Genomic DNA, 266701 nt, shown 5'->3' with positions numbered 1-266701 from the left:
GGTGCATCAACACAATGCCACAATCTTACCAGGAGTTAGTGACACAGCAAATTCACCCCTAGGTCAGACTGTTTAATGCTCAGAGAAAGGACAGAAAATACAAGGACTACATCTCAGACTCCACAGGTTTCAATTAGCATGTTAAATATTTAAGTTCATAACAGTACAATTAGAAAAAGACTTCACAAGTATGACTTGTTGTATCTGAGACAACCACAAGACTCATCCAAGAAGAGGAATGTCCTTATGATAGGTGAGAGCAAAGTGGAGATATTTGGTTTTAATGCACAACACGATGTTTGGTGGAAAAGCAAAGAGAACATGTCAGTACAATCATCTCATATGACCTACCAAGGATGGTGGTGGAGAGGTGCTGATTTGGGCTCGTTTTATAGTCAAAGGACCTCGGGGCCTTGCAGTCATTGAATTGACCACGAACTCTATGTATCAAAGTAGAGTCAAATGTTTGGTCATTTATCTGACAGCTAAAGCTTGGCTGAAATAAAGTCATGACAAAGCGCAGCAGCAAATCTACAGCAGAATGACTGATAAAGAAATTAATTTATGCTGTTCAATTCCACCATCAGGCCGGGGTCTTTCTGTGTGGAGTTTGCATGTTCTCCCCGTGTTTGCGTGGGTTCTCTCCGGGTACTCCGGCTTCCTCCCACCGTCCAAAGACATGCAGCTTGTGGGGATAGGTTAATTGGATAATCCAAATTGCCACTAGGTGTGAATGTGTGAGTGAATGTGAGTGCGAATGGTTGTCTGTCCCTATGTGTTAGCCCTGCGACAGACTAGCGACCTGTCCAGGGTGTACCCCGCCTTTCGCCCTATGACAGCTGGGATAGGCTCCAGCGCCCCCCGCGACCCTGAAAAGGATAAGCAGAAGCGAATGGATGGATGGATGGATGGATGGATGGATGGATGGATAAATGAATGCCTGCAAACCTCAATGACCTGAAGCAATGTTGTAAAGAAGCCAAATTATAAATTTTAAATGTAAAGGCCAAAATATCTCCATAACTATGTGAGAGACCAATATACCGAAAAGTGGCCTGAGCTAATTAGAGTCCATTGAAAACTCTCTTTTTCAATGGCTGTAGGAATACCTCCTTGTAAGGAATTGTACAGCAGATGATATTCCAATTATATTTGTCCAAAAAGCACAAAAAACTATAAAACTAAACTTGAAAACTAGGAAAAGAACACTGAGAAACTAGAAAGATGGAACTAACACTGAAATCAGGACCACAGGGAGACTTATGAGGAGGTACAACATGACAAAGGGCAATGGAAAAACACAGAGCTTAAATATATAAAGGAGTAACAAGGGAATAGGAAACAAGAGAGAAACACAGCTGGGACTAATTAGACATAATGAGACAAGGGAAAGCAAAACTCACAGCAAAAATCACAAAGACACAGACAAGACACTGAGACATAAGACACGACTGGCAGGGGAGATAGAGGGAACACGGAGACGAGAACACGGGGAAGGCAAAGTAACAGAAACCTAAATTCTAGAAACTAAGAATATAAGATAAGCAGAAAACAATGAAAATCCAAAACCATGAATAACAATAATCAAGGACTATAAATTCACCAATAAACACCCAAAACGCATGTTCTACATGTAGACTTTTTGGGGATGGTTATATTCAGGTGGAACCCCTTTGTGATTGCCAACAAATTCTAAACTGAAATTTCAGATTTCTTTTGTAATTTAATTACACAAATCTTACATTTAACAAGTTGTTTCCTAGTAATTTGAATGCATATGTTACACTTTTAAGTGCAATAGTTTAGTGACTAACAGGCCATTTGTGCCACAAAATGAAAAACTTATAAAAACCTATTAGGCCTTAGTGACACATTAAAGTCTCTACTGAAACATTCAGAAGTAATATCTTTTTGTGATTGCTTTGCATGGCTGCTGGGCAGACCCCATTTGAGAGGTCATTGAGTTGCACTACAGACAATCTGTAGTGCCTCCTAGAGAATACTGATTAGTGAAAGAACAACTCCATTAATCTGTACTCTGCTCTTAACGGGTCAGCAGTAATTCTCAGAAGGAAACTATTTTGACAGAAGGAAATAAGCAGAGGAGAAGCAGCCAGTGCTGGAAAACAAAAAGATGCTTACAGCCATCCAGTAGAATTTAAAGGATTTCACTTTAGGCACCAGGCTTTTTCATTTCCTGCTGCAAAGTACATCCTTTGTTTTTTCAAACAAAGTTACAGTCAGTCCAACTCACTGCAGAAATAATACAGTTGTCCATCCATCGAGCTAGCTTCCACTTATCCTTTTCAGGGTTGCGGGGGCGCTGGAGCCTATCCCAGCTGTCATAGGGCGAGGGGCAGGGTACACCCTGGAACGGTTACCAATCTGTCGCAGGGCTAACATATAGAGACAGACAACCATTCACGCTCACATTCACACCTATGGGAAATTTGGATTAATCAATTAACCTATCCCCACAAACTACATGTCTTTGGAGGGTGGGAGGAAAGACCCCGGCCTGATGGTGGAATTGAACTCAGGACCTTCTTACTGTGCGGCAGCTGTGCTAACCACTGTTCCACCTTGCTGCCACGTGATATAATACAGTTGTATTAGTTGTGAATTTACGGACTTTTACCATGTTATAAAATGAAACAAATTCACAAAGAAACTCTCTAAGATCCTGCTCCTCTGTTTAACTTATGTAACACAAAGCTGTTGTGGCTGCTGAGGGATGATTTGAAAATTCCCTCGTGGGGCTGGCATCAGAACACTGTGACAAAAAAGCTTCTTTTTTTAATGGAAGCTGACTATTAGATTCCTCGTTTTGATGAGGGAGAGTTGTGCTCCCAAACATCATTAGTGACCAATGCTGAGAGAGAAAACACCTACCTGTAGCTCTTTTTGTCTGTGTGAGTCTCGATAAATCAGAATGTTTTTGACTTGGACCCCGGAGTGCTGGTGCATCAAAAGCATCTTATTTTCTGTGAAACCTCGGAACAGCCATTGTTCTTCCTTCACACAAACACCAGCTCGACCTAACATTTCATTTGCAAATACGACATTGGCTTGCATACACAGGACGGATGATGTTATTTGATGTCTCTATGGTATAGGAGCCTGTCTATATATGGCTTAGGTTCTTTCTCTGTGGCTGACACTATCCATATGAATAAGTGAACATTTGTTTTAAAGTTTTACAGTAACACGTCAGCACTGTGCTCACAGGCACCACCGGATGACTGATGTGAAAGTAGGCGAAGGTTTACTCCACAAATGCTCCACTCAATGCGCATCAAAGCATCCAAATATCCCCTTCTCTGCTCGGCAGCTCATAGTATTGTGACGCCCGCTCCAGCGTGTTCGGCCATTTTGTTAGTAACCTTTGACCTCCCGCGTAAAAATGATAATTATAGTTTTTCCCCGAGCGGTCGATTGAAAAAAAAAATAAAACATTTGTATTAAAATGAATGTGTGTGCGTTCATAATGTAAATACCGTAAAGTCTAATTTAATTAAACAATACAAATATTCACGTCACGTGAGGGGCGGAGACTGCGTGTCTGCGAAGAAGGACAGTCTAGCCTTCAGATTTGCGTCACCGCTGTGTAGGTGGAGTTTAATAAACTCGGCCGTCTGCTCCTTGCTATCTAAAATATAACAGGACACTGGCGAAAATTCTCACCGTCTCACACTTTTGTTTAATCAGTTTTCTGTTTAACGTTTATTCAGCTGTGTGAAAATCCCGGAGGAACCCACCCACAGTTTATGGGTTTGTTTTGGAAGTTCAGTTAATGCTAGAAATGTGTTTTGGAGTTTGTACGTGTTTTGTCTTTAGGGGCCACCGCATATATTTGTATAAATGTGTGTGTGAATGGGTGGATGACTGGATATGTAAAGCGCTATATAAATACACACACACACACACACACACACACACATATATATATATGTATATATATATATATGTGTGTGTATATATATATATATATATATATATATATATATATATATATATATATATATATATATATATATATATTAGGGGTGCAACGATATTCGTATCGATATTGAACCGTTCGATACAGTGCTTTCGGTTCGGTACGCATATGTACCGAACAATACAACATTTGTAATTTATTTTATCAATTCTCCTTCTGACGATGCTGTCTGTGTTGAGCGCTCAGTGAATCTGTGTTCGACTACTCCGCCTAGGCTGCACTGTCCAGTGCAGATCCACTGAGCGCTCAACACAGACAGCATAGTCAGAAGGAAGAGCGCAGGGCAAGCTAGCGAGACAGAAGTTAAGCTCTCCTTGCAACAGGCAAATTGAACCTCATTCAGATCTGGCGTTTGGAATTATTTTGGTTTTCATGTGACGTATGACCCTGAAGGTAAGCCAGTCATGGACTAAAGTAAAACAGTATGTTGGATGTGCCATGCAATGCTCAATTACATGGGTGGGAACTAGTGTGTTAGCGCAGTTAGCTCGTTAACGTGTTGGCCGTCTAGCCCCATGCACGGAGCGATCGGCGGTAGCTCGTTAACGGAGATTTGCCGTGTTGTGGCGTTAAGGTCATTTCAACGACATTAACCTGAAAGCACTAGTGGGAACACAACGAATATGACTGCACATTTACGCCGACATCATCCTAGTGCAAAGACAAGTGGAAGCAGACAAAAAAAAGCAAGCATGCTACTAACTTTAGCTGAGTCATTTAGACAGCTGTTAGCACATGATTCTCCTCATGCTGCTGAGAATATAGCCCAGAAGAAGCGGATAGTATAGCTTTTATTTTGGAAAGAGACATTTCTCTGTAATAAACTCTCTTTTCCAAAGATGAGTGATTCCTCAATCAGATACAGGGCTTGCAATATCGCTAGCCCGACGTCCCGGAGCTAGCGATCTTTCCAGTCGGGCTACCAAAATCTATCTCTTCCCTGCCCGTCGGGCTATTGTAGGAAGGAAAAATATATGTCAATGCTTTTGCATTCTTTCAGAAATGTAGCTGGGTAATTATGTCATTGGCATCGGTGAGCCACTGTCAATATGTGACATATTGAAGTCGCGTTTGAATTTGCGCTTGTTTTTTTGCTTTCACTTTGCAATCTGTGAACTGTGTATAGAGAGTGACAGCACTGATCTGTGAGTGATGATAATTTGTGCACCAATTCCTCTGACATCGTCTTATTAATCGGTAGCTTACTATGCAAACATGACAAGTGAAATCTCCCGCAGCTTAAACATGTGAGAGGTTGATCGCGCAGAGAATCGCTGAGCTTATGTGAGTCCGTGTGTAAAAGCATTTCAGTTCTGCTGAGCCAAATAAGACAGGTTGGGGTGAAGAAGTGACAGCCAAAGAAAAGCTTACCACAAAACGGAAAAGTTATGACAAATCAGACTATAAGGCAAAAAGAAAGTGCAGCTTTATGGTTTCATGGACAAAAGAATTTCTGTGGCTGCAATATGACGAGCTATATAACCAGGGCTGCACATAAGTGGTCCGCAGGTGCGCATTCGCTGTCAAAATAAAAAACACGCACAAGGGTTAGGGTTAAATTTAAAAACTGTACTTTTGAGTTAAAATATATATTTATAATCTTAATAAATGACAAATTAAAAAGGCATGAACATTTTTTTTGTATCGAAAAAATATCGAACCGTGACACCAAAGTATCGAACTGAACCGAACCGTGAATTTTGTGTATCGTTGCACCCCTAATAGCAAACACTTCACCTTGTACAAAAGTCAAGACAGCTTAACATAAATTGTATTGCACCATCAGTATTATGAAAATACATCTTCTGTAGAAATTTACAAACCTTGTTGGGAGGAATAAAATCAAAATGTTCCCACACAGGGGAGGACATCCTCCTCTTCTTAGCTGGCTCCATTCTCTCCTGACTTTCTCTCCTCACTCTCATAAACCTCCAAACACTCACTAACTGCAGCTCTCCATCAAACACCCACATTTTGAATGAAGTCTGAGGGCTTTATATCGCTGTCATAGCTCGCGGCAAAGTTTGAACCACTTAATGAACCAGTCACGTGGTACAGCCGGGCAGCGAGGCTTCGGACGTCACCATTTTCAGCTCCTCCCATAAATGAAGCAAGCCTCGATACGCGCATCGCGGAAACGCCCCCTCAATTACTCGACACAAGCTTCGAAGCCTCGATACAGAACGTCACATCACTAATTAAAACATTGCTGTTGGCCACATGCCGGCAAAGTTATGTGACATTAGTGATGTTTGTACTTTCAGCATTTACTTTGTTTTAAACCCTTTACTTTATATGCCGTTAGATAGTCGACCTTAATCTTACAGAGAATGTGATGATTTTGTGGATAATTAAAGTCAGTCATATATCCACAAACACAACAGGCTGAAAGTCAGTGATGCTGCTCGGTTTGCAGTCCTGAACATCACGGCACAAGCAGGATTCACTGCACTGTTAATGTTAGCTATGTTATATTGCTGCCTCTGTTCGGTGGTGTCGAGCCAAACGGACTTTAACGTGTGTTTGAACGAGCTGACGGTTCACTCGTTAAGCTGAAGGAAAGATGCTTTAATCAAGGGGGTCACACATGTGTCCACTGTACCATCTGGAACTCTTCTTGTTTACACCCGTAATAACACAAACACTAAATCCTCCTGTTTGTAGCAGTGTGTACACCTGAGACTGTCACCTGTCTGTCCTGCTCTCTCTCTCTGTTTCTTTCTCTCTGATTGTGGAATAAAAGTATGAACATGTGTTTATAAGTTACACTTGTGTTTGAATCCTGCAGCTTATCACACATTTGATTTCCATGTGTGACGACTGCAAGTGTCCAGAGTGAGGACAGACTGAGGGACCCACTGCTGCACATCATCTGTGAGGCTTTGCACCCCTGATGATCCACCAGGACAAACTCAGCGGTGTGTGAGGAAGAGGAGGAGGAAGAGCCAGCAGCAGCTGACAGATGGAGAGAATAGACAGACTGTTCCCTGTTTGTGAAGGACTGCTAGGAAAGTTTAACATAACTGTCTGTGCTGAATCAGTCTTATTAGGTAATGTTCAAATAATGTTATCATCCCAGTGTTTTCAGTGTGGGAGAAAGTACTCAGGGCCTTCAAGTTACACACTATGAAAGGCAGCAACAAGTTTAATGTTCAGAAACCTAAAGTCTGTATCAGCAGCAGAATGGAGCTAAAAATAAATGTTGGTTTCAGTTCTATGAAGCTTTGAGTATTTTGGATCAGTAGCTGCTGTGTTTGTTGCATCATATTGCTGTAACTGTTTATATGCTTTATATATTCTGAGCTAAGTTGATCTATAGTGTTACATCATATTCTAGGATGTTATGTGTTTGTAGACTTTCTGCCCAGTTTGACCCATTTAGCAGAAGTCAGCCTGTTTAAGGCTCTGATATCTATTCTGTGTGACTTACAGCAGTTATGACATGGTCTGATTTTCTCACCCAATAAAGGAATATTTCATATATCATTCTACTCTTCATTCTATCAGACACAGTTTTCACAGCTCGTACGTTTTCCTTTTTACACATGTATGTAAACATTGAGCCAAATGTAATAATGCCAACGTATTAAACAAACAATATTTGTCTCTTATATATAATACATCTGTATATACACTGTCAAAGATACTCGACTTTGAGTGAAGATGTAAGGTGACAGGAAATAGCTGCAACTTTTGCAACTCTTTACTAAAGCTCAGAGTTCAAGTTCACTGCTGTAATAACTAATAACGATTAATATGGTAAATAACTTTGGTATTGGCCATATTATATTTACATTACCACAGAGAGATGATTTTAGTCTCATGAACAACATTAGCTAATTGTTATTTACTAACTAATCTTAAATGACTGTTCAGCACAGAAATGAGGCCCAACAATCATGTTTACAGTCCCGTGGTCTCAGCCTCAGATACTCAGCTAATCAAAGTGATGTCATGACAAAAATGAATGACCAACAAAACATTTTTCTCCTTCATTTCTGTCACACAAAGCTGTATGTAACGTGTCTCGCGGTTAGTATCATGGTTGCTAGGCAACCTGAACAGCGCGACAAAGGCCCATTTCACGAGCCTCTCACTTCCGCACTTCTCGTACTTGCAGTACTCACCGTACTATAAGTACCGTGCTCGTACTCCGAAGCATGCGGTCGCTGGATTGGGACACAGCCTGAGAGCTCCGCGATCCCGGATTATTGCGTGAGACTGCCCTTCAGTTCTCCAGCTTGCTACAGTGAAGTTAATTGTACCAACGGCTGCCTCTGTTATTTCCCGGCAGGAGTACGGAAGAAGACACGGCACGGGAGTCAGGGGCGCGCACGGAGATTTATTGCATAATATTTACATCACTGTAAATAAACGCAACTGCATTCATCGCACACAGTCCTGGGTTTTGGGCCCTATTTTCCCCACATCGCCACGGTCTGCCAGCGCAACCGTGACAGATAACTTCAAAGTCCTGCAAATGTAAAACTTGAAAAAGATCACAGCAGCTGAGGACACGTCGCTGTTGTATCGGGATTGTTTAACATTATTTAAAAGTAGGAATTTAAAAAATATCAACAAAGGGAAATTTTCAAACGTACACAGATGTGGACTGCCAGTCAAGCAGTTTATCTTCCTAACCAGAGACCTTCTTAAGCTCTTAACCGCTGCTCCGGATCAAAGCATTACGCTCTGTTGCGTCACTCGGTGACATCACAGTGAGCGAACGCTGCCATTGATCCAAAAGGTATAAATAGCCTGCTACACCCGCCTACTGACAGAACCTGCCAGCTTCATACTGCGGTCACATTGTTTTGCCCAGGTGTAAAACTTTAGATATATTTGTGAAAAAATGGTTTCGGATTCGTCTTCGTCGTTTTATGACAGTGATGAGGGTTTACAAACGAACGCCCTCATTCAAAGTAAAACATGTAAATACATGGTATATAAGCTCCTCGGACAAGGAAGCTTTGGGAGAGTGGTGGAATGTGTAAAATTAGACACTTTTGAAAGGGTAGCAGTCAAGGCAGCTAAAAGGGAATACAACGAGTTTGCTTGGAAAGAGGCCGCTGCTGTAAAAGAACTGAGTGTTCTGGATAGGGATCGGTGCAATTTGGTAAAGTACTACGAAGTTTTCGAGTACAAACATCGCACCTTCATTTCAATGGAAATGCTAGACATTAGTCTGCATGATTTCGTGACTAAAAGGTCTCCCGGTCCACTGGCTCTCTGTGATATTCGGGTCATTTTAAAGCAGATGTTTGTGGCTCTTACCGCTCTGAAGAGCAGAGGTATGATGCATGCAGACATCAAACCTGATAATATCATGCTTGTAAATCAGTCTCAACAGCCATATAAAGTTAAACTTATTGATTTTGGTTTTGCCACAAGTCCTGCAAAAATTCCACCTGGCACTATTATTCAGGCCCTTAGTTACAGGGCCCCTGAGGTCATGTTGGGCATACCGGTGACTGAAGCGGCAGACATGTGGACTCTCGGTTGTGTCGCAGCTTTTCTATACTTGGGCCACCACCTGTTTTTCAGCAGGTGTGAATATCAAATGATGCAAACTTTTGTTCACATGCTTGGTCAGCCTAATAAACGCATGTTACAGGAAGGGAGGTACAGTACGAAATATTTCTGGATGAGGAAAGGGATAATAGAACGCACATGGGTACTGAAGACACCAGCTCAGTATTCAGCATCTACAGGCACTGTGATCAAACAAAGTAATACAATCACAGAAAAATATGCATGCATAGATGATTTAGCCAAACACCACCCACAGCCAAACACAGAATCCGAAGTGGAAGACACAGCGGCATTTTTAAGCCTGCTCAAATGGATGCTGTGTGTGGATCCTCTAAAAAGAATCACACCTGTTGAGGGTCTGGGACATCGTTTCATTACAATGAAACATCTTCCTGAGGACCCTGCAGTAGATTGCTACACGAAGTCATCCTGCACGAGCATGGAAGTGTGCCCACTCCTCAGTCTAGAAAATGAAATCGACAGCTTTGTTACCACCAGTGAAATCAAAAGGAACAGCGAACAGAGCGGTGGGAGATCTAGACGGGCTTCCACTTTTAACAACTGTGTGAAAACAGCTAAAATCCAAAGAAACCGACAGAGAAGAGCAGCTGCACGCAAAAAGAATCAGCCTGCATTTCGCAGGTGGGCATGGCAAGAAGAAGATGACATGTCTTGTAGGCTGGGTGTCAAACAAAAGCTTGTTATCCAAATACCGCTGGTAGGATCTTACTCTGAATCCAGTGATTTAGATTCTAGCACAGAAAGTAGAGACAGCAGAGAAGGAATAATCACACCAAAGCCTCCGAAAGCTCAGCTTTCATTAGGGAAAAGGATCAAAAACTTTTTCGTAAAGTCCAGTGAAATCAAAAGGAACAGCGAACAGAGCGGTGGGAGATCTAGACTGTGTTCCACTTTTAACAACTGTGTGAATGCAGCTAAAATCCAAAGAAACCAACAGAGACCAGCAGCTGCACGCAAAAAGAATCAGCCTGCATTTCGCAGGTTGGCATGGCAAGAAGAAGATGACATGTCTTGTAGGCTGGGTGTCAAACAAAAGCCTGGTACCCAAATACCGCTGGTAGGATCTTCTGAATCCAGTGATTTAGATTCTAGCACAGAAAGTACAGACAGCAGTGAAGGAATAATCACACCAAAGCCTCCGAAAGGTCGGCTTTCATTAGGGAAAAGGATCAAAAACTTTTTCTTAAGGCTGTTTTGCTTTTCTTCATATGATGAAGAATCTTAAGATCAACCCTCCCCAACCGGTCGTGGCAGATGGCCGCCCCTCCCTGAGCCTGGTTCTGTCACAGGTTTCTTCCTGTTAAAAGGGAGTTTTTCCTGTCCACCGTTGCCAAAGTGCTTGCTCACAGGGGGTCATATGATTGTTGGGGTTTCTTTCTTATATTGTAGGGTCTTTACTCTACAGTATAAAATGCCTTGAGGCAACTTTTTTTTGTTAATGTTTTTAATGTACAAAATAAAATGTAATCAACTTGAATCAACTCTTACTCTCAAGTGTTTTTGTTTTGTCGCTGGTGTCACTGCCTCTCGGTCCGCCACTTTTTGATAAGTGTTAACCTGATCTGCTTCAGATTGAATTGATCGGGGCCCTGGTTGCTCCACAGTTCAACTTGAGGTGACTGGATGAGGGCTGGTCTCAGCACTGCGGTTCTTTGTTGTGTGGTGTGAAAATAAATGGCCAGCTCTTGTTCCCACTGATGCAAATTACAATTTCATGCAGTGAAGTCATAACAACAACCGGTTTAAACTGGTTTGTTGTCTGGATTTTGAATGTCTACCTTTTTCTGTTTATTTAGGTTAACAGTCTGATCATATTCTGATTCTTGACAATAATCTGCTTTTCTTGTCACATAATAAAAAGGCATATAACTCTGTATTTACACAACGTTAGACAGTTCAAATGAAGGTGTAATACACTGATTACAAATCATTTTGCTCATTAGTGACTGTAGCTTTTGTATGTTCCTCATCTTCTCCTAGACAAGTGGATATAGTATATATGTTATATGTAGTTTATATGGTTTTGGTTTTATATATGTATTTTTAGAAAATGAATTAGTTCACTTACAGGCTGCCACTGTCATGGTCCCTGTGCCCCGCTGCTCAATCCTCTATTGGGCAATATGTTTGTGGTTTGTTTGCTCTCTCGCCCTCTCTCTCTCACTCTCTCTCTCTCTCTCGCCACGGCGATGCTCACTGCGGGCTCCCGCTGCTGGCCCACACACCTGCTCATCACCACACCGGCCGCTGATCCCAGCTGATTACTGCACTACTTAGATGGCGAGTCTGCACTAGTCTTCGCTGGATCGTTGAGCTATCAGTGTCAGTTAGACTTGTGTTTCGGCTAACCTTCACCTTGAGAATTTCTTATTATTATCCTGCTAACCCGACGTTTTTTGTGTAGATCGTTTTTGGAACCCGATGCGGAGAGGAGTGATTGAAGGGGGAACTTTTTGTACAGAAAGTGTGGAACACCCTTCTCCCAATCCTGTTTCCCACGGACCCTGGCGACCCGGACCCGTTTCCCCTGCACGTTGTATATAGCCACTTGGTGTATGTGTTCACTGTAAATAAACGCACTGTCCTTCGCTTAAAGGAAAACCCTGGCCTGCGCCTGAGTCTCTTTCGGAACCCCTAACAGAACGATCCAGCCATTATGGACTCAGCAGGACAGGACCCCGTGGGCCGGGCTCTGGCCTCCCAGGAAGCCGCGCTGGCCCGCCATGAACAAATGCTCGGGCAGCTACGGCAGGATGTCGCCACATTGACCCTGGCGGTGGCGCAGTTAATACCGCTGGAGGGAAATGCGCAACCAGGGAATCCCCAGCCGCCCAGCCCGGCTCCCCAGGCGGCACCGCCCGCCGTAGCGTCAGGTAGCTCACCGCGGGTCGGTACGCCGTCTGACGGACCTTTACCCACACCGGAACCATTCTCGGGTGAGTCTGACAAATGTGCCGGATTTTTGGCTCAGGTGTCTCTGACGTTTCGCGAGCTGCAGCGTTTTCATAGCAACGATGGGGCGAAGATCACTTATTTAGTTCAACTTCTGAGGGGCCGTGCACTAAAGTGGGCCCAGGTTGTGTTAAACTCTGATCCTGTCATCACCTACGCTGACTTTCTCTCCAAATTTAAGAATGTGTTTAACCCAGGCACCGGGGCAGAGGCCGCTGCTCTCCGTCTCCTCAACTTCAAACAAGGTAGGAGAAGCATGTCTGAATACGCTATCGACTTCTGGATTCTGGCAGAAGAGGCAGGGTGGAATCAGGAGGCGCTACGGAGCACGTTGCTGAACAATATCAGAGAAGAATTAAGGGACGAGCTAATCATGCGTGATCTCCCTGCCTCCTTTAATGAGCTAATGTCCCTGTGCATTAAGGTGGATGAGCGGTTACGGGCTCGCCGGTCGCAGCGGAACTACAACCTCCATGAGGCTGCGGGAGTCTCTGGCACCGGCGCCATGGCGGATGCCGGCCCCTCCCGGACTCACGAGAGCGGGGACGGAGAGGAACCCATGCAGCTGGGCGGCTCCCATCTCACCGCGGCGGAGCGTCAGCGCCGGATTACCGCCGGTGAGTGCCTCTATTGTGGTCACAGGGGACATGTTGTGGCTACCTGCCCTTCGCGGGCAAAAGGGCGCGCCCGCCAGTGATGGTAGAAGTACTGGTGGGCGAGCTGAGCCAGGAAGAAGCTCCTCCCCGTTTAACACTACCGGCCACGCTTTCCATTCACTCTAAGAGCCGCTCCCTATCGGTGTTAATCGACTCTGGGGCGGAACAAAACTTTATTGACTGTCAGTTAGCCCGGCAACTTGGGTTACTATTGGAGCCCCTGCCTCATGCATTACGTGTTACGGCATTGTCAGGTCAACGCCTTCCAGACATCACTCTGGTGACTGAGCCTGTCGAGCTCACCCTCTCTGGCAATCATTCTGAAGAAATCTGTTTTTTGGTGTTTAAAGCAACTCGCACTCCACTAGTTCTCGGCCATCCTTGGCTACAACAGCACAACCCTCACATAGATTGGCTAAAGGGGCGTGTCACTGGGTGGGGGGAGGACTGCCACATGACCTGCCTTAAAGCAGCCTCGCCTCCAAGCACTGAAACGCCCTCTCCTGGGGTATTGAAATCAGCTGATTTAACTAATGTGCCCTCTGTTTATCACGACCTAGCTGAGGTGTTTCAAAAGGCCCGCGCCCAGTCACTTCCTCCGCATAGACCCTATGACTGTGCTATCGAACTGCTCCCGGGAGCTCCTTTACCCACCAGTCGGCTATATAGCATCTCACTTCCAGAACGAGACGCTATGGACAAGTACATCACGGAATCCCTGGCTGCCGGCCTCATTCGGGCCTCCACCTCTCCAGTCGCGGCAGGCTTCTTCTTTGTCGAAAAGAAGGATAAAACCCTCCGGCCATGCATTGACTATCGCGGATTAAACAACATCACAGTAAAAAATAAATACCCTCTGCCGCTCCTCAGTTCGGCCTTCGAGCTCCTCCAGGGGGCTACTGTTTTCACCAAACTGGATTTGCGAAACGCATACCATCTGGTTCGCATCCGTGAGGGCGATGAGTGGAAGACCGCCTTCAACACCCACCTCGGCCACTTCGAGTACCTTGTCATGCCCTTTGGTCTCACTAACGCCCCTGCGGTGTTCCAAGCCCTGGTGAACGACGTGCTCAGAGACTTCATTAACCGTTTTGTTTTTGTCTATCTAGATGACATCCTGATCTTTTCCAGAAACCAATCCGAGCACGAGACCCATGTCAGACAGGTCCTGCAACGACTCCTCGAAAACCGATTGTTCGTCAAAGGAGAAAAGTGTGAGTTCCACGTCTCCACCGTTGCATTCATGCATGCAGTTATGACATGGTCTGATTTTCTCACCCAATAAAGGAATATTTCATATATCATTCTACTCTTCATTCTATCAGACACAGTTTTCACAGCTCGTACGTTTTCCTTTTTACACATGTATGTAAACATTGAGCCAAATGTAATAATGCCAACGTATTAAACAAACAATATTTGTCTCTTATATATAATACATCTGTATATACACTGTCAAAGATACTCGACTTTGAGTGAAGATGTAAGGTGACAGGAAATAGCTGCAACTTTTGCAACTCTTTACTAAAGCTCAGAGTTCAAGTTCACTGCTGTAATAACTAATAACGATTAATATGGTAAATAACTTTGGTATTGGCCATATTATATTTACATTACCACAGAGAGATGATTTTAGTCTCATGAACAACATTAGCTAATTGTTATTTACTAACTAATCTTAAATGACTGTTCAGCACAGAAATGAGGCCCAACAATCATGTTTACAGTCCCGTGGTCTCAGCCTCAGATACTCAGCTAATCAAAGTGATGTCATGACAAAAATGAATGACCAACAAAACATTTTTCTCCTTCATTTCTGTCACACAAAGCTGTATGTAACGTGTCTCGCGGTTAGTATCATGGTTGCTAGGCAACCTGAACAGCGCGACAAAGGCCCATTTCACGAGCCTCTCACTTCCGCACTTCTCGTACTTGCAGTACTCACCGTACTATAAGTACCGTGCTCGTACTCCGAAGCATGCGGTCGCTGGATTGGGACACAGCCTGAGAGCTCCTCGATCCCGGATCGTGAGACTGCCCTTCAGTTCTCCAGCTTGCTACAGTGAAGTTAATTGTACCAACGGCTGCCTCTGTTATTTCCCGGCAGGAGTACGGAAGAAGACACGGCACGGGAGTCAGGGTCGCGCACGGAGATTTATTGCATAATATTTACATCACTGTAAATAAACGCAACTGCATTCATCGCACACAGTCCTGCGTTTTGGGCCCTATTTTCCCCACATCGCCACGGTCTGCCAGCGCAACCGTGACAGATAACTTCAAAGTCCTGCAAATGTAAAACTTGAAAAAGATCACAGCAGCTGAGGACACGTCGCTGTTGTATCGGGATTGTTTAACATTATTTAAAAGTAGGAATTTAAAAAATATCAACAAAGGGAAATTTTCAAACGTACACAGATGTGGACTGCCAGTCAAGCAGTTTATCTTCCTAACCAGAGACCTTCTTAAGCTCTTAACCGCTGCTCCGGATCAAAGCATTACGCTCTGTTGCGTCACTCGGTGACATCACAGTGAGCGAACGCTGCCATTGATCCAAAAGGTATAAATAGCCTGCTACACCCGCCTACTGACAGAACCTGCCAGCTTCATACTGCGGTCACATTGTTTTGCCCAGGTGTAAAACTTTAGATATATTTGTGAAAAAATGGTTTCGGATTCGTCTTCGTTGTCTTATGACAGTGATGAGGGTTTACAAACGAACGCCCTCATTCAAAGTAAAACATGTAAATACATGGTATATAAGCTCCTCGGACAAGGAAGCTTTGGGAGAGTGGTGGAATGTGTAAAATTAGACACTTTTGAAAGGGTAGCAGTCAAGGCAGCTAAAAGGGAATACAACGAGTTTGCTTGGAAAGAGGCCGCTGCTGTAAAAGAACTGAGTGTTCTGGATAGGGATCGGTGCAATTTGGTAAAGTACTACGAAGTTTTCGAGTACAAACATCGCACCTTCATTTCAATGGAAATGCTAGACATTAGTCTGCATGATTTCGTGACTAAAAGGTCTCCCGGTCCACTGGCTCTCTGTGATATTCGGGTCATTTTAAAGCAGATGTTTGTGGCTCTTACCGCTCTGAAGAGCAGAGGTATGATGCATGCAGACATCAAACCTGATAATATCATGCTTGTAAATCAGTCTCAACAGCCATATAAAGTTAAACTTATTGATTTTGGTTTTGCCACAAGTCCTGCAAAAATTCCACCTGGCACTATTATTCAGGCCCTTAGTTACAGGGCCCCTGAGGTCATGTTGGGCATACCGGTGACTGAAGCGGCAGACATGTGGACTCTCGGTTGTGTCGCAGCTTTTCTATACTTGGGCCACCACCTGTTTTTCAGCAGGTGTGAATATCAAATGATGCAAACTTTTGTTCACATGCTTGGTCAGCCTAATAAACGCATGTTACAGGAAGGGAGGTACAGTACGAAATATTTCTGGATGAGGAAAGGGATAATAGAACGCACATGGGTACTGAAGACACCAGCTCAGTATTCAGCATCTACAGGCACTGTGATCAAACAAAGTAATACAATCACAGAAAAATATGCATGCATAGATGATTTAGCCAAACACCACCCACAGCCAAACACAGAATCCGAAGTGGAAGACACAGCGGCATTTTTAAGCCTGCTCAAATGGATGCTGTGTGTGGATCCTCTAAAAAGAATCACACCTGTTGAGGGTCTGGGACATCGTTTCATTACAATGAAACATCTTCCTGAGGACCCTGCAGTAGATTGCTACACGAAGTCATCCTGCACGAGCATGGAAGTGTGCCCACTCCTCAGTCTAGAAAATGAAATCGACAGCTTTGTTACCACCAGTGAAATCAAAAGGAACAGCGAACAGAGCGGTGGGAGATCTAGACGGGCTTCCACTTTTAACAACTGTGTGAAAACAGCTAAAATCCAAAGAAACCGACAGAGAAGAGCAGCTGCACGCAAAAAGAATCAGCCTGCATTTCGCAGGTGGGCATGGCAAGAAGAAGATGACATGTCTTGTAGGCTGGGTGTCAAACAAAAGCTTGTTATCCAAATACCGCTGGTAGGATCTTACTCTGAATCCAGTGATTTAGATTCTAGCACAGAAAGTAGAGACAGCAGAGAAGGAATAATCACACCAAAGCCTCCGAAAGCTCAGCTTTCATTAGGGAAAAGGATCAAAAACTTTTTCGTAAAGTCCAGTGAAATCAAAAGGAACAGCGAACAGAGCGGTGGGAGATCTAGACTGTGTTCCACTTTTAACAACTGTGTGAATGCAGCTAAAATCCAAAGAAACCGACAGAGACCAGCAGCTGCACGCAAAAAGAATCAGCCTGCATTTCGCAGGTTGGCATGGCAAGAAGAAGATGACATGTCTTGTAGGCTGGGTGTCAAACAAAAGCCTGGTACCCAAATACCGCTGGTAGGATCTTCTGAATCCAGTGATTTAGATTCTAGCACAGAAAGTACAGACAGCAGTGAAGGAATAATCACACCAAAGCCTCCGAAAGGTCGGCTTTCATTAGGGAAAAGGATCAAAAACTTTTTCTTAAGGCTGTTTTGCTTTTCTTCATATGATGAAGAATCTTAAGATCAACCCTCCCCAACCGGTCGTGGCAGATGGCCGCCCCTCCCTGAGCCTGGTTCTGTCACAGGTTTCTTCCTGTTAAAAGGGAGTTTTTCCTGTCCACCGTTGCCAAAGTGCTTGCTCACAGGGGGTCATATGATTGTTGGGGTTTCTTTCTTATATTGTAGGGTCTTTACTCTACAGTATAAAATGCCTTGAGGCAACTTTTTTTTGTTAATGTTTTTAATGTACAAAATAAAATGTAATCAACTTGAATCAACTCTTACTCTCAAGTGTTTTTGTTTTGTCGCTGGTGTCACTGCCTCTCGGTCCGCCACTTTTTGATAAGTGTTAACCTGATCTGCTTCAGATTGAATTGATCGGGGCCCTGGTTGCTCCACAGTTCAACTTGAGGTGACTGGATGAGGGCTGGTCTCAGCACTGCGGTTCTTTGTTGTGTGGTGTGAAAATAAATGGCCAGCTCTTGTTCCCACTGATGCAAATTACGATTTCATGCAGTGAAGTCATAACAACAACCGGTTTAAACTGGTTTGTTGTCTGGATTTTGAATGTCTACCTTTTTCTGTTTATTTAGGTTAACAGTCTGATCATATTCTGATTCTTGACAATAATCTGCTTTTCTTGTCACATAATAAAAAGGCATATAACTCTGTATTTACACAACGTTAGACAGTTCAAATGAAGGTGTAATACACTGATTACAAATCATTTAGCTCATTAGTGACTGTAGCTTTTGTATGTTCCTCATCTTCTCCTAGACAAGTGGATATAGTATATATGTTATATGTAGTTTATATGGTTTTGGTTTTATATATGTATTTTTAGAAAATGAATTAGTTCACTTACAGGCTGCCACGGCTTACGCTGAAGGCTCTTTGAAATTACCTCTCATATGTTGTTGACTTATTCATTGTGACTTGTATTATACTGTGCCCATTTTTCATAATGGTTTTCAGTGTCAGTGCTGCCATAAAATACATCTACAGGAAGCGGTGTCTGAAAAGGGCTGGGAAAATCATCAAAGACCCCAGTCACCCATCACATGGACTCTTCACCCTCCTGCCCTCTGGGAGGCGCCACAGGAGCCTCCGGACTAAGACCACCAGGTACCGGAACAGCTTCTTCCCCACAGCTGTCAGACTCCTGAACTCTGCCTCCTGACATCTGACCCACATTAAACTCATGGACTGAACATACACACCCCCACAATGGACAACTGTACCCTCAAACACACAATAATAACATGGAGTGAACTACCACTCACAACCACTAGTACTTTATATAGCCTCTGTAGAAACTATCTACACCCTCACTTATCTTAACTGCACTACTGTATAGTTCTGTGTAAATAATCATTCTGTACATTCAATAATCTTTAATCCTACAACTGTTTACAACTTGCATAGTTCCCATTTCTGTATAGCTGTATATCTCAGATTCTGTAAAGTTATTTATTTCATATTCTGCATAGTTTTTTATATTTATATCCTGTTCATATCCTGTACATAGCTTGTACTCACTACAGCCTGTACATACTTATAGTTATAGAATATTCACAACATACTTCATACCGTGTACATTACAACATACCATAATAGACCCATTTCTGTAATATACTTACATATCTATACTATTGCTAATATATATTGTAATATACCTATATCACTAAAGCACTTCTGGATGGATGCAAACTGCATTTCGTTGCCCTGTACCTGTGCATGTGCAATGACAATAAAGTTGAATTCTATTCTATTCTAACTGTCATTCATCAGTCCAAGAAAGAAAGAAATGAATTAATTGACAAATTGGTTAATGAGTCAGTCATAAGCTACACTTCATGTTATTTAGAAAGAATTATATCGAGGGGTGGGCAAGCGTTGGTGCTCCAACACTCCACCCTCCACCACCAACACCATTGGATGAGAGTGTGGTTAGTGCAGTGGAACTGATATTTACTGAAGCACATTGATGAAGACAGTTTTCATTTACTTTAGTTATCTCTATGTTATGCCCCTTTCTATCTATACTCTGGTGTTCCTTAGTGTTCTTTTGGCTATGTCTTATTTTGCATATATACTATTTCTAAAATCTTCTTTTTCTTTTAGCTGCTCCCTTTAAGGGTCACTACAGCGGACTGTCTGCTTCCATCTCACCCTATCCATAGCTTTTTTTTTCAGTCACACCAACCCTCTGCATATCATCCTTCACTAAATCCATGACTCTTCTCTGAGGTCTTTCTCTTTTCCTAGTGTTTGCCCATCTCAACCTTGCCTTTCTGCATCTCCAAACCAATCAACCTGAGCTTTCACTCTCATGTACTCAAAGCTAATACTGTCCAAATCCCAACAAAAATCTTGCCATCTTCAGCGCTGCCACTCTGCCACTCCCCCTCCTGTCTTTTTTCAGTGCCTCTTTATGCTTTATGCCATATTATAGTTACCTGGCAGTATATAGTACCCACAGTGTTTTTTACTCCAAATTTATTTGCTGTGTTGCTTCTGATCAAGTAGTCTGATTTCCTGTGTCCTGCTGCCTTGTTCTTGGTTTTTTATGTTTCACTCCATTTGATGAAATTGTGGAAACAAGCCCTATAACAGCACAGCAATAGCAAAGACTCAAAGCAACAGAAGCCTTAAGACACACTGGCTGCAAACCATACTGCATTTGGCCAAAAGACAAGACCAATGAGCCACATACAGCAAGCGTTGTCTGTACAGTGCTGCCCTCAAGTGATGGCAGTGATGTATAAATCATTGCCATCACATAGCTGTTCAAGTACAGAGCCATCCATGTCTGCTCAGAGCTATGTAAGCTTCTATTACAACAATAAACAAGTAAAACTAAAGATCTTTGATGGTTTAAGATAAATGCAAACATATGTTATGTCTTATTTTGTCACCTGACTCAATGGAGCCTGTAAAAAATTTTTATATCAACCTCGGTGAGGTCTATTTGTGTGATATCACAGACCTGTTTCAAAAAGTTTGAGTCAATAAAAAGCTAATCAGAACTGGCTCTGAGTATGTTCACCCTGAGTGTGTGTTTGGATAGTTTCAGTAAACAGAAGAATATGAGCAGAAGACGCTATATAAATGCAATCCATTAAGACAACAGAGTCATTTTAATCACTTCCATCAACCCACTCTTGACATTTCAGAATAGATAAAGCTGAGACCAAATTCAGGTTACAAAGATCAAAGAAAAAGACCGGATTCTTGTAGTATTGCCTCTTTACAATACCACAGTGACTTTAATTAGATGATTGGCTGACAAACAATTTCAAAGGGCAGCTAAAGGTTGATGAGTAACAAAAAAAATGAGCAAAGAAGATACAGTGGATGATCACAGAATTCTTTCCTTGTTTAAGGAAAATAAAATGGATGGATGTGAGTTCCATCCACTCAAATGAAAAAATGGTGTCCTGAACTTTTCCATGAAATGAAATATTGATGAAGCTGTTTTGTTAAACATCAGGGTATCCCGTAGGTGCAGATTTTTAGGTAATAATAGTAATGATAATGGATTGCATTTATATAGCGCTTTTCGGGGCCCTCAAAGCGCTTTACAATTCCACTTTTCATTCACTCTCACATTCACACACTGGTGGAGGCAAACTACAGTTGTAGCCACAGCTGCCCTGGGGCAGACTGACAGAAGCCAGGCTGCCATATCGCACCATCGGCCCCTCTGGCCAACACCAGTAGGTGATAGGGTAAAGTGTCTTGCCGGCCAGCAGAGAGAGAACAGGGGGATCAAACCAGCAACCTTCCGGTTACAGATGAGCTTCCCAGTCCCCTGAGCCACGGTCGCCCCCCAGGTGGATGGATATTTCCTCCCAGACAACAGAACAGCTCTATTGTCTTCACCAGTGGGTGTCATTTACTCCTAAAATATGAATATAATTCATCCATGAGTTCACAGAATCACTAGATACTTTGTGATGAATATACAGTGTTGGGGAGTAACGGAATACATGTACCGCTGTTACGTATTTAAAATACAAAATATGAGTAACTGTATTTAGTTACAGTTACCATTTAAAAAGGTGGTATTTAGAATACAGTTACTTTGTTGAAATAAATGGATTACATGGCGGTATTTTCCTGTTTCATATTGTCGCGGGTCAGGACTGTTTGGGTTTTGTTTGACAGCTACGTTCTGTTGTTCCAGGCGGCAGCATTACGGTTACCATGGTTACAGGGTGACTGTGTGTTTCCTGGGTGAGAGAGCGCCTTTTTGTTGTTGTTGTTGTGCTAAGCTAATAGGCAGAATGCTACAGGCATAGCCCTAAAGAATGTAGCCTAACAGCATGATAATATATTAGGTAATCCAAAGTATTCAGAATACGTTACTCTCATTGAGTAACGTAACGGAATACATTACAAAATACATTTTGGGGCATGTATTCTGTAATCTGTAGTGGAATACATTTTAAAAGTAACCTTCCCAACACTGTGAATATAATACAGGGTGGGCCATTTATATGGATACACCGTAATAACATGGGAATGGTTGGTGATATTAAAGTCCTGTTTGTGGCACATTGTTTTTCTTGTGACATTACCAATAAGTTTGATGTGTCACATGGCCCTCTTCCTATTGAAAAAAACAAAAGTTGTATTCAAGATGGCCGACTTCTAAATGGCCACCATGGTCACCACCCATCTTGAGGAGTTTGCCCCCTCACATATACTAATGCGCCACAAACAGGACTTTAATATCACCAACCATTCCCATTTTATTACAGTGTATCCATATAAATGGCCCACCCTGTACATGCAGGTGTTCTTTATGCTCATCCAACCTACCTCCCCTTCTCACTCAAGCAGGTTTGCTAGTTTCTAGCTAATCTCAGGATGACATTTTTAATAGGCCCTTTTACAGTTTATAAACAGTGATGACGTAGTCGGTAAAAGGGACTATTACACATGCACATTTGCTTCACCTCAATAAAAACAGAAAAGCTCTCGGATAACAGACAGAATCAAGAACTCATTGCACTCTGACTGTCAGTCTGAACCCAAGCAAACACAGAAGAGGACGAATAAGTCTTACATCACTCATACATCAGGGTACTTTTTGTTGATTACAGCTCCGCATTCAATACTGTCATCCCACACAAACTCACTCACAAGCTGGTAACACTCGGCCTGCACCTAACCCTATGTGACTGGCTACAGGACTTTTTGACTGGCAGGCCCCAGTCCGTCAGGATCGGCAACAGGACTTCAGCCAGCATTATTACAAACACTGGCGTTCCACAAGGTTGCGTCCTCAGTCCCATCCTCTACACCTTGTACACCCACGACTGTGTCACCTCCAACAAAGATAACATCATTTTGAAGTTGTGGACGACACTGCAGTGATCGGTCACATCACTGGAGGGGACGAAGCGGCTTACAGGAGGGAGTTGGCAGGTCTGGTGTCATGGTGTGAGGACAACAACCTCACCCTCAACACTGACAAGACAAAGGAGATGATAGTGGACACGAGGAAGAAGAGGACGCCTCACCAGCCGCTGTTTATCTGGGGCCTAGAAGTGGAGAGGGTGAGCAGCTTTAGGTACTTGGGCGTCTACATCTCTGAGGACCTCACCTGGACACTGAACACCACACAGCTGGTGTATTTCCTGAGGAGGCTGAGGAAGGTTCTACAGCTGCACACTGAGCAGCTGCATTACTTCATGGTACAGCAGCACTACTGGCATGGACCACAAACGCCTGCAGAGAGTGATAACAACTGCAGAGAAGATCATCCAGACTCTGCTGCCCTCTCTGCAGAGCATCTACCATCGCAGAGTCCAGAGGAGAGCTGCCTCCATCCTCAAATACCCCACACACCCCCAACACGGACTGTTCACGCTTCTGCCCTCAGGACGGAGGTTCAGAAGTGTGAAATCCAGAAAATCCAGACTCAACAACTCCTTCTTCCACACTGCAAACAGACTCTTGAACAGCTGACCTGTTTTTGAACAGTAATAATAATTTTTTTTTGCACATCAGGTCATTCTGCATATTAAGCCAGCATATTAAGCTATAGCTCTTTTGCATACATCTCTGTTTCACATCTCCATATTTTGTCTCCTTTTCTGTCTTTGTTTATTTATTTATTTGTACTATTGTATTTATATGTTCTATTTCTATTGTATATATTAATCGGCGTCTGTGGGTGGACAGCAAAGAAAGAATTTCATTGCACAGAGAAATGCCTTTTTCTCTTATGACATATGACAATACACACTTTGAATCTTGAATCAAAATCAATTAGATAGAAAAGTTAATAAAAAAATTAAAATAAGAATGTATTTAAAAGTTATGCAGGATGTCCAACAACCTTATTGCCAAACATTGTGCTTGAGTGAAACTTGCACCCATAGAGCCACCAAACTACAGGTGGTGAGAGCAATTACAAAGACGTGTTCTCATATCTTACCTACATGGAATAGTTTTTCTTTTCTTTTATTTACTGTAATTTGTAATGGAGCATGAAAAACTTTAAGCAGGATTTCTCTGACTCACAGTCACCTTTGGCAAACCCATTATTCCTGGCCGGTGTAAAACGTGTTACTAGCAGCCACAACAGCAGATTTAAAACTTTGGTGGACTGCAAAATTCCAGGAGATTTGTCTTCTTCTGATGAGCTTAATCAGCATTATGTGAACTTGCTGTTTTATAACTTGATTGTAACACATGTTCATATGTAGTCCAGCTTTAACAGAAGTGTGTTGCTTAGTCATAACCTTACCATTACCTTAAATGTTTTTTTTAAAAAGGTAAGTGATAGGATTTCTGGCTTTATTTTTACAGCCTTGAGACCATCAGTTTTTATGTGTTTGCACTGCCATAAATCAAATGACTCTATTCACTACTGGATATTCAATATGTTCTCCCATATTAGCTTGTCTTCATTGACACACTGTTAAACTCAGAATTAAGTTTAAAATCCAAGAACTACAAAGTTATGAATGATCAGACCTCATAGTATAATTATCCTATTGGAGCATTTCACTCTCAAAGTAAAGGCTTCCTTGTGATTCCTTAAGTTTCTAAAAGTAAAATGCCAGCCAGATTCCTCTGTTATCAAGCTCCTCTTCTGTTGAAACAGCTCTAAGTTTGGGTTTAGGAGAGAGACACTCTCTCCACTTTTAAGACTATGCTTAAACCTTCATTTTGTCTGGATCCAGCACATAGTTGGAACTGAATCAGATAAACCTGCAACGTCCCTCAATTAACATCCCTTCGTGCATTTAAATGCCACTACAGAATGTCATTAGCCTTTGTGTGCTGTTTCCTGTAGACTGTGTTTCGTCCTTCTTGTTGTGCTACACTCTCCGCTTTTCTTATCTAAAACTGATTTAATAAATACTCGGCCTTGGTACTGAGGCAGATACCAGAAATAGGTGCGTCTTGGACGCGTAAAACTTAATCGTGGTTCCATTCGCTGCCTTCTACGCCACGACGTCATCATGAAGGGGCGGGAGCACGGCGTCGAGTGGGTAACCAAACAGCAGCAGGGGAGAAAGCCACCGGCGGATGCGCATCGTTCAGGTGAGATTCAGTGGAATATAATGATAATTACAATGAGGTGAAGGCATTGACGCGCTCTTTGATTCCTCCTGGTTTGCAGGTAAACGGAAGGATTGTTTTATAAATATGAGAAAACTTAGACGCTTACGCTGATATGGTAGCTACGTAGCTAGTATTAGCTAGCAGTGGGCTGACGGTAATGTGTCGCTCGCTGTTAAACCCGCTTTCCATGTTTCACCACCTTATTGATTTGAATTAGAACAGGCAGTAGAGTAGTCTTCAATAGATTTTAATAATGTTACATTATTAGCCCGGTATTATTGCTCTTACGTGGCTGAAGGTAAAGCTGCTACACACATGGCAACGAAATCGTAACTCCTTCGCCCATGAAAACAGGATAATCAGGGAACCATCGAGCCACATTTTTAAGGCGACTGCTCGATATGTACTTTGACAGCTATACTACTGTCTTTCACTCAGGTCATATACATCATCCCGTTATCCAGCTGTAACTTACACGAGGATTGGGTCTTGAATAGAGAAGTGTTGCATTAGGTCACGATAACAGTTTACTACCTTTCAGTGACCTCTCACTGACCAGACATTTCGTGTGTTTGGTGGAGCTCCAGGTTGTGTAAAGCTGAGTGCAGAGACAAAGCTCGGTCATGCAGCTGGCCAGCTTTCACTTCTGAGGAGACGGCTGAAGAATCCTGTGGTGTCCGTAGAAGAACATCCACCATGTAGAGGATTCCTGAGTGCCGTCTGAATGTTTGATTAAAAACTCTTATGCCTCTTTTCCTCTAGTAATGTTGCAAACACGCTCAAAAGAACTGCGTTGATAGTTTTTGTGACAATTTATTTGCCCACATACCCAGTCACAGCAAACAAGAAAGTTCGGTTCAACCGACATTTCTTGTAACACAAGGGTTTGTCAAAAATCTGCAGTGTCATTCCAGGTGTAACACTGCACATGTGCAAAGCTCACATTTCATTGTTCAGTGATTAGTTGATAACACCAAATTGCGCATACACTAGGTTTTAATGGTTAGAAATGTAAAGGAAAATATCAAGGCTCCGGTAGTGATCTGATTTTTGGAGAAATAGAATTTTTAGTATATGTGTAATATTTTCTAATTGTTAGAGCTCAAAGAAGTTAATAACAAGCTGATATTGGCTATTTGCTGAGTTATCACTATTGGCATTTATGTAAGCTGATACATCAAATTTCATAAAGTAAAGAAGAGGAGATAGATACTAGGGTTCTCACAATATTAGAATTTGAAACTTGATACTGATATCCAGGAAAATACTCAATATCAGTTTTGTAATGCATCCTGCAGCAGTAGAAGTCATGGTGAAGAAGTCATAGTTTGAAAAAGTTAACTTGTAATTTTCCCAAATACAAGTTAATTTAACAAAATACGTATTTAAGATGATGTTTAGAGGTTCTGTTCATTCCACAAATTGTTTAGATCATGTCATGATGGATTGTGGGGGGGAAAAAAGTATTTCAGAGCTAAACAAAAGGGTAGAACCACCACAGTGCCTAGACATCTGAGATCATTTAATCATTGTAGCATTTTGGAAAACTTACAAATTAACTTTAAATAAGATGTGGTGTTAGTTTTATATAATAGCGAAATAAAAAAAACGAAGAAGATAAAAAAAACAAAAACAGTCACTGTGAAAGACTGAACCAGTCACTGCCTGCACTATAAAACTGACCTGACAGCTGGCGGCTAAATTTTTTGAGTTTTTGTTCTTTTTGTGTTTGTTTGTTTTTTTTTTTAAACCTTCAGCTCGTGTACCTAATCTTTGAACCATCCTCACTTCTTAGCATGCGGTGACTAAGGCGGAGGCCTGAAGGCGCTGTGGGTCCATTGGTGGCAGTAGGAGCAGGAATCCAGCTTAGATGAAGGATGAAGAGCCCGGTGCACAGATGTAGGGATGTGGAGCATAACCGTGGACAGTCTGGGGCTGGGGGAGGAACCAGCTGCCTACAGGAGGAACAGCGCATCCCCATCTCCAAAGACGTCATCACTTCCTCCTCTGCCTCGGCCATGTGGTTCATCAGGGATGCCTGCGGCATTGTGTGTGCCATCATCACCTGGCTGCTGGTCTTGTACGCTGAGTTTGTGGTGTTGTTTGTGATGCTGTTGCCCTCCAAGAACCTGATGTACAGTATTGTGAACGGGACTCTGTTCAACACTCTGGCCTTCCTTGCCCTCGCCTCTCACCTCAGGGCCATGTGCACTGACCCTGTAAGTCAGGTTGCATTGGATTATTCATGCATACGAATTGTTTTAATTCTCAATGTCATGCTGACACTTAATGCTCTTTAGCTTTATGAAGTTCTGATTAATGTAGCAGACATTTAATAAAATGACCATTATGGTGATTAATGAGCTGCACATATAACTGAGGTCATCTACTTTATGTACATGTTTCCTGCTAGGGGGCCGTGCCAAAAGGAAACGCCACCAAGGAATACATAGAAAGCCTTCAACTGAAACCAGGACAGGTGGTCTACAAATGTCCCAAGTGCTGCAGCATCAAGCCTGACCGAGCACACCACTGCAGGTAGGGCAAAAAGGATGCGAAATTCCCACTGCCGCATTTGACATTCACAAACTTAGTCCTATGCATCGCTTTAGTGCAGTAACGTCCCCAATTGTAACCTTTCATAAATCCTGAAACTGGTGCAATTCCCATTCTCGGAGGGAGTGACCGAGGTTACTTATTTCTAGCTGCAGCTTACAGATAGAGCCCAACCGATACAGGATTTTTGAGACAAATACCATTATTTGTTCATTTAAACATCTGATATCGGGTGATATTTTTTTCTTTCTTACCTATTAAGTATAAACAGATTTCCAGAACATTTGTTGTGTGTAGCTACTTATGATTCCTTACTAAGATAATATGACAGCGGATTCTAAAAATAGGTTTTATTGTCACATCAAGTTGGGGATTACTTGTTTACACTGTGCCACACTCTCCTCGGATCAGAGTCCCTCTGGTGGTCAAAGTATGCAACATCAGCCCTCTAACACAGATGAAGGGTGTTTTCCCTTCTATTGCTTACTTCTCATTTACTGGCTGCTATAAACACATACAAATGCAGACACTAAAATATTTGCCTATAATAAAAGTAGTGATATATTGGTCAGGCTCTATTTACATTTACCCTACATTTGGCCTGCAGGCCACATGCAGGCAAGTTTGAAAAGAGAACTAGTTGTAGAATACACTGTTGAATGTGTTTGGGTGTGATTGCTTTTAAAATGCAGATGTTGTGGTTTGTTTGTTTTTTAGAACCAATCCATAAAGCAACATGAGTGACTAAATAAAGTAACAGACAGTTACAATAAAAGCATATAAAAAACAGGGTGCTACCTTTGTGAGATTCTGTTGTAGTTTCAGAATGATGACATTTTCAGCCTGTTTGAAGGTTAAGAGTTTGTTTTTGGATTAAATTTAGAATTAGGTTTAGGTTCAGACGAAGGTTTGGCTTAACCTGATGGTTACAGTTAGGGAGCAGAGGTTACATTGTGAATGAATACGCTCACAAAGATAGCCAAATAAACATTTGTGTGTGTGTGTCCCTACCAGTCAAAAGTTTGCACACACCTTCTCATTTAATGGTTTTTCCTTATTTTTACTACTTTCTACATTGTAGATACAAACTGAAGATATCGACTTTAAGAAGCAAGATATCGCAGTTATGTAGCAAATAAAAATAATGTCTTATATTTTAGATTACTCAAAAGTAGCCACCTTTAGCTTTGTTGAGAGCGCTGCAAACCCCTGGCCTTCTCTCAGTGAGCTTCATGATGTAGTCACCTGAAATGGTTTTCACGTCACAGGTGTGCCTTAGCAGGCGTCATCTGTGGCGTTTCTTTCCTTCTTAATGGGGTTGGGACCATCAGTTTTGTTGTGCAGAAGTCAGGTTTGTACACAGCTGACAGCCCCATTTGACAGCTGTTAGAATTCATATTATGGCAAGAACCAATCGGCTAAGTAAAGAGAAGTAAGAATCTAACATTACTTTAAGAACTGAAGGTCAGTCAGTCCAGAAAACTGCTAAATCTTTGAATGTGTACCCAAAAACCATCAAGCGCCCCAGGAAGAGTGAGCTCTGCTGCTAAGTATAAATTCATCCGAGTCACCAGCCTCAGAAACCGCAAGTTAACAGCACCTCAGATTAGAGCCCAGATACATGCCACTCCGTTCCGGTTTGTGTTTAGTTGGACCATCATTTCTTTTTCAACAGTACAATGACCCCAAACACACATGGCCTGGCCTCCACAGTCACCTGACCTAAACCCAATCAAGATGGTTTGGGATGAGATGGACTGTAGAGTGAAGGCAAAAAAGACAAGTGCTCAATAACTCTGGGAACTCCTTCAAGACTGTTGGAAAACCATTTCAGGTGACTGCCTCATGAAACTCATCAAGAGAATGGCAAGAGTGTGCAAAGCAGTAATCAAAGCATAGGGTAGCTATTTTGAAAAATATAAAACATATTTTGAGTTATTTCACACTTTTTGTTTATTACATACTTCCATATGTGTTCATTTATAGTTTTGATGCCTTCAGTGAGAATCTACAATGTAAATAGTCATGAAAACAAAGAAAAACAATTAAAACAATTATTTAAAAAATAAAAAACACTTTATCACATACCTAAAACAAAATCGTATTGAATGAAATACGACTTTGTATAAAGTACTTTTGCTATTGTGTTTGTAGTTGAATTCCCCTGCAATTTCAATTCTTCTTGTTCAATGAGAGAAATATAGGCTGTTTTGTGCTTGAACAAGTCTGTTGAAGTCAGGTTCAGTGTTTGGAAATGTGAAGGATAGTGGACAGGTGATGATCACTGAGAGAAGCTCTGTATTTGCATTTGTTAAACCTCTTCACTGAGTTTGTTCACATATCAAAGTAGATCCAAAGAGAACCAACATCTTCTCTGTTTGCATATGAGCAAGAATGTTGCTCTCCAGTTGGCTTGAAAGAAACTGCAACTTTCAAATGAAGGCCTTTACCAGGCTTTATATTTTATGTGCATGTAGGCCCTTGCTTTTCGATTTGGTGTTTAGATCATGCATTAGCGTAGTGTAGTTCAGGATTTCTCTTCTATCTGCATCTCAGACCTCTAAAATATCTTTACCTTTCTTTCTCCAAAACTCTTAAATTTCTGCTCCCATGCTCTTTGTGGCGGAGGTGTGGTCCCTGGCTCAGCTGCAGGGGAGGGGTGGTGCAGTGAGATCACGGGGCAATGCCGTGGTGGTTTGTGACATAGGTGTGTGACGTTTTTAGTTAACGATCTCTCTCTCTCTCTCGGTGTGTGAATTTTAGTGAAACCGGGGCAGAGAGTGGAGAGGTCAGAATGCGGCTGAAAGCTGCACCTGTGGGTGCCGAGCCGAGGAAACAGACAGAGAGACTGTCAGTAGTGCGTGTCAGCAATAAAAGAGGAAATAAACCCAAACAGTGTGTCTACGTGTGGTCATTCTTCACACTCTTCATCACTTTGCCCTGTATGAGTCACTTGACAGCTCTGTGGTAGCCTATGTCACCATTTTCAATCAAACAGTGTGCAACTAATTGTGATTCAGTGTTCTCTCCCTGATTACATCATTAACAGGGTTAATTTTTAGCCCTGACTTTCACAGTATCTTCTGGTATATAATACACTGCAAAAATAACAATTTCAGTCACTTTGTCTTACATCTGCTTAAAAGCGCCCACATTTTTTTCTCTGTCAGATTTGGATAGTAATCACTTGTAACACCTGTTAGTTGGTAACATTTTAGTCCAGGCTTGATCAGGCTTGGCATGTCTTGAGCCACCCTCACATCTCTCCATCTTCTGATTTCCTCATACGGTTCCACAGTTCCTCTCTTGGCACCCTATCTTCTGCTTTCTCTAGTTTCACAAAGACACAGTGGAGGTCCTTCTGACTCTTTCTATACTTCTCCATCAGCACTCTCAAAGCAAACGTCACATCTGTAGTGCTCTTTTTCTTCATGAAGCCACACTGCCCCTCACTGATCCTCACCTCTCTTCTTATCCTAGTTTCAACAACTGCTTTCACATAAGTTAATGGTTTGGTTCATCGTTGTACATGCATTTAAAATAAAAACAGCATTTCCCTTCAAAATAAATCCAATAAATTTATATTGTGTTTTCCCACAAAACTGCTAAAACCTAAGTCATTCTCAAATGGGAATCTTACCCGACAGCATTTGGTTGCTAGAATGCATCAAACTGCATGATATATACTTATTTAGGTTTGCATCCTAATTTCCCATTTACCTCATGTGAGCTGCATGTAGCCTTGGGGGTGTATATAGAAGGAATATACTAGTAAGAGAGAACAACCTTAGCTCAACTAAACAACTTCAAATTCAGTACTGCTCTTACTCCGTTTCCTGTCAGTACCAACTACTGAAGTGGATTCAGTGAATTCTTGTTGCGATAGGTGATGAACAAACACACATAGAATAGTATAGCTTATCGGGCCTTTATATTGTAATTGTGTTCATAGGCATGATTGTAGTCACAAAGCAGTAAAGCAACATATTAAATCTTCTCAGGAAATCCAGTAATGATTTCCAAACACTCGCTGTTTGCACAGAACACCCAGCTTTAGCACTAGCCTTACCACCAGCTTCCTGTTTGCTCAAATGCAGAGAATGTAAATCCTTAAACTTTAGTATTTGCATTAAAAACCTTCATTTTTTTTTTCAGTTTATCCCATATTTCATGTTGTCTTTTAGTTTCTTTGTATATTGACAAAACGTTTTGATCCTGGTTTTCAGTTGAATTTCTTCTCTTACAGTGTTTGCAAACGCTGCATACGGAAGATGGACCACCACTGTCCCTGGGTCAACAACTGTGTTGGAGAGAACAACCAAAAGTACTTTGTGCTTTTCACAGTAAGTCCACTGTTAGTCTGTAAATTGACGAAAAAACACCCTGAAGGTTACACCTGTCACATGATTTTCAATCATAAAGTCACCAGTTGTTGCTATAGCCGTTTCTTGGTAAATGCCACTCTGTTTGTGGTTAGCCTGTGTTGTCAGTTCCTGCTCATTGTATCCACTTTCTCATTTTTCTTTTTTAACCCAGATGTACATTGCACTCACTTCTCTCCACGCTTTGGTCATGGTGGTCTTCCATTTCCTCTACTGCTTTGAAGATGATTGGACGAGTAAGTGCTTTTTCCTTTTTTTACAGTTCTCTTTAGCCTGCAAACACATAAAGAACAGAGCTCTAGATGTAAATAGACATCTTCCCTCAAACATGACAGTAAAGTAATTTGCTTGATTTTATATTTTGTATTTACATACATAACCATCTTACAATATTCTTCACATTAGTTTCCATTTCTTAAAGGACCATATATCTGTTCTTGTGTTTATCCCATCCTGTTTACATAAATGGGGGACAAACAAACAGAAACGCCTTCTACAGCCACGAAAATCATTGCAATTCAACTAAGGGGGGCACAGGCTGGCTCGTGTGGTCAGTAGATGAGCTACGCCAAATTCCCCTGATCTCAAACCAATCGAGCATCTGTGGGATGTGCTTGAGAAACAAGTCTGATTCATGGAGGCCCCACCTCACATCTTGCAGAACAGATACCACAGCACATCTGTCGAGGGAACCTACACAATATTAGGCAGATGCTCATAATGTTGTGCCTGATCGGTATACATATATGATCTTCATCCACTTTCTATCGGTTATTCTATTCAGCGGTGCTGGGAGTCTGTAGCCTATCCTAGCCCACTGCATCTACATACAACACAAAATCAAAGTTGCACATTCTCCCTCTGGTCTATAGTGGTGTTTGTCCAGCTACATTTTTTTCCATGTGAATTGCCCAGTTTTGAAAATGTTGGCTTTTTTTAGTTTCCAAAGTTATGACCCAGGCACTGCAAAAAAAAAAAAATCCACAACTTCTTATCCATAATCAAGGATTCTTATCTATAAACAAGGTTTATGGAATAACCGCGTCATGAGGAAAGAGGTCTTGTTGCTGAGCTTTCAAATGATTTTTTTGGTGGGCTTTTAGTTTGTCAATGCAATTGCTATTTAGGTCCATAATATTAAAGAGAATGCAGGCATTTCTATTGGTGATAAAACCAAGCAACTGAAACCTAAACAATCTGGACATACATCAGACCACAGGCTAGAGGAAAGGATCATTTTGGGCCATCAGACAGATATTTATGTCCTGCCACTATAAGTGTCATTATATGGCAATGCTTGCAACTCCTTAGGACAAATGAAAATATGAAATATTGTTGACATGAGTACATCTTGTCTCTACTTCTTTGTTGTGACATTTATTTTCCTTCCAGTTACTGATGCCGTAACTTCCTGATCCCGTACAATAGTCTTTAAGAAGTTGACCTAAGCTCATACTCACTGGCTTCAAAGCTTTGCATCGTCACTGTAGAGCTGCAGTTGGATGCAGCAGTTCCTCTATGAATCTCTTCTTTGCCCTTTCACTTCCCTGTGTCCACCTCCCTCCCATTCCCCCAGAGTGCAGTACCTTCTCTCCTCCAGCAACAGTCATCCTCCTCATACTCCTGTGCTTTGAGGGCCTCCTCTTCCTCATCTTCACCTCTGTGATGTTCGGCACCCAAGTCCACTCCATCTGTACCGACGAGACCGTAAGTGACCCAGTTTACCATCCTGTTAACCACCTCCTTTTAACTCCTCTGTGCTTCAGGACTTCTCCCTGCTGCTGCAACTCTCAACTTCTTTTAACATGAATATCTTTAACGTCTCAAAACATCAGCTGACGTCTCTTACTCTGCAGCAGAACTTCAACCTTAAGTGCCTTAAAAGCAAATAATTTGAGTTACACCTACCATCATATCAGAAATTGCAGAGGTGGATCATAGACTTCTGTAGAGCCTGATTTGTTTTTGCAACCAAAGGAAGTCACCTCCTACTGGCTGTTTTTCCATCTTTTTTATGGCAGAGTGACAATAACAATGCCTCAACTCCAACCTGCCAATGTTTAATTCATACTGTCTTTTAAAGTATGAGGCAACTGTGGCTGTGACTGTTGCAGTATCAATCTGTAAATAGGACCTTTCCTCACACGAGACATTTAGACTCAGCAGGAAAAGTGCAGGTGTAACTCATAACAGCAATAATAGTAACATCTCAGTCCTTTCCAGACTTGTGGATTAATGTGATACAAAATCAAGCAATTCTGTACTCCTGTGCTTCTTTCTGTTGTGGAGATGTCTCATGTAACAAAAGGTTCATTAGCCTGATTTATCTATACATCCATCCTCATCCTTCTCCCAGTGTTACTACCCCAACTATATATAAGCTCTCTCTCTCTCACTCACTTTGTCTTTGGTGAGCTAGTTAAACTGAATAAAGTCACAACTTTTCACAGGCAAATAGTGCACGTAGCTTTGTGTGCATTGGCTAGCTCACTTTAATAAAGGAGACTAAAACACAAAGTTTACCAGTTAAACTGCTGAGCAGAGTCCAGATTTTACACCTGCTCATTACCAGTAGTCTGCCCCCTGGTGGTGAGTCTAATGTGCTGTTCATGAAGGGCAGGCCTGTATGCAATTTTATAATAAAGGTCCGTTTGTCAGTGTATCAGCGAAAGAAGGAATCTCTGTCTTCTCAAGTTTGGAGCTGAAATAATCAAGCACACGGCGCCTGTGTGCATGGGAAGCATAGCTCACCAAACCAAACTCTCCCTGTTTTCAACTTCTTTTTGTCTGCAACTCCAGACCTTATTTATTATGAAGAGAGGGCTTTAACATACACAGGGCTGTGCAACACACAAGGGAAGGGCACAACATCGGCTCTCCACTGTCCTAATTCAGCAGCGCCTGACGTGCAGCCCCCGATGATCTTATTTTTATCTTTCTAATACAGAAATGGGTATTTGGAGTTTGTGATTACTGTGATCGCTGGGCCGCAAAAGCACACCAACTGAAGTTTGGTTGTCTCTCGTTTTCAGGGCATAGAGCAATTGAAAAAGGAAGAGAGAAGATGGGCTAAAAAAACTAAGTGGATGAACATGAGGGCGGTATTCGGACACCCTTTCTCCATATTGTGGTTTAGCCCTTTCTCCACCCCCGACCACGGGAAGGCTGAGACCTACCAATATGTGGTGTGAAGGCTCAGCACAGGGAGTGATCAAAACCAAAGTGGGAAGGCCTGCACCCCCCCCCCCCCCCCCCCCCCCCCCACACACACACACACAGCTCAACGCGATTTACACTGTATATCCCACATTAGCAATGGACAGCTTTTCATGTGCTTTTTTTGTGTTGCCAACTAAGTGCTCTATACGTTTTATTTTTGTGTTGCCTTGAGTGAGTCGAGTTGCAGAGAAAAAGAAACACTTTACAGTCGTGTTTGCAAACACTGTGATGGATCTGTTTGTTTCTGACCTGCTTTCTTTCTCCTCTATCAGAAGCCCCTCTCTCTTCTTACTGTTTCCTTTTTGCTTCTCCCTAAAGGGTTAGTTCAGCTAAATTATAAAGAAAAAGCAGGTATTATGTATTTCCTGTAATTGCCAGCTAATTTCATTACAGTGAAAATAGGAAATGATGTATAAGGTAAACAAAAATGCTTCATAAACTGGCGAAGCACCGAGTTTTAGAACATTTTAAGGACTATTTTAGGGTAAAACTGGCTGGAAACTGCAGGTCTCCAGATTATATTAAAATCACACATCAGGGTTAGAGTTACTGTAATTCCACATTAGCTATTCTGATGCCAGTAGAGAGCTTGGTGGATTTTTTTAGATGAACTGACCCTTTAAATATTACTCAATGTCAGTGTGTTCCAGACATGGACTGGATAAAGCTTTTAAATGGGTCTACTCAGGAATGGATTGTCTGAACCATTCAGTAATCAGACCCACGCTCAGGCCGACCCTCTGTTATAGTGCTGTACATAGCACATCAACATCTTGCCTTTGTTACAGTGGGATTTTTCATAGTTACTGAAAAAAATCTCTCAAGAATCAAATGCAAAGAAAGTGAAAGCAAAACACAACAATTCTAAAAAAGAATTTACATTAGAATTGCATAGAGTGCTCCATTTGGTTATGATAATCTTCACCTTTGTTTCTGGGTTCAGACTTTTCCTCTTTGGTCTTTTTTTCAGCCCCAGTTCTGACACAAAGCTCTCGTGTGGGCTAGTTACACTTAGATGAACATGTCAGTGGACTGAAAGTAAAACTCCATTAATTAGAGAATGGGCTATCCCTCAGTCTGTCCTAACTGAGATGTTATTATGACTGCTGTTGACATTAGAAGGTATTACCGCTTGTTGAATCTGTGCATCACTGACTGTTGTCTAAAAGTAGCTGACCAATGGGGACGCAGCACTGTAAGGCCAGCCATGAGAACTTCACAACGGTGGCGCTCTTGTAGTTTCTATGTATGTTCTACCTTTGAGTGTTTTTGCTCTTCTTTGATTCACTTTTTTCATTCTTGGGAGATTTTTTTAAAATTTCATTAATAGGACAAAAGTTAATCCAAAGACTTTTGGTCTGTTATGTTTGTGATGAGAGTTCTAATTTTCCAAATGGATCCCTTTTCTTCCCTATTAGCAGTGACTTTCAGATTGTCTCATTCTTACATTCAGGGTGGAGTTGAAAGCAGTTTTGAAAACAGAGCTCTGTTATCTCATCATGTAAAAACCTGCACATTACACTGCATTTAACCGTTTGGGTTCTCATTAATGTAAGACTACACGAGGCAAGGGATCGCAGTGGTACCAAAAAGCAGAGCTGATAGCCTGCTGTGACTAAAGGATAGCAGATGTACTGAATATTTAAAGTGGGCTTGTTATGCTCATTCCCAGCTCCACAGTTCCATTCTTGGTCTCTGTTTTCTTTAAACTGTGAATCATGCAAAGCTAAGCTAGTAATCTTTATTTATCCTGTGAGGGACCTTTGTGCTCATCTGAAACGAGGTGGTGTAGTTCCCTACCTTTGAGGCAGCTCTTTCTCAAAACCAACTATATTCTGATTGGCTGCCTCTTGTAAAAAGAATGTTTGAGTTGGATGGAGCTTCTGTGTCCACAGTCAGAGCCAGAGAGCCATGTTAGAGAGATCCTCTGTCTTTGACATCAAACAGAGGAAAGAGTAGAACAAACAGTTTGAAACTGAGTTTAGAGCGGTCTGAAGTCTCACCTCATTATTTGAAACTTATTTAATATAAGCACCCAGCATAATAACACAAAGTATGGCTCAAAATAAGGAAAAGCAAAACAAATTAGGTCTGATTTAGTAGCTGACCCTTGATCAGCTATTGAAAGTCCATTTTGGAGGATCTCTGTGATTAAACAAAAAAGACCAAAAAGTCACGCTGCAGCCTAATCATGTTTTCAGTGATTTTTAGCACCTACAACATTGTCCCTGTTTCCTCTCTGATACATGCTCAAGAAAAACAAAGCCTCTTGGAAGACAGAAATGCATCTTATTTTTGGCTAAAACAAACCAGGAGGTTTCTGTTTGTTCCAGCAAACAGATCCAGATTCTCAGTGTTTAAGCTGGCAGTCTGAGTTCTGCTAAAGGAAGGAAAGGGAAAGCCTTTCAAAGGTGACTGATGTCGACCTCAGCCTGTCTTTAAGCAGGAAAAACATGTGGGTTAGAATGATGCTGACAGTCTGTCAACATATGTTCATTCTGGATTTTGTTTTTTATGTTGTTGGGGGTTTTTTTGTGTTATTTTTTTTTATAAGAAAGGTTTAGCCTCCTACAGTAGCCTCCCACTAACACTCTGTTTGCATGAATACGTGCCAGTGAATCACAGCTCTAAGCCCATGTGGTGTTTTGATGTTGTGAGCGTGTGCCAAATTCAATAAAACCCACAATTCTGCGATTATTTGGGAACCCTTTGATATGAATTTGCTCTGAAGGGACACTGGCTTCAGTTTAAAATCCTCTTCGCTGCCGGAAATGTATAAAATCGTGTTCGGAGTTAAAGAGAAGACGTGGATTTAGAATATTCATTTCTGCACCATGCCAGCCTACAAAGCATTTAACCGAGGTATTAACATTCACTATCCAATTTAAAGTCGTTAAAAAAGAAGATTTAATTTCACTTTGTATTTCTTTGTATTTATCATTTGAGATTTTCTCCTGGGTGAACTGCTTTGTTCCAAAGTGTGCGGTTTTATTCTTCTATTCTTTGTTTACATGATATTGTGTGTATCCTTTGTTTTTGAATGCATGGTACAGCTGAAGGCTAGTTTAATTGTGTATGTGAAACACTGCTGGTATGATGAAGCAGCTGAGTGACGGCAGAGATTATTATTATTGTTTTGTTATTTTTACAGAAATTTTAATTCTTTCTAAATATTCTGAAGAGATTTCAGCACGTGCACAGAGAATAAAATCTTCTCAGATGCAATGCAACAACTGTGTTTGCTTCCTTTGTGGAGGTGCATTTATTTACTTTTGCCTGTCCCTTTATTTTATATTCAAATAGTAATACCGGAGCAGATGTGGGTTTTTTGTTGGGTTTTTTTCCTCCTTCTCCCCGTGCACACAGTTCTTATATGGCCCTCACATCCTGCATTTTCCCTCCGTCCTTGTCTTCCATTCTGCTCCCACGTCTGGGATCCTCCTCCCCCCGATACTGTGTCCTCTCCTCACTCATGCATTTTTGCTTTGGTTGATAACTCACTCTGCCGAAAGCTTTCCGAAGCAGACAGCCCTTTGTAATCTTGACTGAGGTAAGCTTGCGAACAGCAGTCACATTGGCCGTCCCATCAAGCTTGACATGTCACATGTATGCACGCTTCAATCAGAAGGCCGACGTGTGCTTTCAGTTCCTCCTTTGCTGTTTTACTTCAACCAAACGGTTTGAATGAATGAGTGAGTTCTGTCTGTGATGCATGTGCCATCTGTTTATTTTTGAAGTGCATGCCAGTCTTTTTGGACAGCAGCATGAAATGTTGGGCATGTTTCTTTAAAAACAAATTGAATATCATGGAACCTAAAGCATTTAGAGGACACTGTTAAAACTCATCAGAAGTCAAGTCATCTAACTTCTCAGTTAGTGTTAACTGTAACTTGTGGCCATGAAGCAACCTTTGCACCAGTACACTAGAAGATGGCTGTAAAATCCACTGTTTGCACTGCATAAATATAAGTCCCAAAGTTGAAACTAATATTAGATTCAGCCGTCTGAGTTACCCAAATGGATCTTTGACTGTCACTAAAAATACTCTGTCAAGACTCAGGTTGTTTTTTTTTTTATATTTACATTTAAAACACAAAATTCCCGAAAACTACCTTCAGTGACATGTACTTGAGTTTCTAATAGGAACATTTTTTCATACAGCCTTATCATCTCATCTAATCGACTGCGAGAAAGGAAAAAAACATATTTATCAACGTGTCAGAGCACTCCTTACGTTGTGGTACATCTTATCTCCTGTTGTGTGTTAACTAAGCATAAAGACTATAAAGACTATAAACAGGGCACCTGCTAGCCTAACCCCGTAAGCACTCTAAAGCTCACAGAACTACATGTTGCCCCAAAAAGTTGATTCTGTTCATTTGGACGGAGCGTTTTCAGTGGGAGAAACGCTTTGTCACTCATCCAAGTGACTTCTTTAATGTCAGCTGATTGCAGGTTTACTTCACCTTATAAAACAGTACCTTTGCACAATGACTGAAACCTCCACCGGCAGGAGTCAAGGAGGCAATTTACGACCATCTATGAATGGAGGAGGGGGCTTAACGGTACCTCCTGCCATGTTACAATGCTGTGATTGCAGCCATTCCCCAACTCTCTGTGAATGGTACTCATGACCATTGATCAATGGTTTTTGATCAGTGCTGATAACAAATTTGCATATTAATGATCAAAAAACTCAACTGCCCATTGTTCGCCATTCAGTCATTATGCACATGTACTAGGATGAAGCGTTTTCAGTGGGAGAAACGTTTCGTCCAGATGAACAGAAGCAACTTTTAAGGATTTCCTAACCTGGATGATTGAGCATGCATCCAGATGAGTACATGTTGCTTTAGGTTAATATCTTGGAACACAGTCCTTCTAAAATAACTTCTTACATTAGTTCTAGAAGTATCTGTCAGCGTTACTTTTTGCCATTATACATTAGAAATCAGAACTGTTGGCCATCTTGAAATGAACCCCAAAACTAACAAACTGGAGGGAAAAACAATCCTATCCCACCTTCTCAAAGTTCAGGGTGACCTCTTCAAGTGCCTTCTGTTTGGACAGCAGTCGTGAACCCCAAATATTGAGTCTACTTTAATGAATGGCAAACATTTTTGAAGCTGGAGCGTGCCTACTATCAGTCAACACCCACACATTGGACATCAAAGCCAGAATCGCATCCAAAAACTCAGACATTGCGTATTTATCAAGCAGGGCTTTAAAGACTCCTTAAAAATGACTGATTTAGCACTTCTAGAGAGGCTGACATGTTTTGAGTGGGAGCCAGGTGAAAGCATCATTACTGTTACTGGTGTTGTATTATAAGCTGCTTCCTGCATTAGCCTAAGCCTCAAGTTTGTGGTAGCTGGCACTTGGTTTGGATTAGGAAGTAACATTCAAAGGTCTGAGGATAAAAATAAACGGACAAATTATTACCAAGAGGGCATCCACTGAAGCCTCATTTACTTCAGCTGGACTTAAATGTGCTTTGAGACAGTCAGCCAGTCCAAATATGTCTCTGGTGCTTTGTAGGAACAAAGACCTGTAAAAGTAATCACATTCCCATCAGCCTCAGCTGCAGTTCAGTTTAGGTGTTAATTAGCAACCATTAGAGCAGCTGGCTCCACTGCCAGTCCCGTTCTCTTTGCTTCCTGGCCAGTACACACAGGATAAATGGCAGCAATGACAAGTAAATGATTAAACCCTCAACCTGAAGACTTTTTATTTTATTTTTTTAAATAAGCTGGACATGTTTAAGTGTCTGAGGGACTAGCACAAAAAAGCAAAACCATCACATAGTAACATACTATCACCAGTTTTGTGTTGTGGATGTCATTGATGGTGCATGCAGGTGATCCCATGCAGTGCTTTTTTTTTTTTTTTTTTTTGCGCTTTGTTTGTCTCTCTGCCCCTTCACCTCAGAACCTCACTGTTTTTTGTCTCCAGGGGATCGAGCGGCTGAAGGGGGAGACGGGGAAGTGGGGGAAAGTTCCGTGTTGGGAGGCCACGCAGATTGCATTCGGAGGCCCCTTCTCACTGTCCTGGTGCAGCCCTTTTTCAGGCTTGAGCTGCAAGAAGAGCCCTGAGCACCACGTCGCCATCCCCCAGGGAGAGATCATCGAGGAGGATGTCATCGAGATACCACTCAACTAGCGCCACCTGCTGGGGAAAGCATAAATTGCAGACAGGCAGGATTTCTTGACAAGCACAAAGATATTTTTGAAACTGGACTTTCTAAATGTTGAAAAACTGCCCAGAATTTATTTTAATTATGTATGCATTTCTTTATGTACAGGACTTTTTTCTGGATATATTTTACAGTTTCTGTTCCTACCTTCAGTGTAGCCATTTGATAGGTGTGCAGAGCACCCATTATCAAACTTTTGTATCTTAGCTTAATACTTGCACACATAACTGAAGGTCTAATGTGCATTTTAAGGATCTCATATTTCTCTACTAAATCTGCCAAACCTGCAGCATTTTCCTGAATTTGTCTCTAGGAAAACGCTGTGAGGACTCAAAGCTCAGTCAGCTCAGTGTTTGGAGAAGAGAATACTGTAAAGTGCCTCCCTGAGCTGCCTCAGAACACCACTAACAGCAGCTCTGCTCCAGCACTGTAGCACAAATGGTTCCTTTCAACCTTCTTGCCTTCCCCCCCAGATTTGAACAGCCAGTTTCACAGATAACGGTTAAGCCTAGAAATACAAACTCTCCATTTGGAAAAGGTTTTTAGTCTAAGATTAGGCTTGACCCATGTCTGAGAAACTAGTTCGAGCTCACCTCGTGCCTTATCTATCTTTACTGAGCAAATGTTTGAAACACTACATTGTTTTATTACTCATCTTGATTCCAGACTGTCTCAAGTTGCCATTTTCATATTTCTCGCTCCATTGCACATGTGGGAAAAGGGCAGTAGATGACTTCATATAGAGGATTTTTATTGTGTGTGTATGTAAGCTGGAGGATAAGGGCTTCTAACTGCTAAATGGCTGCTGGACATTATGGGATCACTTATGTTTAATCATGTTTACATTGCTTTAATAATCTACTCATTGTGTGGGTTCCTTCCTTATATGAATGGTCATTCTTTTTTGTTTGTTTGTTTTAAATCTAGTGACAGATTATTTGTTTGTTTTTAGCAAATACATCTGCAGTGTTTGAATTGTACACCAAAAGCTACTGACAGTCCAGTTCAAAACTTAATAGGAACATTTTTTCATACAGCCTTATCATCTCATCTAATCGACTGCGAGAAAGGAAAAAAACATATTTATCAACGTGTCAGAGCACTCCTTACGTTGTGGTACATCTTATCTCCTGTTGTGTTTTTCTGCACTGATTCCATTCTGTTCCACTGTGACCACTTTCAGCTCTTCTGCTTCGATGCCTTTGATGATAGCCAACCACAGAAGACAAATACAGCTGTTGTGGTAGAAGTGTGTATCATAATTGGAGAAAACATTACACCTCATTTGCAGCTGAGGCACAGCTAAGTGGTCTGGAATAAATGGGTGTTCAGACAGAACAGCAGGCATGTTGTTTGTATCGTCCTGGGGGAAACACGGTGCCCTCCAAATTTTCATTCAATTTAATTTGAACAAAACACATCTGCACACCGGAGCTTGGCTTTATCGTTCAGTAGTTGTCACTGACCCATGTGGAGAGGGTTTATTTTAAATGTTTACCTCCAGCCTTTAATCATTACGCTTCTGCCGACTACTGCAGCTGGTCATTTGCATATCTTTGTGTGAGCTTTCTAGCTTTTGTGGGCATTGTAAGGTAACATATTCAGCTGCAACTAGTTTGAACTAGTCGACAAAAAACGCTTCCTCAATTTTCTGGGCGTGCAGTCTTCTCCGGTGCTATCCCTAAAAGTACCACAAGGTGGTGCCAAACTCAAATCAATTGACTTTCTAATCATTCTCAATTCTTTAGAGTAAATTTAGCATGGTTGTGAGATGGCTGTTCTTCTGCACAAAATATGTGGTATTTAAGTGCCCTCATTTGTTCGACTTCCATTTTATTTATAAAAATATCCATTTCCACTCAGTATTCCAATGCAGAGCAAGTCAGTGTGGTTTGTAATACATGTATCACACATTAAAAAAATCAACTTCCACACAGGTACAAAAAAAATAATAATATGAGGGTTTTTTGATTTTGTGCAAGTCCCAGGGAACCCCTCATAAAGAATCAGAATTCAGGTGAAAGTCCATAAAAAGGCAGTTGTTGTTCGTCTTATAGGAAGAACTCTTAAAAAGTATACATCAGTCAATTCTGCAGGCGGAGAACCTGACAGAACTGCTCTTTGCAGTCAACAGTTTTGAGGCTGCGCACTTGGAACAACTCCAACATGCATTACTTGTCCTTCTTGTCTGCTTCCTGTGGGTGTGTCTGAGGTGCTGAACCATGAAGCATCAGCAGTCCACACAGAGTGAGAGCGATGCCTGCCCACCACAGAGTTGCATGGCTCTCTCCAAAGAAGAGCCTCCCTAGCAGTCCCTGGACAGAAGAACACATTCACTATAAATATAAAACAGTAATCTGAATGTTGAATGCAAAGTCAAAATGTTTCCCTTTTGTTGTTATAGTGTTGTGAAAAATCAAATTAGTTCAGCATATGTAGAGAGCTTACAGAGGAAATGAAGTTGGATGCAGTGGTCGTGACAGTGGCCCTGGCTGTAGAGGTGGAATGGCGGAGTGCCTTGGAGAAGGTGGTCCACATGACTGCATTACAGGCGAATAGCAGGCCGCCGCACAGCAGCCGCAGGGGGATGTGGAGCTGTAGGCCAAGGTATAGCAAGACACACACGAAAACATAACTTTACCCTCTGCAACAAAAATGTCACGGCTTGGCTAAATACCAGAACTGAGTGCAGATCCTTAGTTCAGATTCCTAAACAGTGTTTCTCCATTTCCAATTAAGCATGCCCAGGAAGAACATATACTTTTTACCTCACAGCCTAAACTTTGACAAACGTGCCTGGTTAATGACCAAAAACCTTAAACCACCACCACAGTTAGATACAGAAAAACAATCATACAGCTGTTACTAATCACATTAATTTTGACTATGTACCGGCACACGCCCTAATTAATGACAATACTAACACCTGTTTGGCTTATGTTTTACAGCTAGATGCTGTACATGTTACTGAGAACAAAACTATCAGCTTGCATCATTAATGAATTAATTTATTATTCATATTAATCGGCAACAGTTTGTGCTCGTCTCGTATTAACATTCATTTAAGTACACAGTAATTAAATGTTTTAAGGTATTTTATGGAGGCTTTAAGAGGCTTCTGATCACTTGCATGAATATTACTCCAAGTTGTTACTGTTTTCTACCGGTGTCACACCGGCTGGCTGCCATCTTTGTTGTAGCAGTAGTCGGAAACGAGAAAACTCTTTAATAAATTCAGTGGAAGAGGCATTATGATCAAGTGTGTGTGTGTGTGTGTGTGTGTGTGTGTGTGTGTGTGTGTGTGTAACCATGCCAAGGAAATTAGGTATTTGTAGAAATACAAAAACAAAGATGTCAGAGAGTCAGTGTCACCCAGTCACAGGCTGCGCTTCCACCAGGTGTTTGATTCCAGTCGCTCAGCCGCGTCTCACACATCTCTCTCAGGTAGCTCGCACCGAGCGACAGCTTAGCTGACAGAGAGGCAGTAGCTGCCAAAAAGCCCGCTAATAACGCATAAAAGGACGCTGAAAACATTCCCGAACTCGGCTGGTTGTTAGAGGGCTCCACGTTAATCCTTTCAGACCGCAGTCAAGCCTGAGTTAAAGGATGCGAACAGGCAGACGAAAATTTTCACAATAAAAGCTTGTATGGCAGCTTCCTCCATTCGTCACTACACAACAGGACACACAATACAAAGGCCTGGTTTTTCACTAATTTATTTATACAGTAAAGTACACTCTGTCGCTGTCATCCGAAAATCTTACATTTCTTGCAGGTATAGATTACGCATTAACATCATGGCTCCTCATATAAATGCTTGTCAGTTGTTACTTTGCTCAGTGGTGACCAAACAGCTTCAGTGGTGATGTCATCGGACTCCGCTAGGATTTATTTTAAATAGGTAAAGAAACTACTCTTCATGGATAATGTCATTATTATTCATGGAGACACAATTTTTGATTAAAACTACTTTGGTTTTATTGTGAAGCTTAAGTGCTTTTTCCATATCATGCCTTCGCCCTCTTGACTGTAGCTGCTTTGTTGTAATTGGTTGTTTCCTTTCCGGGAATCTGATGACGTAGTTAGCGTTCGAAAAAAATCGCGCGGCTCCGGGAGGGTTCTGATGATTTCGAGGCCAGCCACTTTGTGGGTTCCACCCTCAGTCTGTGCAGCTGGAAACTCGGACCCGCTTTGCTTCCAGATGAAGCATACCATCCTCACTGCCAAACGCAGGTGTGAGCCCCTTCACCAGCCTGCCTAACGTCTCAGAAAGTTCCTGAAGTGTGTCTTGGCTTTCAGTGGTACATATTCTGTCCATGAGTTGTTTGGTGAGGTTGACACATTTCTTCCTCAGATATGACTTGCTCACTCGCTTGCGTGGTGGACTGTCACAGTCAGAGGTCACTTGTGTGTCTGCAAAGAAAGTTACACTAAGACAAATTTGCACTCCCTAAAATTTGAGGTAACAGGTTAATGATTGTGCGGGTAAGACAGTAACTTTTATGAAGTTCTTCTCTCATGTTGCAGATAAACCTTACCCTTGCAGGTTACTGGCTCACTGACTACCTCCGTGCCCCACTCGTCCACTGAGTCTGGGGTCATGGAGCAACACGTGGCATCCAGGTTAAGAAGCGGGTGTTCCCTGTATTTCAGGGATAACTGCTGCCACGTCCAGCCAGGGACCTTCTGGAAGACTGCACAGAAATGTTTGCATGGCAACTTGTACCGCCTCCAGTCATCGCACTGACAGGAGGGCAAGCTGTCGTCTGACCCAAATGCCAGTTCATAAGACTGGTCCTCCTGTGTCTCGCTCTTCACTCTGAACACACCGTCGCCCAGCTTGACCACGTGTCCCTCAGAGAGAGAGCTGTCCATGCAGCTCGTGATGTGTTGAATGACGTCTGCGGGTCTGTCCCACAGGAAAGGAGGGACACTGGAGTCACACTGTCCGTATGACCTCACATTAGCTTCAATGTACCTGAAAGAGAAACATTATTTTTGCTGACATGACGTGCACACTGAAGACAAGCTTGTGCAAATGGAAAACTTACGTCCTCCGCAGTTCAGGGATGTACACATGTGTCACGATGTCCAGCATTTCAGATAAAGTCCGGTCCCTGTAGTCCTCCAGGTATTTGTGCTTGAACAATTTATTCTGGTGTTCAGTCTCATGGTTTGTGATGATAGCTATATTCAGTGTCTCTTCCTTGAAGGCAGACACCCATCTCTTAAACAAAGCAAGATATAGCGAGGGTTTGTTGTGGCGATAGAATTTCAGCTTTCAAATGTCTCTGTGCAGGAGCTGCTTTTTTCTCAGATGCTTACCTTTGCTTTGGACAACCACGTGTCTGAAAACCAGCTCTGAAACGCAGGATTTTGTTCCCAGGTGTGGCTGGCCATCAGGGCCTTCACTGCCTCCTCGTACTGCTCTGTAGTGAGTGAGCTGGCTATCGCTTTCAGCTTTGTAAGAGCATCTCCTTTGTCAGCCACTCGATGCTCCTTCTGTATCCATTCGTCCCATGCCTTCTCCCTGTGAAAGTCACTGAGCAGCGCTTTGGTGCCTGCACAGAGGTAGAAAGAGACTGAATAGAGAGCACACTGATATATAATCATAACACCAACATGTATAAAAAGAGTAAAGATCCACAGTGATCACTTTGTTTTCATTTTAGCTCACCGTACCTTCAAACACAGACTCAACAGCTTGGATTTCGGCAGCGTTGCAATCGACCATAAAGCTTGCTGGCCTCCAGTCTGCGTTCCAACACTTGAACACTTCCAGACCCTCTTTGATGGCTTCTGTTGTTTCTTCTTGGAGTACCATCACTCCCACAACGGAGTAGCACATGTTAGTGCGGACGCACAAGAAGCACAGGGGCAGAGGGTAGCGGATTGTTCTGTAGGCGGCATCGAACACGCAGACATCTGCCCCATACAGGCGCAGCAGCCTCATCTGCCACAACGTTTGATGGCAGAAGAGGAAGGAGGCGTCCTCTGTACGGAGGCGCAGATGGAACTTGTCCTCAGGTGTAGCAGCACACCATTCTTCAAACAAGCCCTGCAACAAATACAATCTTTTTTTCTTTTTTATACGGACTAGTCACATGCTGGTGTTTTACCCAAACAGGAATGATAAAGGCGCCGCTCACCTCCAGGTTCACCTGATCGATTCTGTGCCGAGCCTGGTCCTTCACCTTAGCCATTATATTTCGGAGGTCCTTCTCTGAGGGGTAGTACCGGCGCCTGGACGCAGGGGGTGGGCTAGCTCCCTTAAAAAGCTCGGCTGTTACAAACTGAGCAAGATGACGCTTCAGCTCGCTGACCTTCCTCACGCCCTGCTTTCTGAGCTCCACCACCTGCTGCTCCACTCTTGCGTCCACGGGCTCCTTTAAATATAGCACACTTGTAGTTTCACATGGAAACACAGATTTTTGTCCTTTGTGAGGAGACTGTTGTTCGTTACCATTTCTCCCATTGCGTGCCCAGCATGCGCACTTGGCTGTGTAACAACATAGCATGTTCCCCACACAACTGGATCTCTCTCCAAAGCCTCTTTCAGCATCTTGGAGGCTGCCTTCTTACTCCTCTCCCTGTCTTCTTCCAACTAACATGCATGCAGATAGAAATCAGAGTGGTGATCATGGAGAGAAACATGTGCCGAAACAAAATGATTTAGTCTGAGTCCTAAACTCGTACTCCATGCCTTTCTCCTTTAAATTCAGCTGTCTTTGCTTAAAGGTCACATTCCTGTAGGAGAGCCAACATTTCCACTTACCTTGAATTTAGGGAATGTTGCGATCTTGCTGATTGATATGGCTGCTGGGCATCCCACCTTTTTACTAGACTGCGAGTTTGATTTGTTCCTAACTAAAGTGTGGTCAATCATCTGTGGATTATGGGAAAGAAATCAGTTAAATAATGCATTCAATAATTCATGTCAAGATTAGCTAACTTGAGCAGAACATCTAAGCATACTCAAATCAAACACTGAGAAACAGGTGGAGCCGTGCGCCTTTCTTAGTAGCTGTGGTTCACTGCTGTCCATTAGAAGTGAGCAGATTGATCCTAATATTGATAATATCCATGCCATCCAAGCCTATAGCACCTTAAAATGACAGTAGTTGATCCAAAGTGCTTTAGAGACAGGCACATCCAAGGTCTCCAGAAAGCCCCAATTTCAAAATAAATGAAAAACTAAAAGGTGTGTTTTGTTGTGGAAAAGTAAAAACCACACTGACTTATAGGCCATTAAATCGTGTTCAGAAATTGGACATTAATGATGATTCGTCTGATAAATCATGACGCAATGCTCTCCACTACATAAGCTGCCTTTTCTAGGTTTAAAGTGTTGTCACTATTGGTCCTGTATTTACTTAGTATTGCATTGATACACAAATTTCAGTATCCCACAGCACTACTCCCAACTCGTCTACTCTGCGCGCTTTTTTCTCCAAGGCTGCAGCGTCATCGGTTGCCTAGCAGCGAAACAACCAATCCCTCGGCTCCTCGCATCACCAGCCAGCCTCTGTGTGTGTGTTGAACGCGCAGTGAAATCACCGTCTTTTTTGCCCTTTCCTCGGCATATCTCTGCTTCTGAGCTACGGCGAGGTCCTTGCCCTGATGGCAGACGAGCCTTTTAGAGCCCACAAACATAAATGGGACTCCGGTGAATTCAATGGCTGGCATCCCAGAGCCCCCAGCCCACTGCCAGTAGACGCGGTTTCCGGGCAAAGGATGCCAATCTGTGTGACAAATACAAGCACACGACCTGATAAGACCCCGGCGTTAACCGACACACTCACTACTGGACCATAGCAGGGAGCAGTGTTTACGGCTCTGCTGTCCAGCTAGCAGTCACTCTCCATTTCGTTACCTTTGTCATTATAATGGCGGCCCACGGAAAAGGTGATAAACTTAGTCTGAGACTCTTCCTCCAGTTCTTTAATAAAAGAGTCCAGATCGGCAGAGTTCTCAAACTGTCTCATGCTAATGCTTAACTTTTCATGTTCATACGGCTAACGGCGCTACGAGCAGTCACAGCGGAGAGTTTCCTTCTTCAAGTTAAATAGGGCGAGTTGCTGCTTTATGTGGAGGACATTCATCGGCTTAGTTTTTCTGCGATGTTTCGCTTTGAATCATCATTTAGCTTATCGTCCCTTGTGCAGATCCAATGTAGCACCAAGCAGCGCTATGGCATCAACGTTCCCAAATCCATCAATGACAGTAGCTCCTGAAGTCACGTGACGCGGCGCGTTTTAGTGACGGTTTCTCTGTTTTGACGAGTCCGTGCTAGCCGGAAGTTGCTCGGATCTGCAGTCTGCATTCGTTGGCTGCTTGTCTTGTTTTGCTTCTTTGCCATGAATAAAAATAAGGGCCGCGGAGTAGCATGGGTGAAGCCGGCGGAGCCGTCGTTTCTCAAGAAGTTTAAGAACGATGTGGGGTACAAAGAGGGACCGAATGTCGACACTAAGGTAACTACGCGGTTGGGTTAGCCGTGCCAGTTAGCTGCACCGGGCCTACCAAACCAATCTCTTTCAGTTGTGTGACAGCTACACTTTGCGACGTTTGTTTCTGAGCGCAGGCGCATGGTGTTCATATAAGGAAGAATAAATGCTCTGAATCATAATTCAACGGAGGGTCCCATTCACTGAATTGAGCAGTGAGGCCGCACGAGCTACAGCTGTTCCTCCGGACCATCAGAGCAGTCTCGAACTGCGCTGCAGCGTTCAGCTGTGACTGCGCAGGCGTTCTACAACTGAATTTATGTACTCTACAACAGAAAGCCATGGCTTTTCATGAATGGGTTTGTTTTTTGTTTTATGAAGTTGTATTTAAAAAAAAAAAACCCACCACGACTTGAATCATGACTCTGAAGTACAGGTTCCTGATTTTAGTTTGAGTGTCGGGCTGCTGATGAAATGATTATCACTGAAATAAGAAACCTCGGCATCGTCATTCACAGTGAATGCAGGATTTCAAAACACTTCTCACACAGGCTAACGGTCTGTTTGCTATCCTAGCGTCAGGTGATGCCAACACTGGATGACGACAGCGGCAGCGATCGAGAGGACGAGTTGCCCCAGGTCGTGGTCCTTAAAAGTGGAGACCTGACTGCAGAGGAGGTGAAGAAGATGAAGGATGAAATACAGGCTGGAGGCAGCTCAGAGAAAGGTGAGAGTCCAGTTCAATGATTTAATTACACCAGGAGTAAGAAAATATTTACATATGCATGCACTGTATGCAGCATGTTAACATAAAACCCTGTGTTTGCAACCCTGCACATACATACCTCCGTCTGCTCCGCAGATGGTCAGCCTCCTGACGGTAAAATCCTTTTCAAGAAACCAGCCAAGCGCTCTTCCTCAGATAAATTCCAGGGCATCGGTGCTAGCTCCAGCAAAAAGAAGAAGAGCAGTGGAGGGGACAAGGAAAAGGAGGAAGAGGAGGAGGAGAAAAAGGAGGCATCTGGAAAGAAAGTTAAAAATAACAGCCTCCTGTCATTTGGAGGGGATGAGGAGGAGGAGGACTGAATGGAAGTGGTGAGAGTAGGCTGTCAGGAAACAGGAACATTGTACTGAGTATAAGACATGGTTCAACCTGTCCATTCTTTTTAAAGGACAGTGCTACTGTTTTTGCATGTCATTCATGACATATAGATTCATACATTTTTAGTAAAGCATAAAAATCAGCTGGCACAAACTGAATTTATTCCGAGTCGTCTCCGTCTGACTACAGGGATGATTCCGATTCATTTAACAGTCTGAGCAGAAACAGTGAAGCTGAGGGGGAAAATGAACATGCATCAAAGACGATGAGGTTATACTTCTGTTAGTGTAACTTTATCCTGCATCCATGTCAGGGTCACAAACTACACAAGGACATTTATACAGTACTGTGTTACTGATAAGAGGGGAGTTGGTTCAGCTGCTGTGTGAAAGCCCACTCTGACATGTTAGCAGGACGTTTCCCTGGTTACAGCTACCAGACTGTGTTGACTCGTGTCACTTTGTAGAACTTGGGGTTTGCTCTTTTCCAGCCCCGTGACTTTGTTTTAACATTTTAGTTTGCATGTTCTCGTGTGTGTTCTGTGAGGACAAATATGAACTGTTAAGGTGGTTTAGTTCTCAGGGGACTAAAGTCATGGCTGTGGGACAAGAATTCATATTTTCACACCTCAAAGTTTATAAATGTCTCAAACACAAACAGAGAGATGTAAACCAGCTTCTGCTTGATTCTGGAGTTGATGAGTGAAGACACACATCACCGTATGGCTTTACCTCAGTGTAGCTCTTTCACACACCACAGGCAGGTAGTTGAAGCAGTGTCTCTGAACTGCACGGATTCTGAAACCAGCTCATCTACATGTTTTCAGGTGTAAATTTCTCCCGCGTTTGCGTCCATAAATAACCTGAACTGTGTGCTGTGCTATAGATCCAATCACTATTGTATAGCTGTGGTCATAGGACCAGGACTAATTAGTGGAAAATCAGTTGTACAGTGTGCCCCGCACCCCACCCTTCAAGCCCAGTGTAAATGATTGAAGCAGCAGCACGCAGAGAGCTTTTCTGTATCAAAGAATCAGTGCTAATGAATTCCAGCAGATTCGGTTTTCCTGAAATTTATTTGATGCAGCTTTCCTTAATTATTTTTTGTTATACTTCTAATCAAAGTCACAGCGGGAGCTGCTTGTGAATTTTAATTTAGAAAAACCAATTAATTCAGCTGCAGGAGCCGCTCGGCAGTGCTCTCCACAAAGCAAATCCCAAAGAAAAATTTAAGATCATCGGAAGCGGGTCTGCTCTCGCATTTAAAACACTGAGAGCTGCAGGGAGCTAAATTTGTCCAGCTTCAGTTTAGTGTACTGGAAGCAGTGGGGGTCTTTTTGTTTTTAAAGTATTACATGTAATGCGTCCCTTCATCAGACACAAACGAACATCAGCAGCTGATAAATGGATGTCATTAAATTCCAGGAGCAGCTAGTTTAATGGAAATTAACTTTGTGTGATTACAAATTAAATTGTCCCCATGTGACAGCATATTGAGTTCCTTCTTCAGGTTCCAAAGTGCTGCGGATCACTGTGTCACACTCTGAATCAGCCTGGATCTTTGTTGCTGTGTTTGAATCTTGTGTTGTGTGTGCTGAGGTGTGTGCGTGTCTGGCAGCCGTACGCAGGGGCTCATTGTAGAATCTTAAATACAGTCAGTCATGCACTGAATGTATGAATATTTTCTAGCTTCGACTGCGGAGCTGAACAGTTCATGTAGAAACGATGCATTTGTGTCAATGCAGTTGTGATGTATCCTTTTTTTTTTGGTGTGTGCATCAGTTTTCATTGTGTATTTTTTGACAGTGCTACAACTCCTGTGAACTTTTGATATAAAAATATTAAGAAATCTTTGTTGGTTGTTTTTACTGTCATGCGTTGCCTCATCAGTGCCACCTGTGTTCATGTCATGAATGAACAGATCTACACCTTCACTATTCTTCAGATGCCGATTGCCTAATTCTTCTTCCTCTCACGCCACCTGTCAAGCTCTGCACATGCATAGTTTCACTCCAGGACTGTCTAAGAGCAGCTTTGCACGATTACAGTTCAAAATATTTTTTAAAGTTTCCATTGTGTCTTAAAGCAGATTTGGTTCTTCCCCCCCCGATTGGCTGCTTCTTGCAAAGAGGTTTTAACTGGTGGGTTAAAGTTTCGAGTTTCTGGAGAGAGCTCCATAAGACATGTCCCTTCATTGGTCTCCAGCAGAGCCAAGAGAATCTAAAAAACAAACAGTCAAGTCTAAACTGGACATAAATGCAGCTAATAAAATCGATGCTTACAACCTGTGAATTTTATACCTGCAAAAAAAATTCTAAAGATTAACATTTTTGTTCATTTAAAGAAAAAAAAGTAAAGATGAGTTATTTCAACCTCTTTATTCAAAAAGGCATGTTTCATTCTCACACCTGCATCCAGATCATTACAATTGATGGAAGAACCTTTGACTTGGAAAAAAAATCAAATAAAATCATTGCATCACATGATAGGACGCTGCGCTCGTGTGAGGCAGCAGCCTCCATCGTCCATGTAATAAATACACCCGCTGACATGCAGCTTTGGAAACACCTTTTTTTTTATTAAACTTTAAGGCCTGTGCTGTCCCTCTCCACACGGACTCTTGGAGCAGTGTTCTAACAAAACCTCGTAAAAAAAAAGTCAACTTGTTATATTTGTAAGAAAATGAACATGGCAGATTTGAATCTAGGGAAAGTTTGGTTTACAGAAAGAAGTGCGCCAATTTAAAAGGAACATTCAGAGTGTAGAGCGGCTGTAACCCGCAGAGCCTCCTGCTGCTCCTGCCAGCTCAGATGATGGTTTTCTAAATTCAGGAGAGGACGAGCAGCGAACGCGTTTGATCCCGGTACCTGCGGAGGGAGACTCAGCCTGATATCTACAGAGTGCGGTGGGATACGTGACGGGGGATCAAAGGGAACGAGGCCTCGGGGACACCTTTTGACATGCAGACAGCAGGTACTGCAGACGAACAGCTGGGTGCATTACTGCTGCTGCTGATTTCTCTTCATTGTTTTCACTGAGAGCAGAGGAGACTTTCAAATGGCTACTTAACAACAACACTGGCACCAGCAGCAAAGCAAGCACATTTCTACTGACCTGAAGGTGGGACGGACCGCTCTGCGTTCTGCAGCGCTGATCCCTCCCACATTCGTTCATTTACTAATTACAGTCAGCTGATTAAAAACTGAAGGGTACAGATATGTTCGTGTCCACCTGCTGGGCTGCAGCTCAGCATTACCATTTCAGATAATGTAAACAGCCAGCTGATCACACAGATTGTAAACAAATCACTTTAAAGCAGAGCAGGTGCATCGTGGGAAATGTAGGTTCCAGTACCTCTGGAGACTGAACAGGACTAGAGATTCGGGGTCAGATTTATCACAGGGCAAATTAGTCATCACAAAAAATGTGCCAGCGGGAGAACAATTGTGCATGTGATCCAACACTGAGCTAACTCGTGAGCACAGATGCCAGCATCTTACTGAGCAGAGCACACGAGATAATATCCACTAACCTGAATAACATAATCACAGGGTAACATGTTGATTTCACATCAGTGAGAAGCAGCTGAAGGAGAAACATTAAACTCTGATAATGAGGACGACCTCCTCTGGTAGAAACTGATGACGACTGTGGAGCAAGATCCAGAGAACCTCATAAACCTGACATCTGTGTGTGATGGCGGGCCTTTAGGATACACACAACAGCACAACGCAATTATTTACCATGCTGCATGTTAGTGAAGAGTTACTGTGCCACCCTGTTTCCGTGTATGGACAGCCAGAACGATGACGACTGTCAGCCGCCTGCAAAACTCCATATTTACATTCAGTGACACGAGGAACAGGAACACGCTTCAGAGCTGACCGAATCACATTAATAAGTTTTGATGTGATACTACAGAGAAGTAAAAAGAAACAACAGAAGAGTCAGTAAAGTTAACCTTTGGCACCACACTCGCAGCTTTAAGCCATCCACCTGTGCCTTTAACTAAATTCTGCTTATGTGATTCGTTGAATTGCTCACGGCGCTAATTTTGTACTCTGAAGTAGAAAATCTTACACAAATGTGGGGAAAGGGGGGAAAACATGTCTTTGTGCCTCATGAAACACACGGAGCGACCTGCAGACATGGCAGAAAAAGTTGGTAGGTGAGGGGGAAACTTTCCTCGAATTTTGAAACAAGTGATTGACGCGAACAGCGGTGAGAGCAGAGGACGCCGATGTTTGACATGTGACAGTATATTAGAGAGTTGCCTTGAAAGCCTGAAATGTGGCCGTAAGCCTGTGGTGCTCAAATTGTGACTTTGCTTGCTTTTAAAAGTAATTTAACCCTCTGCACCATCTTTGTTTACAACTGTGTTGATCTGGCATGCTGATAAAAATTTTAATGCACTGTAGCAAGTGAGAATTAACCTAAAAATGAAGGCGTACTGTCGGCGCAGCAGGATGATGTTAGATGAAAGCGTACTGTACGGTCAGTCTGGGTTTCAGTGCTGACAGAGTTTCTGTATGTGTGTAAATGATGCGATGCATAGAGCAGCCCCAAGCAGAGTCCCCTGATGAGGGACGGCTAATCTCTCTTGCTCGGTCCGTCCTCACTCCCCAGCACGTTCAAGTACAAAAAGAAAAGTGAGTCAAAGGTCACAGTTCGTCAGGTTAAATCCAGCGTGGAGGAGGCTCTCAAACTCAAACCCACTCTCTCTCTCTCTTCCTCCTCGACCCCAGCATCAAGTCAAAGGTCGGCTCGGGTTCAGCGGGATCCTGGGCGATGCTTTCCCAGCCTGGGCTTCCAGGTGAGGATGCTCAAGATGATGGCGGGGGCGGGGCAGAGAACCTCTGCTGTTCCTTATTCAATCTCGATTGGTGGATTTTTTTCTCCTTTTCTTTCTTTTTTTTTTTTCTTCTTTTTTTTACTGCTTGATATTGTTGAGCTGTGTGTCAGATTCGTTTTCCTCCCTCCTTCCACAGTCTGCCTCTGTAGGAGGTGGACCTTCTATAAAGATCTCTTGGTGAGTTTCTTGCCCTTCTTCAGGGACAGCTTGTTCTTGACATATCCCCGCTTCCTCTTGGCCGTCTGTAAACAGAAGAAAATGACAGGTTCAAGTAGAAATGTATGATTTTGTGTGCAAGTTTGGCTAAAATGTCCAAAACAGCGGTGAGCTGGAATGGATGTGGGGACCTTTTTAGAGGTGTACTTCTGCCTGTTGGTGTCAGTGCTGCGCAGCTTGTGCTCCACCCGGTCTCTGTTCTCCAGCTTCTTGACCTTATAAATCCTGACCAGCCAGTGCTCTGAAGTGAACGCCTCCTCCAGGTGCTTCAGCTTGATGTCCTTGTTGCCGATCTCGGCGTTGCGTGTCCGGTCGAAGCCCGGGGGCGTCCTGAAGTCCAACTGAACAAGAAACAAAAGCATAACTTAAATGAAACACTGACTAGTTTCTGCTTCGTAGAAAAAGCTCCTTGACGATGACATACCTGCATCTCTCCAAAGCGGTAGTAAGACATTTTGTACATAAGGCAGTTGAGCAGGGTGGGGGAGCCTGCCTTGTCCACTCTGAACTCTCCTTGGGGGGTAAAATAATCACTTTCCTGGGGTGAGCCGTAACAAAAGGTGGAGAAAGAAAATAAATTAAAGAAAAGAACGAACACGTGTTCATATGTAACCAGAGAGTGCGAGATGGTTCCCTCACCCTGATGTCCCTGGGGTGCTCCCCCTCTGCGATGCGCACCATCCACAGGAACTTGTTGATGTCATCACCTGAGTAGCCAATCACCCCTCCGAAGATGATCAGGACATAGTCGACATCCAGCGACCTCATGATTTCATAGGATGCAGTCTCATTGGACGACATGGCTTTGCCCACCTGTTAAGGCACAAACACACCGCAGGTTAGAAATATCACACTTAAGCTGCCTCACAGACCATTTACACTCATTCATCTAACACGTCTTTGGACTGTGGGAGCAAGCTGGACTCCATATGCAACACAGAGAGCAGCCATGCTTAAGTTTAGGTAAGGAAGATAGATAGAAGCTGCACAGATACAACCCCTGAGAGCAAACTATTCATTTTTCTCAGAATGTCACAGCTTTGAGATTAATGTCAGAATTCTCTGAGAAAAGTCGGAAAAACTCCAAAAGACGCCCGACCTATAGAAACCATTTGTTGGCAAGCACAGCAGTAAAATGGTTCTTGTAGTTGGTCAGTGGGTTTGCACATATCTCAGGAGGGATTTTCTTCCACTCCTTCATTTTAGGTTTCTTGGTTGCTGCTTGGAAACTCGAAGCTTCAGCCTCCTCCACAAATTTCTATAAGACTAAGGTTTAAAGACCGGCTAGGCCACTAAATGTGCTGCTTCTTTAACCACTCCTTTGCTGCCTTGACGCCATATTTTGGGTCATTGTCATGCTTGAAGACTCGACTATGTTCTGGCTGAGGAAAGGAGGAACTGGAAAGGAACTGGGTTTTTTTTGAGGTTCTCAAAAAACAAAAAAACAAAACAGTTCCAAAGCATAATGTTTCCACCTCCACCTCCTGTGGAGATGGTGCTTTTTGGGACATACTCAGCATTTCCATTCCTCCAAACACGATGGGTCGAGTTGATGTTTCATGTTCCCACAGCACGCCCTGCGAGCGCTGCAGGGTTTCATTCCATTATGTTGTAGTGCGTTACCAGTGGTGTTCTTACTGACTATGGTCCCATCTGCCTTCGTGTCATTAACAAGCTCCTCCTGTGTAGTTTTGATCTGATTCACCGCATTTCTCATGATCATCCTCACCCCACGAGGCAAGATCTTGAACAAAGCTCCAGACTGAGGACGATTGATGCTCATGTAATATTTCTGAACAACTGCACCAACAGTCACCTGCTCATAAAGCTTCTTGTTGGTGGTATTGTAGCTCATTCTAGACTCCTGCAGGTCTACAATCTTATTCCTGACCTCCTTTGATAGCTCTTTGCTCTTACGACGGTGGAGGAGAGGTTGGAATGGAAGAAACAGACTCCTGATTTCAGCATGATACACATATCACGTGTTGTAGAGAATCAAAACCCAGATTTCACTCGATGAGATGCAAATCAATTTATAACATTTATTTCATGTTTTTCTTTTCAAGATTTCTGGCTAATATTCTGTCTCTCTCCATAAAAATCTAAACTACCATCATTTATTTGTGAGCAAACCTGCAAATTCACCAGGGGGTCAAATCATCAGTTCCCCCACTGTAACTTAATGTTTGCAGCTTGTGTAAAATACAAAAGGGAAACAAACCAAACATTTTAAACCTAAAATAATTGGTCTTTTCTTCTGGTGGTTGGTTTAGGCGCTTGAATTATTCAGCAACAACCCAGCAGCTGTGTGGAAATGATAGCAGAGTTCACAACCCAGAGTGACCTCGAGTGGAAATACTCTGGATTTTGGTCAGTAGACAGCAGGGCTGTGAAATCTCAACTGCTCTTACTGAATAATGAATAAGCAAGTGATAAAAGCTTCATGCACTACAGGTCCCTCATGGGCTGTTGTTGAGGAAAAGATGTTGTTGTTCCTTGTTTTTCACAGCAGAGCTCGCTCTGGGCATCAAACGCCCATGCTGTATAGCTTCATACTTGTACTTGTTCATCTTGTAATACAGATCATTTAAGGTCTGCTTTTATTATTAAAAAAATAATAGTTGTGTGTCTGTGCTCTGGAACACATGGATGCAATCCACACAGTCAGCTATTTAAATGGTTTGAACTTATTGATAAGAAACAACTTATAACTAACCCATTTCCAGTTAGAGAAACTGTTAGGTGACTTAGGTTTTAGGTAACTGACTCGAGGAGTAAGTCGGGTTTTGCTGCTTTGATTTAAATCTCCGTTCTCAGCGCGTCTTTGTAGCGGTGCAGCACTGAATCTATGGAGTGCCTCTTTCACATGTACAGTATTAAGCTCTCTTAGGGTTTTGCAGTGCAGTGAAATGATGCAGTTGTGTCCACTTGGTGGTGTCATACACCAAGACAACACATCAATACTCAGGGCGCTACACGAGGGCTGACAAACATCGACCAGAAGTTGTGTAACTAAGCAACCATCAGCAAAAGAAGGGTAAGAGAAAAGCAGTCGGAAATACACGAGTAAAACAAGACAAGGCAGTGAACGCATTTCTGACAACACTCCTCTACAAACACACGACCAAGCAGAAGTGTAAACTCTGGGAATGACCCTTCAACCCGGATTAGAATTTCCTGGCAATCATTTCATGGCTCAGACTTAAAAGGGTAAACTCAAACCAGCTTTTCCAAACCTGGGACAGGAGATAAAGGGGAACGGGCAGATCAGCTCTCACCAGTGCTATATGACTGTTGTTCCATGTGTTGTTGTCAACCAGCGTGGTCCTGTTGGCCATGCCTGCTATCTGGTAGCCGTAGTCCCACCACGACATCACTCTGGCGTGCTCGTCCGTGTTCTGCCTCAGCCAATAGTAGGCCTCCCTGAAATCGTCCAGGATGTTGCGAGAGCTGTTGGGGACAGTTGCAGATGTGTTAATACTCCTGTGACGTTGGGCCTAAGCATACGCGTTTCCAGCTGATTACATTTATTTTATAACTTAATTAAATGAGCTTTGCCTGATCCGTAATTGAGAATAATGCTTATTGATCGTATGCAGGGCTTGTTGTGGCCCATTAATCCTGTCTGATACTAGTGCTTTTAGCTTTTCCCTTTAAGAACTCTTCTGATTGGCTGCCCCTTGAAAACAGCAGGTACATGCTCACACTCAGAGCCATGGACTCAAGATAAACATGTGGTCCTGCATCATGTCCCTAACATGTAGAAAACAAACTCAGTGGTTATTAGCCTGAGCTTTCAGCTCACAGGGGTTACTGGTATATACACCAGCTATAATTATTTGAAACCTTGGCCATGTTTAATATGAATTCAATTACATTTTATTGACAACAGTTGCCTCAAGGCACTTTATATTTTAAGGTAAGAACTCTAAAATAATAATGAGCGTCCATCACTGTAACAGCATCTACTCTGACAGGAAATAAGTACACGCTGGATGGGTCCCTCTTTAAAATCTTTGCCTCAGGAACCAGAATGTGCCTGACAGTTTGTTTGACGGCAGTCTGTTGTGCAGCACTCTGCCACAGCGTTTTCTGATATCTGCAGAGAGGAGTGGCAGCATGGAGCCGCTGAGCAAGGAGCTTTGGTGCGGATTAAGACCGCCTCTATTCATTTAAAGCATGAAGTGAACAGTTTCAGCAAACAGAACTTTAAAAAAAAACACAGCACATCTGGTAGGTAGCATCATGTGGAGCCAAATGTTGTAATCCACTTAAGCCCACAAAATAGAGAGTAACCTCACTGAAACTAAGGCTACGTTCACACTGCAGGTCTTAATGCTCAATTCCGATTTTTTGATCAAATCCGATTTTTTTGTCTCCTCGTTCACACTACAAATAAAATGCGACAGCAAACGCGCTCTAGTGTGAACGCTCAAAGCGGCCCGCATGCGCAAAAGAAGATGTCACACACAACGCGCTCTGTTTAGACCAAGAACAAACAGTATTGTTTGACTGATGGCCGTTAATATAAAGACTTCGGACTTTACGTTTCCCAATTTTTGCTTTAAGTTATTTTGTTATTTACATAATAATGTAAATAACCTAATAATGATCCTTATTGCCGTTTAAGAGAGGAGCGGTGCTTCAAAGGATAGCTGCAGATTTCTGTCAGAATCTGCAGATTATACAGTACAAATAAAATGTTTACGTTGTCTTCCCAACAGTTTCACTGACATCTACACTGGATGGCTAGGAAGCGTTCGCGATGTCTTCTCGGGCGCTGATAATTGGCTTCAGTCTTGTGTCGGTGACGTAAAAGGCGGATTTAATGCGACTTGACCGTTCAAACAGCAGTCGCTTTCTAAAACATCGGATATGTATCGGATTCAGTACCACATACGAAAGTGACCCAGATCGGATTTGAAAATATCGGATTTGCGCCGTTCACACTGTCATAGCATGATCGGATATGGGTCGCATAGGGTCAAAAAAATCGGATTTGATGCGCTTTCGCCTGCAGTGTGAACGTAGCCTATGATGACAGCGTGGTCTGTGTAGAGAAGCTGCTGTTGGATTTTTAAATGTCACTGCTGTAAGAGGTGCAAACCGTGCTCGTACATTAGAGTGAGGGTAGAAATGTCAGGGGCAGATCTCTAAATGCACAGTTACAGCATGGAGGGGAAAAATATGTAATTTCAGTGGACTGACCCTTTATAGAGGGGCCAACTGTACAAGGATACTCTCAGCTCTGTTGTAAACAGCTCAAACACAGAATAGTTCCTCCAATCACAGAGGTCCTGCTAAACCAGAGTCCTTACCCATCGTGGTTGTACGATGCCAGCACCACACTGGGGCTGGAGTAGGCGTTGCTGGTGACCCAGGTGCAGTGGACGGCAAACATCATGAGCAGCATCAGCATCAGCATGGTGACTATGGACTTGATGTTGGGGCCGAGGCCCTCCTCCGCCTTCTCTTGCTCCGACACGTGTTTGCGTACCTTCCCAGCCTGCCAGGGAGAAGCCGAGGTAAAGGTTACTGAAACTCCATCAGGACATGTCCGCTGTCCAAACAAGCTGCTAATGTACTAGAGGGTTATTTAATAGTCCTCGCAGAGAATTCTCAGGCAGACAATTAACTGTTGTTGCGCTTTTATAGTGTGACATTTAACAGCACCCTTCAGCAGACCTGTGATGCATTATTCCCCACGTATCGATTTGGAGGAAAAGCAGCAGAAGGATGAGGAAAACATTGGACGTGAGTTCTCTTTGTTTCTCCTGAAAGGTTAAAGGAGGAGGAGGAGCGTAACAGCTACAAACTGCAGTGTTGTCACTTCAAACTTTTTATGATAAATGTTTCCCGTAAACTTTTACCCTCTGATCCATCCAGCAAGTGGTGCACACACAGGGACTAGGACAGAACTTGTTTTGGGGTTTTTTAAACGGTGATTTATTCTGCTCCTATTTTCATGCCTCGTATCCGACTCAAGCTTTGAACTCTAAAACGAGCAAGGTCACACGACAATTAAAAGAGACTCATGATCATTTCCAGCTCTTTAGTTTGATTCTCTGCATGATACACAATCCAAAATAATCCTTATTTCTACTACACCACTGTTCATCCCACTCTGAAGCATTTAGTTCACGTTTAAAAAAATATATTTAATCTTAGCACAATGACTCCAACAGAGGTTAAAAATCAAGCTGTGCATTTGATTAGAAACTTGAACCACTACTTTTAGCCACTTCAGAGTGTAGCGCAGCTCATGGCAGCCTTGGATTTTAGCGGCTCATTTCCACACCCAGCTAGAATGAATACGCGTTAGCATTCATTTTCCTTTTCACTAGTTTGATTTGAACAAATTCCTGAAAAAAAAAATGTATTTCTTTAAAAGCTTTCACTATGTGCAACATCTAGTTAGTAGCCAGATGTGTTGTCTACTATTAAATATAGAGTTTACAGAACCGCTTCCACCCGACAAAACTTACAGCTTCACAGCTTCATCGCCTGTAAGTGTTAAAGTTTCTCTGCATAATTTTTAAGACTTGTTATAAATGACTCCAGATGTTGCAGTGAACTGCAGTCATGATCACATTGACACAGATGCTGCATGGTGGATTATAATATATTTGACTCTGTGGTGCTGGCTGACATGTGACACTACAGTCATGTCCACCCATTGATGGAATGCCATTTCATTCCTGCGTAGTACATTTAAACAAAACAATGACTGCAAAGTCTGTAAAAAATATTTTGTGCAGGGAACACACGATGACCCCTGACCTTGTCATAGAGGTTGCCGGCATTCTTCCTGTCGTCCTCGTCGCTGCTGTCCTCTGCAGGTGGGCTCTGCCTTTTCATGTCATCGCCCAGGTAGTGTTCAAAGACGCTGGAGAAGGCAATGGCTGACAGCATGCACACCACTGGAGTCAGAGTCAGCATCAAGCGCACCATCACGCCGGCAAAATATACGGCACTGATAGCATACAAGGCCACTGTGACGAGAAGCAGAGAGACACAAGGAGGTCAGAGGTGACCGCAACGCAACAATCCAAACTTGATGAGTTTCATTAAGTTTTGCATTCAACTATGTTTAGTCACTTTAATGGGACCAAGTCACTTTACATCTGCAATGCATTTGCTGTTTGATAGCCACTTAAATGGCTGCACTTCTTTTCTGTGTTTATTACAGGGTAAACCTCACTAATAGGTGGAAAGGAGGTCAAAAGAGGGGGGTGGGAGGATGAACAGCAAGATGAGAAGAAACAGAACAGCAGAAAGACCAGTACAGCACAAAATCAAACACAAAGCCAAATGTGCATGTGTGGCTTTATTCATGGAGTGAAAGATCAAAGCCTATCTGTGGAGTGATTAGGAGGGAACAGGTAGAGAGCAACAAAAAAAACTGCCAAGGGAGAGAGGAGCAGCGAAACAAGTAAACAACAAAGTGGTGCAAGGAAGAAAGTGCAATAACCAGCCGGAGGAGAAAGACGGACTTCAAACTGGTAGGTAGGTCTCTAACCCGATGTTTTATGTTTCCATATCAGCAACAGAGATTTCATTCTTCTCAACCAGGAACAAAAACTATGATATAAGCAAGCAAGAGGCTGGTGTTGTGAGTTTCAGTGCTAAAACAGTTAAATTAGCACCTCTGAGAGAGTCCGTCACAAATAATGCACTTTGTACGGTCAATGAAAAAATTATTTGAACCTCAGCTGATTTTGTCTATAATTTCAATGGTCGGTTTATTTGAGCAGTGAGAGACAGAACAAAAATTTAAAAAAAAAAAAAAAACCCAGAAAAATGCATTTCAAAAAATGTATAAATTTGCATTTTCAGGAATGAAATAAGTATTTGATCCCCATCAATCAGCAAGATTTCTGGCTCCCAGGTATATATTTTATCCAGGTAACGAGCTGACATTGGGAGCCTTCTCAAGAAGCAATCAATCCATCAGATTCCAAACTCTGCACCATAGCCAGGACCAAAGAGCTTTCAAAGGATGTCAGGGACAAGACTGTGGACCTACACAAGGCTGGAATGGGCTACAAGACCATCGCCAAGCAGCTGGGGGACAAGGTGACGACTGTTGGTGCGATTATTCGCAAATGGAAGAACCATAAAATAACTGCCAATCTCCCCTGGTCCAGAGCTCCACGCAAGATCTCACCTTATCGATAATGAGAACTGTGTGGAACCAACCCAGAACTACTCGGGAGGAACTTGTCAATGGTCTCAAGGCAGCTAAGACCACAGTCACCATGAAAACAGTTGTAACACAGTAAACCACGAAGGACTGAAATCCTGCAGTCCCTCTGCTCAAGAAAGCACATGTACGTTTGAAGCTTGCCACTGAAAACCTCAATGGTTCAGAGGAGGACTGGGTGAAGTGTTGTGGTCAGATGAGACCAAATCGAGCTATTTGGCATCAACTCAACTCGCCGTGTTTGGAGGAAGAAAAATACTGCCCATGACTCCAAGGACAGCATCCCCACCAACAATAGATCCACCAACCATTCGATTGGTAGATGACCTGCACTACCACCTGAGTCACAGCTGCCCCCTCAGTCAGGCAGATTTTTGCTTTAGTGGATTGAATTGTCTGTGCTTCTCATGCAATGTTCCTTCTCTTCCTAATGAACTTCACTGTCATTCCCTTACCTGCCAAACAAACCAATCAGCATTGGACTCATAGATATCCTCCTGGGAAGCAGACTATTCATTTATGTCCTCTGTAATAGTCTGTGATGTACTAAATAGAGGACAACTTCATTGATATCTGGTGTGTTTGGGTGGCCTCTGTTATCTCCAGAGAGGCAGGAAATCACAAAAAGAGTTCAATGGGAAGATTCTTTTTTCATCTGTTCTCAGGAGGATACGATTGCTGTTAAGGCAAGTGCTGAATTCCCAGCGTCTTTGTGCAGTCACAGAGCTGTGTGAGCAGATGCCAACACAAGACCACAGTCTGCATGAACTCAAGACCTTTTGTACAAACGAGTTACCGCTGGTCAATGGCACTGATTCTCTCCTAGTGTGACAGCTAACCTTGAAATACTGCAGAATCATATCTCTATCTATACACACACACACACACACACACACACACACACGGTGGGCCATTTATATGGATACACCGTAATAACATGGGAATGGTTGGTGATATTAAAGTCCTGTTTGTGCCACATTAGTATATGTGACCCGGTTACTGCGTTCACCAGATATCAACACAATTTCGATCCGCTCCTCACGTGTTAACCTCTTCGACATGTCGGTGGCTGTGAACAAAGAGAAACTTGTAAATAACTCATGAAAGAATAAAGGTATGTTGAAACCAAGCACACCATTGTTTTTCTTGTGACATTACCAATAAGTCTGATGTGTCACATGGTCCTCTTCCTATTGAAAAAACAAAAGTTGTATCCAAGATGGCCGACTTCTAAATGGCCACCATGGTCACCACCCATCTTGAGGAGTTTGCCCCCTCACATATACTAATGTGCCACAAACAGGACTTTAATATCACCAACCATTCCCATGTTATTACGGTGTATCCATATAAATGGCCCACCCTGTATATCTATCTCTCTATACATCTATAGATACATATATATATCTATATGTATCTATCTCTGCATAAATACTTCAGGTTCCTGGATGGATTGTCAGACTTTGGGACCCTGCTGGATTCTGAAAGGTGTTTGTTGACACGATGAACAAACAAGAAGAATAAATGAATCCAAAGAGATAAATTAGTTCTCTGCCAAGTCGAGAGCTCAGGCAGAGGGCTAATTAATGTGTTCAGTGTCTTTTGTTTTTCTGTCTGCAAGATTACACAAAAACTAACAAGGCTGGATCTCCTTGATGGAGGGGTGGAACGTGGGCAAAACAAGAAGCCATTAAATCCTTGGTGCAAATGCAGTTTACACATTAAAACTGCAAGAAAGGAGAATGGCCTTGGCAGAGGGTTGTGCTTTCACAGTGTCCCTTCTAGCTTCATTAAAAGGATTTCCTACATCTGCACCATTTTACACACTACTTTTGTGCAAATGTTCTTACCTCGACCACAAACTATGCTCTGTATTCATGCTGATACAGGAGACACGATCAGTTTCCAGTGTTAAAACATGAAACTCCTAAATACAGACTGACAGCGGCTGGAGTGCAGAGAACATGGTTACTGTGTTTTCATCACCTGACAGAGGAAGATCAGGCTGTTCTGTTACTCTGAAAGCTAAGAATGTCTGATATACACAGGCAAAAAAAAAAAAACAGGATTACTTACGATTCCCTTGTTGCTGTAACTGCAAACTGATTTTGTTTCTCCAATGTTTGAGTAAATCCAAAAACAGTTTACAATCCAATCAATCTCACCTCAGGGTCTGCTTACTCAAAGCCCAACTCTGAGCAAATGCTGGCACTAAAAGCAGTTTTCTAGTCATAGGGACTACTCAAAGCGCCACACACTACAAGCTATATTCACCCTTTAACCCACATTCATACAACCCATTATTTTACACCCTTAGGCGCTTCATCCATGTTGCATCCACACCTGGACAGTGGGAGAAAGACTGAGTTCTTGGAGAAAATGTAGACATGCACGAGACCTAGAACAACATGAGAGCAAATAAAAGGCTCTGTGCCAGAATTGTGGTAGAATTAGATCTGATAATAGATTATGTCTCACTGATGTTTTGTACTATACAACTCCACATGTGCAGACAGAGACTTCACTTACATTCTAGCTTAGCAACATGGCACAAAAAGAAGCTTTGTAGCAAAGTTTTTTTTACATTTATTTACTTATTGTTTGCGCCAGGCTTTTCCACCCTGGCTCTCTGGAATGGGTCACTATATGAGCCACAGCAGTCATCATTCTGAGTTGTTACGACTCAATAAGCTCTGACTGATCCATCGGATGTCATCAGACTTGGGAACAAAGCAGACGTCTCCCATCCCCTCCACAGCAGGGCAGGCTGATAACCGAAGGGTCTCAAAACTAAGTAAGCTGTGAGCTAGTACTACTGAAAGAAAAAGATTAATAAGAAGGCAGAATGTGTATTTTTATAGATCCAGCAAGGATCTGCATAATAAATGATTTAATTAACATAATACCTGTGCATGGTGGTGCCTTTCTTTCTAATAACGAAGGCATTTCATTAGAAACTGATGGGGAACAACATACAAAATGCAGAAGGCAGAACAACTGGGGGAAGAATGATCTCAACTCCAGCTGAGAGCAGAGGGTGTGACTGAAAGCTCCATCAAGCCCGGTGCAGTTTAATCTGTGCTTTTATTGCTCAGCTAGCAGCTTGATGCTCACCAGTGTAATGCACTCTATATTACCAAAGTGAGAGTTCCTGCATTAGAGTGACAGGTTTTATTGAGCTTTTAATTGTAAAATAACAATGAGTAAACCTGGGACAGGTTATCCAGAGCCCAAATTCCACCTGACTGACAGTTACATGAAAGCCTTCAGAGTGCAACGGTGAAAGCTTTCTTCTTTGTCAACAACATCTCAGGAAGGGGCACTCGAGCATTTGACTGGATCTCAACAGAGGTGGGAAGCAATGAAGTACAAAGACTTCATGACTGTACTTAAGTACATTTTTCAGGTATCTGTACTTTACGTTAGTATTTACTTTTCTTTTTACTTTCTACTCCTTACATTTTATGTGAGTTGCTAACTAAAGTTCCAGCTGCTGTATTTCACAGCACAGCTAACTTCTGTATAACAATTTCTTTTATTTATGTATTAATCACATTATTGTATTGTGTGATGCCTTGGTGCCACTGAATTTTAGCACTTCTCACACTCATGCAGGTAGACAGATGGTGGGGGTCTGGTAAGGAAGTTGGGGGAAGCAGACAACTCCACCGGAAGAATCTTTTGTCTCTTCCACATCTTTGGGAGGTAGCAAGGGAGTGTGAACCTTAAGGTGTGAACAGCTGTGTACTGCCTTTTGTTCCTGGAGAAGGTATTTAACTGAGAGCCATGCTGGGCTCAGGGGAGACTCTGCTGACCGTCTGCCCCACGATCATGCAGGCTCTTCACCAAGCTTGGTTTTCTGTTCTTTGTTTGTGATTAAAGATTGTTAGCTACCGCTCACCGCTTCTCTGCAGGATTTATTATAATGGAAAACTTCCACAACACTTCAGACCAACTGTGTTATTTAATAGTTGCATAACAATCCTCTGCAGGTTAGTGAAGGATAACCAGGTTAGTTTGCGGTACTGTGATGGATTTAAAATAAAGAACAGTGTGTGGCTGGTGCACAGTGACTGTGGTTATGGTCAGAGTTAGGTTACATTAAGTGTAGCAGAGATTCATATGGATTTTTAGCTGATGATGCTTAGATGAATTCACTGAATTCCACCTTTATACCATCTAGAAAACAGAGAGCATAAACAGCGTACTGTCAGTGTAGAGCAGGGGTAGGCAACTCCAGGACTTAGGTGCCGGTGTCCTGCAGGTTTTAGACGTGTCCTTGATCCAACACAAAGAGGATGTGTAGATACGTAGAGGATGGACTTCAGCCAGGAAAAGTCATGAAACATCTGCTGACATCTGGTTGAATTGAGTTGTGTACTTCCACAAAGAGCAGCAGGTCAGCTGATCACAGCCTGTACACTAAGAAAATCTACTGAAGCTCTCAATAGTAATTATTGAGAGTGTGATTCTTTTCCCCACACTGAGCCAATACAACTGATTTTAGGATTCCACCTCTGCTGAATCAACTTTAACTCCTGACTGTACTCAAGTTCCCGTTTAGAGGCCTGTACTTTTTTACTTTTACTTGAGTACAAAAGTTGAATAAGTACTTCAACTTTTACTGGAGTATTTTTAACAGTAGTATTCGTACTTTTATTCAAGTACAGAATGTCTGCACTTTTGCCAGCTCTGGATCTCAGTGTGTGAATAGTAAAGAACAGTGTTTGCTCCTCACTGAGAACTTTGCTGCTGAAGCCACAGAAGTAAAAAAAACACATTCACTGGACTTTGTGAGCCTGCAGATATCGACTGAGTAAATAGCAGGAGGCAAACTGTGGTGCACTCGGGTCAGGAATATTGTGCAACTGTGTTGTTAGGGTGAGCGCTCATCCTCAAGTCAAAAGACGGCTCCTATTTAAAGGTGATGGACATTAAATGAGCCTATTAAAAGGGACAACGTTTACTTGAGCTACATAAATGATATTAATATATTAAGTACTTTGTCATGAGTCATCTTCTCTAAATGACTTTGATGAAATGCCTCCACATTTGAAATACTTAAATCAGCCTTGTTAAGAGTTGCATCACTCTGCTAGCATGTATTTGTCAGATTAGCATTTCTTATTGTTTGCAGTGTCAGAAAGACTCAAAGAGAAACAGATTAAAAAGCTTCCAGAAGGGATTTGATGGTTATTTTACCAACCAGCCATCAAAACTCATCTGTTACAGCACTGCACACATTGATGGCTCTCCAGTGCATAATGGAACCTTATTATAGTTATTCTTTATCGCTTTGGCACAGTCCTTGTAATGTTTCTGAAGTTCATCTTCAACAAAACAGCTCACGCATGAAGACAAAATTAGAGATAATCTGAAAAAAGATGGGACTCACCTCAAACTTTTCATTTATGCGTAATGTGTAAAGTGTGTGTGTGCTGATGAAAGAATGCGTCTCTGAGGATAACTGACTGCTGCTCTGCATACTACATCACAATCACACTTTTACATTCTCTGCAGAGAAAAGGGTGCATTTACCTTTACGTGTATTGTGAGGGGAAAATATTTTTCCTCCAGTGGTCACACAACACCGTAAACAGCAGGTACAGTAACCGGAAAGTGAACGCATACACAGCACTGTACAAATTCTGTAGCTCAACACCATCAAAAACCCATGTGCAGCAATATGCAACAGTACATCACCGTAAGACAACAGAACTTGGAGGACATCCTGTAGCTTCCTTTGGAGCTTACCGGTCATGCTTTTACTCAGTTTACCGAGCACATCCACCTTCTGTATACTCTGCTGTCTTCTTCCTGCACCTCTCCGCATATCCTTTTAACAATCCTAACAATAACTGCACAGCTTACAATTACACAGCTGGTGGCCAGGCTAGCTAGCTAGGTAGCGGGAGGAGCTCTGAACAGACTCAAGAACAGTAACGACGGACAGAGGATGAAAAATAAAGAGCAGAGATCCACCAATATTTCTTTTCTGGTTGGTGCTTCAATGCTGGACTTTTACACCAGCTCAGACAGCTCCTACCCTCACCATTACCAGGTGAGATCAAGATTAGCTGTTACTCAGGGCTAACAGGTGGTTTTAGCATCAACACAATCACCTGTGCCACCAAGTTTGCAAGAATAAGTGAAAAAGGAGTCTAAGTGCTTCTGTGGAAAGATTAATGCTAATGAGCCACATGTCTCCTTTAAAAGTGGCAACAAAAATAGAGGATCGACACACAGAAGCATTTCACTAAGAGCAAGCGATGAGGAGTGCTCCACGTTTTAGGGGAAAAAAATTATTTATTCTGTTCTTACCAAAGACACGTTCATCGTTGATGTTCTTTATGCAGAACCAGAGGCCTGCTGGGAAGGTGCAGACGAGGATGTGAAGATCAAAGAAGAAGGACACCCAGGTGGTGGGTTGGTGCTCTGATACCGAAGCGATGATTGGAATGTGGATCTTAGCATAGCTGTGAAGAGCGCAGGAAATAAAACAGTTAATAAAAGGAAGTGAAAAAAGGGGGTCTCTATAAACTCTATATGAACTGTTGTCAATCAGAACAGTTAACATCCACCCGACTCACACCAATAAAGCAACGGTGTTGATGGTGAACATGTGAGAGCTCATGCAGACAGCAGAGAATCAGGTTTGGCTGATGTCAGTTATCTTGGGTCCGAGCGTGACCCAATTAGTTTTACTGCACTGCAGCAGAAAACTTAACACCCTTCAAAAAAAATAAAAAATAAAAAAACTGAAAAAAAATTACTGAGGCATGTACGTACACACGCACATATACACACACCCATGTGCACATTCACTCAGTGAGAGTTTTGCAGTTTACAGCTGATGCTGCAGTCTGGCAGTTCTCTGTAAGCCCTGATCTGGGAGCAGAGAAGGGGAGCATTATCTGGTTGGGATTTTATGATGGGGCAGGATGACGTGCTGACTTGATTCGCCAATGGCAAAAAAATAAATAAATAAATTCTGGGAGCTAGAATGAGGGGGGAGGCAAGGCTACGGCATTTGCTTTGCTGTAATGCATTTAATTTGGCTTAAAGGTGAGGACGCTACTTGAAAAATGCAGTGATTTCTACAACTGAGTGACAACTTTTGTCTCTCTGCATGAGAGGGAAAAAAAACACAAAAACACACATGCCGTGAGATGGAGTAAAGCTGAATAAATGAGATTTTCATGGTAAATCAGTGTGGAATAAATCTGCTGTGAAACTGACTGACTGTACCTGCATGAGTAACTGTGCTACTACAGAGTTTTGGCTTACCCGGTATCCCAGAGGGAGTAGAAACGCCCACTCCATGGAGCAATGTAACCTGAGAAAGGAACACACAACATCCATATGAACTTGAACCCTGCTCACAATGTATTCACATTCACATCCACACATGGCTGTGGACGGTCAGTGATCTGTGTATTCTGTCACACACCGGTGGAACAATTAATTGGTCCGCTACGCTCCTCCTGCATGTATCGATCATGAAATTACTCTCTGATGTGGGCGGTGCGATGATAAATGAGAGCAGGGAAACTAATCACCGCCGTTAGAGAGCCAGCAGGTGGTCCTTTTCTATGCGGATAATAGATCAGTGCTTCTATTGTCTTACTGATTCCAGTCAGAGAGCGCTATTGTTTTACACGAAGCATCTCAATGACCTTAGATGAAGGCTATAATTACCTGGCCTGCACTCAGTATCCAAAGAAGACCTAATGGCACTAAAGGTTCAGGTGATTTCGGGTACAAAGTAATAAAGCACATTTGTCAAAGACTTGCAAAACTCACAGGTCAAATCAATCCTTATGTATTGTACATTCATCTCATTTTTTAAACCCTGGCTTCTGATTGGCTGTCATCTGCAAGAAGAAGGTTTGAACAGCAAGTTGGTGGGTCTCTGCACATCCATCAAACTTACAGTATGTGTAACATAATAGGACGTGCGTAAGCCCACTATAAAGAAGCTGCACAGTGTCTTATTACATAAGACCCCAGAATAAATACTTATAATTTACGATTCAATTATAAATTATATTTCTGTGACATTTTAATAAGGAAAGCTGCTGCTCCCTCTGTAGTGGGGGTCAGAGGGCAGCGCCGCATGTGTGATTTGACAGATTTTTAAACCAGATGCCGCTCCTGAAACTTTCACTTGTTAGGCGAACGTGTAAACCACTACACTCCAGAGTCATGTCCACATCTTTTAAATATTTCATCTAAGGATCCTACAATCTTTTCTGGGATCACAATTCATGCAAAAGTAAAGTATCATCTGTTTTCTTAAAAAAAGTTCAGACTTTTTTGTTAAGCAGACAAACATGATGCTGGCTTTGGCAGATGTTACATTTGAAGAACATGTATTTGTCTTGTTTAGGCTCCCGAAAGATTTAAGATCTGTACTGTTCAAACTCTAAGGTCAAAGTCCTTTGAAAAACTGAGGCATACATTTAAATTTAAAGTTATACACAGATGTTCACTCACTAGACTGATAGAGAAATAACATCCAAAGTTTATAAAGCTAAATGTGTGGAACTAAGATTTGGAAAACGACATCTCTGCAGAGGATTGGAAACCATCTGATGTGGTGAAGCAACTAAAAGTACCTTCAGGGGAACTGCATAAAGCCAAGTCAATCACACTACAATGCAGTTTTTGGTCCATTACATCTTTCTTAGTGAATCCATCCTAGCGGTCAGGTTCTCCTTTCAACAAGATTACAATGCTCTGAGAGGACTGATTTCAACTGTGTGATCATTTGAGGTTGTTTTTAATGGTTCTTCTGAACTGACAAGCGTTCCTACTTTTTTGTCCATCCCATTCACACCAACTGAGATCCATGAAGTAAGAGAGCCACTTCCCCGTGTAATGCCACGCGCTTCAACAGCACTCTGCGGCACAGAGGAGAGTGACAGCCTAATGATATAGTGAGAGATTTCTTAGCCCTGATGTGTCAGAACAGAGTGATTTAGAAAAGCTCACCTGTGCAGCGCAGTGCATTTCAGCTGAATGACCTGCCTATTCGCTTTCATTCTAGTGCTGATTACAGTTCATCCGTAGAAAGCAGAACTATTATCTCTGACAGAGTAAAGGCTCCATCATGGAAATTGCCATCACAATCACGTTTGCTCAGTCGTTCTTGTGTCGTTCCTCTCACAGCATCATTTTTCCCCTAATAGCGATGGACTGTGTAACAGGACATTACTTCCTTATACCGCTCATGAAAAATCCCAGACTAACGCCATGCTGTTCTGACTTATCATTACCCTTTGGAGATATGTTAAATGCTGCACACACGTGGAACTGAGTGACTAGCCAACTCAAGAATAGCTTCTGTCAAGTCTTAATAACCATGTCTTACCATGAAAACAGAAATATTATGTAATTATAGGATTGTATGTGTAAAAATCCATCCCTTTGTATACAGTCTGCAGTCATAAGGAATACACAACAAGACTGTATTAGGCTGTCACTATGTATTTAAGCGCCTTGAGGCGACTGTTGTTGTGATTTGGCGCTATATAAATAAAATTGAATTGAAAAACTGAATTATGGGAAAATGTGCCAAAGACTGCAGCTGCATGACACATTCTGCCCCTACTCCCAGCACAAACTGCAAAATGTTGTAAAACTGCACAGCATATAAGCATGAGCTTGGGAAAAGCTAGTTAAATCACTTTTGAGCAAAAACCCCAAAGCTTTAAAAGAATTTTACACTGATGAGTCTCTATGTCCAGTTTGTGTCCCAGTGCCCACTGAGACCACCGTCACAGCTCTCTCCAGGCAAAGAGCAAAAATCTGCACATCCAAGTAAAAACCTGCAAGTGCAAGACCAAAAAGAACCAGAAGATTTGGAAATAAAGTGAAACTATTAGTGTTTTGATACTTTACTAAGCAGGAGCCAAATATCGTGCAGATTTTCCGAGATTTTTTGGCCTCTGCATGATCATTTACACAGGAACGTGTATATCCTGACAGCAGAAGGTCCATGTTCACAGACTGCATTGACACCTGTGAGGACAAACGGTTGAATGGACCATCAGGAATGGGCACCGTTTGGATTTAGACTGTTGTAAAAGTGAACACGTGTCATTAAAGTGGATAGGGCTCTGCCTTCAGACACACATGGTGTTAGTGGAACCTCCATGATCAGTGACACCAGGGCAGCGTTCCCATAGGAAGATACAGTATTTAGACCAGGGTCATCAATGTTATCAAATCTTTCTGGAGTGACTGCATTTCCAAATTGTTAACATAACATAGGATGTTCTCAGCACTAAAAAAAAACAAACTTAGATTAAACTTTACTGCATGTCATTTCTCGGCTTCTCGCCACATATTTATCTATCTTTACTACACATTGTCAAATAAACAACCAGCCTTCTAATAGATAACCAACCTGTGTATGTCAGATAGATGACAGAGAGAAAAACAACTCCAGCAGCCAGAGAGACTCCCAAGAAGAAGAGAGTCTGGAACTCCTGCCTGGTCAGTCTGTCCTTTAGGTACTGCAGGAAGGCGTAGACCTGTAGCAGCACAAACACACCTGCAGAGACAGTGCAAACAAGACTGGGTTTAAGATCTGAAATAAACACAACCAGAAAATATATGCAGAACTGTTTAAAGTCACCAGAAGAGAAGCAAACCGAGAAGTTGTATCTGACAAAGTAAAAATGAAGCTGCAGATAATTACATCTTTTTTTAGAGCACGCAAAGCAAATGCTTCCATGGAAATGAGCAAACATCATAGGCAAGACGTGCATTCAATCTACACTTCAGCCTTCACAGTAGAAATCTAGCTTTTAGCATACTGTGCAGTGTTTGACAAAGCATGAGAGTAGTGCAGATTTTTTTTGCAAGTATAAAAATGATTCTGCTGAATGTTAGAAAACCTGACTTGCTCCATAGCTTTGCAGTAAACAACTTCCAACAATACTTTCCACCCTTACCCCAGGTGACTGGTTACTGACCTGCTGCAGCCATGTGTTCACTGGTCCTGATTGGCTGAAAGCCCACAAATGGGATCTGCATGGACAGGATGAGGCCGATGATGTAGAAAGTGCTGTAGGCTGCAGGAAGACAACAACCAGTTAAGACCAGATGAGCACAGTCAACTGTGTTACATGTGTTTACTTTCACTCATCAGTCTGAATCTAATCCAGTCAGCACACTGGCCAACTGATGAATAGATTCTATTAACAAGCGCAGCGTGTACATGCAAGTCTATCCGGTTCCTCTGAGCCCCACATTTGCTGACAGAATCCTTCACTGTACTGATCATACAATAATTTTAGTTTATTTTAACTCAGTTCCACAAATTCCATGCAGCTGCACAAAACACTCATTACAGCACTGCAAACCACCACAGCTGAAAACAAACCGCTATTAATCAAACCGCATCCCCTTTTTTATTTTTCCTCTGAAACTAAACTTGGTATTTGCGACGTCTTTTTATGTGTCATTAAGAATCAGTGCGCTCCGGGCAACTTCCAGTGTAAGAAGTGGGTAAGCAGAGGTTTTCATTTGAGCCGTTCACAATGACAGAATGACCTTTCACTGCAGAAACAACACTGTACAGATCTCACAGATGTAAGTACTTCATCACATGAGGCAGCACACAATTTACATCATACAGAAAACCTGAACTGGACAGAAGGACCTACAACTGGCACATTAATCTTAATTTAAAAAAACGTGTTCCTGTTTAACATGCACAAATGCATCTGTGGCAGCTACTGTGTTTCTAATTACCAGAGACTTGGGGAATGTGTTGGTAATGTGAATAAATGAAACAGAATGTCTGCGATTCAAAGAAAGATGGAGCCTGAGAAGAAATGGCGTTTGTGATTTTAGAAGAGCTGCAAACAAACCCAGAAAGGTCCTTGACGCTGAACACAAGAAAAAGAAAGAAACAAAGAAGGCCTTTTGAGCCTAAATTATGAATGACAGTGTAAGAGCGACTTAAGAGTTCAAATGATTTACATACTTGGGAGTCAGCGGCACAACCAGACAACAGGCTGTAAAATATGTCAACTAAACCTGAAAACCATTTCAAATGAGCGCTCAGGGATCAGACACACTTAAACAGAGCTTCAGGAATAAAAGCCTCCAAACAAGTCCTGCTAGTTAATAAAAAAAAATAAAAAATTGCACTACACAGCTAATGAAACAACAGGCTAACAACGCAAGCTGAGAATGTGCACTTGCTAGAGCCATCTGACTCATGTTTCTATACTTGTTTCTATATTCTATTTGTACAGCTCCAGATCACAACATCAGTTATTTGGAGGAGCTTAATATTTTAAGGCAGGGGTGTCAAACATAAGGCCCGTGGGCCAGAATCGACTGGTCAAATACTGGCCCACTGAACAGCTTTGACAAATGTTTAGTAGGACAGACTTCCCCACGACCATCCACACCATCTTATATTATGATATCTCAGGAAATAAATGTGCAGTTGAACTTCTTTACACTGGCAGAAAGGAGAGTTTCCCTGGTCGGGCCCATTTAAGATCAAGGTGTGCCCACAATGTAAAAATCCTCACTAACACTGGAGAACAACAAGACGATGGGGGTTTGCCTCGTTCTCCTCCAAGCTCGTTTGGTGGCCTGCCATCACAGACTACTGCCTCATGTCACGATATTGTAGGCTCTGCAGCTGCACATAATCACCTACAGCCTACTGTGTGGGTGTGTCTTGCTTTCTCTACTGCAGCTTAGGTACACCCCTCGACTGCATTTAATAATTAGGCCAGGGAACACTTGGGGACAGGAGCGCTTCAGAGTGGCTTTGTGGCTGTTAATGCTGCTCTATGGAGCAAAATCTTCATGTTCCTGCTCCAGACACTGTTTGATATTTTTAGAGCCAAATAACCTCAAGTTTGACCTAATCTGCAAAGAAGAGGACAGATCATCCAGGCCTTTATATCTTTGAGGCATACATATTTTAAACCATGTTTACCGTGGCTACACTTGCAGTGAATCCATAAAGGAGATTTCTTGTACCAAACTGACTGAATGGACAGGAAACAAGAATCAATGATGAAAACAGTGATGTCCTGCACAATGTTAGTTTAAGCAGTCGATGTATTTAAATAGAACATTAAGTGAATTGTTGCTGTATGCCAGGAGAAAACATAATGTGGTTGTCACTCTGTAACAATAGTAAGGATTCCAATTTCCACTTGAGCCTCAAAAAAGCACATCTAAGGGATGTGCGGGGTAGGGGTGTGTGGAGGGAGGTGGTTGGGTTCTACACCAATTTGTTCATGAGAAAGGAATCAAACATCAGCCCCCCACTGCTGTCTTCACAAGCTGACATGATTATTATTGCTATTGCACCGAGAGATGTCTCACTCCGACATACATACACTCAGTTTTCTTTTTAATATTCAAGCTGCCTTGACCCAACTGAAGGGAACAAAGAGGAACAGGAAGTTCAAATGTTCAACTATCCAATCAGATATGTACATTTCCTCTCCTCCTCTGGCAGTGCTCTAGAGATCCCCCACGTGTGGGCCCACAAAGCAGACTTTATATTTCCATGTAAAAGCAGTGCAGCTTGTTTGGTCGCTGACTCGATCAATCTCCCACCGTGACTGTCTTTTGATGACGGTAACATTATCATGGACGAGGAAAATGGAAACAAAGACTGCTGATGCCGGCCTGATCTGATTCACCAACTGCTGTGGTAAATTAATGTAAGGAAACACCTTGCTCTAGCCGCGCTGATGCACTGAGCTGAAACATTGATGCGCGTACAGTCTACTGTGATCAAACAGAATTAGACTTGAAATAAATCCTTTGTAAAAATGATATTGTGACATAAATTAGATTCAACACGACGGTGTGTTTTTCAAAGCTGTAGCTGCTGGGAGTGTATTGCATCACACTGAGAAGGGCTTTTATGATTCTGATGCTGATTAAAAGCAAACAGATTAAGTTTAGCAGAGACAGACTTGGAGCAGGGCTCCGTGTTTGATAATAGCTGTACCTAATGACCTTATAAGTCACATAAAGTGGAAATACAGAACTACACTAATATGTATATAAAGCACATGCTTTCTGTTCTGATAGGTGGAGCTGCTTTCACTGATAAACTGTTGGGAACCTTACATAAGAAAATATTCAGGCACACATCCATCTCAAAGACATTACTATCACACCACTGTGTATTACTGTAGAGTCTTTACCTTACAGCAGCTTAAGGTGGCTGTTTTGGTGCTTGGTGCAATATAGAGTGTGCTTCCCAGGTATATTAATGGCTGTCACTTTTTATTCTATATTTGCCTGAGTCTTGACTCGTTTATTAGTGAACTACTTAAAGTGTTATTTTGCTCTTATTTTGGAAATTTAGTGGCTGTGTACCAGCGAGCCCCAGCCTTCACGTTGCTGTTGTGTCAGTTCTTCATATCATTTAACCACTTCTCCAGAAAGTCTGTTGTTTTGAAGTTGGGCAAAACTTTCCATAGCCGGGGGAACTGGGGCCGATATGTGTGATATGATCACAATCATATCAGCCGGGCGCTGTGTACCTGGAGTCGAGTTTTTATGACCCATGCATGAACCCATACATTTTTAGACATAAGTTGTAACGGCCGCCATTTTCTTTGTGAGTCTTTATTGCATGGCGTGGCGCGATGTAATGTTTGCGTGTAAGGTTTAGTTTGAGCACCTGACGGCTCTTTTTTGCTTCTCATCCGCAAACTCTCTCCTTACTCTTTCACGTGACTCTTGCGTTGGTGGTAGAAGAGGTTTGTCATGTTTGAGTCTGTGGTGGCGGCCGGTTTGCGGCATAATTTGCATAGTTTTCTGGTCCGTGTCAGACTTCTCATAACCAAACCATGTCCATGCTACAGAGGTAGCCTCTTTCTCCTTCTGTTTGGAGCTACCTGATTCTGCCTCATCTTCAGTGGCCATGCTAGTATTCTCTGTGCCTGCATCCACACGGTGACCATCCAAACAATAAAAAAATATTACCATAAACAGTGTATTTTGCGTCACCATGAAACAAACGATAGCGTATAATGTGAAACGACGGATGTTTTAATTTCGTCATCCGATATATTTCGTCATATTGCACAGCCCTAGGTGGAACTGTATTTCTCCAGCTGGAAGGACGCTATAACCAGACCCTGCATCACATGGAGAAGTGGTCTATCCTACCAAATTCAAGCCCATGCACTCTCTACAGAGGCAGCTGCTTATGTCACAGAGTATATACTCTATTATTTAATTAGATTTTTGACTTTGCGTAAACAAGTTTCTTATTGGTAAAAGTGTATGCCACCACTGTGGCATCTACTTAAATCTCTCTGCATTATTTAACATCAAGCAAAAATAAAGAAATAAAAGATCAATATATGTGATCTATTTCTGACACTTTACCCTTCTCTGATAAAGACGCACACAGTGCGAGCTCTCTAGATGCTGAGCAATATGCCGACTCAAGACGAGCACTGAGTGAGAAGCTGAGTCCGATAGAGAAAAAGAGGAATCTGAGTGGGTTTCTATTCAGCTACAGAGGACGCACTGCTCATAACGAAATTTCAGCTGGATTTCATTACGGCTTTTCTGCTTTGGAAGACAGGAAAGATGAAGCGAGCGGGGTTTGGGGTGTGACAGTGGGCCACAGACTGGACTGCAAATCACTGTACAAGGTATGCATCACAGAACACAGCGAGCTATTACAGCTTTGAACTAACTCAATTACTGTGTTGCTGCAAGCAGAATGTACGGTGCTGGTCTTCAGAGAGAGACAGACGCAGGAGGTGAGGGGAGGAGGATGAAGGAGGTGAGAGACCAAGGGAGGAAAGCGCCATGTTAAATTATTCATTCTGCCAATAATCCTATTGGAGGATGCAAAACCCAACAGTCGCCCCGTCTCATCTCTACTTTTAGCCTTCTCTTTCTATACTTGTCCTGAGTTCAGCCACTAGTCAGCATGGCTTCTCTGATTCCACACTTCACAGCTTTCCCACCAAGTTCCCCTCACCAGTTTGTCTGTGCATATCCACATGTCACTTCCAAACGATCATGAGCTCAGCTACCGAGTTCAATCTGAAACAACGGCACGGTGATGTGGCATCAGAGTCAGAGCACGGCGAGCTCAGGAGTGTGTGACGACGCAAGCTCTTTGAAAGGAAGACCACTTTAATCTTTCCTTTGCCTGCCTGCATTTCCACTTTCAGTCCCGCACTTTTATCCCAGATCCTTTCTGCCCTTCTCTGGGGGATTTGTGTAAACTGAACATCAGTTGCTAGTGGATGGTGTTAATTATTAGTAACTGTGTTTATGCAGCGCAGATATGAAAAAGAAGCACATGGTCTTCTGTGTGGCATCCCCACATGTGCTGGGCCTGAAAGTCTTTTCAAGGAGAGAAAGCAGAGCCTGTGTGTGCATAGCTGCTGAATGCACCCCTACATCTTCTCTTGATTCTGCATAAAGTCAACATCAAATGAGCACAACTGCAAACCCTCAAGTCGTCGCTTCCCACTCTCGAATGAATGTAAATGAGTTTGTGTGTGTGTTTTTGCTGCATCTCACCTATGTAGACTCTCCGACTGAAGCGCTGCATGAGCAGCAGGACGAACACATGAAGAGGAATCAAGTTGATTATGAACACATAACCACCCCAAGCAGAAACCTGTCAAAAAACACATTTAATGAGCCCACTTTAATTAATTCAAAGCTTTCATTAATGGCGGGGCGGAATCATTTGGATTATGCATGCAGAAAGGCCTACCTCCACACATACACAGACTGCTACATGGCTAGCTTATCCCCGCTGAATGTGTACAATGCTTTCGACTGTAGCAGATAATCAGTAGAAGTATAACTGGCCCACGAATCCCTAAAGAGTGACTGTGTTTTCTCTTTTATTCACTTCAATAATGAGACGCTTTGCAATAAGGAGGAGGGTGCAAAGCTGCACAGCCCACCTGTGAGCTGTGAAATCATTATGAGCTTCAGCATTACGACTGGCATTCACATTATGCTGCTGGTACAAACCCCTCAGAAGCACAAACACACAGACACACGTGCACAGAACAGAGATGCACACACACGCAACCCTTTTCAAGCTTTGTTCTGATTCGTCTCAAAGTGTCATGTAGCTGCCAGGCAGCGAGCGGCTGCCAGTGAAGCGGCGTCACAGTTTACGGCACGAGGTGATTCTTCACATTCTGACGTGAATGATGGGCAGGTTAAGGGAACGGTTCTCCCGAGGACATTTTTCATGTCTTCGTCTGATGAAAATGGCTCCCAGTGGTTCGAGTGCAGCAAAGTTTGATGGACATCATAACTGCTGCAACAGTTCTGTGAAGGGCACGGCGATGTGCACTGACTCTGCGATCCACAAGTTGCTCTCCTTTTCAGTTTAAGGTTCAGGGCCCGTCCTTATCAAGTGTCAGAATCACTCTCTCTAAGGAACTGTGCTCAAACTGAGCCTTGGACTACAAATGCTGAAGTTGGGCTAGAGGCTATTTGCTGAACCCCTTCCAATTATTTTCAGCCAGGGGCAGAACATAACAATGACACCGCTAACTAAAAAAAGATCATTTTATGCGTGTGTGTATTAATAACTATTGTAGGTTACCGCTAAAATTAATAAGCAGCTTAAATCAACTACAAACCAACCATATAACAAACTCGAATACTGCAGAAGACGTCTGGAGAAATTCAGGGCGTGCTGAGGCACCGACTGCCATTCGATGAAACTAGCTAACCAGGTAGGTAACAGGAGCCAATGAAAGCTAAAAGAGTTAACCAGTGGCACCTGCGTTTAACAGAAGTTAAAAGAAGCCATCATAATCTAAGAGTTATCGCCTGCTACCTTTTATAGTCATATTTTAAAGGAGAACCAAAGTGTTTGGCTTACAGCTGGATCATGTGACCCTGAATCATCCCTTAGTTAAGCTGCCGAGGCTGCTGGGGGCTTCCCATGATGCACAGCGGTTTTTCTTCACTCTGCGTTTATACACCACTCTGCATTTAATCATTAGTTGTTATTAATCTGATTCTCTTCCACAGTGCGTCTTTCGTCCCGTCTCCCTCCCTTCACCCCCAACCGGTCGTGGCAGATGGCTGCCCCTCTTTGAGCCTGGTTCTGCCAGGAGCATCTTCAGAGTTTTTTCTTCCCACTGTCACCAAGTCCTTGCTCATAGGGCATCTTCTATTATTGTCGGGTCTTTATCTTATAATATAAAGTGCCTGCTGCTGTTGTGATTTAGTGCTATATAAATACAATTAAATTTGTAATATCTACGATATTTTCTTTTGCACGGTGAGAAGGCTTCAAGACATCCTGTTTATATACGTCAGAAATGGAAGCACTAAGGCAGCCATGGGACCAGGCCTTTGGTTTAAATTTCCAAACTACTGCACAACAATAAAAGAAAATATTCCTGATTATGCCAAACATTCTCATAAAGCACACACACGGAGGTACGAGGAATAGTAAACAATGACCTTTAACACTTCTGCATTTGCACATTTAGTCCTAACAACATTCATGAATGATTTCCATCCTTCTGCCATATTAGAACACAAGTGTTACCAGCAAAGTGTCACAATTATAACAAAGGATCTGTGTGTGTTTGTGCGTGTGAGTTCTCACCATATAGAAGTAGGAGAGGCAGCATCCGATGGCCCAAAAAACTGATCCAGTCTTCACAGACTTCACCTGCGGTGTACACCAGAGAGCATTAACCACACAAACACACACACACACACACACAAATGTAAATCAGAGCCTTCCATTAACTAAGCTGTGCTGCTCGCTGTTTCTTTCCTCGATGATTTTGCTCTACTGCTGCTTGCCCAACATGATAGTCTGAATTATTCATCATGTTTGCCTCTTTAATGACCCACACACAAAGCAGACCACCGTGTCCTACAGATCTTTACCTTGCCCACAGCAGGACACAGCAGCTGCTAACGAGGGCCTAACGAGGCTAACGAGCCCTGACTTAACGAAGGCTCAGGTGGGAGCTGTTGCAATTGGCTGCACGGATGATGGAGCCGAACCAATGAGATGTGGTGGATGGAGGAAGAGCAGATACTGAATGAAAGTTGAGGACAAGTGAACAAGTGGGGAAACAAGATGATAAAGGAGAATGAGGAGCATTCACTGGAGACTATTAAGCTATTCTGTATTTCACTTAGAGCAGATCTACTAAGCCCTCAAAAGCCTGTATGTGTACTTATGTGTGTGATTTATTCATGGTGCAATTATTTCAGACTTGCCTGAATCCAGGAAACAGAAATCAGTTCTTGTTCTAGTATTCCCCATCTTTCCATTCCACCACTTAACAGTGACTTCAGGGCTCTTTAACAGGGATAAAGGGGTCCTCTGAATCTCAATGGTATGCTTGAAATGTCATGGTGATGGTCTTTAGTAAGAATAACATTAGCCCATTTGCCCATGTGGACAAATCGCTGAGGACCAGTGTGAGGAATAATCTGTAGAAGCAGAAAGATGCTTAAGCCCTTCTCATCCTGGGACAGATAACACTGCTGGCTTCATCAGTCTGATAAAGCGATGGCATTGTCACCCACACACGGGTCACATGTCGGTGCCTCAGGGCTTCATTCAGACGTTGCTACAACATTTACAAAACCAGTTCTAATGCATTGAATGCGTTTAGTTTTCTGTTAACTCACACATTGAATTCTTAAATAGCGACCCTGAGTGACAGCTCCCCTGTCCGAAGTCAACACACTGCCATTGCCAATTTAACAACTCCACAAGTCACTGTGGATGAATCCTGCTGCTGCATCACACTGCAGGGGTTTAATAAACTTTAAGTAGCTTGACCTGCCTCTGCCAATAAATAACTTTTATTGACCAACATTGGTGGTGAAAAGCTGAAAAATGAGATCCTCAGACTTTGTCCTGTTTAACATGTCTGTTTTTTTTCATGAGCAGCTTTGAGGCTTCCTCTTACTTGGCGTGAGATAAAATCCTGGCAGCGTGAGACTGAAAGCAACCATCTCAGGCCAAAATGTTAACACTTGGCAAGCTCATTTGCTTTTTTCCTATTTTCATTGTTATTTAAGGCTTTCTCCAAAACAATCGTGTCTTTCAGTGAGCTGAGCGAGTCGCAGAAACCCAAGAGAGACGTCCAGGTTTATCTTGCATGCATTTTTAGACTTGTGAGTTTTGAAAGTGATACCATACGTCCATCAGCAGGTGTTGCAACTTGGCAGCCACTGAGATGTTTGAGCAACTATTAAAGTCTAAATGGATGGGCATGGTCACTGAGAAATAAAAACTATATTTACAGAGTCCCCAGAGGAACATAAAAAAAAAAAGCCCCAAAATAAGGTTTGAAACATGCACAGTTTCAAAGTATTACCGCTTCATTTTCAGATAACTCCATAGCGGCTAAAGAGGTGGAAAGTCTCCACTGAAAGAAAAGCACTTGTTCTATCAATGAGTGAAGGACCTTCAGTGTAAAAGTACACTGGAACCTGTCTATTAAAAGGGAAACAAGCTAAAAGCACATGACTTCTTGACGTTACCTGGGTGACTGTGTTTGCAGTCTGTTAACCTACATCCACACCAAGCAGACACAGGGCAGCGTTTTTGTGCACCAAATGTTCCCTTGTGTTCACCAGCTAGTTGTTTGTTGGTATAAGGCAGTTAGCATTAGGTTTATCAGAGCTTTATGAAGTGAAAGGTGAAAAAAAAACCCCGATATCTTTCCTCTCAGGCTGAATGACCCTGCTGGGCCTTTGAATCTCCGTGTCACCTCTCAACCTTACTGTTCCAGCCCATCAACAGCTGCTCCGCACTTGGAAAAACCATGCCATTCACAGCTGTTGTTGGGAGGGCAAAAAAACGAGGCTTATGATGTTCTTGCGCACATGCCAGAGAAAATATGGTGAACACAGTAACCAGTGTGAATGAGATGAGTGCAGTAACATAGAAACAACATAGAAATGGTTGTCACTCAGCCAGCAGCAATAACAGCTCGAAAACTGGCCCATCTCTTAGTCACCTGCTCCTAGCAACCAGTAGCAACCAACGGATCAGATTTATCACAGAGCAAATACAGCCCCTGCTATGGCATATTTTAATGAGGCATGAATAAAATGGACTTCAGTCAGATCATGAGGCTAGGTCAGTGCTGTGCTGGCTGTTAATTAGTAATCTGGGCGGCAGTACCTCACGTCCTTTGGTTCACTGTTAATCTAAGAATAGTGATTAATGCAGCTTTAAATAAAAGACATGAGTTGTGCTTCAAAGCCTCACACTCTAATTATTCCCTGTATGAGTGATAAGACTATGGCAAGGCTGAAGAAGTATTCAGGCATACCCAGAGGTAGTAGGTGAACTGCAGGGCGAAGATGGCGATCCCTTCATTGTCAAAGGATCCAGCCACGGAGCGGGAGATGTAGCCAGGAACGATGGCAATGAAGCAGGCTGCCAGCAGTCCTGCCCCCTGGTTCCACAGCTCCCTCGTGAGCAGAAAGGTGGAGATGGAGGTCAGGCCGCTGAACACCGGGGCCAGGAACACGCAGACGTCCCGTATGTGGACAGTGATGTGCAGCAGGTTGAGCACATAATGGATCAGGCCTGCTGTGACCATTAGGCCTGGGTACACCTAGAAGGAAGAGGGTTGAAATTTATTCAGAATATCATAAATCTTTATTTCCATTTCACTCAATGTGTTAAAGCCTTATCTAAAAAAACAGCAATATTTATTAAATAATTCATTCAAGCAATGTGGGTGTGCACATAACTCCTCCTGGGACATACAGTGTATAGATTTCATTAATTAATGGGTGCACTGGAACCCTCCGCCTCCCCCTCTCGCCCAGCTGTGATTGTATCGCCTTCTAAAGATCTCACAAGGAAACGACTGCCCAGCCCTAACGCATTGTTTCTACAGACTGCGCACGGACACACACACACACACACACACACACACACACACACACACACACACAACTATAATTGTATAGCTTCAGTAGAACATTTTCTCTTCCCAGTGTCACATTATGCAAAAACACATTCAAGCTGTTGTTTTCTCTGATAATGTGAACGCACTGAAGTGCACTCTGGGGAACAGATTAGTCCATAACCCATACAGAGAGATCACACGTAAGTTATAAATATAGAGAAGAGGAGGAGTCAGGCGCTCAGAGATGAGCTGTAATGTAATGACGAGTTAAAAGTGACTCGAGCCAGTCTGTCCTTTAGCGGTTATGAAGACAGATCCACTCTGTGTCGTACAAGCTCTTACCTCCCCGCTTCCCCTCGGAGCCGTTTAGCCATCCAGCAACGCTTTAGTTTGTGTGTGTGTGTGTGTGTGTGTGTGTGTGTGTGTGTGTGTGTGTGTTGTTTAAAGTGAGCCGATGATGGAAGATTCATCATGATAAGGTGACTCTTGAGAAATAAGGACAAAGAAAGAGGTGCAGTACAGGCAGAAAGTGCACACAGTGCCTCATAACCTTGAGTCAGGCATCTCTGACTCGCACCACGCACACAAACACACACATGCACAGAAGACACAAAATACTTACCGTGCCCCCAACTATCCTACCCAGAGGATACCAGGCTCTTTCATCAAACCAGTTGAGAAACTCATAGAAGCCATTTGTGGTGAGGTGGTGAGTCGACCTGTAGTTGAACCTGAAACAATCAACCAGAGACAAGATAGTTAGACACAGTCCAGGACCTACGAGAGACAGCAACCGAACAGCTGCTTCTTATAAAAAGCTTTTCTACTCTGCTCAAGTACTTAAAGCTCTTTATACAACATGCGGCATTCACACAAGCACTTTTTTGGACATTTAAGTGCCTTTAACGTTCACACTCTGATGAACGAATTGGAGAGCAAGTTGGATTTCATCATTTCGCCCAAAAGTATTTGACTGGAACAACCAGGGTTTAAACCACCAACCTTATAAATATAACATTTATTTATTGTAAATGCAATTTTAAAAAAACGTAATGAATTGATTTAGAGTTGAACTACCAAGTCCAAGTGGGGAGTAAACAAATCAACCTACTGACCATCAGCTAGCAAGAATAAGAATGAATACAGACAAAACTACAATTATTGATTCTGCTTATATGTCTAAGGGGGTGAAAGTTTTATGAACTTTAAATATGAATACTGTGTAAAAATAGAAATGCTGCCAACATGACTTTAATGACATTGTTTTACAGGGAAACTGCTGAGCTTGGAAGAATGATTTTGATAACCTGGATGCCTCTCAGTTTCTATCCCTTGCATTTTAACATAACTACCTCCCACTCACTCTCCATGTCATTTTACAATACAAAGCACCTCTTTATCTTTGCCAATTTCTAAACATTTCTCATTATTCCTGACATGAGGTTCAGTTCCAGTCACGACTAGCAGATCACATAATCATCATTACCTTTGGAGCTCTTTGCAACGACTGACAAGATAAACAAGCACAGCACGGCTTCCCGTTAGTCTCCTAAATATATAAACCCTCCCCTGCAGGTCCACGTAGCACTCACTGTGGATGACACTCGCCAGGGGTTCAGTTCAGTCACCTCTGGTTTCATATGACTCCCAATCTGCGTTGATTGGTTTATTTGTAATGATGTAAACAAGTAATTGACCACAGCCAAGAGACACCAGTCTAGACATGTATTCAGTACACACGTGTGGACACGTCCAACCCCTGTGACATGTTTTTTTTTTTTTTTCTGGGGTATCTAAAAAGAAATATAGCAATCTATAAATGGGACCTGTGTTTCTGTTTCATCAGGGAGTTAAATGTTTTATGAGCCACTGGCTTAAAGTATTTACACTGTGCATGTCCTCACTGCGTCTCTGAAAATATCTTCCATGTTTTTGTAACGCAAATGGAGACCACAACTTTAACCTGAACATGTTTCCAAACCTTATGCAAGTGATTTAAAAACATCATTCGCCACAAGGCAGGTGAAGGCTTAAGGTAAGTAGAGGCTTGGAGAGTGGGCGATATTTAATGCAGAGTGGATTATTTTTTTTAAATCTACTAAAGAAAAACCTACATTGTTCCTTAGAGGGCACAACTTAGATGTAGGGTTCAGTCTTTTCCTACCATTTCTCAGCATTTCAGGTCTGAGAACGTCCCGACTTGCTCCTACTGCCCAAAACTTTGCAGTATGCTATAACAGACGTCTATGTGTAGGAAAAACTGGCCTTTATTTCAGCATTTAAACAGAGCCAGAACTCAAGAAGTGAGGTCAACAGCTTATTCAGTAATTTTAGCAAAAGTATGGTTGTGTGGCAAAATGCAATGGTCTTTTTCTTCGCCTTTGTGCCATCTCTTCATCAACTTTCTTGATATTCAGCTAGGCAGCTTTTGCGCAGTCTTGCTAACAGGCAGATGCTTTTTTCATTTCCACAAGCAACAGTAGCTGTAGTTCTGTATTCGACCTATTAACAGTGTGTTGCTGAGAAACCATCGGCACAGGACATCATTACACTGCATTTTTATCAAAGTCAGGTCAGATCCGTGCCTAGTTTTCCTGCAAACTGCCGGGTGTGACCGTATTTGTATCGGTCCCCAATGGTTTGGCTGCACCGTTAACACTCGTATGAAAAACCAATTACTGCTAATTGAAAGGGTTGTTGGGTAAACTGGCAGAAACTTGCCTCATCCACACCTTCACATACTACTGTGATCTCAGCTGACACCCGTACCAGATGCACAGCTTCATTGCAGTTTTTTCCCTCTCCACTCATGCTCATTTGCTAACATTTTCACTTTTACCTTCTTTTTCTTCCCCAGCCTTCTGCCTGCCTGTTGTTTACAGACAGTGAGACTTTAGAGCAATTCAACTACAGCCCGGTCTATAATTAGATGGTTCAGGTAGACAGAGTGCTGCTATTGTACAAATCCTGCACGCAGCTCTTAGTTTCCAAGCTGAGACTACTCAGCAGTTAGTCTGCTTGTCCCCTGAGCCTCTCCAAAGTATTAGAGTGCTCAATACAAACTGTCCCTCCACGAAAAACAGAACTTGATGGCGGGATTGCAGCATATGGCTTGCTCAGCCCCCTTAGGAATGAGTTCTAGATTGAGGGTACGTGCGCAGGTTTTTATGCTCACTCTTGCAGGCTGATTGGAGAGAAGAAAAAAGCAATGAGAGAAAAGGAGCCTGTACATACAACAGAAGTCATCCATCGTGTGTCTGCTGCCCTGGTTCCTCCCTGGTCTGAGAAAATTCCTCTAACTTTCCTCTTACCATTACAGTCTGGGAAAGCCAGCAGTATCCTAAAGCTTTTCAGACAGCCAGTGGATGGGCTAAACACTCACCTCCCACACTCAACACTCTGGATGATGGGCTCTCAAAACCATTTCCAGCCAGGATGTCAGATGAAGCAGAATTCTGTCTCACCCGTGGGATATGGGCTCATTAAAACACAGAAAAACTTTTTTTTTTACTCCCCAGAAAAGGCACACTAGCCTTTCTAAATTCAGTCAAGGACATGAAACTAACTCCAGCTACTGTACCAAACAAAAGCTGGTGAATGAGTACCTTCTTTATTTTTGAAATCTTTCTATGCTAAAACTCCAGCTTGGTCCCATCCTATTCCAAATAATAACACCAACTAAAACTGGTATCAGAGACTTAAGAGCTCAACACAGATAAGAAAATCTGATCCCAGCCACACAGCACTACAGGCAGTGTGGGCTCTTGAACCCCAGAAGTTCACACTAAATGAGTCAACGGGGACTTTTAAAGTTCTACGGGGAAATGTGTTTTTACACAATTGGGTTTTTTTCCTTGTATATCAAGGTTTTACATATTCAGAGTGTCATTCAGTAAATTATAGAGTGAGTTGTTGGGACTTCAATTTCTTGCTCCATGGCACTGATCAAGGTTTGCACCTTCAAAACTTAAACACTTCAGGGCTCTAAATTAAAGCAAGCAACCACACCGCAGTCTTAAAGGTCAGCCAAGCTGTTTGCATTTATGGGAACTAGACAACATTCTCAATTTTGAACAGGAGTGTAAAAGTAAAGGGGCGATAGGATGATCGAGTGAGCAGCATAAACCCAGCAGTAATTGATTGAGTTTTCTCATTTCCACATATTTCTTCTGTTTTCTTTTATCACCTGAGGTTTTGGGATGTCTGAACAGGCTGATCCTTGCTTAAAACATGCCTCCGTAAAATCTGTACTTCACAAAGTGAACCACAATACTGCAGATAAAGTCCTACTTATGTCAGGCCCTTCCCCATGCCTGGAAGATAAAGTAAAAAAGCAAATCTAAGATATATGACAGCACTATTGGCTGACCAAACTCTGCACATTATTCACTCTTTGCTAATAGCTTTGGGGTGGGGTATACAGAGAATATATTCAGATGCCCATTTGTTCAAATCCACTGACAAAAACCAATGAGCTGTTTACTTCGCTGTTTTTCCACTTAAAGATATTACTCAAGTGGTATATGTATGAGAGATCCAGTACAACATCGAGCCTCAAATCCAGCACTACGCTTCCATTAGCAGCAGCCTTCTGGGTTAAATACGAACATCTCTTTTCCAGAGTAGAACAAACACTAATCACTCTCAGCCATTCATCATCAGATAATTAAGAGTTGGCTAGAAAAATTATAGTCTGGAAATAATTCAGAGCCAGCAGAAAGCTTTACTGCACTGAGATAAATCTACTTTACCACAGACAACATGTGGTCTCGCTCGGCCCCCGGGGAGCAAAAACTCAAGCAATGAATGAAAAACTATCGTTGGGACAGATTACCATGACAACACCTTCTGCAGGTCGTCTGGAAATTGCAGCAAAACGCTGTCTGCTTGTAATTTCACAGGAGTACCAAATGCATGGTCTGTACATGTATCCATTTATTAGTACAGTGTCTTAGAGTCTCCATTTGGACATTTTCTTGTCTTTTATAGGGATCCACTGATTGTGAGAGACCTGCCACTCAGTGCTCTGAAACAGTATCGTGGTGGTAGAAGTAAAACTTCCAGGAAGAAATGCCTTTTAAATCCTGCGAAGGGCACTCAGGTCTGATCTGAGAGATGGCTAATAGCTTGTGTTGTAGGCCGCCACCACCTGCTCAACGATCACCTCTGTTCATGTTCACAGTGGACACAAATGGCGTCTAACTGAACATGCACTTCTTGGGAAATTCACCCCCCGTCACTCTCTCAGGACCAACTCCAAGCTGAAAACTCCACGAGGGGTTCAATACCCGTTTTGAGAACTTAAGCAGCCTCTTAGATGAGAGGTGAGATGTAATCAGAAACAAAATAAGTAAGTCCAGCTCTCTTCATCTGAAGCACATGAGACTGACATGACAGATCATCTCCGGTGTGCTCATTGGCGAATGACTTCTGTTTGACAAGCTATTCAAAACAGGCCTTCATAAACCAGTGAGTGATGCCACAGCAGCTACTTCCAAGAGTGGATGCTGATCATTTTTAGCTTCCTTTTCTTTTTGTTCTTGTTTATTGCTCCTTCTGTCGCAGGGAAACGAAGCTCTTCAAGCCTACATTTTTCAGAATATAGGCAGCACAAATGTGATGTGACAATAGATAAATATTGGCACCGACATCAGTAAATGTCATTTCACTGTCAATATAACAGTATCGGTCAGAGCTGATTTCTGCAGCTGAATCAGAGCCATCATTTTAGGGCAGAGTGAAGTCAAATATAGAACTCTGCTTTATTATCTCAAAGAACAAGGCCTTTCTCCTCGTTGTGTGCGCTGAAAATTGGCCTGCTGCATCTTTAAACGCGGCAGGCAGCCAAAGTGCAGCCAAAGCGAGGGCAGCGTCCCCTTCTAATGACCCACGCCGCGAGGTTTTCCAAGGACAGGCGGCGCAGCGGCAGCCTCCACAGGCTGATCCTGCTTCCCGCTGCTTTCAGATGGTGTGTGGGGGAGCTCGACACAGGAGGACTGAAAAACACACAGCTCTGAGGAGATGACAGGAAGTGACATCAAAGAGATGAATGCGCAGCTGTACACTTCAATCTCACACACACACACACACACACAGCAGATGATATACACACATAATAAAAAAAGGCATGCATGCAAAAATATTTACACAAAAAGGTCCCAGAAGGAATAGTGTTGTGGTGTTGACATGCCAAGTTAAGAGTGAAGGATCTGTACAAGGTGCATGAAGGAAACAAAGGCACCAATGTGTGTGTCCTCCATAAAAACATACAATAAACACTCCAAATACTGCATGCTGCCTTGTGTTGCTCTGAACTTGTTATAGTTCAGTTAAACCTTGTTTTGTTTTAACCAACAGCAAAGCAGCACTTAAAAGAGCAGCCTTGTTGTCATGTAAGCCAGCCTGAGTCTAGTTTTCCCGTTGTTTCACTGCTTCTGAATCAACTCGTTTTCAGCAGATGTGACCTGAGTATGTGTTTAAAATTAAGGTTCTGGTGGGACACTCAGCGAATGACACTTTCCAAACCATCTCTGGTTTCTCCAACCTGCACACTTCAGTCCCAGAAAAATGTTCAAATCGGCCAAACTAAAGCAAATCCATTTGAGAGCGACAGCAGTACACCCCAAAATCTTATATGTATTCCCAAACCCTCGAGATTTAAATTGACAACAGAAATGAAATGGCTTCTGAAGTGCTGTCATGCATAAAATGCTCGCGGTACAGAGAGGCAGGCAGAGAGGTTTCTCCAGAAGTAACACAGCAGTTTCTACTGGGACTCTCTAATCCTTCACTTTGACTCTGCTTTAATCCAAATAAAGACACCATGCTTTCCTCTTTCCACCAAGTCTTAAAAATCAGCTTACTACACAGAGCAGGAAGTGACTGGTCTAGTTAGAGACGGGGAAATTTACTGAAAAACAACTTCTAAAGTTCAAAACACAGGAAATGAGTATTCATGTCTGTAACTGCGATCGTTCAAATGATTCCATATTACAGTGACTGATGTTATTACAGTGTTACGGCTCCAAGACCATCATGTGTGCGTTGCAGGAGTTGTTTGGCTGCACACTCAAGAGATGACCGGAGATTCAGAACACCTGGCGAGTGTTCTGCCAGGTTATTTAAGACCCCGTCTCTTTAAGCCTTCACAGTGACGGTGTTTGTGCCATGCCAGCATCACTATTTGGGTAGTCTTAGTTTGATTCATTTTGCACCCAGATCATGTCTTGTACGGCTGCCAGCAGATCCACACAGCACGTTACTGATGTAACGGGTTGGAATTTTCTCCATGACCCAGGTCAGATTGACTCCTTTTTGTTTTCAAATATTTATCTATTGCTATTACACGCTGGGGTGTCTTACAGCATGACTATTATGTCATTTCTTCCTCGTCTTCTTCTCTTTTACTGGCAGTTGGCAACCCATTTAATTGTAGCAGGTAGTTGTACTGCCCTCTAGTATAGGAGAATGTAATTGTTCTGCCCGTTATTCACACCAGTCGCTTAGAGTACTAGTCAGGTGGCACCAGATAATCTTCCACGGCACACCTGAGTGGTTGGGGAACACTGAGCTATGCCAACTTTTGTGTACAGCCTGTATGAAACACTTGACCTACACTAGTCTGCTAATGTTACTCTAACTGCTGGTAGAGTCGACTCATGCTGCAAAGTAAAGGGCGATTTCATTTTCCACTTTTTCCCAAAAACATATTTTAAAAGATTCGAGATATTTTTCCTTGAAAACTTGTTAATAATAAATCCACCCTCAAAACTCTTTAGACTAACAGGGAGACAGTGAAGTGTCACAGTAAATGCACTGGATTTGACATAAAAAGCTTTAAAGCCCACAACAGCAGGTGATTTGCTAAACTAACAATGACTAAGTTAACAGACTGTTGCAGTCACTGCTCACACAACACGTGCAGGAATGCAAAAGAACCACCAATAGCAGCTTCAGCAGTCAATGAAAACTGAGTAATACCCATCACCAGGTTATCTGCACAGAGCTTCATATCAACCCAAAATATTGACACTTTTCCAAGAGCAAGTCTGGACTCCTGCAAGTTAACTACCAGAACGTGGACACAGGTTGTGAGAATGATCCCTGAAAGGGAGAGGCAGCCACAGTTTCAAAAAAGCTGAAGTGGAGGCTCAGGTCAGAAGGGCAGCGGGAGAAACCATATCAAGCTCCGTACCGTGCTGATGGGTACTCGGCACATGCACTGACATGAGTGGGCAGAGGGTCAGAGGCCCCTGCAGTAAAAAGTATAAGAGCGCATTCTCTCCACCTATCAAGCCCGTGCTTGTGTTTGTGTATGAGGTCAGACTTCTGTGAATGCTTGATGAGATGGGCGCAGCCAACATGAAAGAAATGGAGCTCTGTTCCCTTGCCTCTCCTTATGTTCATAAACTGCAAACAATCCTTTAAATCACTCATCCTCACCAAACTCCACTGGCCCCATTTTAAGTAAAACCTAATTTCACAGTCCATGAAGACAAGACAGAGGAGTGTGTGTGTGTGTGTGTGTGTGTGTGTGTGTGTGTGTGTGTGTGTTGGGGGTTTCTTATTCTCTTTTTAAACTGTTGCATTGTTCTGAGTCTTGGCTGAGAAGTGGTCTACCAGGGGAGAGGGAGAGGAGGAGAAGATGAGCAGAAACAGGAAACAGGAGGATGGGACATTAGTTCAAATGAATGTAGAGAGGAGCAGGAGGAGTGCGGAGGAAAGATCAGAGCCAGGCAAGAGGGGACGACGAGGATAGAGGGTAGGAGTATGAACAGGCTAACTTTTTTTTTTTCCCATCAAATTTTAAATATGCTCCAAATGAACAATTGATAATTCATTCATTACTGATTAATGTGGCAATTATTTTTTCATTTATTTTTGTGAGGAAAATAACAAAAAGAGGCCATCAAGATTACCCACAGCTCAGCATTATAATGAATGTAAATTAATGACCAAAAATGCTGGTAATTAGTTTTCTATTAGCCAAGTCATTCATCAGCACGTTTAAGCCTTAAGAGAGTTTGCATCGTGCAACAGTATTCCAGCCCCTGGAAAAACAGACTTTGAGGCGTTACACTGGCAGGGAGGGATTTATGGTCCCACATGTGCCTGTCCACATACACGATTCCAGTCAGAAGTGAGAGAGGGGTTTTCACCCACCCCAGATGCACTCCAGTGGAGTCCTTCATGATCCTGAATGATGCATGAAAAGCACAGACAGAGGTGGACACTTCACTTCAGCTCTTTGCATGTTAGAACTTCACTCTCTTCTGCGGCTGGCTAACAGACCAAAAACGGCACAAGCAAGGAATGGCCCACACACCAGTTGTAGTACATACTTTGTACACTGCCTCCATCTGACAACAGATCTCACTGCAGGCAGACGGGCAGTTCCTGGAGTGGACAGCGAACGCCACTTCTGCTCAGAATAAACCCCATATTACAGAGGCTTCCACTTTAAGTGGCCTGTGTGTGTGAGTGAAAGCGAAAGAGACATAGGTCCCCTGTTAAAGTTAGCAATCACTGTGTGAGAGGGTGTGTGTGTAGTGTGTGCATATATGCATGTTTGTCAGAGAGAGAAAAAGAGTGTCTGCAGCTGGTTCTCTCTCTCTTATACACAGTGTAAGCGCGTACCAACATCAGTGATCAGTAAAGGTTAGCCAGACTAAAAAAACAAAAAACAAAAAAAAACAAAAAAAAACAGCATTTTTGAACTTCTTAGGATCTGTTAAACCTCTGCAAAAAACTCTTTAGGCACAACAAAGCATACCAAACTAACTGAAATAAGCAGGTTGAGAGAGACTTCACCTTTTTGTTTATAAAGACAAAAAACAAAAACCATCATTTAAAGTAAAGTTTAAGTTAAGCTAATAAAGGTGGACTTGAGCAGAAACGCATATGGTGCTTGACTCTTTATTTCAACGGTTGTACATGGGAGGAACTAATTTTATACCATCACTGTAGTGAACCACTGGATATCCATGTTGCACAGGAAGAACAGCCGCCATCCTGATAAAACTGATAATTGTCCTTTATTGTCTCCTTTAATGTGTTTTGTGATGCCTGGCAGCAGCGCACTCTGATTGGGTGTTTGGTCCAAAACAATGTTCAGGTGGGTGGTTACACCCTCAGAGTTTCTGAGTACTGGAAGAAAATCAGTGCTACCAGCTTCACCCATCACCAGTTTCAATAAACCAGTGTGTGCTGAAAGAAACACTGGAAAGCTGAAAACACATAGAGCTCTACCAGTCTGTGTGGATAGTACAGTATGGACTTTTGATTTTCACCTTTTCTTCTGAATCCACCTGTAATGTGGACTACAATAACTAAAAGCCCCTCCAAAAAAAAAAAAAAAAACCCACTAGCAAGTAAGAAAACTGGGAAACTGAAGAAGAAGAAAAAAGGATCATTGATCTCTTAATGTTTGGTTGGTTGAGCAGGCATGGAGTGTGGAAGTCAGAGGCTAAGAGGAAAAACAAATATGGTGGTTTGAACGCCAAGAGAGGAGAGGGACCTTGCACAAAAGCATAATCAGATAATAATAATAAATTTTATTTATGAGCGCCTTTCAAGTCACCCAAGGACACTTTACAATAGGATAAAACACTTAGTAAAACAATGGCAGAATAAGAACAATAAAACAAAAGCACAAGATAAAATTAACAAACAGTGGATTCACAGTGAATATGCAGATTTGAACAGATGAGTTTTGAGTTGCGATTTAAACTGTGGGAGAGAACCAGTGTTTCTTATTTCTGGGAGCAGAGCAGCTGAAAGCTCTGCTTCCCATGGTGGTGAGGCGGAAGGAAGCAAGCTGGATAGAAGAAGAAGATCGAAGTGAACGGGCAGAACAAGTGGTGGTTAACAGGTCAGAAAGGTAAGGAGGAGCGAGGTTATGAATGGCCTTGAAGGTGAGCAGAAGAAGTTTGAATATTATCGGGAATTTCACAGGGAGCCAGTGAAGTTCCTGAAGAACAGGGGTGATGTGCTGGTAGGAGGGGGTTCTGGTGATAATGCAAGCAGCAGAGTTCTGAACCAGTTGAAGCTTATGGAGGGATATTTGGGGGAGACCATGCAGAAGAGAATTGCAGTAGTCAATACGGGAGGTAACAAGACTATGTACAAGAATGGACGTAGACTGGGTGGAAAGAGAAGGAAGCAATCTGTTAATGTTACGTAGATGGAAGTAGGCAGAACGGGTGAGATTACTGATGTGAGATTTATAGGAAAGTGAACTGTCTAGGACGACACCAAGGCTCTTAACCCGAGGAGAAGGGAAAACTGTGGAGTTATCGATGGTGAGTGAGAAATGGTTTGCCTTCAAAAGGTTGGATTTGGTGCCAATAAGGAGGATCTCGGTTTTATCCTCATTGAGATCACATCTCATCAGGTTCCTGAAAATCCTATATTATGGTAAGCAGTGGACAAGCAAGAAGACACAATGAGGATATGAGAATAACTCCACCTGAGCATTATTGGCCAATTAAAAAAAACAAAAACCACCACAAAAGGTCAGCACAGGTACGAATCAGAGATTACCAAAATCACCCACAACTTTTCCCTTAATTTAAATAAATCAAGTAAATGAAATGAAACAAATTCCAAACTAAAGCAACCAGTGACCCGATGCTGAGCATGCAGCGAGGATGCTGCAGACAAGATAAGAAATCATCAGAGTGCAAATTACCGTAGGAAATGGTGACCCTCATTCATTGTCTAAATCACCTTCAACAGGCGTGGGGAGGCGGCAGCTGGGGCCGGAGATGGCTCTTTATCATATGGCCAGAAACAGAAGCAAATTCGATGCATGATATTTTACCCCCGGGCCAGCTCTAATAAAAACTTGCTTTAGTAATCAGCCAGGAAAGTACGATCATCGGTTATCTGATAGCTCGAGCCAAATACTACAGCTTCAAGCTGAGGAGGTGCTTTAGGGCTACAGCCACACTAATGAGTTTTCATAATAATAACAATAATAATAGCTTATTTTCAAGGCTAACAGCAGAAATCAAGAGCCCATAGCTCACCAAATTTTTCCACCACTGGAAGCACATTAGCTTGTGGCCACCTGAGGCTGGGTTTATGAATCCTCCTGGTGTCAAAACAATGATCTTTCACATGTAAGGCAAATACATTGACCCCTAAACCAGAGAGACATTGTGTATGCTGATGCAACTGTATTTATTTCAAAACTGCATATAACATGAGAATTGGCACCGTTACTGAGGCCTTCAAACAGACTCGAGCCAATCGCGTGAGACGAGACGTTGTGCTTTTTGTTTTATTGTGAATCCCACACCATGGCCTCTTATTCTATTATGCTGCTTTTTTCTCCTCCTTTCTTCTTTTTGTTTGTGATGTTTATTTACTTATTTGTAAAAATAAATAAATAAATAAAATAAAATTACATGTACGATGTCATAAATTTAATATAAATATCTGGGGGTATCCGGGAATACACAGCAAACAAATGTGTTAGGGCTACAAGCTGTGCTAAGGATGGAGGATGTTGCCAGCACTAATTATGAAGCAGTGACGGAAGAAATCACCGACTCCACAGCAGAGATGGGCAGTAACGCGTTACTTGTAACAAGTAACGCGTTACAAGTAATGCGTTACTTGTAACGCGTTACTGTAATCTGATTACTTTTTTCAAGTAACGAGTAAAGTAAGGGATTACTATTGCAAAATCGGTAATTAGATTACCGTTACTTTCCCGTAGGAACGCTGCGTTACTGCGTTACTAAAACCGTGATTTATTTTGCGAGAATGTCTCATGACAGTGACGTAAGCAAGTGCGACGTTGGTGACAGCAGCTGTGTGCAGATCAACAATGGATAATATATCGAGTGCGGGAGAGAGTATGAGCGTGCAGCGTTTAAAGTGTGGAAGTACTGACCTTACTTTGAGTTTGATTCCATAAAAAGTGACAAAAACATTAGCGTCCATCGTGCGTGGGAAGAAAACTTCTTTTTACAGCGAAAAAAACCCCTAAACTTCCGAGCAAGCACCGAGTAGCTACGACGTGATGGGAAACTCACAGAGACACTCGCGCGGATTCTTCAACTGACCGCAGCACACCTGCACCAGGGTAACCCTCCGCCTACCCTGCTCCTGCTTTACAGGTGAAAATAGAGCAAAAGGACCGCTGAGTCTTTGACTTTATTTATTTTCTGCTGTGTTTTACTTGCATCTATTTGAAAGACTGAGTGTAAACACAAAAAATATTTTATTTTATGTGCTGGAATGTTCAGAAAATAGGTTTAAATGTTAAACTAATTTCTTCCAGTCAGTGAATGTTGCATATAATTAAAATTTTGCTTGATGCATAAAGTTAAAAGATTAAAACTGATAAAACAAGTTTTAAAAAGAGACTTTTCCATTTGATTACATTTTGTATGATGGATTATGTAGAAAAAGTAGAATTGGGCTGAAAGATCTATCACTTTATCACCTCTTCAGGTTGTAAATCGTGTTTTTAAAAAGTAACTAAGTAACTAAGTAATTAAGTAATTAATTACTTTTGAAAATAAGTAATCAGTAAAGTAACGGGATTACTTTTTTGGGGGAGTAATCAGTAATTAGTTACTGATTACTTTTTTCAAGTAACTTGACCAACACTGCTCCACAGACAGATGGGGGTCTCCACCTGTTTCAGTAATTGGTAGAATCAAAGCTACTTTAAATTGTTGAAACAGCCTCTGCCACCTACAACAGATTTGTTCTTGGAAATCATGAAACTGTGTGGGAGTCATATGAAAAATATTTTAAAAAGTCAGCCTTTTGTCTCTGTTATACTTGCCTTTTGTCTTTTGACTTGGCACTCACGGAATCATGTGGGAAAATTAAATTTTCTAATGTCTTCATACCCACACAGAGTGGGGAAAAATGAAAAAGCAGAGTGGCAATTCTTGTACACAAGCCAAATATATCCTTTGTGAAACTTTGTGTTAACGCTGCTCTGGAATTGTCCAAGTGCCATGAAGGAGATTTTTGGGAAAGCTGCTCACCAGGTTTCATTTTTAAGAGATGACGTTTTAGCCTGTATATGCATTAATATCATTTCTGGAAGTGGAGACGAGGCGCACATGTCTGCTCACTGACTCTGTTATCACTCTTTACATGAACCCATTCTTGGTAGATGGCTACCACTGGTTTATTCATCTTTGCTAACTAATTACAGGTGTTTTACCTCATCACTGGTATTTCCTGTCTAATAGCATTTACTAAACTATGCCATCAAACTTGTGCTTCCTGTACATGTAAATGGCTAAGTCAAAAGTGTTTTCAGCCATTCTTATGTTCAGATACTATATATAATAATGAAAATATATTTGAATGCCGAAACCCCTCAACACTAGCAGAGAGGCAGAGTTTGTTACTGCAGGTTAACTTTAGCTGCAACCGTTTTAATTTAAATGACTTGTGTTATTGCCACTGTGTTCATATTCTCCATTTTGTGACTGAAATCAAGCACACACACACACACACACACAAAAAAATCTGACTCAGAAAAGCCATTTGAGTCAGTAGCCTATTTCATGGTCTAATTCTCTGCACTTGGAGTCCATTTCAGAAAGTGATGAGAGAAAAAAGAAAGCTTTTTAAAAAGGACTGCGATCACTGTTCCCTTCATCTCATCATGTAGTCCGATTCCTTACATCAATCTCTACTGATCGTCTGCGTCACAGCTGTCACTTCCTGGAGAAAAGCACAAAATCTAGTTGAATGTGGATCTTCCACCTTATTTAAGAGACGTCGGTCTGCATCCGTCCAGTAAACCAGAGGAGCTGCACTATGAACACGCTCAGGATATTGTTTGCACTTAACCAATTGTTAGCATTACGATACGCGGTCACAGGTGGTTATTAGATAAGTAGGTAATCCAGGGTTTCCAAATTTACCCACAAGTGCATTTACATGAAGTTTGTGTTACACTACATAACCGTCCCAGAACAAATGAGAGCATGCAGAAAGCTCTGGAGATTATCTAGTAGCCCCAGCTAGATTATTTATCCAGATATTATCCATTAACAAAACTTTTTTTTTTAATATATTTATCATTTTTGGAGATTCTGAAAACTAAAAATCTAAAAGCAAGAAAACAACAAATGTTAAAACATATTTCAACCAGGAAGTTGGCTTACTTTCAACTTTTACGCTGCGTAAGGATTCAGAAAGGCTGTTTTAGGAACACTTGGATATCGCTATGCTAGGGCTTAAACGAGGGCATTTCCTGCAGCCAACCAGGAAAAAGCCAGAAATAAAGCTGCTCATAATGATCTTGATCTTTTGATGCTCATCAGGGAAAGAAAGTCTTTAGATGTCCTCTTAAAAACTACATGATCTTATTGTCTGCACACCTTGCTTCAGAGGATATTACTGTTACTATTTTCCAGAGAAATGATTGATGACTTGATCAGTAGACAGTGATTGAATATACCATGAAGTTCCCTCACTCAGCCACTAATCCTGCTTCCTAGTCCGAGTTTAGGGTCACGAACGAGTGATGACAAAGCAGCTTCCTTTAACTTGGACTGCAATTGTCAGTTTTTGCCCTTTAAAAATAAGCTACAAGTCACAGCTCTGACGTGCATAAGAAGATTAAATAAAAAAATAATCCCCAGTTCATTCATTTAGCATTTCACAGCCACCGGTTCAACCTGGTCTAAAAATTCTTAAAACAGAACAGCAATGAAACAAATGCTCAACACATCTTCAACATAGGCCTCCTCTACAACACAACCTACAGATACATCATGATGCAGTTACTTTCAGGTTTAAATGGGTCATTCTTTCAGTCTCATTAATTGGTCTTTTCTATTTTTCCTTTATCTTCATCATTATGAATCATGTGCAAAATCAGGCTATTGTTAATGTATGATTTGGGGTGGAGGACGATTCATCACCAGTTCACTTTAATTATTATGTGTTCATCTTTAACTCGTATGACATGAAAGAAAACAGCCGGGATAACTAATGCATCGTCGGTAACACCGATGAAAACAAAGGAGGACTTGCTGTACACCGAAGAGTGGATTAGTAAAACTGACCGCTCTCTCAGTACTACCATTATCACTTAAATACAAACAGTCTAAAAGCTAAAATAAATAAATAAAAGCTTAATCCAGCGCTTTATAAATGTTGCAGCATTTTCACCAGTGGATTACAGCCTGGCAGCCTGCCCAGTTTAAATTAACACCTCCCCGTGTCCAACCATCAGGAGACTGATTCTGATTCAAAATTACATTTAAGCTACAGCTATTTAGTTAGCTAACGTACCTTATTGACCAAGCTTTTTGTTTTTTTAATCAAAAAGAAAGAACCACTTATGTACACTGATTACAGTGAGCGTCGATCTCTCAACACCAGGCAGAAAAATGAAGCTAAAGGTTATTCAGGGTCCTTTGCCACCGTTTTGTCAAATAAACACAGAGGTTTCAACGAAACTGGTCTGTGAGCATAAATCCAGTGGGAGTTTTTCATGTGAGGGAAAATAACATTTCTATAGAAAAGTTTGAGAAGGAGGCCCAATGTGTAAAGGTTTAGGACCCAGATTGCTTTTGGTGCACAGTGAAGCTGAACTAGTCTCCATTTCCAGAACAGAAAAGCATCCAAATCCTATGAAAGAGGACGGCACAATGTGTGATCTGATAAGCAGACTAACAAAGCTGTGGCTTCCTTTCCATGTCTTTACTCTCCTCAATGTGCAGTTGCTCATCTTCAAGGACTTCAGCATGTGCAGCTGACTATAACTTTAAAGAGCCGAGGAGAAAACATTTTTCATAGGAATCAGTAAGACTGGGAGAAAACAGCCGAGTAATACTTCTTCAAAAACAGGTGATATGACACAAAATGACACCAAGTTTAAGTTAACAGGCCCTTGAAGAAAGTAAGTTGGCGAGAGCAACATATTAGCCTCCCAGAAGAGCATTCTTTGCAGATTGCTTTGACTTTGAGACCCAACAACACCCTGAAAGCACCTCTCTCCTGGACAAGGAGTCTATCAAATATGTATAAAGTGAATGTGCATTTCTGGAGTTTTGGAGCAGGCTGTAGAGCCCGCTGCAGTAGCAGCTAGGAGGTGGGTGCTCAAACTGACCTGTGCAACTTGTACTGTGTTTGAAACATGAATTCAGTACATATGAGCACAAATGCAAATCCACTATGGCAAAATTTCTATAATTATGATGAAAGCCGAGTTCACGGGTTGGTTGGAGCTCTTGTTTTCAGCGGTGCTGGTTGGTCAGCGTGAAGCACAAACAGCCCAATGCCATCGTTCAGCCCATTGCAGTCCTGATGATTATTTAATGAGGAGTTGCTTTGCCTTTCCAACCAGGTGCTCAGCACTTCAGGAACAGATCGGAGGAGACGAAACAGAGCAGCGCACTCTCTTCACTGCACGCAGGGAGCAGTTATTCACACCGTCATAAGACGATCAGCCACACCCTGCAAATCAGCCAGTGCACATCTACCAGCTCACCTCAGCTTGTCTTTTCTCAGAGTCTATAAACCAATGATTCCAGGACTCGCTGCTAGCACAGGTTGGGGCTTTGACACATTCACTGCAGCTCAGACGTTTTCAGGAAATCACTGGTCAGAGGTGCATATGGGAATGCAAATTCCTGTACTTGTCAGCTCCCTGGTAAAAATTCAGCTGTGCAAATAATACAGCTAATATTCTTTACGTTTACTACTGGAAAGTAAAGCGGGTAGTTCCCTCATGTGCAAAAGGATCTGGCTTGTGGCTCGATCGTGGCTCAAGAGTTGGGAGTTAGTCTTGTAATCGGAAGGTTGCCAATTCGAGCCCCGACTCGGACAGTCTCGGTCGTTGTGTCCTTGGGCAAGACACTTCACCCGTTGCCTACTGGTGGTGGTCAGAGGGCCCGGTGGCGCCAGTGTCCGGCAGCCTCGCCTCTGTCAGTGCGCCCCAGGGTGGCTGTGGCTACAATGTAACTTGCCATCACCAGTGTGTGGATGGGTGGATGACTGAACGTGTAAAGCGCTTTGGGGTCCTTAGGGACTAGTAAAGCGCTATACAAATATAGGCCATTTACCATGATGTGGCCATTTCATCTTGTGGGCCGTGTACAGAAAATATCCCCTCTAGACTGTCCAAAGTTCTTATGTGAATATAGCTTTAGAAAAGGTAATGGTCATCCCCTCAGGAGCCTGTGAAATTATTCATGAAATTATCCACTTCTGAAATGCAAGTCAGGGACTATGAAGAGACTGAGGGCATAAAGCCGAAAGTAGTACTACTGCTAATTTACAATACTATATCAGTGTAATGGTGCTTAAGGCATATGGAGTTATTCTGAGAGCCAGGGTTTGAACATGCTCACGGGCTAGAGTCCAGCTACAACATCACGAGTTGCTTTTTAAAGCATTTCAAGCTCGTTATTAGCACTGACTAAAGTAGCTTTATGTGATTCCCAGTTCAAAATAATCATTAAGCATTTCATACTGAACCTATGAACGAACTCAAAGGTTTCACAGAATCTGAAACAAGACTAAAAGCAAACAGCAGCTATCGGGGACAAATACCATTATCTCTTGCTTGTCATATCCAGTTTTAAAACATTCATGACATCATAAAGGTAAAAATGTATTCATTAAGATTTTTTATGTTTGTCTAATTTGTCGTTCATGTATCTTGATTGATAAGGAAAAATGTATGCAATCTTTCACTCCAATAAGCCAACACTGCTTCCAGTCCAGAGGACACACTAATTACTCATTGGCTAAGCTACACACACTGATCGAGCACATAGTGTAGCTCAGGGACATCAAACTCAAGGAGGTTTTGAAAGGACCGATTCTGGCCCCTTGTGGTTTGACACTCCTGGCATATATGGGTACAATCACACCAGTAGTTTCCTTATCAATACCTTAAAGAAACAAGCATCTAATAATTCCAGTCTAAACTGATAAAATGAACATTAACCTACCGCCAGCATAAAGCTTAATCAATCATATTCAGTGGTCCATTCGTCCTCTAGAGCACAGAGATGTCTGTGAGTACTGCCCACACTGCCAAGTTCTGCAAAGTTCACCAGCTTTATTCACTTCATTAAAGAGTCAAAACAGAGTGCTGCTGCTGACTAAAGTCTCCAGCTGGTATAGTACACGCGACCACGGCTGGCAGGAGACAAACTGACCAGCCACTGTGAAAATTGACCTCCATTTAGCTGGTGGCTCGGTGCCATTACTCACGTTGCATGTCAGGGAAAGTTATTAAGTGTTTAGTACCCAGTGTGGATGCACAAGCTGCATGGGGAGAGGATGGCGAGGCAAGAGCTGACATTTCACGAACATCAATTTAAGATTCCCTGGTGTAAATATGTATTGGTTTTACATACAAAGCTTCAAGTTTACTCCAAGGAAATTTGGCTGTAAGGCCACTTTCTGAGCAGTCATTCCCCAACTTATACACAGCCACATTTCCCTACAAATGTTAGGCATTAGCTTTACAAATCCAAGTTGGATACCAAAATCATGCTGGCTATTTTGCGACGCATAAAACGTGATGCATGTCAAGATCGTTCCTGTCAAATCTGCTCCTCTGGCAGCAAACGGGCTTTGAAGTGTTTGAAGTGTCTGCTGTGGTCTTTCATATTCTGCACTGTGTGATGAATTCATTTCCTTTCATATCAGTGCAGCCTTGGCCTGAGGCCTGCACTTTTGTGACTGCTGCACGTCAGCCTCTCTGAAATACCTCCATAAAAATCACGAAGCGCATTAAGAACACGGAGAAGACGGTACAGCAGGTCGTCGTGTGTGCTAACGCATCCTATAAAACCAGCGGTTGCGGCTGTGCTTGTACTTGACTGCATTCGCCCAAAGGATCCAAACCAGCATGAACCTGTATGAGAAAACATATTTGAACTGATGCACGGGACGGCTGGCTAGTCTTGGTCTGTTGTGTACTATATTACTGATGCAGGAACTCCCACTGAGACCAGAAGTCTCTCAAGCCAGACTCGAGACTTTCATTGGTCGCTGTGTGTGTCGTATCATTTTCTTCCCCATCTACATTCTGCATTTCACCAATCCTCTACAGGGGTTGGCATTCCTGTTGTTGCAGTGTATTGTTTGTCTCATTTGATATTCTAGTCAATCACAGGGCTGCTTCATTATGGGAAAAACTAATCCCATGATTATGTTGCTCAATAAATAGTTTATTACCTTACATAATTATTCACTAAAGTGCATTCAATATTTAAAAAAAAACATTTAAAAAAAATAGAGTAATATTTATAAGGGATTTCAGCAAGGGAGTGAGTACTATGTGTTTTTGACCGTAAGCCTGTCGATCTGCAGCGGTTTCTAAGGTCAGTAGGGCATTGAGGCCGCTGAAACATACTGGTTTGACTTGAATAGTGTGTTTAAAGATTAAAAAGTTCGGCACATCAGTGAAAGTCTGGTGGAAAAATCACCATTTTTTATAAATAATATGCCTTTTGTTTAAGGTTTGCTGAGCCCATAGAAATCCCAGAGCATAAGCACACTGCTCACCCACTCATTCCCTTGGCCTAAATTCTGACTCTGCTACACTGTCTTCATTCAGACTGAGGTCAAATTCCTAATAATAAATGGCACAGAGCTGCAGCAGTGGAAGCGGCTGCTGTGTGAATACTCATTTTAATAGCAGCCGGTGATAATAATACAAGGTTGCTATGTGACAGGCTTGCCATCACAGTAATCAAAGTGCAAGCAAAGCATAATGATTCCCATTATGGATCACAATGGAACATTCAGCCCAGTGTGGCCCCACAGGTCTGACCGAGGAGAAGTGATGCAAATACATTTAAAGTAACTGAAGCAATTGCAGTTTGTCATTGTGAGGCCTGGAGCGTTGTTTCCTAAATTAGAGGTCACAGGTCTATCTATGGTGGGTGGCTGCCCACATGATGAAGGAGGCAATATGTTTCCCTGAGTCTGGTTTCTGGGGCAAGGCTGTCCTATTTGTCATTTGGCTCTCAGGCTCAAAAAGAAATTCGCAGCCAGCTCCTGGCAAAGCTTCTCCCTCGACATGGGCTCGCTTTTTACAAGAGTTAAAAAGCTGCTAAATTGCTGGAGGAAAGATAGGAGCTCAGAATTTTTTTCTAGACTACAGTCAAGTAGTGTTGCCAAAAACCGAGCTAAAGTCATTCAAATATGAATTTCTGCATTTCTTTATACGCACCATCAATGCAATCATGCTGTGAAGTCAGCATGCGGTAGGATCACCTCTGGGGCACATGTGAGCCAACATGTTATGGAATTTGTTTACACCATTTCCCCTGATTAGGGCTGGGCAATTAATAGAAAATTAATAAAAACTGATAGATCCTCCAATCAAAATAATCTACCTGTGGCTTTAGTAAAAGGCAACACTGAACAAAAAGATGTCAAGCAAGGAGAAACTGCTTCCAATGCTACTTACAGTTTTGGTAAAATGAAGTATCCCAGCTATAAAAGCTGCGCTTATTTACAGAACAACCCGACATTGAGCTGAGCTCAGAGGAAAAGAACTAGTCTAGACCTAGTCTAGCTTTATAAGATACACAGTTCAAAATAATCCTCGTTTTACAGTGAGCTTTGGTGCAGCCCCGCAGTTCAACTTCTGAAATGAAAAGAACCATTTTAGCTGCCGTCTCAGGCCCCACGAGTACACTTTCGTCTGATCGGTTGCCCTTTGGTAGCCTTCTGCAAACAGAAATCCAAATCCACGTATTTGAATATGCAGATAGCATGAACATGTCCAGCAACACAGACTGCTACAAGAGGGAAACAATTCCGTCATTAGGTACTTATTGTGGGACACTGGAGTTAGCATTTCAAAAAGCCGTTTGGCTTTCAGGTTATTACTTGCACGAATACTGATCTCATTATTGAAAACTTGTGTGTGTGTGTGTGTGTGTGTGTGTGTGTGTGTGTGTGTGTGTGTGTGTGTGTGTGAGAGAGTGAGTGAGTGAGAGAGACAGAGTGGGGGGAGTGGGGGGGGGGGGGGGCATTGGAGGTTCCCTTTAAAAGATTGTATGATATTAAGGTTTGTACAGAGCTGATCTCTGTGGGTTTAAAGGTCTGTTTATGATTGCTGGATGTCTGAACTCTGAACATCACAGCTGTGGGTGTTTTCTATCAGGACATCACTATCATGCTTCTACATCAAAGAAAACATAAGACAGGCTGTATTCAAATATCGTTGCTATGGTTACCAGCAGTCCTTTTGCACTTTCTGAAAACAGTGGTCAAAGTGTTGATTTGGTTATTCGAGTTTAACAGCCACCTGTCTGGCAGCCACAGACAAGCAGTCAATAACTGACTTTGAGTGAAAAAATCTTGCAGGGAATCTGCCACACTGTACTTTCCAACTAAAACGCCTAATGGAAAAACTATGTCCCTAACACTGCTTTAAGATTGCATGAGGTGAATTTGCTGCATCCATCCTGGCATATTGCAGGTCACTCTCCCATAGTCACACAGCAACATCCAATCAGCAGTACAGACTGGATGCTGCACATCCTTTATATGGAAACCCTTTAATCTGTTCCCAAGAAAATATGAGCAAAATGAGAAAACCACTGCTATCTTCATCACCAAGATCCCCTATTATCACTGTGCTATTCACATCACTGCCAGGCTTACATGTAAGAACCCGTCGCTCTGCTGGGAGTCAAAGAGAAATGCCGTGACGAGAGATGGAGAGAAAGTGCGAGAGTGAAGCAGACAGCACAGGGACAGGGCTGGCTGCATTAAACAGACATGCCCGGCTAGAATATCTTTGACCTGGTGAAGGCATAGCACCACAATGAAGAAGCAAGGCTAGCTCGGGCTATTAAGGAGAGAGAGAAGACAGGAATGGAAGCAGGAAAAATTATTCAGGTTTACTGTTGTCTTTTGTTGTTGTTGCACAAGCTCCTTTGTGTTTCTTGTCAGCTATAAAACCAGGACAATGAATTTGTAATACTGATAAATATTTATCAGTGACAGCCACAGAGACTGTTTGTTGTCACATTAAAAGATTAATCAGCTGTGAAAAGAAGGCGACACCATTCTGATCATTTTAGCTTTGTTGTTACGTTTAATTTGGGTAACAACATTTCTCTGATGCAAAGTTAGCACTGTAGAAACTCCCTTTAATATGCCGCTCATGTGGATCTAAGATGAGGAACAATGGGGCGGAATATCAAAGAAGCACAGCAGAGGAACTCATGCGCACTTCTCCTCTGCAGGCCTGACCGCAGCTTTTTCACCTTTCCCTGTACTGCAAGCCATTGCACCTTTCAAACTTCTGCTTTTAGGTCATGCTGTGAAAATTAGTTGTTATGAGAAAAATATGTGTGCAATGCTTTAACAATTAAATACAGAACTACAGCAAATAGGTACCATAATAGATTTATTATTATGGAGCATTACCCAAATCAGCTACAGCACGAGTACCTAGCATCCTTAGCCAACCCTAAACTAATCATTACATTTTTGCACATTAGAATAGCTGGAATCCTGCTAGCTTTCCACATGATAACAATTATGTTTGTCAACTGTAATCATCAACTGTAACTGCTGTTATTTACTGCACTGATTTATCAAATTAATTATATAGTTATTGGACTTTTAAAAGATGTCTTTTTGCAGGAAATTTCCCTCAACGTTAAATATAATTTAAATGAAAAACAGGTAGACATGGAGTGGGACAGAGGATTGTCCAATAGGCAGTTTGACTGTCAAGCCCATCTTACAATGGTAAATGGCCCGTATTTGTATAGCGCAATACATGTGAATTTGCAATTTGTGGGGCATTTCAGGTGCAACAAAAAGAGCCATGCAGAATTCACGCAGATTTTATCATTGGACAATGAGGATGGGTGTCAACATAGAGGTTCTTATCCCTGCCTGTTTTTTGATGATTCGCCCACACAGAAGTTACATTACAGTGGATCAATCATGCATGCGTCCTGGCAACAGTCTTCAAAAAGACTTTCAAGTTGTATAAGAGGAATGACTACTGCCCGACTACTGTCGGGTCTCCAGTTGTCTTTGTTCACAACAAAGTATAATCCAGGCTTCAGAGCCTAAGGTATGAAACATCATTGCCTGCAGGCACACACGTGGACCCAGCATGGACTCCAAAGACATACTGTCACTCCTACTGTAATCCAAGGGCCAAATATCCTGAATGTGGCAAAATATAATAGCACAATCGCCAAACACACTCATAGGTGTGATTAGTGCGATTAGTTTCCAGGTGGTTTCAAAAGTTGTGTTTTCTAAACACAGGAGCAGTCAGTGAAATTCAGATATGCTGTTCAACAGTGCATCAAATATCAGCACAATTAGCAGTAAACTGCACGTAGCAAATGTTAGTGCATCAGTTTGCACACTTTGTTTAAATATTCTCCTCCCTATAGTTTGCGCCTTGAGAAAGTAAATCGCAAAAACACACATGCAACACCATTAAAACTCTCACAGTTCCCACCTCTGAAACACAATCTTGTCACTGTGCTCTCTTTGTAAATACAGACGGTACTTTCTTTTGGCCAAAGCCCAGTTTGCACTGGTGGAGCATGTTAGTAAATGTGGCCCCAAGTCCACTGTGCTGAGTTAGCTCAAGGATTCATGTGTAGTTAGTGTGTTGCAGTGCGGTTATTAGCAGGCACAGACTGAGGTGCAGAGGAAGATGTTCACTAGCCGATACTGAAATTTACAGTCGGACCCAAGCAGAGACTCCCAGAAACAGATACTACAGCACCAGCTGAAGCAACCAGTGCCTCGGACAGGTGAAACAGCCTCCAGCCGCTGCAGGCACAGGCTCACCTGTGGAAACCTTTAACAAATGTAGCTCTTTCTAAACAGATTTCATTGTCCAAAGGGTTTTTTTTTTCTGTCACCTTTGCTGCACTAAACAGTGAATGAATCTGAGCTTGTTCAGAGGGCTGAAAGCTTGTCGTAAAGAAAAGCTGTGCATTTCATTTATAACACAGGACAAGTCTTATCCCGATTATCCTGTTTAAAAAAAAAAAATCCTTGAAAGGCAAAAATTGGCACTGAATTACAATGCAATTAATCGCCCAGCTCTAGCGTTACTTATTACTTTATGCAAGTGTGAGACTAGAACAAGTTAAGTATTTCTCTGACAGCATGCCATTTAATTCAAAGCGCCTCTAAATCAGAAGCTGACAGCAGGTCTAAATAAGTGGGGTTCCACTGCTGAACCTTTGACAAAAGCCACTATGTCAAAGGCTTACTCGTACACCACACACACACACACACACAGGAACATGTTTATCCGAGTCAGTGGATTTTTCTTTTCATGCTCTGAATCGAATGGATAGGACTCTTTGTGTAATTTACACAAAATATCAAATACAAAGAAAACCATTTTAGTTGATTCCGTTATAATCCAACAGCCTACAGAAAGAAAGAGCTCCCGTCTTTGCTTGTGTTGCCTACACACTCTAAAGATAAGAGAAATCCTAAAGTCATCAACGGTATGCATGACTGGAATGAGCTCTTAATGACCATATGTGAACATAAAAACACGTACAGCAGCTGCATTAAAAAGAAGAGCTGGCAATTGAGATTCAGATAAAGTTCACAACCTAAATTACTGAAAGAGAAGTAAAAGTTTAACTAGGAGTTTGCATCATGCTAGTCTCCACAGATGCAATGTGCCAGATAGCAGGCCCGTCCGTCAGCTAGATGTGAAACACAGACACACATTTCTCTCGTGATGGGGCGTTGGCGCTCTTTGGCAGGATACAGACAGACCGTGTCGAGTACGTCGGTCTGCCTTCAAGTTATTCGTGGGATTAAAATTAATTAGCAACAGCTGATATGAGCTGCCGCCAGTCACGTTCGTCATTTTAACAAGGGAAAGTGTCGGACAGCGCCGCTGGGAAAGAAGAAAGCTGCTCGCTGACTAGTGACAAAGCAAATCCTCTTTTTGCTGAGAGTCGAGACGCCAAATACTATTTTTTCACATTTCATCTGCATTCATATGTAGAGTAAAGAGTTTCAGTGTAATGCCAACTGTGCAGCGAGTTACAACATTTTCAGGCCTGAAGTGCACAAAACAAACAAAAGCTCAGGCAAAGATTTGATTTTATCAGAAACTACCAAACTCAGGACGTGTCAACTGTGATGTACTAATGACGAAAGCTCAACTGATCCGTGTCATATTCAAACATCGAGTATAGACAAAGCAGGGACTCCTTCAGAGGCACAGAGGAAGAAATCATCAGGAGGAAAGTCCTCCAGCCAGACTGCATCTATTTACTCATCAAATGAAGCATGGCAAATCTCACTACTTATGCACACAAGATCCAACAGCAGTCATTTGGTCCCCGACAGATAGTGAAAGGGCTCAGATGGTTACAGATGACTTTCCTCAATGTAATGGGACAATCTGCAAGCGCAGCACATTCACTCCAAACCGATGCTGCTGGAAATACTTGGAGCTAAATCAGTCAGAGTGTGATTCAGTGGCTGCCTGTGTGGAGCCGGCACTGAGCTCGTCAGCTTCTCTTCACTGATTGAACAAGAGGCAGAAGGAAGCTGATACACGAAAGGATGTTTGAGCAAATGGTAAAGGACGACTGGCTAAGAGAGAGACGAGGAGACAGCTGCATGTCAGAAAGAGTGATGCTTCTTATATCCTTTAAATAAAATAAACCTGGTTTAAAGGTATCCAAAGTGAGACATCTGACTAAACAAAGGAGGAAGCAGCTGCTGAGTTAAGAGCTAATGCCAAAAGGATTCTGACTGGCTGAGATGCTGGCGATTGGCCTGTGACTCACTAACTGTACCAACTGCTAATAACAAATGGGCACAGAGACACTAAAGAAAGTTGTATCCAAAGGTTTCCAGATGCAAACTAACCAGAAATGTGTTCAGTTCAGAAAATGTCTGCACATCACTACAGTAAGTTTCCTAAAATTGAAAGTTTGCACCTGAAAGGGGCAACCACTGATAAATATTCCCAAAACTGCAAATTTTCTTAATATGTACTAATAAACTTGTGCCACCATGCATATTGCTGACACAAATGAGTAAAAACACTCTTTTTGTAGGAGCTGTAGTTTACCCACTGCAGGGGAATGGAAATTTAAAAGCAAACATGGGTCTACGGGGTAACCCTTTACACAACATTAGTGTCACGACACCAGTAAATGCTGCAGGAAAAGTTTGCAATATTCTTCTTCAGTATCTCTGACAAACATTTAAGCAATGAGCAATCACAGCAAAGAAACAATATAAAATGTCAGATTGAATATTTTTCAGTGCCCTCTATTCTGATGGTGTGTGGTGCTGCTCTCTGTGTGCACTACCTCTTTAAGGATCCTTAACCTTTACTGTGCTTTGATGTTTTGGTAGATATAAAAGTAATTGAGAACACGGTGTGGAGGAAGCTTAAACACTGATTGAGTCCGACATGAGCCGCTTCTAGAAAGTTATAAAATGACCATCGTGATGACCTGCTGACCTTGACCTTTTGAATTATCACTTTGTCTTTAATCTTTAATACACTCAAGTGAAATCACGTCGTGCTTGGTGCAGGAATGGTATTGACAAAATCTTTGTTTTGTTTTTTTTTATTTTGTTTTGTTTTTTGTTTTTTGTTTTTTGGGGGGGGGGGGGGGGTAGGTAGGTCAAAGTGACCTTTCTAATCGGTTGAGCATCAAGTTCAAGTTTACATTTACGGAGGACAAAATGAAATATCCTGAAGACATAACCAAGATATCACATCCCAAACAAAGCTCTCCCACACTGCCTGTAGACCTGTCACACAGTTGCACTCAAAGCAAAGACACAACACATGTGAGGGTGGTGGAAGTGGGTGATATCACAGACGGATGGTAGCATGCTAGAGAGTTTAGCTGCAAACAACTAAAATGTTTAACTTAAATGAAATCTGGTTTGGAATAAAAATGCACTCATTAAGGCAGAACGCTTGTACCAGAGCACCCACAGGTAGCAACAACACACTCAACAGTTTTTCCTTCAACACAAATCCCTCCAAAACACTGCAGAGGGCAAGTGAAAATTAAGCATCTGCCACTCATTTGAATAATTTACAAAGAGATCTGTGCATCTAGTCAGTGTCTCCATAATAGGATTTCAAAAGACTGCAGATACTAGTGTGTTAGCAGTGTGGAGGCACACCGCCAGATACAGCAGTTTAAAGGATTGTGTTCACAGCAAAAAAAAAAAAAAAAATCTTCTTACTCAAAATAAACAGCAGGGCCCTTCAGTTTAATTCATAGCAATTATTAAAAACCAAACAGAAGAAAGCAGTTTGTAACACTGGGTGCCATTTTTAATTATAGATGCTTCTCCAGTATCCATCACCTTCTGGTGAACTGACAGATCACACACTCTTAACTTCATATTCTCATCTTCACCACAAGACAGTAGTGCCAATGTGGAGACATCAAAACAAATTTACCAGAACAAAATGCAACCATGTGCCGCCTCAGACAGAATCAGAGAAACGTCTCTGTAGAATGGCTCTCTGATGAACTGCTGCTTACTCACGTCCATAAACCATCCACATGGAAAACTGCAGGAATCCTACAGATTCAATTATTAAACTTTCAATATTAATAATAGTAATAGCAGCAGCTAACTCCAACTAAATATCTGTATGCTTCACTATATGGAACAATCTGAGATGTAGGGTACTGATGTAAGATTGGTCTGACAAATCACATATGCAGTACATAGCCAAAAAGGCAGCTAAAACAGGCTTCTTTAAAGTTTAGTGAGAAATTCAAAGCAACCCAGTTCACCCAGTAACAGTCTGTGAACCCATAAGACTGCTGCTGGACTGTTGTTAGTGTGTGGGGGCATGGAGGTGTACTAGGCAATCAGGAAGGCACTGTTACAGAGACCATAATACATCGTGTGACATTAGCTGTGCTCGTTGACAGTGACCAAGAGGCTAAATAAATAAATCAGTGTGACTGCATCAGCTATGAGCCAAATTACCCCCTTACACACACTTTCACAATCAGTGCACACCTATCAGACGTTTAGCAGTCCTAAATATTAACTGTAAAGTTTGAAGCCTCACAAGGGAAAATGTAAAATGCCAAAATGAAAACACATCAAAGACCAACATAACCAATGTGGGTCAAACGTTCTGCACCCTTCCCATAATCGAACTCAAGAAGCCTGCACCACAACTCTAATTAGCAATGCAGACTTTGTGCACTCTTTCAAGTGTCGAGGAAAAAGCTGATAACACTGACTACATGATGAGTGCCATTTTTTTTCCTGCAGGCTTTAGAAAGCTGCCTTCAAGCCATGGAGCACAGCTGTTTTCACAGCCTGAGAAGGAGGTCGTCATTAATGAACTTGTGTTGGTGCACACAAAAGGAGGCTCACCCACACATTTTGAAAATAATACCATCTACAAATACAAGTGAACCCACTGTGACAAATGAGTAACAGATAAAGGTTCCACTCCAGGGACAGTGGAGTTGGGAGTCCATCCCAGCACTGGAAGCCACGAGAGCAATGGACTGATTCTTATATAGCGCATTTCTACTCTCCCGGAGTAATAAAAGCGCTCTATACAACATGCCACATTGACCCATTCACACACACTTTCTTCTATACTTAGTGCTTCTAACTACATTCAGACACATTTATTTGACATGCAGACTGGAGGAGCCAGGGATCGAACCACTAACCTGCTCTACCTCCTGAGCTACAGCCACCCCAACTGGTGGCCCCAACTGAGAGCAACTAAGTCAGCGTTGCAGTGGGTTAATATGAGTAGAGTCCATATGTCTGTACATATAGAAGGTCAGTGAAGTAGCCCTCCACGGGAGAGATCAAAGGATCCATGGCTGTTTTGTGTGGAAACAGGATAGTGTGCAACACCATCACTCAGAAGACAGGACCACTTTCTCGAGCGAACACGTCAGTTACACCAGGAGGGAACCTTTTATAAACACTGAAGCGTCACAGGCACTGTCACACACATGCTTTAATATACAACCTAAAACAAAGACTCACATTTGGTGTCTTTCTGCATTCCACAAGTCACATGACTTCGTGTCCTGCAGTGACCCCTTCACTTTAAAATCCAGAATTTTTAATGCACAGCGTGGCAAACAGTTTGTCTGTGCCATTACTTGTTCTACTTTTCAAACTCATGAGGCTTGCAAGCACTATGACAATAGTTCACAGAGTCGCAACTACTGCCTCACTCTGTCAGATGCCAGCATGAACAGACCAATCCACCTCCACACGCGCAGAGAGAGAGAGACAGGTCCCGGAGAGACAAAGAGGAGCCAATTAGCTGCAGACGAGGGAAAACACAGCCGAGCAGGAGGAGAGCATGGAGCTCAAAGAGGTGAGGCCTGCAGGGTGAATGAAAACAAGTTAACTGACATTCAGCTGTGTGTGTGTTTGTCACAGAGATATAGAGCTGGAGGTCAAACAACGACAGGTCCATCCACAGTGGAGGCTGAAAGATGAAAGATGTGTCACAGTAACAAAAGCAAAAGAGGTGGAATAAGAAATCATTATCGATCAGTCTCTCAAGTTTTCGCTGGACTGAATCCCATCCCACCTGCCATAGGCCGAGAGGTGGGGTGCACCCTGGACAGGTCACCAGTCAGTCACAGGGCTAACATAGAGAAACAATCACACACACTCATATTTGCATTTATGGGGAATTTAGAATCACCAGTTAACCTGACCCCACTGACCGCATGACTTTGGTCTGTGGGTGGATGCCAGAGAACCCAGAGAGATAGAGGATTCAAACCCATTACCTTCTTGCTGTTAGGCAACAGTGCTAACCACTGTGCTGTTTCGCAATATCATTTTGCTAAATAAAATATTTCAAAGCAGCAAAAGAGAAATCCTCCAGGTTTCCCGTCTTTGTAATTGTGGCAGCAGGGCTGAATCAGGCTGTTAGAAAAGACGTGACTCTTCCTGTCCAGTTTATTTACAGTTTATTCAGAGAACTACTCCTTCAAATGCGTTCAGTGTTGTTCTTTTTTTTTTTAAATATATAAATTGGTCCCATATCTGATGAGTGCTTCTTTAGTGTTGGGCTGTTTAAGAATGGACCACAAGGTCAGAACTGAGCAACCCCACTGGTTAGGGTAGCACACTTTAAGCTGTAGACAGATCTGAGCTCAAGCTCACAAAACCAAATCATGGTGACATTACACAAACATACAACCAGAAAGACAACAAGCAGTCAAAAATCCAAAACATTGTGATGGGGACACGTGTGCCAAAAACACGAGGGTTTATTGCGCAGCCGTTTCATCACTGCTGTCTGTCACTCTGCTTACACAGAACTGGTATTATGGGACAAAGAAATCTAGCTCTCGGGTGCATATTATATCCCCCACTGAAGTGCCACAGCACATCACAGTGCTACTTGTAAATGTTCGCATGCCCCCATACACAGACACACACACAGATTTCACAGAGAAAAAAAAAGTAGAGCACACAATCATAGATCAAAAAGCACTGGTGGAAGAGAAGCTGTCAGCCTATGTTAATACATCGGTTTCACAGCTCCAGCAGCAGCCAGAGCTCACTGCAGTCACTCCAATGTTCACACACGCAGATACTGGGCCTGATAATCTGTGCTACCACCATCAACTTCCTCTGACTGCAATCTCCCAGTAAAACACTCTGTCAACTTTAATGCATTTTCACACTAACTGCTCTTTCACATTAACGGCTCCATGCAACAGCCTAAAAATCAGGGGCCAGCAACAAAAGCATTCCCTGTCATCTTATTAAATAAATACATGAACATTTGTAAAGTGGGGGTGGCCATAAAGTCAAGTTCACACTAGTGCTCGACCTTTTCCCCCCTCTCCCTTGAACGATAGCTTAAAATGACTCATCCCCACTCTGACTGTTGCGTAATGAAACGGCAGAATTAGTATTATGTAAGCTGAATAAAGGAAATCTTTCATGTGTACGCAGTGGTCAGGATTTCCGGGTGGAAAACAAATTACTGGCACATCAAAAGGTCCAAAATGTTATTAATGACACTCGTTCGGTGTTCGTCCCCTCCTGATGCTGTTTGCCAGCTCATCTGTGCAGCTGTGTGAAGCTGTGACACTGCAGCTGAATCAGGGCACAGTGGCAGCTGGTGATGTTGAAAGAAATTCTCATGTCTTGAAGAGACTGTTCTCAAGGAGTTCACTTTATTAGCACAAAAGTGCTAACAAAGAACCGCTGACATGTCACTGTTCCCGGTCATCTTGCTACGCTGTTCCACAGCAGCACCCAGTCCTTGCCCTGAGACCTCTAGTCGTGGGTAATACCTTACAGTGAGGAGAACTACTCCGTCAATATTTACAACAGAAAAAATAAGGTATGATATAGATATATATAGAGACTGACACTGTAATGTTGATTAAACATACGCTAATCAACAGGAAAGGGCCAGCGTGAGGGAGGAAAAAATGAGCAGCCAACAGGTCTGCACTTTGACAGAACCACATTATATCTTTACATGAGCTGTGGGTTTGATCCACAGTCAGTGCGCTGCAGCAGAGGTGTCACTTAGTATTATTATGTAATCCAATCCAACTTTATTTATATAGCACTTTAAAAACAACAAAGTTGGCCAAAGTGCTTTCCAATAATAAAACAGAGATAGCAGTTAAAAACATACATTAAGCAGACAAAGAAATAAATATATATAACAATAAAATAAATACATAAATGAAAAAGATAAAAGACAGTATATATATTAAATATTAAAACATGAGTAAAATAGACAATAAGTGAATAAAATTAGCAAAATAAAAAGATTAAGAGTGACCTACAGCTGACTAAAACTGACTACAAGCTGACTCTGGTACAACTAAAAAGCCTTTGAAAAAAAGTGTGTTTTTAAAAGAGATTTAAACATTTCAAGTGTTGGAGCCAGCCTAATATTGATGGGCAGTTTATTCCATAATTTGGGGGCCACAACAGCGAAAGCTCGGTCCCCCCAGTGTTTCAGTCTCGACATGGGGACAGCAAGGAGTGACTGGTCAGTTGATCTGAGAGACCTTTGTGGAGTGTATCGTAGAGGTGGGAATCACCATACATCCCACGATACGATATTATTGCAATTTTTAAAAATATTTTGCAATATTCAGATTCTGTACATAAAGGTAAACTTTATCAATATTCATTTTATCTAATATCAAAGTCTCACACTCAGTCTTTCTCTCATTTCAGTCAGTTTTATTGTTGACAAACTGAACGGTTTGTATTACAGTCTAGTCCAACTTAACTGAATGCAACCATCTGGTACAATTATAGCTATTCTGAACTATGCAATTTATGAAAACTATGCAAACTATGCAAAACCATTCAGCAACTGAAGAATTTGAAAGTAAATTAAAACAAAATATAATTTTACATTAAATAAAAAAGTTTTAAACTTAATTAAAATAAAACATGTCTTAAATTAAAATAAGTAAACTATCATGTTTATTGCTGCCATAAAAAAGTTAAACACATTTGGACAGTGAAGGAATGTCAGGATTCTTGCTCAGAAAAAGGATCAACGTGCTCTGAAGTCAGAGCACAAAAACATTTTTTGTAACAAAATATCGATTTCTGCTGTCCCTGTATCGATACATTATTAGCCAACAAAATATCTCGATACTACACAGTATGGATTTTTTCCCCCACCCCTAGTGTATCGGTGTAGAAGGTCTGACAGGTAAGAAGGAGCCAGGCCATTTAAAACTTTAAAAGCAAACAATAAAATGTTAAAATGAATTCTAAAATGGACAGGCAACCAAGGTTAAGTGTAAAGCCAGACACAGGATGAAGAAAAAAAAAAAAGCAGAGCTGCTTGGGACCAAAGCAGGAGCTGTGTCAGCTTGGAAAACAGACTCGTTTAGCTTCATTTCTGGTCATGCTCCTGAGCAGGTGTGCCACAGGCAGCTCCTCCACACACAGCGAAAGGGAACCAGGTGAAGCAAAGATAATGTGTCACTCAAGGTTAACAGGTGTTTTACCTGGAGACAGATGAGCAGTCCAATTGGAGTTTGTAAAAGCAGTCATGTTTGTTTAAAAACAGCAGCAACACAAAGTGACGCTAACCGAGAGTCCTGCCTGGACTCTATAACCTTGTGCCAAATATTTAATTTTTGTTGAACGGGAGGTTTTTGTTCCATTTCTTCTATATATAATTATATTTTATGTACTTTATTTATCCCACAGGGGAAATTCAAAGCATCCATCCATCCATAGATATACAAACTTTGTGAAACTAACAGAATCACACAAAAAATTGAAAAGGTGATGAGATGAAATACTGACTCAGCTTTTTGCCCATGATGGATAAACTACTGGCGTTTATCCACCGGGAAAGAGTCATGTCATCAGGAATCAAGTAAGAAGTGATAAGTGATGACACCAGGGGCCCGTTCTTCGTACGTCGCTCACTACATCCAAGATCAAATGACACATCCAAGACCAAACCATCGCGCTAACCGTGAGCTCGCTAATCCGGTTCCCCGAACACACCTGCTGTTGACGATTAGTACAGCTGGACGCAGTAATGTGAGATCACTGGGTGTCGTAAAAGGGGCTACGCATCGATAGTGGAAACATTGATCGGCAACCCTCTGATTGGTCGGCGAAAATGTCGACGGAGCGCGCTCGGTATTTTTCGGCAGCAGAGCAAGAACTCTTGAGTGAGGGATTTCAGGAGTTTCAGAGTTTAATCAGAACGCAAGGGAACACTGCAAAGGCTGCAAAAGCAAGGAGAGAGGGCTGGCAGAAAGTTGCTGACAAATTAAACTCGTAAGTAATTTAATAATAATAATAACAATAATAATAATAATAATGGATTGGATTGATATAGCGCTTTTCAAGGCACCCAAAGCGCTTTACAATGCCACTATTCAGTCACTCTCACATTCACACACTGGTGGAGGCAGCTACAGTTGTAGCCACAGCTGCCCTGGGGCAGACTGACAGAAGCCAGGCTGCCATATCGCGCCATCGGCCCCTCTGGCCAAGACCAGTAGGCGGTAGGGTAGATTTATTATATTACACTATATTATCCAATATTATATTATATTATATTATAATATGTTATATTATATCCCCTTTCACATTAGAGCCACAACAGGACCCACTAGAACATGGGAACAAGTAAAAGTGAAATATAAGAATATTCTACAGAATGGTAATATTGATCACTTATATTGCTTTTCGTCTCTTGGAAAGAGACCCTGGAATGATCTGTTTGTTTATAACAGCAACCAAGAAAAGGGCAGAGCAAAAAAAAAGACAGGTGGTGGTCCTGCACCCCCTCGTCAACAAGTTGGTTAAGTAAATTATATCCTCACGGGAAAATCGATATCTCTCTATGAGCACACTGTCGCGCTGAGCTAAAGGATCCTGTCTGTCCCGCAATATACGCTGAATTCTGAAAACTCTCCTTATCAATCTTGCACCTTCCGCAATGGGTGTCTCGCGTATACGGACAGGACATGGCTGCGACAGGCTTCCCAAATCCACCTTCGCTTTTATAGCCGTGGTCTCTCATCTTGATTACACAAAGTAATTTGCAATTGCTACTCTGAAATATGAATTACATCTGTAATAATCACATACATGTAATAGAATGTTAATAGTAGATTTCCCTTTTTTAGGAAATGACCTGTATGTATCTGTATGAAATCAATAAAAGGATCAAGTACTGCATTATCTTTAGTTACATTGATGTTATTTATTTATGGTGAAACAGTGGTGGAATATCGCTGTTGCTTTCGTATAAATGAAGCGGACATACCTGCGTGGCCGCGATCTAATCCTGTTTACATAAAGTAAACCTGCTCCCGAGCAGGTTTACGCTTACGGCTCTGTTGCTATGACAGCAAGTCCCGGATGAGCTTCGGGGAACCGAACAATCCAAGATCACGCGAAATCGTCAACAATCAAATCCAGCTAACCTACTTAGCGAGGTACGAAGAACGGGCCCCAGATCAGGAAGCAGACGTGTCTTGCTCATCGCTCTTAAGTGTCAGTGTTTCTACAGATACAGACTAAAATGCAATCCAAGAAGATTCAAATTAAAACTGGCTCAGCAGTATTTCCAAACGCCTTTGTTAGACCTTGTGGATAATACCAGGTGTGTGAACATGAAGGGATTTTTGTCGTGTTGTTTTGAATATATACATTTATTTAAAACATATGAAAATAAAGAGAGAACACCGACTCTTTGCATGGCTCCTCTCAGAGTACTCTGGCTTCCTCCCGCAGTGCAAAGACATGCGTTTTAGCTTAGCTGATCATTCCAAACTGTCCGTAGGTGTGAATGTGGACGGTTGTGCGGCTCTTTGCGTCAGCTCTGTCACAGACCGGTGACCTGTCCAGGATCAACAGCATTACTGGATCCTTTCTAACATGCTATTACAGAAAGAGCAGCTCCTGCTTCCTGAGCAGCGTCTGTGATGACATGGAGTGCTGCTCCATCCTCATTAATGCCATTAAATATGCATTCCCACAATAGATTACCTTTAACAATACAATAAATGTATTCATTTATTTTATTTTTAAATTGCACTCATTGTTGTCCTGTGGTGAATCAGGTCATTATAGTGCACTGATTCAAAGTACAGTAGCAAACCTCTCCCTGACACATTCTGACAGCCATGACTGTGGCTAAATTGATATTTCCTTCATAATGTTGTTTTTCATTACTGCTGTTCCAGTTTCCATCAAAATAGGATTTTAATATTCCATTTCCATCTGCATCATTTCCGTGCAATGCTAAACACTGAGAATGAGAATGACTGGAAGTAGTAGCGTGATGCCTGTAATGAGCTCAACTCTGTGGTAGGCATCATATTACTCTGGTAATGCAGCAACAGGCACAGCCCCAGCATCTACAGCTCATCATTATCAGCTTCATAAAGGTCATATATATTGCATGGCAGTTGCACAGTATTGATTTACATTCAACAATGTGTGTCAGACCCAACTGAAAAAACAAAACAAACACAAAAAAAATAAAATCACAGGTGAAAATTTTGAAATCAGTTCAGCAGTAAATAAAATATGACAATGTGTGTGTGGATTAAAGTCCACGCTTCACAACGTCGCTGTCCCCTCGAGGTCCTGTGTGTGAGCCAGATAGCCTGTCCGGGCCTTCATCTCGCTGCCTGCTACCATCAGCCAGTAGGAAAGAACATTTGCTCCCCTGCCCAAAGAAAGCGCTGGCGCTTGGCAGAGTCAGTGCCACTAAGGAATCAGGTGTCAGTTGGATCAACTCAGTCTGGCAACACAGCTGACCAGAGGCACAAACTGTCATGACCTTAGTGACCGAGCTGAATGCACCGCTAAAGGCACCTCACAGGAGACCACAGGGCTGCTCTCGTGAATCATCAGCCAAAGCCCAGACGTAGCTGCAGTGCTTTGCTGACTGGGACACAATTTTTGTTTTACACAGTGACTTTACTGTCACCTAAACTTGGGGAATGAAAACAGGAAAAGGAAATAAACAATTCTAACTGAGTGGCAGTGGGGGTGAAATAATTTCGTAGAAATTAGTGGAACAAAAAAGCAGCCAGTGTCAATGAAGCCAACCAGGCTAAGTGCAGAATCTGATTTCCGATTCAGTTTCAATGAGGCACTTTTCATTTCGCCTCCCCTGCCTGCCCTGTTTTACATTCTCAATCTTCAAAAGCGCCTCTCCCCCTCAGGAACGTGCAGAAGAGGGGTTAGATCTTTAAAGACAGACATACAGCAGCGCCACAGCCTGGGTCTAATACCTGTTCATTACACAAAACAAAACCTCTTGCTCCCATTCGCAGAGCACCTGGTAATGTGGCCCCAATGATAGCCCACTCTGCAGTTCACACACAGCATCAACTCCGTCCTCCATAAACAGCAAGCCATTTCTTATTATGCCACGTTTGCGGACACGAGGAACAGAACAGCATTTTCACGTTAGACAGAATTCACTGTAATCCCGCTCAGTTTGCTTCTCTTCCTCTATTGATTAACAAGGTCTGCCTCAATTGATTTGCAGAATTCAAACATGGAAATTAATCTTAGAATAATTTAGCCAGTGATGTGAGCACAGCTGGGTATAGAGAATTATTCAATGGCAATGTCTCTACTAAGATATATTTGAATAATGCTGTAAGATTGAAATCAAATAAAATGCTTTTTCCAATCGCCTCTGGGTTGTTTTTTTTCAAGCCATCTGCAATATTATTTCAAATCAAGGCTAGAGGTCCATTCACTCTGTAGCTCATGGGATGATTTCAGCATTACTCATACAGGGCATGTGTTAGGCAACTTTCACCCCTCACCCAGCAGTTACTACTGCAACGACCCCGTCTGCAGATGCAAATCCACGAGCAGCATCCTTGGATTAAAAGTACATCAGTGAGTTTCTTTATAGGCTGTAAAATTGAACTTCTGTTTTACTAAAGCAAGCAAATAATTTTTTTTGCTTACAGCAGCGTGACCGGATAGCGGCATCACCGAAAGTCTTTCAGAGATGAATGAGTTTCCCTGTTATCTAGGGCAAAAATACAATGACTAACATTAACCACCACCTCCTCCTGCCAGTCGAAGCCACCGAGGTGAAATCCCGATCTCAATTAGCTTCCAACATCTTTTTCCTCAAACTGCACATCCCAGCTAGGGCTGCACGCTTTTGCATAAAATGAGAATCACGATTTTTTTTGGCTTAGAATTGAGATCACGATTCTCTCACGATTAACCGTGCAGCCCTAATCCCAGCATTTAAAAGATCTGTGCAAAAGCTGCAACTTCCCTTGGGTGAGAAGTGAAAAACAGCACAAGTTTGGGTATAAGCATATTCACTGTTCTCAACATGTAGCTTCAACTTGAAAAGCAGATCTTCAGACAAATATATCTGGACATCAAGTACCAGCGAACCACAAGGCCCTGATGAATGAAAACTAAAGCAGAACACTTCTCGAAATCGACTGTGATGCAGTCGGTGAGATCGTTTCTCCAGCGATGACTCTCACTCCTGTTGGCCTTGAACTAAAGCATTCACTTGTAATTTTAGTTATGCATCACATCCTGTCAGTATGCACACAGAGGCTCTCCCACTAAGAGCACATAATGTGTTTTGTAAGTTACTTACAGCATTTGTGTTTGTTACTTGCAGCCGATTTCATCTTCTGTCAGTTAAAATATCAAAAAAAAAAAACAAAGCATCTGAAACAGTCACAGTTTTCATTTTATTCTGGGATTATCCACTTCAAGGGTTAGGAAACAAGATTAAACATTTGACTAGACATGCTTCGGTGCTTTCAGTACTGAACAATTTCAGTATTCAGTTTCACTACGAACTACAGTCAGTCAAAAATACGATGAGGTTAAACATTAACCCTCAGTTACCCAAAGAGAGGCATTGAAACAGCCATGACAACGACAACATTTCAAAAAATAAAACTGGATGACTTTGATAGGACGACCTATGAATGGTTTTGATGCCTGCACCGATATCAGAGAACCGGACACCAAGTGACACTAATTCCCTTAAATTGCCCACAAGCTTTAATACAGAGAGATGGCGCTTTAGGAAAAAAGATGACAGGTGGATCAGACGCGCTCTCCTTGCCAGACCTTGCTGCTGTGAGGGAGGTCCAGCTCACAAGCAAGCAACTTTTAGTCCATCAGACAAAGACATAAGTACTAATGAAGCTGGTTTTTCTTCTTTCTGATGCTGCACTGTGCATATTAACGCAGTCCAAACTTAAAGCAGAACTAACCACATACAGGCTGGCTACCTAATGTCAGCCACAGCTCCCTTTCCTGTCAAATCTAATAGCTCGATCTAGAACTTCTGAGGGGAACGCACTATTAGCCAGCCACATCAAAGGGATGCATCAGAGAGAGGGGGCGCGAGCGAGGGAGGTGGAGAACAAACAGGGTTGCGGAGGGTTGATACTCCTCCATTCTTGTTTCAAAGATAAGCTCATGAACAGCAAACAACCTTGCAGTGAGGTCACAGGGCTGTGCAAGACAGAAGTGTCATCAGACAACAATCGCACACGTCTGTAAATCCCGCTCGCTCCTGTTCTCCTGAATGCTGGGCAACCTCAAGGTTTCTTCTATCACACAAGGTGCACATGCAGAGAGGATTCAAACTCTCGCTCTGTTACTTCCTTTATACATTCACGCATGCACACCAGGGATTCCCCTTCAATGCACGCGGTGAGGCAGATTGTGCCACCTGCCTCATTTATTGTAATCACTAATCACATTTTTTAATATAAATAAATGTACTTTACTTAAGGCTGCTGTTCTAATAGCAAAGGGAGAGTGATGGGAGAGTGATAGAACAATAAAGCAGTGCATGAATAAATTTCACTCCATGTCACGCCATGTTACACTTTCAGACAGTGACACACAAACTGAGGGATTCTCACCCAGCCAAAGCTTTCAAGCCTCCTCTTTTATTCAGCAGACAGACATGGAGCTGGCAGTTTAATCCACGCTGCTGGTCTCAGAGTAATCATTAAATGCTTTCAGTGATGCAACGCAGGGTTGGACCAGGCAATCGTCCCTCAGAGTACAAATAAAATACATTGGACCCCCCAAAAAAACCTGGACTATTCCTGGCAGAACCCACGCACACAGTTCAAAATGAAACACAAAAAAGGCATGACAGACGTGTCACGGCTGGTTAGCAGAGAGCCAGCCTGTGAGGGGCTTCACTATGTCCGAGGAAAGTTTTGCAGAATCTCAGAAAGGCACACAAACACGGGAAAAAGTTCAAAGTTTGGCCAGAAGCCCTTCTTTTTTTTAAAAAAAAAACACTCTCTTATATCAAAGTCTTAACTGTGGACTCGGTATCTCAGCCGTCAGCTGCACTAAATGTCTCAGAGTGTAAGGAAGCCCTTTTCGCACCACAGCAGTTTGTACTCAGACCCCACCTGAAAATGAAACTTTAGAAAATGTACTCGTATGGAAAACCAAAGGTGCCCTGCAGAGGCAGGGAGTTTCAGAAGGAGAAACAATGGTTTCCACTGAAAATCGCAACAATATTTTTAAAAGAAAGAAAACTGGGTACATTTTGCTCACTGGAAGCCTTTTACTGTAATATGCATGAGGCACATTGCTGGCACACCAACTATATTAGCCTCCATAACCTGTGCTGGTGCTTATCAGCGGGTAAACAGGACAAATCTGTGTCAGAAGGACCGGAGCCACTACGCTCATTCATGGCCGCTTCTTTCCGTTTTCACCCAGCGTCAGATGAAGCTGTCACTATTGTCCTCGGTCACTCCTCTGACACCCTTCTCCCCACCGCCTGCTCTGATATTGCACTTTTACTAGGAACTACAGTATCAAAGCAGGCGTCACATGACACTAAAAGCCTCACCAAAGTCATTCAGGCTCACCTTTTTCCCCCAAACAGGACAGTGAGGGGGGGAAAGCCGTATAATTTTAAAGCACTGCGTCGGCACAATGGAGCTCTGTCCTAAATGACCGTCTAATAACTGAGCACAATAAGAAGCTGCTTTTTATAAACTGTGCAGGCCGTCATTTTATCATTTTTATTTTCACGAAGGATCGTTACGAAATGTGTCACAGTTAACCTGCCATGTTCTCACAGAAACTTCTTGACAGAACAGGCTAATCTCGGCGAACCGCCTAAACCCGCCAGGGCTGCGGAGAAACTAACTTACCAGGGGTCAAACTCGTGGATGATGCTCTCGAAACGAATGACAGCGAAGAGCCTGGAGCTGAACCCAGCCAGCCAAGCCAGGAACAGGATGGTGAACGACAGCAGGGACTGCCACCCGGCCGGCTGCGACAGGCCGCCGGACAGCCCGCCTCCTCCTCCTGCGCTGTTGCCTCTCTCCGCCACCGCCGTGCTGCTGCGCCCGTTCCCAGAGTACGCCACCCCGGAGTTCAGCGAGGATTTGTGTTTTTCAGAAACCGGGTGATGCTCCGCCATATTCTACGTCAGTCCTGTCGTGGCAAGCAAGCGAAGCGAGCTATCAGTTCTCGCACAGGAAAGAACCCCCCTTTCTTCCTTTTCTCTGCCACGCTCCACTTCCAAACCCACTCGCACCACCTTCCCTGCGGGCCCCGGACCCCCCAAAATCACCGGCTGTATCTCCAAACTTTCTAACCTTACTTCCCACCGACCGCTAAACCAGTTCAATAATCCCAGGGAGTTACATAGCAGCGCGGTTTTGCAGCACACTGGAAATGACACACACACGCGGCTCGAGCAGCTCTTCCTTCCTTCCTTGGAGCTGGATGAAAGGGGGCGGGAGCAGCGCGTGGAACAGGAAGCGCTGTCAGCCTCTCACAACGAGACAGGTACAGCTGAGGAGGACGCGGTTCCAGAAGAAACCCAATCCACGACCAAGCGCATTTGACAGACGGCCAATACGACCAATGATAAAAGAGCAACCTGACCGGTGAAGACGCTCCAGCGTGAGAAGCGAAGTGAAAGATGGTGTTGGAGGGGGGCTGACAGACAGCGGGAAAAGCCTATGGCACGCGGCAGGCTTTCTCTCCAGCCAATGAAATAAATGAATCTCACGGAAAATAGTAAAGAAACTGACAGAACAAGGACCGATGTGCCAGAAGAAGGGCTCTGTGCCAACTTTCTGTGTGGTACAAGCCGGTCTACCCATTCACACCGGAAGTAATGAGCTGTTTCTGATGAAGACATCAAGATGAAAGACAGTTGTGTCAGATCAACCAGTACATGCCGCTACCACTATGTGATAAGGTCTCAGTTACAACTACCGGCTATATTAATGATTAAGTGAAGTGACAGAGACCTCCTATCGCCATAAGCTTATGATTTGACTACACAAAGAGAATAAAAGCAATTTTATATTTCAAAACATTGAAAAATATAGACCTTCAACATGAATGTAAAAGTAATTTTAAATTTTACAAGTTCAAAGAATAATCTTGTCCTTTTAATTAAACAAATTCATACTATGTAACACGGATAAATGGGGGGACTTTAGCAAACCTGAGGTTACATAAAAACGCTTGTGTGGGGCAGGGGTGTCAAACTCCAGTCCTCAAGGGCCGGTGTCCTGAAACGTACATGTGTCCCTGCTGCAACACACCTGAATAAAATTAGTAGGTCATTAGCAAGACTTGACAGCATGCTCCGGTGGCAACCCCTAACTTTACTCAAGTAAATTCAAATAAATGTAAGTTTTTGGAAAAATGTACTTCTAAAAGTACTTTTGTTGCACCATGTTCATTCATTCATGAGGTGCTGTAACATGAATCAAATGTCTGAATTGCCACCTCAGCATGCAGTCAAGTTTTATAGCGTCTTAATGACCTATAGGGTCAATAGCTACCTATGGGGTGGGGGGTTGAATGTTGGGAGGTTAATTAAAGCGCACTTAGTTGAAGCTGGGAGACTCACAATAGGCCCATTTAAATTAAAGCATGTGCATGTGTGTCAAGAGCGTGTTTTTCATAAACTAGCTTGGATATTGGTCTCAAAAATACATTTGGATCTGGATGAGGGGGAAAAATGAAGGAGACTGGTGGTGGTGTGGTGTGTGCTCATAAATAAACACATTTTTTAAATGAATAAAAATCAAGGTTAGTGTTTAAAATCAATACTTTGACAGTTTTAGGGTGATACTGAGAAAGTGTAAAACCATACTGCATGGGGCTGAACTTATTTCTCCACATTTATTTGTGGATTCTATTTGCCTTTATTTTGTTTATTCAAATTCTGTTGCCCAAATGAGCAAAAATCCAAGAGAGAGATTAACAATATTTCTTCCTTGTTTTAGGCATAGAGGACTGTGACTGACTGTGCTTAGTATGTTTATAATTCCAATGGTTTTAAAATACAGCCCAAAACCACGGCAGAACCTCCACCATGTTTCACAGATGGCTGTAGACACACACTCACTGTCTCTTTGCCATACATATCAACATTGATTTGAACCAAAACAATCCTATTTGGATTCATTACTCCATCAGATCTGTTGCCACTGTTTTTCAGTCCAGTTCTTGTATAATTTGGTGCATCTCAGCCTTTTTTCTTTGTTTCCCAGCCATTGAAGAATGGCTTCATGACAGCCACAGAAACCATTTTTCATTGTGCTACCTGCAAAAACAAACGTTACAAATGAATGAATAAATAACCAGTCACAGTGGTATTATATTATTCTGCGGGAGAGGCTCAATATTCAGTTCTGTTCACATTTCTCCTTCAGTCTTGTCTCCACTCTGAAACAAGTCATGTGTCTTGGTGGAGCAGTGAGCCAACAGATCTACAATAGCTGTTTCTCTACCAGGAAACATCTTCACTGGCCTATAAAACAAAGCTGGATCCCTGCAGCAGTTTGGGGAATCTGAGACCATTAAATCCGTGTGTCTTGGATACAAGTTGACAGATAAAGAGATTGTTTTAAAACCAATCCTTACAAAAAGAAAAGCAGAGCAATAGTCCTGAGATGAAAGAGCTGTGCTGCTTTGAGAAGACCTCAAGCTTGATAATTTATCTACTGAGGCAAAGGGAATCTTCCTGAACAAAAAGGCATCTTCGGACCCTGTAATGAGTTTCACCATCACATTTAACAGAGTCAGCTATCTCAAGAAGAATTACGGAAGAGAGAATAAAGACTTAACCCTGAGAGCAGCATGTCTCCCTGTGACAGTCTAGCCATTGTTTCAAGGTTCCTCCACAAATTAACCCTGAGCAGGTCTGAGCATTTGTGTGTTATTGTATCTTTTATATTCAGGTATCTGAAATGTAAATTAGTGATAATTCTGTTAGTTTTTCACAATGTGGGGACTTTATTTCATTTGGAGAACTAAGAAAGGATGGCACAACATTTGAGAGGTGAGGGTTCATTTCAGTTTTATTTAAACTAATCTTACTTTAAGACAGCTGATCATAGTATTTGTGTTGAACAATTATCAACATATTTGCTCAGTCTGGTTCTCAACAGCGTTGCTTTTCTCAAAAGAGAGATTTCCTGTAGATTTTCTGATCCCTGCCTGCTGAGGTCATCCATTAGACCATGAAACATTTCCCCTCTGAGATTGAGAGATACTGGCTAGGTATAGTTGGGCTCACCTCAGTGCATGGCCTGGGCTCCAGAACCAGTACTGGACTTGAAGAAAGCATCTGCAGATGCTTTGTGAGCATTGGCTGTTACGATGCATTTGTCCTCTGCACAACTGCAATGGGAGCTTAGTCTGCATTGATGACAATAAGTCCTGCCCTTTGCCACTGATTGTGTTCATAATTTTTGTGGGCAGAATTTCCAGGTGAAGCCAGTAGGTGGAAGGCCTCCACCTGAGAGTAGAATCGATCTTTTATAATAAAGTCTCTCACAGAAATTACTTCCCTTTTTTTTTTATCAGTTTCACATGCAAATAGTGCACATGCAAATAAGCCGTCGAAGAGATGAGCTAGAAATGTTAATATTGACTTGTACCTTGTATGAGTTCATTCTACTGTAAAGTCTTCTGCAGAATTCAATACAATGCATTAACATGAGTGAAATGTACCAGAGAAATGAGGTAGAAAATTCTAGCCCAGTGATTGTAAAGGCCGTGTGGACTGAGAGTGCAACACAGTGTGTCTTCAATGTGTATAATGCCCTCCATAATGTTTGGGACAAAGACACAAGCTTTGTAGTTTGGCCTCTGTGCACCACCACAGTGGGTTGTAAATCAAACAATCAATATGCGAGTGCAGACTTGCAGCTTTAATTCAAGGGGTTGACAAAAATGTTTTACATGCAATGATTTAAGAATTACAGCCACATTTCTACACCATCTCTCAGTCCCAGAGGTTTAAAATTAGTGACAGTTTCATGGCCAGATGAGCACTGCTCTCTTGTTGTTTAATGACAAATGAAGTGGACATTTTATCTGATGTTGATTTAAAGTGTTACATTTATATTTTATAGCTTTTCACTGTAATTTGATCGTAATTTTAAAGGTGAAACCTAGAAGAGATGTTTGTGTGTAGGAGAGAGGCTGTAATTAGACTGAAAGACTCAAATAAACCTATCAGAGAGAAAACTTTAGAAGTGGCCAAATTCACAATCTGGTACATTCTTTAAAAGAATGAATGCACTGACCAGCTCAGCAGAACCAAAGGGCCCAAAAGACCACAGAAGACAATTAATGTGGATGTTGAATGAATTTCATACCATCTAACCAAGTCAAGAACACTCTTGAGGAAGCAGGTATATAACTGTAATAGTCTATAATCAAGAGGTGTCTTTGTCAATGTTAATACAGAGGGTTTATAACAAGGTGCAAACCCCTGGTTACACCAAGCCTGGGAGGGTCAGTTTAGACTTTGCCAGAAAGAAGAGCTGCACAGGTGTGTAAAAAAAGAAATCTTTGAAGCAAAATTAACCTGTACCAGAATGATGGGAAGAGAAGGAGCTCATGATCCAAAGCATGCACATCATCTGTCTAACCTGGTGGAGGAAGCATTATAGCATGGGCACCTGTGTCTGCATGTGGCTGCTGATAGAAGTGACAGGAGGAATTGTGAAGCATCAGCCAAATGCTGCAAAACTGATCAGACTGGTCTTTACCAGTTTATACCAATTTATATTAGTCTTTACCATTGATGCTGAACTTCTCAAAATTGAGGACTGCAATTTTTCATGCTAAATTTTTTGTAAAACCTATTGAATTAAAGCTGGAAGTCTGCACTTCAATCGCATGCTGATTGTTTGATTAATAGTTCATTGTGGTGGTGAACAGGGGGCAAGACTACAAAACTCGTGTCTTTGTCTGAAACATTATGGAGGGTAGGGAACGTTTTGTGATCTGGAATATAATGCATGTAGAAAAATACCAAAGATACATCAGGTTCATAAACTTATAGGCAAGAGTAGGCTTTAACCCTCAGCATTTGTTCATTAAATTATGTCTTGCTTCCACTATCTTTAAGTTTTGCATTTCACTATAACCATAAGATAGCCAGGTCCTAAAATATGATCTAGCGTATTAGAGCTCGCAGGAACACTGTGAATAGTCTCTCATATGAAACGAGTGATCACATGCTTAAATGAGCATGCCATTATTCATTGTACTAATCCCACATTACATGTTTTAACAGCTATTAGGGTAATTAATGAAGTGATGGAGAGTGACCTTTACAACTAATGAGCCATATTCATTCATTTGCCACATTTGGGCGCTGTGCAGTTGCACTCTGCAGAATCTGTGAAAATCTTACTATCGAAACACAGGAAGCAGTTTGTGGTGAGCTGCTTCCCTCCTTTCTAGTTCAGTTTCAGGCGCTAAAGATGTACAGTTAAGTGAAGGTGTGATCAGGCTTTTATGGTTTCAGTTGCATGATATCACAAACTATTGACAAACTGGCAGAAACTCGACTCAGAATAAACATGAATATAAAACAGAGGAAATACTTTTTGTCTATGGTGACGTCCTGTTTCTTATTAAACTGGGATGCAAGATTAATATGGTGAACATGAATCATTAACCAAATTATTCACCATGTAAAATGGTATTATTTTGTTTTCTTTGAAACACGACATGAACAGGTGGTTTAAAAAGTTAATTTTTATTAATGATCTATCCTAATTTGTTTATTTTGCATTTGGATAAGTCACGTGAACTCAGTAAACTTTACTGAAGTAAATTTGAATTGCACTTTATACACTGCTCCAAAAAATGAATAGAAAACTTTCTAATCAGAGTTCAGCATCAGGTCAGTTAAAACTGTGGGATATTGATGGGGTCAGTGAAGTAGCAGAGGGGGCTGTTAATCAGTTTTAGCTGCTTTGGTGTTAATTAAATTAACAACAGGTCCACTAGAGGGGCAACAACGAGACAACCCTTAAAATAGGAATGCTTTCTGCATTTGGCTAGGGTCAGTGTCACTACTGGCAGCATGAGGCAATACCTGGATCCTACAGAGCTCGCCCAGGCAGTCCAATTCCTGAATAAATAAGTGTCATTGCCAGTGATAGACGTCATTATGAATGGACTTTATAAATGAAAGTTAGGAGAGCTTGTTTAAGGTATTTAAATTATCAGTTAAGAGACAATGAGCTTAGTTTTTGTTAGATTTGCTGCTGTGGGATCATTGGGCTCATTGTTGTGTTACATGACCCAGTTCTGGGCAAGCTTTATCTGCCAGACAGATGGCCTCACATTTGACTTTGATATACAGAGGAGCTCATGACAGTGGGTGCTCAGGTCACGTGACTGCAAAACAAGCCAAAATCAGCACTCCACTAGCTGCGGAAGTGCTGATAACATTAAAAGAATTAAGTATAACCAAAACTATACTCCTCAGTATGGGACAAAAGATAAATATATATTTCAATATGAGTAAGAAACATAAATTAAGAAAAATAAACAACCTGTTTGTCTTTTGCTAATTAAATATTACAATGATTGCTCATGGGAGGTTTTAGAGTGTGGGGGGTGGGCGGTATTGACATGGGTTAATACAGTGTAGCTATATAGTGCAGTACCAAATTTAGCCACTTGACGGGGATCTAAATCTGATTTGTGCCTTTAGGATTCTCCAGACAAGATCATTCCTGAAAAACTTTCATGGCAAGAGTAAAGCTGTACCATAAAACAGCAATTAAAAAATACACAGGTACAAAAAGAGCTTTAAGGATAAAATCCAAAAGAAATAAATAAAATAAAAATAAGTAATAATACCTGATGTATTGGAATGTACCTGAAATGTAGCCACGACACATGAGCAGAATTAAGATTTGTAGAGCATTTATGGAAAGACAAACCTAAAATAATTTTTTGGTTTAGCTGCCATTTAGATTTAACAGTAGCTTTGTACTTCTTACCTCTAATAAGGATTTTTCTTTTTCTTTTTTAGCATCCAGATCTAAATGTTAAAACAGAAGATCTGCAAGACCAAGTGCAGATTAGAAATTTGATTTAAAAGAAGAACTCTGTTTATTTAGCATATGGCTATATTGATGGTTTGTTGGTGACCTTGTGCTTATTAAAAGATACTGCTACAAAATTTAGATGCTGTTTCCTCCAAAATGTTATCACATCTGTATTTAAATTAAGATCAGGAAACACCTGTACCAATCAGATGATCAGAGGCCAACTGATACAGTGCGAGTGTGTCACTCTCCTGAACAGACCCACTGACATAGACAAAGACCTAACTGTCTCCAACTGTGGGGTGGAGCCAGTGCAGGTGAGGTGCCGACAAGCAGGTGGGTGAAAAATAAGCTGCAAAACTAACCTGAGTGACAAACCAGCGAAAGGCAGTGTTTCCTGATGCTATTGCGACGACTCTCGTTCAGTTACATTTAACTTGGATCCTTTTTTAAAAAAAAAAAATGTTTGTTATAATTTCTTGCTGTGAAATTTTATTTCACTCTGAAGAGCCTAAAACTGTTGCCACTATCAGGAAAACATCTATCAGCATATCAAGATCCTAACAACACCTCTGTTCACTGTTGTCTTGCCTCTCAGCATCCAGATAAGTAAGTCATGTAAAATCATATTAGAGTGCATCATAGGTGAACTGTTGACTCTCACTGTAGCAGTCGGCCTCTCTGATCATCTGATTGGTGCTTTTTTTCATTGTTTCCCTGATCTTAATTTAAACCTAGATGTGACCACATTTTGGAGGAAGCAGCATCTAAATTTTGCAACAACTTTCATTATTTCATAATCTTTTAACATGCACCAAGTAACTGGCAAATCACCATTTTAGCCACATTCTAAATAAACAGAGTTTTAGAAACTAGCAGATGTCTTTCTTTAAATCAAGTTTCTAATCTACAGTTCTTCTGTTTTCACATTTCAATCTGTGTGGTAAAAAAAAAAGAGAAATTTCCATATGATATGATGTTTTTAGGGAAAATGTGTGTTTGTGTATGAGTGTCATTTTTTAAGTAAGGTAATGGTCAGATACTCTGCTAGGCCTCAATCTAAGATGTGTAAATATGGAAGCCTCCTTTCTGTCCAGCGCATGATGCCTGGGCGCTGTACAGTGATGGTCCCACCCACTCACAGCAGCTGGAAAAAATGCAAATGTTGCTTATGCAATAAAAAGACACTGAAAAAAGAGAATTCATGGATGGGCAGCTTTGCTTAAATCCTCCAGTTTCGACAGAATGGGACTCATGAGGTGACATAATTTAGCAGGAAGTGCAAAGTCAATTCTAATGAATCAGGAGTGATTCCTGTAAAACTGAGTGGATTAATAACGCTTCTGATAAGAATCTTTTGATTGCTTTGTGTAGAACGCATGTTCTCCTTTTTGACAGACAAATGTTTTACTGCTCTGTCAAAACACCCTAAGAAACCATAACATTTGAGATAGCATGTGACAATCAGCATATTCCTGTAAACAACAATGCACAATCTGTCACATAATTTATGGTTAAGAAGTAAATTATGGACATGGTTTAAACAACTGATTTGCATGTTAGTTACACTTTCATTACATAACACTGTCTTTTGTGCTGACATTTGAAGGAATTGCTTTTAATTGTCCTGGATTTTGCACAGTAGATTTTTCCACAACATGACGATCTCCATATACATTCTGTTCTTCGAGAGGTGAGTCATGTAACTCGAGGCTGCTGAGAAGACAATTACAAAACAGAAATTTGACTCCAGTGCACAAACTGTACAAACTGACTCAGCTCAAGTCTCAATATTACTTCAACACTCCTACTGATGTATTCATCCGATAGAGCTGAACGTGTAAACAATTAAAAAAAAGAAGTAAAAATAAACTAAAAATACAGTAGAGTAAATCCTTCCATGACTAAATTATGCTTAAATATGCTAAATGCATGTCAAAAACCTCCTATCTCCGTGTAAGTTCTCAGTTATCCAGTTGAGTCATAAGAGCTTGAAAAGAAGGAAGTGGCTTCACCACTGCTAGAACAGCTGGAGTAGAGTCCCTGCTCTATACTCTGCTTTATCAACGTGGACTAATAAAGCAGTGGGTACTAGCCCACTTTTAGAAACAGTGGCTGACTCCAGTGGATGCTGGTCGGGTGCTCCAACAGGAAAATGCCCCAAACCTCGGGACTGTGGAGCATGAATAACAAAAATGAAAGCATAAAACGGCTGGAAATGTTAGGATACGTTCTGTGGATGTTGCAGGTTTCGCAAGCTTCCTCGAGCACTTGGAGAAAACGAATTGGTGGAATTTTCCTCTCTGAACACAGACCTGTGGAGTCTTAATGGAAACGTACCAGAAGTAATCATCAGACATGGTGCAACCTGTGGGCGTAGCGTCAGTAGGTGGCAGTGAATGATATAAATACGAGGCACGATGCGGTAATTACACAGCATCACAGTACACCTGTATGAGAACAACATGGAAGGACACCACAAAGGTAAGACTTTAGGAAGTTATTCTTTATTTAGATTGAGAGCTAAATTTCACAACCAGGAAGAGTGTTAAATCACCAAGCACTCTAATAATAATAATGATGATGATGATAATAACAATGCTTTCAAATTACTGTATAAAACTCATAGCAGGGTTAATGGGTTGTGGTAGCTTTGTGTTAGTGGTGAGAATCCAGCTATTTGGTTCAAATAGGTGTGTAAAAGGCAATCATGCTTAACTAATGTCTTTCTTAATGAAATTTCATGTCAAATATCATGTTGCTACAGGCAGCTTCTTCAATGTGCTCTGTAGTGTTGGACTCTTTGAGTACTCTGAGGCCAGCTATTACAGTTCTGGGTCTTTGTTGGCATTACAGATAGTAAAATTAAAGTATCAAGCCAGTGCTTTCTGCTCTCTGCTTTCTGTCTCTGATAGTTAACCCTTTAACGCCTGAACTATGAAATAAGTGCCAGGAAAGTTACTTTTTTTGATACTGGACTTTTTATTCTGACAAATGAGAGAAAAAAAAGAAAATATATGAGTTTTAATTTGTGTCATATCCACTATAGTTAAGAGATATTCTGCCAATTACTAATCTCACTTTGAGGTGCAATAATGTTCTGATCTGTTTTGGCTTTTAGTTTCCTCTTTGCCGTGTTCCAGAGAGGCGGCTTTGATTCGTCTCCTACTGGTGTCAGGGAAACAGGGTTGTTGGGAAACAGGGTTGTTGGGAAACAGGGTTGTTGGGAAACAGGGTTGTTGGGAAACAGGGTTGTTGAGAGACTGTTTAGGGTGTGTTTGAAAGCGGTCAGTCTCAGCACCAGCTGACGTAGGTGACTGTTTTCTGGGACCCTTTTTGGGCTTTGGAGGGCTTTGGAATGGGGCGTGGTTTAAGAACTGGATTTAAAACTTGACTAAAAAATGTGAACACAACTCTGGCTGACCGGCAATTGTTGGTGTTTTTCTGTGTTTGCGTAAAGTCTGTCGGCAGAGTTTCTGTTGGGTGTTTACCCCAACAGCCACAGCTGTGATGACTGGGTGGACCCCATACTTCACTACCCTGCAGAGCAGTGGGCATTGAACTCTAACTGGAATTTAGAAATGTAAAAATAAAAATGTTCTCTTAACTGGATTTAGAGCTTTTATAACCTTTCCTTTAGTGTATTCACCATGTTGATGTTATAATTATGCTATTATGGTTATACCAAGGTGTCATACTGTTTTAATGTGGGCTGATACCTGACTCCTCTTTTCTGTGTTTGAAAGATAAAACACTCTTATCCAAATTTCTCTCAGTAAGTCAGTGTTGAAGGTAAAGTGCAGAAGTGAAATCAGCTTTAAGAGAGAAAAAATCTTACAGCAAAGCAGATTACAGAAGAAGGTCTGTGTCAACTGAACGAGGAAGTGTTCCACACTAAGAATAAAAAAAAATGGGAAATTGGAAGAAAAAGATGAATTGCTAAATCATTCGTTAAGCACTTTCTTGCCAAACAATCTTTTACTTCAGCCAGCTTTGAGGAAAGCTTTGGAGAGCCTCCTTTATCTTTATCTTCTGTCATGTTTGAACGTAATTTGCATCGGCTGAGCTTTTCAAAATGTATCTAGTTTTTGAGAAAGCCACTGATGTCAGAACTCATATGATTTAATTTGTCTTTATTCAGAGGAGAAAACCAGTGATGTCCAAAGCCCGGCAGATCCAGGTCATCCAGTGAAATGTTCTCCAGTCATCATTGACAATATTCCTCTGAATGGACCCACTGTGAATGTACTCGCATCAGAGAACTTCATTCACCAGTCCATGTCCATCATTGTGGAAAATGCAATAAAAAAGGCCACAGACGTCAGAGAAAAGGTAAACAATGAATGTATGGATATGTAACTATACGACAGCAAATTCTGCTCTGGTTGACTTCGACAGTGACATGTTTGTTCCTGCTGATCAGGTTTGTGAGTGGCGCTCTCCCGAGCAGCTGAAAGAGCTGCTGGACCTCGAGCTGAGAGATGGGGGAGAGTCAGAGTCTGAGATCCTGCAGCGCTTCAAAGATGCCATCAGATACAGCGTCAAGACTAGTGAGTGTTTGAAATTTAATGAACTGAGATCCGAACACAGAGACACCACTTTAGGAAAGTGGCTTCCTGAGTGTTTCTGTAGCAGTGATGTGGAGGGACATTTAATGAACCCAGGCTACCAGATGCCAAATACCCTGCAGACAATCATCAGAACTATGGGTAGATCAGGAGATAATGGCCCCTGGGCATAAACAGGCAGAAACAATATGTTCTCACTCCCAAAGCGTAATATTTGATGCTAGGTGACAAATCGTCAACATATTACACCTCTGGGCACCCAACACGTCCCTAAATGACGAGATCGGAAAAATAAGGAAACGTGAGTGCCGTTTCAATCTACACATGTTCGTTCATTTTACTTAAATTTAAACTTTCGAAAACACTATTTAACGTCATTAAAGTGCTGGTTAAAGTTAGGGAGAAGGTTATGGGTATAGGGTTAGGGATAAGGATAGAGTTATGGCTGGAATACATGGCTGGAACGTGTATTACTGGGGGACCATAATTCTACTGATGTCATCCATAACACTGCGCGTTGCATAAGAAAGCGGAAGGTCACCTTTCACGCTCCTCAGGAAATCCGCGGGACGTGACAAGTCGTCGGGATGTTACGCCTCAGGCATAAGAAGCTATATGTCGTTTAGTGGTCCGTCATGCCTTTAATGTAATTTAGCACCTCTTCTACTGTTGACACCTCTTTTCTTTTATATTTCTGACATCAGTCTGCTGGAGTTTTTAATGTCTCTGTAGCTGTTTTGTGTTGGGCGAGGTTTTTTATTTCACTGGATTTTTTTGTAGTTTCTTTGGTTGTCTTTGTAGTAATTTTGCTTGTTCTTTAGTCTCTTTAAAACTCTTTTTTTGGTAATTTTTTTAAACTCCCTTTGTGTCTCTTTATACTGTTATTCCATTTTTGAGTCAACTTAAAAAAGATGCAGAGTTGTGTTGAACTCTTGAAGATGTAAATTCTGAATGAAGAAATGACACTTTGATGTATTTTACTTACTTACTTCAGGATGTTTGATTAGCCCTCATCTGATTCTTACCTGGCCTGATTCAGCTTTTAATATTTTTTAGCTCATCCTCGTTTCTTCAACCAACTGTATGCTGGGATGGAGCCCTACTCTATGGTGGCAAGCTTCATTATTGAGGCTCTCAAGCCCAGTCTGTGAGTACTGCACTTATTTACAGCTAAATACTTTGTAGAGAAATCTTACAGGATCATTCAATATTCAGTACTGTTGTAAGATTTGGTTTGGTTTTTAATCAGGTACACATACGAGGTGGCTCCAGTCTTCACGCTGGCGGAGGAAGCTGTGTTGAAGAAGATGATGGAGTTGATTGGCTGGAAGGATGGCGGAGATGGAATCTTCAATGCAGGTATAATCGCCGACAGATAATAACAGCAGGTATACCAGAGTTGGAGAAAGAACGTCAACATATCAAGTCATGAAACTGAAAAAAAAATGAGACTATGACATCACCTCTTCTTTTAACAACACCTTGCACATTTTTTAGAAGATAGCCAATTATTGTAGTGATGAAAACCAAATGCTTATACTATACTGGCTGATACAGGAATTTAACTGCTCAACAGCTTAAAAGCTGCATGATAATGCATCCGGGGAGGGTGACAGGTTCATATTACAGAAAAGCCAGTTTAGCAACTTCTTGTAATGAGTCAATCAGTTGTGTTATATTACGATTCTTTGAGAAATAAGGATAATCTTGGTGGTAGTATATGTCTCTGATTACGCTGCCTCTACAATTGTTAAGGTTGCCCATGCCGTGTACACAAAAGCTTCCACACCGCCACAGATTATGTGTTTTGAACTGTGTGCACCATATTTCAGTAAAATAAAGGCTTTGATTTGTGCATCATTGCACTTTGTCACAACCTTTTTGGACACACAGTAGAATGTTAATATCTTTTTCTTAAGAAAATAAACATCTCCTACGTTTTTCCCTTCCAGGCGGTTCAATGTCCAACATGTATGCTGTGAACTTAGCCAGGTACCGTTGCTGCCCTGACATAAAGGAGAACGGCCTCTCTGCAGCTCCACGCTTGGTCATGTTCACGTCACAGGAGGTACGTTTTCTAAAATATAATTTGTCTCAGAAGAAGCTCTTCTCTGTCTTTTGTCTAACCCTCTTAATAAGCAAAACATTCTTTTCTGGCCTCTTTAACACAAATGAATGTTGGCATGAATGTTTTACTTGCTTGATTAAGCAGACAAATCTTGCATCTCTTGAGGGGATGCTCGCCTTGCAAATCTACCAGATTCTTTGAAGAACGGGTCGTGAGGTGAAATTAGATCTGCTTTGTACGACCGTAATTGTTGCATAATTCTTCCTTTATCTCTTTCAGTGTCATTACTCCATTTCCAAAGCAGCAGCTTTGCTGGGGATTGGCACAAAGAATGTTTACGCGATACCATCTGATGAGAGGTAAAGAGCCACTCGCACACTCCCGTCTGTTTACACCTACAGAGGGACCTGGCATTGCACGGTCCAGACTTGGTGTGGGAATACCTCATTGTGTTTCAGTGAAAATGACGCTTAGTCTGCTGGGGTAAAAATGAGTTAGTAAGCTGACTGAATGATGAGTTGCTGTGTGTGTTTTTCAGAGGGAAGATGATTCCTTCTGCTCTGGAGGAGCAAATACTGTCTGCCAAAAGTGAGGTGAGCGAGCAGTCGCTGGCTGCTGTGATGGGCTTTAATTAAAGTTACAGAATTATTGAACAAAATGTTCATGTGCGTGTGTTCAGGGTGCAGTTCCCTTCATGGTAAACGCCACCGCAGGAACCACAGTGCTCGGAGCGTTTGATCCCATCGATGTAATTGCCGACATCTGTGAGAAGCACAACCTGTGGCTGCATGTGGATGTGAGCCCTATGATTAATTAATCAATTTATTTATTTCCTGTAACCATGTCTGACAATCAGCTCTTCTTATTATAATATTCTCTTTTTTCCTCAGGCATGTTGGGGAGGAGCAGCTCTGGTGTCCAGCAAGCATAAACACCTGTTAAAGGGCATCCACAGGTAAACAGGCAGCTGTACGGATGAAGGCATCATTGCCTCTTAGTAAAGTGAAATGCTGATCGTTTCCTGTTGTAACCTCTCCTCCTGCTTTGTGGTTTTTCATCAGAGCCGACTCTGTTGCCTGGAACCCTCATAAGATGCTGATGGCATGTCTGCAGTGCTCGGCTTTCATGGTCAGAGACAAAACGGTAAGCATGAATAATCCTCATCAACAGACTCCTCATCTGTGGTCCAGAAACAGCACATGTGACTGTGGCTTCTTACATTTTCAGCCTCTTTACGGCTCCATATAGTCAGGCTAAATGTTTGACAGGAAAAAAGTTATAAATTATAACAAGCTTGTCACTACTTGTGTGTTAGCTACACAAGTTAGAAAGAAAACTTTAACATTCAACTACACAAAAGGTCAGTTGAATGTTAGGTTTGGCTCCCACTCACTTCGCTCAAGGCCTGCAAATTCACACCATTGTTAATCTCTCACTGGGCTCTTGTGCTCTTTCTGTTAACAGAAATTCAAACTGGAAATGTAGAGTTTACCATTCTAGACAATAATTGTACTCTTTATGTGTCCGGACCCATCTTCATTTTTACATAAGCCATACACCCTATATACATACATACGTATATATTGGTTGTTGTTGTTGTTGTTTTAACTGAGTTATGTTTGGACATTGCTTCATATGTAATTATATCTATGTGACAAATACCTTAATGAATACTTTAAGGTTAACATAAAGGTGAGGCCTGTTTTATGTCGGTCCATCAGTGGTTGTTGAAATTCTTGCTGAAAAGTTTAGTGTTACAGTCCAGCTCACACAACTCAGCAGACATGACTGGAATATGAATGTACATCAGAGAAATACGACCAGCCACATGCGCTTAATTAACAAGTTGGGGCTAGGACAGATCACCAGTCTATCTGTCTATAGGGAGTGCAGAATTATTAGGCAAGTTGTATTTTTGAGGAATAATTGTATTATTGAACAACAACCATGTTCTCAATGAACCCAAAAAACTCATTAATATCAAAGCTGAATGTTTTTGGAAGTAGTTTTTAGTTTTAGCTATTTTAGGGGGATATCTGTGTGTGCAGGTGACTATTACTGTGCATAATTATTAGGCACCTTAACAAAAAACAAATATATACCCATTTCAATTATTTATTTTTACCAGTGAAACCAATATAACATCTCCACATTCACAAATATACATTTCTGACATTCAAAAACAAAACAAAAACAAATCAGCGACCAATATAGCCACCTTTCTTTGCAAGGACACTCAAAAGCCTGCCATCCATGGATTCTGTCAGTGTTTTGATCTGTTCACCATCAACATTGCGTGCAGCAGCAACCACAGCCTCCCAGACACTGTTCAGAGAGGTGTACTGTTTTCCCTCCTTGTAAATCTCACATTTGATGATGGACCACAGGTTCTCAATGGGGTCCAGATCAGGTGAACAAGGTGGCCATGTCATTAGTTTTTCTTCTTTTATACCCTTTCTTGCCAGCCACGCTGTGGAGTACTTGGACGCGTGTGATGGAGCATTGTCCTGCATGAAAATCATGTTTTTCTTGTAGGATGCAGACTTCTTCCTGTACCACTGCTTGAAGAAGGTGTCTTCCAGAAACTGGCAGTAGGACTGGGAGTTGAGCTTGACTCCATCCTCAACCCGAAAAGGCCCCACAAGCTCATCTTTGATGATACCAGCCCAAACCAGTACTCCACCTCCACCTTGCTGGCGTCTGAGTCGGACTGGAGCTCTCTGCCCTTTACCAATCCAGCCACGGGCCCATCCATCTGGCCCATCAAGACTCACTCTCATTTCATCAGTCCATAAAACCTTAGAAAAATCAGTCTTGAGATATTTCTTGGCCCAGTCTTGACGTTTCAGCTTGTGTGTCTTGTTCAGTGGTGGTCGTCTTTCAGCCTTTCTTACCTTGGCCATGTCTCTGAGTATTGCACACCTTGTGCTTTTGGGCACTCCAGTGATGTTGCAGCTCTGAAATATGGCCAAACTGGTGGCAAGTGGCATCTTAGCAGCTGCACGCTTGACTTTTCTCAGTTCATGGGCAGTTATTTTGCGCCTTGGTTTTTCCACATGCTTCTTGCGACCCTGTTGACTGTTTTGAATGAAACGCTTGATTGTTCGATGATCACGCTTCAGAAGCTTTGCAATTTTGAGACTGCTGCATCCCTCTGCAAGATATCTCACTATTTTTGACTTTTCTGAGCCTGTCAAGTCCTTCTTTTGACCCATTTTGCCAAAGGAAAGGACGTTGCCTAATAATTATGCACACCTGATATAGGGTGTTGATGTCATTAGACCACACCCCTTCTCATTACAGAGATGCACATCACCTAATATGCTTAATTGGTAGTAGGCTTTCGAGCCTATACAGCTTGGAGTAAGACAACATGCATGAAGAGGATGATGTGGACAAAATACTCATTTGCCTAATAATTCTGCACTCCCTGTATATAAACAGTGGAGCATTAGACAGCTATGTGCTTCAGCACAGTCATTCAGCAGAGCTTTGGGCCTGGGGTGGACCTGCCAGTACAGTTCACTGCAGACTAGTTCTCTTGTAGTTCCACATTTTGGATTTATATATAATGCTAAATGCTCGCATAAAGGCCTAGTTGCATTATGGTGTCAACATGTGTAGGTTTACACTTTTTCCAAACTGATTAAGAATCACTGAAGGAAAAACAACTATAAACAGAGTAAAAGGTAACATTCAGTACAGTGCGAAATACCCATCATTATCTAGCCTTGTGCAGACTACAAGTCCTGGTTTCCTGTGTTTCTTGTGCTGACATAAATAAAAAAAGGTTCTCCGACTGATATACCAGAGTCTATTACCTCCTGTTAAAATATAAAATCACTCTATATAACTCATCTGTGTCCTTGTGCTCCCTCAGAGTCTCCTGCAGCGCTGCCACTCTGCACGGGCCTCTTATCTCTTCCAGCAGGACAAGTTCTACGATGTCAGCTACGACACGGGGGACAAGTCGGTGCAGTGCAGCAGGAAGCCAGATGCTTTCAAAATCTGGCTCATGTGGAAGGCTTTGGGAAGCAAAGAGCTGGAGCAGAGGGTGGACAGAGCCCTCGCCATGGCAAGGTCAGTCTGAGGAACCATGGGCTGCAGATAAATATCACAGTGACCGCATGGCAATATTTACTAAATCAGAAATAGGAACCAAAAATTTATGTAGTGGTCCTTCACACCACAGAAGTATTGCTCATTCATGGAATACAGGCTTTGCAGCATAAATTACAGAAGAATAGACCCAGCAGTGCTTCATGCACAGAGACTGAGGACTGCTGTGAACTAACTGCTCTAACTTTAACTGACAATATGAAACTATGTGCACGACTGTGGGGACTAAGCTGGTGCACAGTGCACTCTAGTGGCCATTTCTGTGAATGACCTCAGTAATAAGCAAAAATGTGGAATGGCATTATTATCATTTATGTTTAATTTCAATAAAATAAAAATAATAAAAATGCAAAATATGCAGTAACATTATAATAAATTACTTAATTAATGAAAAATATTACTCTTTTTAAAATGATTGGCTAGCACACTATACAACCCCTAGGCTATATAGTGCATTCTCAATGCATTTTACAGATATATTTGCTTTAATAAATCAAAAATATCTAGTTAATTATCCATATGAAAGACTAATGATTGAATTAAAAAAACAGTTACTTTATTATTAACCCCAATTCTGAAAATATTGTGATAAATGCAAAGACTTTCCCTATGACAGCTGGGACGGGCTCCACTCCTAAGACTAAGTATTATTATGGCTTGTATGTTGAGCGGTGGAAATGATGATATAAATCTGTGCTGCGATCTGAAGCTAAATTTTCTTCATCACAGATATCTGGCAGAAGAAATCAAGAAAAGAGAAGGATTCCGTCTGCTGATGGAAGTAAGTTAATTCACACTAAACCACTAAATTTCATGTCATTACGAACTATGAAAAGAAGCATTTCATTCATGTTTTTATTTATTTATAGAAGTGCATACATCTCAATTTTATATCTCTACAGCCTGAATATGCAAATATTTGCTTCTGGTACATTCCACCCAGCTTGCAAACCCTTCCAGATGGCCCTGAGCTCTGGGAAAAGCTCCACAAAGTAAGTCGTTAACCACCTAAAAGTGACATTCTAAAATTTGACGATGACCAAATCCTCCCGTGTGTTTTGTGCCAGTCATTGCAGTGTTTCCTCCCTCCTCCTGCAGGTGGCACCTGTGATCAAAGAGCGCATGATGAAGAAGGGCAGCATGATGGTGGGCTACCAGCCACACGGAGAAAAGGCCAACTTCTTCAGGATGATCATCATCAGTCCTCAGGTCAGCAGGCAGGACATGGACTTTGTCCTGGATGAGATCAACAATCTGGGAAAGGACTTGTGATGACTCCCCAGCTTTGCACATCAGGGGCAGGCTTGTTGAGAACAGGGCCGGTTTTACCACCACCATTATGGAGCCCCCTCCACCTTTCAGTTTTCACTTCCTTTTGTTGTTTACAATAAATTTATTTAATCTATTTAAATGTAAGTAAGGCAGGGAAGTGATGTAACGACAGGGGCAGAGATGTATGTTTGTTTGCCTGCTACCTGATTTCCTCTTGATTTATTTTTATGCCACAGTTTTTATATGTGAGAGTGACATGCTGTTTGTCTTTTTATTAAAGTCCCAAAACTGATTTCACTGATCAATTTGTGAATGGCTCATTAATCCGCTAGCTTGCACTAAGAGTGCTCACATAATCCAACAAAGATGTGTTAATGTTTTACCAGAACACAGCAGCTGGTCAGCAGAGGCCCCACACAATCACTGTGGCTTGACAGCCACAGCATGCATTCATGTTTATCTCGCTAAGTGAGCATATCTTTGTAGATGCCAGTGACCTAAAATCCTTTGTGACTCTGCAGAAGTTCATAATGGAAGCAGCAGCTGGCAGCAGGGTATTTAAGTCAACATCAGAGAAATACCCCAGCGAACTTGAAATAAAGTATCTTAGCTGGCTTCTTTTCACAAATAAATGAGGGCCCAGAATGAAAGGAAGACAAAAGCAAACAGAGATAGCAGACAAAATATATCTACACATATATGTATGTATTGTATGTAGAATTTATGACATGCTGGTGGTGGTGTGTGAAAAACATCCACAAACAAATGCAACCAAAGCCACAAAAACGACAGATAATAGAATAATTATTAAAAGAAAACTTCAGTCTCTGTGGTAATGTGCCACTAACAACTGGTCAAGTATCACATCCATGCCTTTTCCAGACTCTTACAGTAAATGCATCACACACATTGATGTAACCAGATTCTTACCCTGGATGGCATTACCTTGGCCTCCAGTAACACTGCGAGGAACCTTGGAGTCATTTTTGACCAGGATATGTCCTTCAATGCACAAGTTAAACAAATATGTAGGACTACTTTCTTCCATTTGCGCAACATCTCTAAAGTTAGAAATATTCTGTCTCAGAGTGACGCTGAAAAACTAGTTCATGCATTTATTACTTCCAGGCTGGACGACTGTAATTCATTATTATCAGGATGTCCTCAAAACTCCCTGAAGCCTTCAGTTGATCCAAAATGCTGCAGCAAGAGTCCTGACAGGGACTAGAATAGAGAGCATATTTCTCCTATACTGGCTTCCCTTCATTGGCTTCCTGTTAAATCCAGAATTGAATTCAAAATCTTGCTCCTCACATACAAGGTCTTAAATAATCAGGCCGCATCTTATCTTGATGGCCTTATAGTACCATATCACCCCATTAGAGCACTTCGCTCTCGCACTGCAGGCTTACTTGTTTCCCCCGTCCCCCCAGAGTATTTAAAAGTAGAATGGGAGGCAGAGCCTTCAGTTTTCAGGCCCCTCTTCTGTGGAACCAGCTTCCAGTTTGAATTCAGGAGACAGACACTAGCTCTACTTTAAAGATTAGGCTTAACACTTTGCTTTTCGCTAAAGCATATAGTTAGGGCTGGACCAGGTGACCCTGAATCCTCCCTTAGTTATGCTGCAATAGGTGTGAGCTGCTGGGGGATTCCCATGATGCACTGAGTGTTTCTTCTTCAGTCGCCTTTCTCACTCACTATGACCTCTCTGCAATGAATTACACTTGTTATTAATCTCCGGCTCTCTTCCACAGCCATGTCTTTTATTCTGTCTTCCTTTCTTTCTAACTTAACCCTAACCGGTTGCAGCAGATGGCCCCGCCCCTCCCTGAGCCTGGTTCTGCTGGAGGTGTCTTCCTGTTAAAAGGGAGTTTTTCCTTCCCACTGTTGCCAAAGTGCTTGTTCATAGGGGGTCATATGATTGTTGTTTTTTTCTCTGTATGCATTATTGTAGGGTCTACCTTACAATATAAAGCACCTTGAGGCAACTGCTGTTGTGATTTGGTGCCGTATAAATAAAATTGAATTGAATTAAATTCACATTGACTTTTCACCTTCTAAGAAATATCAGTGTTTCCTCATTTTATCCTACTAAATATTTGTGTGAATAATTACTACGTAGGTTGATCTTGTTTTATGACCAAAGCTGCACTTTGTGGGTTTACAGTGACCCTGATGTTTCATGCTAAAATTGAAGAAATTTCCCTCAAAGTATCTTTGACACCATGTCATGTTTACAAGAATGGGATGGAAAACATGAAGACCGGTTTGGCTGTTACTGGCCTGCATAACAATGCATAACATAATTATTCAGGGAGCGAAAACACATGGGCATTGCTGAAAGACAAATATATATTTAGATAAAACAAAACAAAACACAAATGTTATACAGCGTGTGGAATTCTGACATTTATTTTAGTTGTCTGGTTGGTATTTACAGATGAAATATTTACAGATAATCAGACATCTTTGTTATTAAGTTGCATCACTTGTCTGATAGTGCTGTGAAAATTCCTGACAGATCCATCTGTGTCATAGGAAGGCTCTTTGCATACGCCGATCATTAATCACAAGTCCTTTCCCAGATTATGGATCTCATCCAGGACAAAGTCCAGGTCCTGCCTGCTGACCTGAGGACTGATCACAACCATCCTGAAGAAGTTGGCTTTTTCTCCAAGAGGCTGGTAGCCTGTCATCATGCTGCCTGTCTTCATCATTCGCTGTTTCACCACTGGGGCCACCTAGAGGAGCAGGGTAGAAACTGCAGTGACTTTTTACTCCATATTAATGTACCAAAAGCCGGCAGCAGTGTGTGAGAGGGTCACACTTTTCTTGTTTATCACAATAGAATTCATGCATTTGCCAAACTAAAACTGAATAATCTCTTCATGTCAGCATTAGAATACATTAAAATAACCCTCTGCAGTGATGAACTCCTTACAGTGTGGAGCTTCTTCCAGAGCTCAGGACTCTCGGGAAGGTTCCTCAGGCTTGGCGGAAGGTACCAGAAGCAAACGTTTGCAAATTCAGGCTGCAGAGAAAAACAGTTTAAATAATACTGCCTTAAAGATGGAAATGAAGGTTAGCTTTAGGGGTTTAGTTTCAAGTCATGTATGAATATGCAAGTACGTACTTCCAGCACAAGACGGAATCCTTCTCTTTTCTTGATCTCCTCTGCAAGATACCTACAATTGCATCACGTCAGGTTTCAGTGTTCAGTTTAAAAAAGAGACAGAAATCAAAATGTCTTCTTGATTGATCTGAAATTTTAATATTACAATGAAACGTGGTTGCACTGCCTTCTACATTAAGGAAACTGGGAAAACTGTACTTGTTATCAGCTGTCATGGCTGTGAGACAGTAAACGTAAAAGTTAAATATAACTTTACTGTGAAGGACAACTGATAATTTCTATTTGCCCACACTGACCTTGCCATGGCGAGGGCTCTGTCCACCCTCTGCTCCAGCTCTCTGCTTCCCAAAGCCTTCCACATGAGCCAGATTTTGAAAGCATCTGGCTTCCTGCTGCACTGCACCGACTTGTCCCCCGTGTCGTAGCTGACATCGTAGAACTTGTCCTGCTGGAAGAGATAGGAGGCCCGAGCAGAGTGGCAGCGCTGCAGGAGACTCTGAGGGAGCAGAGTGAGGAAGATTTAACAAGAAAAAAGAAATTTAATCTCTTATGATTATACTGAAATGAAAACACAGGATAGAGGATGTAAAGGGCATCTGTCCCAGCTGAACACCTGACTCACATTCTGTTGATGTGGCACATCATTGTGGATCATTGTGACATTGCTGTCACTCTTGCTGGTTTTACTGGTGGTATTCGTTTTTTCATTCAGCAAATATGACTTATCAGACTTATCAGACTCACCGTTTTGTCTCTGACCAGGAAAGCAGAGCACTGCAGAGAGGCCATCAGCATCTTGTGAGGGTTCCAAGCAACAGAGTCAACTCTTTATCAAACAAATGAAAGATGACAGAGCGAGGTTACATTCCACCTCAGTAGGATGCAGTTCTACAAGTTTACGTTCTTCTTTGAAGCCCAAATTTACCAGTAACAGAAAAGTTGGTTTGCAGATGTATAGATAGTATGTCTTGATCTTTTGATAAAGAATGAAAATCACAAGATAAAATTATAGGGACTACAATAAAAATCTGCACGATTAAATGACAACGCTTACTTGTAGAAATTAAAATATATTTCTATGTATTATACAGAGAGTTGCAGTTGTGTGTCACGCTGAAAAAAATCAGCTACTACATTGTATGCTTAGGGGGATTTGTACGTAGTGTTTACCTGTGGATGCCCTTTAACAAGTGTTTATGCTTCTTAGACATGATAGCTGCTCCTCCCCAACATGCCTGAGCACAGACAGACAGAAGAGGAAAGTACTGATGAGCAACGCTGAGCGACAGGAGGGATTAAATGAACGACTTGATTAAATAATGAGCTCACATCCACATGTAGCCACAAGTTGTGCTTCTCACAGATGTCAGCAATTTCGTCGATGGGATCGAAGGCTCCGAGCACCGTGGTTCCTGCGGTGGCGTTTACCATGAAGGGAACTGCACCCTGTGCACACAGAATGAGATATTATCCTTTGGCTCATTTCCCATTTCAAGACTCTTTGTATGGTAGCTCAGGAAAATAAGATGGTTGACTAACCTCACTTTTTGCCAACTTTATTTTCTCCTCAAGGGCTGAGGGAATCATCCTTCCTCTGAAAAAGACACGAGACAACCTCAATTCAGTCACTCTACTCTGTCTCTCTGCATTCATAGATTATCAGGAATTTTAAAGAAAAAAGGAAAGTGCGTGAAACAGACAGTGCACCTCTCATCAGTTGGGACAGTATAAACATTCTTCGTGCCGATCCCCATTAAAGCTGCTCCTTTGGAAATGGAGTAATGACACTGAAAGAGATTAAGCAAGAGTTTGTCAGTAAATATGCATGCCTGTGCTGGTTGCCGGCTTCCACAACCACACCAAATACTTCCAGATAACTCATGGGTTTTATTTTAATGTTTCCTAATGAATTACTCTTTAATCTTGAATGAAGCAAGGAAACCGTTTACTTCAGTTAATATTTGTATGAAACAGGCTACAGTATCACTGCTTTCCAGCATTAAACTTGTGCATTCAGCTCAGTTCGTTTGTATTTCTAAAGGACCGAATCACAATAGTTGCTTCAAGGTGCTTTACATGTACATTCTAAGGTAAAGTCCCTACAATATTTCAGAGAAAACCCCAACAATCATATGACCCCCTATGAGCAAGGCAAAGAAAAACTCCCTTTTAACAGGAAGAAACCTCAGAAAGAACCAGGTTCAGGTTAAGGGAGGGGTGGTCATCTATGTGATCTATGTGTTGGAGGTAAGTTATACTGAGTATTATTATATTGCTTGTTTGTAGTGAATCTTATGCAGGCAGTGACATCTTTTCTGGAAAACCAGCTAATAACACTCTAGGCTTACCCTAATTCTTATCCACACTTACCTCCTGGGACGTTAATATGACCAGTCGCGGAGCAGAAAACATGCCAACCTCTTTGAAATCTGGGCAGTAGCGGTACCTGGCCAAGTTCACAGCATATATGTTGGACAATGAGCCACCTGAAAGGTAATTGTCCCAAGATGACTTTACTTGTTAAGATAAAGATCTTTCTTGATTTCAAACATCCCATTTATTGATGTCCAGTTGGACACACAAGTATAAAGTTGAGTGTACCTGGGTTAAAGATTCCATCACCTCCTTCTTCCCAGCCAATCACCTTGATCATCTTTCTGAGCACAGCATCCTCCATTAAGGTAAACACTGGAGCCACCTCATATGTGTACCTGACGGAAACCACATATGCGTATGATTTAATGTGTAGTGTAGTTCCTGACAGAGCAGTGGACAGCATAAATATCTCCATGTGTGACTTACAGGTTTACAGTAAGTTGTATGACTCACAGATTGGTTTTGACTGCTTCAGCAATGAAGCTTGCCACCATAGAGTAGGGCTCCATCCCTGCGTACAGCTGATTGAAGAAACGGGGATGACCTACAGAGATGGGACAGAAATACAGTACACAGCTAGGATCATATACTAACTATTAGTGTGGCTTTCCTTTTAATTTGATAACATTTGTGCTGAATCATACACTTCATATTGGTGCAATGCAAATTTGTGTCACAGTCACTCAGTATGCAAGCACATCGATGAACAATTATGTATCTGGCTGTCAGGAGACCTACTTAGAGGCTCCTCTGATCTTGAAATTTGGGAAGTCGTCAAATTTGTCAGATCTTAACACTTTCTCCTCTTAAATTTTAAATCCAAGAGCATTGCATATAGACAGCTTACATCAAATCTGTCTGTAGAGCCCAGAGATATTCATTTTGTCTTCAGTTACTGACTGATTGTGCTTTTTCATGTCCTGTAAACTGGGGCATTGAACAGATTGCTTCATTGAGCACTGATGCTTATTATTACACAATCAGGTATATATTGCATGGCATATGGCTTGTGGGAAACAGAAGAAGCACCAAAAGTGAAGCTGTCATCATTAGAAATCAGTATGACAAATTGTAAAGGCAAGAAAATGTTTAGTTCAAATTTATGTTCAGTTTAAGTTTACAATAAGAGTTCTGGTTTGTTTCTTTTTGGTTTGGGCACATCATGTTAGTTGTTTTTCCTCCAAAGCAGGTGCTTAAAAATGCACATAACATAAATACACACCGTTATATACTGTAGGCAGTCGCTGAAAGTTATGAACACTCACTGGTCTTGACACTATATCTGATGGCATCTCTGCATCTCTGCAAGATCTCAGACTCCGGCTCTCCTCTGTCTCTCAGCTCGAGGTCCAGCAGCTTCTTCAGCTGCTCGGGGGAGTGCCACTCACAAACCTGGAAAACAGGCACAGAGGTGTCACTGTCAAGGTCAACCAATAACCATACTTGAAGCATATTTGACACTATCCACCATCTAAAGAGACAAAACTAAAAAAAAGCATGTTAAATATAAATTAAATATAAATATATATACATATAATTTGATTACTTTAGACAGAAACAAACAATATAATTATAACTTTAAGATTCAGTTCTGTTGTTAATGTTTTTTAAATGCTGCTGATTTTAAATGCAACCACTAACCAGTGCTTTTCCTTATTGTTGGTCATTTACATACTGTTACAGTGATGGATGTTTATATTAAATATAACTACAGTGTCAGCTCACAGCTTTGTCTTTGTTCTGTATGACGGGTCGATGTCTTTAAAATGTGAGAACACCAACCTTTGTTAGGGAGGGCCAGCCAATCACAGGTAAGTTGGTCTATAATATATATGGTTTAACAAGTAAACAAAAACAAGCTAATACAGCTCAAACTTAAGGGCTGTGCCAAAGCACGGTGTAAGATAAAATAATCAAGGATTTTATAATTCCCTGCAATTAAATGGAATTTGAATGAATAATTAAAATGTAATTATATTTTCATGCAAATTCGCAAATACTTAAATGTAGGTACACTATAATAAATATGTCAGGTTGCTACACGAAACAAAGAATATTTAAACTGTAAGTAAGTGTATGTAGTCTTTAAATAGTCATAATTAATTTTAGGTGGTGCATGTGTAATTTTAAGTCTTGCATAACTTCAGGTGTGTTACAGCAAGTGTAACAAATTATTATAATCGTTTTAAGTACTGCCAAGCTAATTTCTTGGTAATTTTTTGGAATAACATCATGCATTGTAAGTGCGCTGCACTTTCCTGTAAACTCCTTTTGAAATTCAAATGTTTGCTGTGAGACAACAGTGCTAATCACCACACCACCGTGCTGCCATCCGTGTAAAATTACTTACACTATAACTGTTTCTTGTAAAAAACAAACTTGTTATCCCCTTATTCTAGAGTGCCAACTTTTAAATATTTATAGGTAAATATAATTGCACTGTACTTTCAAAGAAAGTAGTTGGAATTCCATGTTTTAAATCCATTTTAAATACCCTGGATTTCAAATAATAAATAAATACAACAATGCGTTACCTTCTCTTGGACGTTAGTGGCCTTCTTCACTGCCTCGTCCACAATGATTTCCATTGCTTGTCTGATAAAGGACTCTGCTATTTGTTCATCTGCAGTGGAGCTGCTCACATCAAAGCTGCCAGCTGGAGAACATTTTTCAGGTTGTGTCACAGGGGCCTGGCTTTCGCAGGACTTCACACCTTAAAAGAAAAAAGAAAAAAATGGGCCTTACTCTGTCTCATAAGTACAACATTTTTTTGTCCCCTTGTTGCATAAAATAAAAGAAAGGAACAACACATGTCACTTCATTACCCAGTCCTGCTTCTAGTTTCTTAATTTTCCCTCTGATTCCAACAATTTCTTGATTCACTTCAAATTCATTTCGAGGCATTAAGATCATGAATGAAAGAAACAGCTTTCATGTGATGGCAGCTTTATACATTTGTGATTTTACACAAATGTTACTTCCAGTTTAATGTTGCATAATTATCATAAAAAAATAAAGCAGCTGCATAAATGCACATATTTGGCAGGATCCATCTGCTCTGCCCTTCTAAATGCACATGTGGGGAACCAAAAAGGCAGAGAGAGCACAGAAAACATGAAAAGAAGGAACAGTGGAGGGAGGTGGGTTTGCAAAGCAGCATGTCGAGGCAGCAGCGACTCCATGCAGGTTGGAGCAGCATAAATAGCACACACCATATCTAATTTGCCAATAGGATGCACATAACATATCAGCCGAGTCATCAGATAATGTGGGCTGGCACTGAGATGAGCTGATAGGCTGATTGCAGCCCTTCCTGACTCTGCGGATTGCTTGAACTAACCCTGTGCTCAAGCGTCACCTGCCACTTAACTGTACTTTACGTTACCTTTTCCCTGTGTAAGTGTAACTTTAAAATCTCACTGTGCTATGCCCTCTCATGTCTTGTCATATCTTTCTTGCACTCTTTTGGCATGATTGTCCAAGTTGTCACCTGACCTCTGAGCTGACTGACCTCTGGCCTTGTCAGTTATGGCAACAGTCCAAATTGTAGGACTTAATGAACTCAGTCACCCTCAAAACAAACTGCTGCTTATCTTTTGAACTCCATTCCAGTAATTCAATTAAAGACAAATGTTACTTTTCAATTTGAAAAGAACAATTTCAAATTCAGTTTTTTTCCTTTTAGCGTTATCTCAAGGCCGGGCTATTTCCAGCAGATACAGAGCAGTGCAGAGAGATAACAAATAGAATATTTAAAGGTCTTTAAAGCGACAAGTTTAGATGTGTGGAAGGCTTTCTGAGGAACTGAGTTAAAGAATTCAAAATCCTTTTTTACTTTTTAAAATGTTTTTCCTTCCCTCTGAGTGTTGTTCCAAAATTTGATGAGGTTATCAAGCTCAAAACATCATTTTTAGTTGTTATTCTTGCAGGAATACTGATTGATTTCTACTGTGCATGAATAAAATATAAAGAATAAAAATACAAAATGACTTTAAACATATCAGAGCATTACATTTATGAAAGAATATAATTTATAGCGCCTAAAAAGATGCAGCATGTGCTAGTTTGTGCTAAGTGAAGTGCATATAACATAAGTGTTATAAGTGATCTTTTGCAAACTAAACTAAAAGTTCCACTGAAAAAGTCTTACCATTAATGTGTCTCTCCATATTTGATGAAATTTCCCAGCTGTGATGCTGCCTTATTTTGTGCCTCTTCTTTATTGCACATTACCACTAAGCCGTCCTATTTATACACAGAAGGACGGACTCTTCTGATGTCATGGAATTTCCCAGATCTGGGTTTGGATGCACAGTAATCAGTAACATCTGCACCACTACACAAACTTACCAGCTAATACCACTGATAGTTATGCTGACTTATGTTTTTACTGTACCTTACTGTTCTTTGATTGGAGGTTAAAAAAGAAACCCTGCACAATGCAGCTGTACAGTTATGGCCGTGAAACACAGAAATAGACGTGCAAAAGTGCATCAAAGAGAAGTGCAATTGATCTCAAGGTTGTGTAACAAATGTTTAGGTAGCTGCATGCAGCTGAGCACCACCAAACTGCTGGACTGAACATTGTCCTTTTACCCCTGTTGTGGAAAATTACTGAAACTGCCCTTACTGTGGAAAGTTACAGAATCTCTCAATTTCGGTTATGTGGTGTATTTTATTGATAGCTAAAAAACAAAACAAAAAACATAATTAAATGCATGAGCTTCAGCAATTAGCAACAGCAAAAAAAGCAAAATGATGTGCACAAAAAGTCCTAGACAGGACATGAGAAGGAGTATTTTTTGTGTGTGTTGGAAAAGGACTCCAAGTGGTTAATCTTTAGCTTAAAATATAATGAAAACACATTTCTGGCCAAGGTGGCGTGTGCATTACAAGGATGCTCAGAAGTGGCAGAAACAGCGATGATTATAACTAGGATGATAATGACAGTTACAGAATGCATTCGCTTCAACTGGGTTGACAAATGAAGCCAAAAACTGCACTTCCTCAAGCTGCCACTTGAGGATTGCTCCAATGAGTGTGGACTCACACAGTGGCCAACTTTACAGCATTAAACAGCACGTTTACAGCGTGTATGGACAACCTCTCCTTCATAGAAACTGTAAGGCGGGTGAAAAGAAATCATCACAGAGTTATACTGATAAGGCCTTCAGTTAAGCCTGCGGCTCCTTTGATTGACAGGTGTTCCAGCACTGGCAGTTGTAACCCATGGTGTTTCACTCCTTCTAAATCAAGTCACTGATGTGGACGTCTCAACCATGTTTGTGGCGTTGGCGCCTTTTGGATAATTTTTAATGGGAGTTTTGGTGAGCAGCATTCTAGTATTTTATTAGTCTGTTACTTAGCATTATATCCTGCCGGGCATGCATTGAGTTGGATCCATGCATAGCAAAAGTCCAGTAGCAGTTTTTTTCCCTTTAACCTCTTGCCTTTATCAGACAGCTGATTTGGGGAAAAAAATCATTAAAGAATGATAAAGTTCATACAGTTTGTAACCCTTATCCATTATTGAACCTACATGCAACGTGGAGCAGTTGAGCAATAAAGCCCTGCAGCTTTAGTACAGCACTGTAACAGGTTTATGCTGCTGCAGACCCACAACCATCCTGAATCCTCTGCTACTGATTTATTGCCTTCCTAGAGAGAAGGAGGGGCTTCTTAGAAACTGGAGCCTTCATCTTAGAGATAAGATAAGAAATAAGCGGCATCAATATCCCTTAACGCAATCCAGAGACAAAGTTTTAAATGGAAAAGATTGATTTATCATTAACTATTAATTATAGTCCTGGGAGCTCATGCAAAAATGTAAAATGCCATTTACTTTTAACCCTCTCATGCACAACCAAGTCCTGCAGTGGTACTTCTGAGTAAAAAAACTCATAAAATATGTATGTGGGGTAGTCAGGTTGTTAGTTTTTAATTGTTGCAAATCTGCAACGCCTGCCTTGAGAGGGTTAAAAAATGTTTCCAAACACACTGATCCTGTTAAAAAAGTGTCCACAGCTGTTTTGCCACTTTGTTGGCTGCAGTCTCATCTATTTTTCATCTTTTTTCGTTTTGCACTTCTTTGTCTTCATGACTGTTAGGACCTCCAAGCCTGTAGTTATGTCTTTAAGTCTGACATCATTAGCCATGTCTGGGCCCAAACTCCGCTGCAGGTCCCTAAGTCAAATGATCATTGCAGCATTACTGAGAGTTGAAAAACTGTCTAAATTCTTTCATCTGTAACAAAATGATCAGTGTGGCTGCTCTACCAGGTGTAACAATCCGGTCGTAAAGTCTGACGTCACTAGCCGTGTCTGGGCCTAAACTCCGCTGCAGGTCCATATATCAAACGATCACTATGGCATTACTGAGAGTTGAAAAACTGTCTAAAGTCTTCCATCTTTAACAAAATGATCAGCGTTCTGCTCTACCAGGTGTAACAATTGAGTTTAACATCCAGGCATCCATGAAAACGGAATTTATGACATTTAACGGAGTTAGAAGTTAGCAGGAAGTTAGCTCGCTAGCTTCTATCTAAATACAATATAGCATGTCCTGACTGCGGGGTTTTGGAAATTAAAACGTACAGCTCTGTTATCACTTCCAACATAAATGAAAACAGAAAGCTAAACAGCAGTGACGTTTGTAGGGTTACTGAAGTTTGGGTAGCTGATATATAATGATGTGCTACGTGACCGCTAGTGACACAGCTATGTTAGCATAATATAAACAAGCTAACTGTTTTTCCACTCGATAAAAGTTAACGTGAGTGTTCTCGGTGGTCAGGAACAAATGTAATCGCATGGCAGGATGCTGTAAAAGGACCAAACTTCAGCCAGGAGAACAACTGAGATAATCCATCCACAATACGAGGTTAGTCATTCATATACTGCTGCATGGGCTGGGCTGTAGTTACATCCTAAGGTTTTAAAAACTGAGCTTAAATAAATGATTAGCGGTAATAAAAGCCGAGGGAGGTCAACAGTGATCACTGACTGTTTTAGGAGCTTTTTGAGATCAAATAGAAGAAAATACAAAACATTAAACATGTTAACAACACAAAAGCCATATTAAACGCAGACTACTTTAGGCCCGGAAGTAGGATTCCTCACGTCATCACTTAACGACCGGATTAAATTTAACATCCAGGCATCCATGAAAACTGAATTTATGACATTTAACGGAGTTAGAAGTTAGCAGGGAGTTAGCTCGCTAGCTTCCATCTAAATATAATATACCATGTTCTGACTGAGGGATTCTGAAAAAATTTAAACGTACAGCTCTGCTATCACTTCCAACATAAATGAAGACAGGAAAGTAAACAGCAGCGACGTTTGTAGGGTTACTGAAGTTGGGCTAGCTGGTTTAAAATGATGTGCTACATGATCGCTAGCGTGACAAAGCTATGTTAGCATAACATAAACAGTAAAGCTGAAGGACAAACACTAATGAACGGAGGACTTTTTTCCACTCGTTAAAAGTTAATGTGAGGGTTCCCAATGGTTAGGGGCAAATGCAGGATGCTGTAAACAGACCAAATGTCAGTCAGGAGAACCACAGAGATAATCCATCCACAATACGAGGTTAGTCATTAATATACTGCTGCATGGGCTGGGTTGTAGTTACATATAAGGGTTTAAAAACTGAGCTTTAAAATGATTAGTGGTAATAAAAACCGAGAGAAGCCGACAGTGATCACTGACTGTTTTTAGGGGCTTGTTGAGATTAAATAGAACAAGATACAAAGCATTAAAACATGTTAAAAACACAACACACAACATGCAGACTACTTTGGGCCTGGAAGCAGGATTCATCAGGTTATCACTTAAAGACCGAATTCATTATCAGTTAGAGCTCCTCCTCATCTTTTCTTCTTCTTCTTCTTCTTCTTCTTCTTCTTCTTCTTCGGTGCAACCATATAAATACAGTGTACCCCTTTGGCCCTTTTCTACAATTCCCCTGTAGGAGAGGTTGGTGTCATTTCTTTCCCAACACTGTAAAATGCTCATATAATGTATATTTATCCACCCTGTTTCTGATTGTGATTTTAGTTCAGTTATTGTCATCATTGTGCCTGTTTTTGTTAGATGCTAGAAATGTGCAGTATGTGTGTGCCACAAATGTGTTTTAGGGGCCATTAATGCTAGGATGAATATATAATTCTGGCTAGCTTGGAAGCTGTGATGGGTTGAGCTAACCCTCTTCCCCACTGTTTGTATTTGGTCGTAGGAGCTGGAGCGAGCAAGTTATTTATTTGGAGGTCTTTCTTTCTTTTACCTTTCTTTGTCAGGTATGTCGGATTTGTGTTGGTGTTTTTCTTTTAATCTTATGTCAAATATGTTCCATGTAAGTTCATCCTTTATGTTTAATGTAAAAATAAATGCAGCCCTTTTCCTGTGGGAGAGGAGCTGGAGCGGCAAGTTATTTACTTGGAGGTCTTTCTTTCTTTTACCTTTCTTTGTCAGACACAACGCAAGAACTGCTATGTTTATTGCTATTTTCTGTTATTACTTGCACATCATTAAGGTAATAATACTTCCTTGCTTTTACTTAGAATTATGACTGCAGGTCATATGTCCAGTCGGGTAAACCAGCTTTCTCACCGAGACAGACTCATGAACTAGCCACTGTGAAGCCACTCTCTAGAATACCACTTTCACAGGGACTCAAGTAAGCTAGGGGCTAAGGCGTCCCCCAAAGTTCACATTTAAACGTTGTCATTTTTTGTCTAGATGCTAGTGTTAATAATTATTTTAGTTGTTTTTCTCAGCTTACTCCTACAGGATTATCCTGTGAGCAACCTCTGTGCCGTGCAATGGTATAAATAGGAATTTGAACGTGTCTCCTTTAATTGACTCTGGTGGAACGCATTTTAAGGTTTCAGTGTTTGATCACTGCCATGTTGGTATTTAGAGCCACAGGTGACAAGCTTTGACAAAGAGGGTGGAGTTTCATTGGCAATCTTGGATAACGAGGTGTATCCACAGATCTGGGTACATCCCAAAAGCACAGCTAGTTGCTAGTTATGCTGAGCAATAGACAGATTAAAGGGCAGAATTTTACTCACTAAAACTGGAGCACAAACCTTTCTATCTGTCACACAATCCATTTGCATCACCATCATCATAAGTGTCTCAAAATAATATAGTTAAAGCCTAGAAGACAACTGCTGGCTATAGCAGGCATCCACCTGTATATCAGCGTGCTTATGTTCCTAAAATTAAGCCTTAATGAAGTTTAAGTAAGTCATTAGATTTCACCCACTGTAAATTTGTTTAAAGAGGAAAATAGCTATTTTTGTATGAGGCTGCAAATACTCTTGGTTCTGCTGGATATTTAAAGTGTGGGAATCCATGGAGATGACTCTTTCAGAGGTAATGCAGTTCTTGCATTTCTGCTGCAGAGGATGCAGCTTGGATAAACTGTAGCTGCAGGTTTGACTGTTGCAGTGGGATGAAACTATCTATCAAATTGTTGCTTGCGGATCTGCAAGATTTCAACCCATTACGGTGTAGTGTGTTAGCAATGGTGTTCCTACTGACTGTGGCCCCAGATACCTTGATATTAATAACATGCTCCTCCCATTTTGAGCTGACCCACCAGCTTTCTTGTGACCGTTTGCACCTCATCGCTGTAGCGGTGGTTTGATCCCTGTGTGCTCCAGTCTCCATTCCAAACATCCTTGGGCGAGATACTAACCCTAAGTTGCTCTCCAATGGATTAATTGAAATATGAATGTGTGTGACAGAAAGCTGTTTGAGTGCTCCGGAAGTGTAGTAAAGTGCTGTATAAGAACCAGTTCTTTCATCATTTACCCATGAGGCATGGAGTTCTAGACAGACAACGACTGATATTTCTTCCATTTCTGAATAACTGCCCCAACAGTTGTCACCTTCTCACCAAGCTTCTTGCTGATGCAGCCTTGTGCAGGTCTACAGTCTTGTCCCAGACATGCCACCTTTGTCATGTTTCGGCTGTGTGGTAGGCAGGGATTGGACCCAAACGCAAACTCACGGGGACAGAACTTGAACTCAAAAGCACAGCTTTATTGCTGGAAAATAGAACACAAGCAATACAAAACTAAACTGGGAAAAGCTAATTATAACACATACAAGAAGACACGGGGAGAATCTCACACACAGCATGAGGGACGACACAACACTGACTCAGAGAAACACAGGGTTTAAATACACTGGGGAGTAACGAGGGGAATGAGACACAGAAGGAGGGCACAGCTGGGAGAAATCAGGACTGACGAGACAAGCAAAGCAGGACACATTCACATAAGACACGGACCTTCAAAGTAAAACAGGAAGGATCACACAGAGACGCGAACTTGACACAGTGGAGACAGCAACTAAGAAACAGAGACATAAACCATAAGGCAGAGGACTCTAAGAACCGAGAGACACAGAGGGGAACTCAAACATGCAGACACAGACTTACACAGAACAGAGGGGACACAGAGAAACATGAAGGGCAAGGGATCGAAACTAGAATCCATAGAATAACTCACACAAGTACAATAATACAAACATCACAAAGAACTAAAAACGCTGGGTCAGGAGACCCAGGACCGTGACAACCTTAGGACACAGCCAATCTGTCTGAGCCAGAATTCTGGCTGGGTTGTAAGGGATCAAATACTCAATTCATAACTTTGAGTTTTTTTGTGGAATTTTGGTTTATCTCCTCCCATTAAAATGAACACTGAGAGAGACTGTTCTTTTCTTTGTAACTAAGCAGACTTACAAATTCAACATACTTATTTCTCCAACTGTATGTATCTGTAAATGATGAGTTCTGTTGTGCACATTCATGCCATACACACATGTATACAGCATAAACTCCAACTGCACAATCTGACTACAGTTGGTATTATGATGACACTTAATGCATGTTTGGCTCTTTATTCTCTTTATATCCTCTTGATATATCTCATTAATCCCACTTTCTGTAGATGAGTTGGCATTTCGACATTTAAGCCCAAAGCTTAGAGATGCAGTGTGACAGAAGTTAATGGATGATGTTTGGATCAGACTCAAAGAGTCGTGATTATGTTCAGGCTGATTATAGGGTCATGCATTAGTCACCCAAACGGTGGACCATTGAGAGGAGAGAGAGGGAGGAAAAGATAAACAGATGGATCATCTGGGACGGCTTTGTTCATTCTGGGTTTGAGCTTCTCTTACACTTGAGACGTGTAAGAATTAATGACAAATTTCCCTGCAGTAATTGGACATTACTTTTTATGAAATTCAGTGCTAAATGTTTCACACACAGCAGCAATATTTGGAATATTTAGAGGCATTTTGAACGGACTGGTATCACAACACAGATTTAAGGTAAGTTTCGTATCCTATCATGACTAAAGTGGTGGATTTACCAGAAAACGTGTTGTGCTTTTGCTAAGAGATGTTGGTTAAGCAAATTGTAGTTATGTGAGAAAAAAACCCAAGTGTTTGAATGATATTTAAGTAGGGAAAATAACTGCAGGCACAGAGCCAAAGAGAGGCCAATAGTGGCCATCCTACATACACCCTTCTTAGAACTGGTTATACCCAGTAAAAGCTATTTTTCTAGCAGATTTTCTAAAAATAATTTCTTTATTATTTAAACAACACAACCACCTGTTGGAATTTGTATGGGCTACAACAAAAACTGTCCACATAATTAAATTTGACAGTAGTGTATGATCTGAAACACCTTCCTTGTAGCAGACTTCTATAAGGGACGGTTTTCAAGATGTAAAGTTTAAGTGAGTAATGGAAAAAAAAAATGTCTGACTTGGCTACTTAATGTCTGTCACCATTGTTGTGCGTCTGATGTTAGAATGATTACCAGCTACATCAATAGCTACATCAAACTCAAAGTCAAAAAGAGAAAGAAAATAACAGAAATAAATAGATTTTAAATCTGCATGCATTTATTATTATTATTATTATTATTAAAAACAGAATAAAAATAAGCCTATACAAAATAACAGCAGATTAACCTGGTTAACCGGAAAAGATTTAAACAGTTTTTTTTCCAACAACTCCACAGATTCAGCTAAAAGGAGCTAAACTGTTCCAAAACATTGGAGCCACAGACTGAAAAGCTCCCCTGTCTCCCCTGGTCTTCAGTCTTATGAGGGACAGCTAATAGATTTTGAGCTTGTGAGCGAAGACAGTAAACAGCATTGTGTTTAACAAGAAGTTGAGTCATGTAGTCTGGAGGTTGTCCATGCAAGGGTGAGAATATTAAAATTAATTCTAAAATAAACTGGGAGTCAATAAAGAGAATAAAATGTCAGCTTGCTTGCTAGAGTCTGTTAAGAGTCTGACCGTAGCATTTTGTGTTGCTTGGAGACATGGCTGAGATTTATCTGCTATAATCTAGGTGCAGTGACACAAAAGCCTTAACATTTCAGAAGAGTAGACTATAATTCACAATTTTGAAATATTCCTTAAATAAAAGAAACAGAAAAGTGAAAACTCACTGGTTCGGGATAAACAGTCAACTAGGGTGTATAGCCTATGCAGCTGGTGAGGCTTAAAAGACACATACAGTTGAATGTCATTAGCATAGAAATGCTAAAAAACGGCAGGCACAAAGATTAAATGATACCTACTTAAGGAAGCATGTAAAATCAGAATAACGGTGGACCCAGGATTGAACCTTGTGGAGGTTAAACAAGCAATCTAAGAGGAGAAGGTGTACGCGCGAACAAAATGTCCTTCTAGAGCAGGGGTGGGGAACTCCAGGCCTAAAGGGCCGATGTCCTGCAGGTTTTAGATGTGTCCTTGATCCACCACAGCTGATTTAAATAGCTAAATTACCTCCTCAACATGTGTTGAAGTTCTCCAGAGCCCTGTCATTTAATTCAGATGTGTTGACCCAGGGTGATATCTAAAACCTGCAGGACACCAACCCTTGAGGCCTGGAGTTCCCCATCCCTGATCTAGAAGAAAAGGAGGATGATGAATCTACTGATTATTCAGAGATAGAAGCCAAAATCTTGAATAGTAATCAATAGTATCAAAGACAGCACTAAATTCAAGCGGTATGAGTACAGAACAATTTCCTACATTAGGCGCCATTAGAAGATCATTGTAGACCTTTAAAAGAGCAGTTTCAGTTACATACTGGCATTGAAGTGTATGATGGTTAATATACAGCTAATATAAGAGGGTAGGCCACTCATCGATCACCATGTATGAATTTTTAATGTAATCAATCTTTTCAGACTTTACCATAACTACAGTCCAGCTCTTCAGCCAAATACCCACGTACCACCATGGCTATCATCGGCGCTGGCTTTGATGACCATTCCTTTAGCAGTGATGAGAGTTACAACCACCTCTTCATAGATACAGAGAACACTGAAGTCAAAGGCTTGTACTTCCAGCGTGGTCAGCTGCTCCGTGGACGTGATACTTCTTGGTTTGTGGATCCTTCCTTGCGGGCCCTCATCAATGTGGGAGGTATCCGGTATGCTTTTCCCTGGAGTACTTTGGAAGATTTCCCCCAGAGTCGCCTGAGTCACCTCCACTCCTGCACCACCCTGAGAGAGATAGCAGAGTTTTGTGATGACTACGACCCCTTGTGTCATGAATTCTTCTTTGATCGAGACCCTTTAGCCTTTCAGATGATCTTCAACTTCCTGGGCCGTGGGAAGCTCCACGTGCTGCAGGATGTCTGCAATGTAGCTCTGCATACTGAGCTGCTGTACTGGGGCATTGATGTAGGACAGATGGCACCCTGCTGCCACCACCGCATGATGTGCTCAGTGGATGAGGTGGTGCAGCACCAGCCCAAGGAGGAAGAGTGGAGGGAGAGGAGAAGAGTGATGAGAGCAAATGCAGAGCAGGGAAGCTTCTTCCACAAGCTGGGAGAAGCAGTGGAGAACCCCCACTCTGGTTTTGCAGGCAAAGTGTTTGCCTTCATGTCTGTCATGATGGTTGTGGTCACTGTAGTCAGCCTGTGCATCAGCACCATGCCAGACCAGCAGCAGCAAGAATCTATGGTATGTACCAACCAAAGCAATGGTGTGCACGACCATGTTTTTTTTTAACTCCAAATATGAAATGAGAGTTTGCACTGTGGCACAGTTTATGATAAATAAGGGTCATTTTGAACTGTGAATCATGCAAAGCTACTCTTTAAAGTCCCATTTAAAGCTCACAGTACGTATTGGTATTATCTGCATTTTACCAGCCCTGGTACACTAGATATTAAGTTTGAACTGCAATATTCTAGTGTATTGCTTGTATTGCAATACTATAGCTTAATGCTTCAGTCGGAGTGGAAGCATATTTTTTTTGTTAGTATTGGCCACTTTGGCCAGTGGGGTCATTTTAAGGGAAAATGTCTTAATGTGCAGCTGTGACTCAGGACGTAGTTTGAATTGTCTACAAGTTGGGATGTTGGTAGTGGTGTGCAGATCGATATTGAAATATCGATTCTTCTGATACTAGTAATTTATGTTCCAGAATTGATTCTCATATTAAAATATCAATATTTTAGTACTTTCTGGTAAATTTGTAGTTTATCATTAACAGGAACACAGTGTAGTGCCATATCACCCTATTAGAGCACTTCGCTCTCGCTCTGCAGGCTTACTTGTTGTTCCTAGAGTATTTAAAAGTAGAATGGGAGGCAGAGCCTTCAATTTTCAGGCCCCTCTTCTGTGGAACCAGCTTCCAGTTTGGATTCGGGAGACTTTTAAGATTAGGCTTAAAACTTTCCTTTTTGCTAAAGCATATAGTTAGGGCTGGATTAGGGGACCCTGAATCCTCCCTTAGTTATGCTGCAATACACGTAGGCTGCCGGGGATTCCCATGATGCATTGAGTTTTTCCTTTCTAGTCACCTTTCTCACTCACTATGTGTTAACAGACCTCTCTGCATCGAATCATATCTGTTATTAATCTCTGGCTCTCTTCCACAGCATGTCTTTCTGCCGGAGGTTTCTTCCTGTTAAAAGGGAGTTTTTCCTTCCCACTGTCACCAAAGTGCTTGCTCATAGGGGGTCATATGATTGTTGGGTTTTTCTCTGTATCTATGAAGCGCCTCGAGGCGACTTTTGTTGTGATTTGGCGCTATATAAATAAAATTGAATTGAATTGAATTGGAAAGAAACTACATCATTCAGGTCGTCTAAATTGGATGGAACTACTTCCGCTTACGCCTTTCATGGTCATATGCGAAATATGCCTGTATAAATGTGTCGCGGCCCCTGGCGTGCACACTCACAACAATGGCTGAGTGTAAACGGAGTCATGTGTGGACGTATTTTACCTCCACATAAAGCCAAGACACAGTTTGCCATACATGTGGCAAGACAGTGAGGTGTTGTTAAACACCTCAGGGTAAATCCTATCACAGAATATGATGAGCTTATGTTGAGGCGAACTGAAGAGAAGGAGAGGGACAGGTGCAGCTGGGGCAAGACAGACATCTCTCGCAGAGTCCTTTAGTGCTGCAGGCAGGCAACGTGTTCAAATAGCGCACAACTTCAGTTTTTTTTATTTCTATATGATAATTCTGCATTATTAAGCAATAAAAACAAGTAGTCTGATGTCCTGTAATCATTATGAAGCTATATTATTACAATTACATAATACAATTATATATTGTATTATGAAATACTGTACAATGAAACATTAAGTTTTTGTACACAGCATCAGTATCATCGATACCATGAATTTTACTTGGTATCTGATCAGAAAGCAAATCAGTGGTATCGCACATCACTAGATGTTGGTGGTTTACTCTGTCTTCTCCAGCCAGAATGTCAAAGTATCCAAGAGCAAAATACTGAACCTACCGCCCCCGGTGCATCCATCAGACTGCGATGGTGCTTAGGTATAAAAAAAATCGCTTACATGAATAGATGTATGATTGTGTGAATGAGGCTTTGAGTAAAAAGTGCTTTGATTGATCAGTCAGAGTAGAAAAGTGCTATTTAACCACCAGTCAATTTAATGTGACTTTAAAATTTGGAACAACCTTTAGAGAGTTGGTAAATAAATTCAGTTAGACCTCTTTGATCAGTCAGTACTTACTGTACTTTCGTTATGTTTCTAAGTTGAACCATGTGTGGAACTTCAAATTTGACCCAATGAATTAGATTCTGTAGTTTCTGACAGTATTTATAAGTTTTTAGTTTTATCCTTGTTTAGTTGCTCATGTATTTATTTGTTGCTACTAGGTAGATATAAAAAGAATTTATAGCTGCAATCTGCCACGTGCATGGCACCACAAAATTGCTCGGCTCACAGTTGGAACCACTGGCATCAGCAATTTTGTGGCAATTTTTTACAGATGGAAATTACCTTGACCAACACTATGTAACAATTAGCTCTCAAACCGGTCAAAATGTGGTCTGGTTTTCAAAGGGAAAACAGGCTACATATTAGCACAACCATCATCATAACCTTGGTGGAAGAAAGGTACTAAACTAGTGTTTTGCACCAATGCTGGTTATCAGCCTACAAGATAATTATTAAATTGTGTACATTTAGATCAATTAAATTTACCAATGGATTTCTGTCTTTTGTTACTCTTGCAGGGTGAATGCTCTCAGAAGTGCCGAAACATGTTCTTGGTAGAGTCGATTTGCGTGGCTTGGTTCACTTTGGAGTTTCTGGTGCGATTTTTCCATGCACAGAGCAAGCTGGAGTTCATTCAGGGACCACTCAACATCACTGATATAGCCGCCATCTTGCCCTACTATGTTTCCCTGTTTCTTGAGTTTAAGGACGAAACAGTGCACGATATTGTTGCTGGTGCAGGGAAGAGCACTCTAGATAAACTGGGTCTAATCCTGCGTGTGATGAGGGCCTTGCGTATCATGTATGTCATGAAGCTGGCCCGTCACTCTATGGGTCTGCAGACTCTGGGGCTGACCATGCAGCGAAGCGTGACTGACTTTGGCCTGCTGCTGCTCTTCATCTGTGTCGCCGTGGCCCTCTTTTCTCCACTTGTCCACCTTGCTGAAAGTGAGCTGGCTCCAAATGCTGCTAGAACCCCCCAGCTAATGTTCAGCAGCATCCCAGCATCATACTGGTGGTCCATCATCTCCGTGACCACCGTGGGGTATGGAGACATGGTGCCACGCAGCATTCCCGGCCAAGTGGGGGCGCTAATCATCATCTTAGCAGGGATCCTCATCCTGTCCTTCCCTTCCACATCTATCTTCCACACTTTTAACCGCACTTACAATGAACTTAAAGAAGAGCACAAGAGGCTGTGGAAGGAAGAGAGGGGTGCTGAGCTTGCCACTGGGGCTGAAGAAAGCATGAAAGAAAGAGAAACATGGCCTGATAATTGGCCTGAAACTGATTTTCTGCCTGATCTAGATGATCATTATTACCTCTCCATGAAAGACATTCAAATGCTGGATAAGAACACAAGCCATCAACCACTTATTGCTCCTGCTACATTTTGATTATATGAAAATACATTCCTGATGGGACTTGGTGTACACTCAGAAAAGCTGTAGGAGGTAGAAAATATGGATATGGACATTATTTTTGTGATGATTGTGATAGCAAACTGGAAACTGCACCTAGAACAGAAACAGCTGCATTATACTGATAACAAAACTTCCGTTCTCAGGAAGCATCTGCACAGACAGATGCTAACACAAAGCTAGCCAAGAACCGAAACTAATGTTAAGGCAGTGATGAGCAGTAAGGGTTGTTGCAATGCAGCCTTTATTTTTTTCTCTTCAAGTTCCTACAGTAGTGTTCATATGTAAATGGTACAAAAAAAATCATGTGTCCTAAGTAGGACAGGGATTTGTGTTGGTGTGTGGGACTGTAGCTTAAGGTTTATATTAACAGTGTGTAATACATTACTTTTTGAGTAATCATCCCAACATTGTTCACCTACCTTTGTCGCGTCTGCTTAAATGTAAATGTAGTGTATAACTGATTTATTATTTGAGTACTGTGAACATTTACTGTAATATACATTACCTAAACTTATATAGACTTTGGGTATGCATATTTATATGTGCTGTGAAACATGTCACGGTCCGGGGAAGTGTTATGTTAAACCTTGAATTTCTGTGAAACTTCCTATCTGTTCAGTCTGTGTTTGGGTGCGCCTTTTCGCTTCGGCCTTTCAGCCTTCTGACAAAACGATCCACAAATTCATTAGTTTCTTGGTCAAAAAGGGGATAGTGGGAAGTAGAGGCAGACAACTCCTTTAACAATAGTTACTGACAAAATGCTGATGCAACACTGTTTGTTGAAAATCAGTGTGTTTTAATGCTTTAATGCTATTAACCAGAAACCACTTTTTGTCCAACAAAGGGCAGACATGTTCATTAAACAAGCCCTGAAGAAAACTACAGCATGTCACTGTGGAAAGGATTTTCTCTGCTGCAGACTGCAGTACAATAATTACATAGTAATTGTTTCAGTGATTATACCCTGAAGGGAGACATAAATCTAAGATATGCCCACATTAGTTTATAGTCTTAATACAAGGTGGACTCTTGAAGCTGTTATCACTAAAGTCTGTGCCACGCAGGTGCATCACGCCTGGAAATGATCTGACAGCGACTGATCCGGTCTGGTGATTTGAGTGCAACAGGAAGGCAGAGTTGGGCTTCTGGGATATGCACAAAACCCTGGATTACTACAGAGGCCTGTAAAAGAATGGAAAAAAGTTAATTCTGGATGCAGAATGTTTGCCTCTGATGAGAGACAGGGATGCCAGGAGTTCACCAACAAAGAGTGGCATGAGGTTTAAGATGGAGAGAACAGGAGTGAGCCAGGGAGAAGGAGGGGAAACAGAGGCGGAGGAGGGAATGAAGGCCAGTTGGATTTAAAAGTTTGGCCAACCTTGAACAAATAAAACTAACTTTGCTTTTTTTTTTTTCTTTCAGAATAGTTTGGCCTGCAGAGTATCATTGCATTGAAACAGACAATGAATGGCTACCAAGGACTCTTGATCATTGGGAATGGTTCTGGGGCAGCTGTCTAGTCATAGTACTTCCAGGTCAACATTCGCACCGACTAAAATGTCAGTAATAAATGTCATTAAAAAAAAATCACGATCAAAAAGCTTGAAGATCAAACTGCATGTCTGCAAGGTGGAAAAGCATGGCAACCTAACCTGACTGCAGAGGAGCTGCAGGAAGTAGTTGCTGACACTTGAGTAGTTGTCCACTCCAATGAGCAGCAGTTTTGCACAAACAGAAACCACATCTCATTACCAAAAGAGATCAAAAGGACCTTTTTTAATCACAAAGGCCTAAAGTCTGTGGAGCAACATTTGGATGACTCAGATTGCTTTAAAATAAGCCATAATCAGTAACGGTATGTTGGGTTTAAAATGGGGGTAAAAAAAACAAAAAACAATTAATAACACCTCACCAGCTGTTAAACATGGAAGTTGACCTATTGTCTTCTCAGGTTTCTCAGGTTGTGTATCAATGAGTAGCTTGGAAGCTGTCCAGACAGATATTATATAGTGAGGCAAAAATACACTAAAGCTTCTCGGCTGAGCCACTGGAACGTGAATGAAAACCCAAACTTTTTCCTTCATAAAGGTGACATTTGACGATCTCCCCTGTATCCTTAATGATGAGATCTGACACCTCAGTATATATCAGTAGAGATCACCTCCACTAATGTCTGATGCAAATACATGCTTCAAGAGGCAAAGAGTTAAAGATATAGGAACCTGTAAGACAGATTAATGCCATTATTTTATGCAAGTTATAATTTTAAAATATTTAATAACCCCAGGTTACCCGAATTTTTGTAGGCATGTACATGTGTTTCTTTGTACACTTGTCGCCTCAACATGAATCTGTTTACATAGCATTATATTGAGGGCAAAAAGAAAATCGTAAATGACGTAATCTTTGGGGGCTTAGAAGATTTATGTTTAGGTTGGGGTGACGTTTTGGTTAGGTCCTTTGGAGGGACAGAAACATGTAAGCACGTGTGTTTATATGACTACTTGTGATGTGGTACCCTCTGTTCTCTGGTTCATGGGAATCGCAAGCCTGTCATTACTTTTTTTCCTGATATAAAATAACCAGAGGAATGTCTGCACCACACTCACACACTTTGTGTCTGACATCCCACTAAAACCATTTCCACACTGCCCCTAAAAGCCTCTTGCACTAAAAACAGCTTGTCTGCTCAACTGACCCTCAACCCTCGGCTGCTTGGAAGCTGCTGACTGCTCTCAGTCACTGTAACTGTGTATTTAAAGGTAAAGCAGGGCTTGCACTACAAAAAACAAAGTTCCAGTAACAGCAACAGCAGCTGTGCTCCAAATCAGAGTGTGCTATTTAAAATAATCACAAAATAGATCTTAAGCTACAGCTCTGGGGCCTGAATTCAAGTCAAACGTAAAAAAACAGAACCTGAACCACTACTTATTCTAATTTTATAATAAAAATGGATCAAATGAGTAGTTTAAATGTAAATAGGAAAAGGAAATGATCACACAGCTCTTTAGTTTGAATTAAGTTTGCAGAACTTGATAGCATCTTTCAGTTCATTCATTTTGTGTTCTGGGAAGTATATTTTGCTGTTTTTCCATCCAAAATTCTTTGATTCTTTCACCTGTTTTCAGTGAAAGCCTCTAATAAGCAAACATACAGACATAGTTAGATTCTACTAGATGGATCTAGTGGAGCATTTAGAAGTTAAAGAGTCAAATAAGACGGGGTGAAGATCAAAACTAGAGCTAAAAGTGGATTAACACTGGACCTACTCTGCATTTGCATGTGAAAACTGCTTTTTTCTCAGCTCCTGACACCTTGTCAGGAGCAGTAACCACAGCAGCATTACAGCACAAAAAAATGAAATGTAGTACAGCTACGAATAGTCTGGAAAGGGACATTATAAAGTCTTATGAAGTGAATGGAAAAGAATTCTTAGCATGCAATTTTAAATTATGCTTGATTTCTTTTCACACAAATTTCTCTCAAGAATAGAAAACAGAGTGACACAAAAACAAGATGTGACTAAGTGACAAAGACAGATTAGGTGATGAAAACTTCTATACAAGTCACAATAATTTCTACTGTGAGCTCCAGGATGTTTTCTTTGTATACAAGGCTGACCAGTGTGCTGCTGCTCTTTGTGGATTTAGCAAACCAAATTCAATCGATGTTACAAGAGCTATCGTGGCGATTCTCCAAGCCCTACAGATGACAAAGTGTATATAAAGGTGGAATTTAATGACTCTGTGACACTGACATGAACACCGCTGCTGCTCAGCACTAGTCCAATATATTACATCACTGTTAACGTTACCACAGTAATACAAACTAAACACTTTAGCGGTACACTTCCTGGTAATTTGATGTAACCTTTGAATAACACAAAATTGTAAGACATCTGTTTGTTCTGCAGGTTGTTTCACTAAATTAAAAAACACAACTTCAGAACAATATCATATGTAGGCCCATTGTGTGATTAAAAATCCTGAAATAAATGAGGAAATTTAATATAGCCTGTTTAAATTCCTATGGAATTTTTCCCAACAGTGTTTCTATCCTATTCAATTCAATTCAATGTTATTTTTACAGTGCCACATCACAACAACAGTCGCCTCAAAGTGCTTTATATCAGCTAGACCCTACAATAATACAGTACATACAGAGAAAAACCCAACAATCATATGACCCCCTACGAGCAAACACTTTGGCGACAGTGGGAAGGAAAAACTCCCTTTTAACAGGATGAAACCTCTGGCAGAACCAGGCTCAGGGAGGGGCGGGGCCATCTGCCAGGACCAGCTGGGGAGAGAGAAGGAAGACTGGATAAAATACTTATGCATCATGGGAATCTGTTGCTCCAACGGAACTTATTGTTTCGGACGAAAACACGAACACAGCGTACAGTCGAGTCTTAATAGCTTACTTACAACTGGACTCGTCAGGCACTCTTTTTGGCTGCAGTGGTTATTATTTACATGCTTCCAGCTCCCGTTTCTGCTTGATGACAACTCGTACTTTTCCTTTTTCTCCCTCCCTCGCTCACAGACACATAACGGGTATGGCAGTCCATTCTCCCTGCAGCACGGACTACACTGCCCATCAGGCTACATTTTTTAGCGCTATGCCTGTAGCATTCTGCCTATTAGCTTAGCACAACAACAACAACAACAACAAAAAGGCGCTCTCTCACCCAGGAAACACACAGTAGCGCGCGTCATCCTGTAACCATGGTAACCGTAACGCTGCTGCCTGGAACAACAGAACGTAGCTGTCAAACAAAACCCAAACAGTCCTGACCTGCAACAATGTGAAACAGGAAAATACCGCCGTGTAATCCATTTATTTCAACAAAGTAACTGTGTTCTAAATACCACCTTTTTAAATGGTAACTGTAACGGAATACAGTTTTTGTATTCTAAATACGTAACGTCAGTACATGTATTCCGTTACTCCCCAACACTGACCACTGTTAATCCATTTGTTTATACTGATGCATCTGCAGTGGATTAGATTTCTTTATAGCAGGGGTGGCCAACCAGTCAGAGACCAAGAGCCACTTTTTTTTTTACTGTGTTACCGCAAAGAGCCACATCATACGCATGGGCACACATGAACATCACCCATCCTTTCCTCCCTCTCTCTCTCTCTCTCTCTCTCTCTCTCTCTCACACACACACACACACACACACACACACACACACACACACACAAAATACACACATTCTGCTCAGCCAGATTTATTGTAAATGTCACACACCAACATGATAATGACTCCTACAGTACTAAAACCACAGGCCAGTCATTTTCAACAATTGTGCGCACTGTCTCACACACACAAACTCTCAGTTCAACCAAGTCCATAAACAAAAATATAATAATCTACAATAGCATTTACTTTTACAATGCATGTTGTTTAATGGGACTTCTGGCATTCCTTGCCTTGAACAATCCTCTTCAAATCTGGCTTGTATTCCGTTGTTGCCACTCGAAGCAATTCTTTCACATGAGTGTCAGTCAGAACAGATCGATGCTTTGATTTCACATGTTTTAGGGTAGAAAACACAGACCCGCAGACGTATGTTGACCCAAACATTGACAGTATCTTAAGCGCAGCCCGTTTGACATTGGGGTATTTCTCCATTGGCATACTTTTCCAGATCTCAATGGTCCCTTCCCTTAAAGCAGGTTTCAATTGGTCCTCCTCACAAAGATCGATCATCTCCAACTCAGCCGCAGCTTCATCTGTGACTAGCGAGACTTTCAAACAGCCGGTCTCTGCATTCAATGGGTCGACGAGGAACGTAATCTGTGGCCTTTTCAATTGTAGATCATGGAACCGGGTCACAAAGCTTTCGTGCAAGTTTTCAATCAGCGTTGCATATCTGGCTCTTTGCTTACTCAGGGCAGCGCTGGCGACTTGCCCGCTTGGCTTTTAGCAGAGTGGGAAAATGCGTTAAATCTCCCTTTTGAATATGTGTCTTGAACAGCTTCAGTTTGTTGACAAACGCAAACACACTTTGCACCAGGTCAGGCAGCATTTTTAACTTACCCTGCAGGGTCAGGTTCAGTCTGTCCAAGTGACACAGCATGTCGACCAAAAAGGCCAGATCCATAATCCACTTGAGGTCCGAGAGCTCGGGATAGTCCTTCTTTTCCATAAACAGTTTCACGGCATCCAAAAGCTCAAAGAAGCGAGAGAGTACCTGGCCTTTTGACAGCCACCTCACAGTGCAGCGGCAGGTCACCTGGAAGCCCTTGGTCCAGCTCAGCAATGAGATTCTTGAATTGACTGTGGTTAAGCACATGTGTGCGGATATAGTTGACGTTTTCCATCACAGGCTTCATGACGTTATCTAAATTCAATGATTTAGACACGAGTTGCTCCATGTGGATGATGCAGTGGAAATTCCAAAAGTCAGGAATAGTTCGGTCAGCTTTGCACAGCCCCACAAGCCCGTTCACAGATCCCATCATGGCTGGTGCTCCATCCGTGGCTATTGCAGTTCATTTCGTTATGGGCAGATTTGCTTTTTCTAATGCAGCCATCATGGTTTCTTTCACATCTGTGCCACGGGTTCTGTCTTTTAATGGCACAATATCCAGGAGTTCTTTGATCACACAATCGTTTGACACAGACTGTGCAAATATTGCCAACTGAGGCTTGTCTTGTATATCACAACTCTCATCCAATGCGACACTAAAATACTCACATGCTTGAAGGTCAGAGTGCAACTGTGTTTCAATAGCCGTGTTAATGTCCGATATTCTGTGTTCAACAGTGTGGCGGGACAGTTGGACGTCTGATACCATGCGTTTTAATTTGTCGTTTTCAGGAGACAAGATTTCAACAACGTCACTGAGGCATTTTTTAACGAACTCCCCTTCATCGTATGGCTTTTTAGCCCGTGCAATGTTCCAAGCTAGCTGATAGGATGTGAGCGTTATGGTCTCTGACCGCTTCGTAAATTTTTAGAAAAACTGTATGTTTCAAAGTGGCCAACTCGTGCTTGCGAAGTTCAATCCCTTTTGGGTCGATGGTTCTGGTCGATGTTAGCATGGAGTGAGCTGAAGTGGCGCTGAAGATTTGAAGCTTTGAAATGCGCTAATGACGTCTGACATATAAGGCAGAATGGCTTGCCATTGCATTCAACAAAAAAATATAAACTCTCCCTCTCTGTTAAAAACGTCCTGTGTTCATCTTCATATTTTCTTTTTGCTGTGTATCTTTTCCTTGCCATTTTAAGGGCAAACTTGCTCCTACTGGGAAACTTTGCGGTATTTTCATCTCACACACATGGCCATTTGATGAAAATACCGTATTGAACTCAAGCGAAGCGAACGTGCACATTTTAAAACAACAACACAAAAAAACCCCCAAAACACAAACTTTGATATGAACGTAAGAGCTGCATGAAACCAGGCAAAGAGCCGCATGCGGCTCGAGAGCCGCGGGTTGGCCACCCCTGCTTTATAGTATATGAAAGGGAATCCTTGTATTGTCAATTGCAGAAAACCTCAACATCTCGGCATTGCATGCATATATAAATGATAAAGCTTTGCAGCCTTTGCAGTTAGCAACTAAAGAGCAGATATTTCCTCAGTTGTGGAGGACAAAGTCAAGCTGAAAGTGAAACAAACAGATAAGTAGCTCTGCATCTAAATAGGTCAGCTGATAACTAATGTAGTTACCATAACTTTGTGAGGTGGGGATTGCTCTGCTGCCTCTAACTGGTCAAACATGAATAAATCCAGCTTTCACTTTTAAATCATTTTAGTTTCACTTACCTGATCCAAATATATTAAAGCCTAGACCACTAAAATTAAATTTATTGTACTTCTGACCCCAAAAAATTTAACATAAATTTACATATTTGATTTATAGTTTTTTGCTACATCTGGCATGTTTTGTGTAGTTTATTGCTTACAGCTTTTGATCTTAAGCAAACAAAAACATATAAGTGTGTTATGGCCAGAGAAAGGACACTGATGATGTAGAAGTCTCATAAACTAATGATACAGTTGGAGTTAGATGTGAACAAAACAGTCATAAAAAGGAAACATGACACAGTTTTAATTAACAGTTTTGAAAAAAAAAAATCAGTGTCAACAGAATCAGCATACAGATATATTTAATTCTTAAAAGATTTACAATATCTTACATATGGTACATATTGAAAAGCGGGATAAACGATCTTTGGCACACTCAGTTTCCTGGTGATACAGACAGAAAACATACACAGTTGTAAAAAATGCATCTTTATACAGTCTTTTGATCTCTGCATAAGCGCTGTAGAAGGAAGACTTTCCCTTTTAGCTTTGATTTGTCATCTGTATTACAGTTTATGTCTCTGTGTACAACGTGCTTGCTTATCTGGAAAACAAAGTTAAGGCATAGCTTGGTAGAAAGAAAAAGAACACACACATACATTCACACACCCACAGACACGTATTCCTTTAATTTCCTGCTGGTGAGGATGGAATCTGTAGCATCATTAGTGTTAAGGCGCTGCTGACAGTTTGGCTCAAAGTTGAACACACAAAGGCACTTTCAGGCAAAAGGCACGTTAGAGTACATAAAAACATCTGTAATAAGTAGTAGGTGGTAAAGTGCACACTGAATATCTTTGGTATAGGATGTATTGCCCAGTTTGTTTCTCGTGGAGAGACCTTGAAGAGAAGCCCGTCAGACTCGCCACGCTCAGCGTATCTCGAGAAGCTTCCAGTTATCTTTTTTGGTTCTGTAGCTACCAGCTGATTATGTCGAGCCACATCTTAAATGTGGCGAAGACCAAAAGCATCCAGATGACGCTGCGACTCACACTCGGCTTGGCTCAAAGTCCTACAAGAGCTGAGCTCCAGGACACTATTCAGAGTTTAGTCCTCAGTCCCATCCCAGGAAGTGGCATTTTTCTCACTTCTTGTCGCTAATGGAGCAGTCCACAGCTATGATGTTTTGTATTTCTGTAATTTTCACTTCCTCCTCTGGGATCTCCACCTCTACTGGGATCTTTAGTTCCTCTACAATCTTCTCCGCCGAGGAGCTCCGGCTGGACAGCTTGCCCATCTCGTCTTCCAGCTCAGAGATGCGTTCGGCAATGCAGTGTGCAGTGAGGCGGGCCTCGGGATCGTGGTCCCAGCATTCCTTAATGGTGGCGCACATCACTGCCATGCCCTGTAGAGGGAGGCAGAGAGCATGTGTTATCAGATAGAAACTTTTTAAAAGAGAGAGAGTGCTAGGAGAATTCTACAAAAGCAAAGATGAGTGCAGAAATAAAACTATTCTATATATGTAGTTTTTATATCCCAGTGACCACTGAAATAAAAGTCAGATAATTCCAAGATAGTCACGGAATGCTGAGACTTGGTTAGTTTAGTTAAAACTTCTTACATATGAAATCAAACCGGTTATAGTGGTTCTAAGAGAAGTTATAAATGTACAAGCACTGAAGTTAAAAAGCAAATTAAAAGCAACACTTTCATTATTTGGAAGCAGTGAACTCAGTCGGTTTTAGATGTTACAAATGCATAAGGCAGCTTTCACCTCATTAAACCAAAGTTTAGCTAATTGCCATTTTACAGTGAGCAGAGTAAAGTTGGAGGCACCTCTACTGGGACTAAACTGTTATTAAAACCAAACCTGTCTCCGTATTTAGAAGGTGGCTGACTGTAGCACAGTAGCTGCCTGGAACCGCTGTGACTAAAATGGTTGTAGTATTTATTGTACTTCAACTTTAATGCATCACATTTGTTAGAGAGCAATGCTCTTTTTTTCCTTCTCTCACCCCAACCGGTCACAGCAGATGGCCCCGCCCCTCCCTGCGCCTGATTCTGCCGGAGGTTTCTTCCTGTTAAAAGGGAGTTTTTCCTTCCAACTGTCGCCAAAGTGTTTGCTCACAGGGGTCATATGATTGTTGGATTTTTCCCTGTATGTATTATTGTAGGGTCTACCTTACAATATAAAGATCCTGTGGCAACTGTTATTGTGATTTGGCGCTGAATTGAATCTTCCACTTATGTGACTGGCATTTATGTCAGCATTAACATGTCTCTCTGTCTCTGCTGTCTTCACACAAACAAGCAAAGCAATTTATGATTAGGATTTACCAAAAAGATTGATTGAATATAGGGAAAGTGTTAAATGCAAAACTGTTTAAAGAGCAAAGAGACGAGCCACAGCCTATGCTGAAAAATGTTTTCAAGTGTCAAAGGCCGGCTTTTACTCTTTTACTGCAAAAATTAGTTATTTAAACTTGTTCTCACTCCATTGTGCTTATTAGCTATGAGTCCATCACACAGGTAAACTAACTAAACTAAACCAAAGAAAAATAATAATAAGCATAGAAAAATAAATAAACTACAACAAGTACAATGTACAAAAGGGGATACATTATCGTATAAATTAGTTAAACATACTATTACATTCAAAATGTACACTTGTGTTATATAAAATTATGTGTGCAAAAAATCGTGACAATAGATACATATTTACTAATGTAAAATATGAAACTTATTTGAGTGTTCACACTCAATTGATTGATTGTGTTATTTTAATTTTCATCCTAACTTTTGTTCTACATTGTAGAAAGCTGCATCTACAATTTTGATTAGTACTGCAGTCTAATGCACTCACCTGGTGCCTGAGCCAGCTGTCGGGGATCTCAGGCCTCCCTCTGTCTCTCAGCACATTATCCTTCATGCTCTCCACACAGGGGTGCTCTCGCACTTTAGAGCCGTACGCCGGCTCGTAATCCTTTACTTCTGCAAAACACAAGCACAACTCACAGATCAGACATGGACTGCAGACCCTAAACTGAGCTGCAAGTAAACCACATCCTTCTTTACAGCCACTTGTATGTACCAGTATTTGTCATTTTCAAAATCTTGAAAGGTGCGTATGATGATATGTGAAAATTTTAAGATAAAGAAGAAAAGGAAAGAGAGGGAGAGGGAGACTGAGTGTGACAGGTGGCTGAGTTAACCTTACTAGAAAGTGCAAAAGCATCCTGGTATGAGGTCATTACACCCCAAAACCACTGAGCTTGAATTTCCACCCGAGCTTTGAGCCTTGTACGCTGGCACCAATAATGCTGACAGTGGGAATGAATTGCTTTTATGAAGCCTTGGCGGGAGGAAAAATGCCCACTTTGGCACTCAAATGACGATCGTGTCTAAAAACAAACAAATCAGCTTCCGCTAACAAGCCATTATTTGCAACCTCAGAGCAAAGAACACCAAAATAACAATCGGTTATTTTTTTTACTCTTTTATGCTCAAAAAATAGCTGGGGTGCAGGGGGTGGAAGGGCATCATGTTGAAACCATGAAAAATGAAAAACAAGGCTCTGGGATTGGGTCCAAACCTCATGAAACCGAACTCACAACAGCTGCAGTCTGCCTCCAACCCCGGAAAGGAAGGCTCCCAGGATCTCACAGTTGCTGTGTAATGAGATACTAATCACTGCAAACTCATTTCTGTTTGCCCATCTGACACCGGAAATGATGCACAAATAATTAGCAAATAATCTATCCCTGGACGTCAGTGTTCTTATGCTTAATAACAAAGTGTTCTTCCCAACCTGTCAAACACTGGGTATTATTCTCTAATAAACTGTCATTTGTGCTACATTTTGCTGCAGTTTGCTTTTCTCTGTTCTGCTGCCTCCAAACCAATGGTCTTTGGAAGTCCATTTGATTCTAAAGGGAACTAAATCCTGACCTGGTGAGTCACACAGGTCACACTCAGTCCAGTGTCTGGGTGGATCTCTGGGTGTTTTAGTCAGTTGAGGCTGACCACATTTTAGACCAGGTCTAAATATCCTTGACTCTATTTGGGCTAAGTACTCGGTTTCCCTTTACATTCGGTCTCTCGTTTTCCAAAATATTAGTCATGTTTGGTTAAGTTTCACTAGTTTGGTTTGCAATTCTTAAACGCCTGCTGCTCAATGTTCGTTCGTGAACTTTCAACAGCCTCACAACCATTTAACTGGCACCTCTGAAGCTTCAAATCATCTCACATTGTCTGCAACAGCACTTTAAGAACTTGGAAATTTTTCTAAACTTAAAGTGTATTTACCACCTTTGACCAAAGATGCAGTCATTGGTATGTCACTACCTATAGTAAAATCCTAAATTTCCAAACTCAATATCCTTTATGAGATACAGAAGTCATTTCTCAATATTTACCATCTACATACATTTTTCTATATTTTCACTACCTAAACATTTTTGGTACAGTATAAATTATGCTATACTATAATTTGCTATTACCGTTAAAACTACAGCTACAAATGTTACTCCCTTGTTTGTTTAAAATGACACTAGAAATGATGGGAGATTACATTGGAAGTCAAGGGCTGCATTATGAAGCACTACCAGAGCAAGCTAGGCTAACACACAGCTGTCACTTAAGCTAACCAGTGTTTTTTTCTGCATGTATCTTTAATAAAGGACCTATTATCTGAATAAGCTTTAGGTGATGAGTGTCAATTCCCCATTTTAAATTTATTTATGTACAGTGAGAGAGTGGAAACACGAATTCAGAAAGACCAGAGTTGAAGAAAGCGGCACTTGTAGCTGTTCAAATTCCCATTTAATCTCAAAGCACTTAGTAAATGTCTACATAGCTATGTATATTTCCATATCAACTAGATGCTTTGATGTAGTGGTTAGCAGAATGATGCGGTGAAATATATGATAAGTGATGCAGTCTCATATAACCACGTGCAGCCCTGCTGCTTATCCTCAAATACAGGAAGTTAGGAGGTTGGGGTAAAATCCCGCAGACAGGAAACTGGAGGGCTAGGATTGGGACTATGTGCAGAAACGCTGACTCTACAGACCCACACTTCCTGTTTTGACATGTGGAAGTTCCCTCAGTTTTAGTATTTTAAAACAGGACCCAGCCGGGCATGGCCCATTCCCTGCAGGGCTATTTATGCCAGGCCTGGTATTGTCCTCAGCTTTCTGCTGTTTAGATCTCCTGCTGTGGAGCTGGTATAAATACCACACATTTTCCTGGACTGCATACAGCTGAAGCACAGAGTTGAAAACAGAAATAAAAAGAGGTGGAGTACCTTCTAAACATCAAGACATCACAGAGTGGAAAAGGTCCTATTTCATGCTCCATTACTGATTTGGCTCTTGTACACTTGTCCTTTTTCTGTGAATGATACATGGGGACTACACGTGCGGTCTACATGAGGCGGGGCCTGTTTTCCTTCTCTGGACCTTTGAAAAGCTATGAGAAGAATTTCATCTGAGAGGAGATTTCAAAAGAGACTGCAACCAGAGCTTCAGTCTCACTTTCCTCTTGCTGTCTGGGGCCCGCAGTTAAAATCCTGATATATTCAATCTAAGTGCTGGAAAGTGGTTTACGACAGTTTCCTTTTCAGATTATCTGTCTGAAACCTTTGTGGCCTGAAGGTTAGCAGAAACCCCGTGGCTGGCTACGCTGTCTGGGATCTGCTATCTCCAGACAAACATCTCCATGTTTGGCGTTTGAGAGATTTCAGACTCTCGAGAGAAGTATAACATGAAACTGATCCCACACTGATGCAAAACAAACTACATTGCAAGAAATGAACCTGCGTAAACTCTAATGAACCACACTGTCATCGAAACAAAATCTCCTCTCCACAGAAACAAAGAATCCGCCCATCTCTAGAGAAAGTTGTGGGCTGAATTCCTGTGGCAGGTTTGTGGCTAGCACTTGGGGTGCTGTGAAGTTTAATGTCAGTGCTGTTAGTAGTACTTTGATTGGGGGGGGGGGTTACAAGTTGAAATAGCAGATTCCCTCCAAATGAATACCTGAAACTTAAAAGAAAGAAGCAGTCAGTCCTATCTTCATGTCTGTTCTCATTTGATTGGTTTGTTTGGAATTACTGTATTCTTCAGCTCTTTGTCTGTTTAGTCTTATTTGACTTGTCTTTTACTGTTATTGCTCTTTATCTGCGTTATTTTTATTTTAATGGGTAATTTAGTATCTGACCGGAGATGACACACTTAGTTATCTTGAAATGTTTACACTCAGCTGCCAGTTTATGTAAGATACACTTAGCTAAAAATAACTAAAAGCTATTTAGAGAATTTAGAGAAAAACAAAAGAAAAAAAGCCACCAACAGAGATGTTATAGTAATATAAAATAGTATATTGCACAGCTATGACATCAAAATTATGTGGCGCATGGACCTGGGTCCTTTGAGGGTGTCCTGTGGGAGTCTGTTGGTTGTAAGACTTAAGTGGGTCAAGCTCATTCTCCTGCACCTGGTGCATTTATTGTTCACCCAACCATCCATTTCCTACTGATTATACATCCGTTTAAAATGAGATTCCAATGCAAGGATGCTTCATTGAATTAAACACCTGTTGCTTCAACTCTTCTCTTCTTGTGTGTCTCTCTCCCCCTCCTTACTTTGCATCTCTGATAAGAGGGAGTAAGACATGAGAAGAGGATGAGAGGAAAGGGAGGACGTGCAAACTAAGAAATGAGAAAAGGGGTATATCTTAAGAGTTCCACTTCCTGTGGAAATGTTGAAGAAAATATCCTGCTAGGGAACATGGCATACCCCTGTTGTTGCCAGAGGTACAGCAACAGTTAGAGGGGTGTTAACTGTTAAAGAAAGCAGCACACATGTATCCAAGATTTCCCAGTAGAAAATTGCATTGTAATAAAATTGTAAATATTCTTCACCGTACGTGTAATTTTAAAATTAGTCACAAACTAAGTCCTACACACTCAGTGTCGAGAAATTCTTCAATCTAAACATCATCAGGGCAGGATTGTTCTTAAGGGCTAACCACGTTACTTTTAGCTAAACGGGTCGAATGAACTGGCAACTGAGATTACAATAACCCTACAGTAATTACAGAGAGTGGTCTCAGTCTTGTCTAAGGTAAAAAGTGAGCGTATTTCCAAAATGTTGATCATTAACTTCTGTGTTCTTTTAGCTTTTTATCAACCCCTCACCAGCTGCTGCTAATGGCAGTGTCCCTACATGGCCCACAAGGCTTTTGCTTGGCATGGTGCAAACCTTTCTCCCTGCTCCATTTACTCTGCATAACCCTCAGCTCAGACTGAACATGCGGGCCCTGCTGCGCCCTGCAGGCTAATTCAGGATAAGTAAATAAAATGCTCAGAGACCCACGGAGAATGTACTATAAGTGACCACAACAACAATGCCAGAGCAGGGTAGTATTTCGATCCACCATTCTGACCCCTGTTGTTGCGGTGGAGACAGAGGAAATACACACACACACACACACACGCTCACACACACACTCCCAGATTGAGACATGGAAACAGGATGAGATGAGGGCATCTGTCTAAGACCTCCATTTCTGTTCCACTGTCTCCAGGTGACTCTCTTTACTCTGAAGAAACACACACACTCTGTGTAGACAGAGGAAATAAACACACACACACACACATACACACACTCTGTGTAGACAGAGGAAATAAACACACACACACACACTGGAATGTGACTGTCTCATTCTAAATATCTCAGACTGTCTAGAAAAGCCCAAGAGACAGAGGGAACAACATAAACCACAGAGAGTCCCTCTCTACTCTAAGGAGACTGGAATAAAACACACAAAAACAAATTTGTGTGAGCTGTACTTCATTAAAAGGTCCTCTCTAAGATTTAAAGTCTATAGTACAATCTAATTTTGCAAGGTGAGAATTACTGATAGAAAGATTTTTGATCAAAGTGGCATTAATACCGGACTCACACACCCTCATGTGCATAAGAGCGAAATGATTCCCTTCCAGCACTGAAACAAAACTGGTGGTATCAAAACTCCCTTTCCTAATTGTGTGCGTGTTTAGCTACTGTAAGGTAGTAGTGTGTTGTTGTGTTGTTGCCCTACAGATTGTTCCTTGTCCTCGATTCTCGTGATCTTCCACTGACATTTGAATTGGTGGCTTAAGAATTGCCTTTCTGTTCTTTACTGATGATTTGGTACTATTCATTATACAGCATGCAGCCAAATGTGAAACAGCTCGGTTGTGTGTCACCGGTTCCCTGTTTAGGCCACGAATATCTGATTGCTTGGACTGCAGTTCATTGCTTGGTGGATTAGGAGTTTCTATTTCTATTTTTTTCAACTGGCAGAAAAAGCAAGACAAGACCAGAACAAGTTTCAGGGATCTAACTGTAACCCTTACACTAAAACCACATTCTGAGCCTCAAAAATAAATTAAAACACACACACACACACACACACACACACACACACACACACACACACACACACACACACACACACACAGCTGAAGCAGGTACAGTAACCACTCCAGCTCTCTCCCCCTGATTTCCTGCCCAAAGAAGGGCAACCGCACGGTTCAGATTGTCTCCCTCACACATCAGACATTCCTCAAATTCCTGCTGCTAAAGCTGAAGGTTGAGGTGCAGTGCAACAGATGAGGCCATCAGCCTCCTTGCTGCCCCCATCAAAAACAAAAGCCTAACAGTAAACAGTAGTCCTGAAACTACTGTCTACACTATGTAGGTCTCACACACACACGGTAGCAGTTTCAAGCAGCTTTCAACACATTGGCCTTCAAACGTATTGCGTGAAGTCAGCTGATTAAAGTGACCTTTTCCTTTTCTTTTAGTAATTGTGACGTATAGGAAATAGCCAAATACTTCCAGTTGTTTCATGACTGAAGGGACATGACCGGAAAGAAAGGAAGGTAGAAGATAAGCAGTCATTTTTATGACATTGCATTACACACGGCACAAACTGAGTTAGACCTCACACACACCTTCATTATGTGACATGTTAACATCATTCTGCCCAACTGCTTCTCCTGCTGAGCTTGATCTGACAGGCCAAAACTCACAGAGCATGCTGTCACTGTAGAGTCATCTCAGTTGCTGAGACACTTCACCTGAGCAGATTTGTTTTATTCTGAGAGTGAGTGTGCGCTTATGTGTTACATTACATCATACTTCCCACAGCTTGGTAATTACTGAACACGTTTGTGTGTTTACATGTGTGTGCAGTGTGCACTGTGTGCACTGACCTCCAATAGCTTCACACCTTGACGTCATCTCCCACAGGACCAGAGCCATGGAGTAAATGTCAGTCTGCTTGAAAGACTCGATGTTCTCCAGATTTAGTCGGGCCTCCAGCACCTCTGGTGCCATATAGCGCGCAGTGCCCACCTGCCGAACAGAGGCAGCAAACAGGGGTTAACACACAAACAGGCACACCCAAGCATTAAACAGATTATCACCTTATCACTACACTGTCTCTCAAAGCCTGATTAATGGTGCTGGTGCAATAAATCAAAGCACTGGCTCAGTGGCAGAAGACCTGACTCACTCCTCGCTTCATTCAGAAACAGGTAAGAAAAAGAAATGACATTTGACATCATAAAACAGAGAGATTCTAGTCTAGCCATTCATCTGTTTGATGTGCGCTGTTAAATTACACATAGTAGCTACTGCACTGTTTGCTCCAGACAACTTTCAATGTTGCTGTTATGCTGCAGTGTTTCTGTATACTCCAGATGCATTTCTTCACAGCCAGACATGGAACAATATATATTTTTTGCAAGTCTGCAGAGTCCTACATTTAATAGTCAACCTCCAAGCCAAGATCAACAAGTTGTCAAAGTTTTAACTAAAAGCAGATATAGAAAATTAAGTCTCAGCTGAAGACAAACTCAATTCAAGGTCACGTCCAAAATAAAGATCTTTAGCCTCACGTTAAATCACAAGTCAAGACAATCAATGACTTCCAAGTCAAAATCACAAATTCCTGTCAGGAGAAATCCGTTTGAGTTCAAACCAAACAAGATTAAAGTCCAATGTTGAATTATTTAAGTATTATTTCAAGTCTCAGCTTAAACTCAGTGGCTTAGGTGAATATTTAGAACATACTCTCTCCCAGTTTTTACTGAAAGTAGAGGGATACCATTCTCATCAAGTCGCTGCACGTCAAATCTAATAGTTTGCACGTCTTTGCAACTGTATGCTTGCAAATCTTGGGACTCTTTTGATTTTGTAAAGTAGAGTTTGGAGTCATCATGGACTGTAATGGAAACGTATAAGCTGAAAGTGAAAGTGGAACAGTTTTCTGCCTTTAAAAGTGACGTTTGTGCGTCAATCAAAGTCAATTAGCATAACCGTTTTGCATTCCATCTACTTTCCCACGAGTAAAACGGTGGCTTGTACTGTTCCACAGTAACCCAAGCAGTAATCCAAATGGCTTTGAGTTTAGATGTGCAAACTGGTCAAATAAGCTAGCTGACTGTATATGCAAATTCATTCTTGCAATGCTAATGCAAGACTTATGTCCTTTCCACCACAGGTACTCTGTCAGTTCAACAGCTTTGTAGTGCATTTACATGCATTTGTTCCATTAGTGCTTACCATGAGCATTTTCCAAATCTGTCTTTTCACTGCTGCTTTAATAACCATAAAACATCTGAGATTTACATAACATCAAATTTCCCATGTGCTGTATATGCAAAAATACTGCTGACATGGTTTTGCGAGTGGTTGCACGAGTTGCATTTTTATGCAAAGAAAAGTTCGACCACACGCGCACACATGATTGAAAAGAATTTACACCGAAACCTAAGCTCAGGATAATATCTGACAGAGACACACACACACAGTCACGGAAGTTATAATTACAACCTACTAGCTGGGAATTTCCAACTTTTAATTGTGAGTGGAACCAATAGTGACATTGAACAATCATACTCCGGCCTACGCATGAGCTGAGGTTAAAACCCCCCCAAAAAGGAAGAAAAGATTGAACAGCCAGGATTTTGTTGTGGTTGCACTCACTGCACCTCTTCCTTCATCACTTGATTACTGATCAGTCTGTCAGTTTTCTTTTGTCAGCAAACAATCAAACACATTCTCAGGAGAAGTAGGAGGAAGGCAAAACAAACACAACCCGCTCATCAGATATGGTGAGATATGACAGCTACAAATCTATTACCGCAGATATTTGCAGGTTATGCTTTTGATATCTCTTGGCAGTTGTGTTTAAAGACCATTTGTTAAAAAGAGGAATCCATAATGATATTTAACCTGTCCACTGTTGGCAAGTTCATCCACTGACAGGCTGCTGTCCAGACAGAGTCCCAGGCCAAAGTCACAAACACAGCACGTCCCGTCGTTTTTCACCAGGATGTTGGAGCTCTTCAGGTCTCGGTGGACTATCGGCACCTAGGAGAATAACAGACACTTGATCGTCCAAATGAATAAAAATAATAAGCATGAAAGCAGAGATCAAAATGGTAAAGAGATAATACGATGTATGTAGCCTGAGTTACAGGATGTTGATCTGTTGACTTTTCCCCTAGTGTCACCAGGCATTAAGCATTGTGTCCTGTGTCTTTTAGAAAACCTTAATCTAGCTGTAATTTGATGCTGAGAAAGTCCCTCTTGGCTTTACATTTGACATTTTTACTTAATTCAAAGAGTGCTACAGGTTTGGGCTGCTGTGAGGACCTCCCTTCATCTCACTCCCTGCATGTTATTCACTGTTATTTGCTCCCTCCTGTACTTTGTATTTTTTTTCTGTTTGTTTAAAGGGAGTTCTTCCTGTCAGAGATTATGAGTTTTTTTTGTACCGTGTAGGATCTGTACTTTCTACACTGCATAAACTAAATTTAACTGAACTGAATTAATGCCATCGTCTCACTATAACAATTCGATGTATCCAGTTAATATTTGCTAAAAACTTGATGGACAGCAGTACTCATAACAGGTGAAGAAAGGCTGAAGTGTTTTTATTGGAACAAGTGTCATCTGAATGCTGCTAACGTGGCTAATAGCAGTCACATGGATGGATTGCTGCCCTACTGCTAAATATGACTTGTGATCTTTAACCTTAGGGCTTCCACAGGGGAGGCGATCACTGTGTAGGTGGGCAACACCCCGTGCCAGAGAGCTGCTGAACACCTGCAGCTCCTGCCAGCTGATCACGTGATGTGTCAGGTACTCCTAGAAGACAGAGATGTGACAGTGTATTAGCATTTTGAGAAGTTACAAACTAAAGTAATACCACTTTCATATTCCGGACACTTGTGCACTCACCTGTAGGTTTCCTTTGGGGTGGAAGGCCGTGATCAGCCAGTACTGTTTCTCCACCTTCCGCTCCTCAGCTGTCAGGAAGTGGAGGATATTCTCATGTCGGAGGTCTGTGTTGGAGAAAATGTCCTTCTCGTTCTTCCAGGAGGCGTACTCTTCGTAGGGGAAGATCTTTACAGCTACTGTTTCAAACTGATTCCACGTAGTCTGCTTCAATTTAGCCTTGTATACCTGAGCAAAGCGACCCTTTCCCACCTGGGACACAAGCAAAAGTTAAGATTAGAGTTTGAAGCAGCACAGCTCCACATATGTATCAAATATGTTTGCATACCAGCAGATCCAGCTCTATAGGCAGCGGCTCTGTGTTGTGGTTCAGACTGTTGGCATGAGTCGAGCTGCTGTCGGACTTATCGTCATCTGTCATGATGGCGCAGGCGTCACTGCAGTCCAGCCCACCGGCTATTGGCTTACGCTTAAAGTTAAAGCTGCTCTCCCATTGGCGGTTGGGACGCCTCTGCCGATGGATTCTGCACCAGTAGAACATTCCAAAAAACGCGATCACCATCACCAGCAGGGGCAGCATGCTCACCAGAACTGCAGATATCAAAGAGTGGTTGGACTCCAGTGGATCTGGAGTTGGATCCACAGCTGGGGAGAGAAGATGAAAAACATGAAAAAAGTGTGAGCATGAGATGCGTAAGCTAATGAGTCCCAACTGAGAAAGAAGACGCACAACGATAACATAAGGTTGTGTGACATCAGAAATGGAAATGTATCGAGATAGTAGCAGAACGCAAAAATTCCCCATGTAAGAGCTAAACTGCTCGTGGGTGGACTTTGAACTGAATCATGAAAGTCAGCTATGAGGATACGTTAAGAATATTGTTAAAAAATGACTCACCATCATTTGCTGTCATGTTATTAAAACAAAAAAAAATTCTCCCTGCTGCACAAAACGCCTTCAGGTTTGCTCAGAGTTTTCCTTAGCTATCTGAAGCTAAGGTGGGAAGATGTAGATATTTTTGAAACCGCCAACGTGAGTCAGAGCTCTGTTAAAGAATGAGCATAATAGTCTTCTTGGGACTGTCATGAAGCTATTAATGCAAAGTCAGTTTTTCAGTAGACTGTTTTATGATGCTGATGTGATTCTAGTTGGTATTGTTGATTTGGTGAGATGCATTAACAACCTACAGTGATCAGTGGATTCTGGAAAAGTAACTTTTGCATTTGAACAGCTTGTACTTACAGCTCGTGTTAGTTTCACACAACTTTTTTGGCACCTATTACTAATTAGTAGATCTTTCTTTAAAATGAAGCCGGGGTCGACCTTTGCTGAAAAGGACACGCAGGCTAGTTTCTGTGCTCTGTGCGGTGGATGCAACAGCAGCACACGTCAGTTTCCTCCCACTGCCACCACACTGAGGACACCACAGGGAAATCATTCTTAAACCCTGCACTATAAAAACATCATTGTGTTCCCCACTCCACAGACAGCTTGAAATCTTTTACTGTCCATCATAACAAGAAGTGCAAGTTTGAACCTTTTGGTTTCTGATCTTTTCAGGGACCTAACTGTGCAGTCAGAAGGTTCACAGTTTGAGCAGGCTTTATAGCTTTGTGAGCTATAGCATTAACTCCATCCACTGACTCTGACTGCCAGCTGGGACAGAATGGCAGCCAAGCCTCGGAGCTCCAGCGGCAGTGAAAGAACAGTCAAACGCTTGTCTGTCTTGCGTTGGCCTGGCCTGGACTGATCTGCTCTAGCCGGGCACCTTTTCAAAGAGTGTCTCACTCATAGTCCCAAGGGAACATTACCCTCCTGAGCAAAGCTGCCACATTGGCGAGCTGAAGGAGGTCAGGCCAAGGACTGACCATTGAAGAAAATGCTCCACCCTACATCTACTTTGCAGTAAGATTTTCCACTTACAGTACATGTATTAGTGAGCACTATAGAGGCTCAAAGTATACAAAGCAAACATCAGCATATAGAGCAAAAATAAAAACTTCGAGCTTTGATACTCTGTGAATTCTTCTGTATATCATAGACTGAATGTAATCACTGACTATGTATAAAATGTAGACTCAGCCACACATGACTGAATCTAACTGTTGTGAAGTCTGCTCAGTGTTTTGTCTGACAACCAAGATTTCGAAGATACTGCATGTCCATCTAAGCATAAACTTTATTGCCCTTTTAGGCTCTACTGGGGACCATCATTTACACACAGAACGCACTGTTGTGTTCAGTAATACTTGAAACTGGGTAATAAACTTATCAGGAAAGTATGTACTGAGGTCATAGAACAAGGGAGCTGAAACTTCTGTTAAACCAGACACTAACTGACTACCCCTACTGGCCATGAATAAGAATGGTTCCACATCTGGAAAGCAGAGAACTGTTGTCCATTTAAATACAGTTAAATGCACTATGCAATGGCCTTTTTAGCAAGCTACCTAGCTACAACTATTGTTTATTACAATCCAAATTCCAAAAAAGTTGGGATGCTGTATAAATGTAAATAGAAAGAAAATGCAATTATTTGAAAACATTTATTCACATATCAAATGTTCAAAATGAGAAAATTAACCATTTTTTTTTACTAATGTCTCAAAAAAGTTAGGAATTGCCCATGTTGACCACTCTGTAGCATCCCGTCTTGTTTAAACGGTTACAGCAGATGGCTGCACCTCACTGAGCCTGGTTCTGCTGGAAGTTTCTTCAAAGTATGTTTTTTTTCCCTCACTGTCGCCAAGTTGTCTGATTCTTGGGGTTTCCTCTATCTCTATAAAGTGCCCTGAAGTGACTGGCATTGTGATTTTGTGACATATAAATAGAAATGTATTGAATTGAACCAGTTGCTGGACTTTTGAGCATTTAGTGATGTCTATGGGTTCTAGACTTTAGGCTCCAAACATTTTCCATTCAAGTTTCTTTAAATTTATGTTATGAATGTTGAAACTCTAAAAATGCTAGCCTTAAGGAGTTTATGTAATTTTTTGTAATTAACTGAATTAAAGCCAAGTGCACAAAGCCACTTCAATCACACATTAATAGTTTGACCTAAGAGCCACTGTGGTGGTGCACAAAGGCAAAACTACACTGTTCCAAAAAATAGTAATGTCAAAGTACTTTACTGTGTAGTTTACAGTTGTGTACTGTTTTTCTAGAATATCATTACATTTACATAAGTAGACTGTGATCTGACACGTCAAATGTAAAATAACATAACATCACTGTAAATGTAATAAAACACAATTTACTTGTTTGTTAAATATATTTTGTTGTACATATGCATATTTAGATCGTAAAAATACATCCAGGAATGTCTCCCATCATGCCTTGGGACATGTGCTGCTGTTTAGATGTTCTTGTTCTATTGTTTATGGTTACGTTACTTTTAACTGTTATCTTGAATGTTGTGTTTACGCCGTGGTGCAGCGTCACTGACAGTTGTTGTTTTGTAGAGAGAGTGCTGTACCATGAGTGACTTCTGTTGTGCTGTTGTTGATCCTTGAGGCACATTGTAGCACAGCAAGTGTTTTAATAAGGAGCTCCCCCTACCAGCTTGGGGTTAAATAACAAGCTCAATCTCTCTCTGTGAGCTTCTTTGTTAAGATTTCTCTGCATGCCACAATGTAAAACATTGCACGGACACGCTGTGCTAATTATATATTTTAAAAAAGAAATGTAGAGGTAGGAATTGCAATTAATATAAATAACATGACGCTAAGCATCGGCCAATGAATGTGAACTAACAACAAGGTCGCGGGTAACGCTGCGACCAGAGGAAAAAAACCCTAATATGAAGGTATTTTACTGCATTTCACGGTAATGTTCTGTTCTTCTAGAATATCATTAAAGTTACGTAAATAGACTTTGACTTCACATTTTGAATGTAAAATGTTAAATCACTGTAATGTAATACAACATAATTGTCATGATTATCAAATGTATCTGTCTGTACATATGCATATTTAGATTGTTAAAATACATTCACAAATGTATCATGATCTCACAAATATCTGTCCGTTATTTGAAAGATTGAACTGTTGAATTCAAATGTAATGCTATGGAAAAGTATATAACATGATCCCTATAAGCTTGTGTTACATCACATAAGTATTATTATCGCTGCTAGTTAGGCCGTTCGTGGCTCAAGAGTTGGCAGTTCTCCTTCTGATCAGAAGGTTGCCGGTTCGCGCCCCGGCTCGGACACTCGCCGTCGTTGTGTCCGTGGTCAAGACTCTTCACCTACCGCCTACTAGTGATGGCCAAAGGGGCCGATGGTGCGATATGGCAGCCTCGCCTCTGTCCCAGGGCATGCAATCAATTATTACGTAAACCAACTGTTAACTGTATATTTCTGTACATTTACGTATTATGATTCATATTTCCACATTCATTCACCTTGTTTATAGGTAATTTCATCGTTTGATCGCGTAAAAATGTTCCTAATCTAATGTCTAAAAGCACTTGGAAAAGGCAGAATCCCATGTCAAATTAGCTCAACAAACTCTATTTTCATTACTGAAAATAACCGTATTTTTATGGGACAGTTATTTTCTGTTATTTTACGGTCATATTTTGGCGCCCCAGCTGCCGGAATATTACCGTTTTTTTTAAGATGTTTTTTTTCCTATTTATAGATGATTTCATTGTTTAATCACATTAACATGTTCCTGATTTAATGTTTAGCGGCACTTGAAAAACGCGAGATCCCATGTCAAATTAGCGCAACTAATTGTATTTTCATTACTGGAAATAACCGTATTTTTATGGGACAGTTATTTTCTGTTATTTCACGGTCATATTTTGGCGCCCCAGCTGCCGGAAGATTACCGTTGTTTTACGATGTTTTTTGTAACAGTGTATAAAACACTTGTCTTTGTCCCAAGCATTGAAGAGGGAACTTGCCAAAGAAGACAAAGACAATAATAATGCTACAAAAATGCAAGCTTGCCATCTGTGAACCTGTAGTTAGTCTTAACGAGCTCACTTTGTTAGCTACAGATAGTAGATTTAGGACTGGCTACAGCTGTCTGCTGGAATGTCTGGTTTGGTTTCAGTTCAGTTCAGACAGACACTGATCTGATAGCCTACACTTCTGTATTTTGTCAGCTTTAGAGCTGCATAAACACACATATTATTTGTGATGTCGCCTAGCAAAAATGAAACCATTACATTAGATAAAAATGTAAGACTGTATTTGTCATGTCAACGCTCACTCTGATCTTTGTGACTTACGAACTGCTGGGCCCACATTACAGAGCGTCATTAACTGTCCGATTTAAACTGCCTGATGTGCTTTCTCTTCAGCAAAGTAAAAGAGGAACGAGTATTGTGTTCATTTTTGTGGTTGTGAGCATGTAGGTGTGTATTTGTGTATGTGGGCATACAGCACTAAAACTTTTTGAGATCACTTCGGGCAAAACCGCAGATGCAGTGAATCAAAAATACCCAACACAAGCTCATGCAGTGGTTTTTTTTTAGGCTTGAGACAACTTCAAAAGACCAGTAGTAAAGTTAGTTGCAAAATAAGCCAACCAGCCAGTCAGACATGGCATTTCTACTCAAATTCCTAGTGTCTGTACATGTGTGTATGCTTTAAGGGTTTTAAGACTGCTTAGAGGTTTTTGGGGTTTTAAGTTTATTTCCTTGTTGTCTTGCAGCCATGTTTGGAGTGTGTAAGGGTGTGTGTTTCAGGTAGAAACAGCCAATCACGCAGTGCCAAGACAAACTGGCAATTACAATCATGTTGCCTTTTCCAATCAGGATGCCAAAGTGTTCTCAGGCGGCGTTTAAAGAGGTTTGACACATAATTTGGCCAAATGCAGGCATCCCTGCCTCCGGCCTGTAATTACTCACATCATCAGTGTGTATTCATGTGTCAGGAAGTGAATTCTGGGATTACTGAACCTGCCATCTCTGAATCACACTTTTAATGCTTTGACCAATTGCTAATTACTTACTTGCTTACTACGCTTAGTGAAGTTACGAGCTGGATTTTAAAGAGGAACTATTTTCACTGGAAAAAAGACAGAGCCAGACATGATTTCATGTTTAAAACAGGTGATGGGTGGATAGATGGCAGCCATTATAAACAGAGTGTAAGCAGAAGCACACTTCCAACAGGGCTTCCACTGTGCCAGATTGTTTACTGTGCCAGCAAAACACTTTAAATATCAGTATTCATCCTGATTTGTTTGAACATTTCCATTCATAGCCCCTGATTTTGGTAATTATCTGGTCACGTAATGGAAAGCTGAGGGTTCAGATTTAAAAGTAAATGTGATGTAAATTCTCCTCACCGCTCTCTGAAAGAAAGCTCCCAGCTTTGCCTGTTCCTAATGCATTTGCTGAACCAAGCATAACACAGGTATGGAGCCTATAACAGGTATCGAGTGAGGGATGATGTAATGTTTAACAAGTGATAGCTTTATGATGTCTAGACAAGGGAGTTTTGGCCGGAAACTGATAAGAGAGTGCTCCAGTAGGTTTATGATTGATACTGTAGCACCAGTGTTGGGGAGTAACTGAATACATGTACCGGTGTGACGTATTTAAAATACAAAATATGAGTAACCGTATAATAATAATGAACACTTTTATTGATCCCCGTGGGGAAATTCTTCGCTGCATTTAACCCATTCACTCAGTGAAGCAGTGGGCAGCCACCAGTGCAGCGCCTGGGGAGCAGCGTGTGGGGATGGTGCCTTGCTCAAGGGTACCTCAGGGTAGCCGTTCAGGGGATTCGAACCCCTGACCTTCCTAACATGGGGCAACCGCTTTACCTACTGAGCTATCCCTGCCCGCTGTATACCATTACAGTTAATGCTTAAATAGGTGATAATTAGAATACAGTTGCTTTGTTGAAATTAATGGATTACATGGTGTTTTTTTCATATGTTAGGCTATCCCCTCTCTCATGTTGGCATTTCCACTCATTGCTGGAAGCCGTAACAAAACACGAAATAAGAGGCTCTAATGTAAGCGTCCTGTCAAATGTTGGTGGAGTCAGCTACACAATGGACCCGGAGCCAGCACAACAGAACCACCAGTGCACGGAAAGGAATACATTTCTTACTTGGAAATTCTGACACTACTTCTTATTTAAAGAAGTAAGGGATGGATGAAATCTGACCGTGCAATGCAAACCAAGCTGCTCTCAGCGTCAAACAATTCCACCTCCAACCGAAAGAAACATAAGGAAGTAAGTTCTTTTTTAAAATCTAGCGTTAGCCTACTGCAACTACCTTGTTTTAGGTAGTTACCCACTTAACTGCCAACCATTTTCGCATCTTTTAATTCCAGGACTAGGTTTACAATGCTCAGCGTTGCTGTTTTGCTCTACCTCATTAGGCAGAGTTTGTCTGGGTCAGCATTAAGCCACAATATCTGTGTTATGTCATTATATCATACGAAAATCTATTTTCATTATTGTTTGGTTGAGTGCTTTGTAACATTAAGTTTTTTGTTATTATTAAAGAGTTGATGCTATTATGTGAATAATGAGTATATATATATATATGTTGTGTTAAAATGTCAAAAGGTAAGATGCTAGTTACAAATCCTTATGAAATGCTTATTAACAAAGTATTATTCTGTCTTATTTAACCCTTGTGTGGTGTTCGTATTTTTGTTACTCAGCCAGTGTTCATGGGTCTGGTGGACCCGCTAGAGTTTTGGCTTTCCAAATTAACACTATCAAACAATTTTATGTTAAATTACTCAACAGATGTTTACTTCATCCCAATTACAAGCCATATGAACAGCAAACATGATTATTTTTTTCCCTTTACCTTTGTTAGATCACATTTATGAATTAATGTGCTTCTCGTTTTTTTTTTTTTTTTTTAATAAAATGTTATAAAAAAAATAAATCAGTTATAATCAAGTGGAGTGAGTGGAAAGACACAACACATTTACACGTGAAGCAATATGTTTCACAACTAAATGGGATCAGCCGCTCATCAATGGTGATATTAGGCCCAGGGTTGTAAAACGGGGAGGTGGTGCACACACTTATCCCACACTGTCTTGATGGCAGCTAGCTTGTCTCTCTGCCGTTGAGCTGGTCTGTTGTCTCGGTTATCAAAACGAATAATCCTGGAAATTTTGTGGAAGTTTTCCAGAGACATTGATGCATGGAAAGGTTCGTGCCGGTTTCTGCATCCCACAGGGATTCTGTGGATTCCCCTTTGGACCTGAAAACTCCTGCAAGGATGAGAACCCCAAAGTAGGCCTTTGGGGTTCTTAGATGAATTTGGTCCATCTCCTTCCACCTCTCTCCAAAAACACACCTTCCTTCTAGATTACTGCAATCCAGAATAATTTTCTGGATGGAATCTGGGATGAAAAGCTCAAATGAAGACTTGATGTCCTGCACATGAGTAACTGTCAGCCGTGTTGGCCCTGGCTTATCACAGTAACAGCTCTGCAGGGTGGCTCATTTCTTGGGCAAGAAGACCATTCAATTTCACCAGTTATTGACATCCATATTTCTTCACTTGCTGTCTGGTGGGCTTTTTTTGGTCCTGGAGCTGTCTGCTGATGGGGTACTCGTCTTCGTTTTGTTACTAAATGATGCTCAACCTCCTCTTCTTCAAAGTCACTGTCAGACTCTGAATTTTCAGAAATGTGAAATATTCTGAAACCTCTTTGTCAACATCATCATCCGAAGCCCCTCTCTCTTCCAAAATCAATTGGATGGCCCTCGCAGCAGATAATCTTTTGCCATCTTGATCAGTTGTGATAAAGAACCACACTGGCAAAGTCTTATTTATAGTATTATGCCCCTAATTTGCAGGTGGGACAGGGTATGAGAAAATAAAATTTGGATCCCTCAAGAAAGAGGGTAAAATGTGCGGGAATGTAAGAGCAGACGGTGTTGATAGTTGAATTTTCAACAATGTTGCAACTTTGTGCGGGAGCAGGAGGGGAAGAAAACACTATCAGCAGCACCAGAAAGGAGGAAGACAGAGTGTGGGAACACAGGACCTACACTTTCAACACTTTTATTAGACCTGGGTCCAGTGGACCCGAACACCTTGTATGTAATGTAAATGCGTGGGGGGGAGGTACAGTATGAGGTCATTGAAAATTAGTTCGGATTTATGTTCTTCACAGAAAATAAGCCAAAGCCAATGAATTTCAGGTTGAAAAAATAATTAATTGTTTAATTTTTCTTTTGAAAAAAACTGAAAACGGGTCTCACAGACCCGAACACCATACAAGGGTTAAAGGGTTAACTTTAAAGCCAGTGGGAGCAGGGACGCTCCGTTTTGCGTAACTATTTTTAAATCCCGGTAGCACTGCAACCACATGAGCTAGCGCAATAATTTTTTTGCATATGAAACCAAGCCATTAGCTTGTCCTAGGTCATGGTTTCCTTCCACATATAGCTTTGCAAAAATTGCATAAAAAGCGCTTGCAGCAACAAAAACATAATATTCCAGAAACACACTTTGCCGATCTGATCAGCTGTTCATAACACTTCCTACGTTGGAATCCGGTCGTTAAGTCTGACGTCACTAGCCGTGTCTGGGCCTAAACTCCGCTGCAGGTCCATATATCAAACGATCACTATGGCATTACTGAGAGTAATGAGAACGCTGATCATTTTATTATCATCTTTAATAAAATGATCAGCGTTCTGCTCTACCAGGTGTAACAATTGAGTTTAACATCCAGGCATCCATGAAAAGGGAATTTATGACATTTAACAGAGTTAGAAGTTAGCAGGAAGTTAGGTCGCTAGCTTCTATCTAAATACAATATAGCATGTCCTGACTGCGGGGTTTTGGAAACAAATTAAAATGTACAGCTCTGTTATCACTTCCGACATAAATGAAGACAGAAAACTAAACAGCAGTGACGTTTGTAGGGTTACTGAAGTTTGGCTAGCTGGTATATAATGATGTGCTACATGACTGCTAGTGACACAGCTAAGTTAGCATAATATAAACAAGCTAACTTTTTTTCCACTCGATAAAAGTTAACGTGAATGTTCTCGGTGGTCAGGAACTGTCAGGATGAGGTCGTGGACGAAAGAAGGAGGACCCAAACGCTGGACTCACGGTGCAGAAATGAAGAGGATTTATTGGAGGGTGAGTGAACAAAGCAGGACAGATGGAGTGACTGGCTGGCTGAAAGACTGGAAGAATGGCTGGCTGACTAACTGAACATACAGACGGAGGGACGACATGAACATCAACATCAATGACACGACAGAGAACTGGTGAAACCGAGGAACTTAAATACACAGGTTGAATGATGACAATGATTGGAAACAGGTGAGTACAGGGCTGAACATAATCTGACTAATGACACGGGAGACAAGCTGACACGGGAAAAAACAGGAAGTGAGAACATTAATGTGGCGAACCAAACTGAACATGAACAAACTGAAATCACTGGGTCAACGACCCAGGAACCCTGACAGGAACAAATGTAATCGCATGGCAGGATGCTGTAAAAGGACCAAACTTCAGCCAGGAGAACAACTGAGATAATCCATCCACAATACGAGGTTAGTCATTAATATACTGCTGCATGGGCTGGGCTGTAGTTACATTCTAAGGTTTTAAAAACTGAGCTTATATAAATGATTAGCGGTAATAAAAGCCGAGGGAGGTCAACAGTGATCACCGACTGTTTTAGGAGCTTTTTGAGATTAAATAGAAAATACAAAACATTAAACATGTTAACAACACAAAAGCCATATTAAACGCAGACTACTTTAGGACCGGAAGTAGGATTCGTCACGTCATCACTTAACAACCGGATAGGGCTTTGGAGTTGACGTCACGCCGCAATGCATTGTTGGAGCGCGGCACCATTTTCGGGGTCTACGAATCAAAACAAACACACTGTGTTGGAACGACGATTACAAGATGCTTAAAAGCAACTCAGAAGAGAATGGACTGTATAGAGATCGATTTCGTTCAGAGGTGAAGCAGCGGTACTTGCAAAAAATAGTGTGCATTGGAAATGTGGACCCGTATGAAATACGGCCGTGGAGTAGAAACCCTGAAGACCAACCGCTATTGACGTAGCCTGACATATTTTCGTACCTTATCTGTGGAATCAGCGCGTACAAGTCGTCATTTAAACAAAGGTAAGTCAGCTCGAGTACTGCGTGTGAAATGCGTTTGATTTCCCTGCAAACATTCACATTAGTGCAGCATAAATTCATTCATGAGGGGAAATTACAGTGAGAACATGTGGAGACTGTTAGGTGGATAACATAGTGAGTTCAGTGCATTGATGTGACATTGTCCTGAAGGATTTAGTTATTCTTTATGTTAAAGAAATTGCAATGATTTATTCATATTTATTATAAATAATTCTAATTATACATCTTGCTTCCATATTTGTATCTTGTGTCACTAAAAATACATTTTATTTTAGTTTTATACATTGATTAATGACCTGCAGAATCTCCTTATCATATTAAGTGATTCATAATTGTCACTTTATTTTCGTCAGCGCTACGTCAGCGCGAACTATCACATGTCCGCCATTACCCGTCCGAAACCGGAAGTGACGTCATTTTCACGGAAATGTAGTTTTGTTTTTTTTTAACCTCCAGGGCCGATACAAGCATATACTAGTGTTATTTACTAGTAGTGTTACTACTAGTGTTTTTAAAGGTTGTGTTTGACTTTATGACTTTCTGTGTCGTTTCTGGGATGCTTAGAAGTCAAATTGCACTGCTGGAAGTAGTTTATTTTGATGCAAATGCTGTTTTTTTGCAAATTTGCATTATAATATTTATTTTCGTTTTTTCTGCAGTATATAAAAATTGGTGTATTTCAAAAATAAAACTATGAAGGCACTCAAAATAAATTTCCTGTGGTGGGAAACTATTTTGTGCAACTTTTTTGTATTTACAGTTTTGAGGGATAAGCCTCTTAAATTTCTCTAACTAGAAATATATGTTAAAAAGACAAAACTATTTTCAATTTTTTTGTAGTTTATTTCACTTTTTTGCAATTTATGTAATTACTATGCACTTAATGCATACATATTATTAAAATTTGGGCTATAGTGGTTGTATTGATGTATAGCAACTTGAAATGCTCCCAAAAATGGCACTACAACATGTAAAAATATAATATAAGCTCTGGCGGACATGGTTCTATGGTAGGTCTTAAAGGGTTAAAAAGAAAATATGGTTGATATCCTGAAATGATACAATGTCATTAGTCAAATATTTATAACACATTATAATATAGTTGAAGGCAGATAAAGGCCAAAAGAGAACAACATTTCCAGCTGTATGCAATATTTATCAGATTAAAAATACTCAATATTACAATACACTTGCATTGTGTTATAAGGGTGGGCCATTTATATGGATACACCGCAATAAAATGGGAATGGTTGGTGATATTAAAGTCCTGTTTGTGGCACATTAGTATATGTGAGGGGGCAAACTCCTCAAGATTGGTGGTGACCATGGTGGCCATTTAGAAGTCGGCCATCTTGGATACAACTTTTGTTTTTTCAATAGGAAGAGGACCATGTGACACATCAAACTTATTGGTAATGTCACAAGAAAAACAATGGTGTGCTTGGTTTCAACGTAACTTTATTCTTTCATGAGTTATTTACAAGTTTCTGACCACTTATAAAATGTGTTTATTGTGCTGCCCATTGTGTTGGATTGTCAGTGCAACCCTCTTCTCCCACTCTTCACACAGGAGAAATGCCAGCACAGGCATCCAGTATCCGTAGTTTCAGGTGCTGCACATTTCGTATCTTCACACCATAGACAATTGCCTTCAGATGATCTCAAAGATAAAAGTCTAAGGGGGTCAGATCGGGAGACCTTGTGGGCCATTCAACTGGCCGACGAAGACCAATCCACTTTCCAGGAAACTGTTTATCTAGGAATGCTCGGACCTGGCATCCATAATGTGGCGGTGCACCATCTTGCTGGAAAAACTCAGGGAATGTGCCAGCTTCAGTGCATAAAGAGGGAAACACATCATCATGTAGCAATTTCAAATATCCAGTGGCCTTGAGGTTTCCATTGATGAAGAATGGACCCACTATCGTTGTACCGATAGTGGGTCCATTAGTTGTACCGACTAATGCCACTCTCCAGTGACATGCAGCGAGTTCTACGCTGTGGGCTCTTGCTGAATGAAGGTAGGACAGCCACTGATGTTTCTTAATTAGTGACAGTTTTCTTGCGTCCACATTTTGGCAAATCCAAAACTGAACCAGTTTCACGAAACTTAGCAAGCAGTTTGCTAACTGTAGCATGGGAGATGGGTGGTCTCGTAGGGTGTCTTGCATTGAAATCTGCTGCAATGACCCGGTTACTGCGTTCACCAGATATCAACACAATTTCGATCCGCTCCTCACGTGTTAACCTCTTCGACATGCCAATGGCTGTGAACAAAGAGAAACTTGTAAATAACTCATGAAAGAATAAAGTTACGTTGAAACCACACCATTGTTTTTCTTGTGACATTACCAATAAGTTTGATGTGTCACATGGCCCTCTTCCTATTGAAAAAACAAAAGTTGTATCCAAGATGGCCGACTTCTAAATGCCCACCATGGTCATCACCCATCTTGAGGAGTTTGCCCCCTCACATATATTAATGTGCCACAAACAGGACTTTAATATCAACAACCATTCCCATTTTATTACGGTGTATCCATATAAATGGCTCAGCCTGTACAGTGATAATTTGTCTTTTGATATGGACGTCTGCTTCCTCAACAGAATAAAACAAACAAACCAAAAAAAGAAGTAACTGTAGCTTTGGCGTTAGAGTCACATGTCCATTTAATAAATAAATATTCACGTCAGAATATTTGATTTGAGACTTAAACTGTTGGTGGAGTCTGAATCCTCCCAAATGTGTAAAAATAACCTGGCTTTATCCAGGCTGGTATCATATTATGTGTGTGTGTGATTGTGGCCATGCTTCACCAGCCGCAGACAGGCTGGTAACACCAACTAAAACCGAGTATCATACTTACTATTTACTTGTTATGGTAACAGCAGGCTCCAAAGCTCAGACTACACCATAAACATGGTTCATATCTCTTCAGCTCCAACATCCCCTTCCTCCAACTTGCTCTGTTTCCATCTCATCTTCCCATCTCAGTGTCTGTTCTGGCTACCATTCTTTTAGTCTCACACTGTCCTTCCCATTTCCTTCTTTTTATGGGTCTAAGAGTTGGCCTGCTTGAGTCATTTCTCTATAAAGCGCTCTGCTGTGTAACTGAATGATTGATGTACTCACTGATGACAAGCCAAGATTCCATAGTTAAGGAGGAAGGATTTAAAAAAGTACATCTTGGAAAAAAGGTCAGTTTTATATGTCGTCTTCTCTTTCCTTTTTTTTCAAGCTGGATAAAGAAGCCGTTGTAATTATCATTATTTTTTCCATTTCCCACTGTTATCTATTGTTATTCGTTGTCATCAAAATAGAGACCTCACTGGCACCAAAAATCCCCTCTCCATGTCATGAGGAAATAGCGTTTATCATGAGCGATGCCAAAATAAAGGAAGAGATTACTTGGAAGAGACCAGGCGACATCTGTGCAAAAATATACCGTAAGTAAAAAAATCAATTGATTGTAGCTTCACAAGAACACAGCTGTGAATACAGCATAAAAAATAGCACGTTATTATGGCAAGGCAGTATTTACTATCCTCGCCTCTCACTCAAAAGAATCCACAAGCGTCAAAACACATGTGCAGCTGATACTGACTGGAGGGCGGCGTTAGTCCGTGCCGAATCGTTTTTACAAGGCTCCTAATTAAAAGCAACTGTCACTTCAGATAAAGAAGTTCAGCCTTGTCAGGGTGCAAGGGATCATCTCTGACCACTTTTTATGCTCTTGACACAGTGACTGAGAAAATGCAGGGAGTCAAAATGAGGATTCAAAAGTGAGATTTGGTACGATTTGCAATAGCTTTGGGCCAATTCCTGAAACAACTGGTGCGTTTTTTTTGTTGTTGTTGTTGTTGTTTTTTTACCAGGCTACTACAGGTCAATAAAATGCACCAGACATAAGGCTATTGTTTTCTGGAAGCCAGTCTTTAATATACACTTATTAATAACCAATTAAACTGAGTTGGTTTTAAATAGGCTTTCTCTCTGGGCTTTGTTAAAAACAGTCAGACTTATTGGATGGTAGAGTGTGATCAGTCATGCTCAAACCACTGTTGCTGTAACACTGAATCTGAGGAGACACTGTCATTTAAATCTGTTTGAAAATTGTGACATCTACCCCACACGTAAATGTTAAAAATGGTGTAATGTGGCTGATTTATTTAAAAAAAAATGAGTGGGTGAAATTATTACAGAAATGTTAATGCGAAGAATAGAAAAGTTGTAAACGTGCTTTAAGATTTACCAAAGAGGACAGTTACCTACTATGTGTCTTTTTTCCCAAGTGCTATTGAGTCATAGAAATCAAAGAGGGTGGTGGTGTGGTGGTTAGCACTACTGCTTTACAGGAAGAAGAACCTGGATTCAAATCCACCGTCCAGCCAGGGATTTTGTGTGTGTCGTTTGCATGGTCTCCTCTCTCTCACACACACATACATATATATATATATACACACATTATATATATATATATGTATATGTATGTGTGTGTGAGAGAGAGGAGACCATGAATCCTCCCTTAGTTATGCTGCAATAGGTGTGAGCTGCTGGGAGATTTCCGTGATGCATTGAGTGTTTCTTTTTCAGTCACCTTTCTCACTCACTCAGCACTGAATCATATCTGTTATTAATCTCTGTCTCTCTTCCACAGCATGTCTTTATCCTGTTTTCCTTCTCTCACCCCAACCGGTCGCAGCAGATGGCCCCGCCCCTCCCTGAGCCTAGTTCTGCCGGAGGTTTCTTCCTGTTAAAAGCGAGTTTTTCCTTCCCACTGTCGCCACAGTTTTTTTTTTTTTTTGTTCGGTTTTTCTTTGTTGTATTATTGTAGGGTCTACCTTACAATATAAAGCACCTTGAGGCGACTGTTGTTGTGATTTGGCGCTGTATAAATAAAATTGAGTTGAATTGAATTGAATATGTCATGTTTTGTATTTATACTTATAGCTGCCTTAAGGCACTTTATATTGTGAGGTAAATACCCTACAATAATACAGTGTTATGGTTGCATAATGACAATAAGAAGTCTTGAATCTTAAATCCTGTTTGGTGTCCGACCAAAGTGCTACATTTCTGTTTGGTTTGTTGGTTGTACAGTGGGTGGCCAATGACACAGGACACAGGATATGTCCATTTATCTATATTAGGACTTGTGTCTGGTTTGTTTGAACTTAGGTACTCTAATATCTGCTCTCCTTTTAGTGTTTTGATTCAAGGATTTAAGGGGCTTTATTGTTAGAGCAGAGCGATGTGACCAAAAGTATTTATCACGATATACATTTGAAAATTTGCAATAACGATATAACTGATGATATAATTGACACTAGACAAAATACTTTACAACTCCACAACTTTATTAGTGCAAAAAACCCCATCAATGTATTTTCACTTAAACAAGCAGATGTTTTTCATGTGCATTAAAGTTCTATAAAAATGTAACAGTGCAAATTCCTCGCTGACAGTTTAACCAAAAGGTATTTCCAGCGGAAATTGGCCGACATATCCTCAGCATAACCATGTATAATATCCACAAAACTTAAAAAGAGGTTATACACACACAATACGGTAATATTATGTTGAAGCACAGTACGTATCACTCCGCGAGGCTCCTGCCTACGATGCCGTAATGCTCCGACAATCCATCAAGCGGTGCGGCTTCGTAGCTTAGCAAAGTCGCACTAAAACATTTGACAGATTGCTGAGCGCCGTGTACCACATAAAATCGTTTCGAGGTCAGTAAACACAACCAGAGTTCATACATAAGGCACACGGGATTATAAGGGGCGCTGTCGATTTTCAGAAAATCAAAGGATTGATTTTAAGTGTGCCGTATTTTCCAAAAAACACGGTAATAACGACGGCCCGCTAGCATGCTCTACCAAAAATAGTGCTTTGTTGTGCATCTGACGGACAAAAGCTAAACCAGTCCCACACCACTGAAGTTGTCATTTGCATCACGTTTACATGAAGTGGAAGGAAATGACAATAAAGCTCCTTGAATCCTCACCATCAGCAGCAAAATATCTGCCTCTAAATGCTTCCCTTTGTCAGTGTTGGGTAGATTTTGGCATTCGCATACATCTTTATGCTGTTTCAGCTGGGTGTTGAATGTGGACACAAGGTTAGCGAGAATGCAGAGAAGTGTAAAAATATGAGCCCCCCAAAAAAATACAATCATGAGGAATATAAAATTCTGCAGAATCGAGAAATTAAGTAACCTTAGGTGATAATTTTCTGTGGCTTCCTTATTATAGGCAATACCTCTCAGTATAGCTATGTGAGCCATTATTATTATAAAAATAATGATTAGTGGAGCGTTAAAGCTTTATTTAGCCAACATGAAAGATTAGCAGGGCTAATACCCCGTGGCTAAATCTCTAAAGTGGACACAGCTGTGGATCTCGCTGTAAGTGGCTTTGATGAACAGCAGCACTGATCTATTTTGTCATCTTACCACACTGTGTCAGTGACAACACAGCAAACACTTCCCCATCTGATTTATTCCTAACAGGCCTCTCGCTGAACACAATGGGCCCTGTTTGCGTTCGCTGCTGTGGGATCACAATGTTCACTCCCTCACTGTGACACAAATACGCTCACTCTCACTCGGGAGAATCCACATGTGTTGCTCTCAAGCAATAAACCAGATGCACAAATGCTGTTGCAAGCATGTCACAAGAATGTAACGCAGGGGCAGAACAATGTGAGGTATTTGGAGGGGAGGAAGCCATGGCAGCGGTCCAGCAAACAAACAAGGACTTCCTGCTGCATGCATCCTCAATGGGAGGAAGGAACCACAACCCTTACCCTATGGGAACTCAGTGTGTGTGTGTATGTGTGCGGGTGTGTTTCGGAAAGATTGATTACGATTTACACAAAGTGCTGTATACATCCTTGACAGAACACTTGAACTTGCCAAAATCAGAAGGAGGAGCTGATGAATTCAGATATCAGACTTCAGACAGCTTTATAACCCACACAGACCGCACACAAGAAGAAAACATTCTCACTTACTAAAGAGAAAATGAGGATCTCAGCATGTTTATGAAACGTGTGCAGTGAGTGAAAAATGAGAGCTCATTTTGTCCCCGGGGAATTGCTGTTTGTTGAGGAGGCCGTGAACGTCATGTTTTGCTCGAGTAGAAACAAAAACCCACTAAATCGTGGCAACAAGTATGTTTTTGCTGGATTTGTGAAGCTCATCATCACAGGCCCAGGTAGAAGGTACTTATGGTTGATGTACTGTAAGGGACCAAAACATAAACTTGCATGTTTTACTGAAATTATCTAAGCATGAGAAAATTCCAGCATAACACTTCCCAGAGTCATTTCTTTTCCTATCATGAGCCAATCCACCAGGACATTTAATAAACTTTAGTAGAAAGTCTACTTTACCTAGCTGTAGACTGTAGCTAGGTTTACTTTCAAATGCAGCACACATTTTAACTTCTTTTTTTCCCTGTTTTTATCCACTTGTGTTGTTTAAAAATCAATAAATGGTCTAACATGGTTATATAACTAACAGTATACCTGCCAAACCTCAAATGTTGAGATGAAAGTAAAAAACATGGATTGATCAAAGTATCATTGGGCACAAGTTGGTCTCCAACCTTTTCATGAGAGTGTGAATCTCAGATCGAAAGCACTTAGGTACAGATGTTGTACAGCACTTTTCAAGTCTTACCTAATGAAGATGGCATGTGTAGCCTGTCTAAGCTGTGATTTTGAAAGTGACTAGATACAGACACAATGCAACAAAGGTAGACAACTGAATGTCAGGAGGCTGAGACTTGTCAAAGCTCATGAATCCAAAAGCCTCTGCATGGTATTGCTACATGTTAGGGACACAAATGAAGTGAGAATTTAAAGGAAACAAAGCAGCAGCTCAGGCTTAGCAAATGCAGCTCGCAGGTGTTTTGATGTGTTTCAGTTTGTAACCATCCTGCCCACATTAGCTGAAGCATGTGCACAAAGCAACTTAAAGATACGGTTTAGTCAATAAGGTGGGAAGAAGAAGACTGACGCAGGAGAACAGTAAACAGCTGTACTTCATCACAGAGGTGCTGCAAGTCTACGCAGCCTTTCACCATGTGCAAGAGATGTTTCTGATTCGAGTTAAACACAGACAGGAAACCATATGTCTGAGCTCTACAGTGCGGCTGGCCTACACGACAATGCGCGCGTGCACACACACACTGAGAAAGACCCACTTTTTCCTCTCAGCACTGTGAGAGGCACACAGAACCCAGCTGTGTTTCTATGACCACACTGAGGATTCCCCAAACATCATTACGTGTGAGTATTGCGTTTCCACTTCCTGTTTGCGGTGACGGTGGATTCTCAAATCATTCCACAAGACAGTAGCAACCGTAATGAGACCCTAAAAAAAGTAGGCCCACAACATTTTGAACTTCGCAAGCAGCTTTACTGTACATGCCAAGGTACGCACAGCAGTTTCCTTGTCAGTGGTTGGAAACAAGCTTAGCGTAGGAGGAGAAGAAGGTGGGGGTGATAAGATGACAGAATGAACGGGTATCAATAAATGAAAGTACCAGGGATGGGCGAATGACTGAACAAATAATGTGGAGAATCAAAGAGCTACTGACACACTTGACAAAGGAATACAGATGTGCTGTTCTAACAGCCGGTCCATTTTAGAACTGGCCAAGCATGTCAGCAGGAAGGGCTGTGCAGCCACTATAAAATAATCTATCTGCTAAATGCGTCTTTTTCTCTTAACTGTGTCACACTTAACTGCATTTGGTTAGCTGAAAGCTGGTGTTTTTTCCTGTGTAGTCAAATACTGAGACCAGAATATAAAACACCGCATTTTTCAAAGAATGTACTTTTGTACTTTGTACTTTTTTGCTGTCCAAAAAAAGAAGTCCAAGAGAAGGAACCAAACTTTTTTGTGACAGCACTACACAACAGTTTCCAACAAGTTACGAATTGACGGATGATGATGTTATCGAAGGAAACAGAATAAATGAATGAATGAATGAATTGGCAGTGAACAAGACATTGCCATAAGCCAATGAGTGATGAAAACAGGACCAGAGGAGACGGTCAGCAGAAAATACCTGAGCCCTACTTACCCTCTCCATCCTCAATGATCCTATCACCTGTTGAGCAACCAGGTAAATAAGGTGAAACCACACCCATTGTAGCAACTACTAGAAACTGATATCACCATCGTGACAAATGTGAGTCAGAACAATAATGAAAAAATACATTTTGGTCCCTACAGCTGCTGAGCCTGCATGTCTGTAAACTGTTTTTGGTGATCTTTTTGCAGGTATAACTGCGCGCGGGGATAAGTGTCACAGACCAGGTAAGGAAGGCATTGCAGGGTTGGATCATTAAGAAGTAGTATCAGACTTGAAAGCAGCAGTAATTAGGTTTTGGGCCTCAGGAAAGAGCTGAGGTAGCTGTAAACACTGTCACACACAGAGTTCAGTCCCAATTCTCAACAACAACTGTCTCAAGGCACATGTTGTGAAATTAATGGTGTTAGCAAACAGTTACCGGAAGCTACAGTCCTTTGGAATTTTCTGATAAATGGAAGTGCAAACCACTACTTTTAACAGTTACTGGCTAGCATTTTGCAAGAAGTAGATGTGAGCACTGAAGCTGGAGTTTGTGAAACCAAAGCAAAGAGCTGAAACATTCTAAACTGTGGAACTCCAGGAATTATTCTCCTTGGCTTCAGGAAAATCTAATTACAGCTTTAAGCTTCTTCAAAATTTTAGGTACTCACTTTGGGAGAATATTAGCTCTTCGTTGCACTCTGCTCCTTTACAGGAGCAGAAATGAGCCAACCCCGTTGTTGTGTTCTTTTCCTTCATCACACAGGTGGTGCTGTTGTAGTCATCCAGGGTAATGCCGTACAATGGCTCTGCTGGGTTGTGGCAGAGAGTTTCGATGGACAAGTTTGTCTCGTTCCTTCTCCTTAAACACACATTGAGGTATAATGTTTAACAGTGTATACCTTAAGAACTATCAGGATACCATCCACTTAGTTAATCACATCTAAGAGATGAAGATTGCTTACTTCTCTTGGATACCTACCAGATAGAAACACAGACCTCAGTTGGTTTTTCACATATGGATGAGATGCTGCAGTTGGTCTTGCAGATACCTGTGCCATTGCAGGAGGTAAGCTCCACATCACAGAACTTACAAAGTTCATGTAGTTGAAAAACAAGACCTGCAAATAACACACACAACAACACGCATTAGTTTCATGTTTCATCAAGTGCTGCTGTCCCATACAGCAAGTCACAATTTTTTTTTGCCTGTACAAGAAACACAAGCACTATCACAAATTTGATATATTGTTTTATATATATTAGAACAAAATCACATTGTGGGCTTTATGTTCAGAGCATTGACATTGTTATGACTGCTGGAGCAAATTCCTGGAATTGTACTCTCCAAACATTACCAAAGTTCTGCCTAAAGACCTAAAGTTTCAGCCAAACTTTTTTGAAAAATCGATTCACAAAAAAAATGTTTGATGTGCTGTAAGCACAGTGTAAGGACAATAATGATATACTGAAACAAAATGCACCACATAACCAAGCTACACGTGAACCAAAACTAAACAAGAGCTCATGATTAACAAATGAGAAAAGTAGGTATAGAATAAGACTGCAGTTTAAAAAGTCAAGACAAAACAAATTAATATATTAGTAACAAGAAGCACTGAGAGAGTGCAAACCTCTGCCAAGGCAGCTCATTGTCTGAGCAGTACTGAAAAGTACTTTAAGGAGTTTGTAGTTCAGTAAAAACAATCGCAGAGTGCAGGTTTTTGTTATTTGACCTGTTGAAACCAATTTTGATAAAACTAATATGTATATATTGTACATGTGCAGTTTATCCTGTCTTCCAAAAAATTAATACTCATTTATTAACATTGTACACGTATTCTAATTAGAGTAACAGGTTATAACCTGTTACTCTAATTTACACAGCAATCGTAATTAAAAGATGGCGCTGGAGTGACGGCAGCCTTTCCAAGTAGCTCTGCAACACCGCACCTTTTTTTATATATATATAACAGTTCTGTAACTGTAACTTTGGTCGTTGCTGTGCTTTTTTTGGAAGTCGAATTTCCCAGAGGAACCCACCCGAGGGATTAATAAAGTTCTATCTTATCTCTTATCTTATCTTAGCAAGGTCTTAAAATAAGGTGGTATTGAGAATTCCCCATATCATTCCCCTTATATGCCTGTATGTTGTAATTACAAACAATGGTAGTAAGACACATTGTTTTAAATAGCTCTTTCTAGGATTATTATCACTTTGACCAGATATATCTATTGACATTGAAGTAGAGGTCACAGGTCAAACGTGACACGATTTTAAATCTTTATACAGTACTTTCTATACGTTCACAATACACATGACACACAAGTCTTTTTGTCAGTTTTTGACCAATAATTCATTAAGTCAACCTTGAAGACCTTGGTAGCAAAGTTTACTGTGTTGTTAACAAAGTTTTATGAGAATTCATTCAAAACTTTTTAAGCTATCGTGTTTTTACTAACACCTACGCATACATGAAAGCAAATGCTACGACAAAAATGAAGGTAATGAGAGTATATTCACTCTCTATCATGGTTGAAATAAGGTATTTTTGAAGGCAAAGGGGGACCAGTGTGTTCTTAGTAAAGTTGAGTGCATTCCCTAGGTTAGCAGGTCTGAGTATAAAGGAAAAACAATATACATAAATGGCACACAGAAGATGTGCTCAGAATCTTTGATACAATCTAAATCAGGGGTAGGGGAACTCCAGGCCTCAAGGCTGATGTCCTGCAGGTTTTAGATATCACCCTGGGTCAACACGCCTGAGTGATTAGTTCATTACCAGGCCTCTGGAGAACTTCAACACATGTTGAGGATGTAATTTAGCCATTTAAATCAGCTGTATTGGATCAAGGACACATCGAAAGCCTGTAGGACACCGGCCCTTGAGGCCTGGGGTTCCCCCACCCCTGATCTAAATGAATAACTACAGCTGAAAATTTTTAAATATCATGAGTACTGAAACAGAATTCGGTAATATTGTTCTTTAGTAGTATTTGACTGGTAATTTTTTGTCTCAGGCATAAAAAAAGAATAGTTCACATTAGGGAAATGTTAGCAAGCTATTTCATATTATTATTTTTCCTGCTACTTAAACTATTCACTCCTCTTTCATGTTTGTAATGGTCTCTGCACTGCTAATATTGTGGGTTCCTCAATGGAGCTTTTCACATATCAGAGGCTGGTGAATAAACACCTTTACACACTGAATGTTTGTGAAAAAACGACACGCATTTCCAAATTTTTTGAGCACGAACTTGGCATGTAATATATTTACACACTGGTGACTGACCCGGAGCAGCAACTAGTAGTAGTATAGTTTGACAACTTCAGTAGTGGTGGACGTTTTTATTTACATTTGTCCTGTGACACTAGTACTACATTAAGAATAGGTGAGTCTGAAAAACATTTGTAACACATAAAATAATTGCACAGATTTTATGCATCTGGTATGTAAGGTCTTTATTCTTTTTTTTTTTTTAAAGTTTAGTTACACAAACAGTAGGGCGGAGCAACATGAAAGCATCATCTGCCTGACCTAAATGAGGTTTGAACCATGAAGTGTCAACATAGACAGCCACTAGCAGGGAAACATCTCCGTCTCACAGCCACACTCTGTACCTGGATCAGCCACCACAAATGAGCTAAATGAGTCCTACAGAAACCAGGAAGCTATACAGAAACAGGTCAAAACCACACTTAAGCACCAATACAGACAACCACAACTAAATGAAAAGTCAGCCTTTATCAAGCGACAGCATTTTCTTTCCTCTAGATGCTTCAGATACATAACCATAAACTTGCATGTGAGCATTTTTGTTGCCAGGTACATGTGACACTGTACACTAAAAGAAAGGCACTCAAAAGTGATAAATCAAAGTCTTTTTTAAATTATAATCCATGAATGAAAAACAGTTTGTACTTTTATGTTGTAAACGGTTAAGTTTTATAGGAAGTTAGAGATAAAAGAATCAATTTGTGACTAAAAACTGTGCAAGTGACTCACAAGGTTTTCAAAGAATCTGACGCATGATGTAGCGACATTAGAAACAGGGCCACAGACTTAGAAGTGGTAATGACGTCACGTGATGTCGTTTGTCATTTAATAGATGTGTTTTTCATGTTTACAAAGTTTGAGCTGAGATCGGTTTTCATGTTCCGTCTTGACAAACGTCCACAGCAGCCTCTTCTGTCTTCATTTCTTCTTCACAAAAAAACCCAATCAGCTTTCAGATATTGTTTGATCTAATCTCTGTATGATTGTTATCTGAGAAGTATTGCATGTGGTACGGTGGCTCGTGTAATCAGCACAGTCTGCCGTTCTCCTTTGCGTGGCTCGACCCGCCTACGCCTCTCTGATCTTTCCCTGCTTCGTGACATGAACAGACCTGTCTGCTCCAAGCTGCCAAACTGCTGGCCTAGGAGAAAATGTAAAAAACAAAGCTAAGCCACGATGTCATATGACAGTTCCTGAGACGACATAGGGCTTTTTAGGCTTTATGGCTGTATTTTGAAATCTGGGAAGGGCAGGAAGAGTTCTCTGTGTGGCTTCGTGTTCAAATAATCTTTAGATTCTGGGTGGGACAGAAGCTCTGTGTATAGTGTGCAGGTGTTGTGGTACACATGGATGGTTTTAGTGTTGTTGAAAGCCTTCCTCTGCTGGGAGGTCTGCTCCTAAGGCTGTCATGGTTCAGCTTCACTGAGCAGAACTTTGAACTTTTAATCTTTTCCTACACCTCAGGTTAAAACCAAGATTTGGGGCTGAAAAATGAACTCATGAGCAGAAGTACCAAAAACTGCAGTGGAGCCGCTTGAATCTGACTCGTAATAAAATACCCAATACCCATTATTTATTTTCTAAAATTCAAAAAAACCCAAGTTACTGCAGCCTGGACCCTTTCTGATGTTTCTAATTTGAATATGTTTTCTTTATCACTAAAAACTTTGTGGGCAATGTAGCTAGTATTGATCATAGTGAAACTAGACTTCAAACTACAGACACGTCAAAGGCATTTTGCCTTTGGCAAAAGTCTTATGGATTCTCAAAAAAGCTTTATCATAGTAAACAAACAGTGTGCAGAAAATCCAGATCATGCCTCAGCATGGGGGAACGTAGCAATCGTCAAAAACTGATAATATTTCAAACCTCAGAGGATTCAGCACAAGATACTTGGTATGCTCCTTGGTAAGCTTTTAGTGGCTCTCCTACACTTGTCCTTATTTTGCCATTTAAACTTATAATGAATCCACAGCTCTTTGGGTTATCTCAGGTACACACTGCTGCTGAGATTGGCTGCTAATGAGGGGCAACTAATCGGCTTTGAACAAAGGTGCCCTTCTTTTGAATTATCAGTCAATTTTCAATTCAATTCAGTTTTATTTGGTTTTTTTTTTTAATTGGGGGGGGGGGGGGTTCTTCCCTCTTTTTTCTACCTTTTTTGCTTTATACTCTAACCTCCTAAGACCCGAACTCTTCCACGGCATGCATTTTTAATTTCTCTTTGATATTTGGGCTGATTGGGGCCCGATGAATGTAAAAACAAAGAATTACCAGATTTTTTTTTAACCTAATTTTTGTTTCTAAGAAAAATGAGAGCCACATATGAGGATATTCGTTTAAAATTTCGAGAGAACAGTAGCAGTATAATGTCCTCGTAAGTGGATATCGGGGCGCTTGTAGAGTAAAATTGAGTATTTTGTGATGTCCACATATGTGGACGCCAGGTCCTAGGAGGCTAAGGTAAAGACCCTATAATAATGCAAAGAAAACAGAGAAAGTCCTAACAATCATATGACCTCCAATGAGCAAGTGCTTTGGTAACAGTGAGAAAGAAAAACTCTTATGGGAGTGATGCTGAAAAACTAGTTCATGCATTCATTACTTCTAGGCTGGACTAATGTAATTCATTAATATCAGGATCAAGCCTGCAGTTGATCCAAAATGCTGCAGCAAGAGTACTGACAGGGACTAGAAAGAGAGAGCATATTTCTCCTATATTGGCTTCCCTTCACTGGGTCCCTGTTAAATTCAGAATTGAATTCAAAATCCTGCTCCTCACATACAAGGTCTTAAATAATCAGGCCCCATCTTATCTTGATGACCTTATAGTACCATATAACCCCATTAGAGCACTTCACTCTTAGACTGCGGGCTTACTTGTTGAGTATTTGATTAGACATAAATTATCTGAATTTCAGGAGTGGGACCACACCTCCAAACATTCCCCTTCTGGTTCTTGTCTATATATGACACCTGTTCTCGTTTTCGTGCCGCGCCGTCCTGAGGTTGTGAGCCCAGCTAGTGAAAAGGGTGGCTGTGGCTCATGTGGTAGAGCAGATCAGCTACTGACTGGAAGGTTGATGGTTTGATCCTTGGCTTCCCCAGTCTGTATGCCAAGTATCCTTGGGCAAGATACTAACCCCAAGTTGCTCTCTGATGCGTCCATTGGAGTTTGACTGTGTGTGAATGCATAGATTGCACTTAAGTATAGAAGAAAGTGCTTGTATGAGTGGGTATGAATGGGTGGCATGTTGTATACAGCGCTTTGAGTACTCCGGGAGAGTAGAAAAGCGCTATATAAGAATGAGTCCAATGACCAAAAGTAGAATGGGAGGCAGAGTCTTCATCTTTCAGGTGCTCAGCTTGAGTTTTTCTTCTTCAATCACCTTTGTAACTCACTATGTCTTTAAACACCTCTCTGCATTTAATTATTTGTTATTATTAATCTCTGGCTCTCTTCCACAGCATGTCTTTGTCCTGTCTTCATCAATTCACCTCCAACTGGTCGCAGCAGATGGCTACACCTCCCTCAGTCTGGTTCGGCTGGAGGTTTCTTCCTGTTAAAAGGGAGTTTTTCTTTCCCACTGTTGCCAAAGAACTTGCTTATATGATTGTTGGGGTTTTCTCTCTATTATTGTAGGGTCTGCCTTACAATATAAAGGACCTTGAGGCAACTGTTGTTGTGATTTGGTGCTGTATAAATAAAATTGAATTGAAAATGTAATTGAATTACTGGTGGAAATGGGTTGCTCTCCAGCAGGTCAAAGATGTAAAATATATATCTCAATAGCAGGTTTCAGGGAGGAAGAGCTCGAAAATCTGACCACCAGATGAGGTAGTCAGTCTTCTGAACTCAGTGCAGTCTGCTTACCGAGAAACAGACTAAAAGCAGATGGATGCTACAACAGGATGGCACGAGAGTGGTCGCAGCGGGAGAGCATCATGATTTACTTTGACATCATGTGTATTTGTCCAATTACTTCTGAGTCAATCATTCACAATCACTGACTCAGAAGTGCAAATAAAGCAGTTTATGCCGGTCATGAGATTCCACTTAAGCTCTCTACCTGAGCTAATGATCCACACTGCTGTAAAGAATTCCTAGATTACTTCCTTTACTTACTTTTCAGATAAACACATCCTTAAAAGACTCCTTCACAGAGTGAGTAAAGAAAGATGACGACTGATATGATAGATAACCAATTCCATCTGATGAAAGGGGCCCCCAGCTCCAAACAACAACAGCCCTCACAAGCCTGAAATCTCAGGTACAGACAAAACAACTGCAGTCTGCACTATCGTCAGATCAACTCTGCAAAGTCAAAGTGTAAAACCCGACCAGACCAGAGTAGGGATTTGGCTTCCAGATGCACAGATGCTCGCTACCTTCCCTATGCAGTACCAACTGCAAGGCCTCAACTCGCAGTGTGTGTTCACATGGGTGGGTGACACTCGATCATAGTCTGCACAGACTGGGTTATTCATTTAACAGGAAGCACAGTTAATATATTTTCAAGGCACATTCCATCACACTGAGCCTAGTTTGGAACAGGACAGAGAGCGTGAAATAGCAGAGCGCTCACACCCACACACAACCTCAGAGACAAATAAAAGTGGCTGATTTAGTGCAGCAAAGTGCCACCGAGACTACATCAATCCGAATAAGTAACACAGCTAGAGTTACACGCTGAGCACAAATATTTTACGATGGTGATGGATCTTTATTGTGCTCTTGTGCAATACTGACTACACATCAAGAGCTCATTAACAGTGACTTTAGGTCTATTTTTGCACAGGGTATAACAGAATCCTTAACAAAGATTAGGAAAGAAAAATCACTTTAAATTCTGAATTTAGGTTACCAGCACTTCTGATCTTCGATGGGTGGTGTTGGCAGCCTTAGAGCTTTAACTTTGAAGTTTCAGCAGACTGGTGCAGCAAGTTAAAGGGTAACTGTGCATGAAGGTCTGCATTGTGATTTGGGTCATTGTTCCAGCTGCTAAAGCTCTTCTAAAGCGTCTTTTTTTTATTACTGCTGCACTCTTTCCCTGCTGCGAGTCCTTGTGCAAGGATTATAGTATGAAAACACAAGTGACCTCAGTGCGTCTCGAGAAAGTGGAGGGGAAAAGTGTGGGCTGTCATTAACTATGCTCTTGATGGCTTCTGAAGGAGCGGTAATTGAAATGTAATATCTCTCTGTGCTGCAGGAGGGAAATCATGCTACTGTGACTGACTTCCATCTGGCAGTCAGACCAATGAATAACCACAATAAATACCTACTCGTTAGTGGCAGAGAAAGTAAAGACTGAGAAGTATCTACTATCCAGATGGAGTATGCTTAAGTACACATTTTTTAATAAGAGTGTTATAAAATTCTGGATGCTAAACAGTTTTTCTAGCAGCAACTGTGCTTAATGATTTAGAAGGGCATAAATGATATGGTGTTTAAAATCCATTTCAATCAGCCAACACAATGCGGCCACTAACTGACCTGAGCAACTTCAATGGCCTAATGGCAGGACTGGCGTACTACGTACTGAGACGAGCTAACCATCAATTGGTGGCGGAAGGCTCCACCTATAATCTTAGACTGCATTTCCAAAAATGCACTGTCCCTGTCAGTGCCTGCACTGGTGCTAGTGAGGAGCCACTTCATCACTGTTCACTTTTGGCAAACAATTTGACATGTTAAAGATTTGCATGTTAAATAGTGTTATGTTGCAGAAGAAAATGTTAGCACTAAGAATCAATGAGCTTCATCTGTAAAATTGTTAGTGGCTGAGTCAGTGGTTATTAACTTCTGTTAATAATTGCTATTTGTGTGATGATGTTCGTGTAAGGTTTCATCCAGACTGGCATATACAGGATATGTCTTCTTGTGAGCCTTGGCAGGAATACTAACAAGTCATGAACATTTTTAAACATATTTGTACACTGGTGTGATGGACGTAAATCATTTTAACTACTTTATAGTACTGATATTTCTTCTTTGCTTAGAGCAAGAACATCCAGCATCCCATAACATCCAGTGGTCTCTAACATTATCTGGACAACAGTAAATCTGTGTATGGAGGCTGTGTCATCACACAGAGTAAAACAGAAACTCCTTTAAGAAGTACCACCATGTTCAAGTCCTTGTTCATAGGGGATGGTTTGATTGTTGGGGGGTTTTCTCCATATCATTCTAGGGTCTTTACCCTTAAAGTGACTGTTGATGCAATTCGGCACTATATAAATAAAACTGAAATAATTTGAATTGAATATATATAGAAACAGAAATGCTAACTTAAAGGATATAGAGCACATTATCACATCAGCTAAACTGTTTCCTCCCTGCTTCTCTTCCTCTTTCCCCATTTTTCCAAAGCACTGAGGACGTTAGTGTGGATAGGAGGACAGGCAGGAAACCTGACTGCAGTTCATCACCGTTATACAGGAAGGACTGCTGGAAAAAGGGAAAAATCTGCAAACCAGGCAAACATTTAATAGGTTTGTATCACTTCAAGGCTCTGAATTAATTTGTTCCAAATTAAATGCATTCTTACTGTGAGTAGAAGTGAAAGATTTCTGTGCTCAAACACTCACTCATGAATGTTTCATGTGTAAAAAATTGTAAAATAATTAATAAAAAACAACATTTTAAGACATTTAGTATAATGACATTAGAACTATGCTTTCAGGTATGACAGCATTGCTTGGCCTAATGAGCTCACATTTCAATGTGAAGCTACAGCGCTTTCAGAAGTAATCCTATAAAAAAAACCCTGAAAGAGATTTTACTGCTGACACTTTTCTGGAGCAACACAGGAAATAAAAATGTGAAATAATCTGAGTTGAAACAAGAACCCTTCTTCTTTTCCCTGCAGCGCTGTCACTGAAATGTGCAAAGACAACTGGCAGAAGGCAGCTCGGGGCCACATAACTGCCACAGCAGGCGGCTGGGCTCTCCCCCTTTGCTCCTGAAAGTTATCCTCCCACCTCTTTTAATCCACCCCTCACTCCACTTTGGCCCTAATCCTCTCATTCCTCCCTGTCTTTATCTTCCTCCTGTTTAACTCCCTCTCTCGGCCTCCCCTCTTCCTCCATCCCTACTTCGTCTCTAAGAATCCGAACGCTCCAGTGAAGCGTATTGAGAATGAAGACTTGACAAATATGGTTAAAAGGAATCAAAGGAGCATAACTCAGGCAGCTTAAAGTTATATTTTCCATGCTTAAACGTAGTACTGTGCACAAGAAATAGGAAATGCACAGCGACATTTGCCTCAACACAATGAAGATTCCCTGGAAATGAAGGAAAACGAAACCTTGTGAAATCCTGCTGAGCGGATTGTTATTGACATCAGTCGGAAGCAAAAAAAAGTAGGAGAAGATAAAAAACAGTCCAGCTCTGCTGTTTGGATAACCAAAAATGTCAAGCTGGTCCAGTAGTGGAAGAGCAGCGAGGAGCTTCCTGCAGCTCAAGGAGCTCTGGAGGAATGGCATGGAATAAGTTTATGTGTGAGCTTGTGTCTTCATGTGGGTACAAGTTTGTATGTCTTCTTGCTCTTGTGTGCATGTGTGTCTATTTGTGACACGTAATGCAGCAGGACCACACAGTCCTTGTGGTATGCGGGATTTCCAGGTTCAAAATAGGCTCCTGCTGTGGGAGGAGGGCAGGAACAAACAGGAGAGAGGGGGAGAAGGGAAGGAGAAGTGTAATGAGGACAACAAAATACACGACTCCAGTTTTCATCTTCTTGTCAACATTGTTACAGTTGAGCTAACCGCTTGTCAACAAGGGGAAGTTTCTGTGGTTTACTAACATGACAACTGTCATGGTGTCACAGATGGAAAGTGGCCAGATCTATTTAATTGGCATGTTGGGAGGGAAAGAAGCACTACTGCATTGCAAACAGCTAAAGAGAAAAGTCAAACTCCTAATGGATGAAAACATTTCTTCACTCTGATCAAAGCGAGGAACCGGAACACCTCAGAAGATGCACACATTTTTTTGCCTTTTAGCACTAACAGGTCTCCAGCTGACAGATTCCATAATGCTATTATAACTATTTAGTGCGTTTTACAAGAAACGTTAAACCTGTTCAGGCTGTATGCAAGCCTAAAATAGGTGGAGTGACCCTTTTAAGTAAAAGTCTTGACGTTATGGATGCGCAAGAGGCAGAAATGTGATTCTGTACAACGCAGCTTACTTTTGCACCATTATTTTCACACAGACACACACACACACACACACACACACACACACACACACACACACACACACACACACACACACACACACACACACCTTTTATCATTGTTCCTAATCCTGTTTAAAATAATCGTTCGGTCTGCTAAAACCTGTGATCCTCAGCAGTGAAAGGTCTGACAGCGAGAGGGAAAGTTTTCTGAGGCGCTCTGTGGGTACGCTTCAGGCTGCACGGGCAGCAGAGCTGAGAAGCGTCTCTGCCCGCTCTGAGTCACCTGTTACACCTCGCTGTTCGCGGCTCTGCGGAGAGCCACGCGAACAGCGCCAGAGAGAAAGCTTTCCCCCGGCCCCCTTCAGCTCCAGAACTCCGAGTTCGCGTTAAATACGTTATATAGTGACACCAGAGCGCGTGACAGCGAACAAGCAGAAAGTTTGTTAAACTTCGGTGTTTGTGTAACTCACCGGCAGCCCCGGGCTCCAGCAGCACAGATATGAGAAAGGCTGATACAACTCCGCGGAAAGTTAGAGAGCAGCGCCGTGCCTTCATGATTCTGTGTCCCCCTGCCCGAGATTCTCAGTCACACGAGCCGCGGAGTACGAGAGAGTCCAGGGAGTTGGCTTTGTGCGTCCGCTACGCTGTGCGCTCCACTCCGCTCAGCAGCTGGAGAGTCACTGCTGAACCATCCACACACACACACTCACACACACACTCTCTCACACCGTTTATAAGCAAGCACACTCACTTTGCTCTGACAGGAAACCGGAGGAGGCAGGAGGGGCTCTCTCTCTCTCTTTCTCTCTCTCTCTCTCTCTCTCTCTCTGTGTGTGTGTGTGTGTGTGTGTGTGTGTGTGTGTGTGTAACCGCCTACCCAAATACTGGAAATCGGAACAGTAAACAAGTCATTATATATTTAAATAGTGTGTGATCTGTGAAACTTCGCCAGGAAATGTTCTGGAATTATACAGAACTGCCAGAAAGTTTACATTTAAAGATTGCAGGACACAGTAAATTACATATTTTACATTCACAAATAAATTTTTTTCTTCTTTCTTACAACATACAAAAAATACAGACCTCTCTTTTTGGATCGCTATTTTGTAAGGGACACCATTTATATTATATGAGCATATGAGAATATTTAAATCAGTCACTGTTTATGCCACCTTATGATAAGACTAAAGGAGCATATTTCATTTTAAAGTAAGTTACAGGGCTTTCACTGCCTTTCTAGATGGGTTCTATTTTACTAAAAACTATCTAATATCCACATAGTTACAGATTTGTATAATTACAATATTAAAAAATACACACACTGTATTTTAAAAGAAAATACATTAAGAAACAGATTATAGTAATTTATATTTCAAAAATGACAAAAATGCTCATTTAACAGCAGCAAAAAGGTCGGTGGTTCGATCCCAGGCTGCATGTCAAATATCCTTGGGCAAGATACTAACCCCATGTTGCCTACTGGTGGTGGTCAGAGGGCCCGGTGGCGCCAGTGTCCAGCAGCCTCGCCTCTGTCAGTGCGCCCCAGGGCAGCTGTGGCTACAATATAGCTTGCCACTGCCAGTGTGTGGGTGAATGACTGAATGTAGTGTAAAGCGCTATACAAATGCAGGCCATTTTACCTTTTTTTTTTTTTTACATGGTGGAGGCTGTGTCATCACACAGAGTAAAACAGAAACTCCTTTAAGAAGTACCACCATGTTCATCGGGAAAGGTCAACACTGCACCAGGAAGGTACATCAGCTATCACATTATCTACACCACTCGTATGTATGCTGTCTAGATTGTATTCTTGCAGAAAGAGTGGTCTTTTTTTAGCTAGAAAGTTGTGTTTTGTTTGTTGTTTTGGCTTCAGAGACTCTGACGCTTCCCTGTGTTTTATTTGTATCCTAATTGGTTGGTTTGCCTTAATCTTAAAATAAATGGCGTTTTACTGACGTTAACTATGCGGTGATTAATAGGGTTTTTTTTTTCACTTTGTGTTACACCCCATCCCAGATTACACCTTTGCATTAGTGGTGTTGAAAATCTTGGAATTATGAATACAGAATAGTATTTCTTATCAGTGTCTGATTTTGATCACCTGGAAATAATCTGATTAGCATTTTTTTTGCAAGGGATTCAGTAAGAAATTCTATAATATACATAACAATTCTGTGTCTTCTGAAGTGAAAAGTGTACCTTACCTTAGATATTTCCTGTCGGCTGAGGTTTTTCACTCCAGTCAGCATTTCAGTGCATTTTTTATGCAGCTATTAAAAGGGACAGCATTGACACTGTTGTGCACTGACTGTTATAAAAAGACTAAACCGGCTGTAAGACCCACAGTAGGTAGTAGGTAATAGTTACTAAACAGAGACTTCCAGTTGTAATCTCTGTTGCAGATGTTTATGTTGTCCATTCTCATCAGGGCTGGAGTGTGTATGCATAAGTTCAATAAAAAAATAAGTTTTTGGAGTCTCTATCTTCTGCTATGGAGCTTCAACAGAATCTAGTCATCAAATAGTGTATCACTCAAACTCTGTATTTCATGTCATCCCATAAATCGTGTTCAGTTACTTCAAATGATCTCACCTTTTTGAAACAAGTGACTGTGTAGTTGCCATTTCCAGTAAAGAATGAGATTCTTTTTTGGTGGTTAGGTTTACACTTTGCCTTTCGACCCTTCACTCTAGCCTGTGGAGGAGGTGGTAACACCTTGCATGGTTTCAGAGCACCAGGTTCTGAAACCATTGCTGAGAGCTAAAACAACTTGTTTCAGACGGTGACAAGTTGAGCAGCTGCAACAAGGCCCAGCATAATACAAACAAGGAGTATTTGGTACTGTGAGTCATGCAGACCTTTTCTAGAGTCCATAAGCAAAACTATGGAACTGGAAACGAGCATTTTAAACTCATTATAAGCACAATAATTGAGAAGATGTTCTGAGATTATTTCACAACTGCATGTCTGTATGTCCAACTCATGCTACTAGATGAAAGATTAACACACACACACACACACACACACACACACACACACACACACACACACACACACACACACACACACACACACACACACACTTCACAATTTTTCAGTTAAGTAACCAAAAGTGACTGACTATGAAACTTTAAAATGAATGTATTCATATGGCAATACCGGAACACTGAGCTGTCTGTGCGTGTGTGTTTGTGTGTGTGTGTGTGAGACTGATGAGCTTGCTGACAGACGTGTGGCACTGTTTGCAGCACAAACACTGAGCCCAGTGACAGAGAGGTAATGAAGCTGAGCCCATCTGTCTGCTCAAGTCTGAACATGCTGCTCTCTACCAACATTGGAACCGAGCCTTACAGTCTCCAGAGTCTCACAGCCCGCCTCTCGACCCCTCTTCTCTACCAGTGCTCCAGAGTCTTGCTCCTAAAGCCACAGGTCAGGGCCCAGCGAGCCTTTGGTTTTGAGATCCCACGAGACAGCAATAGTAGAATATGTTTTATAGGCAGAAGGTACAAATACAGTGAGTTTCCCTTAATGTCTAAAAATAGATTTTTTTTCCTCTCTTTTTTTTAGTTAGTGGGAATTTTCTGGGTTTTTAACCAGAATCCTATTTTGGTATGATAATTCTGGCCAGCAGTCTTTTCTCTTGTATTGCTGTTTATTACACTATACTATTGTTTCATGTGTTTTAGACATTGGTATCTACTCCAAAACTGCAGTTGTTTGTGTTTTACGCATTCCTTTGTAAAAAGTCCGAAAATATGTTATATGACCTTTGGACTCAATTTTTCTTTATGACCTCGTTCCAAAAATATCAATATTTTCCATAGTTTAAGTAATCATAGAAAGGCTTGATGCAGACCCAAACAATATTAAGCAAACTTTCTCGATTGGGGGGGAATCTTTTGATTTATACTAACTCTGTATATATTCTAGACAAATATCAATTAGGATATCTGATTTTTCATTCTAAAGAATCTACAACAAACACTGAGAACACATAAAGTGCATGTGCAAGTACATGTTTGTCCTGAGCAGAGTCCCAACAGGCCACTGACAACCACACCGGACATCCCATTCCATTATGCATAAACTGGTAAAGGATTGATGGTGGTGAATTTTATTGATCATTAATTGCTGGCAAGTAGGTGGGCATTATTATGCCACTTTAAATTAATTCACTTCAGCTTCACAACATTTACCTCAAGGTGCTTTACATTGTAAGGTTAAGACTCAATAATATTAGAAAGAGACCATCACTTTCTAGACTTTTAAATGGAAAATCTAGAATAACAATAGTCTAGACTAGAAAGAATAAATGCATGAACTAGCTTTTTAGCATCACTCTGAGACAGGATGTTTTCTAATTTTAGAGATACTGCACAAATACATGAAGATGGTCCTACATTTGTAGGACCTGTACACTGAAGGACATATCCTGGTCAAAAACAACACCAAAATTCCTCTGTGTTTACTGGAGGCTAAGGTAGTGCTATCTAAAGTAAATACCTGTTTAGACACACTATTCTTAAGATTTTTAGGACCAAGTGCAATAACCTAAGTTTGGTCTGAATTTAGAAACAGGACATTAGAGATCATCCAAGCCTTTATGTCTTTGGGGCAAGCTTTTTATTTATACTAACTCTGTATCCTCCTGAGAACCAGACTATTCATTTATGTCCTGTGTAATGGACATTTGTTCTTATTTTAGCTACCCTAAATCCTGATGTGCTAAATGGAGGACATCCTGAGCTTTCCATTAATATCTCATGTGTTTGGGTGGCCTCTTTTATCTCAGAAGAGGCAGGAAATCACAAAAAGTTAAATGGGAAGATTCTTTTTTTCCTCTGTTCTCAGCAAGGTGTGTATTCTAGATGCAAATCAATCAATAACCTGACTTTTCATTCTAAAAGATCTACAACTAACACTAAGAACACAAGAGTGGACAAAAGTCTGATTATGTGCAGACACCTCTTTAAGACATGCCTATAGTTTAACTAGTTGATGTATATCATCTGGTTTCATGGATAAATAAAGCTGAGTGTCGTCTACATAGCAATTAAAATGTATCCAGTGTTTGGTAATAATACTGTCCAAGGTATTGATCCTAGCATGGATGCCTGTAGGCCTCTGATTAACCTTTGTCTGCAGGGAAGACTCCCCATTTACATGCACAAATTCAAGTATATTAAGTAGATATGCTTCCAGTTATTGTAGAGCAATTCCTTTAACAACAATGATGTTTACTAATATCTGTAATAAAATCAGTGCTATCCAGTCCTTCACTGGGATCTAGCAGAGCAAGAACAGAAATGAGCCCACTGTCAGAGCCAGATCATTTGTAGCTTGCAAAAAAAATCCTAAAACCTGACTGAAATACTTGAAATGAACCATTCCTCTGCAAATGATTAGTTAACTGTTTTAAAAACGACCCCCATGTTGTAGACAACGGCAAATTGATGGTTTAGAGGAAAACCTTATTAAAGTTAACTCAGAAAGATTGAAAGAATAAAAGAGTTTAATTTTTTCTCCAGTGGTTAAAATTTCATCTGTCAAGAGATTCATGAAGTCAATGCTAGTTAACGTTAAATGAATACTCTGCTCGACACAGCTCTGAAGAGGAACTTGGGGCTGTTCCTGTTTTTCCTGATTAATGAGAAATAGTCCTAGCTTTACAGGGGGCTTAAAAAGACGTAACACACTACTTTTCCAGATCAAACAAATATTTTTTAAATGAGTCTAAATTACACGTTATCTGCTTTGCCCTCTTTTTTTTAGAGGAACCACAGTAAGACTATTAATGTGATAATTGACGTCTGTGGGAGTAGCGTTGAGTTAGCTGTTCTGCATTGTGTTGGCACATGGCATTGAGAAATCACTTTCTTAAACCTGGTTACAGCACTTCCAGAAATGCATCTTGTTCTGACCACCACAAGAGAAAGACCCAAATCCAGATGCCAATGTGCAAATAGCGATCAGATTCACAATTCTTTATTCTACACACTATTTTAAACAAAGAATACCACACAATTTTGCGAGGGAAATCACTGGGGTGACATTTGGCTAATCACCGTTTTTACAAAGCAGTGTGGGGAACACTGGGGCTACAGGTGAACACAGGTGACTGGCTTGTCACAGTGCTGGGGCAGAGAGTCACTGAAGCAGTGGGTTTGCACCACAGGAGAATTTCATTGATAATGACCATGAAGAAAAGAATTTGTAACTGCTGGACCAAATTTAGCAGGAACAATCACTGATCCTGGGAAAGCAGAGGAAAGACTGGATACCTCAATAGACAGAAATCCTTATTTAGTGTTCCTCACAGCTGTTGATGAAAATAGAAGCTTTTGAAATTGTTAAACAAAAAATAAATGTAAAAGTGAGAAATCCTTGGATTGTAAAGATGTTGATATGATAGTGGTTAAAAACATCATTGAGGCTATTTAAAACCATTTACATACATCTATAATCCATATCATTTCAAACTGTTCTATTTCCAGACAGAATGAAAATAGCAAACGTTGTACCTCCATACAAGTCTGGCAACAAACACCATTTCACAAACTACAGGCCTGCTTCTTTGCGACCTCAGTTCTCAAAAATTCTTGAAAAACTGTTTAAGAACCGACTGGAAAAATGTACAGATAAACATAAACCACTCACAGAGAGTCAGTACGGGTTCATATCAAGCAGATCAACATCACTGGCACTACTAGATTCAATACGATATATCACAAATTCCATAGACAAGCATATCACGGGAAAACATAGCTGCCCCAGAGATACGGCCTCCGCTCACTCGGATCATGACACTAGTATAATATCTAAAATTCAGTTATCAGTCAGAGAGTCTGAAAACAAGGAAAAATGTATTTCCATGGAAACTAACTGTAGATAAGGCAAACCTGTCCTCTGAGATCACAGGAGTGCATTCAGGCGAAGAGGTTATTTGTGGTAAATTGATTCCCAAGAACTACAGTGATGTGTAGGATGAGTCAGTATGTGTAGGTGTTGGTGTGTTTAATCTCTTCAGTATTAATTCCAACTGTCATGTACAACAGGCCCTAAAAGCTCAATACCAAGCTGTACGTGATACTAAATGACAACACATTAAAACCTTATGTGGTTTCCAACAGAACAGATTCATCATGTTTTCCCGGTTTTCTGGACTGGGGAATTTTTGCAACAATGGAAACTTGGATGCAGATGGGACAGACTTTTTGGAGCGCTATTAAAAGAATATTTTGATTCATGTGGTATCTGTTTAGTTTCTTTTGCCGCAGGAGACTTATAAGCAGATACGCTATGTTTAAGGACCTGGCACTGGGACAAAATCTAGCCCTGTAGTTCATTTGGATCCAGATCTGAATGCTAATTTTGCTTTACTCAGTAAAATTACACAAAAGCAATCAAAATGTTGAACTCCACACAGTCCGGTATGTACTGTACTGTTTTCTGAAGATCTATATATTTATATGAGTTGACTGGCATAATTACACTATTAATGAAAATATCAGAAACACAGTCTTCCCATGTTTTTGTAATACAGCCATGTTTTAACACGTTCCCTGTTCGAGTTCATGTTTTGACAACCCCGTTCTAATAAAACAAATAAGAAAGACTCTGGTCTTACAGTCAAATACAATCAAAATACATAGAAAGGGGTTTAAGCGGGCACAAAGAGCAAGGAACTATCAAGAAATTGGTATGTTCCTATGAGCAGGCAAGTACCTTTCAACTTTCACCTTTGGCCATGCTGGAACTGGATTGACTCATGGTGGTACATCTGGTAAGAGGAGTAGAAACCACATCCCAGTAGTCAAGGTGAAAACAGACAACCTCTTATCAAAGCGTGAAATACACATGCTGGTCCATCGTGTCCATTTGATGCTTTGCCTCTCGAAAGCGTGCATGCAGGACATGTATGCAGAAGTAGTGTTAAGTTGGAGTAATCTGCTGTAACAGCAGAGGGAGATTAAGGACTCAGTTTAATTATTTGGTAGCAGTAATTAAATTGTTTCTGATGATTAAGCACTCTGGAATGCAATTCATGTAATTTTTGCTCACTACCAACTTCATGGCTTTAAATATATAATTTCCCCTTGCTGGTGATGCAACTTCTGCATATGTATCCAGTTCGTGTTTTGGAGAGACAAAGCATGAAATGGACACAGTTGACCATCGTGTCTATTACATATTTGGTTGTAACACTGAGTTGAAATAAATCTGGCCTACTCTGTTTCTCTGTATCAGAAACTAAAATGTTTGAAATATCACACCATAATGTGACAGCTTGGTAATCAACAGATTTCAGGAACAAATTGTAAGTTTACCAAAGTTTGGATAACATAATATACACTAGTAGTAGAATGGGCAAAACAAAAATTGGAACAGGACCCCCAGTTCACGCAGAAGATTTTGTTCAGTGATGAAGCTATATTGTGAATGGTGAAGTTAACAAACAAAACCACCGCTATTGGTCTGACACTAACCCACATTGGATGGATCCCTCCAAGACTGTTGGAACAACAAAAGTGATGGTTTGGTGTGGTATATGGGGTACAACGATAGTGGGTCCATTCTTCATCAATGGAAACCTCAAGGCCACTGGATATTTGATGATGATGTGTTTCCGTCTTTGTGCACTGAAGCTGGCACGTTCCCTGAGTTTTTCCAGCAAGATGGTGCACCACCACATTATGGGTGCCAGGTCCGAGCATTCCTAGATGAACAGTTTCCTGGAAAGTGGATTGGTCGTCATAGGCCAGTTGAATGGCCCCCAAGGTCTCCCGATCTGACCCCCTTAGACTTTTATCTTTGGGGTCATCTGAAGGCAATTGTCTATGGTGTGAAGATACGAGATGTGCAGCACAGGGTTGCATTGACAATCCAACACAACGGGCAGCACATTGAACACATTTTATAAGTGGTCAGAAACTTGTAAATAACTCATGAAAGAATAAAGTTACATTGAAACCAAGCACACCATTGTTTTTCTTGTGACATTACCAATAAGTCTGATGTGTCACATGACCCTCTTCCTATTGAAAAAACAAAAGTTGTATCCAAGATGGTCGACTTCTAAATGCCCACCATGGTCACCACCCATCCTGAGGAGTTTGCCCCCTCACATATACTAATGTGCCACAAACAGGACTTTAATATCACCAACCATTCCCATGTTATTACGGTGTATCCATATAAATGGCCCACCCTGTACAGTGTAATAGAGGCCAGAATTGTTGGTCCCAGCTACTCTCCCTTATCAGACTGTTGAGCAACCATAAGTGCATGCTTGCCAAGCAAGCTTTCAGAACAATTTTGAGCACACTTTTTTATTTATACTAAATGTCAACATTGATTTAGATCCTTGTAACCCAATCCAGCCATTCTTTGCTCACATATGAATGTGTTCGAAATGCTTTCATGGTGACATTATGAGAGGAGGCCTTTTTCTTAAATATGGATTAGGTGAAATCGACCGGGAAAGGGATTTCCCAGTGAAGGCAGAATAGAAAAAACATTGTGTATGTATGTTTCAGCTTATCTGAAAGATTCGGGCTTACATATTTATATTTTTAGGATCTGGTTTGTTTCTGCTTTGTTTTATGCTACATGTTCTGTTGTAGTGCAGACCTTGCAGGAAGTATTCACCCCCTACCTCTCTGCCTGTGTGGGAGTTTGGTTTCTTACCACAGTGAGGGCATGCAGTGTGTACTTTCACAGGAGAGAATGTGAATATTAAAAGGTTCTTTCCTGGTTAATTAAAATTTGTCTTCTTGTGTTTTCTAGACCTTTGCATATTTGGGAGAGTTTTTCCTTAAACTAGTCAAATCTCTAAGGATAGGGATTGTTACTTGCACTTCAAATTGCACTACATTTTAGCAACTTACATTAAAATATATAATATTTTACTTGATTTGAAATGTACTTAAATCCAGGATTTCCATGCTTTCACAACCAGCTGCTGCCACTTTGAGGCCTCCAATCATGTAAATAAGTGCAAGTTTGACATTTTAACACTGAGCTTTCTTCCAAGCAGTGTCCAATTTCACTGGCACAAGACTTGAAAGTACTCCTGACATTTGGTTTTGAATGAAGGAGAAAACAATATTGTTGCTTTTCTAGGTTGGTTCCAGTTTGGATTATCAAGAATTTGAAACTTGACCATTTATTAAACAGCTTTTGTGGATGTCATCCTATTTGAGCAGCACATCATCAAGACCTGTAATTTGTGAGTACAAGAAAACAATTATTAGAATACAATGTGTTAAATTTGCTTAGAGAAGAGGGTCCAGCAGTAGATGAGAGGAATAGGGAAGGATTTGTCTGCGTGTTTTAGTTTGGCGTGTGTGTGTAATTGTTTAGAGGGAAAGGAATCTTATGGACACTGGGGGTCTGCCTGTCATAAAAGGACACAGGAAGCTACAGTTGGGGATTGCTGATGCTGATGCTTGTACCTTTAATAAAAGCTCATAATTGTTATAAACTTAGAAGTAGGTTTGCAGGAGACTTTCCACCTTAAATGTAAATGTAAGACAACAAGAGGCCCAGTGGATGCAGAGTGGGGGTCTCAGTGTTTGTAATATGTTAACTCTGTTGTGTAAAGAAATTTGGTGTAGATTGAGTACACAGAGACACACACACACACAGTGCTTTGACTGTTACGACGCACCCACACGTACATGCACACTCACTCACGTGCACTCACACATACACACAGGCACACGCATACAGTCACTCACGTGTACTCACATAGACATACGGGTACGCGCACATACAAGCACTCACGTGCTCGTGCATACACACACAGACACAGAGTTTGCAGCACACCATGGGGGTTTAATGATAGGGTCGCTCGACAAAACTGTGTTTCACAGACAAAGGAGTGAAGATCTGCAGAGGAACACCGGCCTTGCACGTCTCCCCTTCTAGAAGATGCATGCGTAAATGAAGATGAATAAAGATGAATAAAGGTTTTGTGAAAATGACTACTGAGTCCGGTCCGTTTCTGGATGCCAGAGGAATAAAAAGAACCAGGGTGAAACTGATTTCGTAACAATTTCTAGAAGCTGAAACCAGGTTGTGCATTATTGATTTAGGTCCAAGTTTGGACAGATGGCAATGGACCCAGAGTAGGCAAGAGCCAAGTATGCTCACCTATAACATAGCATTCTGAAGTTTGTCCGTAATGCATCATCAGCCCCTCCAAGTCGCACAGTTGTAGCCTAGAGTCACTCCCCAGCAGAGACACCACCAGCAAGCCAAGCACATCATTCACTCTGTTGTTACGTATGGGAGCAAACACAAATCTATCTTTGTATCTTTGGTAGCATTTGCATCATTCTTTCATTCTAAATAAAATAGCTTGAAAACTTCAGAATGAATTCTCATAAAAAGTTGCCGGGGTCTAGAGTGGGGTTATGTTAACAATCCATTAAAATCTGGCTTACATCCACAAAGGTCTTCAAGGTCGAAAACTTACACAAAGCCTTGTAACTTAGAAACTCTGATTCTTACAGGTGTGGTGTGTATTGTCAACATATTGAAAGGAGAGTATAACGAAATATGTTATTTTGGACCTCTGACCTCTTTTTCAAGGTAAAATATTTGTAGCAAGCATGTACTTGCATTTTTTCTGCAGTGTTGTCACACCACAAGCATATGATCTGTTTCCACTCTCTTACCAGACACTTACAGAAAATCTAAAAACATTTTTGTTCTCTCTGGTGGAGATCTAGTGATCTTAAACAGGGCAGGTTTCTCTCGGAAGAAATGTTTGGTTCGCTCCATTTACCCAGCCTCTGCTGACAGATGATGTACTCGGGCCGAAGACTGGCAGCATCTGTGGTTCAGCTGAAGCCAAAACAGGTAGCTTTTCTAACAGACTTTAGTGACAGTTCTTTGTTTTTCTGCAGGTGGTGTTTGTGGTTTGCTTTGCACAAAAAAGTGATCGAATGATCAGATAACCTAACATGCATGTCTTTGGACTGTGGGAGGAAGCTGGAGTATCTGGAGGCACAAACAGAAAATTTGGACTCTCTTTACTTGTATATGGTAATATAGTAAGCAGCTGTCATTGTCAAATGTCAAATTCCACAGTTTATCTGTACTTGCTTCATGGCATACCAGTTTGCCTTGGAACACCATTTGCAAACCAGTGATATGACACTATACTATATAATAGATACCTATGGTGATTAACTTGTTTTCAGAGAAGCCAAAAGAGTTTGTAGAGTTGAGCAACATTTCAAAGAAAAACCCGCCCACAGGAAACTGCAGCTTATGTATTCATGTTGCCTGAAATGTGCTACAAAAGCGTTTTTTAATCTCATACTAAATGTGAGGTGTGATGTGGGTGCCTTCAAATTGATTTGTAAAGTCCCTATTTGTGCTACTCATTATGCTACAACCATCACACTTGCACTCACTGACAGTTTCACAGCTACAATCCAATACTCACACACATTTGTTGCTCATTACAGAAGCGACTGCAAATGAGTCAGATCCACCAGCCCCCCATTTGTGTTAGTCTCTATCAACACACTTGCATTCCTTGAGGTCGTTATCGTTTGTCACCTAGGCAACCTACTCAACAAGTAGTGTCTTACTGACCCCTGGTTTTGAATAATGTCCTGTATGTGCTAGCTGTGGCTGTAATCCCTCAGAGCATAGGCGCTCAGTGTTTCACTGCTCGCTCAAAAGGCAGCACACACTTACAATAATTCATAGCATTAACACTACTTTAACTAAAGCTATCAAAGAACACAGATGACCTTTGTTCACAGTAGCATGATGCAGAAATGTGTTTGTGTGTATGTGCATGTGAGCTCCAGGAAGTCCACCAGACTCTAGTTTGGAATGTTGAGAACAGCTGTGGACATGATCGAAAGAATTTACATAGAAACCTAAGCTCACAACGGTATCTGACACACACACACACGCACACACACACACACGCACGCACACACACACACACACACACACACACACACACACACACACACACACACACACACACACACACATAGACAGACAGACTGAAAACAACTGCTTTAAAAGGAACAACCATCTGTCTATCTGTTGCGTATCTACGTCTAACATGAAGCAGAAAATTATCTGTCTATAAACTGATGTTGCACCCTGTGCCCTAGAGAGGGAAGAATTATGGACCGAAATACAGACACAATGAGGCAATTCAATTCATTTTAATTCACTGAGAACCATATCTAAAGGAAGCAGATGAATGACTTTTGACCGCTTCGCCTTGGTCATTTTTAATCTATAGCTCTGCTCTAAAAGAACGTACGTACCTGGCCCCGCCTACTATCCTCGGAAACGTAAAATGATTGGCTAGAATCTAAAGTGTATCACAGCTCAGGAAAAAAATGCACCGAAATAAAGCACCGAAATGTGCGCTGCTTTTCGGTCTGGTTACTACCGTTTATGTCAGAACCGGTGCCATCATGGTACCGGACACCGGTACCCATCCCTAGGTTCGAGCACCGTTTAAGCACCGGCACCGTTTCAAAAGTACCGGTTTGGCACCAGTATCGGATAAAACCTTAAACGATTTCCATCCCTACCTATGAATGATTCAAGAATAATAATACCAAACCATGCCAATAACTGGATTCTCAATGAGTCATTGACATACTTGGTATGTTGAGTGTGTCCTTAAAAATTTGAGGAATTGGAAAGATGGAGAATAAAAGAAATGTCAGCCCTCCTTCAGAAAAACTGTCTGCAAATTAACTTTATCTGAAAGTCATGTCCTTAAGAAACAGAAGAAAAAATGTGACAAAGACCTGGCTCAGGAATGTATCTGGTTCTCCATCTGATTCGTTTACTGTTCACTGAAGCCTAATAATACAATGGTCTAAGTGGAAGAGTGGTTGACAAAAAGCCGCTCTTAAGGAAGAAAATAGGGATGAAAGGCTGAGGTGCCAATTTATACTAGTGGGAACAGTTCTTGTGGAGTAATGAATCCAAATTTAAACGTTTTGCTGCAAGCTGTACGAAGGAGATCAGGAGAGAAGTACAGTGTTTACAGCCACCTGTAAAACACAGTGGAGACTGTCATAGTTTCAGGCTGAATGCCAGTAAGTGGTGTTGTAATAGAAAAATGAATACTGAGGAAAAGTACCATCAGATTTTGATCTACAGTGCAATACCATCTGGAAAGTGTGTGATTGGCAATGACTTAATTGCCATGACAATGATCCCCAAGACACCGCCAGGACAGTGAAAGTATTACTGGAAAGGAACACACACAGTGGAACACTATCAGCAATGGACTTGCCTCCACAGTGCCCGAAAATCAACATTATTGACGCAGTGTGGGATCGTCCTGACAGAGATTGTAATAAAAGACAGGCAACATCCAAAGAAGAGATTTGAAATGTCTTTTGAGAAGCCTGGAGAACTATTTCTGAAGACTGCTTAATGAATTCACAAGAAAGCTGCATCAGAGAGTTCAAACTGTGTGGAATAATCACATGTTCATCCCAAATATTGACTTTCAGTCTTATTTTAATCAGTGCTGCTATTTCACATTTTACTAGCAAAGAGTGGTGGATTGAGATTGTGTTTTACTTTGCATCTCAGATTGTTTTATTATCTAAATTATTATCGAAACAACATATGTAGAATGTGCAATGGAAAAAATCCATTTGTCTGATTATTGGATTCAATATGTTCACACAAAGAGATTCATCATTTCTAATTACTTTGGGGGCTACTAGCAAATTACCAAAAGCTTCACAGGAAACAGAAATAAAAATACCAAAACAACTTAAAGCACAGCTCTTTCTTACCTAGTTTGACTCTTTGACATGTACATACATGCCATTGTGTCTTGCAGTGCAGTGTCCCATCTCACTCTGAACAAAAAAAGAATTTAGGATAGTTTTGAAAGAATTAAACTATCAGCTTAAAGACATAGAAAATCTCATTACCAAACAGTGAAAAGTGAACACGCTCAGGTTCATTCATGAACGTTCTCCTAACTCATTGCGATCGTGTAAAAAGACTCTAGAGCTCTGTTTCCACCAGAATTTCCTACCGCGGCTCCATTACTCATCCAGACACATACACACAAAAACACTCACACACCAATATCCACTACACACACACACACACACACACACACACACACACACACACACACACACACACACACACACACACACACACACACACACACACACACTTCTGTCACTCTTTGACGTTTACATCCCGAGCTGATTATTTTGACACGAAATTATGAAAATGGGAGTGTACACAAGTCCTGGTCTGCATTCGTTTATGCACGCACGCATGCACCCACCAACACAACCACACACACACATGCATAATACTAATTGAAAACAGCTCTTTGCAGATAAACGTGCATGTGTGCATGTACACCTGTTCTCCTCTGGACTGAGAGGGAGCTAATGTTTCAGCATATGGCTCTGTGCTGAGATGTTCATTAAATTAACCACAACACAAGGTGCTAAGAAAAGAATGAATGACTGATAAAGCTGTAGACACAGCTCATCCCCAGACATATTTCAACCTTTTAACCCTTTCTGCTGACTTTAAGGAACGATGTTATGAAGGAGAACACCATAATCGAAGGTCATTACCATCCAATTACATTCAGCTGACACTGGCCATCACAGGCTTGCTGCTCTGTTCCCCCATGTTTTGCTTCTCTATCCATTGTTTATACCAGTGCTTTGAGTCCAGAAAGGAGTCATTCTCCATAAGGATATAGAGGTCATTCACTTCACATTGGCCTCAGTGGAAACTCAAGACCCTTTCATTATACCCTCATTCAGCAGCTCTTAGAGCTTTGGGAAGTACCCTTCACCCCCACACCTAAATCCTCTCCTATCCAGCAGTATTCTCCAGCCAGCAGGGTTGAGGACGAAGCATTGTACAAGTTAAATGACTCTTCTCATAAGGCACCCCACACCCCACAAGAGCTGCAGTTTGGAAGATGCTCTGACCCAGTCATCTAGCCATCACAGTTTGGCCTGTTTTCAAACTTGCTTAAATCCTTACACTTGCCCATTTGAGGACAAAATGTTCTTTATTTCTTTATTAATTTATTGTTATTAACATGATGAATGCAGGTAGATGATCTGTCTGTGGCAGTAACATGACAAATCATGTTGGTCTAATCTCATGGAGCGAATTAAGGTCAGTCATAACACTAAGTCTTCTTTGGGGAGGTGGTGCTTGGACAAAGGCCAGGAGAGCAAGCACATGCCAATACACAACGTTTCAGAATGAGAAAATGGCATAGGTCAAAGGTCAAGGATGTCCCCTCTGACTTTACCTCTTTCAATTCAGAAAAACTACAAGCTAGCTATGCTATTCCTACCATCATGTTTTGGTACAATTCCATGTTCACACACATTCTCTTGCTTTATTTCCATTCAGAGGGGAAAACAGATTTTTGTTTGTAATCTGACTCCATTTTGCTGGAAGTGTTTGTCCAGGGAAGAAAGTTGTTTCTCTTCACAGAAACCATAATATGCAGGAGGAATACTCAGTATGAAATTCTGCTGGGAAGGGCAAGACCTAGAGCAAAGAAACAAAAGACTGAAGAGGAAGAAGGTAAAGAGGAAAAGAAATAAGGAAAATATTAACAGTCAGAGAATACTTTCTCTGATTTAGTTTGTTTATAGAAAAACTTATCTACAACTTATTTAGTCCCGTAAAGGAAAAAAGATGGTTTAATCCCATTTTCTAGTTCTGGGTAAAACATGGTGAACTGTTACACTGCAGCTGTCTCCACAGAAGCCCTGAAAAGTAATCCAGGGATCGTCTTTCCTTCCTCTGTTGCTTTTTTGATGGGATTAGAGCACCATAGTAATTACCAGAAAACAGGAACTCGTGAGCATTTGTCAGGATGTGTTTTTGTGCTTTCTGAGACACACAGACAAACCTGCAGTTCTGTTAATCAACCAAAAAAATAATACTTGCTCGAAGGACCATTCCTAGGATTGCATGTGTTTAAGCCAAATAATTGCCATGGCCTTGCATAATTTCCCAAAACATGCAGCAATAGTTTGGCTTTTTTACTTGATGCATCCACTTTCAAATATGTTAAGAACATATATAAAAATTGCAGTAATTTAAATTAAACTTATAAAACTGCATTTTGGTCTGGGCCTTCCTCAGCCTCTTCCTGTTGTGCTGTTCAGTGTTGGATCAGTAAGATGGGCAGATGTCCAGGCCACCCTCCAGAGACAGAATAAAAATAGTTCTTTTAGCGTACTGAGTCACTAAAATTGGTCTAGTTCAATATATATTTCATGTCACAAAAAGTGTAGAAAAAGTGGGGAAATGTCACCATGGCAACCAGAAAAGCAAAGTTTTAAAAGAGTAGCCCCTAATATATTTCTCCAAACCTAATCAAGAAGTTTTTCATGGCCAAATAATGACTTTAACTCACCACTTGACTTTGTGGTGTGAAAGTCAACATCAGTTACTCCTCCACCACACACAAGGTGCAGACACACTGGTGGTCCTGTGCTGGCCCATGTGTGGACTACGTCTGACAAACCTGATCTCGGCCACCAAAGGGCCGTCATTCTTTGTGGTATGTGGGCCGTGTGTAATTTGTGTGCAGCCACGGACCAGTTGTAGACACACTGCTGGTCCTGTGCTGACCCAGAACAGTTTCAGCTCTGGCCCCAGATGTCAGCCTAATGTGTACCTTAATCAAGCTATGTAATAACAACATGTGCCAGAACATCAAAAGTAACATGACGACACTCTATTCAGACAGTGAAAAGACTGACTCTTACATAATGCTTTTCTAGTCTCCCGGATTATTCAAAGTGCTCTATAGAACATGCCACATTCACCCAATCACAGACTTTCTCTAAACTGAGTGCTTCCTAGCAACATTCATACTTTTGACGTGCAGACTGGAGGAGCCAGGGATCAAACCACTAAACTTCCGATCAGTAAGTGACCTGCTCTACCTCCTGAGCTACAGCCACTCACTGGCAAAGACGAGTAAACCGTCTTTAGGTTTTGGATAAAGTGTGCACTCACAAACCTGTCAAACCTGCCTTTGAAACGTTGGCTACCATAGCAGTATAGTATTGCAACATTGCATTTGGGTCTTCTAGCTAAAATAGGAAAATAGGAACATAAATAGTGCCATCATTGCCAGACCTGGCCCACATCTGGTTGACATGCACCCTGCCATGACAGTGGTCAGTCAGAAGTACCAGCTTGATGCTAGATCCGGACTAGACCTGTTTTCTATGGGCTTGGGCCACATAAACCAAACCACAATCGAGCCAGATATGGCATGCCATCACATCTATGCCAGGTCCGGCCCAAATCTGGATGACATACATCTTATCATGCCAGAAGTCAGCCAGCAGTGCCGGCTTGATACCAGATCCGGGCCAGACCTGCTTGCTATGTGGGTATGAGAGCGTACTGTTGACAACTCATTTTCAGGGACACAAAACAATGTTGGGAAATTTGTATTGAGGAACATAAAAAAGAACGGGTAAATATTTGTGTCTGTCCGTGTGAATCAATAACTTAAAGGTCATGACTATTTCACAAACTGCTTCGAGACTGGGTTGGTAAATCATGTCTAATGAGTCTAGACTGTCACAGCCATCGCGTCTCTGCCTTGTAATATCATCATTATAAACTGTGATGTGTAATCATCAGTCCAGTATGTTTAGAAATATGCTCCAAAACCCTCAACTATATTACTCCAATGCATCATGCTATGTTTTTTCTTTGATGTTCCTAGTGTTCAGAGTATTTTGCTTAATTTATTTAGAATATGACAGAAAATATAAGATAACAGTTCTTGAATTCAAACCTTCTCTTGCTAGGAAGTCAAACAAACATGCATGCAAGCATCCAAGCATGGTTTAAGTATATTAAACAATTCTAAACTCAACAGCTCGTGAGCAGGAATTTAGCTCATGCTCATGTGGCTTTCTAAGTACAAGGGGTAAAAGGGTGATTTGGAAGGTGAAGGAACCCTAAGACTGGGTGTAGGCGTAGGGAAAATAACCACTTAGAAAGAAATTGCTCAATAATTTGTACTGTGAGCTCCAATGAGATGTAAGTGGATATTTCACAAGCTATAATAGCTGATTTCCAACAGCCAGACATTAGTAAGAAAGATAGTAAGAAAATGAAAGTGAATCTAATCAGCATCATCTCTTTAAGTTGTCTGTTAACCTTAATGCAACCTTACACCAGTCTGCTCTGTACCAGCCCAACATGCATTATGTTAGACTTCCCCACAATACTGCAAACTACTTCTTCTAGAAAACTGCACAAAATTGCCTAGCTGTTAATTTAATCTGTGAATAACACAAAGTTATTACACTTCAGTTTGTTTCAAAATATGAAGAAAACAAAAAAACATGACTGCCAGGATATGATTTCAAAATAAAAGCTCTAAAATAAAATAGAACATTACAAGTAAGCTTTAAATTTCCAGTCCTTGGCTTTGAAAACACTGTCTTATCTTCCTCTGTTTCTTACAATGTTCTCCTTCTCTGAGAGCTTATTAATACACTATGATTTTTTTCTTCGTGAGAAATACACCATGTGTTGGTTTAGCTTCCGAGACATGTGTGGCATTCCCACATATGTTTATGCAAACATGTTTTTCTTTTGTGCTTTCAATCTAAAATTCATAGTCCAATGACAACAACTTGGTATCTTGCCCCAAAATTCATAGGCACACAGACTGGAGCAGCCAGGGATTGAACCAGCAACCAGCAACTTTCTGATTAGTCGATAATCTATTGCCACCCCTGAAGGACAAAGGAGTGTATTGAGGGAGCAAGATGTGATGTCATAATTTTATACTTGCTGGAAGCAACACTAATTCACTCAACAGTACTAATGAAGTAATCTGCCTATCAGATTTAATTACTTATTTACTGAAGATGCAATTTTTAAATCCTCCCTGGTAGTGCTGTTCTGACCATATGTAAGTGCACATCAGCTTTGCATGCAGGCTGAGCCATCCTCTGCTGAGCCAAAATAGTGTCTCACAGAAGCTTTTGATCCCATCTTTTTTGTCAGCAAAGATAGTTTGGTCTTGGTGATATGTGATGACTTTTAAAGAAAGGCAAGCAGAGGAGATTGCCCTGACTCGGTACCAGTGTTTGGTACATGTTACACTGTCATCAACAGCTATTCTCAGACCCCCATGTTGTGGTTGATCTATCAGGATAGCATCAGTGTCTCCGTCAGGGTGCAAAAGCATACATCAAACCCCAGTTAAGTATTCGCATACGCAAAACAAAATTAAATTCAAATGATTATTGGATCATAAATGATGATAATTTATTTTTACTAAATTTACTTTCCAAATATTGACAGCCTAAAAACAATATTATGTATACAAAACACATAAATGAGTCAAACTGTATTAAATGTAATTATTGCCAAAAATCAGATATAGGCCTTGGCTTTTTACACCATGCCATAAAAAACGTCCTTAGCTTTAATAATTGGGTTATAAAAACTACTAAGAAATAACTTAATAATTAGATAGATAGACATGATTTTATGTATATTTCCATGCTGTCTTGATGCTTGCTCAGTCATCCAGGTAAGTAAATCCCAAAAGGTTGAAAATGGAAATGCTACATGGTCCGGAAAACCTGTGGTCAGCTGAGACTGAAGAAGTCACTTGAATGAGTGACGAAACGTATCTCTCATTGAAAATGCTACATCCAGGTGGACAGCATCAACCTTTTGGTACTTGCATGCATGTTACTTAGTCCAGGTTAAAGATACAGAGGATGCCATTGGGGTTTCTTATGGGTCTTTTGGGTCAAACTAATTAGTTTTCAGCAGTTTCTTTCTAAATATGTGTGGACTTGCCTGATCAAGCAAGCTTTATTTTAGTGTGTGTGATTGCCAAGACCGTGCAGCAGACTCTGTCATTTTACTGATGTCCATTGCAAAATCTTTCCCAAACTAAATCATGAATCCCGCCTTTCATCTGTGCCAACAATGCTGTAAAATGAGCTTTTCTCTGGAACTCATATGAGAAGTAAAGGCCTTTTCTCTTTATTGACCAGTTTACAGTAAAGACAGAAAAGAAAGAAGGAAGTCTGATATGAATAGAATAGAATAGCCCTTTATTGTCATTGTACATGCACAACAGAATTATGGCACCAACTGGGCCAAAATGAAAAATAAATAGTACACAGCAGGAATAAATAACAAACAAGATTAAAAAAATATACAATCAAGATGGCTATATACACAAGCAGAGAAATACATGCAAAACTAAGAGGAAGGCACACAATAGAGAGCAAGTTGCAAAGTGCTTGGAAGTAGTGCAAACAAAAAGACTGAATACAGTCGGTGTGTGAGTGGCCTGAGTGGTTAAGATTATTCAGACCATGGCTCAGATTGGTGAGGTGAATGGACAAGGGTGGGGTGTAGGGCAATAGTGTTTGTTAAGAGTCTGAATGGCCTGGTGGAAGAAGCTGTTTGTCAGTCTGACCTGAGGTGCTGACCAGAGGGCAGCAGGTCAAACAGGTGGGTAGGGTTCAATGGGTCACCCGCCTGGATTTCCTGAGACAGGAGAATCTGTCCATGGCCTCCAGGGGTGGCAGAGGGCAGCTAATGATTTTTTGGGCGCTGTCAATTACCACCTGTGCACTTCTTGTTCTGAGTTGTGGCCCCTGTATACCAAGCACCCAGGCAGTGGAAGAGCACCCTCTCCACTGAGGAGCAGTAGAAGGCCAGCAGCAGCTTCTGGTCCAGATTATTCTTCCTCAGGGTACGGTCAGTGCAGCTGCTGCTAGGCCAGTGGGTCCACTGTAAGGTGGAGACAGATTCTAAGAGTTCTCCATTTATAATGAGAGGGGTGTTGACCAGAGATGGGCAACGCGTTACTTGTAACGCGTTACTGTAATCCGATTACTTTTTTCAAGTAATGAGTAAAGTAAGGGATTACTATTGCAAAAAAGGTAATTAGATTACTGTTACTTTCCTGCAAGCACACTGTGTTACTGCATTACTAAAACCGTGATTTTTTTTGTGAGAATGTCTCATGACAATGATGTAAGCGAGTGCGACGTTCGTGGCAACAGCTGTGTGCAGATCAACAATGGATCACATATCGAGTGCGGCAGAGAGTATGACCGTGCAGCGTTTAAAGCGTGGAAGTACTGACCTTACTTTGAGTTTGATTCCGTAAAAAGTGACAAAAACATTAGCGTCTGCTGTACTGTGCGTGGGAAGAAAACTTCTTTTTACAGCGAAAAAACCCCCCTAAACCTCTGAGCAAGCACCGAGTACGCTGCCACGGAATGAGAAATTCAGAGAGAAACTCGCGGCTTCTTCCACTGACCGCTGCAGCACACCTGCACCAGGGCAAACATCCGCCTGCACCACTCCTGCTATACAGGTGAAAATAGAGCAACAGGACCGCTGAGTCTTTGGTTTTATTTATTTTCTGCTGTGTTTTACTTGCATTTATTTGAAAGACTTTGTGTAAACACAAAACCTATTTTATTTTATGTGCCGAAATGTGCAGAAAATACGTTTAAATGTTAAACAAATTTCTTCCAGTCAGAGAATGTTGCATATAATTTAATTTTTGCTTGATGCATAAAGTTAAAAGACTAAAACTAATAAAACAAGTTTTAAAAAGAGACTTTTCCATTTGATTACATTTTGTATGATGGATTATGCAGAAAAAGTAGAATTGGGCTGAAAAATGTATTGCTTTATTACCTATTCAGGTTGTAAATCATGTTTTTAAAAAGTAACTAATTACTTTTGAAAATAAGTTATCAGTAAAGTAACAGGATTACTTTTTGGGGAAGTAATCAGTAATTAGTTACTGACTACTTTTTTCAAGTAACTTGACCAACACTGGTGTTGACCTGTCTGTGCCTCCTGAAGTCCACAATAAGTTCTTTGGTTTTAAGGGTTAGGGATGAGAACCTCTCAGTATCTGGTGCTGAGAGACTGTGGAGGGGAGAGGTGGGGGCTGAGTCAGACTGTTCAACGTCAGTTGGTTAGGAAATCTTAGCAATGGATGCACCAAAAAAAAAAAAAAAAAAGTAATAAAAAATCCACACAGTCCTTTATTTTCTCTTAGCTTATCAAACTTGTGATCCCATGTTGTGATTCCGTGGCCAGCATATATGGTGTGTGTCAAACTGTTTTATCTCAGTAACAGATGTGGGAGGCCAGGAGAAATCTGAGTAAGGGAACAAATAACAGCTGATAAGAGTGGGTGGAGGAGCATGTGGTGTGTGTGTGTGTGTGTGTGTGTGTGTGTGTGTGTGTGTGTGTGTCAGTTTAACCCTTTAGAGCCGATCGGAGCGGGACGCTCTGTTTTGCGTAACTATTTTTAAATCCCGGTAGCTCTGCAACCACGTAAGCTAGCACAATAATTTTTTTTGCATATGAAACCGGAGGAGTTGTACTTACATCTCATGCCATCAGCTTGTCCTAGGTCACAGTTTCCTTCCACATATAGCTTTGCAAAAACTGCATAAAAAGCACTTGCAGCAACAAAAACAAAATATTTCAGAAACACGCTTTGCCGATCCGATCAGCTGTTCATAACACTTCCTACGTTGGAATAGACGTCAGCGCGAACTTTTGCATGTCCGCTATTACCTGCTCGAAACCGGAAGTGACGTCATTTTCGCGGAAATGTAGTTGTTTTTTACCATCAGGGCCTCAGGGCCTATACTGGTGTTTTTAAAAGTTATGTTTGACTTTATGACTTTCTGTGTCTTTTCTGGGATGCTTAGGACTCATATTGCACTGCTGGAAATAGTTTATTTTGATGCAGATGCTGCTTTTTTGCAAATTTGCAGTATAATATTTATTTTCGTTTTTCCTGCAGTATATAAAAAATTGGTGTATGTCAAAAATAAAACTATGAAGACACTCAAAATAAATTTCCTGTGGTGGGAAACTATTTTGTGCAACTTTTTTGTATTTACAGTTTTGAGGGATAAGCCTCTTAAATTTCTCTAACTAGAAATATATGTTATATGCTGATTCACTGATTACTTTTAAAAAACAGCTAAAAACACATCTTTTTAAAATTGCATTTTGTTAACTTTTGATTGTACTTCGTCTTTTTAATCTGTGTCTATACCTTGTAAAGCACTTTGTGATCCCTTATCTAGAAATGTGCTATATAAATAAAATTTTACTTACTTACTTACTTAAAAAAGCAAAAACGATTTTAAATTTTTTTGTGGTTTATTGCACTTTTTTGCAATTTATGTAATTACTATGCACTTAATGCATACATATTATTAAAATCTGGGCTATAATTGTTTTATTGATGTATAGCAACTTGAAATGCTCCCAAAAATGGCACTACAGCATGTAAAAATATAAGCTCTGGCGGACATGGTTCTATGGTAGGTCTTAAAGGGTTAAAGGGCAACCACTTGTTCTTGCAGGAATTATCAAGAATGCACTTCCATGTCCTGCAATGCACGTACCATAAACTTACATTAATAAACACACACACATTTTTTCTAACCCATTAGAAGGTGTCACGGTTCTGGGTCAGTTTGACCCAGTATTTTGAGTTGTTATGTTTTGGTGTGTTTTTGCATTTTGGATTATTTTCTTATGATGATGATCATGATGATTATGAATCTATGTTTCAGTTATTCTTGTTTAGGGATTAGTTCGTAGGTTTTGTGTTCTCATGTTTATTGCAGGTTTAGTTCTAGTTCCATGTGTCATTTTCTGTCTGTCTCTCAGTGTCGTGTTTGCGTCCTTGTGTAGTGTTTTCTTGTTTCCTGTTTTATTGTGAAGGTCTGCGTCTCATTTGAGTGTGTTCAGTTTTACCGCCCTTGTCTCGTCTTGTTAATTACTCCCAGCTGTGTCCACCACCTGTGTTTCTATGTGTGTATTTAAGTTGCGTCTTCTGTCATTGTAGTTGCTGGTCTGTCTGTGTATCCACCGTGCTCCTTCTGTGTGTTATCCCTGCTGTCATCCGTCGTCATTCTCCGCTGCTCATCCTCCTTCATGTTCATGTCCTGGTTTGTGTTCACTAGTTTAGTTGTTCTCAGTTTAGATAACCTTCTGTTCCTTTTTGCCGTTTGCCCATTTTTATTTTGTGTTTAATAAACCTCCCTCACACCTTTACAAGTACCTGTGTTTGGATCCTCCTTTTCTTTCTTCCACATGGCTCACTCAACTCGCCGTGACAGAAGGAGCCTGAGTTAGTGCTTGAGGGTGAGAGGTACCAACTAGATATAGTCGGGCTCGCCTCAAAGCACCACTTGGGCTCCAGAACCAGTCTCCTGGAGAGGGTCTGGACCAATGTTCCCTCTAAGCTGCGTAACGTAATTGCGCACTGCTGGCATGGTCTCTGCGCACAGAAAATCTGAGTTGCACACAAAAAAAAAATCTAACCTGAATTGAAATTAAAATAAATACTTTAAGATGGCGCCGCCATTGCATGCAATAGGTCGGCAGCCTTATGAAATTTCCCCTTGTGGGACTAATAAAGGTATATCAAAAATAATTCTGTTTTGCAGTGTTAGTCAGTAAGTGACTGGCTGCTCCCGTATGGGATTAGAACAATGCCACCTTATCCCATAGTCCAGCCAATGATGGGATTCACATTTGTATATACGCAGCTAATCAACGTCGTTGACAGGCTATGACAGCGTCCTTATGTGCCGACACCGGTGTTTTAGCTAGCAAAGTGGCGTGGCTGATGTGGAGTGAAGCCAACCATTGGAGATGTGAGCAGGACAGACAGAACAATTGATGGGAAAAGTGTGGACTTTATACCAGTTTTTAAATTGTGTTGATAGGCCACGTAAAACCAGAGTTGTGATAAAAATATCTGCAGTGTTTGTTTTTCTTCCTGAATCCTATCGTTGTTTATATTTACTGCGGGAAGAAACGGTAAAAACAGCGTTTTATAAGGAAAACGCTCCAAAACACTCTCCGCCTGTGAGCAAAACCAAAACCAAAAAACCCCAGCCTTTCCTATTGGTCGAAAAATGTACCATGTCGACCAATCAATACTTCCAATAGTGTTAACATACTACACAGGTCATGAACAAGATTTTTTTTTTAATTTTCGTTGTAAGTGGTCTGGACTCTGTCTCAGTCTGGAGTTGCCCTTAGCGGCGGACTGGGGTGGGTATCTTAGTATCCCCTCGGGTTTCTACCTATATGTTGAGGTTTTCCCCTTGGACTAGAGGGTTTTTGTCCATTCGCCATTGGATGAGGGAATGGGACCTGACTGTCTATGCGCCGAACGACAGTTCAGATTACCTGGCCTTCTTGGAGTCCCTGAGTGGGTTGCTTGAGGGTGCTCCACCTGGGGACTCTGTCATCGGAGGCAGCTGATAGGTACCAACAGGGCAAGCGGAACATGGCTGAAGCATAAACTCGAGTGTGTGAGGAGTTCATAGAAAAAGACCTTTGGACTGTCTTGAAAAGATTCTGGCAAACCGTCAGGCACTTCAGGATAGGAAAGAGGTGCTCTATCTGCACTGTTTATAGTGCAGGTGGAGTGCTGCTGATTTCGACTGAGGATATTGTTGGGTGGTGCAAGGAATACTCCGAGTACCTTCTCAATTCCACTGACACGTCTTCCGTAGATGAAGCAAAGTCTGGGGTTGAGGGGGATGTCCATCTCCTGGGGTGAGGAAGTGTTGGGGAGTAACAGAATACATGTACCGCCGTTACGTATTTAAAATACAAAATATGAATAAATGTATTCCGTTAAAGTTATTGTTTAAAAAGGTGGTATTCAAAATACAATTACTTTGTTGAAATAAAGGAATTACACGGCAGTCTTTTCCTGTTTCATATGTTAGGCTATGCCCTCTCTATTTTAGGTAATTCCACGCCAGTGGAAACCCAAACAAAACACGCATTAAGAGGCTCCAATGCCTACAGTGGGGCAAAAAAGTATTTAGTCAGCCACCGATTGTGCAAGTTCCCCCACTTAAAATGATGACAGAGGTCAGTAATTTGCACCAGAGGTACACTTCAACTGTGAGAGACAGAATTTGAAAAAAAAATCCATGAATCCACATGGTAGGATTTGTAAAGAATTTATTCGTAAATTAGGGTGGAAAATAAGTATTTGGTCACCTCAAACAAGGAAGATCTCTGGCTCTCACAGACCTGTAACGTCTTCTGTAAGAAGCTTTTCTGTCCCCCACTCGTTACCTGTATGAATGGCACCTGTTTGAACTCATCATCTGTATAAAAGACACCTGTCCACAGCCTCAAACAGTCAGACTCCAAACTCCGCCATGGCCAAGACCAAAGAGCTTTCGAAGGACACCAGGAAAAGTATTGTAGACCTGCACCAGACTGGGAAGAGTGAATCTACAATAGGCAAGCAGCTTGGTGTGAAAAAATCAACTGTGGGAGCAATCATCAGAAAATGGAAGACATACAAGACCACTGATAATCTCCCTCGATCTGGGGCCCCACGCAAGATCTCATCCCGTGGGGTCAAAATGATCATGAGAACGGTGAGCAAAGATCCCAGAACCACACGGGGGGACCTGGTGAATGACCTGCAGAGAGCTGGGACCAAAGTAACAAAGGTCACCATCAGTAACACACTACAACGGCAGGGAATCAAATCCCGCAGTGCCAGACGTGTTCCGCTGCTGAAGCCAGTGCATGTCCAGGCCCGTCTGAAGTTTGCCAGAGAGCACATGGATGATACAGCAGAGGATTGGGAGAATGTCATGTGGTCAGATGAAACCAAAGTAGAACTTTTTGGTATAAACTCAACTCGTCGTGTTTGGAGGAAGAAGAATACTGAGTTGCATCCCAAGAACACCATACCTACTGTGAAGCATGGGGGTGGAAACATCATGCTATGGGGCTGTTTTTCTGCCAAGGGGACAGGACGACTGATCCGTGTTAAGGACAGAATGAATGGGGCCATGTATCGTGAGATTTTGAGCCAAAATCTCCTTCCATCAGTGAGAACTTTGAAGATGAAACGAGGCTGGGTCTTCCAACATGACAATGATCCAAAACACACCGCCCGGGCAACAAAGGAGTGGCTCCGTAAGAAGCATTTGAAAGTCCTGGAGTGGCCTAGCCAGTCTCCAGACCTCAACCCCATAGAAAATCTGTGGCGGGAGTTGAAAGTCCGTGTTGCTCGGCGACAGCCCCAAAACATCACTGCTCTCGAGAAGATCTGCATGGAGGAATGGGCCAAAATACCAGCTACTGTGTGTGCAAACCTGGTAAAGACCTATAGTAAACGTTTGACCTCTGTTATTGCCAACAAAGGTTATGTTACAAAGTATTGAGTTGTATTTTTCTTATTGACCAAATACTTATTTTCCACCCTGATTTACGAATAAATTCTTTACAAATCCTACCATGTGGATTCATGGATTTTTTTTTCACATTCTGTCTCTCACAGTTGAAGTGTACCTCTGGTGCAAATTACTGACCTCTGTCATCATTTTAGGTGGGGGAACTTGCACAATCGGTGGCTGACTAAATACTTTTTTGCCCCACTGTATGTCTCAATCAAAGTCACCTCTACTTGCGGCCCGCATAATGACATGAAGACATATTTTTTTAAATTATTGTTCAAAAAATGATTTAATATGAAGGCAATAGGCAGAGTTTTACAGGCATAGCCCTAAAGAATGTAGCCTCATGGGCAGTGTAGCCCAGTTGTAAGTAAGCTGTTAAGACTCGACTGTGTTCGTGTTTTCCTCCGAAACAATAAGTTCCGTTGGAGCAGCCTTTCAACGCCTCTTTCTGTCTCTCGCTACCAAAGTTGACCCAGACAACAAAGTAAAGCTAGTTTTTGGCTACGAGCCCGACATAGAACCCAATGTATTAGCCAGAGGTCCCTTTACTACGGTTCAGAGCCGCGGACCTGTTTTATATACGCGTGGATTCATTTTCTATACGAGATCGCTGCAGAAAGTGCAGCCTCACCTAATGTCCACCCAACTGTTACTCATTTTATATTAAGATTTAAAAATCTAGTTGGTATTGGTATGGTGAGTAACCTTCAGTAATAGTAATAAATCACACAGCAATAGTACATTCATGTAGTTGTAAAAAGCTTGATAATGTATTAAGTAATCCAAAGTATTCAGAATACGTTACACTCATTGAGTAACGTAACGGAATACGTAACAAAATACATTTGGGGGCATGTATTCTGTAATCTGTAGTGGAATACATTTTAAAAGTAACCTTCCCAACAATGGGGTGAGGTCACTGAGGCAGTTAAACAACTCCTTGGTGGCAAGGGCCGCTGGGGTGGATGAGGTTTGCTCTAAGTTCCTGAAGGCTCTGGATGCTGTAGAGCTGTCTTGGTTGACGTACCTCTACAACATTGTGTTGTGATCACAATGGTGAGGGTGTGCTCAGCCTCCCTAGGAAAGTCTATGCCAGGGTGCTGGAAAGGAGAGTCTGTGTGTTAGTAGAACCTCGAATTCAGGAGAAACAAACAATGCTGTTTTTGTCCAAGTCGTGGAACACATATATTTTGTGAACTTGGAAAAGGCATTCAACCGTGTCCCTCGGGATGTTCTATGGGAGGTGCTTTGGGAGCATGGAGTTTCTGGCTCCTTCAATTCTTGTACAACTCTTGCAAAAGCTTGGTCTGTATAGCCAGCAATAAATTGGACTTATTCCCAGTGGGCCTTGGACTCCGCCAGGGCTGCCCTTTGTTACTGATTCTGTTAATCATTTTTTATGGAAAAAAAAAAAAAAAGTAAATAAATAAATCATTTTTTATGGACAGAATTTCTGGGCTTAGTCAAGTGCAGGGCTGCCCAATCCCAGTCCTCGAGAGCTACTATCCTGCAGCTTTTAGATGCATCCCTACTCCAACACAGCTGAATCAAATGGTTTGATTACCTCTTCAGCATGCCATCATGTTTGGCAAAGGCCTGATAACAAGCCATTCATTTGATTCGGGTGTGTGGGAACAAGGATGCATCTAAAAGCTGCAGGACGGTAGCTCTCGAGGACCGGGATTGGGCACCCCTGGTCAAGTGGCTTCATCAGGTGGTATCCTCGAGCTCACACTAGAGCAGTTCGCAGCCAAGTGTAAAGTGGTATGAATGAGAATTAGTATCTCCAAGTCTGAGGCTATGGTCCTCAGCTGGAAAAGGGTGGAGTGCCCACTCAGGCTCAGAATGAGTTACTGCACCTAGTGGATTATTAAGTATCTCAGGGTCTTGTTTACAAGTGAGGGGAGCGGAAGTTCAACAGACGCATTGGTGCTGGGGCTGCAGTGAATCGGACACTCTAGAGGTCGGCTGAGAGTTAAAAGTGAAGCTCTCTACCCGTTGATTTATGTGCCAACCCTCACCTTTGATCACGAGCTTTGTATAGTGACCAAAAGAACGAGATCATGGATACAATTGCGGAAATTAACTTTCTCTGAAGGGTGGCTGGCCTCACCCTTAGTGTGGAGTTCAGCTATCTGGGAGGGGCTCATAATAGAGCTGCTACTCCTCCACATCGAAAAGAGCTAGTTGAGGTGGTTCAAGCATCTGACAAGGATGCCTCCTGGGCGCATTCTGAAGTGATCTGAGCATGTCCCACCAGGAAGAGGCCCTGGGGCAGACCCAGGACACACTGGAGAGATTGGGCTACATCTTATGCAGATGGTGCTATCTGAAGGAGATTATAGACTGCAACATGGTGGCAGGAGAGACTGTAGCTAGAAAGTGTTGGATGGTAGTCTGTAAGATAACTTTGGAACTCAAAAAGAGGTGTTGAGTGAAAGCAGAGGGCATGATTAAATGTTGGAAGTTGAAGAAGGAAAAATGTTTTACATAGGTTATAGAGGAATTGAAACACTCGAGGTAGGCAAATGTTACAACATGACAGGGTAGGTACAGCTGAATTGGTGAAGGAAACTGCAAAGAAGCTGTTTGGTGCATCCTCTGGAGGGAGGAAAGAGGACCTGGGGAGATCTGATGGTAGAATCAGGAAGTACAGGGGCGAGGGGCTGCTCGAGCCGGGAGCGGCGGCGGTGGTAGCAGTAGTGACGGAGGAGTTGCGCAACGGGCTGCTCCAGCGGGGAGCGACGGCAATGACGGAGGGGCCACGCAAGGAGCCGGAGGTCCCCCGTGCTCGATTGGAGCTGGCGAGCTCGCGGTGGGGGAGTAGGTTCAGCTGAATGACTCCCCGGCCTCAATCGGGCGTGGTGGGGCGTGGTCTCCGGTGCCGTGCAGGGAGGGCGGACGCACCTGCACGGCATCCTTAATCACGCCCGCCTAGTTAAAAACACGGGGACTCAGGGGTTGGGGTGTGTTGTGTTGTGACGAGTATTGAATAAAATGGTTCAAACCTATGATCCCTGGACCCGCCGTGTCTCATTCACACCACAGGAACACACTGATTATGTGTTTTAAAAGTATCCTAAAAAGAGAAAGTGATTACACAAGACTGTTTGTGTTCGATAGTGTTGAAGAGTAAAAGAGAAGTAAAATAGAAACTCCTCCTGAAAAAGAAGTATCCTTCTATTTGTGTTGTTCTAATGTAAAAAGCCATTTGACATAATCTTTTTCTTCCTGCATTTCCCCTTCTAATTAATCACTTATCTGGGCTTTCCGGGCACGGATGCAGGAAAGAGAGACGTCAGCAACACAGGGCGTGGATTTGTTGGGAAAGACTGCGTGCTGTGGAGGGCTTTTGGGGATACAGAAAGTTTAGAGCATTAAGACTATATCACCAACAACAAAGAGGGAGGAAAGGAAAGCAAAGGAAAGGAAAGCAAAGGAAACCAAAGGAAAGCAAAGGAAAGCGCATAGGCTATAAGTCATATGTGCAGCAAATATCTTCCCAGTGGCAGTCTATGTTGGTTAACCGTTTGACTCTTTGGTGCAGACTGAAAGTTTTGAACTGTTGGATAGTTTGGGGCTTATGTTATGACAGAATCCTCTGTGCGGAGAGTATTTTTAAGGAATCCAGTTTATATTCAGCTTGAAAATTTTTAATTTGCAGATTCAATTCAATGTTATTTATATAACATTGACTTGAGGTGACCACAGCAACAGTCACCTCAAGTCAAAGGGAAAAAATACCAGACTGTGGACCTGGAAAACTGGTGTTGACTCTCCCTCAAGTTTCATTTTCACTCCTTTTTTGAAAAGCATTGAGTCATAAACATTTAAATATATTCTCTTTCTGGTGTGCAGAGCCCATGTAGAGCGTTAACATGAAGCCTGTGCATTTGGCTTCTTGTCATGGTGGCATTACACTTCAAATTTCAACTGTTGAGGACTAATTTGCCAGCTTCGAGTTGAGTAGTTATATGAATGAACTCAGTGGAATTTTATATTTCTCTCTGCAGAGGTTTATAAGATATTTCTACTGATTAGCGCAATATGAATGTACCACAATGTAAGTGTGAGAACTGTGCCCTGTTGATTTAACTTTATGTTAGGTTTTGGTACAGTTTTTATTTTTTTCTAAGGGATGCACTGAATGTAGGTAAATAAAGAGAACTAGTTTTATTTTAATGCAAAAAAAACAAAACAGTGTTCCGTTTAGATAACAGCAATGAAAACATTTTCTGTCATCAAAATCAATGAATATTTGTGATCTCAATACTGAACAACACAACCATGATGATCATCCTGGTCATAACTGTGTAACCTCATAGGACATGCATTTTGTTGCATGTATCATATGCTGTTGATCACAGTTGTGATTCTCTTTGTTGCATTTGTTTTTGATATGTTAGCTCAGCAAATCTAGTTTTCTTAATCTTGTTGGAATGTGTGTATACAGTCTCTGAACATGGCAAAGTCTCTGAAGGTTCATTTATAAAAGTAAAAGGCCACATTAATGAGTCCTGATACTATTCAAAAATGATTATCTGATTACTATAAGACTGCAGTGATGATTTAGATTCAGCATAGCTGCACATTCAACCTCTGTCTGAGTCTTCCTGCCTTTTCTTTCTCCTCAGCAGAAGGCTGTGTGTCTGTGGTGTACCTCAGACATCAGATGTCACAGCTCATCTTAGCTTTTAGATGTTTGACCTTTCACCTCTGCGGTTTGGAGTCTTCAGGCTTTCACTTGTGAAGGGGGGAAGTGCATGTCATAATGGGCTGCATTCAGGACTTGATTCATGACCACGAAGAATATGATATAGTTCACTCACTCACACACACACACACACACACACACACACACACACACACACACACACACACACACACACACACACACACACACACACACACACACACACACACAAATGAATGTGCCTGCACATACATGTAGGCTGACACATACACAGAACACAAAACATCTGTGACCAGCCTGGTCCCAGCTCCACTGCTTGTGGTTTATACAGGCAGGGAAATTATGGAGAATCCAACTGGCAGACGTGTACAGCACTGTGTGAACGTTTTGGGCACATTAAATATTTGGATTATGATAACTGTTAATACTGATAACAATACTGATAACACAATTATCATATGACTTTTGACAGAGGACACAATTCCCCTGTAATTACATGGAATTTCAAACAGATTCATCTGAAATTACTAGAAAATTAAATGCACCTACAGACACATTGGGACACTAGAATAAGAGGATAACAAGTCAGGTTTTTTTAAAGGAAACAAAAATAAATATAGTGTAAGGACATTTAATTACTTAATTAAGTACCAATTACCTATGTATCTAGTGAGTAATTACTTAATCAGTTACTTTCCAAATAAGTAACAGAGTAAAGGAATTTTGCAAAAAAAAAATGAAACAAGCAATATTTCCCCATCATGAATACACTGTACTTTTCAATGTGTGGCTGTATTATGGAGTTGTCCTGAATATATGTGATAGAGATTGTTCTCCCTGAGCAACTTACAATAAACTATTCTATACTATTAATATTTCCATCCCTATGCGACCCTATAATGATGAAGCCAGGTTTAACTTAACTTTACTTTTTCTTTCACAATTACTGTTAAGACCAAACTTTCAAGAGGAGTGTACAGAAAGTACCCAGAGGTTAGGCAAGGTTAAGCCACTCCATAATATGACCCACAACCCCAAAAATACAGCATACTTACAATGTAAGATGGAGAAATATTGTTTTTCCAGAAAATGACCAAGAAATCTTTTAAAAGCGCAGCACTTATTATGGAGTGCCCAAAATTACTTACAGTATAATTTGTGTCTCCTTTCCTGTAAAATACCTGGAATTTACAGCACTACTTAAAATTAGTTATGTATCACCTACTTTCCTGTAAAAGCCTGACTTATTAGACCCTTATTTAACTGTACCAACCTTTAAGTATTTATTGATAAAAATGATTACATTTTAATTAACAAAAACAGGATATTATAGCACAAATACCATTAAGGACAACAACAGTCTGACAAAAGGTTGTCGAAAATGGCCAAGAGCCAAGAGGCCCAGCATTATTGGTGAGAAGTGTGCACAGTGTAGTTAGTACATCATCTGGGTTCTCATGGTGCACTGGAGCCATATTCCTCAATGTGAGTGCTCTTAAAATAGCAAGTTTAAATACAGGCATATTAAAATTGATGCAATGACACAGCAAAGTCTTTGTTATTGTTGGTTAAAGGTTGTTGTTGGTTGTAGTGTTTTCTTTTAATACTGGAGGTTTGAAGCATGAGAACCAGTACATCTGTAGATGAAGAAGTAGCTGAAGCTATGATTGATGAAGAAAATTCAAAGTTATTCATTATTCTTTAAGATCATATAAATACTACTGCAATAAGACACCCAGCAAACATTGTGATGCTGAATGACCATCACATGACTTTCTTTTATGGACATCAAGTCTTGTTTGAAAAATACTTTCAAAATAAAGGTATTGTGGACAATGGAAACGCAGCCTGGAACCTTCTGCTGGATGTCTTCCGTGATCATTGGACTTTCTACCAAAAGGGAAGTTTGTGTACAATTCTTTCTTTTATGATTTAGGAAAAAGAAGAAACAAAACATTATTGCGTGCCATGAAATACCAACATGTAACTAGTTCCCATAAGCTGATGTGGTCACATCTAGAACACAGCAGCATCACATCTTACAAAAGTTTTTTTTAATTGTTTGTTCATATTCAGAACCACTTTAGTTTTAAATCTGTTACAAAAATTCCAGAGATTCCTAAACTGTCCATCAGCACTCAACCACAAAGCAGTGGAGTGGAGTGCACTGTGCAATAACCACAAACACATGACTGTGATTAGTGGTCACTGTGGGGACTCACTGAGAATTTACAGCTAATGTGATAAGACAGTATAAACATATATAACTCTAAAAAGGAAGAAAAGGACTCATTTGTCTGACATGCACAAATGATTGGAAAACTACATATGATATTCTGAAAATGCCAAAGCTATTCTGAAGCTATTATGACAGATAATTAATAGAAGTGGAAGGATGGAATCAAGCCCTAAATCATTAGAATATTTAATTTCAAGTTTGAATAAATAATATTGCAAAAGCAGGTAGCTCTTGGTCTCATTCTGTCAGGGCTCTGTGTGCGGGCAGGCGGAGAGGAGGATCCAAACGCAGGACTCAGACACTAACGTGAAACTCAAAAACCTCAGCTTTATTGCTGGCAAGAAAACAAAACATGAAGTGACCACTGAAACCGGCGAACAGGAACACACAGGCATAATCTGAGGGTACAACGCAACACCAAGCATGGGAAAACACAGGGCTTATATACACAGGGTAGTAACGGGGGAATCGGCAACAGGAGGGAGACACAGCTGGGAGAGATCAGGGCTAACGAGACAGGGGGAACAAAGCTGCACACACTAACATAAGACAGACTTTCACAATAAAACAGGAAACATGAATCACAACTCAGAGACACGGACTCAACACAGAGACAGAAAATGACACATGGAACTGAACTATACATGATACCACAATTCCTAAAACATGGATAACAGAAACATGAAACTCTAATAATAATCATCATCACAACCACAAGAAAACAAGAAAACAATCCATGATGCAAAATTACACCAAAACATAATAAACTCAAAATACTGGGTCCAACGAACTCAGAACCGTGACACATTCAGTACATGTAATCACAATTAAAGAGAAGCCCATTGCACTCACAGTTGACCAGATGACAACTGTTGACATTCTCCACAAGCAAGGTAAGTCACAGAAGGTGGTCGCTGTTCACACAGTGCTGTATCAAAGCCCGTTAAAGAAAACTTGACTGGAAGCGAAGTGTGGTAAGGTGCAGATGCAGGAGGAATGACCACAGCCTGAGAAGATTGTCAAGGCAAGTTTGCTCAAGAACTCGTGAGACCTTCACAAGAAGTGGATTTAGGATAGTGAGAGTACAACATGGCCCATCGTGCACAGATGTCTTCGGGGCTACAGGCTTTTGGATTTCGTAAAATCAAACCGTTCCTGAACCAGAAACAGCTGAAACATCTTACCTGAGCTAAGGATGAAAAAAACTGGACTCAGATTCTCACTTGATGGTTCAAAGTCCTCTTTTCAGATGAAAGTAAATTTTGCATTTCATTTGGTAATCGTGGTCCTAGGTGGAAGAGCAGAGAGGGCATTGTGTTTTACGAAGTCCAAAGTCAGGATAGCAGTTTGTTGATCAATCTGCAGACAAGTTTTATGGAGATGCTGCTTTCCTTTTCCTTCTATAATGGTTGGTTAAACACTGACCATTAAATTATTAAAGATCCAATCTAAAAACTAAAGAATGTTGTTTCATTCAATAAAGGAAGCTGAAATGTACAGCATGAGTCAGGTAATGGAAGTACAACCACACAACTTGTAAAATGCTTCGTCTCATCACTCAAGATGGCAGAACGGGAGTTCACTGTGCTCCTCTGGCAAAGCCATCTCTCTCTCTCTCTCTCTCTCTGACACACACACACACACGCGCACAAACACACACACATACACACACACATCTGCTGAAACATTCACCCCCATCATGGTGGTAAGTGAAAATCAAGAAAGATGTTTTGATCTGAGAGAAATACTACTGGAGGAGAGCATGAAATTCAGACTTTTTAAGTGAAGATCTGAAGAAAGAAGGATTAAGACGGAGATTTAAGAGTCCAAAAATGAGGGTAGAGCATAACAAGGAACACAGTAACAAGGTTCCAAAGTGTCATACTCTACACAGAAAGAAGCACATGCCACATGTTGCTTTCATGCAGTTGGGAGTGACTGCTTCCTAACCTCTCCATTTCTTTTTCTGCAGCCAGAACAAAACCCTGGAGATGGGTGGGGAGCAGGGGAGTGTTCTCCTGTCTTCAGCTTTATATAATTTGGATTTTATTTTCCTAAAATGTACAAGGTTTCAGTTTGTTTTTAATTACTATTATTCTTGGTTGGATTTTCTTGAAGGATTTTGCTACAGCGGATCAGAGAAAGTAGTAAAACTTGTAACAGATCATCTGCTCAGGCAGTCCATTAACATGCCTTCACAAGCAACATTTAATTGGCAATTATTATAGGACAGAAGGAGTCACGCTAAAAGAGAGATGCTTATTTTCTTCAAAGGAGAAGAGTCCCCATGAAAGACAAAACAGATAATTGATGGTTTGTTTGTTTTTTTCACATTTTCTTTGCTTAAATTATTCGTGACAGTCTTCTGTTCACAATGTGTGTTCCTATTTTTATTGGTATTACTATAATTAAAGAGTGTCTGCATTTCTTTCTTCTTTTGAGGTTGGAGTGAAGAAAAAATAACATACCATGTTGATCTTTTAGACAAACTGCATATGAAAGGATAAAGCTGAAGTTTCTCTCTATTTTTCTTGTTGTTTACAAATCCTTTGAAATAATTCTGTTGCCAGACAAAGAATAGTCACATTAGATGTTTCTGCAAAACCCCAAATTACAGAGTACATTGTTGAAATTCTTTCTTTCTGCAACATCTGCACACAACAGTCACATCACTATAAAGGTTATAGGGAAATATAATAATAATGGAAAGTGACAGGCATACATTGACTTTATTCCTTCTGAAAATTTACTTGCTAACCTAAAATGCAAATGATTTCTAAGACAGAGCCATATGGGAAGTTAACCTTGGAAATTCTTTCAAGGACGACTTCCTACCAACAAAAGGCTTCAGTGCATCTCTTTGATATTCTATTAATGAAGAAGAATCATGTATTTCTTATATAAATAATGCCGTAGAACCATCCTATCATCGCCTTGTTTTCCGTTATCGTCACACCTGAATTATAGTTGCCATAGTTGCAGTACAGGAAATTGACTTGTGTAAGATTTAAGGAACTTTACAAGATGAGTTGTCTGAAAAGACCACACTAACTATGCCAGGTTAGGCCCAAGCTTAATTTTTTTCAGATTACACATACATTATTGCTGAAAAACGTCTTCTTCTTCTTTCTTTCTTTTTTATCGTTATTGTCATTGTAAATACTTGAAGAAATACATGGAGGTGGCTTCCTTATGGTGACAGTCATGCACACAATACACATTGCACTTAACACGTGGCACTATTGCATGAGAACACCATCACATGTGTGGCATTATTGCACATCTTTTACAGTAATGGCTAGCGGACAGAAGTTAATCTTGGGGCCAGGGTGTGAGGAGTCTTTTAAAATGTTCTTGGCTTTCCTAAGGCAGCAGGATCTATGGAGTTCTTCAAAAGAGGGTAGAGGATAGCTGATGGTCTTCTGGGAAGTCTTAATGATTCTCTGGAGTGTTTTCCTCTGTGCTGCTGTGCAGCATGATAACCACACACAGAGGTACTAGAAAAAAGGATGCTCTTAATAGAGCATCTATAGAAGGACACCAGCTTTTTTTGAGAGATGCTGAGGACTCTTTTGCTGGGCCTTCTTTGTCAGCTCTCCCACCTTCGCATCTCAGCTCAAGTAGGGAGGTGGGAACCAGTGTTGGCTATGCTAAACATGCTAAACATATTACTAACGCGTAATCTGAGTATTTTAATGTTTTACTTTATTACACATTGTGCCAAACACAGGTCACAACTGCTAAACATATTGTGTCTTGTGTGTGTGACACACTACAAGCCACATCCGCTAGCAGTTACAATGCACAACATTAAACACAGACAGACTTATTTTTGATCCACTGAGTGATGTTCCATTCTGTTTACTCTGCTGTTGTAGAGCAAACACGAGTTTTGGCTCTCTTTGAAACACTGATATGTCATATATCACTACAAAGTCCAAGAGCAGCAGATTTACAGATGAATAACTGCGTGACTCAAAGTTTTCAACAGCAAAGTTAACATCTGCACATTTCAGAATGCATTCAGACCCGTTTACTTTTACTACATGTCATTTAGTTGTCGATTTGTTTTGAATGGATGAAACGAAATGTTTTCTCTTCAGTCAGTACTCCATAGCAAACACAAAGTGAAAACGTCAAAACCTGAAGTGTCTTATTACACACTTTAATACTTTATGAAACATAGACTTTATAGAAGTTACAGTTTCAAGTCTCTACAAGTGTCCACATCTGGATTTGAGCAATTTATTCCATTCTTTCTGGCAGATCCCATCCAGTGCTGTCAGACTAGATGGAAAGCGTATGTGAACAGGTCTCTCCACAGATATCCTGTGGGGCTTAAGGCTGGGCTTTGACTGAGCCCCTCAAAGACAGTCAGAGACTTTTGCTGAGATTTCCTAAGTGCTGTTTTGGCTGTATTCTTCCAGTGCTGTGTTGTGGCTGAATCATGGACCCAGTCTTAGTTTGCTGTGCTGTAAAATGTTTTCTTTTAGGACCTTTTTTGCTTTTAGCTGCACTCATCCTGCCTTCATTTCTGACCTGTCTCTTTTTCTGTTGCTGAGAAGCACTCACAAAGCATGAAGCATGATGCTGCCACCACCATGCTTCACTGCAGGGAGGGAGGACTAGATGGAAAGTTCGTACTTGTCATCTAACCATGTCGCAGCCCGGAGGATCAGCAGGTAGCTGATCAGTAGCATTACAGTTTCTCTCTCGCTCTCTCTTTCTCTTGCTCTCTCTCGCCAGGGTGGAACTCATTGTGGGTCCACGCCCTCGACCTACGCACCTGTGAAGTGGAAACACCTGGGCCTCATTATTGCTGTCAGCATTTAAGCCGAGGGATGGCAGCTACTCATCGCTGGATTGTTGTGTGACTAGCGTCAGTGTAGCCAAGCTCTCAAAGATTTCTGTATAGCTCTTGTTACTTCTTTGCCTTCGTGCATGTCCTGTTTATAGATTCCCTGCACCCGTCGCTGTGTTCCCTGAGAGGATTCCTTGTCGTGAGTGATTGGAGAGTGGCTGGCAGCGAGCAGTGAGTGACCGAAGAGGAGCAAGTGTTTTCTCCTGTCCTCCCCACCTTGGATTCCCTGGAGCCCATACCCCTGTCACCTTGGTATGAAGCACTCTTCCCTGCACTGTCTGTTGGAGATTCCCGCGTGTCCTCAGTGAACCGTGACAAGCCAGGAATGGATTTTATTTCCATTTGGTGATCACACAATTATAGTATCTGTTGTATCATCTTTGAGAACAAACTGCAGCTAAACTGAATAAGGAAGATGTGTTCAAGGCTTCTTCACTGATTTAAAGAAACCCTGTTAATAATAAGGGTTTTGTTACCAAGTTATCAGAGTTCAGTTTCTCACAATTCACTGGATGAACTCATATCTTAAAGATAGAAAAAATGTATTTGAGTGAATAATAAAACTTTGACTTCGTGAATAACAGTTTATTCGAGCATGTTAATTAATGTGTGTTATCTGTCTTAAAAACAGAAACAATATAACTTTAAATCTCCCTGAGGGGCATATTATAAGGTTTAAGTTCAACAAAGCCATGCTTCTTTTGTATTAGCTGACAAAACTTGAACAAAAAACCCTCCGATTTCAAGTTTTGTCGCAAAACAGCGACACGTTAACTGTGACTGCAGAAGTTCCTGTATGAACCGAACAACTCTGAAAATCCAAGGAAAAGCTGAGTGTATCTTCTTTAGACCTCATCTGGAATTTGATGGATTACTATGCTGCATTCAGGACTTTATCACAATGGTATATGAAGGAGTGGTACCACTAGAAAGTGTACACACAGTGTCTCACTTCATGCTTGCTCTTCACCAACCTCTGGTGTCACTTTGTAGTCACTTGTGTTGTAATTGTCTTATTTGTTGCAGAGGTTTTTGCTCGGGAAGTAACCGTGACCTCTTTATCAGAGGCTTTTCTAACATTTAATGCTTGTGAAAAATGTTTTTCTCCTTTACTTTAACAGCTAACAGCATTTTGAGCACAGTATAGACAACGGGTTGCACTGAGGATTTTGAACTATGGTCTGTTGTCACTGCTGAGGATTCGTGTACACAGATCCTTTTTCACTGAGCTGCTGTTTACAGTTTCAAAGTCTTCATCAGAACAAGCACTTCTAATTGTACTTTGCTCCTCACTGTCTTTGAAAAGCAAGAGCTGATAAAACAAATCCAGTAAATGCATTTTTATCTTGACGTTTGGTTTAGTAATCTGTCTTAATATATTTTGTGTTTTATTTATTATATGGGGAACAGGCTGTGGTCCTGTTCTAATAAACCCGAATTTCAGGAACACCTTTAGATCTGTTCAGTTTTATTCATATAGCACCAGTTAACAGTCAACAAATCTTGTCTTGGGTCATATTGTAAGGTAAAGACCCTACTGTGTTAACCAAAGTCAAATGTTCACTCTGATTCATTGATGAAGTGAATGCAAGTCAGCAATCAAAGGTGAGTTTTTGGCCATAACTCACTATAGTATATCATGAGTGGACAGACATGGATGTAAACCACACCTTAACGGTTTGGCTGAGCCAAAACAACCGCAGCAGTGATTCTAGCTACATTCTTTGTTTGTCAGGTGTCCTGTTTGGAGAAAACACTTTGAAGCCACTTGAATGTATAGGAACACAATTACATGAGGACAAACTGACTTCAAGAAAAATAAAAATGCTCAAATTGTAAAGTTTGTGAGTTATGCTGTCTTTATATTTTAGTATAGTTTTTGAGTTGAGGCAATAAAAGAATATTTAACATTAAATGCACCAATGTGCTTGTGTACTACTTGTGCACAGATCATTTTAAGAAGTTTTCATTTAGAAGCAAATAGTGTGTAAGCTTGTAAATGCATAGAAATGTGTGGTTAAGGATATAAAAAAGTATATTTAATGGGTTAAAGTTAAAAGAAGTGACAGTAAATAAGAATAGAAACAGAATTTTCAGTTTTTCTATTAATGGAAAATATCCACTAATGATACAGAAACTATACCGTGAATATCTGTAAATAGTACAGAGAATATACTGTAAATCTACAGAATTTTACTGCTTATGGAAAAGTCTGTCAACTTCCATAAATAAAACAGAAAATGTACTGGCAAAAAACAATACCAGGACATTTTCTGTTTCTTTACGGAATTGGGTTTTACAGTAAAGGAGCAATTAGAGGAAGTACTTCAGTCTTGTCATCATGGGTACTGATAGAGGTTTTTGTGGTTAATGAACACTCCACGAAGCCTGTGTGCAACACGAGACAATAAAGAAATGCTGACAGAGTAGGGCAGGTTATTGTCAGTCCTCTTGTCTCTCTGTGGCACAGTTGCTGCATTCTGTTACGGAAGGGCCCTCCCTACAGGAAAGAATAAATGTATTTCCCTGGCTGACCAGTGAGGGTAGTGAGTGGCTTTGGGCAGTATTTGTGTTGGGTGGATCATCTCTTCCTAATGAAACTCAGCAGGCTGGAAATCCACAGAGAGGCAGAGGTGGTGTCAGCAATGATCCGTTTGGGTGGATTTCCTTAAAAATACCAAAAAAGGAAATGGTGCTATTAAATCACTGGAACAAGGACTACTTTTTGCAGTTTGACCCAAATCTAACACAGCGAGTGATCTAACAATCACCTGCTATGTTAGATTTGTTTGTTTCCTTTACACGCTCGTAATGACAAGCATGCAAGACTGTATTGTAAGGAAATGGAAAATAATTCAGCTGCTAGGTTTCTCTTAGTATATTCTGTCCAATATCACGCCTTGCTGGGAGTTCGTGTGCATATTAGTCCTCACGAAATACCCTTTTCTCCACATACTTCTACATGTTCTTCCAATGAGTGCTCAAGATTTTATTCCCATCCTCCCTCTGTGAGCGACTGTAGTTGCTGCGGAACAAACGGCATGTGCGTTTCATTGTGCAGCCCCTTTATATGTGCGTGTGTTTGTGTGTATCTTTTCTGGGGCAGTTATATGTCACTTTTGGTCAAGTGTTTTATGGAATTGACATGTGTTGCAAATTGTCTGCCAATGCAGTCACTGGAGTGTCTGCGAGCTCGAAAGAAAGACTGAGACAGTGAGCACACATGGGCATAATTCTTCAGAATGACGATGGGAGTGGACTTACGGAAAGTTGCCTCAGTATCATTTATCCTGCACGGCTAATGTGTTTTGTAGTCTGTGGTCTAGACAGTGCGAACACGCATTTCACAGAAATGAACGTGGTCATAATTATGAACAAATGTACTCGTTAATCACATGTTCTGCAAAAGAGAGAAAATAAACACATTTGGTACAAGCTGTGCTTTTTGGTCTGACAGTACAAATAACACATAAAAATCAAAGGATGTGAGCCAACATATGAAAGACACACAGATGTCATGGCATTCCAAAAATTGTCAGAAGTGATAGTAGTATCATCTGATCACTAATCACACTCCAACACTTGCTTACCATTCAGCTTACAGTTCAGGCCTTGTCCATAAACCCTTTGATGCAATGACAGGAGATGCTGGTGATTGAAATGCCAAGCAGGAATAAGTAAGTTTTCTCACTACAAACTTCCTGGTATAATAGTCTTAACTGGTTCTTGCCTTTCTACCAGATGTGTATAAGTGGTTGCCAGGATTTTCCCCTAAACAATAACAAGAGCTGCAGTGAGAGCCAACACTATTGCTGGGTAAGAACTGGCTCATTTCAAAGGTGTTTAATAGGAGGTTAAAACCAGTGTTCTCTGCAACTGGCTTTCATTACAATTAGAGGAGTTTCAGACCTTGATTATATTGTGGATATGTTGACATGTACAGTGTTATGAAGAAATATTTGCCCCCTTCCTGATTTGTGATTTTGGTTTTGCATATTTGTCACACTACACCTACAGCTACAGGATGACTGTAGGTTAGCAAGTGACTGCTTAATCAGAAATGTGGTGATTTGATCCTTTGGCGAGGTGCTGAACCACATGAATATGAATGTGTGTCAAAGTTAGACAGAAAGCACTCTCATTACACTACCGGTGTAGAAAAAAGTGCTTGGGTGAATGAAGCGCTTTGAAACCTCAAGTAGAATACAAAAGCACTATATAAGAACCAGAGGCTTTTTCATGACTTATATATTATGGCATCAAGCACATTTCAGTATTATACAAAGCTGACCCGAGTCAATGCAAAATGTAGAGACATTAGAGGGTTTTCAAGCATGAGCAGCCTTTTAAGGTCATGCCAACATATCTCAATCTGATCTAAGTCTGGATTTTGAATATGGCTGCTCTGAAACTTTTTCATGATTCAGAAGCTCTGGCAGTAATCAGGTCTGTTTGTGGATACTGAAATTTAACTCAGCTTTTACTTGCCAAGAAGGTTTGGATAACCATGTTATATTTTGTATTTAATCTTGTTATTTTGTTTAATATGAACATTTGTTTGATGATGTGAAACAT

At 41.3% G+C, this 266701-nt stretch overlaps 11 protein-coding genes across 17 annotated transcripts; 6 read left to right on the top strand and 5 right to left on the bottom strand.

The window, feature by feature from the left end:
- Positions 1 to 8780: 8780 nt before the first annotated feature.
- On the top strand, positions 8781 to 11034 carry LOC146698011 (homeodomain-interacting protein kinase 1-like). Its single transcript, XM_085472943.1, has one exon. The coding sequence runs from the start codon at positions 8853 to 8855 to the stop codon at positions 10776 to 10778; it is 1926 nt and encodes a 641-aa protein (XP_085329069.1). The 5' UTR covers positions 8781 to 8852; the 3' UTR covers positions 10779 to 11034.
- A 4648-nt stretch (positions 11035 to 15682) lies between these two features.
- On the top strand, positions 15683 to 18008 carry LOC146698010 (homeodomain-interacting protein kinase 1-like). The gene has a single exon (XM_085472944.1). The coding sequence runs from the start codon at positions 15827 to 15829 to the stop codon at positions 17750 to 17752; it is 1926 nt and encodes a 641-aa protein (XP_085329070.1). The 5' UTR covers positions 15683 to 15826; the 3' UTR covers positions 17753 to 18008.
- A 7199-nt stretch (positions 18009 to 25207) lies between these two features.
- On the top strand, positions 25208 to 41710 carry zdhhc3a (zDHHC palmitoyltransferase 3a). Of its 3 annotated transcripts, none has more exons than XM_085472938.1 (7): positions 25208 to 25296; positions 27113 to 27536; positions 27731 to 27855; positions 32120 to 32216; positions 32410 to 32491; positions 33832 to 33962; positions 41427 to 41710. In XM_085472938.1, the coding sequence occupies exons 2-7, from the start codon at positions 27195 to 27197 to the stop codon at positions 41631 to 41633; spliced, it is 984 nt and encodes a 327-aa protein (XP_085329064.1). In that variant the 5' UTR covers positions 25208 to 25296; positions 27113 to 27194; the 3' UTR covers positions 41634 to 41710. The 3 variants fall into 3 exon arrangements, with proteins under 3 accessions (XP_085329064.1, XP_085329065.1, XP_085329066.1); XM_085472939.1 differs by having other exon boundaries at positions 27075 to 27536; XM_085472940.1 differs by lacking the exon at positions 41427 to 41710 and adding an exon at positions 35288 to 38707.
- A 1773-nt stretch (positions 41711 to 43483) lies between these two features.
- LOC146698008 (transmembrane protein 42-like) lies at positions 43484 to 45344 on the bottom strand. The gene is made up of 3 exons (XM_085472942.1): positions 45040 to 45344; positions 44116 to 44262; positions 43484 to 43982 (listed from the first exon to the last, which is right to left on the bottom strand). Exons 1-3 carry the CDS (start codon positions 45199 to 45201, stop codon positions 43839 to 43841), a joined length of 453 nt encoding a protein of 150 aa, XP_085329068.1. The 5' UTR covers positions 45202 to 45344; the 3' UTR covers positions 43484 to 43838.
- Positions 45345 to 45367: 23 nt separating this feature from the next.
- On the bottom strand, positions 45368 to 49652 carry LOC146698007 (uncharacterized). Of its 4 annotated transcripts, XM_085472932.1 has the most exons (10): positions 49541 to 49652; positions 49225 to 49409; positions 48443 to 48553; positions 48131 to 48271; positions 47817 to 48053; positions 47350 to 47725; positions 46993 to 47228; positions 46719 to 46894; positions 46206 to 46645; positions 45368 to 46080 (listed from the first exon to the last, which is right to left on the bottom strand). In XM_085472932.1, the coding sequence occupies exons 1-10, from the start codon at positions 49650 to 49652 to the stop codon at positions 45827 to 45829; spliced, it is 2268 nt and encodes a 755-aa protein (XP_085329058.1). In that variant the 3' UTR covers positions 45368 to 45826. The 4 variants fall into 4 exon arrangements, with proteins under 4 accessions (XP_085329058.1, XP_085329059.1, XP_085329060.1 ...); XM_085472933.1 differs by lacking the exon at positions 49225 to 49409 and having other exon boundaries at positions 49541 to 49600; XM_085472934.1 differs by lacking the exon at positions 49541 to 49652 and having other exon boundaries at positions 48643 to 49290.
- A 372-nt stretch (positions 49653 to 50024) lies between these two features.
- On the top strand, positions 50025 to 51355 carry kiaa1143 (KIAA1143 ortholog). The gene is made up of 3 exons (XM_085472941.1): positions 50025 to 50138; positions 50688 to 50838; positions 50974 to 51355. The coding sequence occupies exons 1-3, from the start codon at positions 50025 to 50027 to the stop codon at positions 51195 to 51197; spliced, it is 489 nt and encodes a 162-aa protein (XP_085329067.1). The 3' UTR covers positions 51198 to 51355.
- Positions 51356 to 53571: 2216 nt separating this feature from the next.
- LOC146698005 (dolichyl-diphosphooligosaccharide--protein glycosyltransferase subunit STT3B-like) lies at positions 53572 to 128674 on the bottom strand. Its single transcript, XM_085472931.1, has 16 exons — positions 128079 to 128674; positions 87026 to 87134; positions 85816 to 86103; positions 83112 to 83177; positions 81041 to 81140; positions 75466 to 75564; positions 74895 to 75041; positions 71771 to 71819; positions 70805 to 70959; positions 63061 to 63272; positions 61599 to 61786; positions 59559 to 59730; positions 56920 to 57093; positions 56705 to 56818; positions 56412 to 56621; positions 53572 to 56306 (listed from the first exon to the last, which is right to left on the bottom strand). The coding sequence occupies exons 1-16, from the start codon at positions 128348 to 128350 to the stop codon at positions 56226 to 56228; spliced, it is 2436 nt and encodes an 811-aa protein (XP_085329057.1). The 5' UTR covers positions 128351 to 128674; the 3' UTR covers positions 53572 to 56225.
- An 8968-nt stretch (positions 128675 to 137642) lies between these two features.
- LOC146698004 (acidic amino acid decarboxylase GADL1-like) lies at positions 137643 to 147570 on the top strand. The gene is made up of 15 exons (XM_085472930.1): positions 137643 to 137747; positions 139405 to 139595; positions 139687 to 139813; positions 140888 to 140978; positions 141081 to 141190; positions 141784 to 141899; positions 142179 to 142258; positions 142438 to 142492; positions 142579 to 142695; positions 142790 to 142854; positions 142961 to 143042; positions 145780 to 145979; positions 146748 to 146799; positions 146921 to 147010; positions 147117 to 147570. The coding sequence occupies exons 1-15, from the start codon at positions 137729 to 137731 to the stop codon at positions 147288 to 147290; spliced, it is 1569 nt and encodes a 522-aa protein (XP_085329056.1). The 5' UTR covers positions 137643 to 137728; the 3' UTR covers positions 147291 to 147570.
- A 2117-nt stretch (positions 147571 to 149687) lies between these two features.
- LOC146698003 (acidic amino acid decarboxylase GADL1-like) lies at positions 149688 to 157004 on the bottom strand. The gene is made up of 15 exons (XM_085472625.1): positions 156950 to 157004; positions 155334 to 155512; positions 154065 to 154191; positions 153253 to 153343; positions 153025 to 153134; positions 152794 to 152909; positions 152131 to 152210; positions 151963 to 152017; positions 151753 to 151869; positions 151594 to 151658; positions 151168 to 151249; positions 150720 to 150919; positions 150424 to 150475; positions 150232 to 150321; positions 149688 to 150031 (listed from the first exon to the last, which is right to left on the bottom strand). The coding sequence occupies exons 1-15, from the start codon at positions 156966 to 156968 to the stop codon at positions 149858 to 149860; spliced, it is 1557 nt and encodes a 518-aa protein (XP_085328751.1). The 5' UTR covers positions 156969 to 157004; the 3' UTR covers positions 149688 to 149857.
- A 9080-nt stretch (positions 157005 to 166084) lies between these two features.
- On the top strand, positions 166085 to 170829 carry LOC146698002 (voltage-gated potassium channel regulatory subunit KCNG4-like). The gene is made up of 2 exons (XM_085472624.1): positions 166085 to 166813; positions 169360 to 170829. Exons 1-2 carry the CDS (start codon positions 166085 to 166087, stop codon positions 170236 to 170238), a joined length of 1608 nt encoding a protein of 535 aa, XP_085328750.1. The 3' UTR covers positions 170239 to 170829.
- A 7485-nt stretch (positions 170830 to 178314) lies between these two features.
- tgfbr2b (transforming growth factor beta receptor 2b) lies at positions 178315 to 222751 on the bottom strand. 2 transcript variants are annotated; one of them, XM_085472928.1, is made up of 11 exons: positions 222482 to 222751; positions 211533 to 211671; positions 211222 to 211412; positions 210560 to 210586; positions 190657 to 190973; positions 190332 to 190580; positions 190125 to 190238; positions 189321 to 189458; positions 187295 to 187436; positions 180896 to 181023; positions 178315 to 179437 (listed from the first exon to the last, which is right to left on the bottom strand). In XM_085472928.1, exons 1-11 carry the CDS (start codon positions 222564 to 222566, stop codon positions 179177 to 179179), a joined length of 1791 nt encoding a protein of 596 aa, XP_085329054.1. In that variant the 5' UTR covers positions 222567 to 222751; the 3' UTR covers positions 178315 to 179176. The 2 variants fall into 2 exon arrangements, with proteins under 2 accessions (XP_085329054.1, XP_085329055.1); XM_085472929.1 differs by lacking the exon at positions 210560 to 210586 and having other exon boundaries at positions 222482 to 222750.
- Between the last annotated feature and the right edge of the window lie 43950 nt (positions 222752 to 266701).

Source organism: Copadichromis virginalis, linkage group LG11, assembly GCF_057382275.1.
Source record: "Copadichromis virginalis isolate Kocher_CV1m ecotype Utaka linkage group LG11, C_Virginalis_male_GT1.1, whole genome shotgun sequence".
NCBI classification, from domain to species: Eukaryota; Metazoa; Chordata; class Actinopteri; order Cichliformes; family Cichlidae; genus Copadichromis; species Copadichromis virginalis.
Note: the sequence above shows the minus strand (reverse complement) of the source record. Positions and strands in the feature narration are given on the sequence as shown.

What these genes read in the sequence shown, in the direction of transcription:
- LOC146698011 (XM_085472943.1), top strand. Translation starts at nt 8,853, where the DNA reads ATGGTTTCGGATTCGTCTTCGTCGTTTTATGACAGTGATGAGGGTTTA.
- LOC146698010 (XM_085472944.1), top strand. Translation starts at nt 15,827, where the DNA reads ATGGTTTCGGATTCGTCTTCGTTGTCTTATGACAGTGATGAGGGTTTA.
- zdhhc3a (XM_085472938.1), top strand. Translation starts at nt 27,195, where the DNA reads ATGAAGAGCCCGGTGCACAGATGTAGGGATGTGGAGCATAACCGTGGA. An exon ending in GACCGAGCACACCACTGCAG is followed by an intron (nt 27,856 to 32,119) that starts GTAGGGCAAAAA and finishes CTTCTCTTACAG; the next exon opens with TGTTTGCAAACGCTGCATAC. An exon ending in CTTTGAAGATGATTGGACGA is followed by an intron (nt 32,492 to 33,831) that starts GTAAGTGCTTTT and finishes CCATTCCCCCAG; the next exon opens with AGTGCAGTACCTTCTCTCCT.
- LOC146698008 (XM_085472942.1), bottom strand. Translation starts at nt 45,201, where the DNA reads ATGTTTTCAGCGTCCTTTTATGCGTTATTAGCGGGCTTTTTGGCAGCT. An exon ending in GAAGCGCAGCCTGTGACTGG is followed by an intron (nt 44,263 to 45,039) that starts GTGACACTGACT and finishes CTTGGCCTACAG; the next exon opens with CTCCACATCCCCCTGCGGCT. An exon ending in CATCCAACTTCATTTCCTCT is followed by an intron (nt 43,983 to 44,115) that starts GTAAGCTCTCTA and finishes TCTTCTGTCCAG; the next exon opens with GGACTGCTAGGGAGGCTCTT.
- LOC146698007 (XM_085472932.1), bottom strand. Translation starts at nt 49,652, where the DNA reads ATGAGACAGTTTGAGAACTCTGCCGATCTGGACTCTTTTATTAAAGAA. An exon ending in CGTGGTTGTCCAAAGCAAAG is followed by an intron (nt 46,895 to 46,992) that starts GTAAGCATCTGA and finishes GCTTTGTTTAAG; the next exon opens with AGATGGGTGTCTGCCTTCAA. An exon ending in TGAGCCAGTAACCTGCAAGG is followed by an intron (nt 46,081 to 46,205) that starts GTAAGGTTTATC and finishes CTTTCTTTGCAG; the next exon opens with ACACACAAGTGACCTCTGAC.
- kiaa1143 (XM_085472941.1), top strand. Translation starts at nt 50,025, where the DNA reads ATGAATAAAAATAAGGGCCGCGGAGTAGCATGGGTGAAGCCGGCGGAG. An exon ending in GACCGAATGTCGACACTAAG is followed by an intron (nt 50,139 to 50,687) that starts GTAACTACGCGG and finishes TTGCTATCCTAG; the next exon opens with CGTCAGGTGATGCCAACACT. An exon ending in TGGAGGCAGCTCAGAGAAAG is followed by an intron (nt 50,839 to 50,973) that starts GTGAGAGTCCAG and finishes TCTGCTCCGCAG; the next exon opens with ATGGTCAGCCTCCTGACGGT.
- LOC146698005 (XM_085472931.1), bottom strand. Translation starts at nt 128,350, where the DNA reads ATGGCGGAGCATCACCCGGTTTCTGAAAAACACAAATCCTCGCTGAAC. An exon ending in TGAACACATGGCTGCAGCAG is followed by an intron (nt 75,042 to 75,465) that starts GTCAGTAACCAG and finishes CTGTCTCTGCAG; the next exon opens with GTGTGTTTGTGCTGCTACAG. An exon ending in AGAAGTACACCTCTAAAAAG is followed by an intron (nt 56,307 to 56,411) that starts GTCCCCACATCC and finishes TTCTGTTTACAG; the next exon opens with ACGGCCAAGAGGAAGCGGGG.
- LOC146698004 (XM_085472930.1), top strand. An exon ending in CAGATACAGCGTCAAGACTA is followed by an intron (nt 139,814 to 140,887) that starts GTGAGTGTTTGA and finishes AATATTTTTTAG; the next exon opens with CTCATCCTCGTTTCTTCAAC. An exon ending in AGAGCCCTCGCCATGGCAAG is followed by an intron (nt 145,980 to 146,747) that starts GTCAGTCTGAGG and finishes TCTTCATCACAG; the next exon opens with ATATCTGGCAGAAGAAATCA.
- LOC146698003 (XM_085472625.1), bottom strand. An exon ending in ACTGTCCCAACTGATGAGAG is followed by an intron (nt 152,018 to 152,130) that starts GTGCACTGTCTG and finishes TGTCTTTTTCAG; the next exon opens with AGGAAGGATGATTCCCTCAG. An exon ending in TTGTTAAAGGGCATCCACAG is followed by an intron (nt 151,250 to 151,593) that starts GTAAACACTACG and finishes TGTTTGATAAAG; the next exon opens with AGTTGACTCTGTTGCTTGGA.
- LOC146698002 (XM_085472624.1), top strand. Translation starts at nt 166,085, where the DNA reads ATGGCTATCATCGGCGCTGGCTTTGATGACCATTCCTTTAGCAGTGAT. An exon ending in AGCAGCAGCAAGAATCTATG is followed by an intron (nt 166,814 to 169,359) that starts GTATGTACCAAC and finishes TTACTCTTGCAG; the next exon opens with GGTGAATGCTCTCAGAAGTG.
- tgfbr2b (XM_085472928.1), bottom strand. Translation starts at nt 222,566, where the DNA reads ATGAAGGCACGGCGCTGCTCTCTAACTTTCCGCGGAGTTGTATCAGCC. An exon ending in GCTGGAGCCCGGGGCTGCCG is followed by an intron (nt 211,672 to 222,481) that starts GTGAGTTACACA and finishes TGTTATTTGCAG; the next exon opens with GTCTTGTTTTTCAACTACAT. An exon ending in ACAGCTGGCTCAGGCACCAG is followed by an intron (nt 179,438 to 180,895) that starts GTGAGTGCATTA and finishes CTCCCTCTACAG; the next exon opens with GGCATGGCAGTGATGTGCGC.